This window comes from Odontesthes bonariensis, chromosome 6 (genome assembly GCF_027942865.1).
Source record: "Odontesthes bonariensis isolate fOdoBon6 chromosome 6, fOdoBon6.hap1, whole genome shotgun sequence".
In the NCBI taxonomy this organism is placed as follows: Eukaryota; Metazoa; Chordata; class Actinopteri; order Atheriniformes; family Atherinopsidae; genus Odontesthes; species Odontesthes bonariensis.
This window is the reverse complement of record NC_134511.1, coordinates 29,611,978-29,895,057: the sequence shown is the minus strand read 5'-3', so window position 1 is coordinate 29,895,057 and position 283,080 is coordinate 29,611,978. Positions and strand designations below refer to the sequence as shown.

Sequence of the window (283,080 nt, the reverse complement as noted above, 5' to 3'; positions counted from 1 at the left end):
GTGAACTTGCTGAGACGTCCACTCCTGGGACTTCTGTTTTTATAAAGGTGCTCACACTTACTGATGATTAATAATTATGTGCATTTGATTAGCACCTGGCTGTCACTTTCTCTCTTAATTTCTGAGGAAACAATTAAAATTAGCTTAGTTTTTCACTCACTGCTTCTTTGTTTTGGCTGGATGTGTTAAATCATGACTTTGTGTAATATGTCACGTGTTGTTGTTCATCTGAGGTCGTATTTACCCAAGAAGAGGGTGATGACGAGATCCTGATACGTAATACCTTAAAATTGAAAGGTGTACTTTTTTTCACATGACATGTATATTCCCAGTTTAAAGGAGACAAACTTTCACTTGTAGTCGTGCCATTACATGTGTACACCAAGGACCTGAACCACCACAGCAGAGAGCAATGAATACCAAGATATTTTCCTCAGGAAAATATATTTCACTGTTTGCAGTAGCAAGGTCTATATATTTCATCAGAGCTACATATTTGGGTTTGCCCAGAGGAGTTTTTTAGAAGATGAATGAATCAAGAAGGCTTCTTTGGGGGGTTACAATTTAATTTGGATGACAATAAAAGATTGGAGAGTGAATAACACATTATTTACACTTACTTTTTATAGCTATAGGTTTTGTTACAGATGTGTCAGTTCTGATAAATAACTTCTAAGGTTAATTAGTTATATTTTAAGTGGTGAAGCTTGGACATAATAGCATCTACATGTTGCCAAATGTGGGCTACAGTAATTGACTTGAGCAGAGCTATTGTAGTATGACTCCATGGCACTGCTAGTTGTTGTTGGCTGCGTATGTTGGTTCGTTATGTCTCAGCTGATCTACCACTTTGATCTAGACCAAACAGTATTATTAACAGTTTGACTTCAGTAGAATTTTTTGCTGGCATGGTAATCCCAAGATGACTTACATGGCTGGTACTGAGATTATGACTTCTCGTCTGGCATTGTCATAGAGATTTGTTCTTCACATGGTTTCATAGCTTTACTGCAGAATCGATTGGCATTAGGTTTAGTGCTAAGAAATAATTTATCCTTAAAGGAAAATGTTTTCTGTTGTTTTACTTGAGTTTTAAAAAAAAAAACTCAAGTTAGTGTTTCCAATAGGGCTTCTTTTTAGCTGAATTTTAGCAAACTTTAAAGACTTTCACATCACTGCTAAATCTTATCCTATCAGCGATAACATAGTGAGGGTATTAGAATATCGATGTTTGAATTCAAAGCACCCCCAGAGCTGCAAACATGTCTGTTGCTTTTAAAATCATGTTATATTTTTTTCTTTTCTTTTCTAAAGGGGAGTCTGGTGAATATCTGTGAGAAGTAAATGTGTTCCCTGCAATGGACAGTGACATGTGGTGTCTCATTTTGGAGAATAAAAAAAGAATCCCATTGGCGGCACCAAGCTAACAGCTACTCAGACTTTCCACATATCAAAGCCAAGGTTTCAGCAACTTTTGCACTGTAGAAAATCCGCTGATTAACAGAACAATTATACATTATGGCCACACCACGCACAGAATCTCACTCATTGTAAGGCTCTATTGAAATGACTCTGAAAAAAAGAACAGAAGATTTTTGTTGTGTGTAATGCACCAAGGCTATATTTTATTTTGTCAAATTGACAAGGCAGTGAAAATCACACAGTTCATATCATATCAGTTTCTTACTCTTTCTACAGAACTCTCAGTCACTGCTCTGCAGGTGATCCCTTTCATGCATGCTAGCTACTTTCTCCTCATGTACCTGTGGGACCTCTCTGTGTTGTGACAGCCATACTAAGCCTCACTTTGAAAAAAAAGGAGAGAAATAGATATTTTAAACCCAATCACTGTGATAATGTGTTGGTCAGTGCATCCATTTGTCCGTTTGTCCAACACTCTTTTGAATGCATTTTTTATTTCTCCTGACCTTTTGCGATGAGCAGAGCGTGATGAGTTATTGTGTGAAAACATCTCCCTGACAAGCTCTTTGGTCGAGTACAATTGTAAAAGTCTAATTTCCATGACATTTTCAGTAAATTCATAGTTGCCATGCCTTTGATGATATCACCCAGTCTTTATTCCAGGTTGACCACCGGGATCATAGCTTTTATTGGTGGTTTGAAAATACTGGCCAGTCATTCTCATCCATGGAGCTTAAAAAAAGTGAGTGACTGACATGGAAAAGTCAGTATTCCATAGTTTAATGCTTTCTGTTGAGGGTATTACAGTGATGCCATCCAATGAGGATGTTGATAACAGTCTAATTATGAGCAACTGCTTGCTCTTGTGAAATAAGTCTCCCTCTGAGGTAAATAGTCCTCCAATATCCCTGGAAATATTTGAACCACAATGTAACCTCCTCTGGTGGTACCATTACAGAGAATGCGATAAAAGGCAAATGCTATGGATAATACCAGTCTAGCAGACACACCAGAATGAAATATTCCTTCTCATTACGTATGCTATTTCCAGCTGTAACTACACCGCACTGCACAGCTTAAGTCATGAAATTACCACCAGTGCATCATTTCACCACAAGAGATATTTCCAAGCATACACTTTTCTACAAACAGACAGCATGCACTGAAATCACTATAAATAAATGAGTTGTGTATTTGTAACTGAATAAAAATGGAGTATTTACATGTGTGTTTGTTTTTCTAGTAAATCAAGCATCATGGCTCTGTTGCTGAATTTCCTTTTGAGCTAATTTTACTGACATTACTTAAGTGAATATTCTAACTTCTGAAGTTTTGACATAATTAAATCATGAGGTCTTAATTTAGCTTGTTTACATGCTAACATTAACCCAACCTGTCCCCATTCAGCCTGATGGAACATAATTGTTTTTTATAGATATTCAGTAATTCAAAGCGTTGGGTCATTTGCATGTCGATATAACGATGGTCCTAATTGAAATGTTAGGGGATTGCATAGATTATTACATTTTATTTTCTTTGCAAATGTTTGAATTTGTACTAGTCTCACAGTAAAATGTCAAATAGTCACGAAAGTGTGTAGAGGAGATGTCACTGTATACGAGTATATGTGATATCTGTTGCATCTGTTTGTATGTCTTGTCATTTCCCATCAGGGACCATGTTGGAAATAAGTGTTTTACGCTTTTACATGTAATCCCTTGGATACCCATTGTCTTCCTATATCCATAAATAAACCAAACCAAACCAAAAACTGCATATCATGAAATATTCAAGAAACAATGGCTGCATCACATTTAAGAGGTGAGAAAGTCAACATTTGTATGTCAGAGGGGTTGGAGAAAGAAGGTATGCTCCTGAGAGTGAATTCCATCCCACTTAATTTTACTCAGAAATATAATTGTTAGGATTCTGTAGCTGTTATCTGGCTCTTTAAGTAACCGTTTTACATATTACAAACGACTTAAACTTTTGGTTAAGGTTAGGCTTTAGTACCTACATGGTTAATGTTAGGAAAACATTGTTCGCCTTAAAACAGACTGTGATAACACATGGGATTACTGGCTATTGAGTCTCAACCCCCTGGTCAAACACACTCAACAATGTTGAATCAGATGTCCCACTGAAATTCACTGAATTGAAAGTTGTGCTGTGTGGCACAAAAAGTATACACGATTCATGTTCATCAATATTACAGAGTTTTTTTTATTTCATTGCAGTTTTCTGAGAAACCAGGCTATTATAGCGGCTGTTCCAAGAAGTTTGGAGATATTTCACTTTACATATACAAATGTTAGTCACATGGTGGTGTCAGGAATCACTCAGGTTAGACCCTTAAAGAGAGACTGACCAGCGATTAGGGTAAAGACAGATTTATCTACAAAGATGTGGAAGTTTTACATGGTGAAAACAGCAGACAGGTGGTGGATTCCACAGGACTTTGTGTCTGATAAAAAACAGACTGGTGAGTATATTGCAGATAAGTCCAATGAGTGAGTTCCAGAAAGTTTGCCGAATTTGTGAGTTCTGACTGGGGAGAGTGGCTTACGAGCTGTTTCCAACAGCTTTTACTCACCACATGCTTACCTGTCAACAAGAAAACGAGCCAGCCACATATCGGTTTTGAAATTCTTCTTGTCTCTGAGACTTCTCCATCTCCAATGAGTCTCCATTATTGACCCTCTTTTTATTACGCCTCTGGTCATTCAGCTGTTTTGACGGATGCCGAGGCGTCTGAGGTCAGGTAGTGTTCTTGCTGAAAGAAAGAAACAGGGCGACAGTGCTTTTTGGTTGCTTAGTCTTTGCTCTGGTTTAGTTATTTCTTTGTGCCTTGGTTCTGTGTTCTTAGTTGATATTTTGTTAGAGCTTTATTCCTTTATTCCATTTTAGTTTTCAGTCCTACATGTTAGGTTCTATTGTATTCATGTTTCTTATCATTACCCCTGGATGTCCTCTGTTGTCATGGTATTGGCCCCTGGTCTCATTCTCACCTGTCTCCTGGCAATCACTCACCTGTTGTCACTCAACTCATCAACCCTGAGTACTTATAGCTTTCCTGTCTCCTCAATCAGTTGCCAAGTCATTGTATGTTGTTGTTACACCGTGGGTCTTTGTCGTCTTTTCCTTGTAGTTTCTCCTCGTGGTTTCTCCTCCTGAGCCACTCTGTCCGCCGTCCATTCGTTGTTTCCTCTTTAGTTTGTGTTTGCACTCTCTGTAAATAGTTATGCTCGTCTCAGAAGCACCTTTAGTCTAGTTGAATAAAACATTGTCCATCTCCCACCTAAACCTTTTCTGAAACTCTGCTGATATATTATGGTTATTTGGGGGTTTTAGACAGTCAATTTGTTATGTATTGTTCCTCTAAGAATGAAACACATCCATCTTCTAAGTCATTTCAGATCAATCCAATTTTACATCCTTTGTCCAACCAGATATTGACAAACTTAATCAGTACAGCAGTCAAGGTCCAGGATAGCATTTAAGAAAACATATTCACTTTAAAATTGTAGTGGATATATGGAGATCGTAAAACTTAGCCTCAGGTGATGCAGATGATTATAATGAAAAGCTGTTTCCTAATGATTTCACTGAGTCTAATCAGCATGTGCTAGCATTTTTCTTGAAAAGAAAGTTATTTTTGCTCCATCTTTGATTAGATATTGAAACAATTTTCCAAACTAAAGTTTTAGTCAGTCATATCTGATTGTAAAGAGGTATTTCATGATATGAGGTGAGCACAATAAGCAGCAGACAGTCACATAAAAGGAACATAATGTTGTAGAGTAGTTGTAAAAAGGTGCAATATGACGGCTACTTCTTTGTAACTGCTCATGATTATGTTTTTCCATAAAATGGCTGTCACCCATTAACATCCTGCTGTTAAAACCAGATTTTGTATTTATATAACTATCACTGTGAATTAAATAATTTGTTAAAGGGTCTCATATTGGGGTTACTTGGAAACTCTGACTGAGCTTGAATGGAAATTACCATACAACCCAGTCACATCAGAAAACCTGTTATAGCTTTGTTGACTTGCGTATTGTAACTATAGTAGTCTAACAATTCCTGGTTGTAAATTGTGAGATGTGAGGCAACGTTTCAGGTAGAAGTTTTCTGTACGGCAGCATTCATGTGATTTGATGGGAATTCTGACCTATGAATAAGTACAATGTGCCAGGACTGCATGACATATCTCAAGCCAAAAGATTATTGCATGAGGGCCTGTGGATTAGCAGCTACTGCTAACCCACATGTAGGAGCACATTTGGAGAGTTAGAATGTAGACGTGCTGATGATTCAAAACTTAAATTGTATCGATAAGCCAGAAAATGTGAAAAAAAAGCCATCAAAAACCAGGAAGATCCAAACAAGTCATTTGGGTCTGCTTCTTCACTGACGATGGAACAAGAGAGCTTGTTCCACGCCTTAAAGGAGGTGGGGTACATGGAATAGATCCTTTTTGAGTTCTTTACAGTGATGCGTTCAATGTGGCTGTGATCTAAAGCTTATTGGTGTCATTCACGTTGGCAACCACAGAACCTGCTGGTGGAAAGCACAGCTGATGGAGGCTGTTGGTCTCAAAAAGGTCCTGAAAACAATTGTGCACATCAGAAGAGACAGGGGAAAATAAAACTCTTTTCCCCCGTGGAAATGTCCACCTGGAGGCCATTTCTCATTTGAGCCTGCAACAAGCGTGTTATAAAATATAGATATGCAGCCCTTAAGCTCCAGTTGTTCTATTGTGCATAGTGGAGGCTCTGAGTATGTTGTTAGTGCCGAGTGGCTAGTTTAAAGAAAATATGTTTATTTGGAAATCTGAGTATTAGAGCTAGGTGCTAAAAAGATATGTCACTCATTTATCTTAAAAATTTTTAACACCCAGTTCCTCATTTTATATTGCTCCTTCTAGGGAGACATGTTGCCACAAATGAGAAAAAAGTTAAACATAGGAATTTTCTCACAAAAAAATGTCTCCTGTGCTACACTGATATGGTCATTAAAAAAAAACTGGTTTTCAATATCCCTTTTATGGTCTTTGAGTCGGGATGAGTAGACTGTCATGAGAGTATCATGTCGCTTTGCTCTATGTCTGCACAGGCAGGAGGCTTCACAGTAGAGAAGTAGAACATAGCAGAGCAAAGTTTGGCTGACAATTTCATGATTTGAATTTCCCCCATTGGGGGATGAATAAAGTATTTTCTATTCTATTCTATTCATAGTTTAATTCTGCCCCTGTCAAATGGCAAATATAGGTAGGACAAATTTATTCAAATTCATATTTTAGATTGTTTGTTCCATACAAATCTGTTGATGAGAAAAACTGAGATTTGCCTCTTTAAGCAAACTTCAGTCAGGAAAAAAAAAGAAAAAATCCCCCACAGAACCTAATGTTTGAACATAAAGGAGTCATCACAGGGTGGCACAATACAGTCTGTTTAACAACAGACTTTAACAGGCAGATTATTGTTGTGTGTAATTGTAATCTTCCATATAAAAAGATTCTATATAACTACTTTATCAAACTGGACAACTGATTTGCATAATGTATTTCTATTACATACAATGGTGGCGCCTTAAAAGCTGATTTCAACTAACAGACACCAGGAAAAGCAGAAGTTCTGTGCATATGTTCACGTGGTTTTAAATGTGTAAATCAAGCTGGCAGGAGAATGGCTGTATTCAAATGACTTAACACAAGAAATGTCTTGGGTTTCTGCACTGAAACTCAATCCAGCTGCTGCAAACTGTCTCCCAGTCTGGCAATTGATCCTGAGGGACCCAGGGACAGGAAAACATTTATGGATTCCAAGTGTCATTTCCGACCCTTTGATTGATTGGCTTATGAGAGGCCTGGCCAAAATAACCCCCCACTTGCCACGAAGAAAGTAAATTCAGTTATTTTTACAGATGTGAGACTTCCATTTTAAGAACTGGCACCCTGCTGACACTACAGATGTGATGTGAGGTGGTAGATTTGATGTCTTCAACAAAAAATAGTGAATTTGTTTATGAAAAAGAGAAACATTTGAAGATAATAGATTTGGCTGTGTGGATCTGAGCAATAAGCAGTCTTTTCTTTGCCCCCTTATTCCTGATCCTGGTTTTGTTGGGAGCACACATTGTAAATACACTCTCTCAGTTGCAGATTATTGCACAATAATTCTCACATTCCTTGTAGAGAAGTTCCCTTTAGGATCTCCCATTTTTTTGGTGAAACATCTTAGAAAGGTGGTGATCTTCAAACTGGAAAGACTTTTAATAATCTCTAGGATGATCCAACACATGATCAGCTTTACAAGTGTGTAAATGTGTTTGTAAATGCATCTGTAATGTGTCATCAGTGTGCTAAATATATCCAACAAGAAACAAATTGATGCAATAGCTGATGCAACTTGAAGCAAGAGCTGGGATTAGCTACACCGAAGTAATGCATTACAAGTACTCTTGGTGATTTTGTTAGATATCCTGATAGTGCATGTTTTCTTTTTTTTCAATAAATATTTGATAACATGGGTGTTATGCTTAAATTCCATTGAAAAGTTTTTAGCACTAAACAGTCTACATAGAAAATATTGAAGCAGCAGTTTTGTATTACTTTAAATCCTCCCCTTAGGCTACTTTATCTCTAATCTTTAGCTTTCTATTCATTTTATTTTCTATAATCTATTATTTTTCTACAATGACCTAATTACTTAATAGGGATTTTTCTTTTCATCCCTTTTTTAACGGTAAGCATTAGAAATAGTATCGTGTACAGGAGCTTAAATTAAACTCACTAATATGTTATTTATAATATATGTAGGCTAACCTTAAATAATGAGACTGTGTGACTGCCCCTTTAAGAATGTAGTCAAAACAAAGCGTGGAGTGGCCGCACGGAAGTGGTTTCATTTAGGTGGTTACCCACTGTACTAAATGAGAAATGAGAGCTAGTGCTAATTTCAAATTTCGTTAGCTCACTTTAATGTGTTATATGGTTCTTTAAGAAGATTTTATATTTCATAAATATAGTTTCTTATATCACCTGAACGAAACGAAGGATAGCTAGATAGCTAGCTTGTGAGCTAGCTTTATTAAAGCAATCAGCCATGCCGTCCTACTCTGATCTGAGGAAAACCAACCACTTCTACTACTTCATCAAATTCACCCTTAATATCTACTCAATGCTCTTCTCGGTAAGTGTGGAGTTCAGTCTATGATGTCCGCATCCACTCTAAGTTAATTTAAGCTGCAACAGTATCTGCTAATTGTTCGAGTGTCGAACAAGCCAATAGCATTAGCGAAGCATTATTCCAAACTACATTCAGAACACTTGTGTTTAAATTAAACATTTGATCCAAGCACATAAATAATTTGCAAATAAATATTTTTGTACATATTGTGAATATATGTGACCTACTCTATAATACGGCGTAAACCCCCAGCAAAGACCGCTGTTAATTTAGATTATATTTTAGATTTAAATCAGTGAATCGGTTTTAACTATAGCAAACTTAAACGTTTGTAGCATTACACAGAGTAATGGTGTTTCTCTATAATTTTATGTAGATTAACGTCCTGATGTTGGATCCCACACATGCTGCATTTACTAGAAGACTAGATAATGATCAGGAAATGGTCATAGATAATAGTCAGAATTCCAACAATGTGCAAAGCAATATTCAGTTGTATTGTTTTGGAAATGGGAAAATTGAAGGGAATTCCGTGGATACTAGCTAGCTGTTGAATGGTTGATGTCAATCTACCCAAGACCCTGTGTATCATTTTAAATTTTAATTTGTTGTTCATGCAGGAATGTGTGGGAAGCCTGTTAAGACAACAAGTTGCTAATGATTTCAGGGTTGCATTTGGCATTACAACAAAACAAAGCTGTCTCCGATCAACAAACATCACGGTGGTGCAGGGCGTTGGATGCAGTTAAAGGGATGACGATGTGTGTTTGCCGACAGAAAACGAGAGCGGGCTGAAAGGATATTTTTTTCAGAGTAATATTTTTTATCAATTGTAATGGTGAAAATAATATTGAAAGTTTGCTTTTAGATAATTAAACCCCATCAGCGATGGTCTATCTATATTTATTGCACAGAAATGATGAAACTCTACAATTGATTTACTACTTTGCCGCTGGCAAATTGAGATGATTCTGCAGTTTGTCTTGAGGTGAGCAAAGGTTGGAAGACAAATTTATTTCAGTTAAGTTTGAGTGCTCACCCCTGCCAGCCTTGTTTTTCAGACTGTGCCATAATTTGAATTTTATCCAAATGAGCAAAGATGTGTTGAGGCCTTCTTTGAATCGGATGGCGATGGAAGAGAAAACACACAACACAACTCTCTTTTAATAAGCCATCATACATTTACTGCATTTTTGTTTTTTGGCTGATAATCCATCTGGTAGTTTGACAGTTTTCTAAACAATCCACACATGTGCAAAGGATGACTAACAGTGAGTCATCCTCTCTATGTAACCTGCGTTTCCTCTGGCTTCATCTTTCCATAATTTTGTTATTTTACACCCCTGAAGGTCATAATTGAATATGAATCTAATACATCAGTAGTCTGATTCTGTTTGCTCTCCGGAGTCCCTCTAATGTGCTTTGTCTTTCCCTCTATCTCTTTTTTTAACTGATGTGATTTAGGACACTTTTTTTCCACGCTCAGCTCAACAGACAAAGACCTCTTTGGTCTCAAGCTAACTATGTAGACTTAATTAAAGATATCATCGCTGTGGGAATGCTGAGTTTGGTTAATACCATTTAAGTAGGATTCAAATAGCAGGAATAGAGCTGCATGTGTCCAGTGGGATTAAGCCAGTCTCACTCAGTGGTATATAAATTAGTATATAAATATACTAGGAATAAAAAAAATTCGACTACAACGCAGTATTTTACTGATGAAACTACAAATGACTCACAGCTTGGTTTATTATTGACTTCACATCATGAAATAAGAATGCTTTGGCTTCACAAGTCACACCCGTACGAAGTTTACAGGTGAGGCCTTTGTGCTCATGTTAAGAAGCCATTGGGGTCTTTTGTTTTGGGGGAGGCTAATATTAAATCTCTTTCTTTAAACTCGATAACTCATTTTCATCTTAATCGCTGCTGAAGCGAAGGTTAATGCTGACGTTGGATGTGGGAACCTAGCCAGAAGTGCTTGATAATGCTTTACAGAGGGTTCTCTGTAGTAAATTGAGTTAAGTACAAGGAGGCAGTTCTTAAGACTTATTGCTTCCTTTTTCCAACTGAAAATCAATAACAGAGAAGCAAAGACAGTGACTGCCCATTTTGAAACACTTTCATTAGTTAAGCAGAAACGTAAGACAGTGTATTTTAACTCATGAGCTGTAAAAACATTTTCTAAACCATGTTGGAGGGTTGGAAAAACTGCCAAGCCATGTCTGAGACATTGGTAATTGTGATGGAGAGATGCACAGACTGTAGTGTTCTGGGTTGATTTAATTTTCTTTTTTAAAGGCATGACCATTTGACTTTGATTTCTCTTCTAGTTTTCTGTCACATAGGTACTTGGCTGGTATATGATATGATATAATATCTCAGATATTCCCAGATCTCTCCTGTGGATGTCCACCACAGTTGTTTTTTTGTTTCCCCTTGAAGTAAAAACCCATCTCTGGTTCAAACAATCCCTGCTTCTACATTTAGCAGTACCACCACCTTCTGATCAGAGCCTTGTTTATTCACTTTAAATGGAAACTGTCAGTGGAAACGTGATTAATTCACATTTAAGCCACATCCAGATGACCCTCAATTAAAAAATTATTAAAGGGGGTGACTCGACAGGTAGATTCTATTTATGTGAAGCTTATTTGTTTGTCATGATCACATTTTTTAAACTCAACATAATCTGTTTTTATATTTGTTAAAGGATAAGACCGGTTTTTTGACATTGGGCCCTTGATTTCACATTATAACATGATGTTCTACTCACCCCTGCTTGTTGTTGGTCATTTGGAGCTGTTCCGAAGATATTCGCGAGGCGTCTGGCTGCTCTCTTGAGATATTCGGCCATGAAACGGTTTCCTATGGGCAAGCTTATACAGGCACAAACTATGCTGTTTATAATTTATTAATTACTCTACACTAGCACTGATAACGTGGAGGTGCGTCGCTTACTTAAAAAAATCCGGGTTACTAATTTTGAATTTTAGCCGAATGAATAAATAGGCAGCAGGTCTGTGGGCTGTCTGTGGTAGTAGCACGACGAGGACGTCAGTAACACCCACTTTACGACAGAAAAATCAAAATTACAATAACCCGTATTTTTTTAAGTAAGCGACGCACCTCCACGTTATCAGTGCTAGTGTACAGTAATTAATAAATTATAAACAGCATAGTTTGTGCCTGTATAACGTTGCCCAAAGGAAACCGTTTCATGGCCGAATATCTCAAGAGAGCAGCCAGACGCCTCTCGAATATCTTCGGAACAGCTCCAAATGTTCAACAACACGCAGGGGTGAGTAGAACATCGTGTTATAATGTGAAATCAAGGGCCCAATGTCAAAAAACCGGTCTTATCCTTTAACCGTCTTAATCCTCTTACAACTCCCCAGTTTTGTCACGTGACCCATTTGAAGTAGCTAATTCAAGGACTGGGAGCTGTGACCAAGTCAGCCAGTGTTTTGTGGCCAAATTTGGAAAACTTCCACTTCATCCTGCTAAGACAGAAGAACACAACTTTAGAATGAATGCAGCTGTGATCATCTTACAGTGTAATGTGTGATAATGAGACACAAAGGCTGACACTAATTGATGATAGCGGTTTTACATTGTTTTATCAGTTATATCCTTAATAACAGTCTCAATGGTTATGAAAGAATAAGACAAGATTGTGGACACAGGTGTACAGAGGAGCTAATTGTGGTTATTATGATGCAGTCAAATCACTAAAAACCTAATATGTGAAGACCATTTTTCTATTTTTCTGTGTCTCTAATTTGTCATCCTTTCACTATTTGTTTGTTCTCAGGAAACTCAAAAACCGCTAAGTGTTTGATATGTATGATAAAGTGTTAAAAGTCCCTCTGATATCAGTTCTTTCTGTAATCACCCTCTAAACAACAGGTTGTAAAAAAAAATAAATTAACAGCAGGTATATTTTATTTGAATTCAATTCAGTTTTATTTATACAGTGCCAAATCACGACAAACGTCATCTCGGAGCACTCGGAGATACAGTCCAATTCAAGCCAATTATGTTCCACTCCATTGTAATACAATCATAATCCAAATCCTGTACTCTTTGATGAAGGATTTTTGTCATCAAAATAAACAGAGCAACACATAAAACTCAAGTGGCCACCATTAAGATTAGAGACAAATTTGCATTTAGGAAAATCTAATAAACTGGCTAATCACTGGTTTAAATTTACTGCTCATCTCCCTGTTTAGTAGCTTTAATTGAATCCGTCTACTGACACCAGAATCATTAATTTCATACTCTCCAGTGTCAGTGTATTGTGGGTTTGTTTCTTATACTATCAGGTGTCTCGTACTTATCCTTTTGGAGTTTACTGCCAGGAGTCTGAGCATTTGACTCTTCTCTTCATTCATGGTTATGATTGTAGTTTATTTGGTAGAAGCTTTGTCAGTACTTTAGCAGCAACAAACCCACTTCAAGGCATCCTAATTAACTGGGTCTCAAAGGGACATTTTGGTGTGTTGTGATTAAATCTTTGTTTCAGACTTTTGTCGGTATTTCCAGTCTTCTTTCTTCCTAAGTCCGACCAGTTACCGTCTAGCTTTAAAGAGCTTATTGTTATTTTTTCCACCACTGTTGGCTGCTAAAGCAAACTCCAGCTCCAAGCTCAAGATGACCAAAAGAGAATTTAGGATCGTCCTGGATGCAGCATTTAGGGAAATCAAACTGCTTGTGCTGTTTTTTATTTATTTGTTTACTTTGACTCATTCAGACGAGGGGTATTCTGTTGTGTGTAGAATGTATGCAGTCACAGCGAAGTATTTACAGTCTTAATCAAAAAAAGATGCATATACTATGAACTCTTTGTTTCTGCTCCCTCTCCACACAGCTGATGGGTCTCTGTGTGCTGTGTGTGGGAGTGTATGCAGAAGTGGAAAGGCAGAAGAATCGAACCCTGGAGGGTCTTTTCCTGGCTCCTGCTGTGGTGCTCATCTTGCTGGGCTTGGTGATGTTCACAGTGTCGGTGGTGGGAATGGTCGGATCCCTCAGGGACAACAAAACCCTGCTGCACATGGTAATGTCTGCTGGAAGGAGAGAACGAAAACCGCTCTCCATAACACGAGGGAGGGAATGCATGTCTGCATTGTTTGTTGCTGCTGCAGCTCTTTGATTAAAGGACAAGACCGTTTTTTTGACATTGGGCCCTTGATTTCACATTATAACATGATGTTCTACTCACCCCTGCTTGTTGTTGGTAATTTGGAGCTGTTCCGAAGATATTCGAGAGGCGTCTGGCTGCTCTCTTGAGATATTCGGCCATGAAACGGTTTCCTATGGGCAACGTTATACAGGCACAAACTATGCTGTTTATAATTTATTAATTACTGTACACTAGCACTGATAACGTGGAGGTGCGTCGCTTACTTAAAAAAATCCGGGTTACTGTAATTTTGAATTTTTGTCGTAAAGTGGGTGTTACTGACGTCATCATCGTGCTACTACCACAGACAGCCCACAGACAAACACACACAGACTTTACGACAAAAATTCAAAATTACAGTAACCCGGATTTTTTTAAGTAAGCGACGCACCTCCACGTTATCAGTGCTAGTGTACAGTAATTAATAAATTATAAACAGCATAGTTTGTGCCTGTATAACGTTGCCCATAGGAAACCGTTTCATGGCCGAATATCTCAAGAGAGCAGCCAGACGCCTCTCGAATATCTTCGCAACAGCTCCAAATTACCAACAACAAGCAGGGGTGAGTAGAACATCATGTTATAATGTGAAATCAAGGGCCCAATGTCAAAAAAACGGTCTTGTCCTTTAAGGGAAACTTATTGTGTCATTTTCATTCTTGTCCTGTCTCATGTTCAAAATTTTAAACAGATCCACTCATCAGTTTAGTTACAAAATCAAGCAGGTAATTTCAAATGCCAACAGACACATTTATCCCATATATGGGTCTTTTGTGTGTAAAATATGTGAGGAATAGAATTTTCATTCAGTTTGCACAGCAGCAATTCATGAAGAATCAATACCCTTAAACAGTTAGATGTTTTTTCCTCCTCAAATGCTGTTGGTTTTGTCAATAACCGATAAAGAGCTCAAACGGAGCACAGGGACATTAATGCAGTTGCCATGCAACCATCTAATTAGCTAAAGCTTAGATGAAAAAGCAAATCAAAAGTTAGCAATAAAAAATAAAATGAAATTTTGTGATGTCTGTGTGGTTTGATGAAGACAATAAGAAGCTCATTTTGCACCGATTAAGTCGTAAAACCTCACGCAGAATTACCTATTATGTTCCCTGAAAGACTGAACAAGAGAACTGGAGCTCTTCTATCTTAAGAAATCTCAGCTTTTCTCGTCCTTTCAATAACGTTGAAAGTAAAGACTGGATTCTGTGCTCTAAGAAGGATTTTTTTGGCATTTCTTTAAAGGTCTCTTATACTTCCTGGCACCAACCTGACACATAAACGGGTGAGGTAAATATCATATATCTCAGTGTTAGTCCATCACAGTGTGGTACTAACAGTAACTTAGGTCTGGCTTCTCTAAACAAACTGTTCAATACTTACAGTAGATATGCAAACTTTTCTTATAGAACAGAATGTGTCAGGTGCATCATCTGAATCTGATACAGACTCTCTCTGGAGCTTTCTATAAAAAAAAATGTATTGGCTACTGAGGCCCAATGTAAAAACAGTTTTCTGTGTGAGTTGTTGGAAATGCAGTATGAATCTGTTGTCTCTTCCCTCCACAGTTCCTCTGTGTCCTGTGTGTATTGCTGCTCCTCCAAGCAATTGCTCTTACTATGGCTCTCATCTTTGAAAAGAAGGTAAATGTTGTTGTCCATCCTGTACAAATCTTTCTATTTTTCCCAATCATGTGGTCGGTCACCACCCTCTCCTCTGTGTTTCTGCTTCTCTTTCTTTTATCTAGACGTCTGCCTTGTTCCAGAGCAGTATACGAGAGGGAATTAAACACTACTATGATGATCTTGACTTCAAAAACATTCTGGACTATGTACAACAAAAGGTAGTACTGTATTTTACATGGAAAATACTTAGAATGAGACATTTATGATGTATTCTATACTTTTTTATACAAGCGTGATGTTATATTGATGTGATAAATAGGTGTGGGAAAAGAAGAAATGGTTGTTTAATGTTTCTCAGATGCTTTTCTTTCTTTTACTTTCTTTTACAGCATGTTTTCCATTCAAACAAAAGCCTTTAATGACAAATAGACTTACTCTAGAAAACTGTGTTTGTGCATTATCATCAACAAGACAATTACTTTAGGGCTTTTTTTCTTACATTTTAGCTTTGATAGTGATATGGATTGACAATTTTGCTTGTGACATAACAACGATTACCCATAATGGTTCATGTAGCTCAATCTTTAAAGGACAGACCACTGTCCATCATTTTCTTTTCTAAAATGAACTCTTGGAAATGTTCAGGTCTTTTTTTAGGACAGCATAACGATGAAATGCTGTGTGTTTAGTCGTGACAGCCTGCAGCTATGAAATCAATCAGGTGGATGAATAAAAACAAAGAAAATGTTTATCCTGCCAGTGTTTAACTGTGCAGTGATAGTAAAACTGACTCAGAACAAACTCAGTCTCACAAGGACATTGGAGAGCATCTTGGATCTTCATGTGTTTGTAGACCCAGAAAGGGCTTATGTGGGAGGTACTGAGGAATTTTATGATATCTTGTCCCTTGTTGCACTGTTTAGTCCGTGTACAATCGTTGAGCCTGGTTCCCATTGCAGACAGTACGTCAGACTCATTTCCTAGGCATGTCAGACTCCACAAGGGCTGCTTTTTGTCATTGATTCTGATCATAACCTTATTGGACAGAATTTCAAGGCACAGCCATAGGTTTCCAGGTCAGTTGGCTAAGGATTGCATCTTTGCTGTTTGCAGACACTGGCCCTCATTTATCAAGCCGTCGTAGAAAGCATCGTTGATATGAGCGGAGAACTCGTCGTACGCAGAGGCTCAAGTGAGATTTACAGAACATGCGTACCACACCAATCCCATCGTAAAACCGAGCGGCTGTTGATAAATCCGGCGGCCAAAATCCATCGTAATGATCCTAACCACGCCTTCTACAAAAGGGGGTTGAGAGGCCGCACCTCTAGAATTTGCGACATGGATAGACGAAAGGCGGCAAAGAAACGCTGTTGACAGCTGGGACGGCTGTCAACAGCGTTGGTGATGTAAATCGCAGACCGGACGAGTTATGTATTTTCCCCTACTGTGATGGTCAATAAAATGTGATAAACTCCAGATTAAATGAAATCTAAAATTGAACGATGTTTTACTATTTCTCCAGTAAGATCAGGAAGAAGTGGTCCAATATGAAATTTGCAGCTCTCCGACGCAGCATGTCACAAACAGAGGGGGGGGGGCTCCGATCCAGGTTTGGATTTGAGTGAGTGCCTTGGAGGAGAGGGTGGCTGGCCTGATCGGAGCTACGTCTTTGCGTATGCTCAGTGTTAAAGCGCCTCTCCTGTACGGCTCATAAGCCACTCATCATTTTCCCGAAAGAAATCCTGCCGGTCCCGGAACACTCTCTCGCGCCTGATGCGCGCGTTCAGGTCCTCTAACAAAGACAGATCTGCCATCGTTTCGCCATTACCGCGCCGCTAGAATCACCTCTTAAATAGGCGGTTGAATAATGAGCCATCACTCTTCCAATTACGGAGTTGTACTTGTTTAATTTTTTTTATTTATTTAATTTGCGTTTGTTTATATTTATGTTGAAGTCAAATAAAACATGGGCCTTCTTTGAAGTGATAAGTCTGTAATTTTAACCAAGGGATTTGTTGCGACTCATGAGGCACGCACTAGTGACGCTGCTGTTTATGTATGCTATTGCAGTCACCGCAAGTCAAAATGGAAAAGTGCGTACACGGCTTCAGACCTGTCGTGGCGATTTCATCTTTCCTGCGCTCACGATGGATTTGATAAATGCCAACCTTTGCGCAGAAAAGAACGTACACACGACCTACGCATGTTTTTCGTCTTACGCAAGTTTGATAAATGAGGGCCAATGTGATCTTGTTGGCCTCATTGAGTGGAGACCTGCATTAGGCACATTCTGGGGTTTGCAGCCAAGTGAAAAGCAACCAGGATGAGAATTAACACCTCAAAGACTGAGGCCTCAGTGTCCCCTCTGAAGAGGTGGTTTGGGAAAGGGAGGTCTGAGGATCTCTGCTCAGACTGTTGGTCCCAGATAGACAACAGAATTACAACTGATATCAAAACACCCAACACTGGAGAAGCTGGCCCTCTTTGTTTCTGACTTAGTGAGTGACTGTTATTTATTGCTCCCTTAAGAGGTGAAGCCATTCAGTCTGTAGTGCTCTGCAGTGCTTACAGTGTTGGATTGAAAATGTATAAAGAGATATCCTGATGGGAAAATGGATAGATGGGGATAGGATGTCCTCCTCATCAGAAACAAGTGCTCAGGAGTGGACCTGAAAGATGGGACTGTGTGAGCAGAGAGGCGGTCGAACAGGAGGCTTTGTTGCTTGTATTGGATTAATAATTTCACCTATTTCTCCAGTCCGTTATTTGATCTTTTTTCTTTGTTTTCCACTTTCCTGTGCACACGTAGGGAGTAAATCTCACTCTTTAGCAACTGTATTTTGTCGAATAAAAGAGCCAAAAATCTGGATATGTAAAAAACTTATTAATCAGAGTTAATTCTGTTGGACAGCCTTATCTTGTAGATTAGAACTTATCAATTTTTCTTTGTTTTAACAAGTAAAATGTTCTACAGTATCTGTTTGAGTTAATTTACTGTGTCAACGTTAAAGTTTCATGATGCACCGCCATGCTTTAATGGGCATTTAATCTTAATGGGTTGGTTCATGAAATAATATTGTCTCTCAAATATCATTTCATTGTTTCTAGCCCTTCTATCAAAATATTCTTTCTATCTTCTTTTTATCTTTTTTTATTTAATGATTTGTGCCAGTAGAGACGTGAGTTCAGTCCTGCTGCTTGGCTTGTGTCTGTCCTTTCATTTCTGTCTTCCCCTGACACCCAGCATGGCGTCAGGTTTAACAGGGGGGGGGTTTAGCAACATGTTGGCTGTGTGAGAGAAGCGGCGGAGGAGCTTTGGCTCAACTCTATTGAAACAGTGGTGTGGATCGGACTGCAGCAGCTGAATCTCATTGTGTTATTGTTCATTTGAAATATCATGCGTGGTTCCTCGTCTGCTTTGTTTTCCAGTTTTCATGCTGTGGAGGAGACGAGTATAAGGACTGGGGAGTCAACCAGTACCATTTTTGCAATGGTACCGGTCCCCTAGCCTGCGGGGTTCCATATACCTGTTGTGTTCGACGCAAGGTGAGTGCTGGCAGCACGCACACTCTAGTAACACGAATATGTGCAACAGGAGATTGTTTTGCTGTCCAGGAGGGGGATTCAAACTTTTTGGTCAAGATCAAAGGGATCAAAATCAGTGACATGAAATAAACAGACTAAGATGTTTGCATAATATGTACATAGATAACCTTGTTATTTTTCATGATGCATTCAACTATCACTGGCTCTACATGCAACCACGAAAAGTTTTTCTTGCGTGTGTTGCTGTCACACAAAAATATGAACTTTTTGAAGCTTGTTGCAAAAAGAACACGTCCTAAAGTCTGAGTAAAGCAGAAATTAAGTATGTGTGTGTTATTAACCGCTCAGCCAAACAGGAGGGATTAAAACAGTCAAAGTAACGAAATGTCTCAAAATCTAAGGAGACATATCGAAAAATGTTTTTTCCTGTGTGTGAGAGTATTTGTGTCTGGTGTCTCTACCAACTCAAAAACTCAGTAAAAACACAAGCCTGACATTTTGCTTTAGGCCTCATATCTCTGAAAATGTGTAATGTACTGAGTGATGTACAACATGGTTGTCCAGCCTCTTTTCTCATTGACTTCAGGTGAAGGTGACTACATTCATGTACCTGGGACTGGGAAGTTTAATCTCTTTAGCTCTCAGGTTATTTGCTGTATGCTCAATCACACTCTAAGTTTCTTAAGTTCTTAAGTACTGTAGACCTCAAAAGAGACCCTGGTGAAAGTGGGAGGAGTGCACACCAGTGGATCACTCAGTGCCCTAAAATTATCTGCTTGCACAGAAGTGTAAATTAATGGATGAAAAACCCCTGTCACAAACCTTCATTAAGACATCGGGTATTTGTGTCAGCTTGTGAAAATGGGCATAATACCTCTAATTTAAGAAAATAAGCAGTGAGATATAGTTTGAGCGACTCAGTGTGGTGCTTGCAGCAGTGTGTCCATTAATCCTAGTTGTCTCTACCTGGAGAAAAATGAGGTTGGTGTTGTAGGCGATTCTCAACTCTCCGTCACCGTGGCTCTCCACATAATCATTCACAGTGTGTCCGCGGTTACTCCTCAAACTTTGGCTCTCAGAGAAGGTGTGCAGCACTCTGACCTCTACGGTGCTGTGCTGGCTATTCACCAAATTAATCCACAGTGTGTAACTCCAGTAAGTACGTGCACATTCAGCCCCCATCAACCATGGAAAGAGACTGTTAGCTTGGCCCTTCTGTCCACTCTGATTCTCTTAGCTCTCTTTTTCAATAGCCAGCCCAAGTTCTGCTGATTCTGGCATCCAAAGAAGAGGCATTTCTGGTTGAAGGTACAACAGTTAGCTCACTATTGTCTTATACGTAGATAGCATGATTGGCTTGTTTATGTTAAACACACTGTTGTACATTTATTTACCACATCAGTGTTAGATGTTTTAGTGGATTTTAGACCATCCTTCATCCGTCATTACCAAACACTTGTAACATCTTATGCAAATCTCTGAATTTGCTTTCCTCAGACTTTAAATGATTAGTGTGGTGGAAATTTTAGTAAGGTACAGAGTCAGTTATTTTCTGAGGAGATGAGATGCTTTTAATAATATCTTGCTAGAGAGAACAACACAGTACAGAGTACAGAGCTGCTCTGGCCACTTGGGCAAAAATAATTCAGTTATAATACAGATTATTATGTAATCACTCCTTTGATATGTTCAAGCGTTTTTATCTATTTTCCCTCCCTTCCTGCAGCCAAGGCTACCTTGATACCGTACCATCTTTCCCACCATCCTCCTTAAAGTTGTTTAATCATATAGCGAGCACACAATGCCCTCATTGAAAGGAAGAGAGAAAAACAGGTTGGTGTCTTGCAGGAGGTTATTACAGGTTATACACAGTAACACTCAATACAATGCATATAGGAATTAATTTTCCCTTACATTAGTTATTACTTGTATTTATTGCCTTTGCAAAACACAGCTCTACAAGAAAGTTGGTTTGTGAACATAGCACTCTGCCCCTGCTGTGTAGGTCGTGTGTGATGTTTTTCTTTGGATTTTTCCACTTTCCACTTATCCCCCAAAAATATAAAAAGAAACACACCAAGTAAGTGAGTCATCCAGCTTGTGTTGTGCATTGTTGGGTAGGGAAAAAAAATGTATAGTCTGATGGCATGATTGGAAAAACATGTCTTGTCAAAATTATATAAAGTGAGACCAGTTACCTGCCATTTTGAAAGAATTCAATCTTATTTTAATTTTTAGTATGAGAGAAAGTGATGAAGGTTTTTGTGCAACAGATGAATGATGATAGAATGCATCAATCAATCAATGAATAAATGACACTGTTAGCATAGCATGGACAAGTTTTTTTTTTTTTGTTTGTTTCAAATTCTGTTTTTATTTTTTTCCAGAAATTGTATACAATGTCAGAGGAAAAGTAACATGAAAAATACCCGCCACCCCTTACCCACAATAAACAGCAAAGCTGACCGTAGAACTGCAATATTCGCATACAAATAATATAAAGAGAAAAAACAAACAAAAATAAATAAATCAAACAATAATAACATAAATAGCAACAGTAACATAAAAACAATATTCAAAAACAAGCAAAAAAGACAAAACGAACAGGAAACAAAGGTGAGGAAAGAAGAAGGAGATAATAGATGGTAGTGTTTTCACTGAGGGAAGGATTGGGGGGGGGGTTATCTCTGGATTTTAGAGCAAGGTTACATAAGTACAAGACAAGGTGGGAGTTAGGCTTGGGGAGTCAGTAGAGGAGAGAGTTCAGAGGGGTCAAGAGAGGAAAAGAGGGACATGAACGGACCCCAGGTGCTGTCAAATTTGTCTATGTTATTTTGTCTCATGTATCTGATCTTTTTTTTTTTTCAAGATGTAAGCAATTCAGTAGGGGTCTCATCCAATGTACATAGGAGGGGGATGTGAGGATTTCCAGGTCTTAAGAATGGCCTTTTTAGCCACTACAGAAGCAAAGGCAAGGGCTTCTTTCTTGCCCTTGGAAAGGCGAACATTACTGGGAGGTAGACCAAAGAGAGCAATTAGAGGTCTATAGTCTTGTGGAAGGCCTCAGAGATTACTTGAAATATGGACGTCCAAAAGGGAAGCAACTTGGGGCAGAACCAAAACATGTGCATCAATGTAGCCGGAGCCTGCCTACATTTATCACAGATGGGGTCAACCTCTGGTTTTATTTTGGAGAGCCTGACTTTAGTCCAGTAAACTCTGTGAATGAACTTGAGCTGTATGAGACTATGGCGAGCGCAGATGGATGAAGAATGAATCTTTCTTAAAACTTCAGTCCAGTCTTCATCAAGTCTGTACCCCAAATCTACCTCCCATTGTTGTCGTACAGTTGTATCGTCAGAGGATGTAGAACCTATAATTGAAATGTATATATGAGAAACCGTTCTTTTATTGTAAGGATTCGTTTTCAGTATGCAATCTAACAAAGCTTCATTTGGGGGGGAAGGGAAGTCAACAAAGTTTTTCCTTGCAAAGTCTCGAATCTGAAAGTACCTGAAAAGATGGGATTTGGGGAGATGAAAATTCAAAGACAGCTGGTTGAAAGAGGCAAATGTATTGTTTTATGTATAGGTCCTTAAATATAGAAATACCCTTCTTTTGCCACACTCCAAATGCATTATCACATAGGGAAGGGGGGAAGAATGGGTTGTTGTTACAGGGGGACAGTATGGAGACTGCTTGAATGCCAGAACTGCGCTTAAACTGGTTCCAAATACGCAGAGTTTGACCTACCACAGGGTTGTGCGTAAAACCAGACAAGGGCATAGACAGTGGGGCACAAGCTAGTGCTCTAAGGGCCCTCGGTCTGCATGAGGCCGCCTCCAAATGTACTGTTGCTGGAACCCAGTCACTGAGGCCATAATGGCAGTGAACCCAGTAGAGGATGCCATGTATATTTGCTGCCCAATAGTATATTTGGAAGTTGGGGAGGGCCAGTCCACCAGATGATTTTGGTAGCACATTAATTTTCACTGAATTTACACGGCCAGTAAGGGAAAGGGGCAGTGAAGACCAGCGGGCAAAGTCCTGTTTGGTGCGCTCTAGAATGGATATGAAATTTCGTTTGTATATGTCTGAAAGTTTTCTAGTGATTATGACTCCAAGGTATCTGAATTCGGTCTTAGCTAGCTTGAAAGGAGCAGCAGATGGGGGCAGGGCATCCACAGCAATATTTAAAGGGAAGAGTTCACTCTTGTTAATGTTTAGTTTGTATCCAAAAGCAAAGAAGAAGTTCAAGCTATTTAAGTGGAGGGTTTGGCACATGTGATCCTTTTGAAACCAGGCGGCCATTTTGGGTGAGTTGGCTTGGAGTGAGTTGTATGGCTTTGTTTTTGCTGGTATTTTAGTGATTATAGGACTGTTTAGGTGAGTTTGTCGGCTGAATCTGCTAGTGTGTCTTGTCCTGCCTCCACCTCTGGCACCCTCTATATTTTCATTACCTCCTACCCGAACCAGGGTTTGAATCCCATTCCTGCTTTTCTTACCTCTTTTATTTCTTCCCCTGCCCGAACCAGGGTTTGCATCCCCACCCCGCTTTGACTGGTGTGCAGTTGGTGAGAGGCTGAGGTAGATTATGGTTGTTGTGGTGTGAGGGGCAGTGTTGGCTGGCATTAGGGGGGTGACTCTGGGACGCCAGTGGTCATTGTCTAGCCTCCTGGAGGTGTCGTGGGCCCAACTAGACGAAACACTGATGAAAGGAGGTTCCCACCTGATGACCCCAATGATATGTTGGTCAGCACTGCTCACTGATCTATATAATAGATAATAGGGAATTATTCACTGAGTCTGGTCCTTTATTTTATTTTATTTTATTTTTATTTTCTTTAGCACAAGTTTCTTGTGTTTATATTGAATCCAGAGATCATGCCAAATTGCTGAATGCAATGAAGAACCTGGGGAAGTGAAATGGTTGGGTTAGATAGGTAAAGTATTATATCGTCTGCAAATAGAGAAATTCTTTGTCCCTCCTCTTGTAATACCATAAATTCTACTGTCTGTGCGTATAGCTATAGCCAAAGGCTCAATGGAGAGAGCAAAGAGGAGTGGGGAAAGAGGGCAGCCCTGCCTAGTCCCACGATGAAGTTCAAAGTATGGGGAGTGTATGTCATTTGTACGAACCGACGCCAGGGGAGATGAGTAGAGGAGTTTTACCCAGGCAATAAATCCCTCTCCAAGACCAAATCTATGCTGAGTGGCAAACAGGAAGTCCCACGTCACGCGGTCAAATGCTTTCTCTGCGTCCAATAGGGCAAGAAGCTCGCTGGACCCATGAGCGGAGTTGGTGTAAACAGTATTTAGCACTTGTCTGATGTTAAAAAAGGACATTCTGTTTTTTATGAAGCCTGTTTGGTCACCATGGATTAATTGAGGCAAGATTGACTCTAATCTCCTCGCCAAGACCTTCACCAAAACTTTAGCGTCCATTGGGCAGAGGCTTATAGGTCTATAGCTGCTACACTCAAGAGGGTCTTTGTCTTTCTTTAAAATCAAAGAGATTGATGCTTGTCGGAGGGATTGTGGTAGCAGGCCGGTTTTGAGGGCGTCAATAAACATGTCAAGCATAGGTTTTGTCAGATGGTCCAAGAATGTTTTATAAAACTCAATGGGGAACCCATCTGGCCCAGGGGTCTTACCACTCTGCATAGACCTAATTGCTTGGGCTATTTCGTCTACAGTAAGAGGCTGATCTAGCTGTGATTTGGTGTCCTCGTCTATTGAGGGTGTGGGGAGGGCATTAAGGAATGCATCAATCCGCACCTGGTCTGTAGTTGATTTACAGCGATATAGCTCCTTATAGAAGTTTTCAAAGCAGTTATTGATGTTAGACGTGTCAGTGATAATACCTAAGTCGGGGCATTTGATTTTGGTGATTAAGTTTTGAGAGTAACGCTAGTCGTCCATTGTTCCGTCAACGCAAGCCGTATCCAACGCATTCAGTTCATTTTCAATGAAATCTGGCCGATCGTTGTCGCCGTGCTCGCAAAGCATGCTGGGATTCCGGCACGGCGAGCGGGGGACCTGCGGCACGTCAAAAATTTGGGCTCGCTCGAAGTTTATGCAAATTTGCCACGGCAGACGTAGTGCGTTACCCAATGACAGTAGATCATGTAGGCGTGTCATGATAGGTTTGTCGTGACGAAAGCATCGCGGAGTTTCATTTTTAAATCAGAGAAAAGGTGCAAAAATTAGGTGATCTCCTGTGTCGCATCAGCAGCAGTAGCACAATAGCAGCTCTCCTCGCTCGCAGATCCAGATCCATGGTGCAATATGAAATAATGTTCCATTGCTGACGATTTATACACATTAATTTCCCTCCAAAACTAAAATTTTTAGAGGGTTAGTTAAAATCACAAGTTATTTACTTTCCCCCGGAGCCATTCTACCGTATGTTCTATCTACAACTTCGTATACACGCCCCTCTGTAGTACAGGATTTCCGCGGAGTCATAAAAAGTCATAAAACGTCATAAATTTAATAATAAGAATTTTAGGCCATAAAAAGTCATAAAAACATCCAGATTTTCCATACAAGCCACGTCTTAAATTTATATGCTCGTTCATTCATTAGTTCTACCATCGCCTCTCCACCTCGAGCCCATACGCTGGTGGCGGAATTCATTCGTTTCGCCTGTTGCAGTAGCCTAGCAGCAAGCTAGCAAGCTAGGCTACTGTTGCAGTTCTGCCTGAGGAATCTGGGTGGTATCGCGTGAACTTCAAGATCCATGCGCCAGTGTAGCACTTCCATAGAAACCCGCGCGAACTTCAGAGCTTCAGTGCCGATGTTCTGATCATGTAGCCTTGGTCTATGGTCGTAAGGTCTACTTAGCCTAGCTCGTATTGTGTCTTAGCTTTTACTGTCTTAGTGGATTAGTGAACCTATCGGCGTATCACAATGGGAAAGTGCACATTTAACGTGTTATGGCTAGAAGACGGTGCATTTAAGAATTGGCTTAAGCCCGTCGCGAACAATAGATACCAAGCCTATTGCACTCTGTGCAAAAAGACATTGGAGCTCTCCAGTTTAGGCATTAAAGCCTTGAATTCACATGCCAAATCAGAGAGGCATAAAATCTGTGTACAAGGTTTGCAGCGGGTGCAGGCCATCACTCAGTTTTGTTCTCCGTCACTACCCGGTCCAAGCTCAGCACAGCATTCCGTTAGTCTCGCTCCAGCCGCCACACACAGTGCTTTCGGATCAACATCCACGTCGAAAGCGGAGGTCCTGTGGGTGTTGAACACCGTTACGAAACACCAGTCGTACAGCGGGAACGAACTTTTCCGAACAATGTTCCCGGACTCAGAAATAGCCAAGACCTTTTACGTGTGGGAAAGATAAGACCTCCTACATCACACGCTTTGCCTTGGCAGAGTACATTAAAAAAGACCTCGTCTCCAAAATCACGGGGCCTTACGTTCTCATGTTTGATGAGAGCTTGAATCAGACAAGCAAGAAAAAACAGCTGGACGTACACGTTCGGTTTTGGGATGAGGACAAGGTGCATTCTCGCTACCTGGGTTCCCACTTCATTGGCCATGCCACAGCCCAGGATTTGCTACAGCACTTTAAAGTAAGTAAAATTGGCTGAGCTGAAAAATGTTGAGGAGGAGATCACCGTTAAAGGGGACGAACTGAGACGCATGTAGACAGTAGTTCAGTGGTTCCCAACCTTTTTTCTCCCAGGCCCCCCTAATTCACTTCTGATGGAATTCGCGACCCCCCCCCCCCCAAAAAAAAAGCTATTAAAGGAAAATCATATATTTCTATTTTTGAACACATTTTATTTAACAAATTTTTGAACACATTTTATTTAACAAATTTTTGAACACATTTTATTTCATATCTTACAGTGCATGGCATTAATAGGCCTACATTCATGAATGAGAACCTTGGGCTTGCATAGCCACAGCCAGGGCTGGAATATCAGGAGTGATTTGAGTGACAGCCAGTCTAAAGTCATTGTGCACCTCCAGTCTGTTGCGCGCTTTAGTTTTGATTGCGACAAGAGCGCTGAAGGCCGCCTCTGAAAGATATGTGGTACTGAACGGGAGTATGATCCTTGTTGTGGCATGTTGTGTGAGTCTTGGAGCAATGCTGGGTGCCTTCACAATCCAAAACTTTTTAAATCCGTGTTCCTTGAATGAAATAAATAAAGAATGAATTGAATTATGCTTAAATATGTCCAACACCCCAAGTAGCGCGAGCACAGAGGCTTATTAGACATCGCAAGTGATACAATATTAAATGCAATACCGTGGGCCTACCTGGAAATATCTCTTTGACAGAGAGTTGGCCTGGATGTCAGTGAGCTCGTCTTCACAATCAAGGTATTGCACATCCTCGACTTTTGCAATAAAGGGATCCAACACCCACGCTGTCTGGTGGCGCGACCTTTGATGAAATTCACGACTTTAACTACAGTCGCGAGTGTTTCACTGAGGTCGTCAGACAGTTTTTTGCTGGCCAGTGCCTGGCGGTGTATCATACAGTGAAATATTATACAGTGTGGGGCCTTTTCTTTCAAGCGACTGTTAAAGCCCTTGTTTTTACCCATCATCGAGGCAGCGCCATCTGAACAACATGCAACTAGATTCTCATAGGGAAGCTTTTGGGACGAGAAGTAAGAATCCACCGCTGTAAAAATATCCTCACCCCTGGTAGTGGTGGTAAGGTTGACAGACATAAGAATGTCCTGCTTCAGATCTTCCCCCTCAATAAATTGTACATAAACAATGAGCACAGCCTCGTTTGCTACAGTTGTAGTTTCATCAAGCTGTATGGCGAACTGCCCCTTTCTAAGCTTTTCTACCAGCTGTTGCTCGCAGTTATTTGCCATCTTATCGATTCGGTCCTTCACTGTGTTATTCGAGAGTGGCACAGTTTTTAGTTTCTCTGCCACCTGTGGGCCACACAGTTTCTCAACTAATTTAATGCAAGCTGGTTTGATGAGCTGTTCGCCAATGCTGTGAGGTTTTTTTGCTTTTGCAATTAAAAGCGAACACTCAAAAGAGGCTTCAGTAGCCTTCTGCATATCACTGCCAGCCCTATTAAACGCGGCTCTGATATCCATTGGCTTGTTTGCCTTAAGAAGCTGTTCTTTCCTTAGAAAAAAACTACGATCATTCCCAACCGTTTCAGGATGCTTTGTCGTCTGGTGCCGCTTCATTTTGCTGGGTTTCATGCTATCATTAGCTAACCTTTCACCGCATATCACGCACTCCGGTCGGTTGTCTGTTCCCAAGGTAAACCCCATCATAATATAGCTCTCATTGTAGGTCCTAATTTTCTTTTTCACCCCAGCTGTGCTGTCGGTGTCATTTTTGCGTTTGTCAGCCATAGTTTCAAAAGTATGTCATTTCTTTTACTAACATTAACTTAACGTTAACTGTGCGGGAACAAGTGTGGGTGGGCTCAGTCAGTAACGTTCTAACTACGGAGGCTGATACAGATAAAAAATAGTTAAGGTTTTCATAGCTATTATGATTTGCTTTGATGGGACTGGATTATACAATATGACGTCATGTGTATTACATCGTTTATTAGAGGCTGTGAGATGCAAAACAGGCTTTACGATCTCGCATGATTTGAACCATCGGCAGATAATAGATATGAGCGTATCATTACACAATCCGGCCGTTTAAATGCCTCTAACCCGAAGAGGTCTCGCGCACCCCCTGACCTCTCTGGCGCACCCCCAGGGGGGGCGCGCACCCCAGATTGGGAATCGCTGCAGTAGTTGTTAATTTACAGTGGTACAGTTTACAGTTGTTACAGTTGTAACAGTTGTTACAGTTGTACATGGTACAGTTGTTTACAATTAAGTGAATAAAAAAAGATTTTTTAAAGGAATCGACTAAAGTTATTTCTAATAATTCGTGTAGGTCATAAATTTAAATTATCATGGTCATAAAAAGGTCTTAAATTGTCTTAAATTTGACTGACTAAACCCTGCAGAAACCCTGTAGTAGCAACACGGCGACACTAGGCATCCAATCCGGCGAGTTAAGTTGACGTGATGGAACAATGGACGACTAGCGTAACGCTGTCTTAATTGCAAAGCCAGGAGTTTACTAGGCTTGTCTCCAAATTCAAAGTATGATTGCTGTGTTTTCCATAACATCTGGACAGCCTGATTGGTGGATAGTAAGTTGAATTCGGTCTGGAGTGCAATCCTCTGCCCATATAGCTCTGGTTTGGGAGAGACTGCATATTGCTTATCTATATTTAGAATGCCCTTAGATAGTTCCATTAAACGAGATTTACGTTGCTTACTAATGAATGATGAGTAAGAGATCATACGGCCTCGTAGAAATGCCTTCAGTGCTTCCCAAATGATAGATGGGGTTGTATCTGGAGTGGAATTAATCTTTAGGAACACGTCGATAGCAGCAGTGAGAGAATGGACAAAGTCGTGGTCTGATAGTATGAGGGGTTTCATTCGCCAGATTTTCTGGCTGGGGGGTTTACCTGATATGAGTAGAGGTGGGAGGAGTGGGGCATGATCTGAAATAACAATGCTCTTGTATGAGCAGTACTTGATTATGGATAAAAGTTTTTGGTCTATGAAAAAGTAGTCGATCCTGGAATAGGAGCGATGAACATGAGAGAAGGAGTATTCTCGCGCCGTGGGGAAAGAGAAACGCCATGGATCTGAGATGGAGTAGTCATCTAAGAAGCCTTGGAGAGCCTTAGCTGTAAGTGAAGTGGGTGCTGGTTTAGTGGAGGAGCGATCCAGAGTAGTATGTAAAACGCAATTGAAGTCTCCTCCAAGAATTAAATGATGTGTATTAAGGTCAGGAAGAAGAGAAATGATTTTAGAAATAAAATTATGGTCATCCCAGTTAGGTGCATAAATATTTGCGAGAGTGATTTTAGTGGCGTACAGGAGACCGGATACGATGACATGTCTCCCATATGGGTCCTCAAGTACACTAGATGGTGTGAATTGGACCGTGTTACGTATAAGTGTTGAGACACCCCTGGCCTTACTCTGAAACTTGGAGTGAAATTGTTGGCCTACCCAGCTCCTACGTAAACGATGGTGGTCAGCAACAACAAAATGTGTCTCCTGTAAGAATATTATGTCTGCTTTAAGTTGTTGGATGTGGCTGAAAACTTTATTACGTTTAACTGGGGAATTGAGTCCCTTCACATTCCAACTCAGGAAAGTAACTGAACCGTCTCTACTGCACTCATTATGTTATGAATATGAGAAGAATGGGGAGATGTAACTTGTACCAGACAGAGTGAATTAATCCAGAGAGTAGAGGGGGAAGGAAAGAGAAAAAACAAAAAGGCAGAAGAAGCAGAATATTCAAAAACAAAATGAAAACTGAAAAAAATATTATTAAGTCAAAAACACAAACTAAAAAGAGAGGGGACAAAATGCACCCCTCTGCTGGCAGGGAAAAAACCCTGTCAGTGCTGTAATCCAAACTGACAATAGTCATACTCAAAGAAAAAAAATCTTTGAGACCACTGTGAACATAGATGAAATGCTATGACGCATTATGTAATGCTAAGAATAAAGTTCCTGTTAGCAAAAAGAATTGGAGCAAAATAAAAAAATAAAAATAAAAAAAAACACATAGGCCTGTCTGGACATGGACAGAGGAGCCATAGGCCTCAATCAAAAATAAAATAAAAATAAAAAGTTAAGTGGGCCCATGTATCGATTCATAGCAGTAGTGAGTATAATTGGCAACACGTTTACAATATGAAGCTGAGAACAAGAAGAACAAAAAAACAAGTTGTATATATGAGCAGGCATATGATCATACACGCACACCTCCGACGGGCAGGCACCCACACATGTTGAACACATAAGGCCTATAGCCTAAAGCCTGTCTGAACATGAACAGGAGGAGGATCAGTCCTGTATGATATCCGCCTGGCACTCAGTCCCAGAAAACAATTGTGGACTCTGCATAGTCATAAAAGTAGTGTATAGTCCCAGAAAGTGATTATGGACCATGCATAGTAATAACAGAAGATAGTCCCAGAAAACGATTCTGGACCATGCATAGTAATAACAGCACTGTATAGTCTCAGAAAATGACTGTGGGCCATGCATTGTAATAGCAGTAGTGTATAGTCCCAGAAAATGATTGTGGACGCATGGACAAGTTTTTGATGGGGCTCCCACGTAAACTCAAAGCAGAGGATGAAGCATTGCCAAAAGTGCTTCCAAAGCAATTTCCTTCCATGGCAAAGAAAAGAAGATATAATGACACGTTTCTTGCCTTTGGCTTCACCTGTACAACGGTGGGTAATGAGGAGAGACCGCAGTGTGTTGTCTGTCTTTAAGCGCTAGCTTGTGACAGCTTGAAGCCGAAAAAGCTAAGACGCCACTTGGAGACAAAACATCCAGAGCACAAAGACAAGCCAGTTGAGTTTTTCAGACAAAAACTCGTAAACTGCCGTGCTCAACAGTCATTTTTCACTAAAGCTGCATCCGTGCCAGCAGATGCTCAACTCGCCTCATAAAGTAGCCTACCGAGTGGCACAGCTTAAAAGCTGCACACAATAGCGGAGGAATTAGTACTTCCCTGTGCTATGGACATGGTTTCAACTATGCTTGATGACTCTGCAGCCAACATTTTAAATAATTAAACTGTAAAAAATGTCTTATGTATCAAAGGGGGGCCCAGCAGAGAAAGTTTGGGAACCACTGCCTTACACTGAGCTTCCAGAGTGATTCTATGTAAAACATGAACTGTCCCTCTGTGAGATAACAACTTCTGCTGGGCCATAAAGTGACTGTTATTGTTGATAGATTATGCCAGTGATACTCACTATTTTTTTCACAAGAGCCTCATTGGGCAGAGCAAAATCAAGGGAAGAGCCACTTTTACGACAACATACTAAGTCCCCTTTTGCAAATATGAATTTCTACATATATAACATCCCACAAAAAAAGAAACAACCCAGCCAATACATTTTCAATTAAGACCACATTTACCTTAATACTGGGATGAGCGGAACCTGGCATGCATGTCCTTGACTTTCTTCATGTTGTATTTGTAGTTTGTTGTTGTAATCATAGTGAGACATTCAGGATGAGCATGATTTTTGTTCTGGTTTTTGCCCTTTTTTAATTAAAAACCGATCCATTGTGCCTGCATCTCGCGCTGGCTAAAGGAGCTAGCGTGCAGTGTGAGGTGGTTTAAGCGGGCTGCGTTGCCAGGTTTAACAGTGTGCCCCCTTTAGGAAACACCATTAAGCCTTAATTAATACTTAATAAAAAATACTTAATACTGTGCAGTATTCGCTATATGTTATTTGAAAAAATGTATTGTTATTATTACCATATTGTTATAAGCTACTATGTGAGTGTGAGCCACCAATTAAAGCTTGAGGAGCCGCATGAGGCTCACGCAATGAGTATCTCTGGATTATACTAACTACATAATCAATCTATCAAAGCCTATTTTGTTTTTATACTAATTTATCCTGCAGGCTTATGGAGTTTAATTCTGTTCTTTTGCAAACTTGACTGAACCACGTGTAGTTTAAGATTCTACCTTATGTTACACACTTGTTGGATGCACGAAGTAGGACATCTTTAACACACATTTGTTTTTATCGTCTGATTCCCTGTCTAGCAATTAGCCCATGAAATGGGAGAAAATCAAATGTTATTAATTTTACATCAGCATTAACAACCATTTAATTTTTCTCTGTCAAAGAAATGTCATCGTCCTGCATCACAGTTCTAATCTAACTCTACCAGCACTCACACAGGGCCAGTGATGACATGTTCATGAGGTCACGGGTTACAGCTATAGTCTGGAAAAACAGCTACTTTTAATGATTGAAACTTCACCTGCACTTTTAGATAATTCAACTTATTTGTGTTTCAGTACAATAATTCACTACTACTCTGTTCTTACAGATCAGGTTATTAAATTACTCCACACAGCCAGAAGAAACAAAGTATTTTTTTTGTCTTTTGAATTAATTTTAAGATTAAACATTGACTATTATTTAATCCCTTTTGAATGTTGTTAGCTTCCATAAAGAAACAACATGTTTGTTTGCTTGGTGGTAAAACACAAGCCTGCTTTTCAATTGGTTGTGGTGATTTTGTTAAGAAACGTTAAGGTGGACTTGTGTATATTTAATTTGAAAAATGTTGATCTGAAAATGTAAATAGAGTTTAAATGTTTGTATTTAGTTTTATATTTACTGGTGTTATTTGTTGATCTATCTCTCTTGCCTTTGAAAGCACTTCTGAGTTGCATTTTTTTGCCACATATGGAATCTGGACCACAGAAACTGTATGTTTGGCTCTTTTGAAAGACTTCAGACTCCCATTGTTCAGAGAGTAAACTCTGTAGATTAAATTCTGTCCCTGTTGGTGCAGACACCCTGTTTTTAGAGATGTCCCGATCAGGTTTTTTTGCCTCCGAGTCATTTGATTTTGAGTATCTGCCGATACCGACTCCTGATCCGATACTTCTACAGTACATTAGAAAAATGAAGAACGGCAAAGAAACAGATCCAGGATGTCCCTGATTTTTCATTTTATTCACTTATTTTATCATTTAACATTTATAAACAGAGCACTTCTGTGAGGTAGCTTGAACAAAAAAAGTATTCAAGTAATAAACAAATTCTTCACATTGTAGTTTAGTGCAACAATGTCTACGTATACGTATATTATGTCTATGGTTGAGACAGTCTGACGGTACCACCACATAACGGTAAATACTAAGCTGTTATTTTTTCCCATTTGTTTTGAAATATTATAGTTCTGATTAAAAATAAATAAAGAATGTTGAATGAATATACCTATATAGATAGGCTATATATTCGATCACTGATCGGGATGAAACGTCCGATACCGATCGAGTCAGAAAACGCCGATCACGGATCGGGACATCCCTACCTGTTTTGATAAAACATTTCAGAGAAACCACTTCAGACAAACAAATACTAATAAGGATGTCTTCTGCTTTATCAAACCAATAAGAGACACTTGTTATCCACATAAAAGAGCTGAGGAGCATTGTCAAGCTGACAGGAGACATGTTGCTACTCAAAGGTGTATGGCATTTGGCAGTTTTCTCATTGTAGATGATATGTCCCCCCCCCACCCCCCCCCCCCCCCTCAAAATGCTCCATGCTCCCAATTGTCTTTCTGGTCCCTGCTCTCAACGCCCTGATAATGTGTCTAGAAGCAGTTGGGCTGTTCTGGAGAAATTAATGACAGAATCTTCTTGTACTCAGTCTTTTGGACACACACTCATAACACATTGGAGATGGAGGAGTTGATTAGAGAGGCTGAACATTTTCTGCAGCTATTTGGCCGAGTTTGCGCTTTAGCTGGCAGGGAACAGCTACACCCCTACAGGATTTCACATATGTCTCCATGTTGCTGTCTCTGCTCATCTTGGCTTGCTTAAAATCTTCTTTCTTTCTTCTACCTTTCACATTTTGGATTGTTTGGCAGATGGGAGAGGTCATCAACACCTTTTGTGGCTACAACACTCTGAACGAGCAGGTAAGAACAGTGGGACAGTTATTATCCACATTTTTTTTTTTTTTTTTTTGTATCTTGAGTCCAAGAAATCATCACATTTTCAGGCCTAAATAAAAACTCCTGTACCCACTAACTACATAATGCCCGATTACACAATACATTAGTATTTTGCTATAATCATAACTGATTTTGAAATTAGATTACATATTACAAACCCTTAATATCTGCCCAGATAAGCTTTTTTAATAGCTTCACATTGTGCACATTCCTGCCTCGTGGTATTGATTCTTCTTCTTCTGCTTACTGGATGTTTTTATTTACAAATATAAATGGCTGCCATGTTCTTGCTAGATGTCTCATGTCATGTATTTATGCTGCTCTGCTCTGTCCTTCAACTTCTAGTCTTTACACCGAGTAAAGTACTAAGCAGCTAAAGGCTGAAATGAACATTCCCTCCACTTTATATGGCAGCTTTGGGGTTTGAGAGCTCAGTGGCTGAGCTTTCTGTTTTTTTTTTGTTTTTTTTTTAGGGGTGGGTGGTGTCTGTTGAGTTTGAATTTAAAGCTGAAACTTTTCTCCTGTTTTCTTCCTCTGCTCTGTCTATCAGCGCGAAACCCTGCATGAGGTGATCCATGTGCGGGGCTGCATCCATGCGGTCAACCTCTGGATGAGTGACAACATTGGAATAACCATTGCACTCTGCTGTGCCATTGGGCTGCCACAGGTAATTGAAAACTCAAGGCAGAGACCTGCTGAAACTGAACAGAAACTGCCTTTTAAACTAAATGCTTTCTCCAACTGCTGATGTTTTCTGCCCACCAACGCTTTCAGTGAAAGTTTCTGAGTTTCTTAACATTCCCGGATTATTGACAAAAATACTTTTCATGAGGTATAATTTCAAGTTTCCAACAACTTTCTTCAGTGACTCATGTTTCGACGCTTCATACATTTTGGTCAACCTTGATTTGTCTCTTGCACATAACAATGTCTATAAATCTTCACTTAGAAAAATAAGATTTGTGGCTGCCCCATCAGAGAAGTAATTACTTTGCTTTTAGCTCATTCTCCTGAGGTTACAGGTTCCCTCAATCCACTGTTTTCTGCAGATAAAATTCAACTTGTTCTCGAACAACTTGTGGCGAACAAGAACTACCTACTTACCATTTCTTTCAATTGTTGTGGCATTTATACACAACAAATATACCCAAATGTGACCCAAATGTTTGCATATTTAAACCTTAAGCCTGACAGTTTTTTGTAAAGCTGAAGCTTTACAATCAGGGGCCATTCTAGGATCAGACCTTAAGCGGTGCTTAACCACCAAAGGAGTTGTGAGTTGAAAACAATGCCCCTCATATGTGTTCACTTCTTCTGCTAAATTACACATTTTACTGAGGAAGTGAAAAAATGTTGCAAAGTTATTCGACATTATTTAAATTCTGTTAAGATATACATCATTGTTAACTTCAGAAGTAACCAAATTAGACAGTCTGCTTATGTATAATATTTGTTTATGAATAATATTTGTTTATGAATAATCAATTTGTTCAAATATATCAGATTTTATGGGTGACCGTAAATTTGTTAATGAAACACAAGTCAGTCAAAAATGTCAAGTCAAAGCAAAGCAGACATGAAGAAAAATGTGCAAGGCCTGGTTTAAATCTCCAGTCAACATGACAGTTCATCACATCATCAAACAATGGCAGAAGCATCATGTAAATCAAGAAGCTAACGGGTCAGACAAATCTGAAACCAGAAAATAACTTTGAAAATTAATTGCATCTTCTGAATCATCTCCAGACATCCATATATGGCCTATGTAAAATCATTTTAATTAAGAAAGGAATACATTTTTCAGAAACTAATCGAAATCTAAATGGTAAATGACCCCGTGTACCATGATTGGAAAAAAGTTAAAGCTTTCCACTTCATATAAACTCCAGCTTTAGTGTGCAGATTTAACACATCAATCGTGTACCACAGTTCCTACAGTACCACAGTGAATAAGTTAAGTCCGTTACTGCTGTCTCAAAGTGGCAGTTACATAACTGAAACCAGGTTTAGACTTTCATGAGGACTCTTTGTTGATACTTAGAAAGTCATATGTACAGGTTAAGTCCAAGTAGCTTGATAGGAGGTTGATAGGAAGTTAAACTGATAAGTTCACACCGTTACTGTATTTAAGAGCATACTCGTCGATCAGATGAGAGTGTTTACCCACAATGCATTTCACTTTTACCCGAGCCGAAATCAGCTGGCTGATTTTGCTTAAAGGATAACTGCGGTATTTTCAACATTAAGCCTCTTTTCTGAGTCATCTGCAATGTTTTAGAACCCCCCTCACCGCTTTTTTTGATGTTTACTGCTGTCTCCGGTATTTGCCTAATTTTGATTCATCTCAACCTGCTTCAGAATGGCAAGTCATGTGCATGTCCAAAAAGGTCCGTAAAAGCACCATAAACGTCCATTTTCAAAATCATCAACTCACCGGAGTGGTTACTGGTGTGCACTGGTAATCCATATCAAATTTCGTTGCGAAAAGTTGCTTCTGTCGTGTTTTATTTGGCAGCTCGTTCATGCTCGAACTATTTTCTTAGCCACCTCACAGCCGTGGATAAACTTCCGCTATCAACGTAATATCAACGAACATCCAGTCTTCAATACAACTCAATGGGATTTACAAAATGTCAAATAAAACACGTGACTTCCGCATTCCTTTCTTTCTATAGAGGTCTATGGGAGTGTCGCCACTCTCTTTTTACTCCACTCTGGTTGTCGCTAGCTTGAAACTGCCGTTTTGACAGGAAATGACGATTGGCGACGTCAAGTTACGTTGCATCTTGGGTAGTTTGAGTAGTAACCTCATGATGCATACCCAACATTTCGGTGAATCTAGTATGCATTCGGGAAAAAAGTCAGTATGAGTAGTAGGAGTAGTAGGAGAAGTATGCGGTTTCGAACACAGCCATAGACAATAAGTTAAGTAGTTAAATAGTTACTTTGTTGTAACTATTTGGCTGCAAAGTCTGGAACAGTGTTAGCTCAGAGGCTAAGAGTCGACGGTATACCTGTAGGTAGTTTCTGAACTAGCTAGGTAGCTCACTAATTAGCAAATCAAGTTAGCTTACTTTCTTTCATACTGTTTAAAGTATGTTAGCAAACTTGAGATTTTAAACACATATTCGGTCACAGTAAAAACACATTATCACATTCTCTTCACAATGTACAGTACTTTTGCTTAATGTTTTAACTTGTGCCCTGAAACAAAGGTAATAATTATTATGACATGGCTAATTAGCATATTGATACAGCAGGCATTACCAAAGGAACTGCCCAACTGCTCTAGCTCTAGAACCAAAAAGTCTTTATTAATCAAAATAAGGGTGCTATACAACTGGAAATCCAACACAGCGAGCAGCAGGAGAGGTAAACCATGGAGGAAAAGACATTGACAAACTGGCAAGAAAACAAAAGGCAAAGAATAAAGTAGAAAACCAGAACCCATGAACATGGCAAAAACCCACATTTTCAACAAGAGAGTACTTTTACTGTTACCGGTATGGTTAACTGGTACTGGATTGGCCTGTTGTCCTGATCTGTCCCACTGGAGAATGTTTTGAAACAAAAAATACAAATGTGACCTCCTTCTGTTGCACCCCTTAAGACATGTTTACAGGAAGACTGGGACAAATAACACCTGACTGCACCATTGCTTGGTTCCTCAGAGCCTGAACGCATCCATCCATTTTCTGTACCCTCTTAAACTGTCTGCAAGTAAATAAGTCAAAGTAAATGTAAGAATCCTGCTTTCCTTTTCTTTTTAATTTACATTCTCTTAGTGTCACAGCTTCTTGTTATTTGGGATTGTTTTGTGTGCATATCACAACAAACTGTGAAGAGGTGTAAATATTCACAGCACTACATGTGTTATTGTGATGAATAAGTGATTGCTGTAATGGCCAGTGGTAGATGAAATTAATTTAACTCATTAATGAGACACAAATCGTGCAAAGCAACACTGATATGTTTGTGTTGGTCTCATGTCTCCGTCTGCAGCTACTGGGCATCGTTCTAAGCTGCGTCTTCTGGAACCTTCTGGTGGACATGAGCGAATCGGTCGACATGGTGGACTTCAAACTGAAGAAGTCTGAGTTCCAGTACAGCGAGCTGGACTTGGCCGGCGCCGGCTGGTGCATGTGCCTGCCGAGGGATGGCGGTTACCTGCCCGTCCCCGCCGCTGAGCCGGAACTGGACCCCATTGACGTTCACCTGGAGAAACTCAAGAAGCAGCCGCCTCGCACTCACTCTCAGCTCCGAGAGCTGCAGCAGTCCCAATCGGCCAGCGGGCTGGACGAGGTCGACATTGGCCGCAAGCAGAAAAGAGAACACTGAGTGGTGTTTTTCACCCTGTCTTGTCTTTTGAGTTTTTGCCTTTTTTCTGTCTGTTGTATTAATTTGTTTTGTTGAGGTTGTGTTGCACTACTCTGTGGTTGAAATTCAGTCACTGGATCAAGAGGAATTTGACCAGCTAAAGGGATCAGAAGTACTTTGGCACCTTGAATTTGTTTACAGCAAAATTTGAATGAAGAAAACAAAAGGCTTTTCTTTTGTCATGTTTGTGACTTTGTTCCTCAAGGATTTCTGGCATTTTATCTTTTTTATATATATTTTTTTCCGCCTTGATTGAGCTGTGTCTCAGTGCTAAAGCTTACCTCAGGCTATTTTGAAAATAGCCCAGTAGTCAGAGGACACTACTATTTGGTTGTATAAATTATTAGTAGCTTGAGAAGATGTTTTTCATTGTCTGAGAACTAGGACTAGCCAAGTGTGTGTCACGTGTAGCGTCTGTAACGGATGTATATGGTTTGTGTAATATTTGTTTTTTTATGATTTCATCTTGATTTTGTGCATTCACTGTACACTGTAAGACTGATGGTTGTGAAATAACATGGTATGCATGTTTTGTACTGTATATGAAGTCATTTAAAGAAAATTGTACTTGTCAGGCTCTCGTCGGGGGGGGGGGTTTCCATTTTAATAATAAGCTTTTTATTCCTTCCATCAACTTTAAAGGTACAACTTTAGGCATTATCCACACTATAAACCCAGTGAAAGGCAGCTTGGACAGTTTTTGGATGAGTTAAGCATTGTTTTGAGCTTCCCCCCTAGCTCCTGCCTTGTATCAGCACAACTGTTCTTGTCAATAAAGCTGAATTTGTCTACTACTGTCATTTTTTTTATTTATCCATGCTTGATTCCTGCCAAAAGCAGGGTTTCTACAGTCCTTTTATCAAAGTTTTATCATCCAAAATTGATTGAAAAAACAGCAAAAAAAAAAAAGAGGCAACAAGAAGACAAGGATAAGTTACAGCGATCTTCCTGTTTTCACAAAGGCTGAAATCTCCTTATGCCAATTCTTCTGTTTAACAGGCTTCCTTCATAAATCTCTCTCCCTAGATGCAAGAATACCAGCCATATTAATTAAATTCACAAGCAATGCATGAACGCACGCAGTTATTTTTGCTGCTGCAGGTCGTCTATCCTCATTTGCTTATCACCTGTCTCTCTCATTCGGATGATCAAGAGATAGTTTAGACAGAATAATTACAAAGAGGAGATGAACTACTTAGCTAAAGGAAAAAAACACTTAACAGTCAGAGAGTAGGATCTGCGCACATCCAAATAAACTGCGATTATGATATGGGATGGATTTTGTTAGTCATGAGGGGAAACGGAATATCTCAATTCTTATCTGTCAGGGAACAGGCTCACTATCAATATCACTTGTTTCACGTGTTGAGCTCTGATAATAAGCAATTCCTGTACTTGAAAATTGCAGAAATTGCTGTGACTGCAGCACATATCGACAACAATCTTTACCATATGCTGAAGGGAGCTGGGGTCCGTTTCACAAAGCAGGTTCAGTTGATCTACTATGAGATAGAAAACTCGGTTTCAGAAACGCTGATTTGAGTGAGTTTAGTCAACTCTTAGTAGTTTCACCTTGAGTTTTGTGTGTGCGCCACAACTTTAAAAAGCTAGCATCAATGGAGCCCCGATTTAAGGAGTCACCATGGCAACGGGGAAGAGGAGGGGCTACGTTTTTCACCAACCACGAAATGGAAATCTTAATGCGCTCATACGGCGAGTTTCAACACGTTTTTAGAAATAAGTTCAACACCGCTGCAGCTACAAAAGCGTAAGTTTAAATGTAGTCCTTTGCAATCACACTAATATAACAGGGGAAAACTGCTTGAATGGTAACCCATTCATTAATTTAATTTAGGTGCAATCCCGCGGGGGAGAAGCAGCCTGGGAATTCCCATGCTGCTTTGCGTGCGATTGCATTCACACTGCAAAGGCAGCCTGGAAACCACCGCCCTTATTTTTGCCTGAGTTAGGGAACCAATCACAGAACGGGGGGGGGGGGGGGGGGGGGTGACGATGACGACGCCTATGCGCGACACCGAAGCTTGTAAAGTGTTAATCCAACATGGCAGCGGACACAACGTTACCGTTCGATGCAGCCTTAGAAAGTGTTTTAAGTAGCTTAGATCGCAATTTTACTTTTAAAAAAGAGCAACGTTTGGCGTTGAAAGATTTCATTGCCAAGAAGGATGTATTTCCTCGTCGAATTTCTGTCGCTCTACATACGTCATCTGGTATAAGTGATACAATTGGCTATGAATCGCGCGCAAAGCAGCATGGGAAGAACCAGGCGCCATTTGATAGACATTCGTAGCGCCCAAGAAACGGCTCTAGGCATTCGTAAACCACGCCTCAAATACGAGAAAATGCACACCTAGTTCCCAGACCACCATCTCATCGAGATGTGGACGCGTCAGCCAGGCTAGGGGAGAAGCGCACTTGGCAGCAGTTTAAGATGAAATATAAAAACATTGTTCAAACAGGTGAGACCTCGGCATGGAGGTGTAACAGACTGTTTTGTGTTTGTGTGAAAAGGAGGTGTGTGTCCTTCCGGGTTCCTGTAGGGGGAGGTTATCGTGTTGAGGAAGGTGTCTCTCTCTCGGTGGAGAGGAATAAAGAGGAAGCAGCAGTTACATTGCTGGACACACTCTCGTCTCCTGTCCCGTTGATTGTGTCTTATAATTACACAATACAGCGAACCCAGAACGCTCGGCTACATTGGTGGCAGCGGTGGTCTTTTGTAAGCCGCTGGTTTTGTTTCTTTGTGCATTTAGTCTGTTGCGGCGCAAGGTCTGTGTATTAGCTTAGCTACCCCAGTATAGCTAGCTGGCTAACCTCGCACAGTGCTGTGAAGACGGCGCACTTCATTGTCGACATGTGGGGTGCAGACGAGGACCCTTTTAAACCCGGTTCGAGCATGCTTGACAGATACTCACCGGGCGGAGATGTTAAAATCGACCTGCCTGCTCCTTTCACCGGTGACGGGAGCCAGAGTTTCCTCAGCTGGGCGAAGCAGTTGGAGGTGGCTGTCGGCGCCACGGCGGGAAGTGGCCGCGACTGTACGGAGGAGCTGGTGAGGATTCTTCCTACTCGTCTCGGCAAGTCCGCTTTTCTGCTGTGGGACAGCCTCCCTGATGCAACCAAGTCGAATTATGCTGCAATTAAAGAGAGACTTGGAGCAGCATTTGGACAGAGACAGTTAATGGACCATTTCAGAGCCAGCCTGTCGGTCCGTGTGCGTGCTTCTGGTGAGAGCCTGGAGGTGTACGCTGCCGATGTCAGCCGGCTGGTCGTGGAGGCATTTCCGGATTATGGTGATACAGTGGAAACCGTTTATAGTGGTCACGGATATAGTAATCAACCGCTTATATAGATCAAAGGGCTTGGGACAGAATAATTTCTATACAAATGCTGTTTAAATAATTCGTTTATAGTAATCAAGAAATCCGCTTATAATGTTCATTTTTGGCCATTTTATGAATGCAAACATGTGCAAAAATAATTTTAAAACTATGTGTAGCTATTTTATTTTTTACTCCCTTGATTCCTTTCTGGACATCTGCTTCTGCCCTATGCTTCTGCCTCGCTAGCTAACGTAACGAGTTGACACCGGGCAGCAAGCGTGCGAATCATGGCTGGAAAAAGGAAGTAATTTTCTCTGAATGAAAAACTTAGTCTCCTCGAGGCGTATGACAAATTACCAAAAACGAGCCAACGAGATGCTGCGGCGAAGCTTGGCATTCCTCAGGCTACCTTGTGTAGTCTAATTAAGCAACGAGAGACAGTCATGAATGCTAACGACGGAGAAAGAAAACGACGGCGGACTGCGCAGTACTGTAATTAAACTTGCATGATAATAAAATTCAGTAAATACTGAAGCTATCCGTTTTTCATTGAAAAATGATACAAATGGCATTTAGATGATATTCTTCATAGAAAAATAAGTGAAATACCTGTACTGTAATACAAATTCGGTTTTAGTCATCAAAATCACCTACAACACCTGATAAAATGTTCCTCTCCCTCGCCATCTACCCCCCCCGAGCCCATCTGTACAGTCTGTGTCGGTCTCTGAGGGTCTCCAGAGAGCTGTTGAGAAGCTAACAGAGGATATGCACACCATGAGAGTGGAAATGAAAGAACTTTATGAGGAAAATCAGAGACAGAGGGCATGGAATACTGACATGAGGGGGCGAAGACTTCGCTCGCCCTCTGGAGGACGTTGTAACTGTACCTGTGGTGAGTGGTGCTGCCAGATGAGGGGCTCTCGTGAGGACCAACGTCGCCGCTCCCCCGATCCTGGGCAGTTCCCACGCCATGGGGGTTTTCTGTCTCGTGGCTATCGTTCAGATCCGTCTGGAGTGTCCTCCTCCTCTAAGCCGCCTGGGGGTAGAAGCCCTAGCCCAAGCTGGCGTGCCCGACGTGAGGACGAGCCCAGGCGATATTGACTCATGGGCAGTTAATGGACAAATGTTAGACACACTGGGTAAAAGTGAGATCACCTTCCGCCTGGGCCCGACCTGCTGGCAGCACACTTTCCATGTGCTAAGGGAATCCACCCAGTGTGTTCTGCTCGGATTGGACTTTCTGGCTAAGAATCATGCACTGCTGGACTTGTGGCGAGGTGTGTTACAACTATGGGACGTTTCTGTGCCCCTGCTGCTTCAGGGTAAAGAGTTGGTCCCACGTTGTTGTAACGTGTCCCTCGCTGACGTCATGACCATTCCCCCGCTGAGTGAGGTTCTGGTACCGGTGAACATTCTCCCTCCTGCTGGAGCTTGTCAGTGTGCTGCAGATTTCGAGGGATATCTGGAACCTAACATTCCAGAAACAACAGGATTGGTTGAACTGTGTGAGGAATGGCTTGACCTCAGCCCGCATCCTCAGTCCCACAGGAGAGGCGGTGGAACTCAAGCGGGGACTGCACCTAGGTGAGTTTTACCCAGTCGAAAAGAAAGACATTTTAGCGCCGCCTTGGGTCGATGGCGGTCATCCAGCTGTGCCGCCGGCTGCTGCAGGCCCTGTTTCCTTGGAGGAGTCGCTAGTTACAGCTGAGCAGAGGGCCAAGCTGGCTGATCTGCTGCAGAGGTTCACTGATGTGTTCAACCTGTGCGACAGAAACACGGGCAGGTGCACACTGATCAAGCACCATATAAGGACTGGGGACCACCCCCCTGTGAAGCAGCGTGCTTATCGTGCAGCACCTGAGAAACGGACGGAGATTGAACGTCAGGTGGCTGAACTGCTGGCGTTCTAGAATACGCCGCTGAGTGTGGCAGCACGTTGGAGTAGCTCTGTACCTCACATTGAGATTTTTTCTTTTTTCCAAATTTCATTCCTGTTTTTTTTTTTGAAGAAATTGCATTTTTTGGACAACTGTTCCTTCCTGCCTTGGATGCTATGCAGCTGGATTGATTTTTCCCAATACTTTTGTATATTTTGCTCTTTTGTTATGATGCATAACCATAGCAACAGGGTGGTTTACAACAGGGAGCAGCTGATTAACATATATATATATATAATTCGACAACTGAAGCCAGAAATCCCACTGGAATTGAAAAGGAGGCGTCGTGGATGCAGAGCAGGAGCAAAGAGGAGAGAGAGAAAGAAGAAGTTCAAATCATCTCTGCCATCCATCATCATGGGCAATGTAAGATCGTTAGCTAACAAGTTGGATGAACTTCTAGCCTTGACAAGGACTCAGCAAGAATATCAGGAATGTAGCATAATGTGTTTTACTGAGACATGGCTGCAGGATCATATCCCCGACTCCAGCATCTTTCTGCCGGGCTTCCTGACTGTACGAGTAGATTGAGATTTAAAGAGTAGCAGGAAAAGGAAAGGGGGTGGATTGGCAGTGCTTGTCAACAACAGATGGTGTCACCCAGGACATGTTACTGTGAAGAGTCGTCTCTGCAGTCCTGACATTGAACTATTGGCAGTAAGTTTTCGTCCATATTATTTGCCAAGAGAGTTCACCAGTGTTGTTTTAGTGGCTGCTTACATTCCACCCTCAGCTGTTGCCGACACTGCATGTGATGTCATCAGTTCCGTTGTTGCTAAGATACAGACACAACACCCCAATTCTTTTGTGGCAATATCTGGTGATTTTAATCATGCCTCACTCTCTGCTACACTGCTAACTTTTCAACAGTTTGTCAGCTGCTCTACCAGAGAAAACAAGACATTGGATTTGTTTTACACAAATGTCAAGGATTCATACATTTCCAAATCAAGACCTCCCCTGGGTAAATCAGATCACAACCTTGTTTTTCTCTGTTCAGCATATAAACCCCTTGTCCAGAGACTACCTGTCACAAAAAGGACTGTTAGAAAGTGGTCACAGGAAGCTGAAGAAGCCTTACAGGGTTGTTTTGATGCAACCGATTGGATTTCTCTTTGTAAGCCACATGGAGAGGACATTAATGCCATGACTGAGTGTGTGACTGACTATATAAACTTCTGTGTGGACAACACCATCCCCACCAGAACAGTGAGATGCTTCCCTAATAACAAACCCTGGATCACCAGTGAGCTAAAGGAACTGTTGAACAAGAAAAAAAGAGCCTTTAGGGAGCGAGACAGGGAGTTACTGAGGAGTATACAGAAGCAGCTCAAAGTCAAGATCAGAGAGAGCAAGGAGGTGTATAGAAAGAAGCTTGAGAGTAAACTGCAGAGGAACAATATCAGAGATGTGTGGTCAGGAATGAAGAAGATCACAGGCCTCAAGCAGAGGGAGGATCGGATGGATGGAAGTCTGGACAGAGCAAATGAGCTGAACACATTCTTCAACAGGTTCAGTTCAGGAACAAGCTCACCATCCACCCCTCCTGTTCCCAGCCAAAGAGACATCCCACTCTCCTCTGACCCACAGCTTTCCTGTAACATCTCCACCTCCACCTCAGTCATGGATTCTTCTGCTTCCACTAGTTTGTCTTCAACCAAATCAGGAGATGCTGCTGTCCCCTTTGCCTCCCCCTCCCACTTTTCTGTTTCTAGAAGTCAGGTGAAGAGGCAGTTGGAGAGACTGAACCGGAACAAGGCTGCAGGTCCAGATGGTGTCAGCCCCCGAGTCCTGAAGGCCTGTGCAGAGCAGCTCTGTGGGATTCTGCAACACCTTTTCAACCTTAGCTTGACCCAAGAGAAGGTACCACTGTTGTGGAAGACATCCTGTCTGGTTCCAGTACCAAAGAAAACTCACCCTTCAGTCATCAATGACTACAAACCCACTGTCATCTGGACAAAGCAGGCAGCACTGTGAGGATCATGTTCTTTGATTTCTCCAGTGCATTTAACACAATTCAGCCTGATCTGCTTCATCTGAAACTCCAGAAGACTCAGGTGGAGGCCTCAAAAATCACCTGGATTAATGACTACCTGACAAACAGACCACAGTTTGTCAGACTGAAGAATTGTGTGTCTAACCAGGTGATCAGCAGCACAGGAGCACCACAGGGTGTCAGTTTAGGGGTTTTTAAGGGAGGACACGGATGCGGATTTTCCAAAAGTAAAACTTGATTTATTTAACAAAACAAAGTATCAAAAGGAAAGCGCGGCTGAGCCGGATAGAAAAACCTGAACTGTGGAAAAAGTACAACAAAACAAAACACTTGGCATACTATGGAAAAAAAGGACTTAGCTTTGTGGCGTGGCGTGGCGTGGCGTGGCGTGGCGTGGAGGGTGACGTAAAGAATCTCACAAGAAATGAAAGGAAACCTGGAAACTAAATACTGTGGAGGGTGATTAAGGATGGAGTGCAGCTGAAGGAAATGAGTGCAGGTGACGTGAATGAAACTAATCAAGACCTGAACCAAAAACATGATCTAAACTAAGAACTAAAGACATTATCTAAAAACCAAACATGATCTAAAACATAAAACACATGGCATGAGTCCATGGCATGACAGAGCCCCCCCCTCAAGGGGCGGATCCCAGACGACCCTAAAAAAAAAAATCTGAGGGTGGGAGGGAGGGGCTCGAAACCGGTCCGACGGGGGACCAGACATCCGGAGGCGTGGCTGCAGTGGCCAACCAGGCATGCAGCTTGTACCGGCTTCGGGCAGCAGGAGACGGTGGTCTGGCGGACGCCCAGACCTCCCATGGCGTGGCGGCAGGAACAGGCGGTGGTCCGACGGACGCCCAGACTTCCCATGGCGTGGCAGGAACAAGCGGTGGTCTGGCAGACGCCCAGACCTCCCATGGCGTGGCGGCAGGAACAGGCGGTGGTCCGGCGGACGCCCAGACTTCCCATGGCGTGGCGGCAGGAGACGGTGGTGGTCTGGCGGACGCCCAGACCGCAGATGGGGTAGCAGGAGCAGGTGGTGGTCTGGCTGGCACCCAGACCCCCAAATACGTGGCAGCAGGAGGCGGTGGTCTGGCAGGCGGCCAGACATCTGTCGATGTGGCAACAGGAGGCGGTGGTCTGGTGGGCCCCCAGACCTCCGACGGCGAGGGGGGAGCCCCCCCCTTAAGGGATGGATCCCAGACATCCCCAATATTTGGGGGTGGGAGGGAGGGGCTCGAAAGCAGGAGTCTGTGGGCTGCTCTGTGGGCTGCGCTGTGGGCTGCGCTGTGGGCTGCGCTGTGGGCTGCGCTGTGGGCTGATCTGTGGGCTGATCTGTGGGCTGATCTGTGGGCTGATCTGTGGCTATGGCTGTGGCTATGGCTGTGGCTATGGCTGTGGTCTGCTCTAAAGCTACGGCTGTGGGCTGATCTGTGGACTGATCTGTGGCTATGGCTGTGGGCTGATCTGTGGCTATGGCTGTGGTCTGCTCTAAAGCTATGGCTGTGGGCTGATCTGTGGGCTGATCTGTGGCTATGGCTGTGGGCTGATCTGTGGCTATGGCTGTGGGCTGATCTGTAGGCTGCTCTGTGGCTATGGCTGTGGGCTGATCTGTGGCTATGGCTGTGGGCTGATCTGTGGCTATGGCTGTGGGCTGATCTGTGGCTATGGCTGTGGGCTGATCTGTGGCTTGCTCGGGCCCCGCGGCCCCTGTGGCTGGGGCTTGCTCGGGCCCCGCGGCCGCTGTGGCGAGCTCGGGCCCCGCGGCCTCTGTGACGAGCTCGGGCCCCGCGGCCTCTGTGACGAGCTCGGGCCCCGCGGCCTCCGGGGCCAGCTCTGGAACGGCTGGGGCCGGGGCCAGCTCTGGGACGGCTGGGGCCGGGGGCTGCGGTGCAGGTAAGGAGGAGGAGGAGCTGTACAGCGCAGCCACCTCCTCTGGCTCCAAGCCGAAAACCTCCAGCGAGGCAGTGCGCTGCACAGTCCTGACCTCCTCCCAAATAGCCGACGCCCCTGGCATGTGCTGGAGTACCTGCTTCTGAGAAAAGAAGTCCAAAACGTCATTTGAAGCTTCCAGCTTTCTCCAGGAGGTGCTGCCCGGTCTGTATTTGGTTGGAGCAGGGCATGGTGCGGCAGCCTCGGAGACTCCCCAGGGGTTCCTCTGCCAGCTTGAGGAAGCTATGGACTGAGTTTCACCGTCTCTCTGTGGTGGAGGGGCTGTTGTGCCACACGGCGTTGCCAGAGACCATGGTGGAGAAGCGAATTCAGGTTGTCATTCCTGCAGCCATGGTGCTGGAGCTCCTTCAGCAGTTGCATGGGGGGCCAGCTGCTGCACATTTTTCCGCTGAACGTGTGTGGGAAAAGGCCAGGCAATCCTGCTACTGGCCCTTCATGTTGAGAGACATAAGAGACACAAGACAGTGGTGTGAGCAATGCAGGGCCTGTCAGACTCGCAGTTCCAGGGCCGAGGGCTCCTCTGGGGGGGTCCCAAGTTGGCCGTCCTTTGCAGAGGGTGGCCGCAGACATTCTGGAGCTGCCCATGACGTCTCGGGGGAACAGGTACATCTTAGTTGTAGAGGACTACTTTACTAAGTTTGTTGCCCTGTATGCTTTACCGAATCAGACAGCGCACACAGTCGCACGCTGCCTTTTTGAAGATTATGTGTTGGTGCATGGTGTCCCTGAAATCCTGCATAGTGATTAGGGCCGCCAGTTCAAAGCGGAGGTGATTCGGAGCCTCTGTCAGTGGCTGGGGATTAAGAAGAGACGCACCACGGCCTATAATCCCAAGTCTGATGGCATGGTGGAGCGTCACAACCGGACTTTGATCGATCAGCTGGCTAAGATGTTGCTTTCTCATGGGGGTGAATGGGACACTTATGTGAGGCAAGTTGCCTTTGCATATAACACCTCTAAACATGCCAGCACCCGGTTCACCCCCTTCTACCTCATGCACGGACGTGAGGCACGGGTTCTTGCTGACATGTTGGTGCCTGCTAGTGCTCTGGACTCCCGGGGCACTGGATCCCAGATGGAGTATGCATCCACCATAGCAGAGCGGCTGGAGTTAGCCTTCAGTACAGCTAGGCTTAACCCTGCTGAAGCTCATGAGAGACAGAAAATGTACTGTGACGAGAGTAACTGTCACCGTCCCTACGGCGTAGGTGTGCTGGTGTGGCTGAATAATCCCACGGAAAGCCGTATGAAGCTGGCACCGCACTGGAAGGGCCCATATCGGGTTGTGCAAGTGCTGGTTTCTGGTGGAGAAGCTGCGCTAACATATTGCATCATCAACCCTCTCGACCCGATGGAGCGGGCTCAGGTGGTTCATCATGACAGACTGAAACCGTACACTCTGCCATTGCCCACACAGAGTGTTCCTGCCACTCCTGTTGCCGTTATGTCTCCTTCTACGGTCGAGTCTTTACCAGTTCACCGGCTCCCACAAAGCGGGGATCAGCCTCAGGCTGGTGAGTTGGACAATGGACTGTGTGGGAATTCGCCAGAGCTCATGTCTGGACAGTCTCGCAGTGGGTGAGTGGTGCGACTTCCGTCCCATTTGCAGGACTTTGTCATGTTTTGAAGTTACTGTGTTCTGGGCTGGCACATTTATAAAAATAAATAAATAAATAAATAATTTATTTGATGAAGAAGTGGTTTGAGGTTTTGTGAGAACACTCAAGTTTTTTTTTTTTTAAAAGGAAATGTGTTGCATAAATGTTTGGCAGTATTTGTTATTAATTTGGATCACTTGTTACAGGGTGACAAGATAGTTTACACTTAACCACCGCTTAGAAGATTTACAGTCTTTACACTTTGATGTATGTTTTGATTATCTGTATTGACTGTATTCTGCCGGAAAAGGGTGGAATGCCCTCTCCGGGTCGGGAATGAGATCCTTCCCCAAGTGGAGGAGTTCAAGTATCTCGGGGTCTTGTTCACGAGTGAGGGACGAATGGAGCAGGAGATTGACAGACGGATCGGTGCGGCGTCTGCAGTGATGTGGGCTCTGCACCGGCCCGTCGTGGTGAAGAAGGAGCTGAGCCAGAAGGCGAAGCTCTCGATTTACCGGTCAATCTATGTTCCTATTCTCACCTATGGTCACGAGCTGTGGGTAGTGACCGAAAGAACGAGATCGCGAATACAAGCGGCCGAAATGAGTTTCCTCCGCAGGGTGTCTGGCTCTCCCTTAGAGATAGGGTGAGAAGCTCGGTCATCCGGGAGGGGCTCGGAGTAGAACCGCTGCTCCTCCGCATCGAGAGGAGTCAGATGAGGTGGCTCGGGCATCTAGTGAGAATGCCTCCTGGACGCCTCCCCGGTGAGGTGTTCCGGGCCCGTCCCACTGGGAGGAGGCCCCGGGGAAGACCCAGGACACGTTGGAGAGACTATGTTTCTCGGCTGGCCTGGGAACGCCTCGGGGTCCCCCCGGAAGAGCTGGAGAAAGTGGCCGGGGACAGGGACGTCTGGGTCTCTTTGCTCAAGCTGCTGCCCCCGCGACCCGATCCCCGGACCAGCGGAAGATGATGGATGGATGGATGGATGGATGGATGGATGGACTGTATTCTTATTCCTTTTGGGATTACAGGTAATAGAAAGTTGTGGGGGTATTCTCCCCATGTTTTTTTTTTCAGGTGGTGTTTGTTTTGTCCCTGGTTCTGTTGTAGGTGAAACGTGGACGTTTCTTATTGAGGGAGGGACGTGTGTAACAGACTGTTTTGTGTTTGTGTGAAAAGGAGGTGTGTGTCCCTCCGGGTTCCTGAAGGGGGAGGTTATCGTGTTGAGGCAGGTGTCTCTCTCTCGGTGGAGAGGAATAAAGAGGAAGCAGCAGTTGCATTGCTGGACACGCTCTCTAGTCTCCTGTCCCGTTCATTGTGTCTTATAATTACACAATACAGCGAACCCAGAACGCTCGGCTACAGAGGTACCTCATTTTGATCATGTTATACAATGTAAAGTAAATATTAAGTGGCTATTTGACTGTGCAGTTATTTTATCCCCAACATAATGCTGTTTTCACACACATAAATGTCTTCTCATCTATATCATGATCTGTTAAATAATTAAGCCCATTTAAACTAACACAGACTTCTACTCAGCCAACAGAAAGAAGGCAGATGCCCGTAAAACGGGTGGTGCCCAGCACCGCCACCTCTTACGGAAGGCCAGTGGCTGAGGGAATCCCTGGAGGGAGTCTACCCCCAAGACACAAGTGTCTTTATAAAATATAATAAGCCTATATACATCTTTTTTAAGACTATTCATACAAATATTTGTCTTTTATGTCTTTTTTTCTTTTGTCCCAACAAAATTCTGATGGTGTCGCTCAAAAAGATAATTGTCTAAATGCTAAACCATCTCCCGATGAATATTTAATTCTCTGCGCAATAATGCTGCACCTTCATCCACGGGATCGTTGTCAGAAGGACATGCCATGTTCGTGACAAAAAGTGGTCTCCTACTGTGCCTAATGGACTTCTAGAAGTAGAAGAATTCGCTCTGCTGACTGAATAGAATGAATGAGGAAATCAAATGGCGTGTGTGGCTGAAAGAGGGCGGAGACAGAGAGAAACGCGAGGTTTCTTGAGTAAAACCTGGTCCCGACCAGGTTGGGTTCATAGAGTCTGTTACTACGGTAACTGACCGAGAGGTTAAGTTACCTCTCTTTGTGATACAGGCTAGAGTTACCCCTCTTTCTCTGGTTTGAGTTACCTCCCTTTGTGAAACGGAAAACTCAGTTTCCCTCATTTCAGGGTTAATAAACTCAGAGTTTTCACTAAACCTGCTTTGTGAAACGGACCTCTGGTGAACTACAGATAATATTTTATTTATATGATTTTATATATTTTTTGGTTTTATGGACAAGGTGAAGTTACAGCTGAACATTAAAACCAGAAGTCTGGGGCGGTCGGTGGCGTAGTGGGTTAAGCAGCCGCCCCATGTACAGAGGCTACAGTCCTCACTGCAGCTGGCCCCAGTTCGACTCCTGCACCGAGCAGCCCTGTGCTGCGTGTCTTTCCCCTCTCTCTGCCCCTTGCTTCCTGTCTCTCTCCAACTGTCCGAACATTAAAGGCATAAAAAGCCCCAAAAAAAAAAAAAAAAAAAACAGAAGTCTCAACCCCCCCTGATTTCTGTGCATATTGCCAGTAAATCAGAGATAGATGCAGTGATTTATTGAAACGTACATGGAGATACAGTTTTTATCAAAGTGCCATTCTGACCAGCTTCAAAGTTAGTTTTTGGTGTGACCTCCTTAATTCTTCAACTTGCACACTTTCTTGTAATTTCTTTAAAGATGCTCTATGTAGAAAAAACGTTGACAGCATCAAAACGGATATCAGCAGAATCTGGAAAAATAATATGTGGGAAGTTTCAAAAGAAAAAAACAAAACTATTCAGTTGATGGTGATGAAGCAGGAGCAAATATACAAAGTGAAATGTCTTTTTTTTCAAATATGCAAGCATCAACAAGTCCAGCACATTTCAAGGCAAACCTTGGCGAATTTGCAGAGAAGAAAAGCCACCAATATTGCTCCCTGAGGACAGTTGTGAGCCAGGTGGTCTAATGAGTGAAAAATAGGCGTGTTCATGCTAACACAGCCACAGTGTCACAGACTGGAGAAGCAAATAGAGAAAGCATCTGAGACATCGTCAAACATGTAAATATAGCTGAAATCGCCCTGCAGACGTAGTCTTTCACCTAAAAGGATGATGGTTTTAACAAATAGCGTTGTGCTTATAAAATCGAGATTTTGTGGAAGCGGAGGACTGACCTTGCAATACTTTTAAATGGACCACAGAATAAGACTCAAAGGGCTGCTTTTCAGTCACAATTCATGACTTGTTTCTTTCATTTAACATCAAAAATAGAAAAATATGTGAATGACAGTTTTACTTGGAATTCAGCTGTATTAAGATACAATACATGCAAACAAAGAGAGTGCAAGAGAAGCAAAAATTTGTACAGAGTTGGAAAAAGTACTTAACCACAACCGGTAATGTTGGCTGTAACTTAAAAGTTCACTTGAAGGAGATGAATCAGTGGGAGAAACTAAAGGATGTCATTGAACAACAATAACAGTAAATATTTATGTTGTTAGGGGCACTTTGCCCCTGGTGGGGTCTCCCAAGGAATATATCTGGGGTGAATGATCAGACAGAGTTCAATTCTATGACCCTTATGAAATGTGGAAGTATATAAAGATATATATATATTGGTTTGGAGCACCATTTTTGTGAGCCGTGATCCTCATGTTCCCAAACTGCTGGTAGAGGACAGAGCTTTGAAGGGGGGCAGCCATATACATATATGAAGTGGTGGTGGTTTTAAATACAGTCTAAAATACATTTTGTTGGAGACATTATCACTTTTCCCTTACTTTTCTTCTTTTTTTTAAAGAAACAATTTTATCTACTGTATATAATCTAAATACAGAACTACTGTACTTGCTGCCTAACTTCATTTGGCCTACATCCAGGAAAAAGCAATGCCAATTTTTCTAATGCTTTGGAGTGTTTTATTGATTCATTCTTGTTCCTGTATTATAGTATTATTTAATGTTTAATGGTACAGGACCTATACCATTAGATAATTGCTACACCTCTTAACAAGGGAATGTATACATTTTGTTGTCCATACAGCTTAAATTTGTAAAACAAATCTGGACAAAATTATTTGCCATTCCCAATGAAGAATGAGACACAACTACCTGTAAGATAATACATAATTGTGGCGTTTTCTTGTGGAAACTCACAGGTGGTGCTCATAGGGAATACATCATTTTAGTTTAGCACACTGATTGGGTTCCCTTTGAGAGATTAAGCTTCCTATTTTATTTTGAATAATAAATGTCTTGCTGTTAGGCAACTCTAGCTTTCTCTTTAAACATTTAAAAGACGGACAGTAGTTTCACCTGTGCGCAGGCTTGACAGAATTACCTATATACTGACTCTAGCTCCAGTTACAGAAGAGGATGGACCAACCCGTCTGCAGTCAATTTCACACTGAATGCTTCATCTGTTGTAGGGTGAAAAAGGAGAAATTTGATGAGCTTCTCCCTCAGGGTTTTACAGATCCAGTTTTCTTCTGCTTGCTGATTATACGGGGGCTTCGAATACTAAGCATCCACCATCTTCCTACTTAGTCTCATTTAGATTCAGTGCTCTTCGTGGCTGCGCATATTCAGATCTGAAGTCCTACACCAATCAAGTTTTAACAGACTATCTTTAATAGTTTATCGATAATCTTCTATGCTCTTTGAGTTTTATAAAAAAGAGTGGGAGGATGGATTATCTTCAACACAATCACATGAGAAAAATTCCATTAATTTATCATCCAAGAGTTTTTAGAAACAAACATAAAAAAAATGGTTGCTGTCATTCATCACTTTGACAGCTATAAGAGGTCCTGGTACACAGACTGTCTTCCAAATGATCTGTCCTCTGTAGATTTCATGACTCATTCTGTGATGATGAAGTGCTGTAATCTACTTTACTGCTTTCTACCGCTGTGCCAAATTTGCCTTAAGTACAGATATTTATTTTCGCCTACAGAATCATTTGACAGCACAGATGAAAAATGTGAAGTGTTGCTCTCCGTCAAAGTGGGCTGATGAGCATGTAGATTTTTCTGAATTCGTTAGAATCTCTGTGATTTGGAAGTTATGCAAAACTATTGAAATAAGCTGGATCACTGACTTGGTTTTTATGGAGAGTTCATGAAAAAATATTCCAGTTGTTGATGCTGGTGTCAGAAATCATCAGTCACTTAATATTTTCTCAAAGATTACAGTGTAAAGCCTTCATTAATGTCTAATCACTAGTAGTAATTAGGGTGTTAAGGAGCTACAAAAGTCCACAAAGGGAGGAGGTTGAGGTGCCACTGCTGGTGCCACAGCCACTGCTGGTTATGCATGTTTTCCCTGTATGGGGTCTCCACGGGTGCCACGTTAGATTAACTGGTGATTCTTAAAGGACTTTAGCAATAAGTGGGAGTGTGCATGGTGGTCTGTTAGCTCCGGGACGGACTGGTGACCTGTCGAGGACGGGCCCAGGTCACGCTCCATCCCACAGCAACCATGAACCTGATAAAGCAGGTATAGAACAAGACTGGGAGGCCAAGGACAAGGTTTACCACCCATAACAATAGTTTATTTCCAATCAAATCATGCTCTTACCATCAGGCTGATCAAGCTGCTATCGTCCCTCAATCTAATCAGATCTTTGCCATTAAACTGTCAAATTAAATTTTCTGTGGATATTTGAGCAGGGGTCAAATAAAGCAACAGTCAGCCCACATGGTGAGGCTCGCTTCTCTGGATAGATCTGTTTATCCTGCTGCTTGTCTTTTTAGACGTGTGACTTGTAATATATTTACATAGAGTGAGTTATGCATTTAAGTGCATATCTATATGTACAGATGATTATAGATGCTACAATCATACATACAAGGAACGTTGAATATTAGAAGGTACGGAGAAGGGACTGGGAGCCAAAGGATTGACCAAACTTACTGTTTCAAAATTGTAAAATTTGCCATTGTAACCTCTATTATGATGTAATAACAGAGCACAGGTAAGTAATAGTCAATAATAGCTGAGCCAAGGACAGAAGACTTTAAGTTTGTGAGAGCCCTTATTGTTGTATGCCCAAAAGACACAGGGAACAATGGGTTGAGTTTTTGAGTGGCCACTTGTTATCATGAACAAATAACACAATGAAAATACAACAGTTTGTTGCACGACATTCAATGGAAAATAACAAACTAAAATAATAAAGCCGGCAAAATAAAACCCTCTGTTCCCAAAGTTAGTGTTGGATCCTTTTTCTTCTTGATCAGTGTATGTGTATTTTGTCCTACCACACAGTCCGTGAGGAAGGGAGAATCAGAGAATCAGGGAATCCTTCACCCCTCTCAGAGTTCAATATCAGTATTTTCGATGCGGCTCGCCACCCAGCTCACACTGGGAATCTATGGAACTCTGGAACTTCACACAAACCCAGCAGGAAGCTCTCCAACTGGTGGTGGGACGTGACTGTGACCTCTTTTAATAATGACCTGACCTATAGACAGGTCAGATGAGATCCAAATATCAAGTTGAATTATAACCAATCAATAACACTTGGGGCCTCATGTACAAAGACTTGCGTGAATTTCCTACTGAAACATGGCCTACGCTCAAACCCAAATGCCCTCCAGCGTCGGATGTATGAATCTGTGCGCACGCATCAATCCAAGCACATTTGTACATCCCAATCAACGTGGAATTGAGCGCACATGTCAGAGCCTCCCTGTCCACGCCCCTACTTAAATTTGCAAATCATATTTAAATGAGCCTTGCACCTGTGATTCCCCTCTCTGCACGATTAGAAAATAAAGAAAAAAGAACGAATAAGACAGGACAACAAAAAGAACTTTAGGGAAAGCGAGATGGAGGTGCTACTTTCTGGCACGCTGTCCTCTGGCATAAGCAGCAAACGCAAGAGGAGTGGGTGGGAGAGCGTGTGCGAGGCTGTTGTTGGGGAATTTTAGTAAGGGACATAGTCAGTTATTTTCTGAGGAGATAAGATGCTTTTAACAATGTCTTGCAAGAGAGAACACAGAACAGAGTATCGAGCTGCTCTGAGAATCTTGGGCAAAAACAAGTCAGTTAATACACAGGTTATTACGTAATCGCTCCTTTGATACTGTATGTTCAAGCATTTGTTATCTATCTTTCCTCCCTTTCTGCAGCCAAGGCCCCTCGGTACCGTGCCATCTTCCCTGTCATACTCCTTAAAGTTGTTAAATCATAAGAGCACAATACCCTCATTGAAAGAGGGAAAAGAGAAAAACAAGTGTCTTGCATGAGTTATTACCTGTTATACAGAGTAACACTCAATACAATGTATATAGGAATTAATTTTTTCCCTTACACCGTCAATAGCCGCATTCGCACAGTAGGAACCTTTGGCAGTTCCTATAACCTTTTAAGGAACGGGGCCATTTTTTCCCGCATTCGCACATACAGGAACTCGGGACCATCGCCCTCAGTTCCTATAACCATTTTAGCTCCTTCTCCGAGGCTAGGTCTTTTCTGGGTTCTGTAGGAACACATCTGACGTAGGTGTTTGGTGGTTGGTAGCTACACCCCTTGTCATGTTGTCACGGCTGAAATGTTTACTAATACGACATGGACACAACCGGTGCGTGTTTAATAAGTTAAAGTCACACGTCGTCTCCTTTGTCTGCGGCGCTCTGCTCTCCTTCCTTCATGAAAAGAAGAAGTATCGCCTGCACTCGATCCTGACTCTCTCTGTGTGCTTTTCCAGCATCGATGTTAGACGCCCGATGTAATCGTCCATGATTAATATTACCATCATGCAGACCATTAACACGGTGGCCTCCCCGCTCGCCATATTAGCTTCTTGGGTGGTGTTTTTTTCTTCTCTCCTTACTTTTCGCGGTTCTTGTTTTGTTTTGTTTCGTTGTTGAATGTGGTGCCAAAGACACGTCACTGTCGCAGACGGTTGCGTTGCATCAGTCTTTATCAGGGTCCCGACTCATGTGCGAATGCAAACTAAAACAGTTCCCCTGGGGAAGGACAGTTTATCAGAACGAAATTCGTGGAGGACCGTTCTTAGAACTGCTCTGTCCGAATGCGACTAATGCTGTGGGGTCAGAGAAGCGCACACAAGCAGAGGTGAAGAAGAAGTGATCCGACATGTAACAGTAAGGTGGATGTGAAGCGGAGTTGCTATAGGAACTCCACTTTGCATATCACCTGTGAGCACAGGCAGCGCATGGCTCCTCGCTGTGTTGCGCTCCAACGCCGGCCGCAGCTCTGCGCACAGTTTTAGGAGAATTTCCCTCAAAATGGCTAATGAGTCGCCATCATGTGCCAGTAAATCCTCTCTGTCTAGTGAACACACACTCTCTTCGGACTTGCACCATTTGCAAAGTCTTCTAATACTGCTAAAGCAGCCATTGTTTTTAATGGTATGCATTGCACCACTTTGCGCATGCTTTTATATCCACTCATGTAATTGCAGACACAAGGGTGTGTTAATTGTTTATCAGTATTAATTGTTCATGTATCTCAAATGTGCACATCACTGTCTGAGGACTAATTGTTTTCACATTTATTTATTATAACAGTTTCCCAACATCACCTTAGGTGTCGCCAACGAATCAACAGCTGTAGAAAAGTGCGTGAGGCATCGCACATTTCCACGGTCTTTTCGCTCTTGATACATCTGATCGTTGGCGTGAAAAGGTGCGTACGCCACTATTTTGTGCGTGCGCACCCTTTGTACATGAGGCCCCTGGAACTCACAGACTTCACGCATTGGTTATTTGGGAAACCCCGTGCAAGGCAATGTGGGTTGTGTGCAAATCATTATTTATTCAAAATCAAATTCATTATTTATGATTCATCTGTTCATTTAAAAATAAAATTAATTGTTTTGGTTTTTTAAAGGGATAGTTTTAATAAAAGGATGTCATCTCAGAGTTTGGGCTACACCATACTCATTTTCATATCAACATTTGACTTCTCCATAAATCTTGCCACATTGTGACGTTCAAGCACTGTGTCATTACATCGCTTTTCCATGACTGGTACACATTGAATACTGTTGATTTGGCCATTGTCTTTAATAAGGAGGAAGGAAGGATGACAGAAAACATCAGCTACTCTGTGAACTTCCCTGTCAAGTTCAACCTTTCAATACCCATCCTGCATAGAGATTTCTACTTTGTTCTCACTCATGGATGGTTACAGGAGTTCAAATGCATGGCCTGGTTTAGATTTAAGATACATGTGTATTTTAGCTTTACAAAATTAACAGTCAGGTTTAGAAAAATATACATGATCTTACATGTGTGATTCCCTTCGGTGCCCATGAGGAACATGTTACTATCTCAGAACATACAGCCATGGATCGTGTTGCCACTACTTTCTGGAGATGTGGAGAAAACATGTTACGTATTTTCTGGTTAGGCTGAACCTTCTTCTGATGAATTAAGCAGACTATGTTCCAGGGAAAAGAGTCAATTCACCTGTAATCAATGATTGTAGCAGTTTGGAGGTAATCTGCTGTAATCTTAAACCCAACCTGCTGCCGGTGCATACTGTGTACAATAACACTACATCCATTACTTTATATGTTTAATATAAAAAAAGGACAGCAAAGTCATATTTATCTTTACGCTTTGCAGCTCTACGACGTCAGAGTTGATGAATGATCTCCCATTTATCAGCCATTAAAAACACTGGGTGACAGTTTAATCCTCTCCTGGAGAAAGTATTGAAGAATGGAAAGCTCATTTTGACAATGACATCAGCTCCATCTTTAACATATCTTTACCCAGAACTGTACAATGCCAATATGCTTCTTATTTTGTAGAAAGATGGAAGATAAGCAACCGTGTAGGTTCACTGTAACACAGATCTTAATCACTTTGAACAAAAGAAAGATATGTCATGACAATGTTCCTAAATTTGTGGAAGCCTCCGAACTTCAAGTATAGTTGCATACAAATCAGAAAAAAACATATTTCCCCAAATTAGCTTTCACAGCATGTAGGTATGTTTGGTTTTTATAGGAAATCTTTAGACGCATTAGACCATCGGCAACAGAGGGTTGAGTTTACTGGATGTCACAATTCATGATCTCAGAAATAAAGTTATCGACATGCATTTGATATCTATGGCTGCAACGAATGCTTTGAACAGTCAGACATTGTGGCTCCTAGAGGAAAGCTACAGCAGGTAATTCCTCTGGAAATCATTTTCAATTGAATGATAGGATCATAGAACATACTGTGGATGCTCTTGTATTAGAAAACCAAGAATACGCAGACCTCACTGAAACAAAACGTTATTACAGTGTGCCATCAGGTTAGTAATAAAGGACGTAAAATACAGTAGATTATAAGAAATGTAAATGCTTGAAAAAGTAATATCTTTTTGTTCTCCATCTTGCTCTGGCAAACAGTATTAGTTTGATTAGCATGGCATTTTAAACAGACATTCATGATATCTGTGACTCAGTAGCTTGTAGAGTCACCTTTATCTTTTTTACTTTGACTGGACCATTGCAACACCTTGATTCTTTTCTTTTTCAGACATTCTGTTGTAGATTTGCTGCTGTGTTTGGGATCATTGTATTGTTGATGAGCCAGTTTCAGCCAAGCTTTAGCTGTCAGACAGATGGCCTCACATTTGACTTTAGAATACTTTGGTATACAGAGGAGTTCATGGTGAACTCAATGACTGCAAGGTGCCCAGGTCCTGTGGCTGCAGAACAAGCCCAAGTCATCAGCCCTCCACCACCCTGCTTGACAATTGGTATGAGGTGTTTGTGCTTTGGTTTTCTCCAAACGTGCTGCTGTGCATTATGACCAAACATCTCCACTTTGGAGATGTCTGTCCAAAGGACATTGTTCCAGAAGTCTTGTGGTTTGTTCAGATGCAGCTTTGCAAACCTAAGCTGTGCTGCCATATTCTTTTTAGAGAAAAGAGGCTTTCTCCTGCAACCCTTCCAAACAAGCCGTACTTGTTTAGTCTTTTTCTAATTGTACTGTCATGAACTTTAACATTTAACATGCTAACTGAGGCCTGTAGAGTCTGAGATGTAGCTCTTGGGTTTTTGACCGTGGGGTGAACTTGCTGGGACGTCCACTCCTGGGAAGATTGACAGCTGTCTTGAATGTTTTCCACTTGTGGATAATCTTTAGCTGTTTTCACACTGAGATCCGCTACCATCGCGGGTCCAAATTGCCACTTCATCCCGCGTCGAGCAATGTGAAAGCTTGGCGTATTAAGGCGCTAGCATGGTTGCCGCGTCTGCTAGTGCGAGCGGTGTTGATGACGTCACGATTTCGTGCCCGCAATATATAGTGGCGCAAGTCGATGCGCCAGTAGTTGCAATTTTCTCCGTCACAGAGGTGGCGCTGCTACGTGAAGGTTACCGCTACTCTACAACCACGAAAGTGGAGAAGAAAACAATGCCACTGTCAAGAGCAAGAATACTGTAATTAATGATACTGCTGCAGTATTCGGATCATTTTAATTTTTTAATTCAGTTAATAGAGGTGAAGGTTTGAAGCCCCCGGCATCAACAGAGTCTCTGCCCTCTTCTTTGCCTTCACGTATCTGTCCCGTAGCTTCTTCCACACATTCCTACAGAACTCTCCCTCTTTCCCCAAAGTTCTGCCAATCTCTGTCCACCAGTTTTGGGAGTTTACGTGCTCCCTGTGCTGTTTCACTGCAGTTTCATACAGGTGCCTGTACAAACGCACCTCCTGACTGAGCCTGGTCTCACATTGGTCCATCCGGTCTGTCGTTGTTGGCGCCGCCAAGTTACAAAAATCGGTTACATGCTGCCATTCCGACATTGACGTTCAATTGTCGGAATGGTGACTTTTTTTAAGAAATGAAACGTCCCGTCATTCCGAATTTCATTTTTTCTTTTGTCGGAATGGCGGTATGATTTTTTCTTTTCAACATACTACCATTCCGACATGCGATTTCAGCACCACACGCGTGGACAGTTCGCCATGCAATAATAGGGCTGCACCAGCTACAAATGCCCGAGAGAGAGACATTCCAACACGCAAGTCAAGCAAGACTGATCGCACCCACTCAGAAATTTACTGATGATGAGGGCTGACGAGGGGCTCGTTGTGTAGCCAATATTTCATTTGGCAGTGTAAAACGGATGCTATTTGTTTTTGTGACAATTGCCTCAATTTATTTTACCTTAAACCACTGAGAATGCTGTCAAAGTGAAGCGGAGATGCACATCGCAAAGACAGCACAGCACCAGAAAACCAGCAAATGCAATGTGTAGCCTATGTTACCGTGGGAGTTAAGATGCAAAAAAAGATCAAATCTTGTGCAAGTTTTTCGATATTAGGACTATACAAATCAAATGTAATTTAACGAAAAGCTTCATGACGTATTTCAATCATTAACAAGATCGCAGCCCACACAGAATCGGAGATGACTTCAATTAATTCATGCATGCCTTGTGCTTGTGGAGGGGACAGCAGGTTAGATAAATGCACGTGGCTGCAAAAGGAATACCAAATTTAAATGTTGGTTTCAGTTTTCAATTGGGGTGCGCAGAGTTACAATCTTCATCGCGCATTCAAGGCTGTGACAACTGTCGGAAGACACGCAACCTGCTGTTGTTAAAAATATTGCCCGTCGACATCTCCACAATGGAAGGTGAGCCCCGATCTTAAGGGATAAACTCACACAGAACTTCCTCCCTGCTCGTAAAAAGAGCAACGATTAAAGAAACCAGTGGGCACCTTAAAGTGCAATCCTCATACAATCACTATGCAAACAAACAACACAACAACAAGATCCACATCAACAACAGCATTTTATTAACTTTTCATTCAAAATTAGGTAAATACAACTAAAATTAGCAACAAAAAAACAATAATAATAATTAATTTCGCCTAAACTGTAGGCTTTCTTTTGTCCCTATATAAACATCTATTAACATCTACAAACATCTGGGTTTGTGTTGATCATGGTTGTTAGCAGTCGATAGTCAGGTTGTGTGATTGACTGAGCGGTCTGTGCTCGTTTTTTATTTTTATTTAATTAATTAATTAATTTAATTAGATTAGAGATACTAATTAATACTGGGGGGGGACGATTTTTTTTCAACTGGGGGGGGGGCGATTTTTTTTCCCAGTACGACCCTGACAGCTCCCAACAAGTGTCGGAATGGTGGTATCAAAGTGTCGGAATGGTGGTATCAAAGTGTCGGAATGGCGGGATGTTGCAGTGGCGTCATGTCTGAGTGACGGGATGTCGGAATGCCGATTGCATACCACAAAAATCGACTGGTGCACGACACCGCGCTGCGCCGTCTTTTCAAGGGAAGCGCCATGCCTGAAACGTCATTTTGACGTCGCGGTCCGCCACCGCCGTGACAGACGCGTCAACTATAACTCCGGCTTGAGGTGATCCGTGCCGCCTGAAGGGGGCGGATCAAGATGGCGCTCTAGACGGACGTACTTTGGGAGCTCTGAAAATCAACCGGCGCATTTTCTTATTTCAAAGGGAGCTGTCTGCTATAAGGAGACATTGTACTATACACGGTACCATTAATAAGTGTGCAGGCACCGGAGAGTGAGAATGAAGAGAGCAGAAAGAAGAAAACACGAGCCCAGTAGGTTATCCACCGCTAACTCAGCTAACAGTCCAGCTAACTCTGCACGAGGGAAGCTAGCTGGAGGAAAAAGCTCGACCGCTACCAACATGCATGATTATCTTGGCCCAGAAACTGAGGAGGTAATGGAAGCGAAGTTTCCACCTCTGTCCGTGACACCCTCCAAACCTCCAACAGAGAAACAAAGGAAAGTGTATGACACTGAACCGATGATCCTCGCAGAGTTAGCATCGCTTACCTCACTTATAAACAGCAGGTCAGATGCGCTGGAAAAGATGGTCAGTACCAACTCTGTTGTAATTATTGAGGCTAAGGAGGCAATCAAGGACAATTTTAAACAGATAGAAGGTATTAAGGAATCATTGGAGTTCATCTGCGCAGATTTAAAAGACATGAAAACCAAGGTGGAATGCTGTGAAAAGCATATTACGGACTGCCAGAACATTTGCAGTGTGCATGAGAGTCGCATTACCCAGCTGGAAGCCTACTCACGTCGCTGGAACTTGAAACTTTTCGGCCTGGAGGAAAAGGAAAATCAGAATGAAAGGAAGGATGTCATTAAGATCTGCCAGACCCTGCTTCCAGATATGGAGGAAGAACTTTCAAGCTCCATTGACGTCGTACATCGTCTTGGACCGAAGAAAGCTAGCAACACCCGCTCGGCCGCTCCAGAGGTATCATCATTCGCTTTGCTCTTCGGTTTTACCGTGATGCTGTCTGGCGTTCTGCCAAGCAATCTTCCTTCCTGCGAGACAACAAACTGAAATTTGCAGAAGATCTGTCTGCTGAGGATCGAGAAAGAAGGAGAAAGCTTTGGCCCACAGTGGAAAAAGCAAGAAAGGAAAACAAGAAGGCCTTTTTTGTTGAGGGTCGTGCCTTTGTTGATGGAACTGAAATTTTCCCTTAGTTGAAGAGTAAAGCTGTGACTTTTTTTTTTTTTGCCAAATGGGGTACTACACCCAACAGTTCCTGTTCACACTTGAAGCTGATTTTTTTTTTTTTCATATTTACACATTATTACAGGTTGCACTTGGTGCTTATGTTTGATAATACTCCTATTAAGCACAAAAGGCTAGTCACAGTGTTCTCACTTAGTGTGGTTTAAAACTGATAGTTACTCAGTTTTCTCCCTAAAGTTAATTGTTTTTTTCTTGCCGGTTGGTTATGAGTCTCCACTTGTTTTGTTAGTCTAAGTAGATTTGAATATTTCTTGTTTATTTCCTGTTCTAACTCTTGTCTTTCTTATTTTTGTTTCATATTTTTATGTCTTTATCTATTATTTCTTTAAATGCGAGAGGTCTTAGAAATCATTTAAAACGCAAAGCCATATTTCTTTACTGTAAACAACAAAGCACAGACTTTTGCTTTCTTCGAGAAACCCATTCCACTTCTCAACATACTAACTTCTGGAGGTCTCAGTGGGGATCGGATGTCTGGATGTCCCATGAGACCGAGTGCTCAGCAGGTGTGTGTATTCTCAAAAACCGTTTTAATGGAAATGTAATAATCTCAGAATGTGATAAAGAAGGCCACTATGCATTACTTGTGGTGGAAACAGCAAATCGTATGTTAATTTTGGTAAATATTTATGGATTCAATAACAGCCAGGAGAACTCTGTTCTTATAGACAAAATTGAGGACAGATTACTACAATATTTACCTAAATATCCAAATTCTTATGTTATGATTGGAGGAGATTTTAATATGGTTCTGAGCAATCTTAATGATAGGTGGCCTCCAAGAAAAGACAACAGCTCTCATGATAATGATCTAATCCTTTTCATTGAAAGACATGGTCTAATTGACATCTGGAGGGAAACCCATCCATTTCAAAAAGAATATACTTGGTCCAATAAATTTTTTTCAAGCTAATCAAGGATTGATTATTGGCTCATTTCTAAAGAATTATGTAATGGGGTTGCAAACATTCTCCCTTCACCTCTATCTGACCATAAAGCCATTTGTATCTGTATCCCTTTAACACATGTCTCTAATCATTTCAAGTCTTCTTACTGGAAGCTTAATAGCAGCATTCTTAAATACAAAGAGGTTTCCTTAAAATTAGAAAGCCTTATTTCTTATTTCTGGAACAAAGCCTCAAAGGAAAATGCTTTTATTCTTAACTGGGAACTGTTAAAATTTGATATTTCAAAATTTCTCAGGAAATACTCCAGTGATTTAGCAAAAAAGAGAACTTCAGAGGAGAACGAAGTAGTTCAAAAAATTACTTTTCTGTCTTCAAAAACCATTGATTCCCTGGATACCAATGAAAAAGCTGAACTTGATGAGTTGCAGCTTAGGCTCGATGAGATATATAGAAGGAAAGCTGAGGGAGCGTATGTTAGATCACGTAGACAATGGCTTGAGGAAGGTGAGCAGAACTCTGCATATTTTTTCAGACTAGAGAGACAGCACTCAAAAAATAACTCTATAAGACAGTTAAGAATTAATGGTTCAGTTGTAGAAGACCCTAAAGAAATAGCTAAATTCTGCACAGAATTTTATAGCAATCTTTACGCATCCAAATCCTGTGAGCAGTCAATAACCAATTTCTTCGACTCTCTTTTTGGTAACAAAAAATTGGCAGAAGATGAGACTGAAGTCTGTGACAGACCAATAACTTTAAATGAAGTCATCAAAGCTAAAGAAGTCATCAGTTAAAGTTAAATAAATCACCAGGCTCAGATGGGCTTACATCAGAATTCTATAGGAAATTCTCTGTTAGTTTAGTTCCATTCTTATTAGAAGTTTTCACTGAGAGCATCTGTAAAGGCCTGTTACCCCCTACATTGCGCCAGGGTGTAATTACTTTAGTCCCTAAACCACGGAAAGATCCTCTCCTCCTAGACAATTGGCGCCCAATCTCTTTATTAAACAATGATTACAAAGTTTTAGCAATAATCTTAGCCAATAGAATTAAATTAGTTATAGATTCTATCATTGATGAATGCCGGTCTGGTTTCATGAAAAACCGTCACATTTCTAATAATCTTAGACTAATTTTAGATATTCTGGATTATTCTGAATTTATACAGGACAATAGTTTAATTCTGTTTTTGGACTTTCATAAAGTATTTGACACCATAGAACACGAATTCATGCTCATTACACTTAAAAGATTTGGTTTTGGTAAGTTTTTCACCAGATGTGTACAGACTCTGTATGCAGAAGGTAGTAGCAGCATTACACTTCCTTGTGGTACTTCTCCAAGGTTTAGCCTCCAAAGAGGGGTTCGACAGGGATGCCCGCTATCTGTATATCTGTTTTTGTTAGCAGCTGAGTTTCTAAATGTTCATGTCAGAAACAGCCCTATACAGGGGATCAGTATCGCAGGTCGAACTATTCTCATTGGCCAGCTGGCTGACGATACAGCTTTATTTTTAAGGGATGTATCACAGGTGTCTCTGGCAATTAGTACAGTTGAAAGCTTCACTAAGGCCTCTGGCCTATCCCTTAATATTAATAAGTGTGAACTGTTGTCAGTGAAAAACTGCTTACACTCCTCTATTTGTGGCATCCCTGTTAAAGATAATGTAACATACCTGGGTATTAGTATTACTAAGAATAGTAAAAACAGAAGTATTACCAATTTTACTCCCATTCTTGAAAAGTCAAAAAAGATTTTTAATAGTTGGCTACAGAGGGACTTGTCCCTGAGAGGCAGAGTTCTGCTCACTAAAGCAGAAGGATTATCCTGACTAGCCTACGCTGCCCAGTCTCTTTATGTTGAGAAATCAGTTTGTAAATCTGCTGACAGAATGCTTTCCAGCTTTTTATGGAAAAACAAAACGCATTATTTACGCAAATCTGTTGTCCTTAACAACAATAAGTTTGGCGGTCTAAATTTTATTGATTTTGACTCCTTTAATAACACCTTTAAAATAAAATGGATCAAAAATTATCTTAAAAACCCAAACTCCATCTGGAACTTTATTTCACAACATGTCTTTTCACATTTAGGGGGCCTAGAGTTTGTTCTCCTCTGCAATTATAGTATTCCAAAAATACCCACTAAGCTATCCAATTTTCACCAACAAGTACTTTTAGTCTGGTCCCTTATATATAAACATAATTTTTCCAGATGTTACATTTGGAACAACTTTAATATACTATACAAAAACAGGTCATTATTTTTACAGACGTGGTTTAATTATGGCATTATTCAAGTTAGTCAGCTATTATAATAAAGGCCTTCTTTATCGCTATGAGGAATTTCTAACTCAGTATAAGGTTCCTGTCACTCCAAGAGAATATAGCATTGTCTTTGATGCTATCCCATCTGGCCTGCTCATGTTGTTCAGGCATGTTGACTTTTCTTACATCCAGCCTATGAGTCCTCTTGACCCTAAACAGACCACTGTTGGTAAGCTGTGTTTCTTAACTCAATCAAAAGCTGTTCCAAAATCCGTTCTTTATTCCAAGAAAATCTGGTTTCATCCCCATCTTGTGTATCTTATTGGAACTCCTTTGTGCAGAATGTTAATTGGGAAAAAATTTGGTCTCTCCCACACAAGTTTTTTCTCACTAATAAAGTCAAAGAAGTCTCTTTTAAATTAATTCATAAATTTTATCCAACTAAGCACTTTCTTCAGAAATATAAAGCTGATATTGATATTTCCTGTTCTTTTTGTAAGCTTTACCCAGAAACATCTGTTCATCTGTTTTGGAACTGTACATGCTCGAAGAAGTTCTGGAAAGACATTGTTGCTCTAATATCCAACTATATACAACCAGATTTCCTTCTTTTCTTTGAAATTTTTTTGTTTGGTATCACAGATTTCAAGGCGAAAGATTACTCTCCCACATACCTTATCAATCTAATATTGTTGCTTGCTAAATTTCATATTCATAAAAGTAAAATAATGCACAGGAAACCACTTTTCTACGATGGAGTATTGCATTCACTCAAAAATAAAAAAATTCCCAGGTTATCTTGTAATTACGAGATAATTATCTCATAATTATGAGATACTATCTCATAATTTTGAGATCTTATCTCGTAATTATGAGATAATTATCTCGTAATTTTGAGATCTTATCTCGTAATTATGAGATAACGTGGTGAATTTTTTATTATTAAGTGAATGCAATACTCCATTGTAGACTAACTACTAAGCCAGCCTAGATGCATTTCAAATGCATGAATCTGTAGCCATGCAACACATCATATTGGTTTAGTTGCTCTTGCACGAAGAGCGCAACTTCCAGCAGGTCAGATTGGGCTTTCCTCTGTACAACCCCAACGATTTCAGTCGCCTTCGTAGCGTTGACATGCTTATTTTAATCCCATCCATCCTGAGAAATGCTAATATTTCCCAATGCCTCATGCCAAGAAGGAAATAAAAACAAATTCCACAAGAGACGTCCATTATTGTCTTGCAAATCAGTCAGACACTAGTTGAACTAAAGCTGCTGAGTCTATTAGCGGACATATCATCTCGTGCAGACAGTTATCTCATAATTATGAGATACTATCTCGTAATTATGAGATAACGTGGTGAATTTTTTATTATTAAGTGAATGCAATACTCCATCTTGATGTAAAATTGTATCTTGACTCAATCTCAAATTCAATTGACAAAAAGGCTATAAAAACAATAAGTATTTGGAAAGACTATAACTTATTTTTGTATTTGGAAAGACTATAACTTATTTTTGTAACTCGCATTTACTTGTGTAATTTTTTATTTTATTTTATTTTATTTATTTATTTATTTATTTTTTCCTTTTTCCTTTTTTTTCCTCTCTTCTGTTCTAACAGTTTTCTATCGTTGTATTTTTAACTATGTTCTTCTTTCATTTTATGTCCTTTGTTCATTACTGTACGCTATTTCTTTCATAACTACTGTTACTGTGATTTTGTGAAGTTAAATAAAGTTTATTAAAAATAAAAATAAATAAATAGATAAAAAAATCTGTGCCGCCTGAAGCCGAGTTCCGGGGGCGTTGCCTAGCGGCAGAGCGTCACACGAAACACATAAAATGCTGGGCGTGTACAATGACGTAGGCACCTTCCAGCAGAGGTCCATCTTTCACCGTCCCCGACATGTGGCGGTAAACAATGTCCTCTGCTCGGAGGCTGAGGAGCTCGCGGACCTCCTTGTCTTTCCAGTTGGCCATCTTGTAAAATGTCTCGAACTTGCAGAGTAGAACTTGAAGTGAAACTTGTCCTCACCTGTCGCTGTTGTTCTGATCAACTGTCCATCATGTCTTTTAAACTCCTCACGTCACGCCACGCCCACGTCCATCCCGCGTCAATTGCTTTCACATCAAACTCGGCTCGGCAAAAAGACTAGGGTCCGACGCGGGTCGAATGGCGAATCAAGTTGACACCCCAGCCCGGATCGTCAGTGTGAAAGGAACAGTGGACACACTAAGGCTACGGCTACACGAAAACGAAACGAGGGTTTTTTTGAAAATGGGTACGAAAACGATTTCGACCACACAGGGGAGCTTCTCTGTCCAGATGGAAACGCCACGCTTGCTGAAAACGATGCAGTACACACGAAACACCTCTAGGTGCGCTGTAAGCCACCCCCACCGGTTACACCAGAACAATAGAAGAAGCAATGCGCATGCGTGTACGCCCCTACTTCTACCAGCGCGAAGCTCACGTTGTTCCTTCAACAATGCCGCTGTAGTTAGCAGTGTCTGCAGCAGTGCTGCTATCAATGTTGTGGGGTCCATGATGATCGCTGTCTGTCCTTGTTGTGTTGTCTTCTTTTTCCAGATTTTGAATAGAAGCCGCTTTTTGTTCTGGTCACTGACGTATGTGTATACGTCACTGCGTTAGCCATGTGGCTGTGCGGATGTAAACAAATCCGTTTTCGCTGTAACAATGGAAACGAAACGACGCCGTTTTCAAATCTTCCCACTCTGGAACCCGTTCTCAAAAACTATCGTTTTGGGGTAGTGGGAACGCCGGCTCCGTGTGCCAAACGGACAGCCAAACGATAAGAAAAAGTATCGTTTACAGTGAAAAACGTTTTCGTGTAGCCATAGCCTAAATTCGCGAATTAAACACGGGTTCTTCCTCAGTGTGAAAGGGGCTACTCTCTCTGTAGAATGATGGACTCCAAATAGTTTGTAAATGGCCTTATAACCCTTCCAAGATTGATGGGCAGAAACAGTTGCTATAAGACCATTGCTGTTTTTCCCTCCTTGGTATTGTGGTAATGCCTGAATGCTCCAGACCAGCAAAATGACAAAACTCCTGCTTTTACAGAGGTGCTCACACTTGAAGATGATCAATTAATCAAGATCATCTGATTAGCAGCACCTGGCTGCTACTTACCCTCATAATTCCTATGAAAGCATAAAGAGTGGACTTTTTCACATACTGCTTCTGTAGTTTTTGTTGAGTTGTAGTGGCACTGTGTAATATGTCATGGGTTGTTGTTCATCTGAGGTTGAATTTACCAAATTCCAAGACCTGATACAGAGCAGATGATTTTTATTATGTCCTGATACATAAAATTTTACATCTACAATCTTCTTTAGTTTAAAAAAGATATCTGATGTTCCTTGCTGCTGAGATGAGGTCTTGTTAACCACTTTTGTGTCCATCTCTAAATCTATTTGACCAGCACCATGTTTAAATGAGCTGTTTACTCTGACTTCCTCTCCTTTTAACACTTTTTCCACAGTGCTTTATATATTGACGAGCTGGTACAGTATGCTGTCAGAGTTTTTCTTTCAGCGACATATTCTGAAACAACTCCCTGCCTGAAGCTCTCTGCCTAGTCCTAGTTTGCCCATTATTGACCCTGTCATGGAACAGAGAGAGACAGAGCAAGAGCCACACGGACAGTCAGAAAGAAAGACAGACAGACAGAGACAAATAGAAATGAGCTCTCCTCATTGCTGAGTTTGTACCACTCAATAGTTTGTCGGAGCTCCACTGGCATGTTTTCACTGATGCGACTCAATGAGCAGCGAAAGCCTTTTCTCCTTTTTTTCATTCCAGCACACAACTAATCCAGGTAGGCTGTCTCATTCTTTTCTCTTACCATCTGGATTTTTATTTTCTTCTTCTTACACCATTGATTTCTTACTGTGTCAGGGTTCTAAACAGTGCCATCTCTTTTTCTTAGCTTGTTAAGTCATTTAGTCTCTCAGTTGCCCCATCTTTATTTCTAGGCTAAGCTTTTGTGTAAATTTACGTAATACAGTCAGGGAAAACTTTGGAAGATTGGTGCCTATTGAAGAATGATATTATGACTGAAACTTCCAGTCCAATACCTTCAGAGAGATCATTCCTTAGCAGACATACCTTTAAAGTTTTTAGGTTGTGATTGCTTTAGGTTTGAAGAACTGGTGGAGAGTTTTTTCTCTCTTAAGACGTAGCATATTGCATCGTCATTGATTTTTTTTCTTACTTTAACTCTGGAAACAAAACAGCTAACAGTTTTCTTATGTTTTGGGCACATTAGTTATGAAACTAAGTTAGAAAAACTTTCAGAGAACCAAATGAAATAGAGAGGAGATAGACATTTCTTCAAACTTACTGAGGTAGTAATGAGCTTCTCTCGTCCTCCTCTTACTTCAGCTACACACAAAACACACAAATACACACATTTAACATCTGCATATATCAGAAAAATTATCTAAGAAATTAATCTACTGTGCAAGACTTCAAACTTACAGTATGTGGATGGATCAAGAGAATATGAGTTTGATGTAAATGATAATCAGTTTGTGTTTTCTGAGCATGAATACGTGTGATGGTCCAATAAAAATAAAATAAACACTTGGTAAGTAACTTTAAAGACTTACTGGACACAGTAACCTGTTTTTATGTTTAGCCTAATCAGTGCACAATGTCCACATTTCACTGACAGGCACTTGCTGGCAGGGCACATGACAACACCATCTTGTGCGCACATTTATGCATCAAAGTGTATTATTTCTGTATCATGCGGGGTGGGCTGTTTGGAGGCTTGGGCGAGCCCATTGATCAGCTCGTGAGGAGGGCCGCCTGCAGCTCTCGATCCAGCTGCCCACTGGGTGTGAAGGACACTGATGTGACAGCACTAATTACAGAGGCAGGAAGCCAAAGCTACAAACATTCACAGCAGCAGCTCATGCAGGCTCTGCTTGGCTAAACCCACCCTCCACCAGCCGCTTTACACCTCTCATCCCTCCAGCGTGGTATTTCAAACATGTCATACTAAAAAATGGTATGAGCTCCAAAGGTCCAAATCATGGCATGCAAACCGATAGGTTAGGAAATTAACTCTAAGGGATTTAAAAAAAAACTCTTAAATTCCTATGTGTTGTTTATTTTAAAAAAAGCTATTTTTTACTCTTCCAGCTGGTTCTTTATATTGAAACCGATCAAACAGGTGACATATATGTTGTCACATGAACTGCTCATCTCAGATTCTTCCACAGCATTTGCATTGGAGTAATGTTAAAATTTTGACTCATCCCTTTCAAAACATTCACTTTATTCTACTTTAACCATTCTTTGATAGAACCAGATGCTTCTTTGGTCTTTGCCTTGCTGCTTTACAGATCCTGCTATGAATTAATTGTTTCACCAATAATGGCTAATTTTCTTGGCCCAGATGCAGCAAAGAAATTATCCCAAACCATGACCCTACCACCGCTATGTTTCACAGATGGGGGATAGTTTTTATATCGGACTGCAGTATTTTTCTTTGTCAAAACATAACTTTCCTTGCAGCCCTGTCATGCACATCATCATTGTTCCGTCTTCTCCTGATTCGACTCATGAACATTAACATGAACTAATCTGACAGAGGCCTTATTCAAGGGCCCTTTGTGACCCTGTCAGAAGTTACCCATCTTGCTCCTGGAGTTGTCTTTGCTAGCTAAACACTGGTCTTAAATTTCATCATTCAATTTGTCTGTGTATTAGTGAAGTCCAAATTTTTTAGAGATGGTTTTGTAACCTTTTCTGACCTGCACCAAGACTATCAGACATCCCCTTTGTTCAGTAACACACCAAGAGCCACTGTTTCATTAAGCTTTCTATTCTTATTTTAAGCCATGGTGTAGATCTTATGCAAGAGCATCTGAGCATCTTTAAAGCAATACTATGTAACATTTCTACCTTAAAATAACAGCTTGAAAAAAATTGTGGGGCTAGAATGAGTTTTAATATTACGATTGGCCTGTCTCCTATGCCCTTCGGGGGTCTGAGTTGGAAAAACTGCGCTATGTAACTTTGCTGGAGCGGCCCGGTAGCGGCCCGGGAGCTGAGCGGAAGTACTTCGACTTGCTTTCTGGCACACCTACCGCAAAAACAAATAGACCCCTCTCACGCTCCCAGGTACATTTGATTACTCTTACCTTCTCGGTCGACATAGCTTGCACCTTCTGACTCCTCGCCGATTCGTCAACAAACGTGAAACGTGAAAGCGAAAGGGTGTTGTATTTACGACAGTGTAACCGTACATTACCTCCAAGCCTGTAGGGGGAGCTCCATAGTGGGGTTTTTGAGAAGTTACATTGTATCGCTTTAAACTTGAAGAGTTATATTGTTGTTGATCAGATTCAATTAGCATTCTGATTTTTGGTGCTTTAATTGATTATTAATCATACAATATATGTTAATGTTGAGTGTGATGTGCAATTATTTTAATAACCTGAAAAAACATGTAATTGCCTGAGATGGTTGTGATTCTTTAATCTGTAATCAAGTTTCAAATTGAATGTGGCTTGCAATAGCACTGAATCTACACAGTATAATGTCTCTAAACCCCCACCAGCAGGAACTATGCTGGTGCCATTCAGTGTGGGAACTGGTGGCACGTGCGATAAGTTACCCCCACAGTTGTTTTAATTATGCACATTTCTATCGATTTGGCCATCCTCTTAATTATTTTCCCATTGATCTCCACTGCAACCCAACATGCAGGTCAGTGAACAAGAGCTGCTGCTGCTGGTAGTGCTGCAGCTGGAGGCTCATGTCCCAGATATAGAGCAGTGACACAAGCACACAAATCATTGAAACTGTGCACATATGCACAGAAGTGACAACACCAGCAAACCATATATGTACTTTTACATGAAACAAACCTTAACACAGGTAAGAAATTCACATGATGCATTACAGAGTGTGCACTCATAGAAAGGAGAACATGCAAGTATCTGATTTTCTTCTTATTTTCCAGGATGGACCATGGAGACAGAGGGATGGGGGTCTCTCACCTTCGATACGAGGATGAGGATGGTAAGTGTGTGTCAATCAAGTCTATGTTACATCTGTGATAAACATATGCCAATAAAGATAGGATCTTTACTTCATACACCTTATTTTTCCTGTAATATTGCCATGAGGGATTTGTTACTTATTAACTGTCATTTTGGACAAAGATGTTTCTTTGTTTCCAATGTCCCCTGAGAGTTTGTGTGGCTGACATTTTATAATGGGCTCCAAATGAGAGGTGGAGACAAAATTGGAAAGGTTTGTGTGTATTTTGGGGACATTGGGGAGTTGTACATGCATATGTGTTTGCTTTCAGGCTGAGCAGCAGGTTGTGCTCCTTTCCAAAAGATCCAAAATTGCTTCGCATCTCCCTGTTGTTGAGTTATTCCACCTGGAGTTGTGTGTGAAATGAGTTTTACAGCAGCCTCTTAATTACCAGTAGATGATTCAACTCACCTCTTTCAAGTTTTTGATGCAAAACAGGGATTATATGAGCCAAACTACAGCACTGACTGATTATACATAGCCTTGATTTGAGGCTGTGCCAACAGAGAATGAAGCTATTGTTAGTGAGCTGATATGAGCTGTGATACATGATTCATTCAGAGTTTGTAAAAGAGGTTTAACATTTATGAAACCTCTCTTCAGAGTATAAGGGATTAATGAAAGACTTCTAATTAAAAAGGCCAATCTACTAGTGTTTCTGGCTGTCAGTTAACTTATTTGGGGCCATTCAAACATTGTTTTAACTCACTTGTTTTAGGAAAATTGTGGTTTAATCAATACGTAGTTTAAACAAAAGCAAAAAAGCAATGAAAGCTCATACCAGCACTTCAGCACAAAAACCTTTAAGGTGTGTTACCTGTGATACATGTTCAAGTAACAATCCAGGAGCTGTAATCTTTCCACAGAACATCAGTCTGTCTACATCGGTGTCCCAGTATCCCGGGGATACCGACGAAAACGCAGGCGAAGGCGCTCTAGTCGAGAAGGTTCTGGCACGGACAGAGAAAGACACTACAGCCACCACAGACACCATGACCATGAACGGTACAGCGAGATAGACATGGAGGAAGGACTCATGGGTTCAACTGCACAGAGTCTCCAAGACATCAACCGCACAAGTATGTAGCCAGTGGGTCATCAGGTTGCAGGAGACTGAGGAAAGATTTATTAAACTTATAACAAAGGTGCAGCAGAACAGGAGCTTCCAAAAAAATCCCAAAACATAAAAGACTGAACAGATCCCAGGTGTGAAGTAGTTAGCTAGCTGAAACCAGATGAATGCAAAAAGGAAAAACTGTTTCTCTACAGGAAATAAAACAAACTAAGAAAATAAAGAACCTAAAACCACCTAAAAGACTAACTCCAAAGTTAAACAAGAACACAACCAAAAATTACCAGCTCAGCTCAGGGAAGTTTGGTCAGGAACTTGCAGCGTCTGTTCTCAACGCACAGGGTACACCTAAAGCATCTTTTTTTGGACCCTAAAAAGCACAGTATGTTTAGCCCAAATGTGGGCTGTTAGTGAGTCATTAGCGCTAAAAAGGACACAAACAAGATCCAAATGAGTCTGCTATCTGGGACCTGCCATGATGTTTCCCAAACCTTAACCCTTTAATATTCTGTTCGTTAGACCACATTTTCCCCTGAATATGTTGTACCTTTTTGAACATTTCTAAAAGTAAGCCTTTCTGAGGCGATTACTTTTTCTATATATGATCTTTATTCTGGACAGTGACGTCTCAAATGCTTTTTTAGAAAAATGTTGATTATTATCATTCTTGCCCCAAAGACATGAAAAAATGCAAAGAAACGTGTTTCATTGCTCTTCTCTCAGTAAGTACATTAAAGTTTAAAGTACCTTTAAAGTGACAATATAATGTGGCAATTTGTGGGATATAACACCACTATCATAGAAACAAATCTCAGTGTGAACCCTGCAAATGCTCAGCCATACACATGAATTTTTTGCCATGTTCAAGAGGCCATGAAGTTGTGAAAGAGGCCACTAAAAACCCACAAAAATGGAAAACCAAAGCCGCTTGTAAACTGCTGTATCTTAGCTCTTGGACACTCCAGAGCAGTTTCAGGCCTGGGAATGTGCCTAAGAAAAGTCTATGTGCTTCAAATTGAATAGAAGCACATAGTTTTAAGTTGAAAGTGGAAAAAAAAACTACAGACCAAAGTTTGGTCCCTTATTTTCTGCTTTCATCAAGCTTCCTTTACATGGTCGGTGTGTTGTTGATGAGTGAGCACTTCAAAACTACAATTCCTGCTGGTGTTAACTATAGACGCAGATAATGCTACACTTCCCGTCACAGAGAGATAACCGGCAAAATGCAGCTGTAGAGTAGTTCCCTGTGCATTAAAAAGTGTAGGGGTTAAAAAAGGGCTAAACAATATGATGAAGACTGTCAGCGTGTGACAAACTGGGAATGGAGATGTGTCTGTCAACCACCATCGTTTACCAGAGTGCTTTTGAGAGACTAAATGCTGACGTAATGTTTGAATCTGACCTGCAGAGACCTTTCCAGTACCCATTTCAACAGGATTTAATGCTTGTGTTTAGTCATTCTGGCGGAGAATAATCCCTCCATCAGTTTACCAATGTCTTGCTTTTCTCTTGAGGAGGATACATGTCAGAGAGAAAAAAGATGTTAATGTGAGGTCATCTTGGTCCTCTTAACTTTTGCCACTGTGTGCATGTGGAGCTGAAGGCCTCAAAAAGGCTCTGCTGAGTTGCAGTATGAGAAATGTAGGCCACTTAAAGGTAGAATAATGTGCATGTTACTGTGTCTTAGTACTAACACGGAACTGCTACAGTGCCTTCTCAAGGTTGATCAAACATCAGCATGCGTTGTGTACATGTCTATATGTTGTGGATTTCATCCTGAATAATTTTGTGTTCTTTTACAAATAGCTTCACTGATGTATGTATTAATATTTTTGGCATACAGCTGAATAAAGGCTTGATCTTTTTTTTTATCTATAAAAAAAAAAGATTTCTGCCACATTTTATTTAATTTAAATTCCTTCAAGCCATTTTAACAATAAACAGCAGAAGACTGAGACCCAGCCTAAGAGAGCGCTGCATCTGATGCAGGTTGGGGTTAGGAGAAGCCCGGTGGGTCACGGCTGCTTTGGCTTTCAAAGATTTTGGCTGAGAGGGTTCACTTTGTTAAATCAATGTGATGCAGTCAGTGGAAACGCAGCAGAGGTGTTGCTCTGACTGGACTGTGCACACAAGTCAATAGAGGCAGTGTGTGCGGCTCTCTATGGTGCCAAATAGTACCTTCTGGAAATAAAGAAAAGACAAAGATGTAAAAAACAACAAAAGGAAACATTAAACATATTTACCAAAACATGCCAACTAGGAGTAAGTGAAGCAGGTATGCCGTACATGGAATTTACTGTTAGCAATGAATTACTTCAATGTTGTTGACTGCTAGTGGATTAAAAGACTCCGGCTTCTAACACTACAGGACTACATGTCAAAGCATCCTTGGGCAAGACACTGAACCCCATGTTTCCTACCGATGCATGTATGAATGTGTGTATGAATGGTCAGAAAGCACGTAGTTATGGACAGACTTAAGATGTGCTGTATGAGTGTGTGTGACTGGCTGAATGTTAGAAGCGCTTTGAGTGGTCAGCTAGACTAGAAAAGCGCTATACAAGTACAGTCCATTTAACAGTCAGTACTATGTGATCTGGATCAGGCCTTTATTCTGCCATAATTACAGCCGTGTGCTGCAGAGAAAACAGAGGGTTAGAACAGCCTACGCTGCAAAACTGTTCCTGTTACACCAAAAAGAAGAAAAACTTTATCACATCCCACATACACTGACATACAGTAAACTTAAAAATAAAGAAAAAAACAAAGAAAGCAAAATAAAACGGTAATATTCTGGCAGGTGGGGCCTAAAAGCATACTGTAAAATAACAGAAAATAAATGTAATATAAATGCTGCAAATTTCCATCAAATTGCTTTAATTTCACATGATATTCTGTGCATTTTAATGTTCCCCTAGCGGTGTTTACACATATAATCAAAATGACCTGATGATGAGGTTAAAACTGCTATGAATAAAAAATGGCCAGAATCAGTTCTCATATAAACCCAGTCACTTTTCAATAAGGGACTATAAGTAATTACCATAAAATGATTTGGTCTGATTTCCACATGCCACTGGTATGAGAGTAAGATCTGTTTTCACAGAATTAAGCTGGTATAGAAAATAGCAACAGCTTTTAATCACAATAACAGTTCATTCCATTCAAAACAGCATCAAAGTATCAACAAGTTCAGTATATTCTTATCTACTCCCACTGACTAACTCTCAATTTGGATTTTAATTTAACACTCACATTAATCATTGCAATAACCAGCATGTGAGTGACTTCAGTCAAGGTCCCCAACCCAGAATATATATTTTGATAGTCTTATTATGTTAAATGAAATACATTTTCTATGAGACAAAAATCTAATTTGTTTAGGCTATTTACATTCCCAGATTTTTCATGCTCCTTTACTTTATACATGAAAATTCACAGTCTATTCCTGTAATCTCAATGGTAGTTTCACTTTTTTGTATTTAAGAGAGAAAAACAGTAAAATTACAGATTTCTTTCTCCTTTGTTTTCCATTGTAACTTTAAGCAGAAAAAATTAAGTATTTTTTCTCTTTTCTTAGATTTTTTTTTTTTCACTTCATTAATACAAGCACATTAAACTATAAATATGGGACTGTAGTGTTTGTGTGTTCACATTCACAAAAATTTCCATGGCCATATTGCCTGAATGTAAGATAATTTCTTTTTGCCAAATTAAACAGGGCATTTTTGTTCATTTGGATGATAAAAAGAATTACATCACATTGTTGACGCTTTAGGCATTTCTTACAACCCAAGGGTACTTTAAACCTGTGAAAACTAGCTAAAAATCATAGTGGTATAGTGTTAATGTTGCATTATATTTCAGAATATGTAAAAAGATTATTTTCACTCTCAGCAGTGTCACCAGCAGCAGAGCGGCTACGTTACATCCTGAATGAAGAAGATGACATGCCCACACCAACGCTCTTCACTGAGATGGACACCCTACAACAAGAAGGAGACGAGCTGGAATGGAAGGAGTCTGCCAGGTGCATGAACACATTTATAGCACACACATATGCAGTAACTCTGATACTAGATATGAGATTAAGAATGATTTTCCACCAGCATGACTAATATCCCAAATATACTTTGATATTTATGAAAGAGATGCCATGTTTTCAGTTAAACTACAGCAGTGTAGAACAAACAATCAAAAAAACAATTTGTGTCAATCAAAAGTCTGCCTCAAGCCAGTTTGCTCTCAGATTTAAATCGAATTTGGTAGAGCAAGAAGATTAAAGAAGCTTTAAGACCAAACTGACATAAACAGTTGTTTGAAACAACACACAAGCCCTCTGTTAAAACCACCTTTATGTACTGTGCAGTGAAAACCTCCAGCAGAGCTGAAAAGCTCAAACTTAGCTTAACAATTCAACGGTTTTAGGTAAATCCTGGCCTGATTTTCAGCCGTTTTCACAGTTATCCCTGATTGGGGTTGAATTTCTGTGTATTTTTCTGCCTGCAGGTGGGTGAAGTTTGAGGAGAAGGTGGAGGAGGGAGGCGAGAGATGGAGTAAACCCCACGTGTCCACGCTGTCCCTGCACAGCCTTTTTGAGCTCAGGACATGTCTCCAAACGGGAACGGTGCTATTGGATATGGAAGGCTACTCACTGCCTCAAATAGTCGGTGAGATGTGACTTTACTGTGATTTCACGTCACATCTTTAGAATCAGCCAATCTAAGTTCAGGTGTTGCTTTTAAGGCAGTAAACTAAGAGAGGATATTGTAAAAAAAAAAACGCAAACAAATAGATATTATTAAATGTTTTCTTTCATATTCATAATCGTCTCATGTTTACAGAGATTTTTCTGGATTCTCTCAATCTTTTAATGAAGATCACAGATGAAGAAATAACCAGATTTTATGTCTAGATGTCTAATGTAATCATTGTAATCGCCCGTGCAGTCTATTACAGATTAATAAATGGCAATGATTAATAAAGTAACCTTACTTGTAAATTTCCCAACAGCCTCTTTACAAACTTATTTGAAATGGGTTGATGGCATCAAATTGAAAATACGAGTTTGCATTTTCAGTATTTGATATGTTTATTTTTTAATAATGATCCACATAACATAATAAATCCTTAAATAATGTGATCATTAATGATAAATTAAAGTATTATCTACAGAGATCAGCGCTTATATACTTAGATTAACAAAAGAAAACATTAAATAAAGCTAGGTTAAAAAGTTTGGTTTCATCTTGTTGACATATTAAGAGTCTTGGACATTTTTACACAGTGGATTTTGACATTTTTTCCCATCAGAAATATGAAAATACTTGTCAGCCTGAAAAAGCCTTGTTTATGGGAGTAAAATGTTCTATAAATCAGGCCATAAATGATGTATAAACCCTTGAGAATATAAGTAGAAATATTTGGCGTGCTACTGAGGTGTTGATTTCTCAATAAACATATGAAAGAAGAAAAAAACATATTGAGAAAGCTGTATTTATTTTTAAATACAACAATTTTCTGAAATTTTATTTCTAAACATTCAAAGTGAAAAAGAAACATGAACAATTTTACAGAAATGACCAGCAGACAAAGTATCAAATAAAAATTTTATTAATTTGAAGCTTCCGAAATGTATGCAGTGTCTTGCCTTAATGATATGTTTTACATTTTATTTTTAGCCAATGGGACTTCAGTTAAGCAAATCCTTCTCCTTTTTGTAGGAGCCTCTCTGGAAGTTTGCAGTTTTTTATGTTTTCCAAGGGCTAAAATATTTACTTGCATCAGAGGCTTGCTAAAACAAAATATATATTGTGCTTTGGGAATTCATGTGAAACTTCTTAGACTTTAACCATGAAATGGGTAATGACACACCTGCCTTATACAGCTTAAAATTATATTCAAGTTAGATTTCCTTGTTGTGCCAATGAAGTAGCCTGGCTGACGCGTCCACTAGGTGTGCATTTTCTCGTATTTGAGGCGTGGTTTACGATTGCCTAGAGCTGTTTATTGGGCGCTACGAATGTCTATCAAATGGCGTCTGGTTCTTCCCATGCTGCTTTGCGCACAATTCAAAGCCAATTGTATCACTTATACCAGATGACGTATGTAGAGCGACAGAAATTCGACGAGGAAGAAGAAGAAAAAAAAGTAAAATAAAAGTAAACATGCGTTCTAAGCTACTTAAAACACTTTCTAAGGCTGCATCGAACGGTAACGTTGTGTCCACTGCCATGTTGGATTAACACTCTACAAGCTTCGGTGTCGTCATCGTCTTGCTGCCCCCCCCCCCCCCCCCCCCCGTTCTGTGATTGGTTCCCTAACTCAGGCAAAAATAAGGGCGGTGGTTTCCAGGCTGCCTTTGCAGTGTTAATGAAATCGCTCGCAAAGCAGCATGGGAATTCCCAGGCTACCAATGAAGAGTAATTAACTCCATAACTCCATTGGCTGCAGCTGTGTAGCCTTCCCTGCTATAACACTTCTTTAAGCTAGTTCCTGAAGTTTAGCTTAGAAATTAACAAAAAAAAGGCGAGGGGATTATTTTATAATCAAATCACATTGTTCTCTTACTTCTTTTTAAAGGTTAGTGTTGAATCTACTTAGTTATTAATAAGCAATTAGTAGGTACATTGTTTCTTGCTAGCTTATAAATTGAGTTTGTGTCAGTAAGTCATGTGTCACAGTAAGCTAACCTAGATTGTAAGATAACCTACTGAATCAATTGTACTACTTTAAAAATGCCTCGATACATAGCAGCCTCTTTCAATTTTCCCTGTTGTTGTGTATTGACATTAACCCCTTTCTCCATAGCACCAAGCTACATATACATTATTGTACTATGGTACGTAAATCAATAAGACAATCAATTGTAAGATAATCTATGAATGTAGTTAGTAGTTTCCAGCCTGTATATTAATTCAGAAACTACTGGCAGCATCAGCTCCATGTAGTACATGACAGATCTCACCTCCATTTTCCACTTAGTCAAGTCATTGTTGGGAACATTTTAGATTGCTTCCTTTGTCAGGAAATAAATAACTATTAACTTTAATAATGATAGATTATTTTTAGCATTTCATAGCATCAGTTTTAAATTTTTCTGAATTGCTCATGACTGAAATGACAGTTTTCATTTGTATGTGAGTCACAAGGACACTATGCTCATGAGCTGCACCAGTAAGGAAATCGAGCAATTAATTTATTGCTTCATTTATTGGATTATTTTCTAAATAATTATGATTACAATGAATTGAATTCCAATTGGCTTGAATTGGACTTTATTATTTAAGTGCCTTGAGATGACATTTGTTGTATTTGGCGCTATATAAATAAAAATGAATTGAATTTAATTGAATTTATACTCCTTAACCCTACTTGTTCAGCATTTCAGATTGTTATATGTCAATATCCCAAAGCCTATCCCCATGTGCTCTGCACTGAGAATTATATCCGTACCACATATCTGTGGTGTGACTTGAAATTTTGAGTTGGTTCTTCTCTAATTGTAAAAACTGGTTTGATTTCTGATTTGATTGGGAGAGCAACTGAACCTCAAAAATGGCTCAGGTATGCTCAGTTGTGGGGGAATGTGTGTATGAGAGAGAAAATTACTTCCAGCGGTCAGCAAGATTAGAAGATCTGTATATCAATTTAGTATATTTGTCACAGTTACATTATTACAAACAGGAAAGCTTTGATGGGAACACCAGATTGAAACACCGGATTGAAATATACTTGTGTTTGCAGATGACATAATTGAGAGACAGATAGAAGAAGGCATGATATCTCCTGACCTCAGAGAGCAGATCAGTTTTGTGCTGCTGAGGAAGCATCGGCATCAGACCAAGAAGCCAATACACCGTTCACTGGCTGACATGGGCAAGTCCAGCTCCTCCTCCAGTGAGTTTTCCTACCTCTATCATCATAAATAATCCAACAAAGCAAAATGCCATCTCAGATAATTAATACCTGACCTGCATTTTAGATTAGAATAGAATAGATTAGAATAATTATCATATCAATTGTGAGATGTTGTTTCTTTCCTTTCTTTCAATTTCCATAATTAATAACACTACATACATTTCTTTGTGTTGATATGCCATCATAAGAAATAACACTGATATGGAGCAACTTCTTTTCTCTGTCAATGATTGGTACATTCGAGTCTGACATATCATTTGAATTTGATGATTTGCATCTTTGATATCCAGTATGCATATGTTTAACTCACTTGGTTAATGAATGCACGCTCTTCTGCAGTCAGCAGGGCTCACATCCTCCACAGGGGATGTATTAATGTTTGATGAGTTAATTACCACTGTAGCATTTCCACATCTCATCAGGGCAGGGCACACACAGCTCAATAAATCATAAAGCATCACCTCCAACCACTTTGCTCCTGTTTGTGTCTGTTTCTGGTTCCCTTACTTTTCAGATCGAAACGTAGCGTCTCGAGGTGGGGCTGGTCCGGGGCCAAGTCAAGGGCAATCGGCCAACTTTAACCGATCCACGGAGGACCTTCGAATGAAACAGCAGACTGCTAACTATGGCCGCCTGCGTGAGTGTGGTTTGGCTCATGAAATGCACGGTTGTTGTTTTTTGAAGGCATTTTATATTTATTTAGATATTATCAAACCTTTCCATTTTCAAGTCCAGGTGAGCTTAAAAGTCTTTGTAAGGGCACATAACCCTTTCACAGACTTACAAAAACATTTACCAGCATTTTCTGAACCTAGTCAGTTTTTTAATCACACAGATTTGTTAAAGCCATCTATTCATTACTCCAATACATAAAATAAGTTTATGTTTGTTTCTGATCACAACTTTTAGGAACTGTGGCTGATGAAGTCTTCCAAAATGTTAATGTTCAATGTCCTTTTGAGTGAAATAACATATTGAAAGTGATAAAGTCTGGAAAAGTATTTAGCAAGATTTCAACTTCAACAAATAAGGGTGATAATTCTGTTGTTATTCATATTCTTTGAGCTTCACAGTCTTCAGCTAAGATAAAGTACAGCAGCTTGCATCAGCAACATCAATTTTTGTTTGTTTCAACATTTTTTTGGTTGATTTTCAAATTTGGATGCTTTACACCTGTGCTGTTAATTTGAACATTGTCTAACACTACACACCCAGTGATGTTAAAGAAATATGTCACAAAACAGACAAAATAAGTCCCACTTATATTGTTTCCCTTTACCTTGCTCTCCCATTGTCGTTCTTCTTTTGTCTTTTGAAACCACACACGTTTGAAATGATAAATATTACACCCCACGGCCTCCAAGACCACCTGTATAAGTCTATTTTAGTGGAGACATCCTGTTGTTGTCAGGTGTTGTAATTATGCCTTTTGTTTCCTCCCTATATCTGAGGAAGCAGAGGAGTAAAAACACCTAAGAATATGATATAATGCAGTCTAATAGAACCACAAACTGTGACCTTACTGAATGTTTACCTACAAAGTTACCACTAAAATGAAGCTCCAGATAACAACATCAGAGCTTAAATGAACTGAAATACATAGATGAAAGTTTAAAGAACTCTTTTGCCTTCCAGGTCACGCACAGAGTAGGAGTATGAATGATATAGCAGAAACCCCCAGCGCAGACCAGGTAAGTTATCACTGTGACTTTAAAGACAAGCAGCTCCTTTTATATAATCATATAACAATCTTTCACATACTTGTACATTAGATACTGATATATAACTAACTTTAAAAAAGAAATTGTGTTTTATAACTGGAAGGCTTTGACTTTATCCCTTATCCTGTTTTCAATGATTGAATTCATTCTATCGTATATTCTGTAAGTATCTATTTATCGGGGTGGAAGCAATCTCTGTGGTGCATACTTATTTTCCACTTTGTTGCTTCCTATTATTGGAAAGATTACCAATCTCTTGTCTCGGTACGGGCGTGCAATGTTTGGAATTGATGACTCTTTGAAGTGGTGAGAGCCTCTATCCTGAGCGTCATCAGTCTTTCAGTGCGAGTGTTATCGAAGGTGACAGCAAGTAATAGAGGAAATATTCAAACCCATAACTCACTTATTAAAGCAGCCGATGCAGAAAAATGACATAAACCCAGTGACACATGCTCGGACTGTTGTAGGGACGTGCTGTTGTTGAAAGGATTAGGCTGCTGAGCTTTGAAACAGACAGGTCAGGATTAAGTGTCATTCGCTGGGAGGACTAACGTATGAGAAAAATGAATGAGGATTAGTTTCAGAGTGTGTGTGATGAGGGTTATTAAATGTTATGTTAGTGCAGCTATAAGAATGAATACTGGTTGTCCAGTTCCAATAACTGCAGCTATGAGCAGATGAGTGGATGTTTAAATTGTAGTTACAGACCTACATTAGGTCACATGCAACAATGAACAAGTGATGGTTTGTTACTTTGTGTATCTGAGTGCCACATTGTTTGTGTCAATATCGAGCCGGCACTGAGAGGAGCATGGATGTCATTGTCCGGTCCACGTGCTTTGCTCTCACATGTAGCCACATATTCAGGCTGTGGATTATTGACAACGCTGTCCATTATTGAGTGTTATTATGCCTCTGTGCAATTTCCTGCCACACCTTACTGTGCAATCAGACAGTTCAGGTTGGCTTGCCATTGTTCTCTCAGTCCCATCTGTGCCAGCTTTCATTTGTTTTGCAATCTCATTGTTGGTTCTTTAGGTTTTATTCTCATGAAATAACACAGGATGTTACCTATGATTTAATGATAGTCTCACAGACTGATCTGGTAGCTTTTAGACCTTTCGAAACAGATAATGAAAAATTAAACTTCCCTTGATATCTGTATGGAGATCTGGTGACAGAAAAAAAAAATTAGGTTAATTTAAAAACCCATCACATGTGTCTGGAAATATAATAAATGATAGAATATAGATTGAAAATACTGAAGCCAAAAGGAAAATGTCTCACCATTTTCTCACTTTCCCTATTTTTTCTCTGTAGCTTAAAAATAAATTCATGAAGAAGATTCCCAGAGATGCAGAGGCATCTAATGTCTTAGTGGGTGAAGTGGATTTCCTCAACAAACCCTTTGTGGCCTTTGTCCGCCTGGCCCAAGCTACAACACTCGGAGGTCTGACAGAGGTGCCTGTTCCTACCAGGTACAATCATCTGCACAGTCTCACACATCTTCGGCTTAACCCAACAACTGACATCAGCAACCTCATTACACATCACATTTACTTCACCACTCTACAGATTCCTGTTTATTCTCTTGGGACCCCAAGGAAAAGCCAAGTCGTATAATGAGATCGGCCGAGCCATTGCAACGCTAATGGTGGATGATGTAAGTAACATTGTGTGTTAAAAAGACATCCATGACTTAGATTTTTTTGTTGGATGGCATAATGTTAACACTGAAATTACCAGGAAACCTGTGGGTGCTATCTCATTTTAATACAGAGACCTGCAAATGAAACAAATCTACGTGACTTGTGTCATTCGTACGTGTCATTGTGTCATGACACTCCATTCGGGGACCTTTGATTGTGTTTAAATGGTGTCTGGAAGTCCCACATGGTTCGCTAATGGCATTGTAATGAATGTTATTGTCTTTATTTATACAAGTTTCAGTTGTTTTTATACATAAACTGCTTAGCTCAATAGGACTATTTTAACATCAGAATCAGGCAGAAATGTCTGCTTTGTTTGTGTTTTTTGGGAAACTTTATTATGTTCAGGCAAATAAATGTTATGTTCACCATTCACAAATCAACTCTAACCGAAAGTTAACAAGTATCATGATCTGATATGTTAATAGCAGTTAAATCTCAAAAGCCTGTTTTCATATTTTCACACACAATTTACAGTATCACTAAATTTTGCTCTGCTTATATGCTTATGGGTAGGCTCAGGAACAGATCCGCAAAACGGACCCGGATCGGAGTCCACTTGCACACCGGAATGGATCCAGATCACGGATCCCCCCCGGATCCGTTTTGGATCCGTTCATAGAACACATCATCTGGCCCGGAGCCGTTTACGATACTTATAATGGAGGTGGACTCATTTGGTCCGGAAACTTTATTTATTATGAATTTATTAACAAAAGTAGATACAGATAAAAACTTGCTTACCAACTAGAAATGACCAGTTTAGCCTTATACACCTGAAAATGATTTATTGTGAAGCTGCAAAAGACCTAAAATTGGGTTATTATTACGAATAAATTTGCAGTTTTGAGGCTGCACAGTGGTGCAGTTGGTAGCACTGTTGCAGGTGTTAGAATCCAGCCCGGGGTCTTTCTGTATGTGGTTTTCATGTTCTCCCTGTACATGCATGGGTTCTCTCTGGGTACTTCATCTCATCTGCTATCCATTGTACTGCTCTCCCTGCCTCCCTCATCCTCTATACCAGGACAGTAACCTCCACGAACCTCTCTGGAGATATATGGGACATTAGTGTATGATCCTTGTAATCATATGATTGGTTGGATACAACCAATTAAGTGGAATTGAGTTCACTGGGGCACAAACACCAGATTGACCAACACATCACTAAAAGTGGCTAATAAGATAATAGACACAAAAAAAACATGAAAAAATGTGATGGAAATTCTTAAAATTATTTAAGAACACTCACACACTCATTTAAATGAACAATAAATAAATTTAAAAAAAACAAGAACTGGCATAACATGTGATGTGCTGTGCTTAGACATCGTCAGCAGGGTGAACCTCGTGTGTACTGCGTCTCCTTGAGGTTCCCCTATCTGCTGCCAAGTTGAACCACCGGATGGCATGCTTGCAGACATCATGTTCAGTGGAAGCACGAGCGACAGGATTTTTTTCTGACAGAATCTGTAATCACAAAAGGAGATTTTCAATGAAGTTATCATCATCCGCCATCATAATCACGATTTGTAATGTGACAGGATACACATAGTGATGCACTCCAAAACAGACAATCTGTCACATACTTCAGACATAGAATTTCTAAATATAGGAATGCAGTTTAAGAGTAACAAAAATAACCTGTGTATGGTCAACTTAGATGAATGAAATGATGAGTGAAATATTTAGTGACCAAAACTTATGAGGTGCCACCAGAGACATAAATCAGAATTAACTTCCATATACACATATGAAATTAAACTCTTCCACATACTATTCTCAAAACCTTGCACAAACACTAGTGAAAAGCTCTCACATAAACTAGTGAAAACATGCATGCCTTTGCCAGCTGCAGCTGCAGTCAGAAGGGAATATGCCCCTCGCTATCAAGCCCAACAGTGCTTCGGTGCATGGATAACTGAATATCAGTGTGTTGATGATGTCTCTATTATTAGGATCATATCTATACATAGCATCAATGAATGATGACAATCGTACAGAATCCGGAACAGGGTCTCCGTTGAAGCCAAAATAAAGTTGAGTAATGCCGCTGCTTGTGTGAGGTATTCAGCGGGTGGCTGAGCAATTGTCGTTTATTTTATTTCATAAAATACCGGCAGGAGATTGCACAAAACGCACGAAGCTAACCAGAATGACTTCTGTTTAAAACAACAACTCCCGGTTTAATAAAACACCTTCCTGTTTCACTGAAATGCCTTCCGTTTCAACTGAAATCCACAAATATTTGACGTGTATGAGAGGTTTGACCAGTGTGTGAGAGGTTTGACATGTGTATATGAGAGGTTTGACCATTGTATATGAGAGCTTTTTACTAGTATATATGAAAGGTAAAGCTTTTCAGTAGTATATATGAAAGCTTTTCACTAGTTTATGTGAGAGCTTTTCACTAGTGTTTGTGCAAGGTTTTGAGTATAGTATGTGGAAGAGTTTAATTTCATATGTGTATATGGAAGTTAATTCTGATTTATGTCCCTGGTGGTACCTCATAAAAACTACCAGGGTTAACTCAAATCTACATTACCTACCGGCAATATGCTATGTGAGCTAGCTAATGCTATATCTATATCGCTATGGTACATATGCTATATCATGGTATGCTATATACAAAGTTAAAAGTTAAATCATAGAAACAGATTCACCCGCTTTCCATCTGCATGAACAAGCAGTTTTTTTTTTCTGTGATCAAATTTTTATTGTATTTTTATGTCAAACAAAAAAAACAAATACACAACACATGAAACGACAATGGACGACAATCAACATCCATACCAGCACCCCCCCCACACACACACGCACACACACACACACACACACACACACACACAGGTCTCCTTCCCAGCTCACTCAGGTCTCATTCCCAGCTCACTCACCCGGTCCTAATAGAAAACACAAAGAAAAAAGTTTATCAAAAAGAAAAAGAAGAAAAAAAACAAAAAAAAAACAGCTCAGAATAGTTGATGTAGATGCAAGAAGTAGAAGAGGATAAGAAAGTGAAAAAAGAAAGCAACAGGACATCATCACAAGCCATCAATCCAATAATCTATCAATAAAAGATGACCACAAGTTAATATTCTTGCTCTGAGCACCGTGCATACTGGCCACAGATTTCTCAAGTTTAGCCAGATCTATGACTGTATTAATCCATTGTTGTTGTGACAAAGCATGGGGAGTTTTCCATCTTTGTGCGATTATTTTTTTTAGCGGCAGTTAGGGCTACCAAATACCAGCGTTGATGCATCAAGGAAAGGTCTAGCTCAGTAAAATCGTTCAGTAGCAAAATCCTTGGAGAGCAAGGGATGGTACTGTCAAGAATAGAAGAGATCTTTTTAGAAACCATTTCCCAAAATGGTTGCACCCCAGGGCAGTCCCAGACCATATGTAGAAATGTTCCTGTAGCTCCTAAGGAGCACAGCTCGCATGTCGGTGATGATTTTCTTTTCATGTAAAATAATTTAAGAGGAGTAGTATAAAGTCTGTGAATAAAGTTATAATGAATCATCTGATGGTTAGGGTTACGTGATGATAAAACAATCTTTGGCCATACTGTTGTCCAGTTGATTGTGGAAGATGTAATTGAAAGATCATGGCTCCAAAGCGTATCAACTTGTATAGGCTTTTCCACACCTTTGGCAATGTGAGTATAGAGATTGGAAACCAAACCTTTGGTGGATAAACAAATCTTTTGTATTGGGTGACACTCCAGTTTTTCTCCACAGGGGACCCCGTATGCACGAAGAGCACTACGGATTTGTAGGTAAAAGAAAAAAGAAGTACCAGGTAAATTGTAGTGGGAAATAAGTCTTGAAAAGATCTTAATGTATTATTGGATGTAATGTCGGAAAGGGTATTAATCCCTTTATCACTCCACTGAGGAAAATAAATTGGGTGTTTCCCCAAATAGAGATCAAAGTTATTGAATAAAGGGAGGTGAGAGTGATATTTCAGGTGGGTTTTGGAATAGCATTCTACAATTCTCCAGGTGGCAACAAGGTGTGAGACAAGGGAGCCAAACTTGGATTTACACATTTTAAGAGGAATATTGGAATGGATTAAATCCTCAAGCCTATGTGGTTTGACCAAGTTTTCCTCCAAAGGTCGCCAGGCCACTTGTGCTCCCGTATTAAACCAGGTGCTAAGAGGTCGAAGAGTTGAAGCCCAGAAATAGTGCTCAAAGTTTGGGACCCCAAGGCCACCAGAGACTTTCTGTCTTTGCAATGTAGACATTTTAATCCTTGGGCGCTTTCCTTTCCACACATAATTACACAGCAGTCTATGTAATTTCTCCCAATGATCAGGAGGGGGAGCCAAGGGTAACATGGTACTGCAGAAGTTAACTCGTGGAAGGATATTCATCTTAATAATTGAAACTCGTGCGCTAAATGTGTTGGGAATGGACATCCATCTCGCTAGATCATTTTCCACCTGCTTAAGTGTCTTATTATAGTTAAAAGCCAAGGTAGTTTGTAATAAAGGAAAAATGGATAATCCCAAGTATTTAAATTGGTCAACCACGGGCACATTGGTTGGTAGCGATACTTGCTTCGTAATATTGTTCAGAGGTAGTAAAGCCGATTTAGACCAGTTAATCGTGTAACCTGATATATCAGAGAAAGAATTAAATATCGATAATACATGTGGAGTAGATTAAGTTACATCCCCCAAGTATAATAAAATATCATCACAGTAGAGAGAAATGAAAAGGTCCATTCCATGTACAGTAATAGGAGTGTGTGATGATTGACGCACCTTCTGTGCCAAGGGTTCAAGTGATAATACAAACAAAAGCGGAGAAAGAACACATCCTTGTCTGGAGCTGCGGCCCACTGGGAATAAAGGTGAACAAATATTTCCCGTCATCACCATAGCAGAAGGAGAAGCATACAGTGTTTTTATCATGTTAATGTAATTGACACCAAAACCCATATGGCGAAGGACAGCCCATAAATAATGGCATTCCAAAACGTCGAATGCTTTTTTTGCGTCTAGTGATAACACAGCATAAGGAGATTTGGCCACGGCAGATTGCTCAAGTATATGCAATAATCTGTGAACGTTGTCAGCGGATAACCGCGATTTCACAAAACCTGTTTGGTCGGGATGTATAAGTTTGTTCATAAGTGGCTCCAATCTTAGAGCAAGTATTTTGGCGAACAATTTAATATCGGTGTTCAGAAGAGATAATGGACGGTAGTTTGCGCAGTCGTTCGGATCTTTACCCTTTTTATGCAATAATGTAATCGTGGCGGTGTTCACATCCCTTGAAAAGGATCCACTTGAAATCGCATGGTTTATCATGTTTAACAATAAAGGGCCAAGTTGAGACCAGAATTTCATGTACAGTTCAGGTGGAATCCCATCAAAGCCCGGCGATTTACCTTTATTAAGACTGTGTAAGGCTGACTCTAGTTCGGACAGGGTAATTGGCGCATCAAGAGAAGAAGCCTCATGAGGTAACACTTTGGTAAGATTTAGATCTTTAACAAATACTTCAAATTTCATAGGGTCATAGGGAACCTCAGAACGGTATAGATTAGAGTAGAATGTACGAAACATTTGGTTAATTAGTTTCGGGTCTGTTACCAAAGTTCCGTCCGCTGCCTTTATGGATGGTATGTGCGCAAAGCTTTCGCAGGAGCGCAGGCTTACGGCTAATGACCGGCTAGGGCGAGCTCCTTCAAAATAATGGTTTTGTCGTGTGCGAATAAGGAAATCAGCCCGTTGTCTATACAGCGAGTCAATCTCATCTTTAACCTTTTTACGTTGTGATGTTAAATCTACAGAGACAGTATTATGCATAGCGTATTCCAGTTGTTTCAGATCGCGCTCCAATTCAAAGACTCTGCGCCGACGGGTCTTATTTAAATGAGAGGAAAACGATATGCAGTTGCTCCGAATGTATCCCTTCACCGAGTCCCATAATACACGAACGTCTTCCACAGAGTGCTCGTTAAAATGTAAAAATTCGACCAGACCTGTTTCAAGCTGATTCACAAAGTTCTCTTCGTGTAACAAGGAAGTATTAAAGCGCCAGCGTGGGGCACGGTCCCGAGACGTCGAAATGTTACCTCGACAGATGACCGCTTTATGGTCAGAGAAAGCCAAGGGGAGCATATCAGTACTCACGTTATCAAGAAAACTGTTAGATATAAAGATAAAATCTATCCTTGAAAATGACTGGTGTCTTGCAGAATAAAACGAGAAGTCACGTTTATTGTTATTGGTAGTACGCCATATATCCATTAATGCAAAATCTTGAGCCCATTTCCTTAATGCACCCGACGCTAGCTTCTGATCACTGCCCTCTGTAATAGCCGTCCTATCTAAGGAATGGTCCCAAACTGCATTAAAATCTGCTCCAACTATTAATCGGTAGTCAGATAGGTCATGCATTATATTGGACAAGCGCGCATAAAAGACAACATCAAAAGTATTGGGCGCGTATACAGACAAAAAGGCTATTTTCTTATTTTCTATAATGGTCTTCATAAATGTGATTCTGCCATCCGAGTCATTACCCACATCTACGTTGGTGAACTGAAAGTTTCGTCGAACAAGGATTAATACACCTTTAGTTTTATTAAGAGCAGAAGCACTTGCCTTTACACAATAATGGTTGTTTTGTAATTTGTGGACATCTTTTATTAGCAGGTGGGATTCGCTAACCAAGGCTATATCCTCCTTCTCTCTCTTCAATGTATCCAAAAAACTTGTGCGCTTATGTGGCAAATTAAGGCCACGCGCATTAAAAGAAAGCACAGTAAGTTTTGTCATTCACATTGTTGTGGAAAAAGAGGGTGAGCTGTAAATAGTAAAGCGTACAGTAAACAAAAAAAAAAAAACCAGGAGAGCAAGACCTGTAATTTCCAACCCATGTATCCAAACACACAAGCACACGCACACACAAACCAGACACACACGCACGACCGCACACACACGCACAACCACACGCACACACCCACGCACGGCAGCAAGCGGAGACCCCCCCCCACACACACACACACACACACACACCCGCCACACACTGGACAAAACAAACAAAAAATAACAAATAACACAAAAACCCTACAGTACATGGGTGTTACTGATGTACCCATGTTTCCCCAACCCACCAAACTAATAGAGGGCAAGTCCGCAGAAAAACCCCAAGAGGGAGAAAAAAAAAAAATCCAATAAGTAAGACCTTATCTTCGAGACTAAAGGAGGTAGAAAAAAAAAAAAAAAAAAAGGGGAACACGTCAGTCCATAATCTCCCAGATCCAAACTCAGTTAATTGCATCTCCGCAAGTAGGGACTTCATATTCACCATTGTAGCGCGATTAGACAAATAATTATCCTTGGGTCAGTGCAGTCAATATTAAGTCTAAAATGTCCAGATTGAGATGAAAATAAATTAGGAATGTTGTAGGTATAAGTGAACATAGATTGCCATAAGCATAGGTTGCCAAAATAAACATAGTCCTAAATAGATTGCATGGATTGCCATAATAAAATAAGCAAAGATAATCCTATGAAATGGGCCTATGAGGTCTCAAATTACATCCCGGTTCACAACAGCAAATAGGCCAACACTGCAATCTGATATGTCCAGAAGAAATCCAGAGTAGGATATGCCAAATAAACTATTCCCAGATGACCACGCAGTAGGCAAGGGCAAGACAAAAAAAAGTGGCATATTATGCAGTCTCAGATAACAAAATCATGTAGCAAAAAAGAGAGAAATCATCAGAAGGTTAGCCACCACAAAAATAAGGCCGAGAAAAAATATAGGCCTATTGGAAAAATAGTGTCACTTTCCACTTGCCACTTACCCCCCTCCCAGAGCGCAGTGATCAGCGCTGGTTAGCTACTTTGTCTTCAGATCAGGGTATGTCTGTTTCAATGTATCTTTAGCCACCTCCACATTCTGGAACTTCAGAGGTTGTTCGTCAATCCAAACAAGAAGAATGCCTGGGTCGTGGATCCTGGTCTTGATGTTTCTCTCATGAAGTTGCTCCCGCAATGGCCAGTATTGATCCCGAAGTTTCCTCCTACGCATCGAGATATCCTCCGAAATCCGTAATGTCACGTCGGGGAGGTCACTGAGCGTCATTGTTTTGGTCTTCGCTGCCCTCAGAATGGCATCCCTCTTTGGGAGATGACACAGTTTAAAGATCACTGTGCGGGGCCTAGGATTCTCCTCGTCCAGTGGACCAATTCTGTGGGCAATTTCAATGTCTTGCTCCTGAAGTGGAATGCCCAGGAGAGTGGACAGGTTCTTCGCCAGGTATGTCTCCATTCTGTGTCCTGCTTCGCTCTTCTCCGGTAGATTCAGTAATCTGAGATTCCTTCTCCTCGATCGATTTTCAAGATTGTCAATGGCGTTCATAGCTTCTTCAAGTTTATTGCTAAGCTCCTTGATTTTAATCTCTTGAGCAGCTACCTTGTTAGATTGCTCGAGCAGGTTAGCCTCCGTATAGTCGAGCCGCACACCAATCGAATTCACCGAGTCATGTAGTTTGTCCAATTTTTTAGAAACAGCGTCAAGTTTGTCCATTTTACTGGTGAGGGTAGCGTTTGTTGCCACCAGCTTGTCCAGTGTTGCTTGGATTTTCTCCATCTCAGGTCTGGAACGGGTCTTGGGCGACATACACGTGCAGGTGGAATTGTTTGGATAGTTGTCTATTAAGTCGTCAGTCTTGCAAGAAAGTCCCGAAGAAAGGTCAATGTTCCGAAATCACATGTCTAAATTAACGAGGCACGTAATCCATTTCCTAATGATGATTTCGGAATTAAAGATCAAAAAGTTTTCTCCCAGGGGCCGGACCTACACGTCTCACTCACTGCCGTCCGCCATCTGTGACGCAGATATCGTCGCAGGGAGGAGAGAAAGGAGGCCTCTGATTGGTCAACTCTACATCCACTCTACACTATGCGTATTTCCGGTTTGCTAACCGGCTAATGGTGACGCTAACCGTGCTAACCGTGACGATTCTTTCGCCTCTCTGCCAGCTCCAGTAGTAGCAATATTTCTTCTATTTCTAGATCGATCAGCTGCATCTCAATCAAAGTGCGCATTTGTCCAGTCGCCATTGTTGTTGAATGAACTGTTCGTGATTGTCCCTCTTGCGTTGTGGCGTGAAATTAACATAGCGCAGACCGCGCTTCAAAATTGGGCATAAATCAAAAATAACTGCGTTATGTCTGCGACAAGCTCACTGCGACACACTGCTGCGAGAGTATACACAGCCCTTTAGTTACAATTTTGGGGAGGTGCACCAGAGTGTCTGCGTAAGTGGGGGGGACATGTCTGCGTTAACTGCGACACACACGCAGACGACCTGGTTTCCGACCATAAACCGCCCTGTATACACGGCCCTTTAGCGTTTGTCCATCATGAGAGATCCTGTGGCAGCCGAATTTTTAAGCGGGGAGAAGCACGCTGGAACTTCAGTCCCAAAGCGGATACGAAAGTTGTCTGTGAATGTGCTGTCGGAGTTTCACTCATTTCCCATCGTTTCCATTTCCATCAGCGGCGGCGCAAGCGATTTTTCATTGGGGTTGCTATGCGGTTGCTGCATGAATGTGAGGAGTTGCTAGTCAAAACAGCGCACAACCACCCCCCGCCCCCCGCGCGCGCGCGAACAACGCAACATTAACTGACCCATAGTCATGCATTCAGCCTTGCATAGTGTAATGTAGCCTTGCATACTGCAAACTTGGAAGTTATCAGCGGAGTGTAGCTTTATCGGGCATTTGCATCAAATATAAGGATTTATAAGACGTTTTCACTGTCTCAAATAAACCTTTAAAACCTCGAATTTAGGGCACCACCTACCTATAATTTACTTTAATTACAGTCAGGTAGGAAAACTGTTGAAATATTACGATCCTGGTATGTTAAATTAATAATCAGTTAATAATCAGTTAATAATCAATTAATAATCAGTCTCATATCTCGCTACTTTCGTGAAGTTCTCGTTTGGTTGGACAGACATTACGTAAAGAAAGCATACGACACAATCTGTGATTATAACATATATATATAGATATATGAACTATTTATTAAAATGATATGACCAAAACATGTACCTTTAAAACAAACAGGAGATGCATTGAATATGGGTGATTATATAAAACACTTAGTGAATGGAAAATAAAATATGGGGAATGGGGAGATACTGGATGTATTCACATAGTTTAGGTTGGCTGACTATTTGACGCTAAATACTGACATTTCGGATTAATGTATCATTCTGTGAAAGCCTCGAGACATCCATCAAACCCACTTTAAGGTGAAAACGGGTCGGTCTTACTGTGCTGAAGTTCTGCTTAGTCAGCTCGGAACACGGCAGCGGCCACGCGGGGTCCGAGGGGATTTCTCTTCCGCTCTCTGGGCCTTCCTGGTTGCGGTGGCTGACTTTAGCGGACTTCTCAGTTGCTTCTTTCACTGGGAAACGGGAACGATGGTGCCGAGGGCTGTGGTTAGATGATCGAATCTTCTGAGTGTCAGTGGGTCCGTTGCTTCTCTGATGAAGTGAACTTAAGTTCACAGAAGATTAATAAAAGGTTGCTTGGAGTTGGTTTTCTTGGTAGGAAAACTTCATCCTGTTCTTATCTTTGTTCGGGTCTTTCTTTCTCGTCTCCGGGGTCTCACTGGGTTCTGGAGGGCTTCCTCCGGTCGTCCTCTGCATCGCTCATCCTCTGTCTTTCCGCTCTCTCCTGAGATTATGGGAAAACTCCCAGACTCTGGTGAGCTCTTCTCTTCTGCTCAAACCATCTCCAAATCTCTCTGAGCAACTGTTCTCTGCTCAAATCTCCTTCTGAAACTCTGGGTTGGAACTCTTCTGGAACAAGTGGCATGAAGCCAGAAACAAGACGCCTGAAGCGAGAGCCAGAAAACGAGAGAACGAGAGCGAGAGACTGTGTTTTTCGCGGGCTCCGGGTTTTGACTCTCGGAGGCGGGGCGTGACGTAAGCTTACACTACTCTTTCAGCCAATGATATGCCTGAACTGTGTAAGATGATCTGTTTTGCGTGGGGATTTCTGGATGAGAAACTCTGTCTCATAGAACATTTGTCTCGGTGATTCTGAAATCACCACATCTTGTTAAGATATGCAGATTAAAGATATAACATAGACTTGCAATATAAAGACATCAAAATAACACACAACGTAATTGATGATTATGACTTTCAAAATTCAGATGAATATCTATGAAATCGTGACATATGAATAGTGAACCACACAATGTTAATTTTCTGTGTTAACAATGGGGATACCAAACAAATACCAAATAGATACCGAAGGGACATCGTTAGAAGTTAATAGTTGCATATATCTTGTCCATTTTACTGAGTCCTCTGGGATTTAAATGTTCAACTAATCAACACTGCAGACCACTAGGGGGCAATGTGGTTCCATCAGGCAGGTTGGGCATTTTCAACCAAAATCAGTTCTTTGTCAATATTTAAGCCAGAATCGTACAAATTGTCTCTATATGCGTCTTGTGATCAAGCTGGAAACCTGAAAGAAATTGTATACGGTTATCAAACACATTTAATATAGTTTTAAGATTCGACTAAAAGTGAGTCTTAGTGAAGTCTTCTCAGTTCGTGGGTAGCCATCTGGTCTCTTTCTCTGGTGGGAGAGGGTGTTAATATGTCAACCGTGATTCATGGTGAAGATAAGATAGTGAGGCCTCCAACATCTCCAACAGAGAGATCCTTTGTTCATTCGAGTTTTCCAATTTTTATGGCAAGTGTCTGTTGCTTATTTTTCACTCCCAAAAGCTCTTAAGAGGGTAGAGGGTTAACGTAAATTAGGCAGTTTCTGTCTCTTTTTCCTTTGTGGAAAGAAAATGAAGATCTGGTTTATATCGACATACGTAAACATCCCCCACAGGAATGTTGGTTTTGTCAAAGTTTGAAAAACTCTTAATCCACACGGCACTGTGACTGCTACAGGAGCTTACTACTCACAAACAGACAGATGTATCATGTCGCACTGTGCAACTGCATAGAAGGCCAAGGGGCAGGACAGTCCCAGTCCACGCACGCAAGCACACACGCACCACTAACAGGCATACCGGTCCATCTCATTCATTGCTGTGAAAATGCCGTCTCTTATGCCAACTCTCTCCATTAAAACAGGCTTGGGACTCCAGGTCAGCATTCAAGATACACCATTATTGTGTGAGCACACGTTTGCACAGCTGACCAACAAAATATGTCTACTTAGCGCGATAAACAGAATTCTGGCTAACGAGCCCATCCCCAGCCTCACCATCTTTCTGTGAGCTGGTTCCTGTATGTTTGAACTTGATTGCCTTTTACAAAACAGTAAAAACTTTTCCATTTTTCTGAAGCATGCACCAACGACTGGGTGGGGGAGGGTCCCAGGCTGTGTCATGTTGAACGAGAGCCCACGGCCCTGAGTTGAAGTTTTTTATGCGCTCCCTCCGTTCCACCGATTCATTCCACTTAGTCCGATTCATATGACACAAATGGTAGGGATGGTGCCGGATACCGGTATGATTCGGCCAGAGGTTTATTTGGACGTGTTCAATGCCGTTTTACTAAAATGTCAAGCAAAGCGTGGATTATTGTTTTAAATAGGTCGTTTTGACAAAAAGTCTGGGGTTGCTTTAGGGTTGCTGAGTAATTTCTTGGGGTTGCTATAGCAACTGCAAGCAACCCTGTAGCGCCGCCTCTGATTTCCATTAAAGGTGCACTGTGTAATACTTTTAGTTGTTTCTTTCCAGAATTCATGCTGCCCATTCACAAATGTTACCTTTTTTAAGAGTACTTACCACCACCATCAAACTCTAAGTATTCATTATGACAGGGAAAAATGCTCCACAGATTCTGATCCAGCCACAGATCCAGCCATTTACAGGCCTTAGATTCGATCATACTTGATTTTGGCCTTGCTGTGTGAATTTTCAAAGTCTATACCTTCTTTCTGTGTATTTGCTGGGCATGCTTGTCATACTAGACATAGCTATGTTATAACTAATTCTTTTTAACTTTGCTATCTTCTGCTTTGGGATGGCACGAGCCACTACAACCCTGAACGCGTAATATGGGCTTCCCCTGTTTTAAAAGTCAGCAGCCGCCACTGGTTTCACAGTACATTGTTTTGAGGCGGGGCGTGTCGCTGTCCAACTCCGAATGCAGCTGAAGCCGAGGTTTGAAAAGAGCGCGTACAATGTGCGGATCCACCTCATCGCGCTGATGAGATACAACACTGTGTGGAGGCGGGGCGAGCGGTTGATCAGGACGGCGGACCTGCCCGGCTTGAGGACGGATCCGCCCCGGAGTCCACTGCTATCTGGGTTGCCAGGTTTCCATTTCTACTTTTTTTTTGTGATTATAATTTTTATTTGTACTGTCAGAGGAATACGTACAAGCAAGATATGGCTTAATAGTGCACACAAGAATAAACAAAAACAAAACAAAGGCAGATCAAATAAAAGGGAAGAAAAAGAAAAAAAACTAGCAGGGACATCATACCAATAGACTTTAACTGGTTAAAATGTCCTTAATTCTTGAGCAAAGTCCCTTCCATGCATTTACTGTAGATAAACTGGCGTTGTTTAGTCGAGCTGTGGTCTCCTCCATTGATGCAATGTCCAGTAAGGATCTGATCCAGGAACATTTTGCACCAATATCAGGTTTGAACCACAGCTGGAAGATTGACTTTTTGCCAGCTGTGAAGCCAGCAAACACCAGACGTTTTTCACGTAGAGAGAGCTCAAGTGTGGAATCATCATTCAATAAACAAAAACAGGGGTCTAACACAAGAGTAATGTCAAGAAACTTGGATAGCATCTCAATAACATATTTCCAAAATATACTTATAATGGGACATTCCCAAAACATATGGAGGAAGGTACCTGTGGCGTTCTGGCAAAGCATGCATCGTGGATTTTGAGAGATATTCATTTTGAAACGTATGTATGGTGTTGTATATGCCTTGTGGATCATCTTATAATGAATTAGTTGATGTGCCAGGCACTTAGATGTTAGTGGTAGATTGTCCCATATCTCCTCCCAGTCTGGATCAACACCCATTGCCTTAAGCTCCCTATCCCATATTGACACAACAGAAAGAGGTTTCATGGAGTTCCTTATCAGAAGGTTGTACAGCTTTGCTACCAGGCCTCGTGAAAGGCAACGAGGACAGACAAGATTAGATAGGGGATGTGAACATAATGGGTGCCAAGGTTTCATTTCTACTTTTAATTCACGGCTTAAAAGGTTGACTGGAAAAGGTAAAGGAACTAAATAAATAAATTGAAATGCTTATACTCTTGCATGAGGTGGCTTTCACCTGTTTCAAAAAATATTTTATACTTATTAGTGGAAGAATGACACTTTGAGAATTGTATCTAACACCTGTAAATATTTAAATCATGTGAGTCACCACCCTTTTCAGGTACTCCTTAAACTCATCCGATTCACCAGCCTCTTCCCAGATAGGATGGGTTATCACAGTTATTCCCAGAGATTAAATATAGTCTTGAAGAAGAGCTCTGTCCATTTTCCTTTTGTGGATGTCCACCCCAGCTGTTGTTCTCCTCCTGGTCTCCTTATGACTGGGACAACTACCTCACCCTCTGGTGACACGACTCAGCCTAGTTTATTAGCTTCAGATCACTCAGTGGAAACTTAGATGATTTACAATTCTGTTTTGTGGCTTTGCATTGCGTGTGAATGGAAACCTGGAAAGGGACTCAGGGCTGTCTACATATTGCTGCTAAACCTACCTCCTGGAGAATGAGTTCTGCTTTTATTCGGAATGTACAAAACTACAAATTTGATAACTCTTGTCACCGATGGCTTATGCATTTTGCATTAGGAGCTTCTTTGATAACATGCTGATATGGGTTCATACCAACCGCTTTCAAAGGAAAATGTCACACAGACTAATCATGTTCTGTATGTATTGCTCGCCGAGTTTATCCTCGGGCTTCCTTGTCTTTATGTGCTCATAAAGAAGCCAACTTGCATAATTTGTAAAACATTTGCCTCATTAGGCAGTTTAATTCAAGTCTGAAGTTTTCTGTGCCACATAAAGTAGGCTAATTCAGCCTATCAATTTAATGGGCGATTGATAGCTGGATTAATGTCTGTTTAGAAACTTCTCGGCGCATTGGAAAAGTCTCTAATACAGTCAGTGAGTGTTCTGCAGACCAAAATCAAGTTAGGTTCTTTGTATTGTGGTTGCAAAGAGAAAGTCAATGAAAGAAAGCAACGGTGCTCCTGGGAAAATATTTTTCTTCACCCCTCTGCCGAGATCTGCTGCTTTCCATTGTGAAAGTTGTTGTTGTTGTTTGATTCACAATTATATTAGTGAAGTTGTGAAATCCTCATTGTTTATCTTTCTCTCCCCCTCAAAGCTCTTCAGCGATGTAGCCTACAAGGCCAGAGATAGGGAAGACCTCATTGCCGGCATAGATGAGTTTTTGGATGAAGTTATTGTACTTCCACCTGGAGAATGGGATCCCAAAATCCGCATTGAGCCACCCAAGAAAGTCCCCTCAGCTGACAAAAGGTTGCCATTTCTCTTATCACCTCAGTAATCAACATGAAGCTCACAGAGTTGTTGTAGCACAGCTACGCAATAAGCAATAAGTCTACAATGATTATAATGGCTTGGTAAAGCCGCTTTGTTTTGTCAAAGATGTAAACATAGCAGCAAAATGAATTGTGTCTGGAATGAAAGAGAGAGATAAAGCTTAATGGTGGGTGAAATCTTGGCTCCATGTCAGCACTGATCAAGGTCTGCAAGGATGAAAAGCCTCTTATTTACTCTCTGTGGTTGTGTGTGTATGTTTTCTGTAGGAAGTCAGTGTTTTCCTTAAATGAGCTGGGACAGATGAATGGAACAGCTGGAGGAGGAGGAGGACGTCTCTCTGATGATGAGGAGATGCCAGCTCAGCATGAACTTGGAGAGGAACTGGCTTTCACTGGACGGTAGGTAGTTAACAACACATGGCAAACCCTTAGGTTTTGGATCAAACACAAGCATATGGACAGGTTATCTGAGTATTCTTTATTAACATTTCCAAATGTATCCAACTGTACAAAACTTCCCTCACTTATTTATTTGTGGTTACAAATAGAGTGTTTGCCTGCCAGTTTCAACAAGGAAAATATATAAAAAAGTTTGTTTACTACTTAGTATATGCGGTTTCTGTTTTTTCACTCAGATTGATTTATGGAGTTCTATCTGTATATGTTTGCCGAGATATCACTTTAACTTTCAAGAAAATGATAAACTGAAAAACTCTCCTGCTTTAGATGATGTAATATGCCATGCTGAGGAATGCATGTAGCATCCTTACCACTGTGTATGTGTGTGTGAATGTTTGTTGCTGTACAACAGCTTCTGTGGCGGTCTGTACCTGGACTTAAAGCGGAAATTGCCATGGCTGCCAAGTGATTTCTACGAGGGGTTTCACATTCAATCTATCTCTGCTGTGCTCTTCATCTACTTGGGCTGCATCACCAACGCCATCACCTTTGGTGGCCTCCTCGGAGACGCTACTGACAACTACCAGGTAATACAGAGCCTGTGCAGACACTGTTGAAGTTAAACTCACATGAGAGAAAACTTTAAATATAATGGGAAAAATGTACATAAGCAGAAATAAACATCAAATAAGTAACTGTTTATTTCTACTATAAAGTAACACCTATTTGATGGTCAGATACTCTGAGATGGGTGATTTGTTTAGACCTGCCAGATTCCCTCCGACTGGATGCAGTGATGTGACATCACAGAGGGCTGCGCCCAAGTTTAGCTTGTTTTAACTTCAGTGCGAAGCACAAGGATGGCACACCCGACATTGTCCTGCACCCAGCACGGCACAATACAAATCAAATTTCATATTGAACATGAATGGGTGCAGAAGTGGAGCGCAAAGCCCAAGGTATCCTGTGTGAAAGCCCCTTAAACCTGCTTTCTCTGTTAAGGAAATAACAAATAACAAGCAAGAATGTAGCCATTTAAAGTTTTTGAGTCACTTGTCCAGCTCCTATTGTACTCGTGTGAATGAAGGCTCTCTATATCAAAGAGCTGTAGTTCTTAAACCTTTCTTCCAGTACAGATGAATACCCTCAAATCATAGTGAAGAATTCCCACTAAAACTCAACATTAATTATGTAAAAATACCATGAAGATGTTTTGGTAAATAGCTAAATGCCAAATTGTGTCAGGGTTGAAATACTTCCACTCTAAAGAGTGTGTAAACTAAATTATTTTTCATATGATATGTACTTCCAAAAGACAGAATCTAATTCTGGTCCTCAAGCTGTTTTTTTTATTTTTACGTCATGACACAACATTTTATGTTTAACTTGAGGAGGTCTTTAATAGTGAACGAAACCAATCAACCTATGTCAGCATAGGAAAAACAAGTATAATCTGTCATAAAAATCTAGTTTGATAAACTCTACACAGCTAGTTTGTCATAACAGTAAAAGTGGTTTTCACTGTATAGTCTAGTTTGTCCAGAATCAGCATACTTCAGTATTTGTGTTTAAAAAAAAGCATCATAATTAATATTACTTAATACATTCTAATTCTCAGTCCGTTAGCAATGAGATTAATGTTTGGTTTACATAAACTCCTTGGTAGCAACTGTCCTGACAAGCAATGAACCAGGGAGTCAGGCAGTGAAGATGGTTTCTCACACACTTCAGTTTGTGAATGCCCAGACAGGTTCTGCTCTTACTTAACACCAATATCACTTTTAAGAGAAAATAAAACCTGATGCCTGAGTGGTCCCTGTTGCACCTCTGCTCCCACCAAGATTTATTTCGCCATCTGATCAACACTGCCACCTGTGGAAAACTGTGGGTACAACACAAGACAAAACCATCCAATACAGACCTAATGAATATGTGCCTGCATTTTTAGAATAGTAAAACACATCAAATTGCTTGTATTGTGCATAAGTTGCTGTGTATGATCTCACACAATCAACCATACATTTGGATGCAATAATACAGTCATTTTTTAGTCCTGTGCCACTAAATCCCTTGCCCCTTGTGTTCCCTTTGGAATACAATATCTTGACTCTTAGAATGTCTAATGCTGGATTCAATAACTTAATGAAAAACACAACACAACTCAGTTCTACCTCAACTCTCCAGTCTATTTTCAGCTGCATTACCATTTCATGACTCAGTTTGGGGCTCATATCCACTTTTTCCTTTCATAATCTTTTCTCTCTGCCACCTCTTCCTTCTTTCAATAGGGCGTGATGGAGAGTTTCCTGGGTACAGCCTTGGCTGGTACTGTCTTCTGTCTCTTTAGTGGTCAGCCCCTCATCATCCTCAGCTCCACTGGACCCATCCTTATCTTTGAAAAGCTCCTGTTTGAATTCAGCAAGTGAGAGTCTTAGGCCTATCGTACTTTTTGAGAATACAGTGAAGTACTGTGGACATCATCCTCTAGAGGAAAATCTATTTTTTGACCCCAAAACATTATTATCTTCATGACTTCACACGAAAATTGACAAATGAATACATTCCTACCAACAAAGAGCCAAACTACCAGACAAGTTTAGACTCCCTAATATGAGTAGAACAAATTGAGGTATTTACTATTAATCACTTGTAATTAATTTATTTACAGCCTTCAACAGGAGTCCATGACCAAACATTATCTAACACTGTTACTGGCCTTTAAATATCTTAGGACAAGTCAACTTACACTTGTCCTGGATGAGACTGTTGTCATTTGTCTGTGTTGTATTTTAATCTTTGATGATGATATGAATAGCACATACATTTAAGATGCTTGTCGAGTGACTAATGACTTGAAATAGCTATTCTTTTATCAGAACTACAAAGTGAGATCTCTGGTCAATTGGGAGTCTGTATATTCCAAAATATTCTTAAAGGGATGGTTCGCCTCTTTTAACATGAAGCTGTATGACATCCCATATTAGCAAAATCATTTATGAAACTTGACTTACCCCCTGCTGTGTCCTGTGCGCCGAGTTCCAGCCTTGTTTTGGCGTTGACGAAGGTAGTCCGGCTAGTTGGCTGGGGCTTAAAAAATAAAGCGTCTTGCTTCTCAAAACAATATGCGTTCAAAAGAGTAATACATTTGCATCACAAAATCGTTCACCAGAAAAAGTCAGACCTCACAATCGCTTGGCGCTATTTCTCTCTACCTTCGTATCACTACGGGCTATGTAAACCGTGCAGACCGAAGTGCAGACCGAAGTGCAGACCGAAGTGCAGACCGAAGTGCAGACCGAAGTGCAGACCGAAGTGCAGACACCGTAACAGGCGCGGCTGTCGGCAGGTGGCTAAACGCATTGAACGTAGAGAGAAATAGCGCCAAGCGATTGTGAGGTCTGACTTTTTTTGGTGAACGATTTTGTGACGCAAATGTATTACTCTTTTGAACGCATATTGTTTTGAGAAGCAAGACGCTTTATTTTTTAAGCCCCAGCCAACTAGCCGGACTACCTTCGTCAACGCCAAAACGAGGCTGGAACTCGGCTCACAGTACGCAGCAGGGGGTAAGTCAATGTTCATAAATGATATTGCTAATATGGGATGTCATACAGCTTCATGTCAAAAGAGGCGAACTATCCCTTTATCTCATTGTTATTTTCACTTGATTAATACTGATAATTCTCTTCACTTGTGCATTCACTTGTTTCTCTAACCTCTCACTTCCAAAGGAACAATGGGATAGATTACATGGAGCTGCGTCTGTGGATCGGCATCCACTCCTGCCTGCAGTGTTTAATCCTTGTGGCTTCAGATGCCAGTTACATCATCAAATACATGACACGGTTCACGGAGGAGGGCTTCTCCAGTCTCATCTCCTTCATCTTCATTTCTGATGCCATTAAGAAGATGGTGGGCTCTTTCAAATATTACCCCATCAACACTGACTTCAAGCCCGACTATGTCACTGCCTATAAGTGCGAGTGCCTGGCCCCAGACCCGAGTGAGTTCACCCCTTGGCTCAGGGAGATGGGGGCGGTTATTCACAAGGAGACAGTGTGGCACTTTTTGGGCTCATTAGGCCGACAGTATAGGCAGATTTAAGAAGAGAGTAAACTCACCTCTATTTAGTTTATATAACTATTCATTTATGGAGATATAAGTTCACATTCCACTCCTATATCATTAAAGCATTCATATTTATCAGTAAATGTTTTCACGAGAATAGATTCTTGAAGACAAAATCTCAACTCTGTTTTCAAGCCTTTGTAAGTTGATCTTTAGAAATATGAAAATATACTCATGATTAAGCAAGCACAACCTCTTTCAATTCTAAGGTCTTTCTATCGGGGCATGATGAAAGATCAACTTCTTACCAGGTCTTAAAATTAAGTAAATACGAATTCAGATAAACCACAACACATGACATATTGCACCATGTCATGGCTTCTTTAACATAAACCAAGCCAAAATGCAGAAGCAGTGTGGTTAAAACTAAGTTAAACCTTATTGATTCCATAGGAATTAAAAGGATAAGAAGCAGCCAGGTGTTGCTAATTAAATACACTGATTAACTGATCATCACTAAATGTGAGCGCCTTCATAAAAGCAGAAGATTTGTCAGTTTGCTGATCTGGAGCATTCAGGTGTGAGTTAACACAATGCCAAGGAGGAAGACAACAGCAATTATCTTAGAGAAGCAATTGTTGCTGCCCATCAACCTGGGAAGGGTTATATGGCCATTTTCCAAACTATTCCACTTGTGAAAGATTATTCACAAGTGGAAAACATTCAAGACAGCTGTCAATCTTCCCAGGAGTGGACGTCCCAGCAAGTTTACCCCAAGGTCAAAAACCCAAGAGCTACATCTCAGACTCTACAGGCCTCAGTTAGCATGTTAAATGTTAAAGTTTATGACAGTACAATTAGAAAAAGACTGAACAAGTATGGCTTGTTTGCAAGGGTTGCAGGAGAAAGCCTCTTCTCTCTAAAAAGAACATGTAAAGTTAAATCTGAACAAACCACAAGACCTATGGAACAATGTCCTTTGGACAGACCAGACTAAAGTGGAGATGTTTGGTCATAATGCACAGCAGCACGTTTGGAGAAAACCAATACAGCATATCAGCACAAACACCTCATACCAACTGTTAAGCACGTTGGTGGAGGGCTGATGATTTGGGCTTGTTCTACAGCCACAGGACCTGGACACCTTGCAGTCATTGAGTCCACCATGAACTCCTCTGTGTACCAAAGTATTCTAGAGTCAAATGTGAGGCCATCTGTCCGACAGCTAAAGCTTGGCTGAAACTGGCTCATCAACAGGACAATGATCCCAAACACAGCAGCAAATCTACAACAGAATGTCTGAAAAAGAAAAGAATCAAGGTGTTGCAATGGTCCAGTCAAAGTGCAGACCTCAACCTGACTGAAATGCTGTGGTGGGACCTTAAAAGAGCTGTGCAAAAACCAATGCTGCAAACCTCAATGAACTGAAGCAACGTTGGAAAGAAGAGTGGGCCAAAATTCCTCCACAACCATGTCAGAGACTGATAACATGATAAAGAAAGGGATTACTTCAATTTATTGCTGCTAAAGGCGGTTCTACAAGCTGCTGAATCATGGGGTGTACTTCTTCTTCAATGTCCCGGCACATAACATAACCTTGGAATTGAAAGAGGATGTACTTTCTATAAGATTAGAGTCGAATGTGTGTCTTACACCGGAATGTAGAAATGTTGCTTTCATTGGTGGTGGAGAGATGGCTAATTTATGAGGACAGAGATGTCACAGATATGTTTCAAATAATATAATCACATATTTACAGTTTACCCACAGAATTTGACAGTTCTTTTTATTATCCTGCTATAAAAGTTCATTGCCACAGTCCTTCCATAACCAAGAAGATCCTCTTTAAAATATTACTTGTGTAATATATTACATATTGGCTTTTACATCACAAATTGTTCTTGTCTACATCTCAGTGAGCTGTATCAGTTGGGCTATGATGATAATCAGAATGGAATATAAAAAAAATATTTCATATGGTTTGAAAAGTTTAGTGAAAATTGATCTTTTAAAAATGGCATAGATCAGCGGTCTTTTTCATAGACATTGATTTCTGTAACTGATTTGTCTCTTGTTTGCCTTCACCATGCACCAACAATTTGGCTGCCGTCTCTTGCAAGTGAGTACCTTTTTGTTTGTCTGCATGGGACTCCGGGTGCTCTCTGCAATGTCCAGCAGCTGGATTCTCATTATGTTCTGCGTTTCTTTTTCTTTCCCCTTTGTATTCCTCCTCATCCTTTTTCATTTTCTGTCTCATAACCTCCCCTGTCTGTCTGTCTCTCCCCCATTCACTAACAGTGGCTGCAATGATCTTCAATGGTTTAGTTCCAATGCCAGATAACAGCTCTAGTATCTCTGGGGTAAGTGCTTGATTTCAATTTTCATTTTTGAATTTATTTTGTTGCTTTGTGTTAGAAGCTGAATGTTTGTAGCGTTGGTAACATTTCAGCTGCACAATGAATTTCAAAGGCTGATTTGAAACCCAGATAACAATGTTGTTAGAAAAAAGGAAATGGCTTGTTTACAGCTAACCCCGCTGTCACCTCTCTGTGATAAAAAAAATAATGTTGCTTTGCTCTCCTCTTTCTTTCCTTTGTTTGTTTCTCACCATCTTTCCTGCCAACCTCTAACTCTTCTCCCTAGTTTATAACTTCACATCTGTGCTAACAATTTTTACTCTGTCCATGTCTCTGTCAAAATGCTTTACTCTTCATCATCTCCTGTCTCCCCACCGCTGCCACCACCATCCCAGTTGAATGTGACAGCTTTGGACTGGAGCCAGCTGAGCAAGAAGGAGTGTCTGAAATACGGAGGCTCTCTGGTGGGAAAAACCTGCAAGTACGTCCCCGACCTGGCCCTAATGTCCTTCATCCTCTTCTTTGGCACCTACTCCATGACGGTCTCTCTCAAGAAGTTCAAGTTCAGCCGCTACTTCCCCACCAAGGTGACAAAACTTTTGGTCCATACATCTACTGTGTCTTTTTTAAAGTAACAAAACAGTTTCAAAGTGGATTAAGTGCTCTAAACACATATTTTTTCTTTACTTGATACTGTCTGTAATTGAAAATGAAGCATGAAGGAGCCATGCTGAGTCTAACCATACAACACCATCTAAAGGAGAAATGCTATAACCGACAACAAAACACACACACAGACACACTGCTAACCCTTATCTTTTCAGGCACAAGATTATCTTTACGTGCAGCCATGCTCAACTTTTTTAGTATTATTTGCTTCCTATTAGACCTTGGCTCTGCTTTCAGTTCTGCAAACACTTGTTTATTTTTCTCATTTGGACTGCTTTATTCTTCTTTCTGTGCCACCAGCTGAGGAAACTCATCAGCGACTTCTCTATTTTCATGTCCATCATGACGTTTGTTGGTCTCGATATGTTGATTGGACTCAAAACTCCGAAGCTAATCGTCCCAACAGAATTTAAGGTACAACAAATTATCATCAAAGGAAATATAGCCACTCTAAAGCAGACTGGATCATTGTTGTTTTCAAGAAAAACAAATTCATTTTCTTTCTTAGAGTCATACAAGACGACAGCTTTGCTTCGAACGTCCTCATTTTTTGTTAGCTTAAGTAACACAAAAATTGTACCTTTCTAAAGCTGAAGCTTGTGGTTTCACAGGGAATTATGAGTCTAGTTGTCACCATGAGCAGGGACATTGCCAGGCATACAGCTGTACAGGGGCACAGGCCCCCAGCCAGAACACCACCACCAACACTGCCTTACTGTATACAGAAAATGTGTCTGTAGCCTACTGGATGTATAAGAACATTTATTCAAATTTGCATGAACCTCAACAGGTTTAACAGAGCTATAGGCTAGCCAAGCAAATAAAAACCCCTTTGAGCCATTTAGATTTTCAATTCCTCCTTCTGTATCTCATCAAACATAATCAAGTAAGCCTTTTACAAGAGGCAATTTTTCTAAAAAACACAGTATGCACAGTATTACAATATTTCAGTCCAGGTACTGAACATTTTTTAATCTTACTGTAGCACAGTCAATAAATACTTGTACAAGAGGCAATATTGCAAAATAAAAAGTCAAAAACCTTAAATTAAGAGTAGCTGATATGGTCTGATAAGTTATTCCCCTGATTGAGTAGCCTTTTAAACTAGCCTACCCACTTTTTACCTATTTATAATGCCTAAGATAGTTTAGTAAATAAGCTATCATAGGCAGAATAGGATATTCTCTCCCGCTTTTCATATGCTATGGAACCAGACACTGTTTAAGCCTAAATGCAAACGTTGTGTATTTGGCGTAAGAAATTACAGTGGCCTATAGGTAGGCGTGGGTGTCGACACAACAGAGAAAACAAATCTCTCACCTCCCTCCACTTCATTCTCAGTTCTCCTTGTTGCTTCTCTGTCCCTGACTCTCCAATGTGAGAATTTCCTTATGTCCATGACCACGATGACGGCAATCCATCAATGTGTAGTGGTTCATATAGCCTACTACGCTTTGATTGGAAAAATGTGTGGGCTACTTTCCGCTGATAAATTTTTTCACTTTTTTTTTTTTTTATTAAATTTTTTTTACATTACACATGAAACATTTCTATATTATACGCCAGGGGATAAAAGAGGTCACATTAAAATATTCAAGTGTTCACAGATATCAACAGTCTTAATTGCTTTCTGGTTGTTTGAGAATTTAGTGGAGGTCATGTACTGCCTGAGCTCACAGAGAAAGGCAAGAAAAGATGTTTTTTTTTCATGAATTTACATTCATGGATATGAAATTTTGCCATTAAAATGATGAGGTTGATAATAAAAGTTATGTTGGCTTTTTCTTTGGTTTTGTTAAAGTCAGGGAGCCCAAACAATACACTCCTCCAAGATAAATTAAACTCATTATCAATATTGTTAGTGATAAAGTTACAGATATCACTCCACAGTCTTTGGACAATTGGGCAGTGCTAAAATAAATGTGTAACAGTTTCAGTATATATAGAACAGAAAGTACATTTCACATCAATGTCTTTTTTGAATCTTTTAACAATATGATCATTGGATGGATAAAATCTATGATCAAATCTGAATGAACTGTGGTGTAATCCCTTTTAAACAGGAGTCTAATTAGTTTGTTGTTTTTACCATTACCATTACCATTACTGGTCAAACAAGCTTTACCTACTGGGGTGTCTGACCAGGACAACAGGGAGAAATGTTTGGTTTCCACTCTTGGTTGAGGCAGTATCTTGCCTTCCAACTCTGATTTTGCACGCTACGCGTCACACACGGTCCATTCGCCGTTGTATTCGCACCCAATGCCTGCGAATACAACCTCTTCACTTGACTCTTTGGTAGACCTATGCAGCATTGGCTAAAGTAGGTTACGTGGTTGAAATAGGGAAAATTGTGTCTATGTTATTCTTCCTTGGCACATCAGTCGCAGCGTAGTCTGAAGGATGTATATGGGAATTTTTACAGGGGCACAACGCATGTTTACAGGGGCACGTGCCCCGGTAAAAATTGTCTGGTGACGTGCCTGACCATGAGGCCGTGAAACAAGGACTTTTTTTAGACTTGTTGTGTCTACCTGCAGCCTTGCAGTTATTGGACTGAGTACTACCAATCCTCTCAACTGTTTCTCTACAAGCAAGAAAACAAGGACATTTACCAAGAGATTGAACAACTCTATTTTGCTTTATGAAATGCATTGTTATGATTTCATTAAATCTTTCATCTTCCTCTGTATAAATTACACTTAAGGATATTAATTAGCCTCTCTCTCCCACTAGCCAACACGGCCAGATCGTGGCTGGTTGGTGATGCCTTTTGGTAAGAACCCATGGTGGGTGTATGTGGCCAGCTTTGTCCCTGCCCTTCTTGTGACTATCCTCATCTTCATGGACCAGCAGATCAGTGCTGTCATTGTTAACCGAAAGGAGAACAAACTTAAGGTGGGTATGAGACTCCTTTACATTGCCTACCAGTGTATAAAGAAAACATCTCTATGATAACCTGTGAAATCCCAATTATTCATTTAGTTTAAGTATTATTCATGCCTTTAACATCCCTTTGATTAAGCTGATGGATGCAAACTAGTATAATTGCATATTGTCGCTCATTAGATGTAGTAGTGCACTTCCTTTATTCAAAGCTTCAAAATAAACCCCAAAATAAGGTAAGGGTAAGAATAAGATTTTGAATATTAAATAAATCCATATCAAAGCCAGTCATTCCCGCCTCAGGTCATATTGTTTTTATGAAATAATCAGTGTCTGGTTTCCATGGCAGAAAGGTTGCGGCTACCACTTGGACCTGTTCTGGGTGGGCATCCTGATGGCCGCTTGCTCGTTCTTGGGTCTGCCCTGGTACGTGGCTGCCACTGTCATCTCCATCGCCCACATCGACTCTCTAAAGATGGAGAGTGAGTCCAGTGCTCCAGGAGAGCAACCACAGTTCCTCGGGGTCAGGTTGGTTGGAATAGAAACCAAGAACACAGAAATATAAAATAACTATAATTTTAGGCAATCACTGGTAATGTTGCAGCACGACAGAGATGTTTATTGCTGATGTATTCAGAAACCCTGTGAAACTAACTGGACTTTGTGTTGTGAATGTTTCATCTTTGTCAAATATGCAGAGAGCAGAGAATGACAGGCATTTTGGTGTTTGTCCTAACTGGAGTGTCCATCTTCCTCGCTCCAATACTCAAGGTATAAAGTACACAATGGAGAAATTTGTTTTTCTTGTTTTCTTTACGATTAACAATAAATGAATTTGCTCTGTACTTTGTTTCCTGTTGCTTGTAATGAGGGCAAAACTGTGTAAATTTAGGTGATTCATCAATTAAGTCTGAGAAAACTGAATGTAGTCTATTTCTTGTGATTTTACGAGTCATTAAAAATCAATATCAATGTTATTATTTTCACTTTATCACTATGAAATTCCAGTTTTGTTAAAAGTTACATGAACCAAAAGGTCATGAGCTCAATAAAAGGGAAGTAGGCTATATAGAGGAAAATGCATAAATCAACCAACATATAGGCAAAAAACTTATAGTAAATGTCACAATTATGATTTTAATTAATCAGTATCATTGCTGTCATATATATCATCATTCTTATTGAAATTCAATCTTATTTGGTGATATTTTACTTGAAAATTCTCCTTTTTAGTGGTTTGAAATGGTGTTGTTTTATTTCACTTTGTTATATAATATGTCAGCGAGGTTGACTCACTTCTCATCAAATCATATCTAATCCTCTGGTAATGTAAGCTTAAAAACGGTCGAGTAATCCCAACTAACCTTTACCCTTCAGTTCAACTAACTTTCAGATGTTACTACCTGCTAGCTTGCTAGTCACGGTGTCATGGATTACTCAAGGGCCCTACTCTGCAATACTCTGATGCTGGGGAATAACCCAAACACAATCAAGCCTAGCATGACATCTAGCACGGTACCAGCATGTGAAGCTGCGTTTAACTTAAAGATCTGTTGTGTTTCAATGGCTAAGTATTGGCAAAAATGCTATTGGTATAGAATTTATCAGATAAAGAGTAGTTGTGTTTTTAATGCATCAGAATGATCAATTTCTGTCCAAAGAGGCTGTGGGTTGCTGCAATGTTACTAAAATAGTCCACAAGGGCAAACAAAACACTAGCTAAGAGCAGGCCCTTCAAATCTTTGCTTTTTTTTGTGGCCACTGTAGCTGTTCTTGCATACTTGGAAGGGGAAGCTGAAATTGGAGCAATACAGTTGGTTGCAGTTTGCAGCATATGCCACTAGATGTTACTACCCTACTATCCTGCTTACCTTTGATAAAAGAAGGGTTATATAATATATATATGATATATAATATATAATATCCCAAACTCATGTTATTATCTTAATCCAGTAGCCTTTGCTGAGCATAGTTAGCTCATAGCACCATGACTGACAGGAATTGTTAAAAAGTTGATTATAAATTATATTTCATAATAAAAACAAATTAACTTAAATTATCAGAATTTTGACTGGATGAACTCTAACAATGTTTTGAATAGTTTTAAAATTTGGTGGTTCATTTATATACATTTATAGGTTACCCATTACATATATTTTGGGAACAATGTTACCAGGATTAGTAATGTTAGGGATCTAAAAACTAAAACACAATTCCATTTTATCGGCTGTCTCATATTGTCTGTCTATATTGTTGGTTGTAGTTCATCCCCATGCCTGTGCTGTATGGTGTCTTCCTCTACATGGGCGTAGCTTCCCTCAGTGGAATCCAGGTATGCCGTTTGCCAGCTGTTGGTGTTAGTCATGATTTTTTTTTTTTTTTGGGGGGGGGGCTTTTTATGCCTTTAATGATAGGACAGTTGGAGAGAGACAGGGAGCAGGGGGCAGAGAGAGGGGGAGTGTTATTCATGATTAATTGGGGTTTTGCGGGTTGGATGGGAAGCAACTTAATTTAAAGCTATCAAGCAAACAATTAAGTTTGCTGACAGATTTAATCTGTTATGCTCATACAGGCAAGACTAGACAACAAACTCAGATGAGAAAAAACTCTGAAGATTTAGAAATGCAACTGCTATTAACTGCGGACCTAAAATATAAACTAAAGCTTTCCTTTGCAGATGTGTCAGTCAGTGTATTGAGGTGGCCAGATCCAAGTTTTTGCTGTTACATTTGGATTAGTTCAGAAACGTATGGCTTGGGATTTTTTGAGTTGGTACTCTAGCACTGCTCGCCATTAACTTTCATCCAGCACACTTTGAAGGCAAACAGAGCTGGGATGCATATGATGTAAATAATCTGACACAGACATTCAAATCAATCCTTTCTTCCCACTTTTCTCACTGTCTTCCGCAGTTTTGGGACAGGATTAAGTTGTACATGATGCCATCCAAGCACCAGCCAGACTTCTCCTTCCTCCGTCATGTTCCTCTGAGAAGGATACACCTGTTCACTCTGGTCCAGATTATGTGTCTGGCTGTGCTCTGGGTCCTCAAATCAACCTTCTTAGCCATCATATTCCCTGTTATGGTATGTGTATATTCACAGTTTGCATGAATATTTTGCTGAATCATGGATGGGAAAGACGTGCAGCTATTCCACACTCATTTCACCCTAAGTTTTAATTCATATGTTTATAATTCACCAGTTTGTATGAAAGCTTTTCAGTAGTGTGTATGAGAGCTTTTGAGTAGGTTATATAAGAGGTAAATGTTTTCACTAGTTTATGTGAGAGCTTTTCACTAGTGTTTGTGCAAGGTTTTAAGTATAGTATGTGGAAGAGTTTAATATCATATGTGTATATGGAAGTTAATTCTGATTTATGTCCCTGGTGGCACCTCATAGTTTTAATGCCAATTTTAAAGAGTGGAACATAAAGAAAGGGAGTGGGCGTATTTAATGATATATATTCGTGCGTCATGTTAATGTCATCTACATTTTCCTTCCAGCTAAATCATATTCAGAACCTAATTCAGACGGGAGAATAATTTTAATGGCCTTTATCTCTCTGTCAAACACCAGATCTTGGGTCTGATGGTGGTCCGAAGGTTGTTGGACTTTGTCTTCTCCCAGCATGACTTGGCCTGGATCGACGACCTCCTGCCTGAGAAAGAGAAAAAGAAGAAGGATGATGATAAGAAGAAGGGTAAAGACAAGGATAAGAAGAAGCCTAAATCAAATGACAGTGAAGAGGAGGTGAGGAACTCAAGCTTTCATTGTCCCCTGCAGGAATGATAAGTCAACAAATGAATGTCTGATCGGTGTCTGCACTATGCGTGTGTGTGTTTGCTCGCAGGAAAAGTACCACGTCTACCCCAACCACTCACCGAGCTCAGAGTCAGACTTGGATCGCAGGTACTGTGTTCTCAAACTGCACATCCCTTACAAAGATCTTGTCTACCCAGATGTAGCACAGTGGGGAGCATACTGCCAGCCTGCCGCACGCAGAGCACTTTAACACTTACATGCGTACATGAAAATGTAATCAAACACAAATAAATGTGCACAAATTAAAGGGCCAGTTCACAAATAATTTTCAAGAAGAGGTTTTCTCTTTTGTTTTTAGTGTTACTTTGCCATACTTTTAGTTTTATTGCATTCACAAACTCATCTGCTACGTAATATAAGAATCAAACTGTTACATTTAGTTCAGTTTCAAGTACTGTATTCAAGTGCAACTTTGGATTACATGTATACCTTACAATAGTTTTTCAATTTGATGCTACATTGTGGTTTTAGTTCATGCATCCCAGAGCAAGTATATAAGTACAGTACTTTTTTATCCTTTACCATTGTTAACCTGCAGAGTTGTAGGTTCACATTATTGATACAAATTAACCCACAACTATAATCTGATGTGTTATTATACATTTTAATAGCTGCATTGGTAATTTCAGTCAAATCCCTCTACTCAAAACCATAAAAATGTGAGCTGAACAGAAGAAGAGAGTAGAAGACAAAAGTACACAAGTATGATTAAAAAGATTTTTTTTTGACAGTGTGGCCATCATATCTAATGGCTATATTGTGTAAAAGTATTTTAATTTATTGCCTAAATTAGCTTGTAAACTTCAGATTTCAGACTCGTCAACAGATACACGGTAGGTTTAATTGTGAATATTTCTTAAGTATCAAAACTGTTCATACTAAACTTAATTTATTTTTATTTTAATGCAGAAATAAACTTTCAAATAAAATAACTGCAGCCAAGTTATAGTATCCTTTTGTAATTTAGGTGAACTGACCCTTATGTGCACAAAATGGCACAACACAGTACTTTCATTAAATGTTGATCATAGCAAACACTACCAATTAGCATGAAAACTATTTTGTCAAGGGTTTGTGTTGCATTTATTACATCTTGTAACACATAGCGCTTGGTCTTGCTTCTGTATTATTCCTTACCTCATTTGATTTGAACGTCCACTGAGTTAATGTAAATAGCACCTTATATGTGAACATTTGCAATCAAATTGCTTATACATAACACTGCCCTGATGGTTCACTTTTCCAACATTGTCATGTTTGGCCTCAGTCTCCTCTCCATGCACTTTAAGGCAATGCAGATCATCGTAATGTGATCAACAGTATATTATAATCCTGATGTTATTGTTCCTGTGTCATGTGCACTGCTCTGCCCTTTACACACACAGCTTAGCAGACTATAATTCTACCTTGATGTATGTAGTTTTGAAGCCTTGTAACTGTTAGGTAAGGGACGATGACATGAAATGTTTGATAGTTTGCTCTGTATCTGAAAGCCACTGATCAGTACTCTTTGTGTAATTTAACATATGTGAAATTTCAATAGATGTGTGATCATTTTAGTGTGTTTTTTTATCAAGCACATATAGAGGATTTATGATAGAGGACTTCATTTATATGCAGCAAATGTTTTGGTTGTTTCTTTTTCCTAAATGTGCTAATTCTGTGTGGCACATCAGTCACACCTGCATGCTAAATTTAGTCTGACCCCAGTTTTTTTGCTTTCTGAACCACGCACACTGGAGGCTGCGGCAGTTTCACTTTGAATATTTCGCATTGAAAGTGTTGCATTTGCTCAAACTTCATGGCCATTTTCTTTCTGTAAATATTATACATAACTTTGTTTTTTGTCGTTTGTGGGATATTCAGATTATGAAAAGTTTCCCTTCATGTCTGCATTGCTTTGAAAGAGGCATGGTTTGGTTTTGACAATGTAACTGATTACTTAGTAATATACATATACGTTAAGATAGATGTGGTTTTCCTTTGATGAGCGATTTATGCATGGCTAGAAAGCATTGATGTCAAAATCTTCAAAACCCCAATTCAAATTGCTAAACTCCACAAATGTTAAATTATTAAATCAACTGACAAGATTTAATGACTTAAACAAATGTCCAAGACACATTTCAAGGACTACGCTGTGTGAAAATGATATTTATAAAGACAGGATTTGTTTTAAGCGATATAGTCACTTAGCACTCAATTGGACTATAAAACGTGACTCACTTGCAAAGGCCACTACAGACTGATTGTCTGTCCCCACTCTCTCAACCATAAGGCATTGTGGCCACAGACAACCACTACAGCACAGTTTCACTCATTAGTTCATCTTCTCCTGCTCATGACGGACTTGAGCTGCTGTAGTTTTTGGCTGCAGACACGATGCCTCGTGGCCGAGCTCTTCCGCCCTCCCTGGTAGCCCCTTGGTGTCTTTGGCTGTGGGTGTGTATGGTAACTGGAGCTTGCCCTTCCTCAGCATCACCCTTCACTTGAAGATCTCCTGCCCGTCGTCTCCTGCCATGCCTATGGGCCGAGGGATGGCCTGCCCCGTGCCCCAGGTCAAGATTGAGATGGAGTCAGACTACGACTCAGACATCGACCACCACCGGCAACGGGACATGAGCAGTGAGACCACGTTATAGGGCCTACACACAATATCTTGTAGACTGAACAATGTACAGCAGTATACTGAATCGAGTCAATGCTGACCCAGAGGCACAGACTGACAGCTGTATCCATACCGACAACTGAAAATACTGAAATGGAACCGATGCCATTACTGCAGTTGGAGTTGAAGCTGCAAAAGCTTTTGCTTTTACACTAGTGTGTTTGCCATTTTGTGTTGTGTACAGTACAATGAAAACTGAATTTATTTACTTGTATAATGTGAAAGCCCCCCAAAAGAGTCAACATTTATCTGTTTAGGATAATATATTTGATGTGAAAAATGTAATTTTAGAATGACTAGATAATGTGCTATGATTGGAATTATACCCAGTCAAAATTAAGTATGAACCATACTTGAACTTGAAAGATGGTTGTAGTTTTGCCTCAGCCTGGATGTACAGAGATGGATTCTGAGGTGGGAAACGGGATAGCAAGCTCCATTTTTAGTATCTGGAACTATCTACCAGAGGCTGTAAAACCTACTGTACAAAGCCATGCCTTCTGTTGTATGATAGCTTTTGTATATTTGTGTTAGGTGTGATTGACTTTGCTTTGTTGTGTTTATCTGATCCCACAGAGCCAGCTCTCATTTCCCCCCATTCCCCTTCGGTTCAAAACTCCATATTGGCACATTGACCAGGAACAAAAAGAAACAACCAAAAGGCCCTGATGTTGTCATGTTTCTGAAAAGCATCAGTTTATTTTGTAAGATGTAACCACCAGGTTCATATTTGTGTTTTTACTGTGTGGGAATATGTTTAACCTGAACTACGACACTACATGCAAACTGTAAGACAACAGCCAGAATTAGACATACAGAGGATACTCATCAAATTGAATTAAACTTTCATTATTCCAAACTGCAACTAAGAGTTTTGGTTTTTCTCTGATGTAAACCACCTGAGAAAATACAGATCATCCTAAAGTCTAACCCTGATCCAGAATGTGGATTAAAAAACATTTTATAAAGACAGTCAACTTAAAAAAAAAAAAAACCGACTGGTACTACAAAGCAGAATTAGGTGCAACTTTAAAGCCGTTTTATGTACCTGGTGAGCGTCATCAATTTTTGTATTCTGGAGCCTGGACGACAGAAAATTAACTTTGACATTTACAATAAGCCCATTACTTTTATGTTCGTTATTCATTTGGTGGTAAGAGCATTAAAAACGTTCTCACTCACGCTCAAGAATACACCTGCAGCACATTTATTTATTCAAAAAACATGACAGTGATATCTTTTTAATTTGCGGCAGCAGTTGTGCTGCTTTTCAGGTTGCTAGAAAGATGATTGTGATTGGTCATTTGATGCCAACTCCACTGGGTTTACATGTACAAGCAGATGTCCAGAGTTGAAAAGACTGGGTTAATTCACTGCGTTGATAACCACTATCACAGCATCACTTAAACCGGATAAATAGATGATACCCTGGATATGTTGAACCTGCTATTTGCTCGATTCTTTCATTGGAAGCTCAAGAACAAGCTGGAGAAATCTTAAGTTAAACAAAGTATTTATTGGTGATCACATGTGAAGTATAGCAGTGCTAGACTCGGAGGGACAGAGCTCTCGCAGGAAATCCGTCAGACCGAGCCCCAATTTCCGGAAACATTTCATATTTATATGAACCTTTATTTCACAGAGTTTGGACTTACACTCGACAGAGTATAATTGGACATGAGCAGGTTAAACACCGTCTTAGTCATGTTCTTTGGATAAGACAAACAACGTGTGTGTGTGTGTGTGTGTGTGTGTGTGTGTGAATGTTGTTTTAAGCGTGCATCTGCTTTCCCAGACTAATTGTTTATGCTCGCTATGCTATCTTAGAGTCTTGGACCATTTAAGGTCATATATTGTGTGACCATATGAGCAGAGTGGAAAAGTACAAACATGGAACATGGACTATTTTAATATGCATTCATAATGTCTAAGAACAAAGCCAATTTTAACACTGCTTTGTAGTTCAGATGATTGAGATGATGATGTCAATTCTGACTTTACTGATTGGATTAGGCATCATCATAAAAAAAAGGACATGCTTAATCATTCTACTTTGGAATAAAATCAAAATGTGTCATTAGAATGAATTTAATTTCATGGCCTCCTACAATGCCCCAGAGTCTGTCATAAAGCAGCTGCACGCCGTCACGTCAGCACACATGACGCGTTAAGCGGTGCCTCAGAGTGTTTGGTGAACCCGTCAGCAAAGCCGTCTCCCTCCACCAGCAAGGGCCTCCGGTTGCACATGGGGCACAGTTTGTTGCGTTCCTGAGAGGCTCTCATCCAGATGATGAGGTTCCAGCGCTGGCCGCAGGAGATGGGCAGGGCCCCGTGCATGTGTTGGCCCCTGTGGAGGAGGCCCTCGGCCACCCTGTGTTCAACCTCTGTGCACTCAGTTTCACTTACAGGCACCTGCATGAGGCAACAAAAACCACCGCCTTCAGACAAGATACAGTACTTTACAACATCACTGTCCAATCTTAATTAGATTACATGACATCATGGTTGGAACAACTGCAATATTACTATCAATAATAAAAATATTAATTAGAAATACCGAAAAACTGTTTTAGATTTGAAGTATTCCAATATGGTCTCACCTGTCTCATATCACCAAAATAAAGGTTGCCCTCAGTAAACTCCTTGCCCAGGGAAACATTAAGAGTGACCTCTGCATTATCAAAGTGATAGCTCAGGTCCAGGTCTTCATTCATTGCATATTTGACCACAAAAGCCTTGTGACTGTCCAGAAAGTGACCCCCACAGTCCACGTACAGCAGGGAGGTGAGAGGGTGCAGGTACCGCTCACGCAGAGGTGTGATGAAGCCCTCGTCAAAGCCCAACTCGTTGAGGAGAATCTGAAGGAGAAAAAGGGAAGCCCTCATGTTAAATTACCTTAATATCCCACCAGTGTACATTGTTTAAGTCTGAGTGCTTGATGACTTTACGTTGATTAAAGTTTTTTTTTCTTAGAGGGGCTCTGTCATTAAACACCAGGTAATACATTTAATTAATAAAGGTATGTTGAATTCGTGACACATCCTGTAAATCTGTTAAAGTCTATGCACATGGTTGCCTGGAGCACACTTCTCATGTGATGGAGCTGTATTTCATGAGCAACGTGCCCACAGCAGGCAAAGGCTCCATGAGAAAGATGACATATGGCTGAACGAGTCCTCTTTAAACAGCGTCTTACAGGGGTTTTAGCCAGTAGAGAGTGATTCATTACCCCATAATGGTTCATGGTGTTGGGTCTTCCTTTAGGGGCTGATGACTGCTCAAAATGCTCCAGCTCCTCCACCAGCTGCTCACAGAAGCGCTTCTCAAACACAGCGAAGCGATACACCCTCGAAGCTTCAACAGAAAGAAACAAATGTGTGCAACGTACAATTCTATAAATTTCCAAGATGTAATATTAAACAATATAAATTTATCCGAGGTAGATCTTAATCTTAATCTTAATCTTAATCTTAATCTTATCTCCAAAGACACTCATTCGTGTTTCAATATACTGATGTGTGTAAATGTTACACTGCAGGAAAGGTGGTCTTTTTCATGATAATGTGCCGTATTCATGCAGCCTTTGAGGTTTACTACTAGCTGATTCAAGCCGGAAAATGGGAAGTACTCATACAACCCATCATGAAATGCAAAATACAACAATGAAAACCCAAGATTGTTGAGCAGCTAGAATCCTGTATCAGACAAGAATAAGACAGCATTCCTGTCCCAAAGGTCCAACAACTGGTCTCCTCAGTTCCCAGATGTTTATTGACTGTGATTAAAAGAAAAGGGGATGCTACACAGTTGGAAACATGGACCCTATTTGAGATGTGTTGTTGCCATCAGATGCGAGATGAGCAAATAATGTTATGAAATAGTACGATGGCTCACATTCAACATTTGACATGCTTTCTGCGGTTTATTGTGAATGAAATATAAAGCTATGGAATTTGCAAATCTTTGCAATCTGCTTTTATTTACATTTTAAACAGCTGCCCAGCCTTAAACACATGAAACTGTATGTGTAGTTCTTACTATTCTAAACCTCTACAGTTCATACTGAGGAAACATACTTTATGCCAATTCCTCTGTACCTGACATAGTTTAGCATTTTAACTAAGTCCAAACACAACAGTTTGCATTTAATGGTAAAAATTAAACAATGTGGTTTGACTCTGAAGTTTTCTCTGTCTATTATGACTTATTCCTACCACCAGTTTGAATGATTCCTCTGCTTTTGACCTTCAGCTCACCTGCCTCTTTCTCCAATAGTTCTAAGAGACCTTCTTCGCTGGCGTGACTGCTTCGACAGTACTCAACAATCTGCTTGAACTTTGGAGCGAGGAAGGACTCCTGAGGGGAGGTGGAGTGCAGGTGGAGTCTCAGCAAGGTGCTACTGGCACATTATTCATGAGGCTATCAGCAGGGACTGATGCAGTGAGTACCTGTAGATGGTAGACGTGAGGATGGAGAGGCCGGTACGTGTGTTTTATTGTAGCAGCTCTCTCAGCTGATGTCACATCGAGCCGCCTTCGCCTGTCCACTTCCTGGGAAATCTAAACAGAGCAGACTTACGATGCAGTTACATTCAAATGGGGGTGAAAGTACAGATGTTTTAGGTGAGCCATCTCATTATCATGAATGTATCAGCTCAGCTTCTTCAATCAAAATGTTTTCCAATAATCACTTGATTAAAACTTGATTATTGTGTTATGTAATAACATGGGGTCCTCCTTGGGCATAGACCTTCTAACTAAAATTGGTGCCACATTTGGTTAGAAAACCAGATTTCTCTTCCTTAAATCTAATTACAAACTGATATATCAGTCTTGCCATACAACTAAACTAGTTTCCTCAATTTTACACTCACAGACTACTAAGAAACAAACAAATATTCACTTTCAGATGACTACTTAGAGACAAATTTGATTGATTTACGTCACTATGGTTTTAATGTAATGTCTAACAGGAGGTCCGGTCACAACAAGTAGACTGGGATCATCTACGTCATGATTAGTCATTATGACGTGTTTACGACAGCACGCGCGCGCCCAGACATACTTTTGTTTACCTTCTTGAAGACATCTTCAAACTGCTGCTCCGTGACGCAGCCAAGCCTCATTAGCAGCTGCGTGACAATAATTAACACACACGTACACACAAAAACAGCATTGTGAGTTTCACACAGCGGACATGTCACTTCAAATACTATCTGTTGTATCGAAATGTTGCCCACTCAGATGCACTCACTGCCTGGTAGTCCAGTCTGAACTGCTGCTCGGACACAAAGCGAACATGGAGCTTGTAGTCCTCCAAGAAAATATTATCAATTGTGAAGCAGTTGCACATATAAAACTGAGCTGTTTCGTGACCTTTGTTTGTCATGGCTGCCCATTTAATAAGAACTGCTTTACTAAAATCAACCCAAGTAGAGCCACATAATGCCGTCCCCCCTGACAACACAGGCTTCCTGTAAGCGCAATACTTCCGGTTGGGTGTCCTCCAAATTAAAAGCCTCCTGAGCAGTCAAAAAAAAAAGAATCACCATAAAAAAAAAAAACAGCTTTCTCCCAAACAAACGGTTTTGGAAATCATTACAACTGGTGTAATGAGATGAGGAAAGAATAAAGGTATAAGACAATTGTAGAAAACACCTGAGAAGGGGAGGCTTTTGAAAAATAATTTGAAAATGTTTAACATCATTTGATAATCTGGTCCACAGCATAACTATGCTTTATATTATAGTCTGAACATATTATCTTTGTCTTTCTTTGTATCTTCTTGAGATTTTCTAATGACATTTTTATGATGAAAATGCTGATTTTGGAATCATTTTCCAACGTTTATTTTGATGCTGCACAGCACAAAGATTTCTGCTTGCATTTCTGGCACTGTCATGTCCATTATGATGCATAATCACGGCAATGGGAAAGATGTTTGCATCTGTGAGTAGATACCCAAGTTTTCCAAAGCCCAAGTAATGCCTGGAATACGATCTCAAATCCAGTGGAGCTGAAGAGGAGACGTTTTGGATTAAACATGAACTAACTATCTATAGCAGATGAACAGTATCTGAAAGTGATAAATCCAGCAAAGACCTGATACAGGACCTGAGAGATACATCTGGACCTTCAGTTGATCCATCTACTGTTGGCCCAAGCCTCATCAGAAATGGTCTCCATGTCAAGAAGCCATTCTTAGGGAAGGGAAACAGGGTGAAAAGGCTGAGGTATGCCAAATGACACAAGAAGTGGACTGAAAATTAGTGGCAACAGGTCTTATGGAGGGATAAATCCTCCCCAGAGCCTGGACCTCAACATCATTGAAGCAGTGTGGGATCATCTTGACAGAGAACGGAACAAAAGGCAGCCGACTATCAAAGAAGAGCTTTGGGATGTCCTTAAAGCATCCTGGAGAACTTTTCCTGAAGACTACTTATAGAAATGACAAGAAAGCTTGTCTAAGGTGGTTCAGGCTGTGTTGGAGAATGAAGGTGCTCAGACCACATACTGACTTTCAAACTTGTTAGAATTGTACAAACAATTTCTGTTTCGTTTTTTTTTACAATATAAAGAGATCTGAGCTGTAAAATAATTTAAATGTGTTGAAAATAGTTGATATAATCATTTGTTTATGGATATCACAAGTGTAGAGTGTATTGATGTAGTTTTCACGGTTACCAATAATGTCGCTTAGTATCTTATTTATCTTTTGGACACATTTGAAGTACCCCATGTTGTCCAAAGGGGGCGCTGGTGTGAAAGACTGGCTACAAACTACCTTCAGTCACTTGTAGAAGAAGATAAAGAAGCCAGACAGAAGCTTTGTATTTTTTTATTTATCTAGTAGCTCTTGTGTTTTTGTTATATTTTTATCAACAGAAGCCTACTCTGCTGCTGAATATGCCGAATAGCAGCTGGCATATTTACTTCGTTTGATGTGGACTCACGCCGTGGGAAATGTTGAACGTGGAGTCGTTGCAAGTGGCTGAGGAGGAGGTGGTTGAATCCAGCTCCAACAAACTCGGAGACATTTACACTTTTGTGGCTAAAGGCAGTTTTCCTCCAACGATGAATCCTTTACGAAAAAAGAATCTCAAAAGATATGCCCAGAAATTTATAATTGACGGTAAGCCTGCGTTCAAAACCTCTACTTAGTAGTGTAAAAGTAAAGAGGATGTTCCAGTAACACTGTGTTTGTACCACAAACTTCCATTCCCAAAACCTGACAGTTAGTACCCTTCTTACTTGTCGACCTCTGTGTACCCTGAGGGAGGGTTTAAACGTAATGAAGTTTAAGCAAGTCCAAAGTTATGTTCAGTCAAGCAGACACGACATCAGAAAATTCCTACAGTTTTGAAGGCAGCAGTGTGTAGTAGTTTTTTTTTATTTTTATTAAACTTTATTAGTAATTCAACAAAATAACAGTTTACAAATGTGAGCATAACGCCAAAAAGAAGATAGCCAGGGGGAGCATAGGAATAACAATAATAATAATAAGAAGATGACCTTCATGATGCACTTACAAAAAGAAAGCTAATGAACACAAAAGCCCTATTCGGACGGGACTAGTTCAATGGGGGGACGTATGGTAATGTTGGTTAACCAGACGACGCCAGGGAGAAGAAATGACCAATTCGGACGGGACAAGAAATCCCTGTAATATTCATCTAACATGGGAGGAGTTTTCTTGAATATAAAGCATTCTGCTCCAAAATTATTGTATACAAACGCAGAAGACTTTTTTGTTTGTTTACCTGAATGATAAGTATTACTAAAACGTATTGTACAGTATAACAGAACAGAAGATTTATTCATTTTTGACCTTAATATAAAGTACTGTTCACCAAAAGTTTTGCTCAGCGTACTTATTTTACCTGAATGTAAAGTATAGTTTAAAAAAAGGATTGCACAACGAAACTTAAGTGTCATTTTCTATTTTACACCTAATTGTTTCTCTCTTTAAAAGGATGTGACGATATATTCCGTACTTATTACCGAAGGTCGCATTCGCACGGGATTAGTATTACCTATGGTAGATACTCCGGACCGTTTCACAGGAGGTAGAATTCTCGGCAAAGTTTACCGACATAAGGCTGATTCTTAAGGCGGTAGCATGGTTGCCGCGTCTGTCACGGCGGTGTCGCACCGTGACGTCAAAATGACGTTTCAGGCCTGGCGCTTCCCTTGAAAAGACGGCGCAGCGTGCTGTCGTGCACCAGTCGATTTTTGTAACTTGGCGGCGCCGAGCACAACGAACCGGATGGACCGATGTGAGACCAGGCTCAGTGAGGAGGTGCGTTTGTACAGGCAGCTGTACGAAACTCCAGTGAAACAGCACAGGGACCAAGTAAACTCCCCAAACTGGTGCACAGAGATTGGCAGAACTTTGGGGAAAGAGGGAGAGTTCTGTAAGAATGTGTGGAAGAAGCTACGGGACAGATACGTGAAGGCAAAGAAGAGGGCAGAGACTCTGTTGATGCCGGGGGCTTCAAACCTTCACCTCTTTTAACTGAATTAAAAAATTAAAATGATCCGAAAACTGCAGCAGTATCATTAATTACAGTATTCCTGCTCTTGACAGCGGCATTGTTTTCTTCTCCACTTTCGTGGTTGTAGAGTAGAGGTAACCTTCACGTAGCAGCGCCACCTCTGTGACGGAGAAAATTGCAACTACTGGCGCGCAACGACTTGCGCCCTATATAGGGTCCTATGGCGGGCACGAACTCGTGACGTCATCAACACCGCTCGCGCGAGCAGACGCGGCAACCATGCTAGAGCCTTTACTCGGCGCAACCTCGCTCTTACTAGCTGGTCGCAAATGGCGCAAACGGTCACGTGACCCAAAATTCCACCACGCCCCCCGTCGCAAGCTAGAAAATCCTCGCGCGGCGCAAGGGCGCGCACACAACTTTTTTTCTGACTTCGCGCGCGCTCAACCGGAAACAGCTGACCAAGAAAAAGAAAAAATGAACACTGCAGAGACCGTGGTGACCGAGAGGGTGCGCCTCTACAAACATCTGTACGACACGTCTATGAAGTTACACTGGGACAACGTTTGACAAAGTTCGTCTTGTTGCAAAGGACGAACATTCCACCTTCTCTTCTGTTTTTGCCGCAGCCGCTTAGCTCTGAGATACATATACAGTTCTACACCCAGAGTAAATTCATTCCGCATCAGATGTGCCAGCCTCTGCTGACGTGACACCACAGGTGGCATTGTGTATGCTTTCTTCGTATGCTTTTCAGCTTGTTTCCTCAACAGTGACGCCCGCTGGTCTAGAGAGAACTGCAAATGTGACGCATACTCGGCGCAAACTGCGCTTATGAGCTGAAGGAACTGTGAAGGGGCTGGCGCTTTCGATGACGTCATTAATGGTTCTCGAGCCAGAACAGTTGCGCGTTTGCGCCGAGTAAGAATCAGGCTATACTCCGCTATCTTTACTGACATGGCGCGTTCGGACGGGACTAGATTTCCTGGTTATTATTACTTTACCCCAGGTCCCCCCATTAAACTAGTCCCGTCCGAATAGGGCTAAAGACATATGTGCCAAGGAATTTCTTGTAAAAAAAAATTTAAAAAAAAAAAAAAAAATTAGGAGTTATGACAACAGTTCGTCCATAATCCCAAGTTGGGAACAGGCCCATATAGTTGTTTTTGCTTTTTTATTAGTTAAAGGTCTAATTGTAAGCAGGTATTGCTTTAATTCAACCAAAAAGACAGAAAAATTTGGTTTTCTTTTCAAAAATGTGTGTTTGTGTATGTGAAATTTAGCTTTAAAAATTAGTAAATTAATAAAGAAAATCTTTGGATTCATTTTAGCACTTTGTTGATAGCCAAATAGGACATGTTCCCAGAACAACTGAAAGCTTGCAAATATTTTTAAATCAATATAAAAATGTTGCCAGAACTCTTTAGAATGAGGACATAACCAGAACAAATGAGTGATGGACTCGGGGCAAAGATCACTGAAGGTACAGTTCACATTAATGTTTGAGTTGAATTTCTTCAGGTAGTCTTTAGCAGGGTAGATCCTGTGAATGAGTTTATAGAACACTTCTTTTACCTTGTTGGTGAGAATAAAATGATTTGGGAGCAACCAGGTAGATTTCCAAGATATATCAGTCCGAAAACGATTCCAAAATGGAATGACAGCAGGAGTAGAAGTCGTCTCCTTCTGAAACAAGGATCTGATTGATTTGTTGTTGTTACGAAGAAGAGGGTTAAAACATATTTTACCAACAGGAGAATGTAGAGGAGTAAGAGTTGGAGAATGAAGATAACTGAGTCTTGTCCTCTGTTTGAATAACATGCAAATCTTTGTAGAAATAGCCCTGAAAACTTTTGCGTATTCTCCATAAGAAATGGGAAAATTAAATTTAGATAGGAAATCCTCATAGCTCAGTAACATTCCAGTACTGTTAAACAGTTGATCTACCAGAATGTTATGATTAAACCAGGTATCCAAAAACAAAGTTTTCTTCTCAAATAAAATGTCCTTATTATTCCATATGATGTATCGATGAGGAGAGAAATTGTGCTTGTAGATGAGTAACCATGATAAAAAGGCCTGACGGTGAAAATTAGAGAGTTTGATTGGAAGCTTCTGTATATCAAAGTTACAAACCAAAAAGAAATTCAAACCGCCGAATTTAGAAAAAATATGGAAAGGTATAATGTTCCAAATTGAGGCTGGAGATTTAAAAAATTGACGAATCCAATTTATCTTAAAGGTGTTATTCAAAATGGAGAATGATAAACAGTTCAGTCCTCCATTTTCATATGAGTTCATTAGAGTAGATTTCTTAACTCTTTCGGTGCCATTGACGTCAATTTAAAAAAAAACGTCAATTTAAAAAAAAAACGTTCACTGCCAAAGACGTCTATAGACGTCAATTGCGTTTTTAACGGAGCGGGCTGGGGGACAATCTAGCGGAGTTCGTCACTAAATCTTAGGCTTGTAAACACTAAACAGAGAATATACTGGCAAAATTACCCGCTAGGTGGCAGCAGTGCCACTATGCACAAAAAAAAAGAGAGCTCGTTTTCTCAATTTTTTGGGTCAAACAGCTGTTTTTGGTGAAACCAACCTATGTTCTACTGTCTATTACTAAAAGACTGAAAATGGTAGAAACAAACTTTTTTTTCCTGATCAAATGGAAAATCAGTCAAAATACTGAAAAACACTTGGCAGTATGGGTGGCTCTGAACTGAAAATGGCTGGCAGCCAATGAGTTAATATAGTGAGTCTTATTTTTCCAGACAAAATTAAAGAATAACTTGTCAATTTCTTTCTCAGCTTTATTGTCAACTTCTAACGCCTGCGCAGCATAAGTAAGCCTTGGAAATGCCTTCGGCCTTAGTAAGCAGAATACGACCACGCAGTGAAAGATCTCTTACTAACCACTGATTGAGTCTTTTTCTAGTCTTTAAAATAAGAGGGTCAAAGTTCAGAGAGCTTCTTCTTTTCTGATCCTTTGTGATGGTTATACCTAGATAGACGACCTCATCTTTAACTGGTATGCTCTCAATTGAGGTTTTGGAACAGTCCTTAACAGCCATTATTTCACATTTCTTAAGGTTAAGATAAAGACCAGAAGCTTTAGAGAAAATGCTAATTTCATTGATGGCTAAGGGGATTTGATTCTCGTCCTTTAAAAATAAGGTAGTGTCATCTGCCAGTTGTGTTAATGTAATCACTTTATCAGTAACCGAGATCCCTTTTAAAGGACCAGTTTTAATATGATCGGCCAGAAGCTGAACTACTAAGAGGAATATATAGGGGGAGACAGGACACCCCTGTCTGATTCCTCTACAGATGTTAAATCTAGGAGAAGAGCCATTTTTTAGTTTGATGGAACTGTTATTGTTTTGGTATAAGGTTTTGATTATGGAAGTAAAACTTTTCCCAAATCCAAATTTATTCAGACTTTGAAAAATAAAATTGTGTTCTACTGTATCAAATGCCTTATAGAAATCTAAGAATAAAATAAAACCATTATCGTGAACAAAATCAGGGTAATCTAAAATGTCCAAAATGAGTCGTATATTATTTGTGATGTGCCTATTTTTCATAAAACCAGATTGAGTTTCATCAATAATTGAATGTAGAACAGATTTTAATCTTTTAGCAACAATTAAAGCAAATATTTTGTAATCGGTATTAAGAAGACATATGGGACGCCAATTATCAAGCAGTAGAAGATCTTTTTTAGGTTTTGGTATCAACGTGGTAAGACCCTGGGTGAGGGTTGTTGAGAGGAAGCCTTTTTCTATGCTTTCTGTGAAAACCTTCAGAAGAAAAGGGGCAAGGTCTGATGAGAAACGTTTATAAAAATCAGCACTTAGACCATCAATCCCGGGGGATTTGTTCAGTTTGAGGTGCGAGACAGCATCTAGAATTTCCTGTAAGGAAATTGGCTCATCGCAGCGTTTCTGTTCAACATTAGAGATTGGTTTAGCTGTTAGATTGGTCAACAAGGCATCAGCTGAAACTTGGCAGAAGCTGGAACGATACAGAGTTTCGTAAAAGGAACTACAATATTTAGCTATGACATCAGGGTCATCTGTAACAGAGTTGTTGACCTTAAGTTTGGTAATAGAGTTATTGACAGAATTATATTTTTTTAGGTTAAAAAAGTAATGAATATTTTGTTCTCACTCTTCTAGCCACTTTCTTCTTGATCTAACAAAAGCACCTTTACTTTTGTTAATGTAAAAATTATCTAATTTGATTTGTAACTCAGATAACTCTTGTTGTTCTAAATTGTTTAATTGAGAGGGGTTTAAATGAGAAAGCTCTAGAATCCTAGATATAATCTTGGTTTCCTCAGCTCTATTAACTTTGGCTCTATCACTGTTAAATTTTCGCAGAAATTTACTAGATTCAAATTTAAAAAGTTCCCAGTTAAGACCATAAAGATTTTCAATTTGAGCTTTATACCAAAAAAATGTAATAACTTTTTTTAACTTTGTAGAGACCTCTTCGTAATTTAGCAATAAATTGTTCAATTTCCAGTATGAAGTAGAGCCAAGAGAGTGTCTACTGTCTGAAAATGAAATAATTAGTTCGATTCCTTTATGGTCTGTAAGGGGGGTAGGCAAAGTATTAACAGTAACAGCTTCCTGGTTTACTGAATCTGAGACAAGCCAAAAGTCTATTCTAGATTGTCGAGATGAAGAGTGTGTAGTAGTCATCTCAGCACGTTCCCTTCTTCTTCTTCTTTTTGAGTTTATTGGCGGTTGGCAACTCAACGTTTAGGTGCATTACCTCCACCTGCTGAACTGGGGTATGGATGCAAGAGCCCTAGCTGATATCCTGATACTTAACAAAGAAAAAATAAACATAAAATATAGCTGCAAGCAGCGATGTGGGGGTCCTAGCAGTATGGCTCAATAAGCAAGGCTTGGGCTGCTCAGGAATGCGTCGTGAGTCCATGCACCAAGTTTGGCATCGATACATCAATGCATCGCAGAGATACGGCCAAATGTCCCGTTTGCGCATCGGCGTAGAGTTTGATTGGCTGCCGCGGTTAAACGGAAGTGAAATAAAAAAATCCACATGATATCTTATCTGCGGCTTGGTCTGAAGATTCTATGTGCCAAGTCCCGTGGAGATTGGACAATCTCAGTGGCCTGAAATGCTTTTTGAAGGTTTTCGATTAAATTCAAAATGGCGGAAAACTCAAGATGGCGCAGATGACGTCATGATGTGCGTTGACCCTGTCTGCATCTAGAGATTCCGACGGTACCTCATTTGTGACATTTGGACCGAGGGGTCCAAAGATATGAGCAAAAATGCATTTTTGCTACATATAGCGCCACCTATAGGCAAAACGTCACCAAACTTCGTTGGCCTCTTACTGTCCAAGTCATGAATCTGTGTTATAAGTTTGACGTCATTACATCAAATGGTTACCAAGATATGGCCTCACTTCCGGTTTGGCGGCGTCAACCTCGAGTTTGATTGGCTTTTATGGAATATCGGAAGCCTAATTAAAAGTTCCACCCAATAACTTTTGTGCGGCTTGGTCTTAAGAGTCTATGTGCCAAGTTTCGTGAAAATTGGACAATTTCTGTGGCCTGAAATGCTTTTTTAAGCTTTTCATAAAATTCAAAATGGCGGAAAATCTAGGCATACGCAAATTGACGTCATAGGGTGCGTTGGACTCGTCATGATCCAAGGCTTCCAACGATGCCTCATTTGTGAAATTTGGACCAAGTAATCCAAAGTTATTAGGCTGAATGCACTTTCAACTTTGACGTGTTGGTGGCGCTAGAGAGTAGGCTCTTGGGGCATGAAAATTCTTGACTTTGGCTTTGGCACTTGGCTGATTACGTGTGCCAAATTTCACAACTTTCTCGCATTGCGTTCATGGGGCTGCCACAGACTTCAATTGCAGCGGAAACGGATGAATAATAATAATAATAAGAAGAAGAAAAGCTACTAACTCAATGGGTTCCTGCAGCTTCGCTGCTAGGACCCCCAAATAAAAATAAAAGGAAAAAGGAAATTAAGAAGATGTCACTAGACCCTGTGGATGAGTCCTGTATCCCTCAGAAATCTAAACACATAGTTAAAACAGATGTGGCCAGAACTTAACTTTAATATATCCTTCACGTTCAGTGTCAGCTTGGCCTTTCTCAGCTGCCTTTTTAGCGTTTCTCTTTCTGAGTGATACCTAGGACAGTAACAGATCACATGCTCTACTGATTCTATGCTGTCACAAAAGTCACATTCCCATCTGTGTGTTTTTTCAGTATTGCCATGGTGTTGTGAAGCCTAGTGTGGCCAAATCTCATCCTTGACACAACATCCTCCTCTCCCTTACTCCTGTTTGATGACCTGCATTGTTCTATTTTGCCTTGGATGTCATGTAGGTGTAGCAGTCACAGTGCCGTGTGGATTAAGAGTTTTTCAAACTTTGACAAAACCAACATTCCTGTGGGGGATGTTTACGTATGTGGATAAAAAACAGATCTCCATTTTCTTTCCACAAAGGAAAATGAGACAGAAACTGCCTAATTTACAACAACCTTCGGCCCTTTGAAAGTTTTTCGTGGAGTGGAACTCCAAACGAACTCCGAACTCCAGACGCTTGCCATAAAATTGGGATAAACTAAAATGAACAAAGGATCTTTCTGTTGGAAAAGTGGGAGACCTCAATATGTTATCTTCACCATAAATCGAAGTTGACACTTTAACACCCTTTCCCACCAGAGAACCGACCAGATGGCTACACACGAACTGAGACTCTACTTCACTAAAGCCGCTTTCGGACAGACCGTTCTAAGAAAGTAGTTATCAGAACTACCCTCCTCGAATTTCGTTCTGATAACTATCCTTCCCCAGCGGAACTGTTTCAGTCTGCATTCGCACATGAGTCGGGACCTGATAGGGACTGATGCGCCGCGCGCAGCCGTCTACTTCAGTGACGTGTTAGCCGTTAGCCCTTTAGCGCTACATTCAAACACAAAACAAAACGGTAAAAGTAAGGAGAGTAGAAAAAACACCACCAAGAAGCTAATATGGAGAGCGGGGAGGCCACTGTGTTTATGGTCTGCATGATGGTGATATTAATCATGGACAATCACATCAGGCGTCTAATATCGAGGCTGGAAAAGCTCACAGAGAGAGTCAGGAGACGATACTTTTTTATTTCATGAAGGAAGAAAGGAGAGCAGAGCGCTGCAGACAAAGGAGACCAGTGTAAGTTTAACTTATTAAACACCCGCCGGTTGTGTCTGTGTCAATGAGGAAACATTTCAGCCGTGATAGAATTACATGGGGCGTAGCTACCGACCACCACACACCTCTGTTAGATTCGTTCTATAGAACCATGAAAAGACCCGACCTCGGAGAAGGAGCTAAATAGTTATAGGAACTAAGGGAGAAAGCCCCGAGTTCCTGTATGTCCGAACACGGGAGAAAACGGCCCCGCGGATTAAAAGGTTATTAGAACTGCCAAAGGTTCCTACAGTCCGAAAGCGGCTTAAGACTCACTTTTAGTCACGTTCTTTCAGGTTTCCAGCTAGATCACAAGACGCATATAGAGACAATTTGTACGATTCTGGCTTAAATATCGACTGAGAAATAATCTTGTTGGGAAAAGACAAACTCGCCGATGGAACAACATTGCCCCCTAGTGGTCTATATTGTTGAATAGCTGAACACAAGGACTCAGTAAGATGGACAAGATATATGCAACAATTTAACTTTTAACGATGTCCCTTCAGTATCTATTTGGTATTTGTTTGGTATCCCCATTGTTAACACAGAAAATCAACATTGTGTGGTTCGCTATCCATATGTCACGACTTTATAGATACTCATCTGAATTTTGAGACTAATCGTCTGTATCATTTTGTGTTATTTGATGTCTTTATATTGCAAGTCTATGTTATATCTTTAACCTGCATATCTTAACAAGATGTGGTGTTTTCAGAATCACCAAAACAAATGTTCTATGAGACAGAGTAATGGAGAAATAAGAGTTTCTTTGTTTCAGCCCGAAATCCCCACATAAAAGGCTGAGTAGATCATCTTACACAGACACCCAGGCAGACGTTCACCACAGTTCAGGCATATCATTGGCTGAAAGAGTAGTGTAAGCTTGCGTCATGCCCCGCCTCCGAGAGTCAAACCACGGAACCCGCGAAACCAGACTCAGATTAGATCAGAAGAAAGAAGAAAGAGGACAGAGAAGAAGGAGATTTGAGCACACAGAGAGCAGAGCAGAGAATGGATGAGATCACAGTTGCTCAGGGAGCAGATTAGATGTGATTTTCAGTTGTTCAGTTTCTCAGATCTGGAGAGATTTGAAGAGAGCGGAAAGGTGAGAGGATGAGCCGTACAGAATACGACAAAAGGGAGGAAGGAGATGGCAGAAAGACCCAAGGAAGAAAGACTCGAAGAAAGAAACAGAATGAAGTCTGAAGGTGCACGTTTTTCTTGTTTTTGTTCGTCCATCGTCATCCATGTCCTTTTTCACGTCGCACGCTCTAACCTCCGCCGTTACACGCCATCATCACCTTTTCCTACCAAGAAGCCAACTCCAAGCAACCTTTTATTAATCTTCTGTGAACTTAAGTTCACTTCATCAGAGAAGCAACGGACCAACTCTGACACTCGGAGGATTTGATCATCTAACCACAGCCCTCGGCACCATCGTTCCCGTTTCCCAGTGAAAGAAGCAACTGAGAAGTCCGCTAAAGTCAGCCACCACAACCAGGAAGGCCCATAGAGCGGAAGAGAAATCCCCTCGAACCCCCGTGGCCGCTGCCGTGTTCCGAGCTGACTAAGCAGAACTTCAGCACAGTAAGACCGACCCGTTTTCACCTTAAAGTGGGTTTGATGGATGTCTCGAGGCTTTCACAGAATGATAAATTAATCCGAAATGTCAGTATTTAGCGTCAAATAGTCAGCCAACCTGAACTAATTGAATACATCCCCTATCTCTCCATTCCCCATATTTTATTTTCCATTCACTAAGTGTTTTATATAATCACCATATTCAATGCATCTCCTGTTTGTTTTAAAGGTTCATGTTTTGGTCATATCATTTTAATAAATAGCTCATATATCTATATATATGTTATAATCACAGATTGTGTCGTATGCTTTCTTTACGTAATGTCTGTCCAACCAAACGAGAACTTTCACGAAAGTAGCGAGAAATGAGACTGATTATTAATTGATTATTAAATTGATTATTAATTTAACATACCAGGATCGTAAGATTTTAACAGTTTTCCTCCCTGACTGTAACTTAAAACAAGTTAAAATAAAGGAAGGTGGTGCCCTAAATTCGAGGTTTAAGGTTTATTTGAGACAGTGAGAACGTCTTATAAATCCTTATATTTGATGCATATATAAATGCCCAATAACGCTACATAGGTGTCTCCCTGTATCTCCACTGTCCCATAGGGATTGCCATTGCTCTCTTATTTAATGTTTTACTATGCTTTTAATTTCAGTCTTGCTGTAGTCTACCTCCAGATCTACACTGCTGTTACCAGCTTCCGTCTTGGCACAGCCATCAGCAAGCTCGTTGCCTGCTACACCTATGTGAGCAGGCACCCATACAAATGACAGTTTGGTACCAGCTTTTAGCAGCACATTAGAGACTCGCGCTATGTTCCACACAACGTCTTGTCTGGAATTTGATTGCCATGACTTGATACTGATCAGCGCTGAGCTGGAGTCTGAAGCAATAACTGCCTTCTCAGGCCTATTCTCCTCCACCCACTGTAATGCAAGCCACACGGCTATTAGCTCAGCTGTGTAGACAGCTAGGTCATCAGTAATTCTCTTTCCCATTTCTACTCTGAGTTCAGGGATGACATATGCTACTCCAACTCTCTTGTCAGTCTGCTTGGAGGCATCTGTAAATATTTTCACGTCTTCACGATACTTCTCATTTATGTACCCCTGTACCATGTATTTATCCAGTTCATTGTTCTGTTTTTCCTCTAGCAGCAGCAGATCAGTAGGCACCCCTTCCATAACCCATGGCGGAGTAGGGGAAATGAACACAGTTGGGATTATTTTCAGGTCGTGAATATCCATGCCTTGTACTCGGCCACTAATTGTCCACCCATAGCTTCTAATTTGTGGATTCAGCCTTTCTTGGCATGACTGTAAAACACTCTGGCACATGTGGTCAGCTCTATGGCCTTTCAGATTTGCCCAGAACACTGCTGCTAGCTGATCCCTTCCAAGGTGAAGGGGCATGTCCTCCATTTCGACTTGAATGGCCGCCACTGGCGTGATTTTCATAGCCCCACAGCACAGCCTCAACGCTTGGCTCTGGACCACGTCTTGTTTCTTCAGCAATGTTTTGGCCCTTTTGAGCCATAAACAAAGCTCCCATAATCAAAGACTGACCTTATTAGGCCTGTATATATAGTTCTTAGAGCATGTCTGCTTGCTCCCACTCTGTTCCACGTAGGCACCGCATCACATTCAGGACTTTTTTGCACCTATCAACCATACTTTGAATATGCAGCTTCCATGTCAGCTTTTGATCCAGCCATATTCCCAAATATTTAAAAGAGTCAACCCTTTCAATCTCTAGACCAGATATTGTGAGTTTTAGATTCTCTGTGACCTTCTTTTTAGAAAAGACCATTGTTTTGGTTTTTTGTACTGATATTCTGAAGCCCCATCTAATGGCCCAATTATCCACTGCAGTTACTGCTTGTTGAATTTTCTTGCCCACAAACTCAACATTTCTCCCTCTCTTCCAGAGAGCACCATCATCAGCATATAGGGCAACCTCCCCTTGGTTCTCAACTCCACTAAAAATCCCATTAATCATAATGGCGAACAACATTGGGCTGACTATGCTTCCTTGTGGGATACCATTTTCTGTTGCGTATCTCTGGCTTGTCACTCCGTTTATCTTCACCTTAATGGTTCTGCCCATCAAGAACTCCCTGATCCAGCTGAACGCCCTTCCTTTAAAACCCATGTTATGTAGCTTTATCAGTAGACCCTCCTTCCACATCATGTCGTAGGCTTTCTCGATATCAAAGAAAACTGCTACAACAGCCTCTCTATTTGCCTGCGCTCTCCTTATTGCGTCTTCCAAGACCACCAGTGGGTCCATTGTGCCTCTGCCCCTTCTGAATCCACTCTGATAACTTTGTATCAATCTCCTTGACTCAATTATATAGCTCATTCTGTCATTTATCATTTTCTCCATCGTCTTTCCCATCTGAGAAGTTAGAGCTATCGGCCTGTAGTTACCTGGGACTTGCGGGTCTTTACCAGGCTTCTTGATAGGAATTATAATGGATTCCTTCCACGCTTTTGGAATAATTCCCTCTACCCAAATCTTATTATAGAGAACCAATAAAACTTATTTTCCCATATCAGTCAGGTTCTCCAACATGGCATAGTATACTCCATCCCCCCCAGGAGAGGATTTGCCTAATTTCCTGAGAGCATTATTCAGTTCAGAGATTGTGAACAGTGCATTCACTTCCCATCCAGTCACTTCTGCATTACCATTTGCCCTTACACAGTCCTGCTCATATTTCTCAACTGTCTCAGCTCTTGCTGTCCTTTCCTGTTGGGAGAGGTTGTCAGAGCTGTGAACTTTGATTAGCGTCTTTGCTATAATCTCTGCTTTCCCAAGGTTACTTGTGATTACAGCATCCCCATCCAGCAGTCCAGGATATCCATATGGCTTCCCATTCCCTTTCATCCTCTTAACCATACTCCGTACTTTCCCCACTGGGGTGTCTCTACCTATAGAATCACAGTACCTTCTCCAGCATTCTCTCTTGGCATGCATAATGGTTCTCCTCACCATTGCCTGAGCCTTCTTAAATATAAACAGGTTCTGGAAGTTATGGGTTCTCTTTAATACTCTAAATGCCTTATTACGGTTTTTAACTACCATTCTACACTCATTATTCCACCAAGGAACCATCCTGCCTAGGCTCACAGGTTTAGTTTTAGGAATTGCTGCTGTCGCTGCGCAAACTATGCCAGCACTTGTAGACATGTAGACAAAACTCTTCAATATCTCCATTCGTGTCTACAGAGGACAATCGGGAATCACTGATCTCTCTGAACTTATCCCAATCAGCTTTTCCTAGTATCCATCTCTCATTGTGAAGTTTTTGCTCCACTGAAACATCCATTCCTATTTCTATTTTTATTGGGAAGTGATCACTGCCCACCACATTGCTTTTCAATACCTCCCATCCACACTTGTCTGCTAGTGTTGTTGTGGCCAGCGTTATGTCAATAGCAGACTCTGTCCCTCTAGCCATGTCCATTCTGGTACCTGAGCCATCATTTAGACATACCAGCTCTTCCTCATCCATGAATTCTAAGATTACATCCCCATTACCATCATTCTTATCTCCCCATAATGAGCTGTGCGCATTGAAATCACCACAACATATCACTTTCCCTTTTGTGCCCTCCCAAATTTCTTCCAACTGGTTCATTTGCAGCTGCTGACATGGATTGTAAAAATTAATCATTTCAATACTTTCATTCCCTGGCCAGACTTCTACCACTAAATATTCCAACTGCTTCCCTCTTTTGACCTCTCTATACTGAATACCCGACTGTACAAATGTTATGATACCCCCACCCCTGCCACTATCTCTATCCCTCCTAACTGATGAGTATCCTTTAATGCAGAAGTCAAGTTTAGGGATCAACCATGTTTCTTGTAAGCAAATAACACTGGGTTTAACTCTGAGGTTGTCAACATATTTCTTAAATTCTTGTCCATTCCTAATCAAGCTCCTTGCATTCCATTGCAGTATGACAAAACCCATTAACCAGAACCACCTTCATTCTTGAGATTGAGGGATGCTGTCAGTCAGATTCAGAGCGTCTCTGACTACTTCCCACTGCATATCATGAATATTCAGATATTTACTAGCGCCCTTAAAGGATAAGACCGGTTTTTTGACATTGGGCCCTTGATTTCACATTATAGCATGATGTTCTACTCACCCCTGCTTGTTGTTTGTCATTTGGAGCTGTTCCGAAGATATTCGCGAGGCGTCTGGCTGCTCTCTTGAGATATTCGGCCATGAAACGGTTTCCTATGGGCAAGCTCATACAGGCACAAACTATGCTGTTTATAATTTATTAATTACTCTACACTAGCACTGATAACGTGGAGGTGCGTCGCTTACTTAAAAAAATCCGGGTTATTGTAATTTTGATTTTTTTGTCGTAAAGTGGGTGTTACTGACGTCATCGTCGTGCTACTGCCACAGGCAGCCCACAGACCTGCTGCCTATTTATTCATTCGGCTAAAATTCAAAATTAGTAACCCGGATTTTTTTAAGTAAGCGACGCACCTCCACGTTATCAGTGCTGGTGTAGAGTAATTAATAAATTATAAACAGCATAGTTTGTACCTGTATAAGCTTGCCCATAGGAAACCGTTTCATGGCCGAATATCTCAAGAGAGCAGCCGGACGCCTCGCGAATATCTTCGGAACAGCTCCAAATGACCAACAACAAGCAGGGGTGAGTAGAACATCATGTTATAATGTGAAATCAAGGGCCCAATGTCAAAAAACCGGTCTTATCCTTTAAGGATGTACTGGATTTTCTTTGTATGTTTGTCAGTTTGCGCAGTGCAGTTGACTACAAATGCCATAAACAAAACAAAGTCATTCTTTGACACAATAAGCGTTTCTTCTTTGATGGCTTCACATTTCGTGCACTGCTCGCTTGGCTTAACTCTTTGCACTGGTTCTGTTTCAACCCTTCGCACTGGTTCTGTTTCCACCCTTTTGACAGTTTTTGCCGCTTCTGCGTATGTAATGCCACGGGTAACTTTAATTCTCTGCACTTCCTGCACCCTCTTGCTCACTACGCACCCTCTGTATGCTGAGCTGTGTTCGCCCCCACAGTTACAACACTTTAGCTTTGCATCCTCAGTACACTGGCCATATTCGTGCTCTCCACTACATTTGCTACACCTTTGTTTCCCCTTACAAACCGCCGCTACATGCCCAAACCGTTGGCATTTAAAGCACCTGAGGGGAGGTGGAATATAAAGCCTCACTTCGTAGCTTATAAATCCAATAAACACCCTTTTGGGAAGTAAGGGTTCATCAAATGTTAGCAAAACTGATAAGACTGTCAGTAAGAACGCCATCTCGCTTTGATTTCAGCCTCCTTGCTTCTTTTACCTTGGCATTTTTAATACTCGACTTAATGACATCCACTGATTCTGTTAACGGGATGCCTGAGATTACTCCTCTCTCCTGCTTTTTGTCATATGCCATCGAACACTGAATTTTATGACCATTTAACTTAATCACCTTGACTGCGCGTTTTTGTTGCTCTTCATTCTTGCACATTATTATTAGCCTACTTCTTATTTTCTTTGCACTCACCTCCCCAAACTCTTTTTGTAGCGTGACGGTAAGCAGCGACGGACTCCATTCATCAAAATTAGTTCCCTCCTTTAGCAGCTTCACAAAGACTTTGTACTCCGCTCCATTTCTGTTGTCTACTCTGGCTTTCTTTTCTCCATCGCCACCATTATACACTTTCCCATTTTTCCGTTTACTACCCCTTCCTGAAGAAGATTCTGTACTCCATGGACCATCCAAACTTATCAAACTATCAGTTTCAAACCTCCCGCTATCATCCATCCCTTCCTCTTCCTCACTGCCTGATACATCACTTCCTACCTCCTGACCATTCCCAGCCCAGCTGCCACCAACCGCTCGTACGTCACCACGTCCTCCACTCCTCTCAGCCATTCTCCCTCAAGCTCAGCACGTTCCCTTCATTCATATCTTTATTTATGCTGCACTTTTTCGAGAAAATTGCTACTCATAATGCTTTATACATCAGAAAACAAAAAACAAAAGCAAGGAATAAAAACTTTGTTAAAGAAATTTTGAAGAAGGACCAAAATGCAATTTACAGTAAATAACAGCAATAAAACAATACAAAAACTGTTAAAAAAACAAACAATATAAGTATAAAAGAGACACAAATAGTCATAGTAGTTTCTATAGCAGAGGAGCCTGAAAATGAAAAGCTCTGTCTCTACCTGGAAATTCTGGGAACCAAGAGTAAGCCTGCTGCTGCAGAGCAAAGAGTTCTTGTGAGGTAGTATGTAATCATTAGATCTTTAATATGAGATGGAGCAAAGCTTTTGGTAGCTTTATATGTGGTCAGGAGGAGCATAAATTGTATTCTAAATTTCACAGGCAGTCAATGTGAAGAGGCAAAAATTGGGGGAAGTGTGACCTCAGGATCTTATTTGTCCATCCTTCTAAATGTGTTCATATGTGTTCAAGAGGGCAAGCTGTACTATGTGGGACCAAAGAAAGACGAGAAGAGGGAGGTGGTGATTGAGGCCGAGAGGAAGAGGGAGATTTTTCTCGACTGCCACTTCAACGACATCGGCCATCACCTGGGCCAAAAGAAGACTGTCCACAGGATCCAGAGCAAGTACTACTGGCTGGGGATCATCAAGGATGTGGTGGACTGGGTACAAACATCTTCATTTGTCTGCTGTTGTGTTAATGTCACTGTGATATGCCGTAATAACGGCACTGCCTGACATTTGTGACCGTTTCAGATTAAAGTGTGTGAGACGTGTCAGCACACAGAGAGGAGTAAAAACCTGGCAAGGACGGTTCGGCCCATCAAAGTGGACGCGCCATGGGATATCGTCGGGATTGACTTTATAGGTTTTTACCCCAGCTCATTTCTTCATGGGATTTAGGATCATTTATGCATGCTGAATTGTTTCTGTACGTCTGATGGATGTTTTCTCCTCTCTTCATCAGGACCTTTCCCTGAAACTCGGCAAGGCAACAATTGCGTCACACTTATTATTGATTACTTTAGTAAATGGCCAGAGGCTTTTCCAGTGCAAAAGACAGACGCTCTCTCGGTTGCAAGATGTATTTCTAAATGCATATACAGGTAAAAAGAGCCCGAAATATGTATTCAAGTTGGTTTTGGTCATTTTCCTTATCTCAGCCTGAAATATAACTCTCCTCCATTAGGTTTGGTGCCCCTAAAATGATCGTGTGCACGCAGGATTCTGACTTCTGCAAAGAGGTGAGCAGCAAATACCTTCAGTGATCCGAGACTACAGATCAGGTGTGAATGCTGTGACGACGGTGTGCTTGTTTTAGGTGACAAAGCTGCTGTGTGAGAGATGGAGCATGGTGCAGAGGGTCTCTCCTCTGGATCAGCCGCAGCTGAACCCGCTCCACGACTGCACGAGCCCGCTGCTGAAGAAGGCCGTGGCGCAGATGGTAACGGAGAAGCAGGTGGAATGGGACGACTTTCTGGACCCTGTGCTGTTTATGTTCCGCACCTCCACCAACCCCACGACCAAATTCACCCCTTACTCGCTCATGTTTAACAGGAGGGTCAACTTAACGAACCAGGTAGTCCCGCACAAGACGCCTCTCTGTTAGTCTTTGTTTTGTTTTATTTCCTGAAAGTAATTCCCTTTCATTTAGACTTCACCAAACCTGCTGAATGATGACGACTCAGAGCAGGACTTGTACTCCACAAAGGAGAAGGCTTCTGCACATATGGCCGTTATGCAGGAGCAACAGAACTCTGTTAAAGAGCTGGTAATTCACTTGATCTTATTTTCCATGGACTCCCATCTTTACTTAGTTTAAAGGTTATTTCCCTCTTAAAGCATCAGTTTGGCACATACATCATAAAACAATACTTAAACATTACTGAAAATATTTCATAAAACACCAGGCTTCAGTAGATTCAGCTCTCCACTGCAGTCACACATTTTAAATCCTAAATTCAGTTGTATTTTATTTTCGGTCACTTGGGGGCGGCAGAACAATCTGAAATCACTAAGAGATACAGTTTGTTGACTCAAGGTGTTTCAGCAGCTTATTTTCCCACTAGCTTCAGCTAAGATGTTTTATTTGATATAAATATAACAAGAGTTTTAAAAATAAACAACAGCAAGAAAGTTAAAGCAGAAATGTCGATTTATTTCACAGCTATACATAAATATATTTTTCATTTTATTCAACGTGTACATTCTTTCAGTCCTACATACAGAAGCTGCCATTTACACATGCAGTCAGATGTTGCATCTGTTCTTCATGGGTTAAAGTATCCAGATAAAGAGCTGTCACTAGAATTGGCTGGGAGTTTTGTGGCGGCAAACAGATGAAAAAGTTCACATTTAAAGGCTTAATTGTTCTTTTGATACGTCTCTGTCTTGTATGTGTTGTGCTTCCAGGTGATAGCCAATATGAACTCGGCCTACAAGCAGGAGAAGAAGAAAAACGCTAAGCGCAGGACGCTCGGCATGCCCCCAGTTGAGTTTAAAATGATAGATCCCCTGTTTGCTGCGGGAGACTCGCCATCGCCTAAAAAAGTGAAAGAGAGCCTGTATTTGTCTTTTCCTGTTGAGACAGTGCTGGACACAGAGCAGAGCAGCTCAGAGGACGTAAAGGCTGAGTTGATGTATCACTGAAGGGTGAGAGGACACACTTCCTGACGCCTTGGACAGAATGTTGATATGCAAACGTTGGCAAAACGAGTGTGTAATGATCATGCAATCTGCTAACACTCACATCACCTGAAGGAGTTATGGGTTGTAGATGATTCTCTCACACATCAGAATCACCGGGCTTTAAAAACTGCAGGAAGCTTTGGCCCATGTACGTTGTTGAGCTTTCTTCTTCCTGTTTCCCATGAAAATCATCTCATTAAGTTATTGTTCTCACTTTGATATATTATAAAACTTTATTTTAAATTCTGGTTATGTTTTCCTTTTTATTTTAAATCATAAATAACTTAATACTTAGAATAAACTTTATTGCAGCTTTAACTCTTAAGGAATGAGTTGAAGTATATTACATTTCTACTCTACAGGAAAATGTATCAAATAGTATGTACTGTGGACTACATGATTTTTAAATGGTTTTATTTTTGTACTGCTTTTTAAAATCTATTGTTTCTGTAGGGACTCTTAGACTACTTTGTAGGCTACTTTTATTCTCGCCCTTTACAAATTTATGACAACCTCTTGAGAGAATTTACCATTTTATCGGCTTTGCTAATTTGTTATGGTGTTTCTACATCGCAAGGACTTAACTAAATATCACAATTTAAAAATATATTTATCAAAGGGGGTCTGTCACCGATTGATTTTTTTTTTTTTTTTTTTTTTTTAGCATTATTTTGGGGGTTTTAAGCCGCAGGCAGGTCCTGAACACCACTCGCTGAAGCTTTTTCTGGGAGGAGCCAATCATTAGGTCAGAGGAGGAATATAAACGAAAAGAGGTATCACTCTGCGTGTAAATTAAAATCGTTTTGTTTTAAAATACGCGAGTTTAGTAACTTTAATGTGCTCAGACGACCCAAATGAACAAAGATTTGCCTCTTTTTTTAAAAGTTTTTTTAAAGAATGCATTATCATTACAAATTTACTTATCGTCAAAGTAACTTAATAACTCCTTAGTATAAGCTGCAATTCAAAAGGCTACAAATAAATCCAAAGTGAACTCGTGACTATGAAGTCAAATTTAAAAAAGAATGAATTAGGACTTTACTCTGGTGTAAAACAGCTGTGAGAGCAAGAAGCTTATTTAACTGATAGCTCTCATTTTATTGACGTCCTGCAGGTGCCCACTCCGCTTCGCTTTCATAGACGATCTTTGATGCCGGTGTCCACCTGGGATGTCTAAGGTTTGCGTCAGTTTATGAAACCCAACTTGACTCGGGGTGAGATCCGCATGTTGCCTCTCACATATGTGGTCTGTTGACCGTGTATTTTAATATAAACGGAAGAAGACTGTATTTAGCTTGCTAACACACCTGAGGACACCCGACGGGACGAAACAAACATGGAAGTATTTGTTATCGACACTTCATAGCTCGCCGCGTGCTAAAAGCTACTTGATTTGCCAATTATGTAGTGAAAACTGTAAATTATCTAGACTAGTTCTGTAAACTTGACCTGACGATCATTCACTGCGAGGTGACATATTTTGGTTGTCCTAACTCTATTGATTAGCAAGAAGCTGCAAGAGACCGGAAGTAGACTCCTGAAAATAAAAGCACGTAGAAATAGTTTCTAAAATAATTGTAAATATTTCTTCTAAACTTTTTTAAATGTTTGGATGATTTTCTTTTTTGCTTGTATGATGATGAATGGGAGATTTTATTAGATTTTTAATTGTCAAGTGTCGTTGTTTATCACTATTTTTTTTTTTTTTTAAAAAGCCGACTTTTGTCATTAACTGGGACAGTAAAACACCGGATGTGCTGATTTCATTCTGATTATCAACATGGGAACTAAAGTAACCGTGTGCTGCACTGTACTGTACATCCTGCTGGACAGTGTCATTACCACTGTGTTGTACATACATGGGTCCCACTTGACCATATTCATAAATGATGCCCTGGACTTTAACATCCTACAATCTGCCTTGGACATCTGGGGTACTATGCTTCTTCGAGCCACCCTCTTGCTGGGAGCATCCATAGGTGTGTCATGGAACAAGGAGGATGGTCCACCAAGAGTGGCTAAGGTCACCACTCTCATTATTCTATTCTGCATGATTGTCATCACCTATAGCCTGGCTAAGATGTTAGTGTTCACTGAGTTGGCACCTCTAAGCCACCAGCCGTGGATCCTGAGTCTCATATGTTGGACTTGTGCCTCCTCCCTGGCCGTCACGCTGCTCTGGAGGCAGCTTGGGAAGGGGTCCAACTTGTTGGGCAGTCTCAGCAGCAGCCGTAGTGGAGGGGGAAGGGTCTCTGAGGACACTGAGAAGCTGGTGGAGACAGCTGGTGAGGAGGAGGAGGGGAGGCAGGAGAAGTCCAACTCCGGGGCTACACTGGGACGCCTGCTCACCTACTGCAGAAAGGATGTGGGGCTGCTTTCTGTAGCAGTCCTCTTCCTCTTCATCTCTGCAGTGTGTAAGTCTTCTTCAAAGTGTTTGATCCTGTGTTGCAAATGATAACCACCTGAATGAGTTATAGTTTATCCATGAATCAGTTACCCATTACCTTAGTCCAAGTATGGAGGGATTATGACACTGTCAACCTCTGGCCACAAATCTATATAAATCATCCTAGATAGGATGCCCTTTGTTGAAAAATCTTCTACCATCTCTTTGTTTTAATTTAGGATCCCCTGGGGATAGTTGGGAAATGGGTAATAGGTGTAGCAATTAATTGAAATACAGGATATAAAGCAAAGACAGCTTTGTACCATTCTAATGTGCCTAAAAGTCAGTATTTGGTCTGAGCACCTTTATTCTTCAACACAGCCTGAATCCTCTTTGACAAACATTCTGTCATTTCTTTAAGTAGATACTGAGATATGCCAAGATTTCATCTAATAGCTCTCTGGGAATCACCTTGTTGGTGCAGAAATACTTATGTTTGGCATTCATAGATGAAACTAAATAAAGTAGAGCAAATGATGTGTCTTTGTGACAGGCTGCTGGTAACAAAGTGCCTAAAGATATTTACATTGTTCATTTGCTATGTCAAAAGTCAAAGGTCAGTAAATGGCTTAATAAACAAACAAATGGTCAGGAACAAGGACTGGACTAAAAATGAGGGAAGAAGCAGTCTCCCAAAGACTTTGAGAGACCTTTAGAAAGTCTGGAGAACTATTGTTCAGGTTCAGCTTTTCTTGTAACAAACCATAAAGAAATTAAGGGTGGCTCAAGACTTTTGCACAGTCCAAGAATCAGAGAGACGGGTTCAGTAATTCACATGTGCCTGATTAAGCTCCTTGGTTAATTATAGGGTTGTGGAGAGCTGGCTTCATGATTCAAGGAAAGCTTTTCACATCTAATATCATTTGAAACATATAGACAAATATTTTAGAATATGATGTTGAGTTTATGTGTATTAATGGAGTGCAGCCTTCCTTAATACACCTGTTCTTGTCCTGATAATTAAACATACAGATGTCAGTTGTGTCATGAGCCTGTTATTGTAGTAAATAATAAGAAAATGAACAACCTCCCTACAGTTACTGCTGCAGCCAGTTTTTTTTTTTTTTTTTTTTTTTTCCCCTAACTGTGTTAATCTGATTAGGTATTCATAATTTGTTTGAAATGCAGGGTACACAAACACAAAAATTAGCTGCTTGGATCATTTTTGACATTGCTTGTTGTCTTTGACTCACAACACACTTTTCAGTTTCACGTGAAACAAAACCTCTTAAGTAAATCTTTTCATGATTTTTGTTTGTTTGTCCAGTTTGATTTAGATATAAAAGTCAAAATTTACGTTCTTTCCTGATTGATCCCTCCTCCTCAAGGTGAGGCTTTCATACCATATTTCTACGGGAGGGCCATAGACAGCATCGTGGTTCACCAGAGCATGGAGGACTTTGCTAAACCTGTGATCACTCTGGCAGTGCTGGCCTTAGTCAGGTGAGCGTCCCAGGTTGTCCTCTTTTGGTAAAAGCAGTGTTGAAGATGGATGACGTTCCTTGGCACGATGTCTGTGTGTTCATCGCTGTTAACTTTGGTGCATAGTCAAAAGAAAACTTAGCAGGAGTAGGATAAGTGGCTTGGCGAGGTAATCACTTAGCAGGGTGTATCCTTTGCAATGCGGGTTATGTTGGCAATAAGAGGTCAGCACATGTAAAATCACTGCCTCCCAGCCAGACAATTCTTTTAACCAAAAGAGGGACCGGTGACCTTCTCTTCCAAACACTTTGGTGCCAGCACCGCCCCTTTTACATAACTCTTTTGATTTTCTCTCAGCTCACTTGCCATGGGAGTGCGAGGAGGAGTGTTCACCCTCACGTTTGCGAGATTAAACCTTCGGCTTCGGAGCCATCTCTTTCGAACCCTGATGAAGCAGGAAATAGGCTTCTTTGATGAAAACCACACCGGTAATGTGGAAGCAGTTCATAATACTCACATCTCTCTGTCTCATATTCCTCTAACGTTGTTACACTTCCATATCGCACGGCAGGTGATATCATTTCGAGGCTTTCAGCCGACACCACCCAGGTGAGCGACCTTATCTCCCAGAACGTCAACGTTTTCCTGCGGAGCACCATCAAAGGCGCCGGCTTCTTCATCTTCATGTTTGGGATGTCCTGGAAGCTGACGCTGGTCACCATCATGGGATTCCCCTTCATCGGCCTCATCTCTAAACTTTATGGTGAATACTACAAGGTAAAGTAGTTTTTTCTCTGTTTGGATAATTTATTTTAGAGATGTTTGGACACCTCAGACAGCTGGCCAAAGATCCAACGTTATACATCAGTTATTGTGTAGAGATCTGGGGCAACAGTCGTGCTAATTTAAATCCAGTATGTAGATGTTGGTACAGCAACAGATTATTTTACTACTCAACAGGTCAAATATGATGAAATTGGATTGAAGTTGTATTTTTTTTTCACATAAAATAAGTGATTCATAAAATAAAATAAAACATGTTTATGAGTTTTTTTTCTCCAGAAACTTGCCAAGGAGGTGCAAACAACACTTGCAGAGGCCAATAAAGTTGCAGAGGAAACAATCTCAGCCATGAGGACAGTAAGAAGCTTCGCCAATGAGAACCGGGAGGCCGACTCCTACTGCACCAGGCTCTTAGTCATGTTCAAGCTCAACAAAAAACAAGCCCTGGCCTATGCTTGCTACATGTGGTCCAGTAGTGTAGGTACCTGCTGCTGCCTCTTGAAATATGTATTTACTGTTGGCTGTGTGTTTGGGTTGGAGCATCAGGAGTGTTTACGTGTTTTCCAGATCTCAGAGCTCGCTCTTGAGGTTGCTATCCTCTACTACGGAGGCCACCTTGTGGTCACTGGTCAGATGAGTAGCGGTGCCTTGATTTCTTTTTTTATTTACATGCTGGAGCTGGGAGAATGTCTTGAGGTATTTCATCCGTTCTTTCGTCAGTTGTCTGAGGGCGTCGAACACATTACAATAAATCCACGTCCTGCCTGTTTTTACAGAGCATTGCGTCGGTATACACGGGCCTCATGCAGGGAGTTGGAGCTGCTGAGAAGGTTTTTGAGTATCTGGACAGGAAACCCAAACACCCAGCCGAAGGGACAGAGGCTCCAGACACATGCACCGGGCTGGTTGAATTTAAAGACATCGCCTTTGCATACCCTACACGCCCCGAGACTGATATCCTCAAGGTATGCTCTGAGGGATATTTTTCCCACCCTGGGTTGCTCATTAATGTATGACTAGTCAGGGTGCTGTAACTTGTACCACCATTTGAATGTGTAAAAAAACATTTAAAGATAAAATGATCAATACAAATCAAATTTTTGGAAAGTATGGATCAATTGTTGAAGTCTGAAAATACAAGTGAGTCTCTGTTTGGTTGTAGATGCAGTGGCCATGATCTCATGTACAAGTTAAAGAGCTTTAAAAGCAGCTTTTTTGACTGAGCTGGTTCCTTCTGCAGGAGGTCTCATTTACACTGAGGCCCGGAGAGGTGACCGCTCTGGTGGGGCCTTCAGGCAGTGGGAAGAGCTCCTGTGTGAGTCTGCTGGAAAACTTCTACCTTCCTCAGCAAGGCCAAGTGCTGCTGGATGGAAAGGCTGTGAACACCCTCCAACATGACTATCTCCACTCCAAGGTGAGCTGAGATTTATTTTACATTTAAAACAGGCTAAAACATAGCCTGTTTAAAATGTGTTTTTACTACAGGCAAATCAGATTTTACAGTAGACTGCAAGAGCCAGTAATTTGTTTCGTTGTCCCTTTAAAACTTGATGCAGCATATGGGTATACCAGTCCCCAGGTTTTAGGTCCTAAAAAGGTTAATGCGTTCTCTAATGAGTGTTTGTGGCAACATGGGTGTGGTATGAAAGATTGAGTCAAAATGAGCTGCAATACTCATGTTACTTGTCATGAAAGAGCAAGCCACCCGGTGTGACAGCACAGCTTACGGATGTGCTCTATGGATCACAATGAATCTCTGTGGCACAGAGGAATATGATATACCACCTGGATACAAAGAAAACACTGGATCATAGAATGAAGTCGTTGTTTAAAGCCTTCCGTGTGTTGTTTGGCGTCTGCAGGTGGCTCTGGTGGGCCAAGAACCTGTGTTGTTTGCCCGGACAGTGAAAGAAAACATCACATATGGACTGACTGATGTCTCCATGGAGGCTGTGGTGCAGGCTGCCACCAAGGCTAACGCTCATGACTTTATCACCGCCCTCCCTAATGGTTATGACACAGGTAATTATCATAGCTGTTCTATTTTTAATAGGTCTTGTGCTCTACTGTATATTAATGGAAATAGGAGTTACTTTTATCTTTTGCTTCCTCAGGTGTTGGAGAGAAGGGCACACAGTTGTCTGGGGGACAGAAACAGAGGGTGGCCATTGCAAGAGCTCTCATCCGTAACCCACGTGTTCTCATCCTCGACGAAGCCACCAGCGCTCTGGATGCAGAAAGTGAACACACTGTAAGTGAATTTTTTGTGTACCAAGCCGAGTGATATGTAGCGTCCAGGAACTGTGAAATGCAATAAATTCAAGTGTGCAGTGTTGCCCTCCAGTGGAGGATTTACTGTGTCTGAAAGGTGTTGATTTATCTCAGCGAGTTCTCCGCCATATCCACTGCAGGTTCAGCAGGCTCTGAACAGCATAATGCGGGAGCACACAGTGCTGGTGATCGCACACCGACTCAGCACAGTGGAGAAGGCAGACAACATCATAGTGATCGACCGGGGCCGTGTGGCTGAACACGGCTCCCACAGTCAGCTGATGGCCAGCGGCGGCCTCTACTGCAAACTGGTGCAGAGGCAGGTCCTGGGCATTGAGACCGGGGCCGAGCTCCTCAACCCGTCTGAAAGCCTCCAGTGGAAGCCCGATGGAGGACACCAGCGCAGAAGAAAAGGCAGCAGCAGCGCCAGTGAGTCTGAGCTGAATGTGCGCTACTGAGACTGGACTGCAGTGTGTGGAAACGGGAGTGGACAGCTGGACACCCGTCAGAGTTGCAGTTGGGTTCATAAATATTTGGACAGAGACAACTTTTTTCTAACTTTGGTCCTGTACGTTAAAACAATGAATTTTAAATTAAACAACTCAGAGGCAGTTGAAGTGCAGACTTTCAGCTTTAAGTCAATGGGTTGAACAAAAAGATTGCATAAAAATGTGAGGAACTAAAACATTTTTTTAACACAATCCCTTTATTTCAGGGGCTCAAAAGTAACTGAACATATTAGATAACTGAATATAAAATATTCATTTCTAATACTTGGTTGAAAACCCTTTGCTGATAATGACAGCCTGAAGTCTTGAACTCATGGACATCACCAGATGCTGGGTTTCCTCCTCTTTAATGCTCTGCCAGGCCTTTACTGCAGCGGCTTTCAGTTGCTGTTTGTTTGTGGGCATTTCTGAAGTTTAATCTTCAAAAAGTGAAATGCATGCTCAATTGGGTTAAGATCAGGTGACTGACTTTGCCATCCATCCATCTTTTTAACCGCTTAGTCCATGTGGGGTCGCAGTGGCAATATGGAGTGTAGAGAAACCCAGACATCCCTGTTCCCCGCTACTTCCTCCAGCTCATCCTGGGTGACCTCCAAGCCAACCACCTCAACTGGCTCCTCATAATGCGGAGGAGTAGCAGCTCTACTGTGAGTCTCTCCCGGGTGGCTGAGCTCCTCACCCTATCATGAAGCATGAGACCCACCAGCCTGCGAATAAAACTCATTTCAGTAGCTTGTACCCATGACTTCATTCTTTCGGTCATGATCCAGAGTTCATGACCATAGGTGAGGGTAGGGAAGTAAACTGCCCAGAAAATCGAGATCTTTGAGACTCAGCTCCCTCTTCACCACAACAGTCCGGTACAGCGACTCCATCACTGCTGCCGCTTGTCCCAGTTTGCGTCTGATCTCACCAACCCTCATCCCATATACTCGTGAATAAGACTCCAAGATTTAAAGGGGACATATTATGCAAAACTCACTTTTTGCGGGTCTTTGTGTTCATATTTGGGCCTTTACTGTTCCTTTAAACACTCCAAGCGCGAAAAAAAACCCATCCATCCATTTTCTGTAGGTCAGTAGAAAGACTTTGGTGTCAAGAAAAAAATGCTGCTGTGAGCCATTTGGATAGCTCCCTTATTGTGACGTCACAATAAGGGAATCTGCATATACCTGTCGAGTCCCCACCCACTCCCCACCCTCTACATTAGTTGAAGATCCACCGTCTTGTATCGACCATCAAGCATACGAGCGCAATGGCTACGAAAGGAAAATCACACATGAAGTTTTGTGTTGTTGGCTGCACCTGTGGTGCATTTCTGGAGACCCAGGTGTCCAGCAGCAGCTCCAGTCTCTGCCGGTGACACCTCCCGGTGGTTTTCACAGCCACGAACAGGTCAGCCTGTGTGAGCTGCTCCACCGGCCGCTCACCGCTCTCCTCTCCTGGGCCAGGCGCCTGAAATAAGTTGAGAAAACATCTGCGCCCCCTGCAGCCGGCAGCTCCTTCTGGTGTCCGCCAGTGAGCACGAGAATCCCGGCCACCAGCAGACAGGTAACCGCGGCGACAGCAGCGCGAGGTCCCGCTGTTGAGAAAACACTTTTTTTCTGTCCATGAGCGAAGTGGTGAACCCATCCACGCAGTGAACATGTGGAAGCCTGCCGGGGGACCGAGGCTCGCCTTCAGCTCAGCGGGACCTTTCTCAACTTATTTCAGGCGGCTGGCCCGGGAGAGGATAGCGGTGAGCGGCCCGGCGCGGAGGAGCGCTTCCTGTTCGTGGCTGTGAAAACCACCGGGAGGTATCACCGGCACAGACTGGAGCTGCTGCTGGACACCTGGGTCTCCAGAAACGCACCACAGGTGAGTCAGGCTGGAGAGTGCAGAAGCTCTGCACTGAAAACAAATGAACCCTTAATTCATAGGGAATAGATAGATAGATAGATAGATAGATACTTTATTGATCCCGAAGGAAATTCAAGCATCCAGTAGCAAGACATAATAAAGCAATAAAAATGTTTATACAATTATAAACACTTTAAAAACAATCTAAGAATAAAAAAAAAAACAGTTTAAAAATACACTCTCAGAAAATAAAGTACAGAATTGTACCTTTAGGGGTAAGATGGCTTGTCACTGGGGCAGTACCCTCTGAAGGTATAGTTTTGTACCGTTATACTGAAGTAGCCTAACACAGACTGTCTATTGTACCCCAGCATGTAGAAAAAAAAGGTACATATATGTACTTTTTACCATTTGAGTACATATATATACCTTTTGGACCCTCAAAACCAAAGGGTAAACAGTACACGCAGCTGGAGGCTTCTCATGAGCGGAGCGTGGACAGCAACAGCTTATTTGCATAAAAGTGACAGAGCCCTTTAAAGGGCTCAATTTGTGAGGGACTGAAACTGGCAAGAATAGAGCTGGTGAAATCTCTTTATGTGAGTGATTTTATGCAAAGAACTTCATGATCATGTTTTGTATAGCCCATAGACCAATTCTAACTTGTTTAAAGAGGTAAAATATGTCTCCTTTAAACTCCTCCACCAGGGGTAGGTTCTCTCCCCCTACCTAGAGAGGGCATGCCATCCTTTTTCGTGAAAGGACCATACCAACCGCTTCCCACTCAGCTGCGAACCGTTCCAGTGCATGTTGGAGGCACTCATGATGGAGCCAAAAGGACGTCATCTGCAAGTAGCAGCAATGAAACCCTCAGACTACCCCACACAACGTCCTCCTGACCTCGGCTACACCTCGACACCCCTGTCCATGAATATCACAAACAGGATATTTGTTTGTGACTGACTTGGCCATTCAAGAATATTCCACTTCTTAGCTCTCACAAACTCCTGGGTTGCTTTGGCTGTATGCTTTGGGTCATTATCCATCTGTATTGTGCTTTGGACCATGAGCTGTTCCATGCCTTCTCCAAACTGTTTTCTTGCCATCATTTCTTGTAGAGGTTGATCTTGGTTTAATCTTTCCAAAGAATATTTTTCAGAACTGTGCTGGCTTTTTTAGATGTTTTTTTTAGCAAGTCCAATCTAGCCTTTCTATTTTTGAGGCTTATGAGTGGCTTGCACCTTGCAGTGAACCCTCTGCATTTACTTTCATGCAGTCTTCTCTTTATGGTAGACTTGGATATCGATAGGCCTACCATCTGGAGAGTGTTGTTCACTTGGTTGGGTGTTGAGGTTTATCTTCACCATGGAAATCATTCTGTGATCATCCACCACTGTTGTCTTCCGTGGACGTCCAGGCCTTTTTGCGTTGCTGAGTTCACCAGTGCTTTCTCTCTTTCTCAGGATGTACCAAACTGTAGATTTTGCCACTCCTAATATTGTAGCAATGTCTCGGCTGGGTTTTTTCTGTTTTCTGTTTAAGGAGGGCTTCTTTCACCTGCATAGAAAGCTCCTTTGACCGCATGTTGTCTATTCACAGCAAAATCGTCCAAATGCAAGCACCGCACCTCAAATCAACTCCAGGCCTTAAGTCTGATATAATGATGGAATTTCCCACACCTGCCCATGAAATAGCCTTTGAGTCAATTGTCCAATTACTTTAGGTCCCTTTAAAAAGAGGGTGGCACAAGTTAGGGAGCTGAAACTCCTAAACCCTTCATCCAATTTGAAAATAGATTCCCTCAAATGAAAGCTAAGAGTCTAAACCAGGGATGTCCAAAGTTGGTCCTTGAGGGCTGCTGCGCTGTCCTGCAGGTTTTAGATGTTTCCCTTCGTCAACACACCTGATTCAAATAAAACGGATCTCTTCAAAAGATTATGTTCTGCACAAGCCTGCTAATGATGCATTAGCATCTGAATCAGGTGTGCTGAAGCAGGGAAACATCCAAAACCTGCAGGACAGCGGCCCTCAAGGACCAGAGGTGGACATCCCTGGTCTACACAGTATGTCCATTATACAACTATAATTGGAATATGTTTCAGTAAACGGGTAAAAAAAAAACAAAAAAAAAACTTGTCAGTGTCCAAATATATGTGGACCTAACTGTATTTAGATTGAATCCTGTTAGGTGCCACGGAAAGAAGTCACACTACGAAATATGGAGTCTGATTAAATGGACGTCTTCTTACAAAGTGAGGGACATGATGTTAAAATACAGAAATGAATGTAACCATGAATATCAAATAGAGCAGGTTGAGCTACTGGAACAAAAGATTGAATAAAAGGCCATTAGCAGAATAGACACTGGGTTACTGATGATGCACTGATGTTTTTAGAATCCTCATCACACTCCAGCTCGATAGTTATGGTAACATTAAACATTTCTTCAGTATTTTTATTATTTTTTTGCTTTTATATTGTTTGCTCAGAGACTTGTCCGGTTTATACCGTAAGTGGTAAAATAAGTAAAAAGCAAAGACAGAAGCCTTTGTCTGAAGAATAGATCTCTGACTCTGTGTACAAAGTAAATCAGTTAATAGCATTACAGAGGCATTATGTAATAAATACTGTAAATGACTAAATATATGCAATGCTCATTGTACGTGTGTGTCTTTTCTTGTTCTGTATCATATTTAGACTCCTCTTTTGGATAATTGTTTCAGGTTGTAATTTCAACCCAAGGTGACACAATTAGTTGTTTTTTATTGAATCACAAAAATTCCAAACACTTTGTGGTTCCAGCTTCTCAAATGTCAGGATTAAGCAATTTTCTCTAATGCACTGGGAGTTTCTTCATCAAAGCAAAAAACATGAAGGCATGTCCTTTTCTTGTGGCATGTTACTGATACAACAACTGTCAGATTACTTAATTATTAAAATAGAGAGTATATTTAAACTCATGCTGGTTTACTCTTAAGATCAGACCCCCATTGTTATCCTACCATTACCATTACGTGTTGCAGTTACAAATGTACTTTGAAAATACTGAAAAAGCTATGAAAATGAAAAAAAACTGCTTGTCACATCTCTTTGTGGTTACCTCATACAAAATGTATACAAAGATAATATTCATCTGCTTTAGATTGTATTTTACGGCTGTCAATTCTTCGTTATGTCCTCCACTTGTCCAGTTTCCTCAAATATTTCAAGGACACACTGCACATCATGCTGAGATATGCCAAGTTTTCAGCTATAAGCTCTGCAGAAATCACCTTTTTGGTGCAAAAATACTATCTTATACTTTCTTATCTGTGTTTCTTTGGCATTTCTTTTGTAGATGCACCAAAAGAGTTACAATTTAAAGGTTGTCGGTTATGTGTAGCCACAATACCGGTACTTCCATTAAGTTGGGTGCATTTTTTTTTTTAGGCTTGAATGATTCATAGAAATGGTTAGGTACAAGGATTGGACTGAAACAAAAGAAAAAGCAGCCAATGTCCAAAGAAAAAAAATACTATTGTTCAAGACCACTTTAAAAGACACTAATAAAGTCTGGCCTTTCCTAATTCTTTCTACTCTGTTTCTTTTTTTAAAAATAGGGGTGGCTCAAAACTTTTGCCAGTCTTGTATAATCCTGTATTGGTTTCATGATCAGAGAAAAGTAAGGCTGTGCCAGTGCCAAACCTTGACCGTCGTCCAGAACCTCCAAAATGTGCTTTCAATCGATGAAAGCAATTATTCTAACAGCACTTGAAGGCAACACGGGGCCTGTATCCTGTCTACTTCCTGTAAGGGAAGCGCAGTCAGCTGTCACAATCTGAGAGGCGAGAAGAAGGAGCGCAGACGAGGAGAAACACGCAACAATAGCCAAAATGTCCAGTTTTTCCAACAAGTTCAGCGCGTACACGATGACCCAACTCAACGAAATTTTGGAGGATGACGAAAAACTCTCAAAAATGGTGCATGAGATGGACGAGGTACGTTAATCTCGTGTTGTTGTCTAACGTTAGCTTCTCACTCCTTTTTCTCGGTCACTGTGTTTTTTTTCTTCAAGCCTTTGTTGTGCTTTTCCCAACTCACAATCGGCACTCTTACCGAAATGGTTGCTAAGAATCACGGTTAGTATTTAATCATAAATATGTTGTGCCAACGGAACTTGGGTGCCCTGTTACCCGTAAATATGGATACTAATCGTTAACCTTGGGACGGAGCAGGGGCGAGCTTTGTTTAAGTTTTTAACACTCAAAGATTCACAGTTTGCAACTCTGTTTCCCGAAACCACCTCATTCCTCAGCCAACAGAATCTCCTCTATCCTTAATGTTTCTGAACAAGAATACATTTTTGTAGACAGGCTATTTTTAATAAAAATAATGTAGTTTTATTAATAGCCTATCCTTACTTCTAGAGACACTGTTATGCCAGACTCCATTCACAATTACACCAATTTAAGGCTGACTTATTTATAAGCACTGGCAGACCGTCACATAGGAAAATTTATCAGCCTAAATTGCTGTCGTTAAATTGCACCTTTCGTCAGCTCTAGAAAAAAAATCTATTTTGAATCACAAGTTCCCTTTTTTTTTTTTTTCTGGATTCAAGCTAAATGCCTAATTCACTGGATTACCTCATAGAGTCAAAACATGACTAAGATTTTGCCGCATGAGCCGCTTGGTGAAGTTACACAAGACTTGCTTCTTATTTGGCTCGCAACGGGACTCCTCGGCCTCCAAACGGCGCCAGGAGCCTGCATTTCCACATTAATCTGTATTTGGGTTGCACTGTATAGCCTACACTAGCCTGCACTCGTCGTGATAATGGCTAATAAGCCTATATTTTTTTCCATACACGGAGGGATTGCCAGCCATAGTCCCTGTTAAGAGGTACTGCTTCAGATTGGCATTTTATACAGAATTTCTAGTTATTTCCCATGCTGTTGCTCCTTTCAAAACACTATATTCCAGTGTGGCCCCTAATCTGCCCCACTGTTCCATCCCTGCTGCTGGTACAACTTTCTCACCATGCAGCTTTTCATTATTTTTGCCTAGCAGTGAAGTCTTAAAATCCTCAGAGAACACTTCAGGTCTATTTTTTTTCCTCCCTGGCTTTATCAAACACACAGGACACAGGAATTTGTCTTGTCTGTTGTCATGGTGCAGGGCCTTTTTTTTTCTTTTTTTTTTTCCCCTCCGGCAGCCTAATTTCAGCCCATTTTGTTAGAGCGGGGACTTGCAGTTGAAAACATGATAAAGGCCTCTATTCACAGACATGAGAAACTACAATGTAAGCTGTGTGTAAGTGCGCCACATCCACTGCTGCTTGTTGTTATTAAAGCCATCGGAGAGAATGAAGTGCTGTTAGCTGGCCTTTTGTGTGTGTCCCTTCTATTTCTGATCCACACCCTGAGTGATTATCTCCATAGTTTAATTTTCCTCATCCCATAGGTCACAAAGAGGAAGGCGCTCCTTCAGTGCAATGACACATCAGTTGTTGACTTAAGTTGGTCATAAGATTATGGGATAGAGGGAGCAGAAGCAGCCAAGTAAAGCCGTACCTGAGCTACAGGTTGAGCTGTCTGTGAAATAGTCCCTTTACAGTACACTGGATGAGAACAAAGGCAGTGGGTGTCAAAAGTCATGGAGAGAAACCTGAGATTTCTGAGAAGTACAAGACCGAGTACAGCTGTAGAACACAAGCAGAAAGCCTCACCTCAGACTCATGCTTTATGTGAGCATTTATGCTCCAACACACACTGGCTGCAACACGTGGTGCATTTTGAATAATGCAAAAGGCAGCATCGTAAATTTGTTTAGAGTCGATGCATCCTGGTTTTGACGTAGCTTTAAATGATTATGTAGATGCTGTTACTCTTATTCTTCTGTGACTTAGGCGAACAGTGTGCTGGTCTGTTTGTAGCTTGGATTAAAGATGCATTTTGCCTTCAAAAAGCCACATACTTCCATACTATTTTTGAAGCCTTCAGTTGTCTTGAACACGGGCGGTTTAATTTGGGTGGATTCAGACTCCTAGTAAAGATATCAGTGCTGATGGTCTTTTGCATACAGTTCTCAAAGGAATTGCAGGCTTATTTTGTTAACATGTCTTTATTCTTTTCAGAGAGAGTGCACATTACTTGCTGTCACCTCAAATGTGTCAGTGTTAGCCAAGCAGCTAATTTTCAACTGTTTTCCATTTTCCAGAAGTCAAATCAGAAAGTACATCAAGCTTAGTGGCTGTTGTACGCAGTGTTCTTTTGAACTGTGTTGACAGTAGAGCCGAGCAGCTTCAGGCACTTAACATACAAAATCAAAGCATATCAGTGCGTGCAATTTATCTCCATCTACTGTTGTCATTCTTCTGTTGCTGCATCACTGTAAGCTGATGTCCCCAATATCGGTTTAGCTCCAAGATGAACCTATGTGGGATTGTCTTTACACAGTACATTGTCTTAAGTGATTGGTTATTGTTAGCTTTCCAGGTTATGGTTCTTCAGCCAGTTGGAGCTTCAGACTTCATCACTCTGTTTCTCACTTGTGTAATAATCCTTATTGTCATGCGAAATAGCACAAGACAACATGTGTTCATGTGGCTGTGTGTGTAGTTGGCCAAAAGGAAGGAATTATAATTGCATTTCAAGAGTAAGTTTCAGAGTCGAAAATGTGCCTCAGTTCATCACAGGAAACTATCTAGTTGTGTGATGTTACACCAGCTCTCTGAAATTTACATCTCTGGTCCACCCAGGCTAATGTTTAACCTACTTTTTTTGTAATTATTTCAGATTTTATGGAGGAAAAGAAAAGAAGAAACAATTTTGCGTTTGTTTTGACCTGCTCCTCTGTGGGCGGTCACCAATCGCTAAATGGAAGCAGCTAACTTTGATCAGAATTTGATGGTGCAAAGTGGTGAAAAAATATATTTGATTGCTTTTCCTACATAATATGTACTTTTCTCCATTCAGGCGGACCACGTAAAAACACTTTTAGAAACTCTTCTATAACTGTTACCTCCACTGGAGTTTATTTTTACTCTCCAGTTTTCCTGCAACTCCTCTCCCGGTCGGTTGTGTTTGCACATATGACGTGTTGGTTGGATGTGTGAAATGAGTCAGTTTTTTTTCTTTATTTAGTCGCCCTCTCTTCATGCTGTTGCTCTTCCCACTTGTCTTCATCATCTCAGTTCAGTTTTGCTCCACAGTGGCACCCGTCACTAGTTCACACACACACACACACACACACACACACACACAGTCGCCTTTTTAAAGGGTTCTCGAAGGAGATGTGTGACGTGGTTGTGTATCAACAGGGGGTCTGGGGGGCGTGGCATCAGTGGTTATTTAGAAGCGGCTAATAGAAGGGGCTATTGAGGTTGAAATCCATCTATCTATCATAGACTATTTTCATTTTTACATCCAAAGTTCCTGCATCAATCCACCATATTGCCGTGCTGTATGTGCATAGTCGAATCTCCAATTTACACCTAAAGTCATAGCAAGCTGCATAAATTAGATTAAACTCAGTATTCCTGATGCTCAGACGATCAATATATGCTGCCTAAGCAGTGCTCAGAGAGCTGAGGTGAACATGTGGATAGAACTTGGTAACAGACTCTCCAGGTGTTGATTAAACCCCTAAAACATTTCAAAATCACGCAGAAGTTTGTTTGACATGAAAAAAAAGAAGTAACCCCAAAACTCGTGCTGATGCCTCACTTATATCTTGTCTACACTTAAGCCTCCTGAAGGGCTTGTTCTCTTTTGTTTTGCTAACTTCTTCCTCAGTATGTGGTGTGCATTACCAACAACCCAGCTGTTCCTTTTCCAGGAAGTGAAAGGTGGGAACCACAGGTAATACAAAGCCAATAGCCTTTGGCAGTTCCTATAACCTTTTAAGGAACGGGGCCGTTTTTTCCCGCATTCGCACATACAGGAACTCAGGACCATCGCCCTCAGTTCCTATAACCATTTTAGCTCCTTCTCCGAGGCTGGGTCTGTTCTGGGTTCTATAGGAACACATCTGATGTAGGTGTTTGGTGGTTGGTAGCTATGCCCCATGTCATGTTGTCACGGCTGAAATGTTTCCTCATGCGACACAGACACAACCTGCGCGTGTTTAATAAGTTAAACTTACACGTCGTCTCCTTTGTCTGCGGCGCTCTGCTTTCCTTCCTTCATGAAACAAAGAAGTAAAGTAGGCGCTAAAGTAACACGTCATTGTCGCAGACGGTTACGTTGCATCAGTCCCGACCTGGTCCCGACTCATTTGCGAATGCAGACTGAAACAGTTCCACTGGGGAACTGTTTCGCAGTTCTTAGAACTGCGTTCTTAGAACTATGCTCTTAGAACTGCTCTGTCCGAATGCGGCTAATAAAAAGATTTGTTCTTCCCTCTGATGTGAGAGGAACTTAATGGTTCCTATCTGTGCTCATTCACAGTAAAGTGATCTGTGGCAACAACAAGCAAGTTGTCATTTTGTAGTTTTTTGGAACAAAAAACTCATTTTGAAAGAGATTGAATCGTAAAATAGTTGCCTGTAAGTCAGTGTATTGGATTATTAATGTATGTACTTTATTGCTCAAGAGCAATACACAGTAAACCCCTGGTGTGTCCCACCACAGATTAGAAATAAATGATCTTATTATACTTGAGTGTACCTTGAAACATGTTATATCAAAAGACTGTCAAAATAATTCTTTTTGTTAAATGTCAAGTTCTCAGCTTTAAGCCCGTTTGCGATGGGGGTCATGGTACTTGGTGAAGTTGTTCCAGAGACAAGGTGTAATTTGAACAGCTCATATGGATCCGGATCGGCCTGTCGGTGTGAAAACATGCCGATATTTGATTCATAGTTGTCCACGTTTGTCTTTTAGATGCTGCTCATGTCTGTTTGGACTGCTTCTCATGGTAGAGGAAAGGTTATGATGGACGTTACTGACACGCTTTCGTTTTCCTTTGTAGATGGAGGAGGTCCAGCAAAGCAAGGAGGAGACTCTCGTTAAAAACCGAACTCTGGCCGAGCAGAACCTGGCCCTGCAGCCCAGGCTGGAGCACAAGAAAGAATATCTCACCAAACACTACAGTTGTCTTCAGGAGAGCTTCGAGTCCTACCAGCTTCGCAAGTCCACCCTAGGTACAGCAGCAGCGTGGCTGCAGGATATTGAGAACCATCTTTTATTGATCCCTGGATCACAGCTTCTTGAATTTTTAATGTTACCCGGCTCTTAAGAAATTTGAGCACACTTATCCATGATGTCACTGAGAAAAGGGGGAAAACAGTCAGTGTTTTATAGACATCTTACCAATCACAGCCATGTTTTTTAACTTTTATTTACAGCCTTTGAGGCTTTTGTATTGTAATGGACTGTGATATGAACACAATGTTTGATCCAGGTATTAATATACTACCTGATGAAGTACATTTGTGTGACCGTGCATGTTTAAGTCATGACATATCAGCGTTTTTACATGCAATAAAAAAACAGACGGTGAAGCTTAAATTGGATTATGTACCACAATGTTTTGTCTTAAGCACTTTTGATCTAATAAACCTACAGGGAAACCCGGGTATTTAACAGCTGTGCTAAGATCAAAACAGGTCAGCACTTAATTTTCAGTTCACCGTGTCCATGATCAATAATTTTTTTTTAATCTACAATATAAAACCTTAGCCTACAGTGACGGACACTCATCAGTCCAAGACCCAAAGCTATTCTTCATCACTGAAATCAAAAACTCAACTTTCATTTTGAGTATTTCTCAGTGTGTCGAGTTGCAGTTTTTTTTCTTCGGAGTCAGACAAATGGGAGGCCAAATTGAAGACATCAGACTGAAGGAGGGTTTATTTATTTCATTTTTTCCTCGTATTTTCTTGAATCTCAGACATTAATATAAAGTAAGCAGCAGGTAGCCAGTGGAAATGAGGATTAGTTGCACATTAGGTAAATTACTGTAAATGGTTATCTGTTTTGATACAATCATTACTATAATAATGCCTACTTTTAGATTTTGTGTCTTTAATTAGATGTTAAATGTGGTTGGTTACCATTGGAGAGGGAACCTTTTCAAAATGCCAGTAATAATCACGGGAAGTTGGTGTGGTTTGCTTTTTTTGTTTCCTTATTGTATCGTTTCTCTACGTAACAACACGCTTAAGAGACCTGCCTGACTGGTTCCCTGATTTCAACTCAAAGACTGCTGCAGTGCCATTACCATGAGCCCTGTTTGTCATATTTACTGCAGCAGTAATGCACTTCTGTTCTGGTTGAGAACATTCTAGGTCTGATTTACACTCTGCTGGATCATAAAGTGCTCACATGGAGCGTATATCCTTTACTGGCACAACATTTCTTGGTGTGTGAAGAAGACTGAGTGACGATACTAGTGACTTTGTTGATTCAGTGGTTGCCGAGCAGCTGTCTCGAAATAGCATGCCAGCTATTCACTTTTCTGCTATGCTGATAAAACTTTGACTTTGTCTCCTTGCCTGAGAGGCACGTAGCCTCTGGGAGATCAGCAGGGCTGTTGAAGTCACTGCAGGATGACTTGTTTAACAGCAAAGTGAAGTTCTACAAAATATCTGTTGCCATGTGCTGAGGTTTACTTTGCTTGTTGTCTGCTCATTGCTGGTCTTAATGTATTTAATGACAGTGTCGCCATCGAAGGAGGCATTCAGACACTCCTGGGTTCAAGCCCCTGCAGCATAGCTTTTGTTCTTACTGATGACAGTAAGAACTGGCTTTTGTTAAATGTGCTTTTATGCCTTTAATGGATAGGACAGTTAAGAAAGACGGGAAGCAGGGGGCAGAGAGAGGGGGAACGACATGCAGAAAAGGGCCATCCGATGCGAGACTCAAACCGGGGCCAGCTGCAACGAGGAATATAGCCTCTTGTACATGGGGCGCCTGCTCAACCCACTACGCCCCCACCCCCGTTTTTCATACACAAGCTGTCCTAGTTGTGGATTTGCTCCTGGGCAGCTGGGGAAGGACGGTTACAGTCGCTGTTTGACCCAGATGAAAGCTTCAACATACAGTAGCTTGTTGTTTGCATACAGCTGGAGCATCAGCTCTGTTCTCCTCCAGTCCTGTTGTCCAGGAAACGTGTAGCTTTGACATTACCCATCCCTATCCAGTGGGCTCTTCAGGCCAAAATAACCACTCCTCTCCTTCCAGTAGAACCATATTTACCTGCCTCTGAGGACAGTCTAACTCAGTGGACCATTGTGCTGCCAGGCAAGCTGTGTGCAACACCCACAGTGGGTGGGGGAGTGGTGGATAATAGGACAGGCAGGCGGGGATCTTGAAATGTTGGGGTAAAAGGAGAGAAAGGCTGGTGAGCAGGCCAAAAAACAGCCGAAGTTGATGTGTATTCATTCCTTAAAGGCATGGTTGGTAATCCTGTTCAGAAACACATTTTGTAATACTGGGTGAAATGGTCCGTCTGTCCTGAGAGAAATCTATACAAGATGTATTTAGAAAAAGGGACGAAAATAATCAGACCTCTGTGGCAGCTGCAGGACTGAGAAAAAGCTGACCAATCCGAGATCAGCGTCCCGCTGATCTCGGATTGGAGCGCCTACAAAAACCAATCAGATGCCTCTGCTTTCTGCCTACGCCCCCCTCTGTCGGCTCCCTGCTCCGTGTGCGCATGCGGTTCTACCGGCTTTGGATGACGCACTGACGGAATGGGGAGGGGGGGGTGGAGCTTAGAGGAGGGGACACTTTCGAATCTTGCTAGCTCTCTTGCTAGCTCTCTAGGATTACCTACCATAGCTTTAAATGGCCATCTCATGATCTTCTCTGCTCACCCAGCGTATTAAAGATTTGTGTGGAAGGAGTGCCACTGATATGCCTGAGAGGCTGCATTGTTGTTGGTGGGAGCTCGAGACAGTTCACCCTGGAAAAACATTGAAGCAATGCCAGTAAAACTAATGTATGTTTTTAAATCTAAACAACAACTGACAGAAGTGTGGGACAACCAGTGAATTTAAGTATTCAAGATGATTTTCTTCCCTCATATCAAAGTTAACCACGAAACATATTTATTCAGTTTAAAGTTTGCTTAGTGACAACACAAGTGTCAGGGCTGCTTGTTATAAGTAAAGTTAATCAGGGAAACTGAGGAGCTCCTCTGTATTCTGAGTGTATTTTCCATTACCGATGTTGATCTTATGGACTTTGACAAGAAGTCTTACTGTGCCAGCCAGTTTTACAGGCTTGTTAACCAGTGTCTCAGACATCCGTGTACCCAAACAAACTCAAACTTTGTTTTATTACAAGATGAAGAGATGTGTTGATGTGTTGATGCATTTTTACATTAACAAGCAAAATAATTTGACATTTCTGTAGATTTATGGTCTTACCCTCCATTTTCCATTTACAGGAAATAGACCTAGCTCTGTAATTACTCATTGGGTGTCACAGTTATTCATAAGGTGTGTCTGGAATTTCCTACACTATCTGTCACAGTTTGCACAAGAATATTTTTCCAGAGCTATTTGATCTGCCCTTTGGCCTTTACTGATATAACTGCAGAGGTTGCCTTTTCTTTTGAGGTCCAGTATTTGGGATGTAGTGACATCTAAAGGCATGAGTTGAAAATTGCAACCAAGAGGTTTTTTTTGTTTGCCATTTCTGGATTGCTGTAGAAACAATGTGGCAGTAAGGGTGAGGAGGACTTCCAGAAGCTTTAAAACAAAACTTTAAACTGTACTTGTTTTAATTTGGTTCCGAACTAAGAAGAGCGCAACTCTTAGGTTTCAAATTTTTCTTTTCTATGAGCCAAATCCACTACATCCGAGATTATGCTGCAACATCATAGAGCTATATGACACAAAAAACTCCTAATCCTTAACTGGGTCTGCTCAGTATTACGTACGGCTGTTGTATGAGGAAATGCACACATTCAGACAGCTGCAGGATGTCTGAAGTGGAGCTGCAGGGAACACTGCAAAAAACTGAAAGGAGGGTGGAGGAGAGTATAGCTTGGCCATACCAATAAGTCAACACTTGATGTGGTCAGTCTTTCTTTCATCATCTACTTTACCTTTCACTCACGGTTGTCAAATATTTACTATTTTAACTCACCTTTATTTAACTTGAGGTTAGAGAGCAACATAATAACTTAATATATCTTCACTGATATGATCTGACACACATTTGAAGCCAGCAGTGTTAATGATCAGTGCTGTGACAGATCGCAACCCCTTTATTGGCAACTTTAAAGCACTGAAAGTCAATGAACAAATATACTGATGGATTTAAACTGTTCTCCCTCCAAGAGGTGTACTGTGTATATATGATATATTTCCCCTGCAATGGACTGGTGACTGTCCAGGGTGTGCCCGGCCCGCCACTCTCCTGATGGCAGCTGGTAACTCCCACTCCCAAACCCACCCTGCGACCTAGCCTAGAAAACTAGACGCCCCTAGCGGCCGCAAATGGAATTTGCTCCGGGGCTATGCTGTACAGGGTCTGGCTTGCTAGGCTACCTGCGACCCTGAATTGGATTAAAAGGGTATAGAAAATGGATTTTCGAGAGATTCTCCAGTCTGGCTTTAATGCTGCGATCTTTTAAGAAATCTTAAAAGCACTCTTATGACTCAGAGCACCTACTTTCCACTGAAAAGAGTTGGCACAGGTGTCAGTGATCCCCTGACTTCTCCTGTTTTCCAGCAGGTTGACATGTGTAATACTGAGTGAACCTTTCATCTCTTTCAGCTGTAATAACTTGATCATCCTACGATGTCTCAGTTGAAGTCGTACATTAGAAAGCTAACAAAACTGACATTCCCGTGAGCCTGAGGCCTATTTTCTTTTCATCCAGTTAGCCAAAATGAAACACTTACCTGTTAATCCAGTCTTGTGGACATGCAGTAAAAGACAACTGTATGATTTAAGCATGTAGAGCAAACATGCCGGATCCAAAAATATTCAACATCAATCATCAGTGTTGAGAGGAAAAATATTGCCACTAACTTTAAAAAGCAAGGCTTACTCGCACTGTTCTCGGTGTCCAGTGCATAAATGCAACTGTTTACATCTTTTGTTCTTATGTTTGACATGACAGAAAGCCAAGAATAGCATATCAGGTTAGACAAGAGTCTCCTCTGTAATTAAAGATCTGCCATATTGTGTCCAGGCCCTTTGGAACTTTAGTAAGTTTACATGTCTGTGGAGATCAGTCAGTACTGCTGTGTCACCTGCCTCATTCTCAGGCTGTCACCGTGTGTGTGTGTGTGGTCCCAGCTCAATTGGTGTTGACTTTGAGCCCCGATTCAGAACACAAACAAAACTGGGATCCTCCCCAGACTCACCATGGCAGTTTCAGTTGACTCAGCTGAGTTTGCGAGTTCACAGCAAACAGGGAGGCGATACGTTTGGATCGATTGATTTCCCACGTCCTGCTTTAGCTTTGTGTGCTAGGGCTGATAAAGAAAACCCTGTCATTGCCAACATGTTTTTTTCCTCTCAATTCCTGTGTTATTTCGGAATGGATCATATTTTGTTTTGAAAGCATCAGTATTGCCTTTAGTCGTGTGTGTGTGTGTGTGTGTGTGTGTGTGTGTGTATGAAAACACTTCTATAAATAAGGATCCTGTGACTTAAAAGTGGTGTTTTGTGCAAAGTATGGGATCAGTTGTAATGTTACGGAGAGTATAACAGGTTGTTACAGTGAGGTGTTTCGAACACAAGAGCAGGGTGCACAGTTTGTTTTTGTAGTAACAGAGTTTCACATTGGAGTTACTCAGTAATCCGAAGGTGTAAATTTAATTTCTAAGTAGTTTTATATTGGTTAAGCATTCAGCTGAGCTGAGTATGCAGCACCTGGGGCTGTGCTACCAGTCTTGTCTGTTAAGTGGACATGCCCTCTCGGTTCAGGTCCAGCAGAAAAATGGCATTTGTCTTGTTGTTTTACAGACCACAAGTCAGGAAACACCTCCCTGGACACGTTGCTGGCCCTGCTGCAGACAGAGGGAGCCAAAATAGAGGAAGAGACGGAGGTAAGCATTCACGGATGACATCATGGATCCTGAGTCAGTGATTCATATACCTGCTTTTCCAGTTGTTGTCGTCTTCTCACACAGGTTTCACTGTTTTCACTTCCAATAATTAACAGTCAGTGTTTTAAGCGTAAAAGCCCTAAAAAAAACTTTGAACCATTTTCCCTCCTGGCACCACCATTCAAAACACAGTAAACAAACCCCCTGCCCCCAGAACATATGGTTGATATTTCTGAGAACAACCCTAGTGGTAGATGGGTGTAACATCAGGGCAGCTTCTTCTTAATTTATAGACCTCACATACAAACCAACCCTATTACAAAGCATATAAGCATGATTAATATCAAAAACTAAATCCTGATGATTTGCGTATTATAAAAACAGCTTCACTGAGAACATGCAGCTCTCTATGAGACCGAGTCTGCTCACCTGTTGATGGCATTCATCTGAACTCGCACATTATAATTAGTGTTACATTATTTTTTTTATTTTTTTTCCGTTGCTACACCTGGGACTGAAATCTTAACATTGGTGTGAATGTTTGGCATTTTGCTGCGTTTGACAACATTATAGCCTTACTCCGCTTGCTGTGCGTGTGTAAGATGTTGACCAAAACTCTCTTGGTATACCTATATGTGTATGTGACAAGCATTTGCCACCACAGTGTTGCAAAATATAATGCACAGTTACATCAGAATGAGACGGTTCCCATGAATTATGTTCCTATGATTCTTCCACATGCAGCTGAAGCGCTACAGTTTCATAACCTCAGAAACAGTTTTAATGCTGCTCACAAATTAACTGTGCACTTTGTGCCAGGCAATTCATTTGTGAGAGGCATGTGTAATGATTTCTAACATTTTCCATTATAAAGTAATTAAAGCTGGAATAATCATTGTCTGAATCTTTTTGAAATGACCCACAGCAGTTTGTAAATGACTGGTTTAATTTCAGTGTTTTTCCATCTTCATTACTCACGATGGCTCTTAACTCAGTGTTGAATCAGTCAGAACGGACTTCTCTCTTTGCTGTTTAAAGCTCTTAAATCTTTTCTTCTGTCAACAGAACATGGCTGACTCTTTCCTGGATGGCGACATGACCCTGGATTCCTTTATTGATGCCTATCAGAACAATAGGAAGCTGGCCCACTTAAGACGAGTGAAGATCGAGAAGCTGCAAGAGATGGTGCTGAACGGCCAGCGGCTCCCCCAGGCGTCGGTCCCTGCCTCCCGATCCCAGGACGTGTCGGCAGCGGCCTCCCTCCTCTCTGAGGCCAGCAGTAGCAGCTCTTCCCCTGTCGCCCAGCCCAGAAGGAAACCCCCGGCTCCTCCATCCCAGCCTCCCCCTACTCTAAATCCAGGTGCAGGTCTAACTGCTGCCCCCCAGCCTCCTGCCTTCTATTCAGCATCACCATACCCACAAATTCCTCCCCGAACAGGGCAACCATTCCCCAACATCCCCTCTGGATACCCCAGCCACTACCTCTCTCAGTACCCCCCTGCTTTGCCTCAGAGGCCCCCCCCCCGTATGGCACCTCAACCTGGATTTATCATGCAGTAAATGAAAAAAAATTAAATAAATGCCATTCAGAGGATGTATGGTGTTTGTCGAAGACTTTTCACTACTGAATCTCCTCTGAGAACAATTTTTCTATGTCAATTGCCTTCTTGGATTATGACCAATCACAAAACAAGAAAGCAGACCCACGCCGCTGGTCTGGTCACTTTCAGCTGAAGCAGATCTCCAATAACCTCGGTGGATTCACGCTCCATTCTCAAGTGCACCATCAATCCCAACAAAGGAAAATAATTAAACGAGACTGGCCTCGTGTCTCGCTGAGCCGCAATCCCTTTAGCAAGGTGGGCCGCCACAGGCTGCAGTGAGTGACGCCAGTGTCAGCCTGTGGGTCACCGAGCTAGGACTTTTTACTTAATCAGCTCTTTGTGTGTCCAGTCAGAGCCCTCAGTCAGTCTCTCTGCTCCTTCAAAAATGTTCCTCAAATTCTTATGGAACACTAAAGTTAAATATATATATATAAAAAAAAAAGAGGCTTTTAAAATAGTCATGCACCATAGTAATTTACTGGTAATGTATATGCAAGCGAGGAGAGACCCTAATTACTGTGCAGTTTTAATGAAAACATCATCTCCCAGAAAATATTCAGGCAGAAACTGCATCTATGCTGTGATATTTCTTTTTTTAGTTTCTCTGGTCTTTTTTGATAATTCACAAGGTACATAAGAATATTTGAATTTCATCATCATCTATTGATATAATACTAACAGAGTTATGTTAATGATAGCAAAGGTAGACTGATTAACATGTTTAAAGAGGGCTTTTGTTTGTTTCATCTTCAGTATGTGGATTTATCTACAGAGAGTCCAGGCTGGTTCTAAATGGCTGACTGGTCCATCTCAGGGCACGAGGCAAAAGGGAGCAGAGAGGACTAGCAGCTGAGCTGGTGTAACAAATAGGCCTGCAGAGCCTCGTCTGAAATGAAGGAATTATGTATAGCCATACAGTACACTCCAGATGTGTGTTTACCATAGGCTCCTGTTGTAATGCAACACTCCTTTTATGATGACCTTTGTCTTTAACTTCCTCTGTTGGAACTTTATGGGGAAATTATGCCAACAGTTCTTTGGATCTCATACGCACATGTTTGGTTCTGTTCAGATTTCTGTCGCACTGAGCACCAAAGACTTCCCACATCAGTCCATATTTAAGTTTTTAGTTTTAGTACGAACATCGACCGTCATTCCCAACATATCCGTTTGTAACGTTGAACCTCTTTTTTGAAACGTGCAAGCCGGAAGTCTTCAGGAGGAACAGCCTGGCTGTGGGAGGAACCTTTTCCTGGTGCGATCTTAAATTGTTCCTCCTTTTTTTTTTTTCTTCTTCTTCTTCTTCTCCCGATTGCTGTTGCTCTGCACTGTTGAAGAGCCACCAGTGCCTACACTTGAAGTGACGTCGATCACTTTCTGCTGATTACTCCATGTCTCTATGCTCAGCTGTAGATGTTAGAATTCCCCATAACTCCTGAGATTTAAAAAAAACTATAGCAAATCTGGCTGCTTAGCATTTGGCTTCCTCCTCCTGCTACTCACTGTATGTTTCACCAGTGGGTTACAGAAAAGCCTGTCTATCTGTCAGGCTGACGAGCTTTGTGTAGCAGAAAGACTATACTTAACATATGCCAGAGAGACGGGAGACACCTCCAGGCCACATGCCAAGTGGTGCTTGTTCTTCTCTTCCATTGCCTGGGGTGAATCCACAGAAAATTGCATGTAACATCTTCTTTTCTCTTGTTTTTAATCATTTAATTGGTAAAATAACAGGACTCTGAAATACTTTGTCATACCTGTGATAATGTTTACCCCAAACACGTCAAACAGTTAAAACAACCAAGAAAAAAAAAGCAGAAATGTTTCAATGAACCAGCATTTCTAACAACTAACATTGGCCATTGACCTCCCCTTTGTTCAGTTTGAAGACTCCTCTTAAATACTTTAGTTTCAATTCATGAGCTGCTTTTAGTTCCAACTGCTCCTCTGCATCTATGGTTTTCTTTGTGGTTGGTGAAAATTTCAGTGTAATGTTGTAGGTATTTACTTATAATGAATGTTTAATGCTATTTTCAAGTTCAATAAAACTCGAAATTTTTTATACGTTTTCCCTCAGGTTGATTTATTTGAGCTCTTCGTCAGGTGGCATGTGTTTGTTAGGTTGAAGAAAAATGTTCACCTTTTTGTACTGAAGCTAGATTTGCAGCACCTGGTAAACGCCTGTAAAGACTTACACATTTTGTTGAGGCTTCTTCTACAGCTCTATGACCTTCATTTATGTGCCTCTGCTCTGCCCTCTACTGGAGAATGTGTCAAATGTGCAAACAAAGGAACAAATTCATGTACTTTTCAAAATGACAAAAGAGAGCCACCTAGTGTTAAAGGTAGGGAATTTCTCCTATATTTTCAAATGATTTGAAAGATTTTTATGATTTATAATGAGCGTTTCTGCCATGTTTTTTATTTTATTTTTATTTTTTATCTGTTGCACTGACGGGTTGCTTACTCCCGTGATACAACAGGTGGCTCTGACTGCACATGCTGACTTGAACGGTGAAAGAATCCACAATATAACTGAAAATATTAGCTTTTTCTCCTCTCATATTAGAGCTATCGGATTGTTTTAGCCGGAAATGAAGGAATATCCATTAATGTTTCATATGTAGTTGGAAAAAGAGCTTTTTTTTTTTTTTATCAAATGAGTACACATTTTGGATATGTATATTTGTAAAGGTATTGTTAGCAAAGTAGGTAGAGAGAGGGATGACACGCAGCAGAGGTTTTGTTGTGCCAAAAAGTGACCGCCATAAATTTATTGTATGGCTGTGGGAGCGAGCATAGCTTTTTTTTTTAAGCAGTTCCACTCGTATTTGTTAGGTTTGTCAAAAAGACACAGCACGAAAATAGACGTCGTAATCCGAAATAAATGGCTAAATAAATACGTTTATGATGATAAATGCTACTAAAATTAGTAACAAAACACCGTATGGTAGAATAATTGAATAGTATGTGGAAAAAATAAAATGTTCTGCTATAATTTTAAACTGCATTCTTTAAATTTATGTTAATTCAGCTATTTGTTTACTTTGTCACTCAGTTTTAAATTTGGTTAATTCATTTTCTTTTTTTAATTTGTTCATCCTGTATTTTTCTTTCTGTATTATTTTCCCTTTACATTGTATTGATTTATTTTCTTGAAATGATTTAGTTTAATTTGACTTCGTTATATATTTTTCTAATGATAATTTTAAATTTATTTTTATGTGTAGTTATGTTTACTTCTCTTGTTTTCCCAGTGCATTTTCTCCATATATTTCCATGTTTTAGAAATAAAAAAATGACCATGTATTTATTTCGGATTATAACAGTTTCAGTCCTCAGCGAACAGCATATTTTCCCTCTAAAAGGAGGATTTTTGTCCTTGAACGCACCCCAAAACCCACGTGTTACGTTTCCATAGTCACGTCACATCGCTTCCACCATGTTGTTGGAAATCTGCCGCTGGTTGCTCCTCCACTCACTCACTTACTGTCAGATTAGAGTTTAATCCGAGGCGGAGGACACACTGTCAAGACGCTGCCCGCATTTTAGAAGGACTCGCCCCGTTTATGAACGCTAAATAAAAGCGATTCTCCGAGCGGCTGTCTCTTTTCTTCTTACTATCAACGACTGGCACATACAAGATGGGACTCCAGTCCTCCGTTCTTGCTTATGCTTGTCCGCCGATTTGCCTATACGTTAAAATGTTAGCTGGCTAACTAGCTGAAAAAGAGTAACTAAATCGGATTAGCTGCTAACAGCAGCCTCTCTCTGAGTTTATCCAGGTATTGTTTGCTACACTTTATTACTATTGCACAGCAACTGTTGCTTTGTGTTCGTTTTTTTTTTTTTTTTTTTTTTTTTAAATTAAAAAAAAATATTACATTTGAACAATTGTGTCAAAAATACTACTTTGAGTTTTAATTATTCGTTAGCATTAATGTTGCTGTAAACTAGCTTGGTTATTCGCTGGGGGAAAGACGACAAAGAGAGCTGTACTTCCTTTTCTAGCTTCTTTAACGGTTCGTTAGAAAAGACCAAAAGTTGTGCCTCTGAACCCCGGCGCCGAAAGTCAAGACGGAGTTAACGGCCAGGCTTGTGCGCTAGCTTGTCCTTAGGCTAGCTGGACCTGTACAAGGACTATACCAGATTTGTACCCAGAAAACAGCCTCCGGCCGAAACCAAAGATGTCAGGAAAAGATAAAGAAAAAGACAAGGAGAAACAGTCCACCACGGAACGGCTGATAAAAGGTGAGACAATATTACTACATCTTATATTGATACACTTGTACAGTAGTTGCTTTATCATTTAATTCATAGCTGCATTAAACTATTGAGTGGATTGCAAACCACCTGTAGCTTTTGGAAAAAAAAACTGTATCTTTAAATGGCTTGTGGCAAAGTACGATGTGATTACAGCGGTCAGATCAGGATCCTTATGCGATTAGCCTGTACCGTGGGTATGCTCGGTACATGTGGACCACCAAGAATCCAAGCATTTTAGGAGTGATTACCAAGACTGTAATATTTCACAATATGACATGCATCAAAGCTGACATGTCGTCATATCCAGTCCTCCTAAAGTTCAGCATGGCTGAAAAGTAACGTAACAGCAGTCCAAGTCCGATTCAAATCCAGATCCGTATCAGCACCAAAAATTGAGCACTCCTAAACTGACCCACGCTTGATGACAGGTAAAAAAAAATTCATGCAAATCTGCCTCTAACCTTTCAATAAAAAAACAAACCATGTGACCTCTTTGCACCGCCTAGGAATGCTCTAGTTCTGTGTAGCAGGGCTTGAAGAGATGGATTCCTTTGCACTGAGGTTGTGGCGGCTCATTGAACTGACAGGGCACCATTTGTCGTGTTGGGTCAAGCAGAGCCAAGTCTGAGGCAACTCTCTCTCGCACCCCACTCCTGCTACCACCTCCACCCTCTCTAGAACCAGTACTAAATGCCAGTGCAGCCCATATCCCTGTCTGTCTGCAAGGGCACTGGGAGAGTGTCTTGCCAGAGGACTGGAATGCTGAAGTGTGAGCCAGTAGGGAGAGACTGAGTTAATTGTGGAAAGAATCTCCCCAGTGATGTTCCCAACGTGGCCAGTGTGCCGAGTGGGAATGAGACTGTTAAGGGGAAGAAGTCAGAACTGTAAAGTACTTGAAGGACAGCTTTGGTTTAGGGTGACTGTTGTCAGCAGTTGGACTATTTTCTTTTGCTGAGTATTGACTTACACATGTTTACCCAGTGATGTGTTCACGATGCCTTTACCTAACAGTTTTAGGCGTTAAGGCTGGATCTTGTTAGCCATTCCTGATAAAGATTCTTGTAACTTTGAAACAAATTGAACTGTCTGTCAAAGAAAAAAATCAAAGAGACACCAAAGCAGAATGTCTGCAACTATCAACCCCACGTGACTGACTGGCAGAGATGGCGAATAAACCCCGGCCTGGCTATTTAGCTTTTGAGGGTAATGCATTCACTGATAATTAGAGCAATCTGAAGTGGAGCTCATGATTCATCCAGCCACAGTCCACTCCATTCATCTCTACCCAGCCGCATCTTTGTAATTCAAACCCCCTCTATTGTGCTGATTTTGAAACAATGGTGAACATATTCTAGACGCTGGCTCGTATCACTGTCGAAAACATTATCCTCGGTGGGCATGATGGTAGATGGTCTTGTCTTTGTTTCTTGAGTCGTTTGTAGTCATGCCAGACTGTGGGTGTTGATGCAGTGTAGCAGTGGCCCTCAGTATGTCTGCTGCACTGAAGAGTTCATCAAACATTAAGGCTAATTAGGCCTGAAGCCGTTCTGAGAGTGGTGGTAGCTTATCATTTTATTGTTAGCTCATTATTTGGAACAACACATTTTTCTGCACTGTGTTTGCTATGCGTTGGAAAAAGTGGCTCCTCTCACTGCTGTCTACACCTTTGTCTTTTCAGACTGTGCTCTGCTGAAAGAGATTTGTTTGCATCTGATCCCACCTTCACCGTGCTTGAAAATCAACCTAGAATTTATTGCTTTTCTTATTGTTATTATTATTATTATTGGAGTGCAGGGGGGGTCATTCCTGTTGAGTTGGATCGAGTGTTCTGTCCTTTGGCATTGAGACCAGTTGTTATGGTCCACTGTGGGTAATTACTGCCAGCCTTCTGGCAAATGCTCGTAAATTTGGTCAAAACGGCTCTGGCCTGAAATGTGTTATGGCTCATGATGGTTCTCATTCTGTCTTGTTTTTTTTTTTTTTATAGAGCCTGCTTTGTTCAGACAGGTCCTTCCCATAGTGTGACAAGGCTTTTAAGTAAACAGCCCCTGAATCTGGAAGCCCTCGCTTATAGAGGCTTTACCTAAGCTGTTCTTAAGGCTCTACCTCAGCTTATAGCTCTCTTCATGGCCGTGCGTCGAAGGCCGCAGAGCACTTACTGTTTATTTATACTACACCGGTCAACACATAACAGCTTGTCCTCAGCCAGGATAGCCAAGTTGGAGCTGCTACCTGCCTGCTAGCTGTAGCCTGAAATCAGTTACCTGTTACCATTTGTTTGCAGTCAGGCTCCACCTACAGTCCCATACCAGCTATTGCTGGTCCAAAAAGCCTCGACTGGACAGACAATAAAAGCAATATGCCAGGTAGCCTACTTCCCTAAAGAGCAATAAAAACAGTAGATCACGCTCGTTATGTCCAAACTCCAACACGAACCTGAGTGACAAATACATTCAGCCCCTTCTGCACTCATGCACTGCATAGCTGATTAGTGAATGCACCCACACTAAAAATCATTAATTCCTCTTTCATATTGCACTTTGATTTGCTCTGTGTGGGTGTGACAACTTTCCCAGAATGCCTCTCTCTGTTCTTCATAGTGCTAATCCGCACTAGTTGATGTTGGTATTTGTGTCACATTTGACAGTACAGCGTATCCTGTGCACTGTCCTGTGGATGCAATCAGGAGTTCTGAATCAGCGCAAGTCTGTACTGTGCAAATGTTTTCACTTTTAAAGCTGCAGAATTTTTTTTATGTTTCTACTTTTAATTATAATGCCTAAAAGCTAGTGCTGCAGACTAGTTATACACCAAAAGTAACTGGCAGCATAATTCACGAGATATCCGGATTGTTATTAGGCGTACCAGCTGTAATCCCTTCACCTCTTTTTGGCCTGGCAGTGAGGCTGCTGGCATCACATTCCCGTATTCATTTGAGCAAGTGTTTTGATGTTTTTCTAATTTCCTTTGACCACCTTATATCAAAAAGTACCGTGGGACATTTTTTACAAAGTATATAATAGTAACCTTCATTTAATTTGTAATTGATGTAGACGGAGTAGGACGAAGCCGTAACTGCTGCATTGTCCCAGTGATGGATTTCCCGTGATAAAATGTTCTGTTTTACTTGTGGTTCTGGGTGTTCTGATGGAGAAGCTCTCAAGTCCCGGCCTTGAAAGCACTGACCTTTTGTGGTGATGGTAAAAGGATTGTGTAGGTGGTGGAGCAGCTTACTGATGGAGCGGGAGGGAGTCAAGTGAGGTGTGGTGTCTCTGCCCCCCCCCTCTGCATCTCTCACCTGGCAGGATCATGTTGATGTATGCACATTCGATGGAGAAGAAAAAGTCATATCTAGTAATTGCAATATAAGAGCCGCGGAGGCTTTTTCTTGCTTCACATATTATTCTGGGATCATATCACCTGATGTTGATCTTTTCCGTCTGAACAAGCCATCAGAGTGAGGTGATTGGCATGCTGCTTACAACTAAAAAGTTCTGTCTGTCTCGCCGAAATTGGGCAAGTTGGCCTTGTGAAAAATATGACGAATAGCTGTTCGCATTTCCAGTTTGCATTTTTCCCATAAATATTCCAGACCTTAACAATTGTTTGTAGCTTTGACGATGACCTCACAGCTTGAATACCTTTTCTCTGGCCTGTCTCTGATAATTCATAACTCTGCCTGTTTTTGTGAACAGCTGTGCCATACCCACCACAACATAAGCTGACAATAAAGGAGCTGTTTGAAGATGGGAAGCCCAACCCCGAGGTGCTCCGCAACCATCTAGTCAAAGAAGGCCGGTTGGAAGAGGACGTGGCTCTTAAGATCATCAACGATGGGGCCAACATCCTCCGCCAAGAGAAGTGCATGCTGGAAGTGGAAGCGCCTATAACTGGTAGGCTGGCAGATGGCAAAGGCTGTGTAACAGATAGGGTTATTTCTGCTGTAAAGTTGGGCTATTTAAGATGAAGATCTGTGGTGACTGACGTGCTTGAACAGGTGGATGTTTAAAGGTCCTATGGCATGAAAATAAATGGAGGCTTTTATATATTTTTATAGGCTTTAGTGGTCCCCTAATACTGTATCTGAGTTTTTTTCCCCAAAATTCTGCCTTGGTGCAGAATTACAGCCAGTCCCAAAAATGAGCTTTCCTTAGGATCCTCAGAATGAGCTGTTTAGTGGGGGTGTGGCCTTACTTACGCTCGTGGTACCTTGCGCAAATGTTTTGTGAATCTCTATGGCACGGCAGCCCTATGCCGTAAAACTAGCGAAACCTGTTGATATGAGCTTACTTTGACAATATGACGAACTAGTTACTGAACAACTGTCCTAACACAGTCGAACATCAAGCAAGTGCTACACAAGACACAGCAAAAAAGGCGCGCGTGAAGGGGAAAGCAGGAGTGAGGATTTTGACATTCTCATCTGATTGCTCTAATTTGCAAAGATGCATGTAGCGCGAGTCATTTCAATCAGGGGAAAGGCAGATATCGTGCGCGCCATAACACCAACAGCAGGACGGCTATCAAAGCAACAAATAAGTACAGAACACTCGCGTTACAGTAAATGAGGTGTCCACTTGCATACCTCATGCTATATACCGTTACATTAGCTACAGTGACCGAGCTATTAGCTGCAGAGCTAATGACACAGACAGACTGACCGTTTTGACTCTGGAACCATGAATGAATCATTATCCTGATGAAATGCACTGAATTTGCAGATTCATTCTTCTTCAGGAAGCTTGAAGTAAGGGGTTTTGGTCTAAAATGAGCGAGCTAACCATCTCATGGGCATGCAAACACCTCCAACAGCTCAGTTGACAGAGATAAGAGCTTGCAGATGCTATTAGCTGCATAGCTAACGTTAGCTAACGTTAGCTGCTAACGATACAAACCCTTTCTTGTGGTAACAAGCTATATAACTATACTGTACATACAGGAAAGCAACACAACTATAGAGCGTTAAATTACTTTCTCTCGGGAATGAGATCCTTCCCCAAGTGAGAGATGAATGGAGCAGGAGATTGACAGGTGGATTGGTGCGGTGTCTGCAGTGATGCGGGCTCTGCACCAGCCCGTCGTGGTGAAAAAGGAGCTGAGCCAGAAGGCGAAGCTCTCGATTTACCGGTCAATCTATATTCCTACCCTCACCTATGGTCACAAGCTGTGGGTAATGACCGAGAGAATGAGATCGCGAATACAAGCGGCCAAATGAGTTTCCTCCGCAGGGTGTCTGGGCTCTCCCTTGGGCTCGGTATTGGCCCAAGTTCTGGAAACATTCGTCGTGAAATATTTGGCGCACACATACACAAATCTCTTCGGTTCTGTCGTCACTTTCCCAGAAAAAAACAAAATCTGTCCACTGGCTCTTTAGCGGTTCTGATGCAGGAGCTCTAAACAGATTTTTTTACATCCATATACAGCGCAATGAGCTGGCCAAAGAGCTGTGGGCGGGGAAAGGCAGTTTTGGCATAGCCATATATGGGCTCTGGGTGGAAACAACCTCCACGTCATAAGTGGCGCCCACGTCATAAGCGGTGGCTTTCCCGATCAGGCCAGCTGCATGGTCACATTTCCAAAGGCGGAGAATAATTTCCGGTGCATGGTTTAGGTCTATCGTCATTTTTAGCCACTGGGGGACCGCAGGAAGGCTAGAGGAACTCATATTAATGTTAGACAACCTTAAAAAGTGAACATTTCATGCCATAGGACCTTTAAGGAACTGCAGTTTTGGTAGTTTTCATGTGTCTGCCTGGTAGGTCATTACTTAGCAGATAGATAGAGCTGTGTCATACTTTGGTCAAGGTCGAACATGTCAATATTTTCAGGTCTGTTTTTAATGGGGCAACATCCCAGATAGGGACACCCCCTTAACCGGAGATCTGGTTTTCAGGCATTCTTGAATATTGGCCACCCAGCTGCACCGAACCCTTAAACAAGACAGCGAGTCCTTATATAAGTATTAGCACTGCTGCTCTGTAATTGACCTTGACATTTGAAACATAAGTGCACATATCATGTGTAAGATCAACTGTGCAGGATAGTTTAACAGAACCAAGGTGTCACGGAGAGCGTAAACAGCGAGTAAATGCAGCACCTGCTTCAGCCCTCTCCCATTGCAGCGCTGCATGTAGCGGCAGCTGGTAAGCACTCACTCCGTGTCAGATCAAAGGGCCTAACCGGCTGTCAGAGTGAACTTTGTCATCTCCGTTCTGGAAAACTATTTCTGAAAACTATCTGCCCCTTCTCAGCCGACCTTCGCATGGCTTCAGTCCAACCCATCAAAATCCAGAACCTTGGGATCCTTCAGCTCTCCAAAGTATATCATTCTTTCATGGGTTTTCTCATGACTCAGTTAAGGTCCAAACCTTTGTGAGAAGCTTTGTGCATGTGTTTCACGGCTGATTGGAATAGCTGCTATTTTTTAAAAAGACGCAGCTATGTTATTATTGTACCAACCTAACTGTAACACTGGGAACAGTTCCTAATTTGGTTAATGTATAATTCATATGTAGTATTAAGATTGGTGTTACCACTGAATAAATTAGATATGTTTAAAAATGATCAATTACCAAAACTGTATTGTAAGTAGGAGATGGATACAACGGATAAATTGTACACTCAATTTGGTGTCAAATTCTAACTGAAATGATATGGAATGTATAACATATTGAATGTTTTGAGTGGGAATGTTTAGGAAACATGGAGTCTTATCTGCATGACTGGCTGATTTTAGAAAGAAAGAAGGCGCCGGATGCTGAACACCCAGAAGCAGGAGAAACTCAAACAGTGTGTTTTTATTTTGGCAGTATGTGGCGACGTCCACGGACAGTTCTTTGACCTTATGAAGTTGTTTGAAGTTGGGGGATCACCCAGTAACACGCGGTATCTCTTCCTCGGTGACTACGTAGATCGAGGATACTTCAGTATCGAGGTAAGCTATAATAGCATTGCATTTTATTAGCTTAGTAAATATTCATTCCTTAAAGAAGAAGTTTGTTTTTTTTAACCTGGACCTTATTTCTGACATAAAATACGTTCATCTACTCACCAATATCAGTTTGGTGAAAGTCGGCGTCTTTCGGAAAATATTTAGATCGCTAGAGATCCGCATATATCCATATAACGGGATTGAACAGGGCATTGACAATACAGCCTCTAAATAAGACATTATCTGTCTTTATTTCACCAATACTTAAGACAAATGAATGAATGAATGAATGAATGAATGAATGAATGAATGAATGAACGCACACTATTGCACTGTTAGCTCATAGCTGCCATGTTGTTGTTATCCGGGGCTATCGGGGGGCTTATAGGGGGCTTTCTACACACGTTTCTAGTGAGATGACTTCATCAACGCGTGCCACTGCAGCACAGCTCAGGCTACAGTCCTCGCTGCAGCTGGCCCTGGTTTGAGTCCCGCATTGGACGGCCCTTTACCGCATGTCATTCCCCCTCTCTCTGACCCTGCTTCCTGTCTCTCTTCAACTGTCCTGTCCATTTAAAGGCATATAAGCCCCCAAAAAATAATTATATTAAAAAATAAATAAATAAATAAGATTACAAAGGCAGGTTACAGGTGCGATTCAACTCATCAAAATATCAGTGATAAACCTGGTTTGTGGTGTGGTAGCTGGCAGTGTCGCCTCAAAGCAAGAAGGTTCCCGATTGGAAACCAGGCTGGTTTCTGTCTGTGTAGAATTTAAAGGTCTGCAATATCATCTGACAGACGACAGTGCAGTGAAATCAGCTGTACTTACACGTACCATGATCCCCCACAAAGAAAGTTTGAAGCGGCAGGATGTCTTGAACGTTTGCTCACACGGTCCACAGCGTTGTGGTGTCAGACATACCTCGGGCCATACCTAGATACCTAGATATAGATAGGCTATATATCCGATCGCTGATCGGGATGAAACCACGTGATCGGCCCCGATTTCCGATCACGTGATTGGATCGGGACAGCCCTAGTTTCAACCCTAAAGAAAGTATCTTTCACTTTACCCGGGGTTGATGTCTTTACTTTTGCCTCTTTGCTAACTGCTGTGTGTTTGTGTGAATCGGTGCAGATTTGGTGCAATCTGTTGGTTTCCTTAGCTAGGAAATTGTTTTTCAATTGGTTCTACATGAGTGGATTGGATTATTTTTTTTATTAATTAATTGGATTTCATTGGATTATGATTACAATGAATTGAACTCCAATTGGCTTGAATTGGACTATATAATTTAAGTGGCTTGAGATGACATTTGTTGTAATTTGGCACTATATAAATAAACTGAATTTAATTGAATTGTGTGTGCATATAGTTGTAGACGGAGAGAACGGTACAAAAGTTTGAACAGCGCTGTGATGCATTTTATTTAATGACGCACTCGATCGGTTTCCTCAGTAAAGCATTTCCTCTGTTGCATGTATTCACATGTTAAAGGGATAATCCGGAGTAAAATGCACTTTAGGTCAATTTACGGGATGTTGGGAGTACATACGTTGAGTTGACATCAAAATCATTTAATTCTGATGTGTTTTGAGAATTTTGATTTGACCGTTTTCTTTCGAAAGTGAAATGAAGTTGTATGCAACAGCAAAGCCTAGCTTACTAACAGGTTGGAATTTTATAAAATGTCACGTGACCTTACGTCTCGCGTGACCTAGCCTCCTGTTTACGGAAGACATCTTTTGCGTGACTGGAGTGACCATCACAGAAGAAGGAGAGGTGTGTGAGCAGATTGTTGAACAAACAGCGGAGCAAACTTTTGGAGTTATGGTGCGTGTTTGTTCCTATCCTGGCTTTCGAAAGAAATACTGGACTATGTTTGTAAAAAAAAACGGCAACGAAATTGTGAATTTCCAGAGCGTGTTACTCCACACTCGGCTCTCTACTATACGGACTTTACGCTGAAGATGCCAGCTGCAGCAGGAGCATTTCCGTAAAGATACTGGCTTGATTAAATTCATTCTGGACTCTCTATCTGACCACATGAAGACCTCGGGACACTTCTGTTTGGATTTAGGGACCCTCTACTCACTACCACGTAAGTGTTATGTTGTTTGGAGCTGTAGAAGAGGTGTAAAAATAGCGTTTTGTAGCGGCGATACCATATGCCCCACTCTCCTCCAGGCTAACGACTTTTGGCTGAAAACGGTCAAATCAAAATTCTCAAAACACATCAGAATTAAATGATTTTGATGTCAACTCAACGTATGTACTCCCAACATCCCGTAAATTGACCTAAAGTGCATTTTACTCCGGATTATCCCTTTAAGTAAAAGCACCCCTGTGTTTATTCAAACATGAAGCTGACACATTAAGCTGCTGGAAAGGTGTACACATCTGAAAGGGGTTTACACATTTAATGCATTAACGGAGGAGGCAGATTTCGGAGCAGTAATAAAAATCATTAGCTGGCACTGGCAGCCTTTGATTGGTCACACTCAGGATGTGTATGAAATGTCTCACTCTATCTACATCTCAGAATAAGTGCGGTTTACAGCTGTAAAGTCACCACATCACAAAAGCAAAAAGACTAAAGTTCCTGCTTACTAATTGCTTTGACTTGTAGGCTTGAAAAATGTCTTCATTTTAAAAGCCACATAGCTCACTTCAGTTACACGAGCAGTAAGACATATAGGAGAGCGAATATCAGGATGTGGTTACCTTGGTAACATAAAGTGTCACCACTGCCTCTTAATGTAATGCATCACCACTGCACAATTTACCATAGTCTAAATTCGGTCCATGTGAGCGCTCTTTTTCATTCTGTGTATTCTTCTTTATCTCCTGAGGAAATCCTCTTTGATCCGTGAGAGTGAGTCTGTGGACCAACTCTTCTAGATTCAGCCCTGTCCCTACACTCATACGCTTGTATCTAGTGTGTGTGTGTGTGTGTGTGTGTGTGTGAGTGACGTTTGAGGTGAAGGTAGCCAGCGTTCGTGTGTGCTTCACAAAGCTTTATACCCTTTCTTTTGTCCTCCTCGCTCACTTCAGGCTCAGACAAAGAGTGGCTAAAAGAGAGCACAGGGCTCTCATTAAAACCCATGTCAGCCTGCAGCCACTCAAAGCCACTCCAAGCCGTAGCCCTTCCTCCGCCTCCGCACTGTAGGGATCAAGCCACAGCGGCAGCTCCCCCAACACATTTACCTCAACTTCCCAGCTCGATATTCTTCTCTTTAATGGAAGCGAATAAAATGTGCCCCCACTCCTTTTTATTAACGTTGTCAGATACATGAGTACACACCTGCTGGCTCTTGTTACCTTGGCATCTTGTTCCAGCAACTTAATAGCAGGCCTGGTTGGTGCATGTTAATAGAGTTGGCTGAGAGTGGCAAGTGGCAGCTATTTAATCGTGCCTTGTCTGAGCACAGAGGCGAAAGCAAGTTCATTTGGCATGTAAATGCTTGTCTGCTCTCTTTTTGTTTTCATTTTAGCTGAACTTTTCCTTTTTTGAACATGTTTGCTGTTCAGAATTCAGGAATATTGGAATATATTAATCAAAAGTTTACCTCAAAATTGTAGTTGGGGTCTTTCTATTAAATACAGTCAAGAATCGACGGTTTTGGATGGCACTGCCTCAGAGCAGGAGCAAGTCCTCTGGTTTGATACAAGTGAGGGAGAAAAGCAAAATACTGCATGTAATTTACACACTAATGCTGCTGCTTGGCTGATCATGTCAGATCCTGCACATTTTTAATAGGATGAGGATGAATTTTTATTCAAATCTTTTGTTGATAGGTGTGTGGGAGTGAGTTTTTTTTTTTTTTTAATTTGTTATGGAACTGGAATCATTTTAAGTCTCTTATAATAGTTTAAAAAGTGCAGCCTTGAAGCGAGTTATGCTGACGGCTGCAACACTTCTAACACCTGTCTGTGTTGAAGATATTGTCTGAAGATATTTAAGCTTCACTGTTGTATATTGTAATGCACTAAAGGTCATAATTATCTCTGACTTCTCCTTTCCTGCATTTTTCTCTGGCTGTGTCTCCTCCCAGTGTGTTCTCTACCTCTGGTCACTTAAGATCAACCACCCCACCACACTCTTCCTCCTGCGTGGGAACCATGAGTGCCGGCACCTCACAGAGTACTTCACCTTCAAACAGGAATGTAAGTGCAGCCCTTCAGAGCGGTCTGTATCACACCAAGGCGCCCTTTACACATACCCGGGTATTTTGAAAAACGCATATTTTCTAACCTTCGTTTGCAAAAAAAACTAGGTGCACACAGCCCCGTTTTTAAAAAAAAACCACGTCTACATTGATCCGGAGAAATATGCTATCAGGAGCTGTTAAATTACGCCAAGCCTGACATTGGCAGTGTTAGAACAATGAGAATTCCACACAAGCCAATCAGAAGCCTAATAGAGAACCGCTGACAGGAAGAACTTCCGGATCCTTTTCAAGAAGAAAATATTCCGCTAGGCTCATGTGTGTGGACTGATAGCGAGACTGAGCTACTTTTACACGTTGCGCTGGACTATAAAACTGCTAAAGCCGTGAAAAATGTCTTTGTTGTTCAATACATTGTATGACTGTAATTTTCAAAATCACACAAGCGAGTATAGCTCTCAACAACAGAAATGCTGCTAGTACCTCCATGCTTGCTAGATAAACAATGGACGGAGAGAAAGGCGTTCTCACGCTAGCATCCTGCCAACATGACGGATAGGGGCGGGGCTCTGTACTATGACGACAACTCCGCATTCCATTCTGAAAACTCCGTTTTCGTCTCTTTCAACCAGTTTACACACAAACGCTAAACGGAGTTTTTAAAAAATCTCCACTTTTGCCGGAGTTTTTTTTTTAGCTTCGTTTTCGGAGGAAAAAACTCCGTTTGTGTATAAACGAAAGGCACAAACGAAGGGAAAGGTCTTCGTTTTTCAAAATACCCGGGTATGTGTAAACGGCACCCAAGTCTGAGTCTAACTGCAATTTTGTTTTTTTCTTCTTTTTGCTTCATTGATTGTTCTTTTCACCTTTGCATACCACCAGCCCAAATGGGGGAGAAATGTAGGCATCTTAAGCTGATTCGTGTGGTAGCCAATGACCGATCCCTCTTTAAATATGCTTGTCTCGAAATGCGCGTAAGATGCTGCAGCTCATCAGTATGAAAGTCTTCACACAAGTGAAGATTTTCCTTTTCATGTTAGAAACGAACTGCTGAAGGATGGAGAGCAGCCAAGCATGCTGTTGATGCTTTTCAGCCGCACACTCACTGACTTTCATCTATGACAGTTGTGCGTGCGTGCGTGCGTGCATGCGTGCGTGAAGCAGGTGTCAGAATATTAGCATGCAAACTCAGAAACAAAGAAACAAAGATGCACTGGCAGTCAGCAAAGACAGCCCTGCCAGCTGCAAATAGGTCGCACTTGCTACATCTCCACATACACCCACACACCGCCTCGTGCACACTGCGCCACCTGTTAGTGGTTTAGGTGGAGACTGTCAGTGTCAGACTTGTAATGGTTAATGCGCACCAGGCTTCATTGTGTTAATACAGCTTCCTCAGGGGGGTTTACTGGCTAAAATGCAGACAGCCAGGCTACAGCATTCAAGAAGAGTCTAAAAAGCTTATTGGTAGGATATTTAGAAATATTTGTCCTAGTAAAGGATATTAAAAGATTAGTTTTAGAGCTAAACATCCAAATCAGTGTTGCACCACTCCAGTTATATTAATCGTTGTTGCTCCCCAGAAGCAAGACAGCAGTCGTCTCTCACACTTAAAAGATAAAAGAGATTTAGTAAATCCCCAAACTTTTTCTCTGACAGACTTGCTCTACACACCCGTGAATAAATGGTGGGATTGCTGCGACAGAGCATTAAGTTGCAAACGGTGACGCATATTTAATTTAATTTCTAAGGCTGGGTGATGAGTGTCTGCTTTGTTCTGTAAAACAGGAGATCAGTCGATCCCTTAGCTCTGACACTTACTCTCTTGGCCTGCACTGTATTAGATCCAGTGCTTCATTTGTCTGCTTAAGAAGGATTGGGATGAGTTAGCTTTGTAATGAATTGTCCTATTTTTAATGTAATATGAAAGCAGTGGTAGGCCTCTAAACTTAAATGCCCACACGCTAAATTCTAAGCGCGTTCATTTCCATCACAAAGCTCAGATTTGAGTTAGTGTATGACCTGTGTACAGCGCTGGCATCCTGGTGTCCTGCCTTATAAATAGTCAACTTCCTCCTGACCTTATCTGACCTGCAGCTGAAAACAATCATGAGTCCTGCTGCTGGGAGAGGAGCTGTGCTGAGCTTTGTTTTGTGTATGTCAACATGTTTTTTGCTGTAGGTAAAATTAAATACTCTGAACGGGTGTATGACGCCTGTATGGAAGCCTTTGACTGCCTGCCCCTCGCTGCTCTGCTTAACCAACAGTTCCTGTGTGTACACGGGGGACTCTCACCAGAAATCAACTGCTTAGATGATATAAGGAAAGTAAGTTATCCATCACTGACATGTTGTAGCCCTGACAAAATAATACACTAACATTTTATTTTTCTCAAACCTGCGTTTGTAAAATGCTTTTTTCTTCTGTTACAGTGGTTTCCAGTGTTTTAAGAAATCAGTCTGAATCACGCAGTGCCTCTACCAAGTATGTCTGTGTTTTGTCCTCCACAGTTAGACAGGTTTAAAGAGCCTCCAGCATTTGGGCCCATGTGCGACCTGATTTGGGCTGACCCTGGTGAGGACTACGGCAGCGAAAAGACATCCGAACACTTCAACCATAACTCTGTCAGAGGCTGCTCTTACTTTTTCAGGTATTTCATAAAACCACAGGCTCTACAGTCCAATTCTCAGCTCTGATGCTGCCTACTTTTTGTAAACAAATCTCCCAAAAACTACAAAATAATTCCAAATGATAACCAGTTACAGAGTAGGCTGCAATGCACATTTCAGAGGACACAGCGTCACCATTTTTTAGTCGAAACAACTTACTTAGGCACTTTGAAAAATGGCCTTTTTAAGACAGATTTAAGAATAATAAAACATGTTGAGAATAAGTTAACACATTAAATATGGCTTTACAAAATAGGTTACCAGGTGCAAGCAGTTTGTTCCACATATTCAATGAAAATAGGTTATGAATGGTCCCTTTTAGACAAACCACTGAGTTTAATGTGTAAAATTATTTAGTAAAAAAAATATGTAAAATTATTTAGGCCGAAATATCGAAAAAGCTTACACGGGCAAGCATCTCTACATGTCAATATATATCTATATGTGTATACATACATATAAATACTTTATAACAGAATGTAATTTAAGCAGTCGTTTTTGTATTTTGGAGCTGGGTTAGAACCAGTCCTGAGCCCAAATGAGGTTGTGTTTTGAGTTTACTAGGACATGACAACCTTTTTGGACTGAAATATATCCTGGATGTCATTTTATTCAGTCATGCCCCCCAATTTTGTGGGTTTTTCTCCACCAAAACGGTTCCGGTCCTGGGGTAGACCCAGAGTCTTACTTAAAATTCATGAAAGGTGGTGCAACAGCATCACCAAGTCTACACCAGAGTGAAGAGCATCTCTCTAAAACCAGTGTAGCTAGTCGGGTTAATTAAAAAAGAGAGCAATGGAAACCTGAGTGAGCTTTGACGATGTGAAGATGAAGCAGCAGTGGAAGAACATGAGCTGTTGTTTATAGATCCTGTCGAAACAACAAGTATAATTCCCATAGCAACGTTAAAAAATACCTTTCAGCTTTTGGAACATCCCGTTGGGGTTAAAACAGCATCTATAAACTAAACTGGTGATATTAAGATATCCGTTTGCAAACTGTGATCTGTGGAGATAAGCCGTCTCCCTGCACCGCTGTCCTCTGCAGAAACTCATAATATACCAGAGAAATGTTAAAAGTGATGCAATTACGCAGCTCTGCGGTGGCTCTCTGGCCATAGAAAATCAAACCAGTTCTTAATAGAACCGACTCAGATTTGCATCCATCACCAGATCTGAACCAGCACTAGACCCTTTGATTAAAAAGAGGTAATTGTGGATTTGAGTAAAAATTCTCATTTCGTTCAGATGCTTGAATGAGATGCTGCTGTTTGACAAAATAATTGCAACAGCTTGCTATGTTTTATGTTCAGTGCAAATAAGAAAATGTTAACATGGTAAAACATGTTTTTAGCTCACTGTGCCCATATAGAGCCTCTCGGAATCAGTCTTAACTTTACTTTATTCCAGCTTTTCCCACAGTAACTTCTAGCTGGAATGTCTAACTAAACTAATGAACCTTTCATTAGCTGCTTGACCCATTTGGAATAAATGGCCACATTCAACGGAAATAACACAAGATACTTCCAATGATGAAATATTTTGCAAATAAACTGATATTTTTCAAACTAAACTGCAGGAATAGCTCAGAGATACACTGAGTTGCAGCTACATGCATAAAGTATTAGGAGATAATATTGATACAGCACTTGGTTTCTTTTCTTTAGTAAATTAATGATTAGTTTGGAAGGACTAGGACTTGATTCTGGAAAATCATTCCAGTGAAAAATAATTTCCTGAGCTTCTCTGAAGGATCCTAATCCAGCTGAGTTGGACTGCTTCTCTTTAGTCTTTAACCTCTGGAGAGGCCAACAAAGCACATAAACACCAGTCCATTCTTAGGATTCTCAGCACCTTTAAACTTCCCTTTTAACTGGCCATAGGGAACTTTGTGCTGAAAACTAATATTTTCAGGTTAAAGAAATTAGTATTTCTTTAAGCCAGCAACAGCCAGTTGGTAATTGGTCTTAAATGGTCTCATGCTGTTCCTTCTGCTGGTTTAAATTTGGGATAAGCTTTTACTCCACTCAGTGTTGTAACTAGTCTACCTCTCTGTTTGCAGTTACTCAGCAGTCTGCGACTTTTTGGTAAATAATAACTTGCTGTCCGTAATAAGAGCCCATGAAGCACAGGATGCAGGGTAAGTGTCATGTTACAAATAATTTGAAGCATATTACTGAATAGAATTGTTTAATCAGGCTTATCTTTGTGTCTGTACAGGTATCGGATGTACAGAAAAAGCCAGACCACAGGCTTCCCATCATTAATCACAATCTTTTCAGCCCCAAATTACCTAGATGTCTACAACAATAAAGGTTCATGTCTTTTTTTTTTTTTTTTTTCTCCCCACTCTTGTTGCATTTTCTTGCATTCATAAGATTCGGTCCTTGAATCTCTTCTCACCTCTGTCAATCCTAGCTGCTGTATTAAAATACGAGAACAACGTGATGAACATCCGGCAGTTCAACTGCTCCCCCCACCCTTACTGGCTGCCCAACTTCATGGACGTCTTCACGTGGTCTTTGCCTTTTGTTGGAGAGAAAGGTGTGTTGTTTTTTAATGTGAGAAATGTGGACGGTTTTATCTTAGTCCAGTTAAACCTTATGAAATTAAAAAGGTTTGTATGTTTGTGTATGTTTGTTTCATGGAAGTTTCCCACCACTGTTGCCTCAAATAGAAGTTTGGCCCCAGCCTTAAATTTTAATGTGTCTTCCCTCCCACACAGTGACAGAGATGCTGGTGAATGTACTGAACATTTGCTCTGACGATGAGCTCATGTCAGAAGGAGACGACCAGTACGAAGGTAATTTTGAGACATTTAAATCCTTCTGCTCTTGGTTAGACTGTACACATTGCAGTTCTGTGATAATCTTATCAGTCAGTCAGCGAAGACTAAAGCCCCATACACACACGTCGCTGCTATTTACTCGCTACTCGCTCACTCGCCTACTCGCCACTCGCTTGGGTGCTTTTGCTGACTTGGTGTGTAGAAGTTGGGTGGCCACTGTTTGGAGAAAACTGGGGGAACGTCACCTGTCAATAATCTGTATTCTGCATTTTAATTGGCTACTCGCTTTTACTCGCTTACTCGCGTCGCTCGAAGTTGAAATATGTTCATCTCGGAATCCGCCCACATCGCATCGCTTGTACTCGCTTGTACTCTCCTCGCCTACTCGCCTCCTCGCCTCGCGTGAACACATAGACATTCTATTGACTTCACTCGCTGAGCGAGTAAATAGCAGCGACGTGTGTGTATGGGGCTTAAACCTGTTGCGGCTCTCACGCTATCAGAAATTCTGTTGTTTAAACCTGCACTGGTGTTTTAACATTGGATCGATGGAATGATAGTTATGGCAGCCAACTTAGCAAATGGCCTTTTTCTGTAACATAGCACAGTATTGCACAGCTTGGCTCTTTTTATCATCCGCTGTAGGTCGCACTACATAACTGATACTAAGCTTTAAACAACCTCATCTTGGATTCCTAGCAGGCCAAGCCGATAGCATACAGTGGCACTGAATCACTGCAGTCCACTCAGTTTGGTCAGGGAGAAACATCACCTGCTGGTTGAAACGACATCGTCTATCAACACACTTTCTAGTTCAATTAAGTCGTTTTAAAGTACAGCGCACAGTTTACAACATAAATCATTAATTTCTCATTTGTGCACACAAATCGCATACTATGTGCACGACTAATCAAAACAATACCATGTTTATTAACCACCAGTTTACTCACCCATCTTCTCTCCACGGATCACAGTTGAGCTCTGTAGGGCTCATTGTTATGAGAACTTTCAAGAGATATACTGAACTAGAAAGCTGATGCACTCCGCACTTGTAAGTCTCTTTGGAGAAAAGCTACATCAGTGTAATGTAATAAACGCACACAGGGAAGTTCTCTTGTCTCTGCGTTGCTGGTGATGAACAGCTGAGCCCATTGAAAGAGCTAAACCGGACCGTACTATGCAATAGAAAACGCTGTGGCATCTATTTGAACTTTAGCTATAACAAGCTGACGTTAACCACGGTCAGCAGCACCTTCAGCACAAACAAAAAATAAGAACAGTCCCTTTTTCAGAATCTTGGCATTGCCTTGTTTGTTTGGACTATTCTTACCTCCCAAAGGCCTGTTTTTGTTTAAATATTTAACGTGAAATTTAAAGTGTGTTCTGATGGTGAAAACACTCTTATTTTTGGGTAATAAATTCAATTTGATAACGTACAGCAGAACTAAATCTGCACTGATGGTTCCATTGGTCGACAGATAAATTCAGTAGATATAATGAGCCTGCTCATCTGTGCACATCTTTATAAACAGAATTGTCTCTGGTTCTTTTGTGAACCACTTTCATCTTCTTATTTCCCAGAAGTCTTTAATGCATTTTTTTTAATTTTGAATAATTACTAAGAACATCAGCAGCACATCCGTTTTGTGTGTCTTAACCTTGTGATTAACTATTTCCAGGTGGCACGTCAGCGATGCGTAAGGAGGTGATCCGGAACAAGATCCGTGCTGTGGGGAAAATGGCCCGGGTCTTCTCAGTTCTCAGGTCTCAACTTTCCTTTTTTGATGATAATACAGTAACTCAAAAAGGTCCTAAAAATGCATATAAGGATCAGAATGAGCTCTGAGCGTCATTTGAGAGCATAATGAAGTGAAGCAACGTAACTCGACCATATGTTGATTCCTCTTGATCAGACTGTTTCATTCTAATGTTTAAAACATTTCTAATATAAATGCTGTAAAATGTTCACTTTTAGCGCATTTTGAAAACTTATTGCAGTTGTTAACCATGGAAAAGATAATTGTGTTGACACAAATCCAAACACTGGATAAAATTGACACAAATTGTAGTTGTTGGTGACCCACTTACAGAACCAGGCCACATGATGGCAGTTTGCTTGTGGGTGCGTAGAGCTCCCGGTCCATGATTCTTTTGAGCAGTGTGAGTGATAGTGGGGTTGTTTAAGGCTCAGTCATTTCAAATTGGTGTTAAAGTTTGGTTTTCACTTCCAAGTTGAAGTTTAGGGTCTATAGAACAATTTGAGTCCGAGTGTCAAACACACAGATAAAAATGGCCTCTGGGGGGGCGCTCTAAAATATATAAACTGCTACAACTTTTCATTAGGTTATCCAATTTTAACATATGAGGTATGTATGGATTCAGAATTAAAAGGAGCAACTGGTGTGCTAAGCATTTGGTTACCAGATTAAAAACACACTTTAAAATAAACACACTTTTAGCCCATGGACAGCAAAATTGTGTTTTGTTTAGATAAAGGGTGGAAATGTCCTCAAAGTTGCTATCATTTTTGCATCATTGCATCATCTTTAAAGTTGTTGTAAATAAAGGCTGGGTAATCACTCAACTCGATTTAAGATCGGTGTTCAGAATGTCCCTGAAGCACAAAGATACATAGGATACCCATACACAAATATGTCTGCATAAAGCCTTTCGGAGAAGACGAGTTTGTGGTGATGTTAGGTGGGCTACACATTGAAATGGCTTTGTGGAGTACCATGGGAGATCTTCGGCGTGGATCTGGATGGCCTGAAGCCCTGAAAGACGCTGGGCTAGTGAATTCATTGGCACCAGCCACATCATTTCTGAAGGCATCCAATGTGATGAGAACAAGATATGCCCATCAAGTTACTGTTGTGGTACTCCACAGCCTTCTAAAGCGAGCCTATGAGGACAGTGGAACTGGGATGGCCCTTGAGGACTGGGCTGAGAGAGTTGCCCATGAGAGTCCAACATTCTCCTTCTGGCTGCTTGTGTACAAGTACCAACAGACTATCTTCATGTTCATTCGAGCACATCGCGAACGGAAGATCGAACTTATGGTCATAACCCTGCAAAAGCTTGTTCCTCTGTTCTTTGCTCTTGACCATCATAACTATGCCTGGTGGCTTCCAGTCTTTATAAAGGACATGGAATGTCTCCCAGATACTATCCAGGCAGATTTTGAAAAGGGTCATTGGACAGTAACCCGAAGCAATCAGCGTTTTTCAGCTATGCCAATTGACCAAGCACACGAGCAAGCCAACAAAAGGGTGAAAGGAGTGGGTGGCATAATTGGCCTCACAGAGAACCCAGACATGTTGGAACGCTGGATTGTGACTGGCCCGGAAATCAGCCGTGTCCTGGAGGAGTTTACCACTGTAAATGACAGTGATGACTCCCAATGGCGTCCTCATCATGAGGAAGGATCAGCATCACAGCAGCGTTTTCAATGTCACACCAAAGACCTGATGGAGCTGTTGCTCAGCAAGGGGAATCCCTTTGAGGAGAGCAGTGAAGATCTGGTTACTTTAGATAACAAGGTGTGTGAGTCTACAGCCGCTGCAGCATCGGTCATTAAAGTTGAGTCAGTAGGACAAGAGCAGTACAACAACTTCAAAAAGAACGTGCTAGACTCGCATGACACACCACTAACAGCTCCAATCAAGCAAAACAACTTGATGTTGTTCCATGAGAAGAAAACACGCAAGAAAAGAGCAGCTACACTTCAAACACCATGCAGAGCTTTATGGGAAAGCTTTCATTGTGCTGGAAAGCCGCAGTGGGAATTTGGAAGAGTTTTTTCGACATGAGTCTTCTCCATACCCACCAGCATTATCATGTGAAGGATCCCTCAACTCCTGTACCAAGTCAGATATGTTGTTTTACATCCTGGGAATTACTACAAGTGGAGACATTTCTGACAATGAGGAGATAGTTGCACCAGATCTTTATGATTTCATTGTTATTGATGGTGGAGCACTTATCCATTCACTGCCTGGCACGACCGTCCAAGGGAAGACTTTTGAGTCCTACTTCAACAATGTCTTCTGCCCAAGAGTTCAACGTGACTTGAAAAGATCAACACGAGTGGACATTGTCTGGGACCAGTATCGTGCTTTGACAATCAAAGGAGGAACACGAGAAAAACGAGGATCAGGCACCCGACAACGCATCTCTGGCGCTGCTAAAGTTCCAAGAGATTGGCAGGCATTTCTGGCAAATGAGGATAATAAGACAGAACTGTTTTCATTCCTGTCAACTGCGTTGGTAACAAATGGACAGTTTCCAGATGACAAAGATGTCTTCATAACAGCAAATGATTGTGTCTACCATGTAGGGAATAGTCCTCCAATGGATCGCCGCAACCATGAGGAAGCTGACACTCGTGTCCTAGTGCATCTTCTCCATGCCCTCCAAACAGCATCAGTTGGGATGGTCTATACTGGAGACACAGATGTTGTTGTCATCCTGCTTAGTAATTTCCATCTTATCAAGAGTTTGAATGAAAATGCTGAAATTTGGATTTGCTTCAAAACTGGAAAGACATCAAGAATGATCTCCCTGAACACTCTTGCCACAAAACTAGGCACAGAAACATGTAAAGCGATGGCTCTCTTCCACGCATTCACTGTATCCGACAGCACATCTTCTTTCAAGTTCAAGGGTAAGCGATCCTGCTGCAAATTGATGCATGAAGTTCCACACTTCACAGAGATGTTTGCAACTATCGCTGAGACTCCATTCCAAACCTCTCCAAGGCTGAGAGAAGATGCAATAAACTTTGTCTGTAGGCTGTACTCCAGTGAACCAAATGAGGAAAATGATGTTGATCTTCTTCGAATGAGGCTTTTTACACAGAAGATGAGGGATGTTGAAAGAATAACCCCAACAATGGATGCTTTGGATCTCCATCTCAAAAGGAGTGTCTTTCAAGCAAGCATCTGGACGACAGCCCACATGTAAGTATGCACATGTCTGGATTTGAGTATTGTACTAGATAATCACAAAAGATCATGCATTTAGTTACTAATTTATTCATTTATTCATTTAGGTCAACAATGCCTGTCAACAACCCCACTGACCATGGCTGGAAAGAAGAGGACAGCAAACTTCTTCCAATTTGGACTACACTACCACTTGCCAAAGATGTATTCCAACTAGAGGTGAAGTGCAGTTGTACAAGTACTTGTACAAATAGACCTGCCAGTTCTCAGTGTAAGTGCATGAAGGCAGACTTAAAGTGCACACGTCTGTGCAAGTGCACATGCTATTACTAAGACTGACCACTGACTGTTATCATATCTGTTATCTGTCATAGTTATCATTGTAGAGTGGAGTATTGGAATAAATGTTAGCCCTATGGTCTTCTGTTTGTTTTTTGAATGCCAGAAAAACTGTTGTTCCTCATATTATTATTTATTATTATTATTATTATTATTATTATTATTGATTTACTTTCTTACAGACATGAAGTTCTTTTGTGTATTTTTTTGTGAATAAAATGATGGCTTGATTGAAAAAAAGTTGGTCTTCATGATCCTAAATTCATAAACTCAAAGTTGCAAGTTGGGTGCTTAATATCACATAGGCTTTATGCAGCCATATTTGTGTATGGGTATCCTAGGTATCTTTGTGCTTCAGGGATATTCTGAACACCGATCTTAAATCGAGTTGATTACCCAGCCTTTATTTACAATAACTTTAAAAATGATGTTTCATTGCAACTTTGAGGGCATTTCCACCCTTAATCTAAAAAAAAGCACAATTTTGCTGTCCATGGGCTAAAAGTGTGCTTATTATAAAGTGTGCTTTTTATCTGGTAACCAAATGCTTAGCTCAACAGTTTCTCCTTTTAATTCTGAATCCATACATACCTCATATGTTATATTTGGTTAAACTAATCAAAAGTTGTAGCAGTTTAAATATTTTGCAGCGCCCCCTAGAGGCTATTTTGTTATCTGTGTGTTTGACACTCGGACTCAAATTGTTCTATAGACCCTTAACTTCAACTTAGAAGTGAAAACCAAACTTTAACACCAATTTGAAATGACTGAGAAAAATTACACATAGATACGACCCCACTATGAGGTTGATTATCCCCTGATGATCCAGCTCATGACCTCATAAACATCAGGTGTCTGCAGCCCACTGTGCTGAAAGGTAATCTGTTTGTGTGCTGTGTGCGCCTGTGTTTTGTCTGCTGATTAGGGAGGAAAGCGAGAGTGTGTTAACACTCAAAGGCCTGACCCCAACTGGAACCCTTCCAGTGGGAGTGTTGTCAGGGGGAAAGCAGACCTTAGAGAATGGTAAGTGTCTTTTCTACTTTCTAAACCTTGTTTTCATTATTTAACTCAGGCTGAGCACCAAGGGACATTTTCTCCCTTCTTCTCTGTGTTTTTGTAAACACAGATTTTACGGTCACTTTTCCGTTTTTTGTTTTTCTTTGTGCCATTCAGGTGGAGTTACAGAATCAGCCACATCTTTTGCACATTAGTGCAGAAAAATGCACACGATACAAGTCAAATTAGATTTCAAGGATGCAAGTTTTAAATATTTCTCGAGATGGCTGCAATAAAAGATGTGTTTGCAAGAGAAATGCATGGGCGTAAAGTAAAATATGCACTCATTCACTCTTAACTTTGTAGATGTGTATCGTGTTGGCATCGATGTCTTAGCATAAGGATTGGAAAAATGCGGGACCAGAGAGCCTGGCTTTCTGCAGAATTAACATCAACCTCACAGCACTTTTAGATCCAACTTATCAACACGTTATGTCTCTTTTATGTCATTTATACTAACAGTAAAGTATGACAAAGACCATTTTATATGCAAGACTAATCCTTAACTAGGAGGTGTTTCCTCTTTCCAATGCACTTTCTTCCATTTTCTTTTTTATTCTCTCTGGACAGAGTGACCTTATCTGTCTCTTCTGTTCAAATTCTTGAATGACAAGTATGGTTTATGTTTATTACAAACTCTTTGTAATACAATAAACGTAATTCCCTGTGGATTTAGAGTGTTTGCAAAAGAAGATAAGATGACATAAGATAAATCTTCATCTCCCACAGCGGGGAAATTCACAATGAACAGTTCACAATTTCCTTCATTCACAATGAAGGAAATGTTTCTATCTTTGACAAATAGCATGCTAGATATTCAGAGTTGGTGTACAAAACATACAGGATTTGACCTCTTCGGTTCCAGTGAAATGTGTCATCAGTCATGTGAAAGTCATATACATATTAACTAGTTTTATAATGTTATATGTTTCCTCATCTCTTTCAATTTAGTCCTATTACTGTCCCAAGTACCACACAGAGACCTCCATCATCTTTGGATAACAAATGATTATTAGGTCTGTTGGTGATGGCGAAACTAAGGTTTTCCATCTCAACATCCAGTTTATGAAGACTACCTTCCCAGCTCGAATCTTTGAAGGGTTCCAGATCAATGACGGCATGCTCACCACAGGAAGCACTGGCTAGACTTTGAGTCGAGTCACCCCCCCTCGCAGTAAAAAGTTTTTGGGTTGGCTGGGTGGAGAGGTCAGCCTGTCACCTGGAAGTAGCTACAGCCCCTTTGATCTAAAGGCCAACGCCGGGCCTCGCCCGCCAGAGGACATGCTGGGAGCCTCGTTTTGCCACGCTGGAGGCTTACAGTCGCTGCAGAGCAATCGAAGGAGAAACCACATGTTGTGACCTTTTGGAGAATGTCATTGTCCATGTCAGCTCCACTAGCCACAGCTTTCAGATCAGCCAGGCCAGTTCAAACAAAGGGTGAGCAAGTAATTGTGTATTTTTGTTCATTCCCTCTTGACTCGTGCTCTCAGCCATGGCTTTAATGTTTTTTCAAACTGGCTGGCAAACTGCTGGTTTATTCACTTTGAACACTTCCACATCTGTTTTTTTTTTTTTTTTTAATCCAGATATGTTGCAAATTCAGACAGAATATTCAGAAAATCAACAAAATAAAACTCAGATATCCACCTCTCCATCCACTACTGTTTTGTTTTTACTAGAAATAGTTTAGTCAAGGTATGTTGTTGTTGGAGGAAGTGCCAGTCAAACTTCAAACATAGGAAAACAAACTGTGAATAAGTCAGGCTGATGCAACGTCTGGTGATGGATGTTCTGTATTTCCATCACCCTGTCTTCATCCATTGAAAATCTGTCTAAAAGCAGCTGGATCAATGAGGAGACAAAAAAAACAGCTATGGCTACAATTCAGCATCAGCAAGCTGATGTCTTAACATGATTCATCTTCATCTTGAATGCTAACCAAAGAATAAAAGTTCCTCCGAAACAAATAAAATCCAAAATGAGTTTGGTTGTGCCCATATAAACATTGAACTAGATCAAATAATCCGCATGACTGCAGAGTAAATACAAAAACGAAGATGGCTATTCGGCTAATTCAGGATGGAAAGAAATATTCATCATATGTTCACCGGGGCTTGTCTAATTGAACATTTGACTGTACCAGTGCGTCGCCCTCCCTGGTCATCGTTTCACATCTCGCCCCAGACTTAGCGCTCAGCCAAATCCCCCCTCAGCTCTCCTCACATAAGTCCTCTTGACCCTTTAACACTAACAACATCTTAAATCTCTGAGCGGCGTCTTCACTCTAACCTTCCTGCCCAATCACTAACATGTTTTAACGATGTTTTACAGCTGCTGTGAATTTTACCTCCATGTGACTGTACTATGCGTGTTGGCCTATATTCTGCCATCTGTTTGTCCTGTTATCACATTGAGCTTTATAGTTTGGGTTTACTGTTGGATTTACTGTCTCTGCCTGCCTTTGATGACTCCTTTTTTCCCCTCCTTCCCCAACTCTTGTTAACATAGCTACCATTGAGGCAGCTAAAGCACAAGGTACGCATTGGCTGTGTGGCACAAATCTTATATCTGTGTGTTTTGTGTGTGGTATTCACCCTCTAAGCACAGCCCCTTTTTTTTCTTTTTTTCTTTTTTGTGTCCTCCACTGTTTTATAATCACTGATTATCCTGTTACTGTACATTCCTTTATTGATTATTGCTCTTGCACTATCAGTGTCTGTTGATCGCACCAGTTTTGTGATTATTCGATCTATAGAACTTTTCATTACAGGACAGGTAAGCAATAAAAGGAACGATAATATGAAAATTATAACAAAAAATTGTTGCAACATTTATGAGATGACCTGTAAAAAAAAGAAATATTTAGATAAACTTATGATAGTAATGTTTTTTTCCAGGGTAGTTGAGGAGTTTTGTTTCTGTACATGAGAAACCTAAAGCTTGTTGACAAGAAATCCCTGTCTATGGTCACATTGGCTTTTCTGGTCAAGTGTGGCTCCCCACACAGAGAAAAGCTTGCTAAGACCTGGCTAAGATAAGATCAGGGACATCCCTGCCTGGGATATTTTCAGAATCTAATCCTGTTACACCATTTGGCTGTTGCTGCACTGTCTACCCCTTCTGGTCGATGGTGATAGTTAGTCGCCCAACAAGCTTTTAGCCATGAATAACACTGATGACATCGAGAGTCTGGTTGACTACTCAAAACACAAGTACAAGTCAGTCACCTATTAGCACACATTAGTGCTTTTTTACACTTTACACAGAGCAAATGTATCTGTCTTTTAATAATTTATTTAAACAAAATTATCATTGGTTCTCATTTATTATTTACTGTAATTTGTTTAATTCTGAAAACTAAACATATCACCATTATTTTTAAGTATTAAATGAGCCTTTTTTTGCTCATTTCAATAATTTAGCTAATATTTACCTAAATATGATTTAGTTGTTTATCTATTTATTTATTTTTTTAGATAATTAGTTTAACTACATAACATTACTACAAGTTTATTATTTACTGTAATTTATTGAACTAATACTATAAGCTAAACATTTGACAAATATTATGTATTGGACTATCTGTTAATTCTTTGTTTTTTGCTAAAGCTAATTGTTTAGCTAACGCTAGAAATATAATTGTTTATCCATTTCTTTGATAATTATTTTAACTACATAACATTACTACATGTTTATTATTTACTGTAATTTGTTTAATTATTACCGCTATTTTTATGGATTAAATGCAGCTATTAATTCGCTACACCTACACCTAGTTAAACATTAGTTTTAGGTGGTAATTGGGTTGTTTTATTACTGCTTTTTAACTATTAACTCGTCAAGTCAACTCAGTAACTATTACATGTTGTTTATTATTTAAGCTGTTTACTAAGTATAAGATCAACATAATTATAATTTTAATTTTTTCATGAAAATAAGTGTTGATCTATTGCTTTTTGACTGCATGAGCGCCTATTTCACCATTACACATTGACAATAGTGCCCATACTTTAGCATAAGCAATGTATTTTTTCTGGCAGACAAATATGTGTCCACCAATTTTGGTTTAGTTACTCCACAATATTCAAATGGAAACTTTTACAAGTGCAGAAGTAGCCATTGATGAATCACTGACTAAAGTTCTCATTGTAACAGATGTCTGGTTGTGCAAGAGTCATCTTGAGGTTTTTGTTTCTAAACAATCCACCTTTAAATCACTCCCAACTTAGTTTCTTCTTTATTCAGTTAACATTATAGTTAAAATGTGTGAAAAGTGTGTCTCAACAGTCCCTTACAAGTTTGCTTTTCATTTGCACATATTCTCTGTCTGGTTTCCTTGGCTGTTTCGGGACATCACCGTAAGTCTACAAAACATGAATTGTTTATTGTTGTAGCTTGTCCTACTGGTGTTTGAACTCTAGGAGTAATTTTTTATCTATGCATGTGTTGTATTCACAGATAATCTATACTGTGCTAGGCTGAAATTGTGAAATTCCTTAAGGAGTCCATTTTGATAGAGGCTGTTAGAAAAAAAAAAAAAAAAAAAGAAAAAAAAAGCTTTTTAAATGTGATTATTCAAGGCTTTCCAACCTGTCATGTTTTTTTTTTCTTCTTTTGTTTCTCCTCTGCTCTTTAGCTATTCAAGGCTTCTCTCCCACGAGGAAAATTCGCAACTTTGAGGAGGCGCGAGGTTTGGATAGGATAAACGAGCGGATGCCACCGCGTAAAGATGGCCAGCAGCCAGACGTTACGACGATCAACACAAACGCTCCCAACAAGAATGGCACTGACGGATAAGCAACAGAGACACCACCCTTGCATCTTCACATAGCCCTCACCACCTGACTCCCAGCCCCCATGCTCTCTGTCTCTATCTGTCTGTCTGTCTCTCTGTCTGTTGTGTCTTCTCTGCTGAACCTGCCCGTCTATCTTCTGCCCGCCCACTGTTGGGCAGAGAACAGACACATCAGTGGATAAGAACAAAAGGAGGCTTCAGTGCTGGGAAAACACTTCCCAGCTGTTCAAAAGAAAAAAGAAAGAAAAAAAAAGACATACTGAATGATGCGACTGTCCGGGAAACAATCTAATCTTATTTATGAAAGATTGAATATATTAGATATTGTTTAATAGCAACGAATCATAGATCAGAGGCTACATTTGTTCAAATGTATGCTGACACTGAAAATTATTTTTAAAAAAGATGAATTTTATGAATTAAGATAGAAAAAGTCCTTGTTATCTAAGAGTTTTAGTCACTTTACTTTTTTTAATTGTTGTTCTTCATGTGTTCTATAAGGGAAAATTACAAATACTGTAGCCTCAACAGCCTGTTGTTGAGGATCTACATGATCTGTGGTGTTTGCTTACTGAAAGATAAATTCTATATGTTTTGGAGGAGTTTGAAAAACAAGGGAAGCAAAGTATCAGATTAATGCTAGATATTACAAATTAAGATTTTATACTTAAAGTTGAAATTCAAAGAAGTCTTGAGAGTTGTATTGAAACATTTGAAGCCCCAAAGATGCTGATCGATTTTTGTTCAGTATTTAGTTCACTTCTAGACAAACAATGTGATGTATTCTAATTTTTGAACGACACGGTAAAAGTGAAGGATTGTTCTATGCCGGGTACGACTTGTGTTTACTTGGTGGCAGCTAGGATGTTCTCACTCTTTGAAACCAAAAATTGGACAAAACAATGTATGTACAATGTTGGTATACAACATGTCGTATTTCTATCAGCGTAACCAGAGCTGCCAGTATTGCCAGCGCATCCCGGTTGGAAGCTCTTCTTTTTCCTTCTCCAGGACTGGTTAAGCCAACCTGTCCAGGTTTGAGGACTTGGAATGAAAATGAAGCCACGAGAAAAGCAATTGAGGCAAAAAGGACAGGCTTGCTGATTGTCTCACAAAGTAGTGAAACTGCTGTCCAACAAACCAGACTCCTGTTCATTAATATGTAGACAACTTTAGTGATTTATCAGAATTATGGCAGTTTGGTTTGATGTTTTATTTAAAAACACTTTAAAAAAAAAAAAAAAAAGCTTTTTGGGCTCTCCTTTGTTTGAGTATTTTCACTGTTGAGGATACAGAATACAGATTCTCTTTTTTTTTCTTGTATAACAAATAAGGGAAACATTTGACTGAAACGACAGCACTTTGATGACGCTTAACCCGTACACAATGGACTGAGTCATTCCGCTCGGCGGGGATGATGCTATAAAAGGTACCACCTCCACGCTCACAGCTATCTGTCGAGGCCTAACCCTCGACAGATAATCATCTCAAGCTTGGCTGAGTCGCAGATGCATTATTTTTACAACTCCTGATTAGATCGAAGGTGGGCCATCAACACCTGTTGAGATTGTACCTGTGTATTTATTTTTCCATATTCAGTGATCCAGCTGGTTTAAACACTTCCAATCGTATTCACAGGGACTCTCAACCCTTTAAGGCCCACTGTTGCTAAAGCATATAAAATTCATTTTACTGGTGCTTTGACACACCTGACTGTAATTCTGTTGTATTTTTGTCAACAAAGGTTTTTTTGTCAAAAGAGCTTTAAGGTATGTTGTTGTTCTCTTGTAAATGTACCCCCCCCCCCCCTTTTTTTTTTTTTTTTTTTTTTTTAGAAAAAGAAGAATTTTGAAATAATCGAGTCAGTTGTGCCCATGTGCCACGCCACGCTGGCTCCACATGTCAAAACCTGTATTTATGTGTGTGTGGATGGTGAAAAGTCAAGCCAGGAGATTTGCAAATTTAAATTTCAGTAATCTTCAAATGTACAAAGTATTGTTGTTAGCAGTTGGGTTCAGTAAACTTCTGAAAACGCACCCTGAAGATTTCAGTTTACACTCATAACTGTGATGTTGAAATTTGTTTTGAAGGTAAGGCTTTATTGGGTGAAACGTTCCCCCTGTCACTTCTTCTACATACCTTGAAGAATGTTAAAAATGTTCATCTTAACAAACCGTATAGTAGCTGTAATAAAGGTGAAAGGCTATTCCGTATTTGTCATGCAAGGCCATGAAATCTTTTGAGTAGATGTATCGCTTGGAGAAAAGAAATAAACATTAAACTACAGTGTTTTATTTGACTTGTCTTGTTGATGTTGATGCCTGTAAAGCTGCTTCTGAAATATGAATCTCCAAACAATGTGGGGAAGCATTTTTAATGCATCTCCATATTGTAAAGGGGTCTCCGCTCTCAGTAGTGTGCATTAATTCAGACACTTTGCAAAGTTTTCAGCTCATAGCACTTTGGGAATCGCCTACAATTTTGTCTGTCAGACTGTATTATCTTTGGTGTTTTTATAGATGCAACTAAAGAAATAGGAACAAAGATCCAATTTAAATTGGTTATTTTCTGTCGTGTAGACACAACACTGGTTCATCCCTTGTGGTAGGTGTCTTTCTTATGCCTGAATGATTCAGAATTTAAAATGAGTTCCAAAAGGAAATTATATACCCTTCACAACCTTTAGTGGCTTATACAAAAAATCTAATATCTCTGAAAATAGTCCGGTACAAGGACTGGACTTGGTCCAATGTTAGAAGAAACACTTTAACAGACCCTCAGAAAGCCAGAAGAGCTCTTGCTCAAGACCACTTTAAAAGGTTACAAGAAGGTTTAGCTGCTTGGAAGGCAAATCTAAAGAAGTGAGGGGTGGATCATATCTTTTGCGCAGTACTGTAAATGGACGTGAGATCATAGTCCAAATCCCGCAGTCTTGCACTGCCAACTTTCTCTGCAGTCACTTGACTCACTACCATGAGTGGTTCTCTGTAATTATCATTAAGACCCGCCGTCACCTGTGAGTAAACATGAAAACTACAGTCTCTCCCTTTTAAGTGCTGTATACCAACCTGCACGGTTAGCCGACAGCTTTTTACAGATCAGATGGCTGATAATGACAGCTGGTACCTGACCTGCGCAGGACTCTTTATTTACACTTGCAAGCTAAATAAAATTCAGACAAAATCAAAGCGTTACGCAGACCATCTCCCAATGATGGAACCTCGATGCGTCCTCGCTTCATTCACACCTGTACTGGGAGCACCTAAGGCTCATGTTAAAGCCACATGTGAACAGTGCTGTGTTGGCGTCTTCATCATTTCAAAATAATGATACAGTGTTGGGATGTATATATTTATTCCATAAATGTTTTTACAGTTGTATGAATATATTCTCTTGAATTAAGCACTTGGCAGCGACAAGTGACATTTGTATAGTATGAAACAAAAACAGGATTTTTGATGTTTGGAACAATTACAGTCACGCGAAATCATGCTGCTTGTAACATCATCCTTGTTATGATATTTACAAGATTTTGGGAAGCATCATACTCCTGCTGAAAAGTGAAACTTTTGAGCTTTTTTATGTACATGGAAACTCAACACTGGTAGCAATATCGCAAGTCTGTGCTGTATAAAAAATTATTTACATCCTGAACCAAATCGGTAATCCTAAACCTGTGGATGTTTCAGTCCAATCTCAAGCTTTGATGATCATGTGTTCAGTTAAAAACAATTATCTTAAAACAAGCAGCAGACACTAATACCCTTGTTACGAACTGTATAAAGCAAAATAATTTAATTTTAAAGAAGAGTTGGTTAAAAGATTGTAGCCAAATAAATTTTTAAATGCTGTTGCTCATAAATACAAAAAACATATAAATATAAAAATCCCCAACTTATTTCACAGTATTTTCAACTAAGACGACTAAGAGGGTAATTTCAGTCCATCATGTTGCAGTCAAACACACCACAGGGCCAGAGATGTTCTACCATCCAAAATATAATAAAACATATGACTCACATTCACCTGAGCTGCTTCTATGTGAACTCGCAGAAGCCCTGTAGTGTAAAAAAGTGCCTTAAAAAAACAAAAAGTGAATCCCTGTGATGAAGTCTTGAGTACATGGCACAGTAGTAACAGAGTCCAGTTCGTCCTTACAGCAGGTAAAAAACTGTTGTTGCTTTAGTGCTGCAGCAAAAAGATTCAAATGAAATCTGCAGCGGTACGGGATGACTGCTTCAGAGGATCGTCAGCAGCTTCTTGGTGAAGACAGAAGGCGAGAGTCCCATGTTTTACTAAAGGTTGGCACTGTTACACATCACACTTTTGGAGGAGGCACTGGTCTCAGAGCCTAGTGGGCAAAAAAAAAAGATGCAATGACTTGTTAGCGCTACAGGGAACATAGGGAAGTAGAAGTTCTATTCAACAAAGAAACGTTAAACACCTTTTTTTGGTTTTATTTTTCAGAATTTTCCTGAACTAACCGGCAGCTGTGAGGAATAAGCAGCAATCTGATGCACTTGATGATCAAAGAGACCAAAGCGCATTTAAAAAGAGAGAAAATATCAGACCCGTGTTTATACAATTGAAAAAAGCATGGTCCGAGTTTTCTGCTGCTTGGGTAAATTTGTTGTTTGCAAATGTCTTTGCTATTTATGAAGTCACAATACAACCTGTTTCCAAAAGAAGCGGACACAATGAGTAAATAAGATGTATAACATCTAAATGCATTATTTAACTGAAAGTACAACCCCAATTCCAAAAAAAACATTGAGATGCTGTGTAAAAGCAGTCAGCAGTCCTGGGTCTTCTTTGTTATATTTTAAATGTTTTCAGTTGATGCAGGCAGGTCAGTCCAGCACCCTGACTCTGCTAACATGAAGTCATGCTGTTGTAATAGATGCAGTATGTGTGGTTTAACATGGCCTTGCTGAAATATACAAGGCCTTCCCTGGAAGAAAAATGTCTTGATGGGAGCATATATGGCTTGAAACCTCTATATGAAACCTGTTTCAGCATTCAAGTCCAGAGGAACTCGAGCCCATCCATCCCATCAGAGATCAGGCTTTTAAACTGAGCTGATAAGAAGCTCAGTCCCCTCCCCCCCTCTTAGTCTTGGGGATGCAACATCCGTGATTTCAAAAAAGAATTTTGAATTTCAATTGATCTGACCATAGAACATTTTCCACTTTATTTCAATCCATTTTAAATGAGCTTGGGTCCTCAGAAGACAGCAGTGTTTCTAGCTCATGTTCACATATGGCTTCTTCTCTGCATGATAGAACTTTAACCTGCATTTGTTAATGACACGATGATCTGTGTTCACAGACAATGATTTCTGGAAGTCTTCCTGACGGTCTTTCACAGAATGGAAACCACTTTCAACTTTACCTCAAGGCCTCAGACTCTCTGAGAGGCTCCTTAATTTTCCAGTCCTGGTACTGAACACTCACCAAGCATCCTGCTCACTTGGTTAGTTGTAAGATGTTCCACCTGGTGTTTTTATAACATTACTAAACTTCTCCAGTCTTGTGTCCCTTCAGTTTTATGCAATGTGCTGCAGACACCGAATTCAATACAAGAATAAACTAATTAAGAAAAATTCTTGAACAATTTTTTGTGAATAATTTTTACCATGTTGTACATGATTTTCAAGTGCTTGTGCTGCCCTCTAGTGGTTAATCTTCATCGATTATATCAGTTTATTTTCCTTTTCCGCTCAAGCTTGCTCAAAAACTCAAGCAGCAATGCAAACCACAATGGAAAATTTGTTTTCTGTTGGTTGTTACTGCTGACTTACATGATGGTCAGGGTTTTGTTAGTTGTGCGCAACGGATCAGCTGATCCCTACAGGTATTAATTACCTGACGTGCAGCTGTGTAGTTCTGACTCGGAGGTTTGGGTCTGTTCCCTGCTGGAGGTGGTGGAGGTGGAGCTCCTTTGGGCTTCGGTCTTGCAGCCTGAAATTTCAGCCAGAGTTAGACTGTGTGTTGAACAGATGACGTACGCCATTTTGGCTCAGTATATTGCAGTATGTTACCTGTCTGGCGGCGGAGGGCTGGCTGATCACTGGCTTATTGTTGATATGAGGAGCAGAGCTTTTCACGGTTGGCTGTTTCCTCTGTGTCCGTGTACTGTAATAAAAACACAGAAATACAACCCTTACAAACATGCTGCATTCACACCGAGACCTCTGTTATAGTGAAGATAACTTACATAGGTAATATGGGACTTTGTCGTTTCTTCCACATGAACCCCACCACACCAAAAACTATCCCTAGGACCACTAGAATAACCGCCACAGAGATGGCGACAGTTGCTCCTGAAGGAATGGAATATAAATTAGTTTGGATCCGAATTCACTGTTTGTGCTACAGAACACCTGATGATGGATCTTACCAGTAGAAAGAGAATTGAACGCTTTATCCTGTGAATCACAGTTAGGAGGCAACCAGCCAGGCTCACACTGACACTCACTTCTGTGATTGCACACCTGGGGAAATTTCAGATGTTAGCAGCTATTTGAGTTTGAACATAAAATGGGGCATATATGATACTAAATTATGTCCAAAAAGCCAACATCTCTCGGTTAACACTTGACTTATGTGAGGATTGGCCGATTCTTTCTCCGTTTGATCATTTTAATGTAATCAACTGATGGACTCAAGTACTCACAGCATGACCCGGGCATTTTGCAGAGCAGTTTACGTTTCTGTAAGCCCTCTCAAGATCCATGCACTCATTCTGGCTGCACACCTTGAAAAACACAGTTAAGACTATGATGTACACTGTGGAATCACCTCTGAAGGTCAGGTTACAGTGTTGGGGGATGAAAAAAAAGAAAAAAACTATTTTTTCAAAGAGAAAAAGTACCTTTCCATCTCCACATTTAGTCCCTGTGTCCACCTGGCCGTAGTCTGCGTTGTGATCATCAAAGAAAGCTGCCTTGCAGTCCCCGATACCAACCATGCGGCCGTAGTTTGGGTTGGCATTACCACCGTGGCAGAACAGCTTCCCACACAAAAGATCTCTGCACAGGAAAAAAACAGGGTTTGTGTTCACTTTTACTTCTGTTACCATATTCCAGGCTCACAAGATTCCACGATCACAGAGCAACTATAAGGCTCTGCTGAGACTCACTGCTGCTGGCAGGGGATGAACTGGTCTTCTGAGAGACGTTTACAGAAGCCAAAGTTGGTTCCTCTGGTGTTCTGGCTGTAGCAGGACTGACGGGCCTCTATGGCACCTGAGGGAATGACATCACATCACATCACAGCCAGTCACATGTTTTCCAACAGTAGAATAAGTAGTTAGTTAGCTCATAATGTATATTAGCTGGACACCTACTTCCTCCATAAAGCTTGACGCACTGGTTTGACCTCTGTGGACACTGGCCGTTGTAGCAGTATCCCTGACCGCCATCACATGGGAGCCCGTTCACAGCAAACACGTCCTCAGAACAGGTGGCGCTCTTCCCATTGCAGTATTCTGCCAGATCACAGTCATTCTGCTTCCTGCGGCACTCTGTGGTGCGAGGCGTGATCTGTGTGGAGCATGTCCCATGATATTACACTTGACTCCATACACCATTTTTCCAGATATGTAAAGTATTTAATGCTTAACAAGGGCACAGATACCTGAAGCACATACACATGGGCTTTTTTATATTTATCACTTCAGGCATTTCATCATTATCATTATTATTATAAAGCTGTTTACACACAGAATTAGCAATGTTTAATAATTGTTTTGTATGAAATATGTTTTTGAGATTTGAGAGTTGGGATATTTCATGTTTTGTCTCATCCACCTTTATTCCCAACACAGCCAGAAGCTTCCTTGACAAGCACTGGATCATCCCTCAAGTTAGGTGTCTTTTTTTACACTTGACTGACTTGTGTTAAGCTCAACTTCGCATTACAGTCTCTTCCAATATTCTCTTCAAACACGATGTTAAAGCCATATAGAAACAGCATTTATTTTATATGGTGCTTTGTCTAAATAATTTTGTAGCTATAATTAAGATCCATCCATCCATCCATCATCTTCCGCTGGTCCGGGGATCGGGTCGCGGGGGCAGCAGCTTGAGCAAAGAGACCCAGACGTCCCTGTCCCCGGCCACTTCCTCCAGCTCTTCCGGGGGGACCCCGAGGCGTTCCCAGGCCAGCCGAGAAACATAGTCTCTCCAACGTGTCCTGGGTCTTCCCCGGGGCCTCCTCCCAGTGGGACGGGCCCGGAACACCTCACCGGGGAGGCGTCCAGGAGGCATTCTCACTAGATGCCCGAGCCACCTCATCTGACTCCTCTCGATGCGGAGGAGCAGCGGTTCTACTCCGAGCCCCTCCCGGATGACCGAGCTTCTCACCCTATCTCTAAGGGAGAGCCCAGACACCCTGCGGGGGAAACTCATTTCGGCCGCTTGTATTCGCGATCTCGTTCTTTCGGTCACTACCCACAGCTCGTGACCATAGGTGAGGATAGGAACATAGATTGACCGGTAAATCGAGAGCTTCGCCTTCTGGCTCAGCTCCTTCTTCACCACGACGGGCCGGTGCAGAGTCCGCATCACTGCAGACGCCGCACCGATCCGTCTGTCAATCTCCTGCTCCATTCGTCCCTCACTCGTGAACAAGACCCCGAGATACTTGAACTCCTCCACTTGGGGAAGGATCTCATTCCCGACCCGGAGAGGGCATTCCACCCTTTTCCGGCCGAGGACCATGGTCTCGGATTTGGAGGTGCTGATTCTCATCCCAGCCGCTTCACACTCGGCTGCATATATAATTAAGATATCATTTGTTATTATTTTTGACATTTGGTTATATTTCGTATTGTCTCATATTTGTATTATTTCTGTTTATGATAGTTAAAATAGTTATCTAGGCTCCTTTAGTTGTCCTGCTGTCGTAAAGTGTTATTAATTGTGGTAAAAAGGGCCGTTTTGCCAGCTGGAGGCCACATGCTCAGGGCCAGTGCCTGACTGATTGAGCAGGATGAGCAGCCACAGTTTTCTGACTGTGATCGTGACCGTAATTGTAAATGTTGGTGGACGTGACGATCGTTTATTTTTGTAATTATCGACCTTTGTGGAGTAAACGTTCTCATGTCATTTTTGCACCCTTTCTCACCATTTTTATTGTTTTTTATAACGAGGCAGAAACTTCTCGTCCTGCAAGAGTGTCAAAGAAAGGAAAGGTTTGTTTTTTGGGTGATGTTGCCATCACACACTGTCACATTACACTTTCTTCTATACTGCAGGTCAAACAGGTCACTGAAATGGTTTAAAAATGCTGGGCTGTGATTGGTTACAGTGACGCTCAAACATCCAAGTGAGGTAACAATAAGTAAAACTCTCTTTGAGTAGAGGAATTTGACGGTATCAGCCAAAAGTATGTGTACTACCTCAAAAGCACACTAGAGGGCGGTAGCTGAGTAAACAATTAGACCTTTGAGGGTTCCAGAGCAGAGACAAAGAGCTGGAGACACATTGATTAATTAGGGACCGAGCAGTGAAACTGCAAGGACCCTATTGTATCTGTAAGGATTATTAGGGACCGAGCAGTGAAACTGCAAGGACCCTATTGTATCTGTAAGGTTTATTATTATTATTATTATTCTTTCTTTCTTTCTTTCTTATTCTTTGCAAAAGGTATGCGAAAACTCAGGAAATTTTGCGAGCACCACCTGCCAGTCGACGACATGAAAGAATCTAAACTTTATATTTTTGGGGGTCGCTCATTGGCTCTGTAGCGCCCCCTACGATGCTTAAAAATTGTCCCCGCAATAGGATTAGTTTCGCGTGGGACGACGAAATTCGGTACACTCATTCATCATGCCAAGACGCACAAAAAAGTCTCAGGCCGCCATGGTCCCACGTCCACAGGAAGGCGGCCATTTTGGATGGTAAGTGCGTTTTCGTGCCATTTTTGACCGATTCCACACCTTGTATAAGATCGAACTTGTCCTACAGATTTAATGCTACAGACTTCAAACTTGGCCAGGTTACTCTTAAGACATGGAGGGAAAAATTCATTGGCCAACTTTTTCAAAACTTAAAGGGCGTGGCCGTGGCGACGCCTCAAAGTTTGATGACTCGCCATCACTCGCCACGAAAAATGAAGTCGCTTATAACTCCCACATACATTATCCAATCTGTCCCAAACTTCATACGGTGAATGCTGGACCCAGCCTGAACGTGCACATATAAAATAGTGACATCCACCTATAGCGCCACCTGCTGGTGGTTGGAAATGTCTTTTTTTTTCCACACCTCGCATTTTATCAAACTCCTCCTACAGATTTCATGCTAAACGCTTCAAACTTGGCCAGGCTACTCTTAGGACGTGGGCCGAAAAAATCATTGGCCAACTTTTTCAAAACTTAAAGGGCGTGGCCGTGGCGACGCCTCAAATTTATGACACGCCATAAAAAATTAAGTCGCTTATAACTCCCACATACATTATCCAATCTGTCCCAAACTTCATACGGTGAATGCTGGACCCAGCCTGAATGTGTATATACAAAAAAGTGATATCCACCTACAGCGCCACCTGCTGGTGGTTGGAAATTTCTTTTTTTTTCCACACCTCCTATTTGATCAAACTCCTCCTACAGATTTCATGCTACAAGCTTCAAACTTGGCCAGGTTACTCTTAAGACATGGGGGGAAAAAATCATTGGCCAACTTTTTCAAACCTCAAAGGGCGTGGCCGTGGCGACGCCTCAAATTTATGACGCGCCATAAAAAATTAAGTCACTTATAACTCCCACATACATTATCCAATCTGTCCCAAACTTCATACGGTGAATGCTGGACCCAGACTGAAAGCTCACATATAAAATAGTGACATCCACCTATAGCGCCACCTGCTGGTGGTCGGAAATGTCTTTTTTTTTCCACACCTCGCATTTGATCGAACTCCTCCTACATATTTAATGCAAAAACCTTCAAACTTGGCCAGGTTGCTCTTAAGACATGGGCCGAAAAAATCATTGGCCAACTTTTTCAAAACTTAAAGGGCGTGGCCGTGGCGACACCTCAAATTTATGACGCGCCATAAAAAATTAAGTCGCTTATAACTCCCACATACATTATCCAATCTGTCCCAAACTTCATACGGTGAATGCTGGACCCAGCCTGAACGTGCACATATAAAAAAGGGATATCCACCTACAGCGCCACCTGATGGTGGTCGGAAACTTAATTTTTTTCCACACCTCCTATTTGATCAAACTCCTCCTACATATTTCATGCTAAAATCTAAAACTTGGCCAGGTTACTCTTAAGATATGAGGGTAAAACTTCATGGAGAAACTTTTCCAAACTGAACGGTGTGGGCGTGGCCAGAGGTGAAAATCGTGTGATGGCGTTTGTAATATGAAAGCCTTATCATCATCGCAAAGTCATGAAACTTGGTACACACGTCCACCCTGACGACCTCGTACGTATGTAAAGGGTATTGTGTGTGGGCGGAGCAAAATGGCTCAGTGGCGCCCCCTAGAAATTTTCAAAAACCCCTATGCATTGGGGTTATTGTGAGCTCGTACGTACGCAATGGGAATCGTGCGTGTGGGTAGAGCTGCGCGACTACGGCGTCCAGCGCATTCCCAACGTGCGCACATCCCAACGTGCGCACATCCCAACGTACGCACACTCGGTCCCGCTCACAGCTGCTTGCAGCTTTCTAGTTATTATTATTATTTTTCTCCTCCGTTATTCTTTCTTATTCTTTGCAAAAGGTATGCGAAAACTCAGGAAATTTTGCGAGCGCCACCTGCCAGTCGACGACATGAAAGAATCTAAACTTTATATTTTTGGGAGTCGCTCATTGACTCTGTAGCGCCCCCTACAATGCTTAAAAATGGTCCCCTTAATAGGATTAGTTTTGCGTAGGACAACGAAATTCGGTACACTTATTCATCTTGCCCAGACGCACAAAAAAGTCTCTCGCCGCCATGGTCCCACGTACACAGGAAGGCGGCCATTTTGGATGGAAAGTGCGTTTTCGTGCCATTTTTGACCGATTCCACGCCTTGCATAAGATCGAACTTGTCCCACAGATTTCATGCTACAGACTTGAAACTTGGCCAGGTTACTCTTAAGACATGGGGGGAGAGATTCATGGGGAAACTTTTTCAAAACTTAAAGGGCGTGGCCGTGGCGACGCCTCAAAGTTCGATGACTCGCCATCACTCGCCACAAAAATTAAAGTCGCTTATAACTTCCACATACATTATCCAATCTGTCCCAAACTTCATACGGTGAATGCTGGACCCAGCCTGAACGCGTACATATTATCATAACGACATCCACCTACAGCGCCACCTGCTGGTAGTCGGAAACTTCTTTTTTTTCCTACACCTCGCATTTGATCGAACTTGTCCTACAGATTTGATGCTACAGATTTCAAACTTGGCCAGGTTACTCTTAAGACATGGGGGAAAAAATTCATGGAGAAACTTTTTCAAACCTCAAAGGGCGTGGCCGTGGCGACGCCTCAAATTTATGACTCGCCATTAAAAATTAAGTCGCTTATAACTTCCACATACATTATCCAATCTGTCCCAAACTTCATATGGTTATTGCTGGACCCAGCCTGAACGCGTACATATTATCATAGTGATAAACACCTATAGCGCCACCTGCTGGTGGTTGGAAACGTCTTTTTTTTCCACACCCTTAAACTCCTCCTACAGATTTAATGCTACAAGCTTCAAACTTGGCCAGGTTACTCTTAAGACATGGGGGTGAAAATTCATGGAGAAACTTTTCCAAACTCTGAACGGTGTGGGCGTGGCCAGGCGGTGAAAATCGTGTGATGGCGTTTATGATTTGAAAGCCTTATCATCATCGCAAAGTCATGAAACTTGGCACACACGTCCCCACTGACGACCTCGTACGTATGTAAAGGGTATCGTGTGTGGGTGGAGCAAAATGGCTCAGTGGCGCCACCTAGAAATTTTCAAAAACCCCTCCGCATTGGGGTCATTATGTGTTTGTACATACGCAGAGGGTATCGTGTGTTAGGGCACAGCTGCGCGACTACAGCGTCCAGCTCCAGCCCCAACGTACGCACATTCCAACGTACGCACACCTCGGTCCCGCTCACAGCTGCTTGCAGCTTTCTAGTTATTATTATTATTTCCGATTCTTTGCAAAAGGTATGCGAAAACTCACGAAATTTTGCGAGCGCCACCTGCCAGTCGACGACATGAAAGAATCTAAACTTTACATTTTTAGGAGTCGCTCATTGGCTCTGTAGCGCCCCCTACGGTGCATAAAAATGGTCCCCTTAATAGGATTAGTTTCGCGTGGGACGACGAAATTCGGTACACTCATTCATCATGCCCAGACGCACAAAAAAGTCTTTTGCCGCCATGGTCCCACGTCCACAGGAAGGCGGCCATTTTGGATGGAAAGTGCGTTTTCGTGCCATTTTTGGCCGATTCCACGCCTTGCATAAGATCGAACTTGTCCTACAGATTTCATGCTACAGACTTCAAACTTGGCCAGGTTACTCTTAAGACATGGGGGGGGAAATTCATGGAGAAACTTTTTCAAAACTTAAAGGGCGTGGGCGTGGCAACTCCTCAAAGTTTGATGACTCGCCATCACTCGCCACAACAAATGAAGTCGCTTATAACTCCCACATACATTATCCAATCTGTCCCAAACTTCATACGGTGAATGCTGGACCCAGCCTGAACGCGTACATATTATCATAACGACATCCACCTATAGCGCCACCTGCTGGTGGTCGGAAACATCTCTTTTTTTCCACATCTCGCATTTGATCGAACTCGTCCTACAGATTTAATGCTACAAGCTTCAAACTTGGCCAGGTTACTCTTAATACATGGGGGGAAAGAGTCATGGAGAAACTTTTTCAAACCTCAAAGGGCGTGGCCGTGGCGACGCCTCAAAGTTATGACTCGCCATGAAAAATTAAGTCGCTTATAACTTCCACATACATTATCCAATCTGTCCCAAACTTCATACGGTGATATCTGGACCCAGCCTGAACGCGCATAGATAAAATAGTGACATCCACCAACAGCGCCACCTGCTGGTGGTCAGAAACGTCTTTTTTTTCCATACCTCACATTTTATCAAACTCCTCCCACAGATTTAATGCTACAAACTTCAAACTTATCCAAGTTACTCTTAAGACATGGAGGCAACAATTCATGGAGAAACTTTTCCAAACTCTGAACGGTGTGGGCGTGGCCATGCGGTGAAAATCTTGTGATGACGTTTGTGATTTGAAAGCCTTATCATCATCTCAAGGTAATGAAACTTGGTACACACGTCCACCCTGACGACCTCGTACGTATGTAAAGGGTATCGTGTGTGGGCGGAGAAAAATGGCTCAGTGGCGCCCCCTAGAAATTTTCAAAAACCCCTCCGCATTGGGGTTATGCTGTGCTCGTAAGTACACAGCGGGTATCGTGCGTGTGGGAAGAGCTGCGGCTCCAGCGTCCAGCGCATGCCCAACGTACGTACATCCCAACGTACGCACACCTCGGTCCCGCTCACAGCTGCTTGAAGCTTTCTAGTTCATATTGACTTACCTTACAGTTCTCACAGCACTCGCCTGCAGCACACTGTGCACCCTCTGCCATCTTGCAGGTGGTGGCATTGCAGCATGGGTTGGTGCACTCCTATGAAGACAACATTCAGGAGATCTCAAGAGGTTGTTGTTAGTCATATCCCCCTTCTGTTATCCTAAGTAAAATTCTTCCACTCTTGTGTTGCTCTAATGTAACTATGAATGTTCACAATTATTCATCCATCCATGATCTGTGCCCACTTTGTCCCACTCAGTGTTCCTGTGATTTAGAGGGCATCAGTCTTCAGCTGCAGCACACACTTGGTGCATATAAGAGCATCCAAACCCACAAAGAACAGTGTCGAAAGGGGCGAAATGCTCAACCTTACATTGCATAACTTTTTGTATTTCAACCAATTTAAAGCCAGATCTGTCTGTCTCAGGTGGAGACAGGTCTACACATGATTAGGATTGGAATGTTCTTCTCGATGAAAATGACTAGTTGTTTAACTGTTGTGTGCATCTTTACAGTTCATTTTAACATGCAGTCACAGAAGTCATCAGGAGTCTAAAAAAGCTTTGTGAAAATAATCAAAAATGAATGTTTGTACTGTGTGCATGTTCACTGTTGATAAAGATATACAGAGGTGTAACCTACTAAAAATGATCAAATACTTTTTTTTTTTACAAAGTTTACATTCTCTACTTTAATAATCATGCAAAAAATAACTTTATACAAAAAGAAAATGTGCTGTACAGAATGAAAAAAGACAGCAGTTAGTGGCTAGCAGAAACCAATGAATACATCCGATTCTGTGCTAGGATGTAAACAACTTTTATACAACAAAGCTATGTGTCAAGACTTTCTGTGAGTACACTGTTTGTAAGAGGCAGGAAATGCACATGCTGGAGCATGTCGGGCAAATTAAATCTAGTAGATATGACAAAGGGAAACAAGAAGTTGAGTTTTAGTCTCCAATAACAATAACAGTGAGGCGATCTAAAGCATGCAGAGACAATATTTAAAATCAGGGAGTAAAGACATGGGTATCAGTACTGCTACACTGTATGATTAGAAATGCTTTTATAGACCTCTTCTGGCTTAAAGATGGTTTAAAATCATGAAGCAACTTTACATGGTTCACATGTGTTTTCAATAAGAGACTTTAAAGCAACGCTAGAGTGTGCCTCTGACTCATTTTAAAGTACATTGACTTCTGTTATGCAAATTCCTGGGCCTAAAACTGCCCCAGAGCGCCCACAGCTGAGATAACGCAGTTCAGAAGTTTGGTTGCCAGCTTTTGATGCTGTCGCTGTGGCAACAGATCCATGTATGGTTGTACATTTGTAGGGCTCAAACTGAAATTTATTTTTATGACAAAGGTGTTACATCCCACAACTGTAGGGGGAGCCAAAGAGCAACAACTGCCAAACTCTGTATAAGTATGAATTGGAGCTTATTACCAATAAGATTTATTTTTTTACTTTAGCTGTTTCAAGGGTTTAAAAAAAAAAAGAAAAAGTGTGTGAGTCAATCCCCTCTGCTGTTGAAACATTTATTTTGGAATGACTGAAGTTGGATAAAGAGTGGATTATGTCATGGATTTACAATGAAAGCCTTCTTCTGAAAGGACTTTTTGAAAAACTATGACACTATGGGGAATTGTTGGTCATTGCTAGCTAGCAGTCCTGTCTTAGTAAGCCCAATGATTTGTACGGCATTTCCAAATAAAGCACCCAGGAAAGGTGCACCTGGCTTACTGCCTCTACAAAACTCTGCAAACTGTACTGTTGTGAATATTTGTTGTTTTTGCAACTGATCAATATGGTGTTTAGAGCCATGGTGAATTACTACAACTGTTCGGGTGACTGATAATAGTTAAAGTGATGTTCAGATAGTGACCTGGCTGTGTGTGGTGGCATGAGCATTCGGTTACATCCCACCAGTACGACATGGGCCTCCAATTGTCAGAATGGTGACACTTCCCGCCATTCCGACAATTCCTTTAGTAGCCTATTAACGCCCTGTTTTTTTTTTTTCTTTTTTTTTTTCTTTTTTGTTTTAGAGGAACTCCACAACCTCGCAAACCAACTATAATAAATTATTATCAAAATCCCTTGAAATTTCAAATATTAAAAAAACAGGTATTAATGTAAATCAGGCGAGTCTCAAACATGTTAGATTAAGAAGAAATACAGTGTCAGTGACCTGTCACAGCAGCCAGCCAGCCAGAGCAGAGCTCTCCACAGAGCCCATGAGTCTTTTGCACGCTGGCATCATGTGCAACATTGATAATTGCAATTATAGACATCAATGACAGCTCACCTGTGTTGGACTGCAAATAAAACCAATTTCATATATTAAGCTACCCAAAACGTATTATTATTATTTATTTTTTTAGTTTAAAATCAACAAGTGAACAGTGTTTGTCTAAGTTTGTCGCTCCTTTTTGTAATAAGCTATTTGAATATCATTAACTTGCTTTTGGAGTGCGTTTTGAAAATTACCACGGACTCATGACAGTCAGGATCTGACGGTATCCGACACACCTACATGACAGCTTTTACACCACACACCAGATTTATAGTGAAATAGTAACAACACAGTCCTTATGGATGGATCCTGAGTGCCTTCATCTTTTATTTTTATTTTTTAAATTCAAAATAAGCCCACATCCACCTGATCCTCCCCTCTGCCTGTAGATTTGACCCTTAAATCATAATTCAGTATCAATTTAATATCATTAAAACATTACAAGCTGTGAAGCAGGGAGAGAGAGATGGAGAGGCTTTAATTACGCTTTTAAAGACTGCATCACATCTGTACACATGTCTTAAAACATGTCAAATGCATGAACAGAAAGAAGGGACTGTTATCTGTTGAGTAACGCACATTTCTTTATATGGAGTCTTGTCAGTCTTGTCAGTCTTGTCGGAATGGCGGGATGTCGGAATGGGTGGTGCAACCAGAGCATTCAGGCCCAGTAAACTGGCTGGAATTTGTGCAGAAGCTAGTTGATTATATATTACAGAACTTTAAGGAAAATTGAGACCTGTGCTCAAATTGTGAAAAGAAAAGCTCCCAGTCACCAAATGAGTTAGTGAAAAAGTTGCTGCTAATAGAAAAGCATCCGTGTTAAATGACTGCTTGATTGTATTTACCTCCACAGTGCCACAGTCACACTGCTCTCCTTCCTCCATAAATCCGTTGCCACAGACTGCAGAAGCCACAATGTTCTTGTAGTTGGGTTTGTCCAGCAGGCAGTTGGGACTGCGGTTTATCAGGTACCTCTCATAGTTGTTGCTGCTGCAGCTACTGAAGGTGCGAGGAACATTCCAGCTGGGGAAAAACAACACATTTTCCACATTGAAACCAAAAGTCACAATCTTTTAGCTACCTCCAGACCAATTTTTTTTCAAACTCGCACTTTATTGTTGCCACTAGGTGGTCAGTATAAGCTGCAGGGCTCTCAAGTTTTTTTTCGGGGGGGGGGGGCTGGTCCCTTGAAGTATCCCATCGCCATAAACTAGCTACTTAAAGAACAAAGAAATTGTTTTATTTATACCAAAATCACAAATCTTCACTTTTACACTAAATTCTGCTATATTTTAAAATAAATTGTTTTAGGTATGCAAAGTCTTAACAAACAAAAACATTTTATGAGTGTTGTTGTAAGTGTTTGTGGCAGATTTTGATGCTTGATGACTGATATTGGGGGCTCCTGTTACAGGACGTGTGCTGCCACCTGCTTTGTTTATGTGGTACTGCATTTGTGGTTCTCCTAGTATACGATTACCCACTGTAACTTGTGGTCTCTTGCATTCAACATGAATAGTCAATTATACCAGCACCACTGTGTCTTCGTTCATGAAACATGGTGTCAGAAGTGGCTTAGCTGTTAATAATTACGACGAATTGACAGCTAACGGACAGTGCACATAAGCCGTAAGTTCGTCAGCAAAGTCTCGCTAGCAATACCGGGCAGATTAGCTTTCGTGGCGGCCTAGCTTGCTTAACGTTGCGGTCAAGATGGCATACTACCCGATCCCGCCTCCCCCGCCAATGAAGCTCAGTGGAGACTGGAGCACAAACTGGGACATCTTCAGGGCTGAATTCGAAGATTACAGTTTAGCAATGGATCTGACACAGGCATCTTCAGCGGTTCAGGCTGCCACGTTGAGGACTGTCATGGGCCCAGAGTGTCGCCATGTTTACAAGCACAACCTGGAGTTGACGGCGGCGGAACGCAACGATGTGGGGAAAGTTTTGGAGAAATTAGGAGAGTACTTCCACCAGTCCAAAAACGTTATCTACGAGCGCTATGTCTTTGGCTGTTGCAAACAGGTGGAGGGTGAGTCCATTGACACTTTTGTTACCCGCTTGAGAGAAAAGGCAGCAAGCTGTGAATATGGGGCTCTAAGGGACGATTTAATCAGAGACAAATTAGTACTTGGCATTGTCAATGAGGCCACTCGGAGACGGCTGTTGAGAGAGCAAACTCTAACGCTGACCAAAGCCTTGGAATTATGCAGAGTCGCAGAGCTGACAGACATATCCCTAAGATCCATGGAGCAAGATAAGCCACAGACAGACCTTGTCAATGCAGCGTTTAGACAATCAAACAAGACGCCCCGTTCAAATTGGAAGCAGCAGAAAAAATACACCCCAGTCACGGCCACAGGCAGTGTCCCAGCATGCAGGTACTGTGGTGCCCATCATGGGAGAGGGCGAGAGCAATGTCCTGCCTATGGAAAGGTGTGCAAAGCTTGTGGTACACCCAACCACTTTGCTTGCGTCTGCATGAAAACCAAAGGGGCTGAAGCACCTGCTCAGGTTCACTCCATGGACAATCCAATACTTACCCAAGAAACAGACAGCGGAGATGATCTCTTCACAACCGAATGCATTGGGGCCGTTGGTCCTAAAGGAAAAAAGTGGTTCGCTGCCCTCATTCTGCATGGCACTAAGCAAAAGTGCCAGTTAGACTCGGGAGCCACGTGTGACGTAACGAGCCTGAGAGACAAGCTGCGAATTGCACCTCAAGAAAAACTCATGCCAAGCAGCACCAAGCTCAAGCTCTACTCCGGTCAGTTGATGACCTCCATGGGCCTGTTCGTGACAGAGTGTGTTGTGCGAGACCGCAAACACACCTTAGAATTTGAGATAGTCAACACCAGCCAGCAGCCATCGCTCTCATCGAGAGGTACCAGGATGTCTTCACTGCGCCAGTAGAATCCGTACCAGGGGTGGTGCATTATGCTTTGCTTTGTTTATGTGGTACTGCATTGGTGGTTCTCCTAGTATACGATTACCCACTGTAACTTGCGGTCTCTTGCATTCAACATGAATAGTCAATTATACCAGCACCACTGTGTCTTCGTTCATGAAACAGCTCCCATTTAAAGTACAGCCATTTTCACAGTCATGATGGATGACAGAGTTCCATTCAGAGACAACTTGTTCCTGGTCTTGGTTTTATTGAGCCCCACTATGGAAAAAACCCTCTCTGCATCAGCATTTCAGTGTAGCAGAACTAATACCAGTTTGGCAATTGTAGATAGCCTTGGGAATCTGCTCATACCCGTCACCTTTGAAAAAAATTAACCACGGAAGCCTAATTACACTCCTACATATTTTTCATTTTTCGTTAAGTTGCTCATGTCAAAGGGTGTGTGCTGAATATTTAGGCCTACTACTCCAACGAACACTTTAATTGGCAGGTATTGGTCTTTTACAAGGAGTAGGAAAACTATAGTAACTAATAAATAAACTAATCAAATAAATGAAGATATGAACTGCTGATGATCCTGACGGTTCTCTTCCACCTCCAGCTCGTCTACAACTTCTGCACACGTGCCTGCAGCTGAAAGCTATTTCAGACCTCACCCGGCAACAAGAAATTCTGTTTTCTGATTGGCTGAGAAATTCTATTTTGTGATTTGCCGATGGGTTGCTAAATCAAGACAGCTGTACCAGAGCTATAGTTCTGAGCTGTACAAGCGCACAGTAACCTGCCATTGACTCGTTTATAGTATAGGCCATTACAGGGCTGGACTGGGACCAAAAAATGGCCCGGGTATTTTTTGGCCACGGCGGCCCACCATGAATATTTATACGATCACACAAGTAATCTCATCACTTTCTGTGAAAAATGCAATTAAATTGAAAATGACCGAAAATGACCGAGGCAGGAATATTAATTTCGTATTTCTCCGGTTACCTACCAATCCATTTCAGCAAAGCAATGTTTCACTAATATTACATGGGCAACTGTAACCTGTAACACCTGCAAACAATATAGTTATAACAAGCTAAAATAACACTGAACACTTTGGTGTCTACATGAGAGTGTCATAAACATTAATGACACACTTGATATCTATGACTGATGTCATTGGGTATTTGCAATATCTGCATACCAGTCAACTTTACATAAGCCTACAAAATGGAATGGCACTACTAGATACATTATAGCCTTGCCTACATTAATGATGGTTTAAGTACTGTAATGCTAATGACAGGCGCATGTCACTTTTACACCTTCAAATAAAGTAAATCTACTCATGGCATTAGTTGAAAATAAAAACTGAATGATCTCTGTGACAGAAATGCGCACGCGCAGACAGACAGACACACACACACACACCATAGTCGGTGACCACCTCCTAACCAACAACCAATCCTGACTGGATAAAATAAGTAATAATTTCAGCATGATCAATTCCCCCATACTGATGTAGTGAAGATGTAGCCTACCAGTCGTTTATCTATAAATACCTCATTTAAGTCTCCACGCACACGGAGGTATCCATTCTGCTATTGTCCTCAGTCCTCCCATTAAAAAAAACATATAATTCTGCTAACATTTCGCCTAACATTAGCCTACTGCTTACCGGGCTGGCTATTCTGACCTCCTCAATCTGTCCCTGGGTCACGTCTGTCTCCTCCACGTCTGAATCCACCTCGATAGCTTCTTCCTCTGTGTTTGGCCTACACTGTTCTATGGAGACACTCGTGCACTGGGGGCTGCTGCTGATGTTGACGGCCCTGCACTTGATGGCCCTGCACTTGATGGCCCTGCACTTGATGGCCCTGCACCCGGTGCTGTGGTCGTGGTGAAAGCACTTGCAAACATGTCAGTAAGCTTCGCACATTTTGCTGCTTGTAGGCTTTTTAGCCTTTTATCTCGCAGCTTCTGTGCGCCACCCTTTCGTTTCTGTTGTTTATCCATTTCGGTTTATGACTGTTCTCTCCTAGTCCGTTCCGCTCAAATGGTAGGATTGATGACCTGGGTCAACGGGGAGGGTAGGGGCGGGCCAAAGAGGTGCTGAGAGATTTCATTGGACTAGCCCCGTCAACATGAAATCGTGGGCCGCCCGCCGGTCATTTTTTATTTTTTTTTTTTAACATTAATCAAAAAAAAACGACATCACCGGCCCTCGAGGGGCGTCGGCCCACCGGGAAAATGCCCGGTATGCCAGACTGTCAGTCCAGCCCTGGGCCATTAGAATTTCTGTGCGACGAAGTTGATCATTTCTCAGCGTGAGAAATGGCATGTGTGGCGTGTGAGCATGTGAACTTGTTGAAATGCGTGTGTCTCACGCTCATTGCGTGAGACTTGAGAGCCCTGAAGCTGCTTTGCTTTGCTAATTGTAATTCAATAGAAGAAACATTTGTCATAACAGGATGCAAATTTCACCGGGGAAAAATCACGTATTTAAACTTTTTTATGAATAAGTGGAAGTGTTTTTTTCAAGTTCTTCTTTAATTATCTTCTAAATGTTAATCAAAGCAGAAATGGAAACCAGGAATACATGTTTGGTTTTGATGCAAGAGGTTTACTGTAAACAATGTTTTGGACAGCACTATGGGCATTTGAGCCTGCTGTGGGTGAAGAATGTGGATGATTTTTTCCTATCTATGATTATTGAGCACATTTAACAAACTCCAGTCCCATGTATCGGTGAATCTATGCCAGTTTAAGCTGTTAAACTTTCTAATAAGAACGTATCCAAGTTAAAAACTAGCTAAATAAAGGTCAGTGTGATAGCAAAACGCTTATTTTTTTTACTTAAGTCATATTGATTTAGCTAAGATTCATTCCATATTCCCCTCCCATATGTCACGTCCCTTTCAAACACATACAGAGGTGTAAAACCAAAGCTAAATAACTGACTTTATGATATATTTTCTTACCTGAGGGCTGCAGCCATAATGCAACTATCTCCAGAACAAACACAACCACTGGAGTCATCATGATTCATACCCAGGTTATGGCCCATCTCATGGGCCAGTGTCGCTCCCACTGCAATGGCACGGTCATTGTGATCCTACAGTGAGATGTAACAAGTTATCAGTTATTGTTTCATCATTCTGTTTTGCCTCATGAAAGTCTGACAACAGTAGGGTTGAGCTTTTTTTAGTCTCATTGACTCTTCCTGCAGTCCCATGACAATGTTTCGAGATTGAGTTATACTGCCAATATCAATAGTAGTTTTCTGACATTTAGCTGATGGTGGTTACTATGCATTGCTTTGGCTTATAGTTTAGCCGCAACTTGGTCACAAAGTATCAGTCAAATTCTAATTTCTGGCCTGATGATGGTGATAGAGGAAAATATATGGCTCTCTAAGGTAATCTAAGGGCAGTATGAATGTAAATTCATCCAAATCTGTTTATTCAAAACCTCAAATTAAAAACAAGACCAGTCATGGGATTGCTCAAGTCTGTAGGTAACATCACTTGGAACCAAGAGTTTGTGTTCCAGTCCATGGGGTAGATTTTTTAATATTTCACTGCTCAGCTGAAATCAATGGACCATCAACATAATGATTAATCCTTTGGCTACCTCACCTGTACTACCCCGACTGAGTGGCCGGAACAGAGTGTCCCGATGAAAGCGAGACCAACAGTTGATCCATCAAAGTCAATTCCACTGAAAGACACGATTTAAATCCATTCATTGATCAAAACGATGCAGTATGCAGATTTTTTTTTTTTAAAGAACGTCTCTACATGATATGGAACAGATGGCAATTTTTTGCAACAGTAGTTCTGGGGATTTTACTTAGATCCATTTTTGCAAAGCAGAAATCACAAAGTCACAATTTACGAGTTGTTAGAAGATGACTTCTGGTAGAGTTAATTTTCATTTTCAACATAGGTTTGTTCGGCTTATCAAAGCACACACCCACACTAGTTCCTCATGACGTTTCTAATGATAAAAGTCATTGTTTAAAGCATGTTTTTGTGTCTACTTGGACTGTCAACCTACAGTTTTCTCTGTACTATCCAAAATTTGGACATGTGATAATAAGAGTGCATTTTGTGACATTAGATCTAGTCCCGGAGGCAGTTTCGGTGGAGTTACACAAGCATTATGTGGAAACCTAAAACCTCCAGAACATTAAAGGGGAACTCCGGGGCATTTGAAGCGCAATCCCATTGCTAGAGGTTGTCAAATACTGACAGTAGGACACAGACTGGTGCAAATCGGCGCTCCCTGTGCGGCGATTGCGCTGTTTGCGCAGGCTGTCATGCTAGCCAAATACTGGTGGCCAAGGGGCAAATAATAAACCTTCCACGTAAAACCACAACTTGCACACTGCAGAAACGTCACACCACTTTATAAACCATCCGACAATAAAGTCACAAGCCTTACCATCAAAACCATATGCATGGTTCTCACATTACTGGCATGGGGACGTTACAAAACAACTTTATAAACACCATGTCACTTACCTCTTGTCGGTATGCGCGCGCATGTGAAAGCCCAAAAGAGTCAATGGACGATACTCCCATATACAAAGCAATTATCTTCTCTAGAAAAACTGCGTTCAAGTATTTAAAACATTACAACAATACATGCCCAGTGTCACGCCCAGGGACTCATTTTTAGTTTTCATGTTTTAGGTTATGCTTTTGTTTTCAGTCCATGTTTAGTTTTTAGTCATGCCTTAGTTTCCCTGCACTCTGTTCATTAGGTTCACTCAATTCACCTGCGTTATTCCCCACCAGCTGTACCTTGTCACTGATCACTGTCCCTATTTAGTTTCCTGCCTCCCCTGTCAGTTTGCCGGATCTTTGTTGTATGTTGTTTGCCATCTATGCCAAGATTCTTGTTATCCATGTTCCACGTCGATATTACCAAGCTAAGTATTTATTTATTCATTCCTTGCCATGTCAAGTATTTTTGTTTGTTCTTTATAGCTACGTTTTTCTCCGGCTCAGCCGCGCTTTCTGTTACTTTGTTTTTTGTTAATAAATCAACCGTTATTTTTTGAAAGTCCGCATCCGTGTCCTCCCTCCTCACCCAACTTGACACCCAGTAATATTGTTGTAATGTTTTAAATACTTGAACGCAGTTTTTCTAGAGAAGATAATTGCTTTATGGGAGTATCGTCCATTGACTCTTTTGGGCTTTCACATGCGCGCGCATACCAACAACCGGTAAGTGACATGCTGTTTATAAAGTTGTTTTGTAACGTCCCCATGCCAGTAATGTGAGAACCATGCATATGGTTTTGATGGTAAGGCTTGTGACTTTATTGTCGGATGGTTTATAAAGTGGTGTGACGTTTCTGCAGTGTGCAAGTTGTGGTTTTACGTGGAAGGTTTATTATTTGCCCCTTGGCCACCACGTATTTGGTTAGCATGACAGGCTGCACAAACAGCGCAATCGCCGCACAGGGAGCGCCAATTTGCACCAGTCTGTGTCCTACTGTCAGTATTTGACAACCTCTAGCAATGGGATTGCGCTTCAAATGCCCCGGAGTTCCCCTTTAAGATCTGCTGTGAAAAATGGATTTGAAATGATGAAACAAACCATGACAGGTTGAGACACACAAGGCTTGAATTTGTGAGAGTCACGACCAAAGTCTAAGAGAAAATTTGTCTTTATGCAACATCCTGCATTTTGCACCCTGAATAGAAGGCACTTTTTAAGTTGATACATAACCTAACATGATTTGAGAGCTTGTGGGTTCTCCTTATAGAGATTATTCAGACCTGATGAGATGTGCGTTGTCATGTTTTTTCCTCTTCATTAAGTCAGAGTTCCTCCACCTCATGAAAGCGTCCAAGTTGGCTCCGGCTGGAGAGGTCACAGAGATCAGGTCCATATAAGACCAGATCTCTATACCCACCAGAGCAATGTAGGTTCTCAGGGGTTTGTATGCCTGTAGGAGATTACCGGGGAGAAAGTAAGGGAAAGGTAACGACTACACCCACTTAACCAAAAAAAAAGGAATATACAGGAAAATTGATGAAGATTGGCCCAAAAAGCTGGTTGGTTTTAGTGTTTGTGCTGTGGAATTTGCAAAGTAAAAACAAAAGCAATGACTCACCATATTGACAAAGTTGACGATTTCAAAAATTCTCTTTCTCAGCGCTGCCTCATCTCTTTTCATCTTCACGTACTGAAACAACATGTCAGAGAAAAGTCACATCCTGTTTCTCACCAGTAGATTCATTACTAATTACAAATCAAATGTCTTTCACAGCTTTGGCTCAGGTGGAGCACTTGTTGACAAATAGATAGGTCTGCTAGTAAATACATAAGTGTCACATTTTAACCAACCTTAATGTTCTAATCAGTGACTGTCACACCGATTATATAGAATAAGAAGCTCTGTATGAATGTCTGTGTGAACGGAAACACTTTGCAGTTGTTTGGTAATTATAACAAGGAAATTGTCCACACGATGTTAAAACATACTGTGTTCTGACACTGACTATGAAAAGGTCATTTTTTAAATCTTACCACACGATTATCAGCAACAAGGACGAGCTCAATGTATTTCTGTTGCTGGACAATGGAAATACTCTGGAGGAAAAAAACCCACAATGCAAACTTTATTCATTTGATGCCACATTTTAGTTCAGGTTGCTGATAACCTTAAAGCTGCAGAGATTTGAGACAGTAATGTTCTTGCCGCTGATCTGGAACGGCTGAGGCTCGTTGGAGGTTCAAAGTCATCACTCCAGCTTGTGTTGGTCACGCCACACACCGCAGGCGTGAAGTTCTTGTCATTAAAAGTCATCACTGCATGATCCCCCTGGTCGTCACCAGAGAGAGGCTCAATCAGGTATCTCTGGGCAGATGTTCTGAAGTAACCCCTAAAACAAAGATAATTTGAGTTAGTCACACCCCAGTAATAAGATTGAGAGGTTTTTTTCATTTGAGAGCAGATGGGCTAATTGTCAAACATAACCACTATGTAAGTTGCAAGCTAGCATTGCAAACTCTACTCAGCTTTACAAAATGCTTTAGCACCTTTAGCATTTCTGTTTTGGTTATGTGCTTGTAACTTCACTGATTTAGGCTGTTGTTAACTAACGGCACGTTCTGTTAATTAATTATTACCTAGCTAACTTCAACAAACATTTAGTAGCTACAGAAAACATTTTGACAACTGTCTGGCACAGAAATGAGCAATTAGTCATTCATTTGGTAGCAATTACTGTAGATTTCAAAACAGAACTGAAAGGGGTGGGAATTCATATTCATAATACACACGCTCCCCTTGGAAAAAAGGTTTGCATTGTATCAACAACTTCAGGTCAACTTCATAGTAAATTAATCCTCAAAGAAAACTGGTTCTCTGGCTTAATCTTTTGTGGTTTAATGCAAACACTGAGGCCAGGGGGAGGGTATTCTCATTAATTCTGCTCGTGATGTCAATGGGCATCAACGAGAAATGCTTACTGTAGGGGAGTTACATGTTTTTGGATATTTTAAGTGGACAATAGTGGCTTTTAAGGTTGTTAGGTATTGATGGACAGCATGGGCCTGGATGTGTTGCCTTCCTCTTATTCCAATGTAATTTTTCAAATAATGCCTTGAAAGTGACAAGGCCAGAGATTTCTCTAAATCAGTTAGCTCATGGAACCTTTTAGCCAATAATATAGCCAGACTCAAAGCTAGCAATAATGCAGGTGGTTGACAAACAGCACATACAATTATATGTATGCTTTGCATAGTAGTCAATAAGTCATGCTTCTCTAGCTGTTCACCAATCCCGAGGAAGGAAGTAGATTGTGAGAGCTCACCTGAGTCCATCACAAGTGCTGATGCTAACAGATGATTCACTGTCATTTATGATCTTTCCATGGTAGTAGCAGTGATCCTGGTAGGAACAAGAAAGTGATTACTGGGTTTTAAAGTTAGAAATTTTGAATGATCTTTTCAAACGTCATCAGTTTGTACTATTATGCATTGCTGTATAACAGTCAAAAAGATTGTACTGGTTTTAGAATTTGTTCTAATGCCACATATTTCAGTATTTCATTCAGAAAGCACAGCTTCCTATAATTTGAGTCACATGATATTCACGTAGAACTGAAACTCGCCTACGAACGCAAACACTTACAATGTCGTCTGGAATTGTGGTGACTCGAGTTCCATCTTCATGGTAGTAAGTTTCAGTGTAGTCTTTGGTGAGTAATTCACTAATAATAGAAAAATTGGAAAGACGTGAATGTGTTTGGCATATGATTCAAATCCCTTTTTTTTGAGACACTGATTATCACATCAAATTAAAGTCAACATTTATTTTCACATGTGACTCTGTGGTGGTAAAAGGTATTTAAACAGAGTTAGAAATTTTATGAAAATAAAACAAAACAAACAAAAAAAGATAAGTAAAACCAGGATGTTGCAGTGAAACACAGCTTTAAAGACCCAGTAGACATATTATGATGAAAACTTTTAGACATTAGGACTGAATAAACACAGTTTAGAGCCTCAGAGCAGAATTAACTTGATCAAGTGATCATTGTTAAAGAAAATCGTACACACTGGATTAACATGACAGCTGGTCATAGCACCATAAATAGTTTGTCTGTGATAGTTCACAGAGATATGCCTTTAGGGAAGTGAAAACATACTCATTTTTTTCTAGTTGCATTTCGATGTCCTTTCCTGCCACAGTCATTCCATATTTAATCGTCGCTGGTCTGAGGTGCTGGAGGAAGTGGAAGATTCTGTTTTTGGTTTGTTCTTGCATAACTTTTCAGAATTTGCAACGGAAAATGTACCTCTGCATTTCTTTTTCTCACTGTGTGAAGTCTGACAGGTTGAACCACCTCGTAGCCCTTCTCCTCTTCAAACTCAGAACTGTGGCTTTCTGTGGACACACAACAAATATAATACGTAATAAGAAGAAAACACCTCTTGGTGGGGTGTAGAGTATCTTTCAACTGTAGTTATGAACGAAAGAATACTGCAGGAAGCATTTGTAGTCATGGTTACAAGAGGAAACATGACAGTGGTTTAAGATTTTCTTGGCTGAAAGAAACGGCAATGGAAAAACAAGAAACTGCAGTTTCCTACGAATATCAAAATTACACAATTGGTGACTCAACCACAGTCTCTAGCCTGCAATCCAGGAGATAAATGCAGTCTTGAGTTTGTATTGCAGTGGTGTCAGTTTAGTTCACAACACAAAAAGGTGAAAGTGGGATCAGTCTGTCACTTGGTTACCAATAAATATTTATCTTCAGCTTCATAAACCTTTGTCAAAGCAGCACCTCACGATTTTGGGAAATCCCTTACTGTGGTTTTAGCAGGAAATTGCAGAGAATTGAAAATACACAGCGAATTGATCTGCTAGCAAATACACACTTTTCACATGGCTGCCTACAGGATTCATATGAAAGCTGGACATAGCCTCTGTGAAGTCATCCTTTGGTTTGTGGACTGTACTTGAAGTGTCAAGTTCAGCATTTTGGCTGTCTCCATTGTACTCCTCTGAAACATAATGGGCAAGCAAAGGATCTAATCTGAAAATTGCTTATTGGGGTCATCATCAGGTATCACCTAGCTGCCAGTCACAAAAACCCTTCTCTACTTGGAACTTCAGAAGGCCATATTAGAATAAATGTGAAATGAAGATTTGACACCATAAACTTATTGGGAAGAGATTTACAGATGAGATGGATGTTCCTGTAGGCTGTTTTTACAACCACAAGAGCTGTCCACTGCTGAGGGGAACTTTTGTATAGGCTGAATTTTTCAGATTAGTTTACATCCACCATTTTTTTATACTCTCTATGGTACTGCCACAGGTTGTGGACATATCTATTTAACTCTTAGTCTGTACAAATATAAAAGACGCCCACGTTGTTCAACATGAAAGATGCTAACCACGGAAGCATTTTTAAATGAGGAACTAAAATTTCCATATATGGCCTTAGAAAACCACTGAGAGTTGCACTCAGACAACAACTGAATCACAGATGGGAGTGAAACATAATTTCTGATCTTTCAAATAGTTCAACATTTTTTTAGCTTTTTAGCTGCATCTTCACATAGAGAATATTTGTCTGCTGCTGTATTAAGATTTAAATACATTTTATTCATGTTGCACCAATTCACAACTAATTTCACCTCAAGGCCTCATCTTTATTTTAATTGGGGTTGTTTGAAGTATTCTTCGTAGTGTCTTACCTGCACTTGACATGAGTTAGGGTGCTTTCAGTTTGGGGAAAAGATCTCAGACATAAAACCCCACAAACCTCAGAATATTCATAGCAGCTCAAGTGAACATAGCATTGTGTTGCAACATGGGCCATGTTACACCGACTGCAGACCATGTTACCACATTGACATTCTGCATTTAATTTTATGAATAATTATGTTTACAATTAATTGAATTCCAATTGGCTTGAATTGGACTTTATTATCTAAGTGCCTTGAGATTGTCATGCCATGGACTCATGTCTTGAGTTTTGTTTTAGGTTACGTTTTGATGTTCAGTTTATGTCCAGATTTTGCTTTTCAGTCTTGTCATTGTTTTTCCCCCTCACTCAGGTCATTAGTTTCATTCACGTCACCTGCACTCATTTTCATCAGCTGCACTCATCAGTTCCCCACAGTATTTAAGTTCCCTGTTTGCTTTCAGTTTTTGTGAGATCCTTGCACCATACATGTACACCTTCACGCCACGTCAAAGTTAAGTATTTATCCATGTCAAGTTGTTGTTTTTGTTCCTAGTCTTGTTAATGTTTCTTTTGATTGCACAGTTTAAATTTCTTTGTTATCCGGCTCAGCCGCGCCTTTTGTTTGTTACTTTGTTTTTGTAAAAATAAATCTAGTTTGCCTTTTTGAATTTCCGCATCCGTGTCCTTCTAACACCACCCCATTCTGACAGAGATGACATTTGTTGTATTTGGCGCTATATAAATAAAAATGAATTGATTTGAATTGAATTTAAGAATATATAACATAATTATATAGTATATAATGGCAAGGTAAATAACACTGATAGAAAGGTGCAGCAGTGTAAAAATCCTTAATATAGTGTCAGCTAAGGCTACCTTTACACGGAAACGATCTGAAACCAAAACGCAAAAGCTGCGTTTCGTTTTCACTTTTAAATCTGCATTTAGACGAACGTTTTAGGGTGAAAATCTGCGTGCATACGGAAACGCAAAAGTGTGTGACGTTTCATATTTATCGATGCAGTAAACACGCCAGATGGCTAGGTGGCAACACTACCAAGACCAAGTCTTTCTACTTTCTATGTGACGAGAAACGCAGTTTTGCGTTTTCATCCTTTACACGGTGGCGCAACAGTGGAGCGTTTTCAAGAATTCCACTCTGGAGGGCGGTTTCACTTTTTTGCGTTTTCATGCCCCCATAACACTGTTACCATCTAACGATATAGTGCATCCGCTAAAAGGTTTTGCGTTTTTAACCCGTTTTCGTTTCCGTGTAAAGTGCCCCTAAAACAGCTCTGAAACCTTTGAGGTTTGAGCTGTTTCCAGATGCCAATAATTTGCTTTTCTGGTGACTCTGTTCTGAGTAGTGGTTGGTTTGGTTCGGCTCACCAACCAGGACTCTTCTAAGACATTGGCCTGGTGTTATGGTGTTTGTTGTCCCCTCTTTCCTGTCCTCTCAACACCCAGCTGATCGAGCTGACTTTTAAATAAAAAGTTGTCTTTATATGAATTAGACTAATTATAACTGGATTATGATTGTATTACAATTAACTGGATTCTAATTGGCTTGAGTTAATCAGCAAAATGCCTTGGGATAACATTTGCTGTGATTTGGTCAAATAAAACTGAACCTAAGTTAATTCTCTGATTTCCTAAACATAGAGCTTCTGACCGTTGTCTGCTGTACTACTCAGATATCCTTCATGCAATCCCACCACAAAGAGAGGGGAAAAAAAACAACTCAAAGTCTTATGGTGCATTTCCACTAGCTCGGCACGGCTCGATTCGGCTCGGCTCAGCACGGCTCGGTTTGGTTGTGTTCTCTAAAAATATCTCTAATGAACACATATTGCCTTTTGATCTGTTCTGTACAAAAATAAAGCTTAAAAGTAACATTTTCTTAAATATATATATAAAAAAAAAATCAAAGCAAGGGAGGGTGCAAAATATGTGTGTCCCTTATGGGCTTGTCCTCACTGAACAACGACCGGCCCATATCAAACCTGCCATTCTTAGGCAAAGTCCTAGAAAAAGTCGTATACCAACAGCTTACTGACTTTCTCCTGTCTAAAAATGCTTTTGATACTTTCCAATCAGGCTTCAGGCCCCACCACAGCACTGAGACAGCTCTGATCAAGGTGACAAATGATATTTGCCTGAACACAGACGCAGGCAAAGATCAGTCTTAGTTCTGCTAGACCTGAGTGCTGCCTTTGACACAGTTGACCATGCAATCTTATTACAGAATCTCTGGTAGTGCTTTAAACTGGTTCAAGTCCTATCTCGAGGACAGGAAATATTTTGTTGAAATCAGTAACTGTCTCAGACCAAATGGCTATGACCTGTGGAGTTCCCCAGGGGTCGATCCTGGGCCCCCCATTGTTCAATCTGTACATGCTTCCATGAAGCCAGCTAATACGCAGCTATAATGTGTCCTACCACAACTATGCAGATGACCCTCAGATCTACGTGTCACTGACGGCAGGAGAACACGGGCCTGTATATACATTGTGTCACTGCATCGAACAGATCAGTGTGTGGATGCAAAACAATTTTCTCCAGCTAAACTCAGACAAAACTCAAATCATTGTCTGTGGCCCACAGAAATAAAGACAAAGTGTTATCAGTCACCTTGAGACTCTCTCTAAAACCTAATAATCAAGTTAGAAATCCTGGGGTAACATTGGACTCAGACCTGAACTTTAACAGCCACATTAAATCGATAACATCAGCAGCTTTTTACCATCATTAAACATTGCCAGAATCAAAGGAATAATGTCTAAACCATACTTTGAATAACTAATCAATGCATTTGTCTCCAGCAGGTTAGACAAGGGGTTCCCAAACTTTTCCATGCCAAGGCCCCCCAAACAGTATTAGCTTCTGGCCGGGAACCCCCTTTGCAAACCACAGACAATGCTACAAAATATGTAAAGAAACATCAACTTTTAGAACGTATTTTCTTTCTTTTATTCACTATTCAATAATTATTACATTTGTTTAGCATATTATTAACCAACATGTTTTCATCCGTTAGCCTCAATGTAATCATCCAAAACTTGAAAAAATTATTTTCCAGTGGTTCTTCTTTCAGGTTACATGCTGCCATTCCGACATACCGACATTCCGACATTGACGTTCAATTGTCGGAATGGTGACATTTTTTTTTTAAGAAATGAAACGTCCCGTCATTCCGAATTTCATTTTTTCTTTTGTCGGAATGGCGGTATGATTTTTTTTCTTTTCAACATACCACCATTCCGACACGCGATTTCAGCACCACACGCGTGGACAGCTCGCCATGCAATAATAGGGCTGCACCAGCTACAAATGCCCGAGAGAGGGACATTCCAACACGCAAGTCAAGCAAGACTGATCGCACCCACTCAGAAATTTACTGATGATGAGGGCTGACGAGGGGCTCGTTGTGTAGCCAATATTTCATTTGGCAGTGTAAAACGGATGCTATTTGTTTTTGTGACAATTGCTTCAATTTATTTTACCTTAAACCACTGAGAATGCTGTCAAAGTGAAGCCTCACAACAGCTGGTAGGCTAGATCTTTATCAGGACAATGGACACTTGGGTTCACCGGCAGATAAAATGTCTTAAATTTCGCCGATTTTCGAGTGGCATTAAATTTCATCTGGGCGGCATTAAATTTCATCTGGGCGGAATGAAAGAAAGATATGTCTGGAGAGAGCTTTTGTGTGTGCGCGAGTACTTCCGGTGAAAACTTCCGGTGATTTGACAGCTAGGGCGTCAGGTTAGGGCCAGTGGCCGTAAACAAAGGTTATAGCCGAGAAGAAAGATGATAATACAACGTAGCTAAAAAGACTAGCTTTCTTCAGTAGCCTAATGCTTACCGATTTAGCAAGCCTAGCAGCCTCGTTGCTAATGCTAGCCGCCGTAACGTTACCAACCATACCCGACGTCAAGGAGTTGGCTGAGCAGGTTATGGAGGGGCTGGCAGAGTTAACTTCATAATGGGTGAGTGCAGGTTTCATTCACTTGTTTTCATTCTTTCACAGGATTGATTCACTTCATTGGTTTATCCGATTGCTGGCCGCCGAGCCATTATGTGTCTGGGTTTGTGTAGGTTACTGATCATGGTTGTTAGCAGTCGATAGTCAGGTTGTGTGATGTGTGTGTATTTTTTCTATGGGTACATGCCATTGACTGAGCGGTCTGTGCTCGTTTTTTATTTTTATTTAATTAGATTGGAGATACTAATTAATACTGGATGCTGTATGCTGCCTGATACTTTCTGATTTTAGTTGGCCAGTTCTTAGTTTTTTTTGCAGCAGTGTCCTTCACAGCAGGGCTGTTGGTCTGTTCCTTCAGTCTCTTCCTAGTCAAAAATCTGTCCATTTTGGCTAGCTACGTACACGCTAGCTTGAGGAACAGAGCAGCTTGAGAACAGGCGCAAACCGTAGCATGCGTATTTTCTATAATGACGTTTAAAAAAATTAGATTCTATTTTTTTATTTTTGCATTTTTTTCTTATCTTCCCTCCAATTTTCTGAGGCCCCCCTAGCGCCCCCTCGCGGCCCCCACTTTGAAAATCACTGGAAGACCACTGTAACGTCCTGCTCACTGGGCTCTCTAAACGGGCTGTTAGACAGCTGCAGTACATCCAGAATGCTGCTGCTCGAGTCCTTTTTGTCATAAAGTGGGTGTTACTGACGTCATCATCGTGCTACTACCACAGACAAACACAGACAGACTTTACGACAAAAATTCAAAATTACAGTAACCCGGATTTTTTTAAGTAAGCGACGCACCTCCACGTTATCAGTGCTAGTGTACAGTAATTAATAAATTATAAACAGCATAGTTTGTGCCTGTATAACGTTGCCCATAGGAAACCGTTTCATGGCCGAATATCTCAAGAGAGCAGCCAGACGCCTCTCGAATATCTTCGGAACAGCTCCAAATTACCAACAACAAGCAGGGGTGAGTAGAACATCATGTTATAATGTGAAATCAAGGGCCCAATGTCAAAAAAACGGTCTTGTCCTTTAAAGAGCATGATTAATTTCCTCTGAGTCACAGTTACCTGACGACTAGGTACACAGTGGCAACTATGTGGGTGTTGGTTCTGATATCCAAAGTCCACCTCCTACTGCATGCTTTCAATGTGTTTAGAGTAATTCTTCTCATTTTTGGCTTATTAAATGTGGTTACAGCCTAATGAGAGGAGTAAGGAGTCAGTGTTATTAAACAGGATGTTACACCTACGCCAGCCAGGATAAATCCAAATGTTGAGCAATTACGTTGTATAAATGCTTTAGGCTCGCTAGTGAGCTCGTCTATTATTACTGAGGTCGATTATTCATGTTTTTTAACAGAAAAAGATACAATCCATTGTAGTAAAACTGCTTTAATTATTACAAGAACACCCACAATCTTTTTACTCAATATTAATTATCACGCCTCCTCCGGGGCTTTAAAGCACAACTTGATGCTCAGTAACACAAACCTGCAATTTCAAGTCTTTAGTTATTAATTAGCCCCTGTGCTGATGGAGGTAACAGTATCCAATGACTTACCTGAAAGCTTGAACGAGGCATTTAGGATAAAGATCCACAACAGGAGTTTTGGTGTCATTGTCCAAGTGCAGACAGTTACTGTAACAGAGCAGATCGGTACTCTGATCAGGCTTTATGTCTTCTACCTGCACGTTGTGTTGCTGTTCTTGCGAAGCCAAGCCTTCGGCGTCCCTCCTGGACCTATCACAGCCACTTCCTCATAGACAACAACCTTATGCCACACTCCTAGACCGGCCTGAGCACGCCCCTGACACTGAAAGAATTCAGGAAGAATACAGCTGAGTGTTGTGGTTAGAGCTCGGCTGCATATCAAGTCTTTCAGTGCTTTGGATTTATCTGAAGTTATTTCTGTAAACACAGTTTTAAATATTTTCAAATCCCCTGACATTTTGGTTGATGGAACATTTTTTGTTTCTTATTTTTTGCTGTTTTTATAGATACATTTAAAGTTTGACTCACCGTAGATTGTGACTGACTCAATAGAAGTACTTACGCCACATGGTAATTTCCGCAAACATTATTTGTAACACTGCCATCACGGAATCATAAAGTGTCATGATGTTTGCCAAATATAGACACTTGAGATGAACTCCATCCGCAGCAGTTTAGGCACTTCCTCCGTTGCCTCTCTGACCCTCACCCACTGAACACATGCTTGGAGTCAGAGCAGAGACAAAGTATCTGTAGACAATAAGGCCAATGTGCATGCTCCCTTTCTGACTGACCAGGACAATTCAGGACACAGTGTTAGTGTCTGCAGCTCTATAAAAGGAGCAAAACTGTGTAGTAGTGTCATAAAGATGCAGCTTTTGTTACAGTATGCTCTCTAATATTCAGTACAACAGAACAGTGACTCAACTCTGAATCTGAGGGAGGCTTCCTTGTTCTCAAGACTCTATGTAAATTTGACATGTAAATGTGAATTAAGTCTGTGAAATAAAGGAATCTTCAACAGTTGAACCATATATGTTTGCAAGGGAATGATCAGAGCACAAACTGCACTGTGATAGCCCACACGGGTCAACATACAAAGGAAAGAGGTCCATTCACAGAACCTCTACAGAAGTGACCAGATTACTGAACATTAACTGGTGAGAGCCTGTTGAATGGAGTGACCATAAATGTCTGGACTTGTTTATGCCAAATAGAAACCAGCATGATCAGTATACATCCTGGTCATAAACATTTAATCTTGCAATTTCGTGATGCTCTTTCTTTTCACAACGCTCTGCTTGAAGAGGACATGACCTAACTGAACAATTGCTTCACTATAACTCTGGTGACCACTCTGCGCAGACAATGAATGTCAAACTCTCCAGTTCTCTGCGTGAAAACAATGCATCTTTAACATGAAGCCAAAGAATGAGTAAACTTGCCCCCAACTCTGATAATTAAAAACCTACCTATGATATGCTATTTATTTATACTCGAAATTTACATGTAAAACATTATGCATAGATAAAGCAACATGGTTAGCACCGTTCCAGGTTCCATTCCCGGCTGGGGCCTTTCTTTGTGGAGTTTGCATGTTCTCCCTGTGAATGCGTGGGTTCTCTCCAGGTACTCCGACTTCCTCCCACGGTCCAAAAACATGCATGTTAGGTTGATTGGTGATTCTAGACTGACCATAGGAGTGAATGTGAGCATGGATGGTTGTTTATCTTTGTGAGTCCCTGTGATGGACTCTCACCTAATGACAGTTGTGTTAGGCTCCAGCCCCCCTGCGGCCCTAAATTAGATTAAACGGATATAGAAAATTGTTGGATGCATGAGTGTATCAGATGCAGCTGTGGGAGGAAGTGAGAATGGAGAAAGAAGAGATAAAGAGTTATACCAAGGTGTTGTAGTATCTTTTACTACTACTCAGTAAACCTTATAACAGCAACTCACAGTTCTGTTAAATTATTCTTCATCAACTTCAATTCCTTAAAAACAGCACAATACCTCTATGAAACCTACACAATTTTAGACAGTCTCCCACTCCTATCACACGGCAGGCGACCGTCCGAACAGGTAATTTTAGCATGCCCAGTTGCTAAACAGAAAACACCAAAACCCTCCAGTACGGCTCCCGCTCTCATGAGTAGGTGGAAAAACTCACCGTTTTGATTAGCCGGCCTCAGAGACCACAGGCCCCACTGGAAGGTCAGGCGAAAGCTGAATCGCAGAGCAAAAAACTTCTCAGTAAGTGACGCCAAGTTTGTAATATATAAGGGAGATGGTCGCCTTCAAACGGCCTATGTGTAGAGGGTAAAGGAAGAACTCTGCTGACACAGACATGGTTGAACACAGAAGTATTTTATTGCCAATTGTTAGATCGATTCTTTCAATGGAAGCTCAAGAACAAGCCGGAGGAATCTCAAGTTAAATAAAGTGTTTATTGGTAGTCACACGTCAAGCATATCAACCTGGGCTCAGTGGAACAGAGCTCCTGCAGGAAATCCGTCAGACTGAGCCTCGATTTCCAGGTATCATTTCGACCGAGTATGATTGGACATGAGTAGGTTCAACATGCTTCGCCATATTCTCTGGATCAGCCAAACAATGGGCCTCATGCAAGAACCGTTCGTACGCACAGATTTGTTCTTAAATCGTCCGTACGAGTGATTTAAGAGAATTTGCGCATTCACCAATCTTTTCGTATTTTACGTTTTCTTTCAGGTACAAACAGAATTTACGAGTGATCCAGACCTGTCGTAGGAGTTTCGTAAAATAGTCCGCTGTTATTCAAATCAAGTTTGCTTGACTAATGGATTGTATATTTAATTACTTTGAAGAAAACATAAATAAATATACATTATACCCCATAATTATGCTGACATTATTTTGTTTGACTTAAATTGTGCACTATTGAAGGTTCAAGTACAAGTACAAATTAAGAGGGACTTTCATCCTGTGGCTGGACTGCCAATCATAATTGGAGCACGAGACACATATACGCATCAAAGCACCCGTGCTGTCGGGAGCGCACTGAGCTGAAGGCCAGGTGGGTGCCAGATTTGCGCAATATTGCCATGATGAACGAGGGTCTCCTACTACCTGAACCAGCCCAGGCAGACCAGAAGGTGTGGTGCCAGAAGACCCCCCTCATGGACCACCCCATCAAAGTGCCATCATGATGAGGCAACAACTGATTGCACGGCTTTAGTTGCAGTCATCGAGCGCCTGGCCATGGCGAGACGTTATTTTTAAGCCATTTTCATATCAAACCATTTATTTTTTTTATTTCGGTGACATGGTATTAACAGCACTCCTAATTACTTCCCATTTCTTCGCTTTAGCAGGTCCCGTAATTCCACTGCTGACACTGCTAAAAATGACAGATTTTCCTTTTTGGATCTCTGAAAGCAGAACTTCATTCTCAGAGTCTGTAAAGTTGTTCTTTTTGCGCCTTGATGTCATTCTCATGACTCAACACTCAACACTTCCTGGCACAGGAGAGAGGAAGCACAGCCTTATATGGTATCATTTTGGGCGTGGAGTATGCAAATCTACTATCCTCGTGCACGTGAACTTAGATACGCACAGGTGTGATTCATCATTTACGCAGGTCGTTTACACACTTTTTCCGAAGGTAAGAGCGCTTGTTGAATCTGACGTGGCGTGTTCGTACGAGACCTTCTTACGAAAAAAGTGAGAGAAATTTAGAATAAAAATACGAAAATGTTCTTGCATGAGGCCCATTGTGTGTGTGTGTGTGTGTGTGTGTGTGTGTGTGTGTGTGAATCTGCACCTGCTTTCCCAGACTAATTGTTGTGTCTTCCCATACCTGGATCACTTTAGGTCATTGTGGAAAAGTACAGAGACTATTTCATTCATAATGTCTAAGAACAAAGCCAATTTTAACAATGCCCCCTTTTGATATGATTCTATCATTTCAAATTAATTCAGTCAAATAACTGAGGTAGGAATGTTATCTTCTGTATTGTGTCACACCTGTTTAGCAGCAGCAAGTTTTTAGCAGACTGCAAGACGCCACTTACCTTTAAAGGAAAACGTCGGAAAATTTCAATTTTTCTATTTTCTCTGACACCTGTCCCCCAAAATCGATTTCTCACACTGTTTTACATTATTCAACCCATAACCTTGCGCTACCAGATTTTTTCACTTCTGGCCATGGGCGCAGCCATGTTCAGCCACATCCGGGCATATTTTACGTCAGAAATGCAATTCTACTTGTGCAGCTGAAATAAAATTCTACTTGTGTGGCGGGAGTGTGCTCTAACAAAGTGTAGAGTGTAACTTGGAAATACACAATGATTGAATACTACCTGTATATAGTAGAATTAGAAATTATTTTTATTTCAACATGTATGTTCACATATATCTGTAGTGATAGTCTACAACTGCCTCGTCGGCGTGAAGGAAACCCTTGTAGGTCCCGTCCTGCGACTCATATTTATCCCTGATCGCCCACACCGCACAGGAGGGAATCACTCTTCGGAAGCGCTTCCCAAGTCTCCCATGGAGAAAGTAGGTCACCTGCCGGTAGGCCTGGAAACGGTACACAAGGTTGGGTATGGGGTCCGGAAACGCCTCACGGCTCGTGGATACAACCGGTGAGTCGTTAGCATTTGGCGGCGGTGCCGCGGCTGCTGCGACAGCCACTTGTCCATCCTTATTTTTAGCATTATCCGACCATCTCGGCTGATGGCTAAGCTAACATAACTTGGATCGAGAGGCTGATCATGATCTGACTCGGACTCAGGCGAAACTTCGCATTCTATCTCCGGGTCCGAGTCAGACCAAGACAGTTCATAAGTGTCTTCCATTGCTGTAGAAAAAATTGTTTGCATTTCTGACGTCATGTTGAGTGAACATGGCGGCGCTAGGGAGCGAGAGCCAGAGCTGTATAACTTGAATTTCAAACATTCGCGAATGTTACTCTCTCGGGCTGACAAATGTAAACAAGGTGAGAAATCGATTTTGGGGAACATGTACCAGGGAAAATAGTAAATTTGAAACTTTCCGGCGTTTTCCTTTAAGGTGCAGCACAACCAGATAGGAGATTTTTGTTATCCCCCTTTTGATATAACTTCATGTGTCATGTGAGCTTTTATGTGTAAGCTGTTCTTCTTTGCAATTACCAGCAGCAAGCAAGTCATCATTGCACACGCATATGGAAATAGTAAAAATAATTTCAATGCATTAGCTAAACTTTCTATATCAGGAGTATTGATCATGATTCTAGAAACAGAAACTCTTTTCTAGTAAGGTTAAAACCTTCCTCACTCAACTGATAATAACTCTCCAAATGAGCACATTTCTTAATAGATTATATGTAGAAAATAATATTTTAATGTATATATATTGTGTGTATGTGGCCCCGAACCCATCCTCTGTGTGGAATCTTTGTTCATAATGGCCTAAAACTATATGTGGTTTGAGCAGTGTCAAGGCCCTGCTCACCCATAAGTACCATCACAACACACAACACTGATTAATTAAAAATTATCACATCATTTCTACTACTACTAACACTCAAGCATTGCTTAAGGCGATTAACATTACCATCAGGATCGTCAACTGCTCACAGTGAATAGGAGTGAAAAACCCGATTTGTGAACCGGGAAATCCTCCTATGGCCCCATTTCCACTTGGCGACCGACCGAATCAATGTCTAAGGTCCCACTCCGATCAGCCGAGTCACACCAATAGCAATGGACATACTAAAAATTATTCATTAACACCCTTTAAGAGGAATTAGCTAAATCATTTAAAAATGAAAACACAAGAAATACAAATTTAACCAGGGCATGATACCATGAGTATATGAACCTGTTGAGAAATTATGATTATTTCTGATCCAATGATGTGTAATAACTGAACATTTCTTTTTAAGTGAGAAAATTTTTTTTCCTGATGACCACGTGACGAGACGTGTGGTCTCTTCTGGTCCAATCCTGTCACTGCTTGGTGCTCGGTTCTCCTCATGGCTGAACATCAGTTCAGCATTCTGATTCGAAGCTAACTCGAAGGATAGGTCTTTACCACCCCTTTTTCCTAACTAATCTTCTTTTGGGATAATTTTGTAGTGTGGTTTTTCCACCATCATCTTGGCATGATGGGCAAGGCCTTCCAGAACTCAAGCTTATGAGTCCTCCGGCCGTACGTCCTGTAGTGGTTCTGAATCTGTGGATTAATATTAGCAGGAGAACAAATCGCGCAGCACACCAGTGCAAAATGTCATTTGCACTGTATTTTTATACTCAGGGCATGTCTTTTTTGAAAGGTTCAATTCTAATGCCCAATTCATTTTTTATTTTATTTTTTTTTTCATATGGACCCCAAAATCAAATAAATCATAAAATAAACATAAAACAGAACAACTGGCCAGTTGGTATAACCCTTTTACGAACCAGAATAGTCATCAACCTGCTGTGCAGCATTAATGAGAAATCCAGTACCATCACCTTATTTTGCTGTGGAAAAAAAACTTCAAATCATTTAGAGAACACATCAACAAGAGACCCAACGCAGAACAAACAAGAACACATACAGAAAATTTGAGAAGTTTTAGTAAAGCATGATTAATTGTTAATTAATTGCCGAACTCCTCCACTGCAGTTTCTCCTCCTGTGTTGCTCTTTGCTGCAGGATAGAACTGTTTGTGGTTAGATCTTATTTTGGGAGCAGCACAGCATCGAGAAAGCAGCCATTTCTTCTCAATGACTAACTGATTAACCTGTTTAGGATAAATATTGTCTGTCCTCTCTTAATTCAGGTCAGAGCGTTACTAAATTTCAGCATAATCTGCTTAATTCTCACTTGTTACTTAATACTAAATTTTCTTTCATTCTTACCAGTGGCTGTGTTTCGTAATGCTGAGCCGTCCACAGACAGTTCAGGATCAGAATTAAGTTTTTTCCGGCTGCAGTTGAATCAGAAACACTTCATGTGGTACCAACAATGTGACATCAGAGCTGTTTCCAACATCACGTGATATCATAACATGTTTCCATACAGATTAGAATTAAAAACATAGGTTAATTTTATTTCTTTATTTATCCTAATTCATCCTTTATTTTATTTTTTTTTTAGGTGAGCGTTGTGGCCTTGTGCTGCTGACTTTTCCTTAGCAGTGCCACAGCATCGTGCTTGTGTTGTCAGACATCAGATCTTTGGTTGGAGATTGATCCTCTGTCAACCACACCTTTACACAATGTGATGTAGCTTCTGCTACCTTGTATGATCCAGTCCACAGAGGAGAGGACCAGTTACGTTTGTTGACTATATTCAGTTGTTTCACATATACACACAAGTTTCCATACTGTCGTAAAACAGGGTATGGACAGGGTATTTTCTCCCTTTCCAGGCTTCATGTGGGACAACCTGACAACATTCATGGTGGCATTTGGAGTAAATCTTAAATTAAATAACATAATAGGGAGAGCTTCAGATTACTGCCAGTGTCAGATTGAAACATGAGTTAGAACCTTATTGTTATTATCTTAGACTCAGTTCTGTTTCAGACTAACAAGAACTTTCAAGTTAAATCTTTTGTCAGTTTTAGCAAATTTCACACCAAAGTCTTGGAGGTTATCAGCCTTTCAAATTGTTCTCTGCTATCTTGAAATACATGGAACTATAATTTATTCATTGTGCATTATGTTGTTGTTTCAGGCTTCTCCACACACACACAGGTACACACATAACAATTGCATAATTAAAGGCTAACTCATTTCCTGGAACAGTTTAGCTTACCTAGGTTTTCAACAGTTGCTCAACCAGAAGTACTAATCTTTTTATTTGTAGCTGTTTCGGGTCACGGATTAAGACCTAGTTGTGAATATTTGTGGGGGGAAAATAGTGTGTGGGGGATTGATAATCTGTTGTTCCTATGCTATCACTCAATTCCAGGGTGGGCTCACTGGTGTATTTTGATTAGACAGCAATGAAGCTCTATGGCACAGAGGTATGAGGAATATCAGACTTTACATACAAACAGCGCTTGGGCCAATTGAGACAATATGTCTTAATTACTGACGTCCTAGTTGCACAGCAACATGGTAAGGATTGGCACAGCCAACCTCAATTTATGAATGGAAACTACGCCTTTTCGGTTGAGACACTAACCCTCTGAGGGAACTGTGTATGTATGTGTATGCACATTTGATAGTAATCAGAACATGACACAGCTCTAGCAACTCTAGCGGCGGTGAAAGGAAGTGGACGTAAAGGTTAAAGATGGTGTCCATGACAGAGATGGTCGCATTGTAAAAATTCTGGAATGGTGCAGCACCAGAGGCAGCCTGCTGAAGTAACTCCGGACACATTTAGTCTTTCTTTGCATCTTCTTTAGATTTTCTTATGGGCTTTGTTTTGTTTTTTTTAAATCCTGTGTTGGTTTGGATCCCAGGCTGCTGGAATAATTCTCCTGGTAATTCTGGGATTTTTTTTTTCACATCTGTTATGATGCATAACATGGCTACGAGTAAGATGTTTGCACATGGGAGCACCTAATTAAGCTTTCCAAAGTCCAAGTAATGCCTGGAGTATGATCCACAATGAGTTCCTGCAGAGCAGGAATAGGATGCAGAGTCAAAAGGAGGATGTTTAAACAATTTCTTCCTTGACTGACAGATACAATGAACAAGCTCGCAGCCCTGATGAGGATGTAGCAGAAATATCAGTAGTGACATGGCTGCAGGAACAACTGTAACACCTCCCTACTTAGCTGTAATCCTATATGGACAGACAGAGAGGTAACAGTAAAGGTGGAGGATTACAGTACATAAGAAAAACAGATGGTGTAATCCTGAACATGTCACTGACAAGAAGTGTCTCTGCACTGATGAGCAGTGTTGGCTGTGAGTTTCTATCCATGTTGCCAACAGTGAGAGTTCACCTGTGTTACTTGCCGATGCTGTGTGTGGATTCAGCAGATAATTTGTTGCCAAGCTTAAAAAACAACACCCCAACCCACTGATGGTGATCTCGAAAGATTTCTACAACACCTTTCTCTCTGCTACACTTAAACTTTTTACATGTTTGTGATCTACTTTTTTGTCTTTTTTGATTTTTTTAATCTATCTATTTCATCATATTATTGCATATCTTTAATAAAGTTTTATTGAATTAAATTGAATTGAATTGTAAAAATAATGTATTTTAGCACTAACCAGTTGCTGTTATTGTCCAAACCAAATCATAGGATTTTAGTAAAGTGTTGCTGTGTTACTGACAGAATGTACGTTGGTCTTGACCTCACATCACACAGTGACTGATGGCGCTTTGCGTAACTGCGCTATTCAACCCCACACCTCAAAGCTTTGTCTTTATAAGGAGATACTCGAGAATTCACCTAAGATATAAAAATACTCCTGTGTCATATTTTCACCTTGCCACTTGTACTTAACATGCAGAAACAGCCTGTCTGTCTGTTTCAGCTGGTGGACTTGTTGCACAGCATGGGAGTTGCTAGTTTGAATGCTATCTGGGACCTTTCTGTGTGGAGTTTGCATGTTATCATCTGTGCTTGCCTTGAGTTTCAAGCCAGACCCTAGACCTTACATTACACTTTCCAATATCACCAGCAAAATCTCTATAGTAAAATTAAAAAGTATTTTTCTTTCCTTGCTGTACTCAGGTATTCCAAGTAAAACTGCATCCCCAAGAAATGATAAGACTAACTCAGAAACGAAGATATTTGATGCAGACCATACTTTTTAAAGGGGACATATTATGCAAAACTCACTTTTTGCTGGTCTTTGTGTTCATATTTGGGTCTCTACTGTTCCTTTAAACACTCCAAGCGCGGAAAAAACCCATCCATCCATTTTCTGTAGGTCAGTAGAAAGACTTTGGTGTCAAGAAAAAAATGCTGCTGTGAGCCATTTGGATGGCTCCCTTATTGTGACGTCACAATAAGGGAATTTGCATTTACCTTTCGAGTCCCCACCCACTCCCCACCCTCTACATTAGTTGAAGATCCGCCATCGTGTATCGAGCATCGAGCATACATGGCTACGAAAGGAAAATCACACATGAAGTGTTGTGTTGTTGGCTGCACCTGTGGTGCGTTTCTGGAGACTCAGGTGTCCAGCAGCAGCTCCAGTCTCTGCCGGTGATACCCCTCGGTGGTTTTCACAGCCACGAACAGGTCAGCCGGGAGGCTGTCCTCACTGGCGGACACCAGAAGGAGCTGCCGGCTGCAGGGAGCGCGGATGTTTTTCTCAACTTATTTCAGGCGGCTGGCCCGGGAGAGGAGAGCGGCCCGGCACGGAGGAGCGCTCCCTGTTCGTGGCTGTGAAATCCACCGGGAGGTATCACCGGCAGAGACTGAAGCTGCTGCTGGACACCTGGGTCTCCAGAAACGCACCACAGGTGAGTCAGGCTGGAGAGTGCAGAAGCTCTGCACTGAAAACAAATGAAGCCTTAATTCATAGGGAATAGATAGATAGATAGGTAGATAGATAGATAGATAGATACTTTATTGATCCCGAAGGAAATTCAAGCATCCAGTAGCAAGACATAATAAAGCAATAAAAATGTTTATACAATTATAAACACTTTAAAAACAATCTAAGAATTAAAAAAAAAATAGTTTAAATATACACTCTCAGAAAATAAAGTACAGAATTGTACCTTTAGGGGTACGATGGCTTGTCACTGGGGCAGTACCCTCTGAAGGATAGTTTTGTACCCTTATACTGTAGTAGCCTAACACAGACTGTCTATTGTACCCCAGCATGTAGAAAAAAAGGTACATATATGTACCTTTTACCACTTGAGTACATATATGTACCTTTTGGACCCTCAAAACAAAAGGGTAAACAGTACACGCAGCCAGAGGCTTCTCATGAGCGGGGCGGGGCGTGGCCAGCAACAGCTTATTTGCATAAAAGTGACAGAGCCCTTTAAACGGCTCAATTTGGGAGAGACTGAAACTGGCAAGAATAGAGCTGGTGAAATCTCTTTATGTGAGAGTGATTTTGTGCAAAGAACTTCATGAACATGTTTTGTATAGCACATAGACCAATTCTAAATTGTTTAAATAGATAAAATATGCCTCCTTTAATACTGCTCATTGATATCTTGAGGTTGGAGGCCAGTGACAGAATTACTGCATGAGAATGAAAATAAAATCAGTGTAGCTTTTAAATAACAGAAATTTTAAAGAAATAATTTAATGTATGTAAAGTAAATGATAATGAAAGTGAAGCGTTACTTGATCAAATATAAGGATTTACCAGACGTTCTCACTAGCTCAATGAACCTTATTTAACCTCGGATGTAGGGGGCACCACCTTAAAGAAGGAAAAACACAGAATCTTACGATTCTGGTATGTTAAATTAATGTTTCAATTAATAATTAAGTCTCATATCTCGCTAATTTCGTGAATTCTCGTTTGATTTGACAGATATTACGTAAAGAAAGCATACAACACAACCTGTGATTATACATAAAAATATATGAACTGTTTATTAAAACGATATGAAAAAAAAGAGGAGATGCGTTGAATATTGGTGATTATATCAACACTTAGTGAATTGAAAATAAAATATGGGGAATGGAGAGATTTACTCAAATAGTTTAGGTTGGCTTACTATTTGAGGCTAAAGACTGACATCTTGGATTCATTTATCATTCTAATAGTGAAAGTCTCGAGACACCCATTTAACCTACTGTAAGATGAAAAACGGGTCGACCTTACTTTATTGAAGTCCTGTTTAGTCAGCTCGGAACACAGCAGATGGTAGCCACGCGGGGTCCGAGTGGATTTCTCTCGGTTCCACTCTCAGGGCCTTCCTTGGTTGTGGATGACTTCCATGGACTTTGCAGTTGCCTGGGCGGTCGTTTCTTTCCACTGGGAAACGGGAACTGGCTGGTGTCGAGGACTTCACCATACAGAATGACAAAATCGTCCAAGTGTCAGAGTTGGTTGGTTGCTGACCAACTTCTGATTAGGTGAGCTTGGCGCTGGCTTTTTTGGTAGGAAAACTATGTGATGACGTGCAACAGTGGAGGTTAAAAATGTGCGACGTAAAAAGACATGGATGATGATGGACGAACAAAAACACAGAAAGCGTGTATCTTTAGACTACTTCATTCTGTTTCTATCTTTGTTCGGATTTTCTTCTTCTTCCTCGTCTTTCTATCCTGTCTTAAGTCTTTTTATCTTCTTCTGCATCGTTCATTCTCTCAACATCATTCTATTGTCTTCTGTCTCGTTTCTCTGGCTCATGGATGTATGGCTTTACTCCATGGTTTACTCTTTCTGCTCTCTCATGTTTCAAAGGGAAGAATCCAAAGATAAGTCTAAACTGATTTTGGATCGTGGGTTCCGTGCTTTGACTTGCGGAGGCGGGGCAAGACATAGGCTCACGCTACACTTTCAGCCAATGATATGCCTGAAACTGTTGTGACGTCTGCCTGGGTGTATTTGTAAGGCAATCTGTTCCAAAGTTTATAGAGATTTTTGGATAAAACAATGAAACTCTATTTCTCTATTTCTATATCTCATAAAACATTTGTCTCGATGATTCTGAAAACACCACAACTTGTTAAGATATGCGGATTAAAGATATAACATAGACTTATGATATAAAGACATCAAATAACACATAACATGACATAGACGATGATTATGAGTCTCAAAATTCAGATGAATATCTGTAAAGTTATGACATGAATAGCGAACCAAACAATGTTATTTTTCTTTGTTAACAATGGAGTACAAAAAGATACAGAAGGGACATCGTTTAAAGGTGCCGTCGGCAACTTTTTTTTAGTCATATTAGCTTGAACTGTCATGGGATTCTGGAAGTAGAATATTAAATAGGCTGTTTAGGAAAAAAACCCGAATTCTGTAGCTCCCTCTAAAGCCTGTAATCGTGCTTGCAAAAATCGAGCGCTCCCGGCTGTTTTTAACCAATCACGTTAGGGGGGAGGAATTGCTACCTGTCAATCACAGCTTGTGCACATGCTGCTATCGAGCCCGCCCCCCTCCCCCCATTCACGTGCACGAAAGTTCTCCCGGTCAGAGACCAGATTGATATCGGCTTCTTAGCGAAAATGGCGCAGCAGCCGAAAAACCCAAATCTTCCCATTCCACCTTTGCCAACTACTGCCTACACATCCAAAATTTCGAAGAAGAGGAAAAAAGCGTGACTCTGCCCCCAGCTTGTGTGCGCGCACACTGGTGTGAACTAACGTACACAACCTCGTCCACAGAGGAGGAGGGGTTTGGGGGGCGGTTTGGAGCTTGGTAGAGGTTGGGGGAGGGACCTGAAAGTTGTATCAGTTCGAATTTTTCGACTTAAGACTCGGAATTTTGAAAACCTGCCGACAGCAGCTTTAACTATTGGATTTAACTATTCAACACTACAGACCACCAGGGGGCAATGTGGTTCCATAGGCGAGTTAGTCACTTTTCCAACAAGATAATTTCTTCGCCATGCTTTCAGTCACAATCGTGAAAATCGTCTTTAAATGCATGTCGTGACTTCGCTAAGAACCTGAAAGAACTTCTACAAAGATATCAAACACATTTAATACAGTTTTAAGATTCGGCTGAAAGTGAATCTAAATAAAAGTCATTTCCAATTCTATTTTGGCATCTGGTTTGCTTATCTGGGGGGAATGAGGGTAAAATGTCAACTTCGATTTATTGGTCCAGATAAGGTAGGGAATGGGTTAGTCTCCCATTTCTCCAAAAAGGGTTCTTTGTTGCTGCACGCTGGTGTGGTTGTTAGCACCGTCGCCTTCCAGGTTCAACTCCCAGCTGGGGCCTTTCTGTGTGGAGTTTGCATGTTCTCCCCGTGTATGTGTGGGTTCTCTCCGGGTACTCCGGCTTCCTCCTACCATTCAAAAACATGCATGTTAGGTTAATTGGTGTCTCTAAAAAATTTATGTGAATGTGAGCGTGTTTGTGGTTGTGTGTCTCGTTTGTCTCTGTGTGGCCCTGTGATGGACTGGCGGCCTGTCCAGGGTGTACCCCGCCTCTCGCCCATTGACCGCTGGGATAGGCTCCAGCCCCCCCGCGACCCGACCGATGGATTCAGCGGGTATAGAAAATGGATGGATGGGTTCTTTGTTTGTTCAGTTGAAGTTGTCAATGCATTCCTCAAGTTTATGGCAAATGTCTGTTGCTAAATCCACTCCCAAAAGCTTTCATAGGCCGAAGGTGGTTGTAAATTAGGCGATTTCAGTCCCTTTCCTTTGTGTAGACTTCCACATCTAGTCCTTACCCAGAAAAACATCCCCCACAGGAATGCTTGTATCTTCCAAAGGTTTAAGGTATATTAATTCCACACTGGAGCTTGCTACAAAAGTGAATGTAAAATTTAATTTCAGTTTAAATGAAAGTACAGTGTTAAAGGCTTTTTTCTTTGGGATTGTCTTTATTTGAGGAGATACTCGAAAATTCACCTAAGATATAAAAATACTCACGTGTCATAAAGAGATGAGTTGAACTTTACCCTGACTCAGAGTCAGTGCTCACCTATGAATGATCCAAAACTTAAGGGCAGCCTCTTAATTTACAGTTTTTCTCTATTGGTTTGGCTCATTTCTTGAAACAGAAATTACATTATCAAAATAACATGGACAAATCTCCAAACCACCTCGCAATTGTTCACAACAGAATGGCATTTCCCATTGCTTTCATCAAATTGCAATTGTCTTAATACATCTGTCAATTGTTTCAGTGCATCTCTGCAAAATATTAAGTATAAGTAGCCTACAGTTTGCACAGTTTGCCTACATTTAGCACATTTTCCAAGTGAATAGATTTTGGTGATCTGAACTGATTAGTTGATTCTTGGTCTAATGGTTCTTCTACCAAAATATGTCAGCATGATTTCATTGTATGTCATCACATGCACAATAATCTGTTCAATTGTCAAAATGGGCCAAGAACATGATACCATCAATACCATATAGAATCTCATGTTATTCCCCTTTCCTTAATCCTATTGAGGAGTTTTTCTCTGCTTGGAGGTGGAGAGTGTATGAGCATCATGCTCAAGACCAAAGATCCCTGCTCCATGCAATGGACGCTACATTTTTAGACATTACAGGAGATCAGTGTAGGGGATGGTTGCGGCATGCACGGCGTTTCTTCCCGCGTTGCCTTGCAAGGGAAAATATACGTTGCGATGTTGATGAGAATCTGTGGCCAGACAGACAGCAACGTCTGGACGGCCAGGAGGGAGAGGACAGTGGTCATGAGGGAGGGGCGAGGGAGGGGCGGGGGAGGGGGAGGGTGAGTGGGAGGGGGAGGACAGCGACCAGTCAAGTGTTGCCATAGTGTTTTCTGTAAGCTGCAGATTTATTTACAGTACTGTAGGCCACATAATTTTGCTTGTTTTTTGTATGTGTTTATATTACAGTATATGTGTACTATGTATATTTTTCTTTTCCTTCTATAATACTATACTGTATGGAAGTTACGTACTTCACAGTATTTGTGTGAATAAAAATGGTTGGTATGAGTGTATTGTGTGTGCTTTGAGGCTACTCTTACTGTGAAACTTTTTTCCTTCAGTTTTATACACTATTGTATTCTGTTAGGAAGTCCTATGCCATAGTGACAAAACATCTAAACATTTTGACTTGTAGTGCTCACACAATGCCAAAAGGACAATGCATTTTGGGGGCACTGACTATTTGAATGAGAAAGAAACTTCATTTTGACACATGGGTGAATTGTTTAGGGGGAGATATGAGCTTTTGCTGGTGAACCATGGTGTTTTGCTGAACCATTCAGTTTAGTTTTGCAAAAAGTACTAAAGAGTGTTGAAAACGTCCGGTCTGTTTCAAGAAATAAGCCTAGGCAATTGAGAAAGATCTTTGCAATTTGGGTGGCACTGACTCTTTACATGGGAAAGAAATCAGGTCTGACGCATTGGTGAACAGTTTTGGGAGAGATATGTGCTTTTGCAGGTTAGCTATGGTGTTGTGCTGAACTACAAGAGTGTTATGCCAAATGATCTTAGAGTTTTGAGAATGTAATTTCTGTTTCAAGAAATGAGCCAAACCAATAGAGAAAAACTGTAATAACCACTTTGGTGCAATGAGTCTGACTTGCCTGCAGGGGGCTCTAACACACCATGATATCGATCACAACAAGTCTGTTATGGAAAGTCAAGTTTAGTTTCTACTGGAGACTTTAAATATGATTCCTCCATCAACTTGACTGTGATTACAGACTGCTGACAGATCTTCTCTCCAAACTAGGCTTTTTTTTTTATTGTTGTGCGTAGTATTTGCTGTCTGCCTGACTGCCTGTTGCTGGCCTTCTGGATTTGTCCTGCTGCTGAACTGTGAGGTGACAATTGTATGAAAAGGCCTTCTGTGGAATAATGGGGCTTTATTGATTCCAAGGACACACACAGTACAATAACCAGGCTGCTGATGGGATCCTGACAGGGATCCACTCTGCCTCTCAGACCTTAATGATCACAGATGAACATGGGTGCAGAAATTTTCCATTTTTCTTCAGGCAAAGATCCATATCTCATCAGTGAGTGTGGCACGCGAGTTCAAATCCATTCTCACACTTGACAGGTGGTCAATTAGTCTACATAAAATTCAGATGTGAAATTTTAGATGTTTTAAAAAGGTCAACAACCTCTGGTGACTGTTTCACACCTTCATTTGTGCTTCAGAGGGATAGTTTTGAAAGGGATGCCTATAAAGATCATGCATAATAATTACTAGACCAGATCCCGGCTGAGAAAGGACTTAGTTGTTGTTGATGAACCCATTCAGAAGTACAAGGCATCGACCTCATATTAATTGCTGGCAGCCAATTGCAACCCTGTATGTAAAGGATTAAAAGCTGTGTTCAGTGCACGGTATGTATGTGGGTACAGAATGGCTGAAGATGTTTACTGTATGTAAAAATGTTTCCTGGAAATTAAAATGGGGAAAAAACCCACAAAATTCAAATATGTTTAATAAGTTCATCACTTAACTCCAAGTACAAATGTATACCAAAGTTATCGAAAATAAAAGTACACATTATGCAGGACTGTCCATCTTGGCAATTAATAGCATTATTAATTCTATATGACTGAAGCACCATTACTAATATTATCATTATCATTGTTATTTGGTAATGTGTACATTTTGGTTTCAATTCATTTTTATTTATATAGCGCCAAATACAACAAATGTCATCTCAAGGCACTTAGATAGTAAGTCCAATTCAAGCCAATTGGAATTCAATTAATTAATAATAATCATAATTCATAAAATAATCCAATTCGTTCATATAGAGCCAATTCAAAAACAATTTCCTAGCTAAGAAAACCAACAGATTGCACTGAAAACTTTTTGTTTTTCGGTCCAATCTCCCGGCCTGAGTGTGCCTGAGGCGACTGTGGAGAGAAACGACTCCCTTTTAACAGGAAGAAACCTCTGGCAGAACCAGACTCAGGAAGGGTGGCCATCCGCCTCGACCAGCTGGGGTTTGAGAAGACAGAAAAGGGGGGGGGGGGGGATATGCAGTGACTCTAAACCTGAGGCTCAGATGATCAAGGAGAAAAAAAATAGATAAAAAGAATAACACATTTTAGACAAGGAAATGGTTTATACATACAATCACGTGTGGTAGTAATATAATTTGCAATATAATAGACTTTAATTTGAGTTTCTGTGTGTCTCTGATAGGAGGGTCCCAACCAGTAACATGTTTACTCTCTAAGGTTGTGATTCAGAAAGGTTTAGAAGGTTTTATCAGTTATCACCTTGTTTCTTTAGAACTATTGGATAGTTTTATTAACAACATTACATTAGTGGGATTTAATAAGTGCAACCTTTTCTCAAGTGTGGGCCTACATAACCTGTTGAATGACAACTGTCTCATTCTTATTATTTATGTCGGAGGAAGTTAAAAAATCATCATTCTTACAAGTCTACACGCTTCTTTAGATACATGTTTTTTGTAAACCTTGGTTAGGCTTGTTGTAACCAGCCACAATAACCATAACTTCCGGTGTGGGTAAGCAGCATGTTTAATCTCTAATATAATCTTTAATCTTCAGTTAATGCCTTGCATAGCTTTGCAGAACTCCAACTTCACGACATGTAACCAAGTGGAAACAAATTGACATGAAAAAATAAAAAAGTGAAATTAAAATAAATTTGGAAGTGCTTTAAAGTGCTACAGGTGCTGGCTCCAAAACATCTGCTTTTTAACAGCTGTTACTGTCTATCCACTCCTTCTGATCCATGCTTCGGTGGTCCTTTCTCAGTAATTAAGCCTCAAGAGTGTTATGTTTGAAGTTTACACTGACTTGGCTAGTATTTAAAGAGGAAATCTGATGCCATCCAACTTCCACTGTACACTAATACCAAACCATCAGAATAAACCAAGAAACTACAAAAAAAGGAGGCACCTTTGCAACCCAAAACACTATTTGCAATGATCTAGTACAGAATAGGGAGGACACCTGTTAAAAACATCATGTATGGAACAACAGACACACACTGCATGAGTGTATTTGTCTCGTCTTGTTAATCTTTGCTCAGACATGCTCCGCTGCAAATCATTCTGTCTTTACAACCAGTCCCGCAACCCTTTGGTTCTCAAGTATTTGAAAGGCTTTATGTCCTCGAGCTATCCTCAGCTTGTTCAGTATTCACTCTGCCACAGCTGTACAGTAACACTGTCAAAACAAGCACAGAGAATATCTGAGGCTTTCGTCATCCAGTGTTGCTATTGGCTGGAGAGGCTTTGTTGACAGCTTGAACATGAGGCTGCGTTAGCTCCACACATGGCTGGTTATTTTTTCTGCCACGTGCTAATACTAAAACTGGAACAAGGGAGATGATGCTCACTCTGCTGTCCTTTCTGCAGCAAAAACACTGACTGAGCGGTGCTTTAGCAGAACATCAAATTATGCACCTTTTAACTCCATTAGTACCTCAGTATGTATACAGAGTTGATTTCTGATGCTGTAGAGATGGAATGACTTTCGACCTAATTCTTTTATCTCTCCCTCGACTTTCCCTCCCTCTCAGTCTTTCTTCTCTTTGCTGCTGTTTTTGTTAAATATTTCGTGATGCATCTCACGTGAGGTCTTGAGGTCATAGCTCAGATATGAGATTAACTTCGTGTTTTCCCTGTTGATGTTTGCACCCACGCTTGCTTTCCCTGTTATCTGCCTTGGATATGGATACAGGAGACCCCGTAGCGGTGAACTCAGGCTACTACAGGACTGATCTGTTGTACCACAGACCGGTTTAAACCAGCCTGAAGTTGAAACTAGCTGTGGCTCTCAGTTCCATATACCAGCCTCCACACTAAGCACTTTTAAACCTCTCTGAGCTCACAGAATTTCCTTTAAAAAAGCAACTGATTGACCTTCACTTTGTCCCTCTAGTTTCAGCACTTATTTATTTGACGTTTTGTACTTTCTCTGTTGACTTTTTATTGGAAATATCTACAGAACATTACTGTTGAGCTGTTGTTGTTTTAAAGTCCGAACTTAAAGGAAGAGTCTCTTGAAGCAACCAGTATCACTACACAAGCCTAATAAATATCTAGTGATGGCAAATAAGAGGTATTTCATTTAGCATAAATTATGTTTTACTTCTGTGTCAGCAGACATCTAATAGTGTATCAGAAAAATGTCTGAGTCTGTCCGCCACATCTGCAAATTTCAAAAAGGATGACTCACTTTAATGGTTCCCACATGTCTGCGTTAGTATAAAGAGATGGTTCGTCAAGTGCCAGGGACAACTATAATTTTTGCTTAACTGAGATAATTACTGAATGGCACTCTTCTTTAACAAAAATGGTAAATAATCACCACCTAAAAACTCACAGAGTTCATTTGGTTTACCCTGCTTGAATTCTGGTTAAATGCCAATTGCAGAGTACTGTAGGGCAGTTAGTCCAAACAGGCTAGAAACAAAGGAGAAAAAAACAAGAAGCAGGACTAGAGGTTTGATAAACACACATGCATTCAATGATCTGGAAAGGAAGAAAGAAAACCAAGCAGTTTATATTCAGGCATAACAATAGACATAATAAAACCAAACCTAATCTAACTGTACGATATTACCAGAACACGACATGAATCCAAGAAACCAAACAAAATCAAAACTGAAACTCAACAAAACAAAACAAACCCCCCAGCTTATGACATAGCCTACCAGTTCTTTGGAAATCACCTTGTATTTGCAAAAACATATCTTTCAAATCTTTCATAACCCTAAGATATTATCTAAAACAAGTAAGTTGTCTGTTGCGTGTAGACTAGCCCAGGTTCATCCTCTGAGTTGGTGAGGTGCTGTTTTTTTTGTTGTTTTTTTTTTAAGTATTTTTTGGGGCTTTTTATGCCTTTAATGAGAGGACAGTTGGAGGAAGCAGGGGGCAGAGAGAGGGGAAAGACACGCAGCACAGGGCCGCTCGGTGCGGGAGTCAAACCGGGGCCAGCTGCAGCGAGGACTGTAGCCTCTGTACATGGGGCGGCTGCTTAACCCACTATGCCACCGACCGCCCTGTGAGGTGCTGTTTTTATGTTTGTTCCCATATCTATGCCATAGTGGCTTAACAAACAAACAATAAAAATAACAAGCCATAAAAACATTCCTCTGAAAGTTGACTTGATTGAAAACGAGTGGAAAAGTAGCCTATGTCCAGAAAAAAGATCTAATAGACCTTGAGAAAGTTGAACCAATTGGCAAAAAGTAACATTGCTGCTAATGCTATTGATTTTATCAGTGAAAAAAGCCTCTCAGCCAGTTTACTCTTTATAGAGATTTGCTTGTAGCTAAAAATCCACAAAATAGCTCAGCAATTTTTGTAAAATATACCATCTCACCTTCAAGAATAGGATATTATGAGACTGATGCTATTCTTGTTAATTCAGAATCATGATGAGCAACAGCTAGCAGCCAGTTAGCAAGCCGAGCCTAACACTGAAACAGAGCTATAAAGCTTTGTCTGAGGGTAACAAAATCTTATAACTAGCACCTCAGAAACACACCATATCATATGTTGTATCTGGTTTTAAAAATCTTAAAACTGAGCCAAGCTGGTTGGCCATCTTCCTTTATTATCAGTTTTTATGCCCCTTTACCCGACCAGATGCACGGTAGCTTTGTCTTTACCTCACAGCCACCACATTTTTGTACATTGTAAAATAGATTGCTTTTATATAGCACTTTTTTAGTCACGTTGACCATTCAGAGGGCTTTTAACAACAAACCACTTAAAGCCATTCACACACACATTAATCATAGAAGACTTTTTGTGTACAATTTTTTTGGGGGGGCTTATGTAGAGCTTTGCAGCATGGGTCAAACTCTATGCTAAAAGCAAGAGTGCTCTGTACCCCATAATATCAAACCGTTGTTTTAAATAACACTTGTGTGTGTAAATTATTGTTTAAAAAAAGTACTTGCGTGAACTAAGTGTTGCACTTTCTAAACATATATTTGCTAGCGTTATCAGAATGCATAAACTCACACACATAACTGTGACACTTCCTATCAGAGGGTGTATCCTCTCAGATTTATCAACTCTTGCTGCAGATTACTTGTTCATTAGTCCAGACTTGCGTGTGCCTCCCTCCAGTCTCCCTGATATGACCTTGCATGACCTCCCACAGCGGTGAACAATAGGTCTGCTGTCAACCGATTCCAGCACTTTCCTTTACCTGGCACTGAACCAAGGACCATCAGTTCAATTGGTTTTCTGCTTTGCTTAATAATACAGGGTCAGTGCATTTGACCATCTCACATCCGTCAATTTATGCACTGCAGAGGTGGAGAGGCAGACGGCAGCTTAGATTCTTCCGCTAGTGCTTATAAACAGAATAAGGTACAAGTTGAACTGATATGTTTATCGTCTCTGTTGCAATATCTAACTTTGTAAGAACACAATCTTAGTCAAAGCACTGTAACCTGTCCAGTTTCAGGAGGTGAGTATCATGACACTCACATATTTCCCTCTGTGACTGTTACTGTACAGAACATTATAGGTGGTTGATTGCACTGAGTCATTGCTTGTTTGGCAGTGTAGTGTTATGGGGATCCAGCTAAAGTTTCCTTGTCACGCTACCCACTCACACTCTTGTTGTCATCTACTGTATCACCATGGAGACAGTAAAGCATCTGAGCCACTGCTAAGCACTCAGTATAGGGTTGCCTCATGCAGAGCGCTCTTTACTGTACCACCTTTCTCTGCAGACTCAGCAAAGTATAAACAGAGATCGTAATAGTGTATGTGGGCATGAATGTTTAAAGCTGTTTTGCTCTTCATGCTGACTTTAGAGTTTTGGGCTCTGCTCAGACAACAACAGCTAATCTGTTTATCTGAGTCATTAAATTAAAGTTCATATTGAAACACTTTTAATAACAAAGACTTTGTGAAATTTTGTACAAAAGCTGATTTCATATTTAATTCACACTGTTGTTCCAAAGACATAATATACCCTGGGAAACGGCTCATATGATACCGTGTGCTATGGTTGTATCAAGAGTAGTATGAGTAGATTTACTATCCATCAGCCCTTAAGGAGTAAAGAGGTTGTACCAGTGCCCCAACCTTCAAGAACTATCCTATATAGACCAATGACCTTAATTTGATCCACCTGATCCAGTGGGGCCCGACCATATAGGCATGGTTCAGGATCCTGGTTGGGGAGCAACGTGAGGATAGATGAACAGTAGGTTTGGCCTTAGGCTCCTGTGGTGCAGCAAACCGTGAACGAGCGGCAGCCGGATTGAACCAGTTCAGCGCAACAGTGCCTTGCATCGCCTGGGTGTCGATGCAGGCTCTACGCTTAGTCACTTAATCTGCATGCACCACCCGGTCGTTCAGTGGGGGTGAGGGGGGCAGTGGGGTGGGGTGGGGAGGGGAGCAAAAGAAAGAGGAAACATGAACTCAGCTTTGCATTCGGCTGTTTACTGCCTGCTCTGTTTTGGCTCTGAAGCTCGCAATTAATTTGAAACCTTTGTGGGGATTTCAGCACATTCAAGTGCATTCTGCTCATTTGAAATGAGACGGTAGAGTTTATGAGACAACAACATAAATATGTGTTCCTATTTCACAGAAGTCAGAACAGTGGGTAGAGCTTTGCACCTGTTGTTCCCATCTTTTATTTGGCATCATAGGCATTTTTTAAATTGTATTTGAAATCTTCCAGAACCTGTCGTACCTCTGTAGCTGCACAAGGGGCAGAATGACTTCACTGTCCCTGTAAAACACACACACACACACACACACACACACACACACACACACACAGTCCCGTTGAGACTCCCACTCTCCCAAAATGTCCTTCCCTGTGCTGTTACATAAGCAGCCATTTACCAAACGGACATTTCGAATGTTTTCTGCCAGTGACGGATTCCAGTAAAATCCTTCTGTTACATATAAATACAGGCCTGAATAAAAACATTTATTCTGCTACTTCAACCACAAAGCCAACAGGGGTTCATTATTCATCATTACCACCAGTGCATGTGTCCCAACGCCATTCAGATGCCATGAGTCAAATTAATTCAGTTTACCGCCACTGAGGTCTGAAACAGCTGCTAGTTTCTATTTCTGGAACATCAGTGGAAATAATAGATATTCTTCTATAAAATATTTATCAGTCTGTGAATTCCCTTCCTTTGCTTTCTTTTTTTATATAAAGATGACTCATCATAAACATCAGGGACAAAAACACAAATACTGTGCACCATCTCCAAATAAAACACTTCCTTAATTCATGTGTTTGATGTTGATGAAATGGTTCAAGATATTTGAGACATTTAGTCCAGATTACATACAAAGAACAGCAAACAGGATGTGAGGCAATGACATGAGAAACACAAACACCTCAAATCACTGAGTATCTCTGAGTTACAGAGGATTTAGAAGGTACAAACACTGTTGTGTTATTGCTTTACGTCACATACTGTTTGACAGTGTATCAGTGTTTATCTAGCACGGCATTATCCAAGAATATGGGATGTAGATTGGAATATAGATTGAAATACTAATCTTTACACACTACGCCTTTCATATGTGATATCATATCACATATATGAAATACATAGTGATATGTAGTGATACAATATTCATGTTTCATCACACTATTATTGAGAGTGCACTGTTCTATGCTGTTGTCTGCTGGGGGAGTTGCACTACAGACAAAAACTGTAGGCACCTGGACAAACTGGTGAAAAAGGCTGGTTCTGTTGTAGGCAGAAGGCTAGACCCTTTCAGTGCTCTGGTGGAACAACGGATGAGGAGGAAATTATATTCTGTTTTGGAGAATAATAAACATCCTCTCCACAGCATCCTGGCAGGACAGAAGAGCAGCTGCAGTGAGAGGCTCATCTCTCTGTGCTGCAGGACTGAGAGGTTCAGGAGGTCCTTTGTTCCCACAGCCATAATGATTTTTCACAGTGATTGCTGACATGTTCTTCTCAAATTTATTTATTTAGTAATTTATTATCATTAGTATTATTGTTGTTGTTGTTAATATACAATCATTGTAAATATTTATCTTTTTTTTTTAGCTACTTGACTAATTTGAATTTCCCCCATTGGGGGATGAATAAAGTATTCTATTCAAATCTTTCTATTCTTTTTGCAAAAAAACAAGGATCATAAAAGACTTAAAAAGTTACAGATTATTCTGCCACCTTTACAGGAATAATTTGTCTTTTGAACATGAGAGGACTGATACCCCTCTGACATCCATCCATCCATTATCTATACCGCTGAATCCGTCGGTTGGGTCGCGGGGGGGCTGGAGCCTATCCCAGCAGTCAATGGGCGAGAGGCGGGGTACACCCTGGACAGCCCGCCAGTACCCCTCTGACATTTGTCTCTTAAATAAAAAGACATAGCCTGCTGCAAGTTAGCTTGGTTTAGCAAGCAATTTGTTCAAACAACAGTGGTGTGAACATTGTAAAATAAGCTATGTAGGTTAAATCAAATGAAAAATAGAATATACAGCATAGAACTGAGAGATACAGTCCAAAATTTCATAAAATGAAAGCTCATGTCATGTCTAAACAAGCATCCGATCAATTTTTTTAGTTGAAAATAGCTTGAAAAAGTCTCATATTTTGAATCACACCCGTTTCTCCAGCTATGATACTCTCTCAGGTCACTGTGTATCCATCATGTCAAAAACCATAAGTGCGCCTTTTGTCCCTATGATTTTGTCCCTATGTCCCTCTCATCAAATAGAGGTAAAAGCAAGTGCTAAGCCAAACTTGCATTGTTTTGATCTTATAAACAATGAAGACAATGAATGTCCTTAACCCACTTTGATGAGAACGAAGTACAAATAATGCCACAGCTTTATATTTAATGATGACACTTGTTGTGTTACACCAACAGTAGAACAGAGGTTAATCCTTTTGCCCCCAGTACCAGAATCAGGCCATATCTGTCATCAAACGTCTGCAGAGCGCAGCCCACAGACAGACTACTACTGCTACAACAGAAATGGTTCCATTTTCACTACATCAAATCTGTTGGAGTTTGAATTGATTCTTTTCAAAACAGGCTCATTTCCATCAGTATATACAGACTCTTCATCACAAGGCTGTCATGTACAGTTAGACAGGCGTTAAAAGGTCAATAATGAAATTTGACCTGCCATGATAACATGATTGTTGAAACCGACTGCATTCATGATAACATTACCATGATATTAATAGAAAACTTTATCATTTTTTGTGTCACTTAAAAAAAAAAAAAATTCAACTCAAAGTAGAAGGTCAATCTAGACCACATCATGATATGATCATTCTGATATAATATTTCATTCTTTCACTGTCACAGTTATTGTCATGACCAAAATATCATGATAGACCTAATTTAAATTTTGGTAGAAGATGGAAACAGGCATTTACCCTAATTTCCGTTGAAACCTAACTAGTGTAAGTGTAAATTTTGTTGTTAGTAGATAACCTCTCTCCGTATAAATATTAGAGAGTGTAAAACTACCATTTCAGATAAAGATTATTGGCTCTATGATCAGTGTGGGGCATCACATTTACACAGGCTGTTAAACAATTCATGTCTCGCTACCTGCTGCGTTATGTCACTTTCTGTGGTGTCTCAAACTGCCAAAACACATGGAATCAGTTTGGAGCATTTTAAAGATGAAAGATTGCTTATATTGATGATGACTAACTGCACTAACTAGCTCAAGAAAGCTAATGATGGGCTGACAAATCATTTCCAGAGTGCTTTGAGAGACATGTACAGTACAGTGACATTTTATTACGGCAGTACGGTACAACCATAAACAAAGACGCTGACGAGGAAAACACTGCAAATTGCCCCAGAAAGATAACACTGAACATTGACCCTGTTACTTAATCAAGAGGACGTAAACTTCGGACGTTCTGCAAATTTCAACATGAAAAGTCTTATCTGTGACCTGTTTGCTATTTTAGGGACATTTGCGAGAATGTTTATCCAGTTAGAGTCAAATGTTAAACAAGAGATACATGAGGGAGTTAAAGGAAAACTCCGGGGCGTTACAAAACAACTTTATAAACAGCATGTAACTCACCGGTTATTTGTACGCTCGCGCATGTGAAAGCCCAAAAGATAAACTGCGTTCAAGTATTTAAAACATTACAACAATATTACTGGGCATGTATTGTTGTAATGTTTTAAATACTTGAACGCAGTTTTTCTAGAGAAGATTAATTGTTTTGTATATGTGATTATCGTCCATCGACTCTTTTGGGCTTTCACATGCGCGAGCGTACAAATAACCGGTGAGTTACATGCTGTTTATAAAGTTGTTTTGTAACGTCCCCATGCCAGTAATGTGAGAACCATGCATATGGTTTTGATGGTAAGGCTTGTGACTTTATTGTCGGATGGTTTATAAAGTGGTGTGACGTTTCTGCAGTGTGCAAGTTGTTGTTTTACGTGGAAGGGTTAGCACTTGCCCCTAGCCACTACGTATTAGCCTCGCATGACAGGCTGCGCAAACAGCGCTATCTCCACACAGGGAGCGCCGATTTGCACCTGTCTGTGTCCTACTATCAGTATTTGACAACCTCTAGCAATGGGATTGCGCTTCAAATGCCCCGGAGTTTTCCTTTAAAGCTCTCTGTGGAGAGACAACTGACAGACCCTGCATCCTCAGTCAAATCTAGTGTCTCTTATCAAGTTTAAATGCTTATGTGGTGCATGAAAGCAGGGTCAGAAGCTCAAGGCTCCACTTTCCGTCCGCTGAAGACTTGGGGGCAACTTTGCGCTCTTAAATATGTCATTCCATTATTTGTTTTTTTTCTTTATCGCTGGAGCGGAAACACAGCAACATTTTCTGTCTCCAGTTGAAAATGACATGCCAGCTCGAGACAAGACAGGTATCCTGTGGCGACACATTGTTCAGACAGATCTGGCAAACAAAGCTGCCAGTGAGGATCTGGCTATTGTTTCCCGTCAGACCAAGTTTATTGTTCGACTTAGAACAGAGTCATTGCCACATGCCGGGCATACCGTGCTAGGGCTTCATTCTGCAGCAAAAAGAATGCCCTTCCTCTGTCTTTTTCCATATAAGGCACCAACCTGCGGTGGCTCTTGTAAAAGGGACACTTTTATGCGTTTAAGTGAAAAGAAAGCAGGAGAGTTACACCAACATAAGTCTAAAGCTTTATGATGTTTATGAGCAGGGTCTAAAGTAGGGGAACGCCTTTCAGCCTTATCAGAGCAGGTCAGCCAGCTTGCATGGGCCACGGGTCAACTCTAGTTGTAAACAAACTTCAAGAAGCTCTTCTTGTGAAGTCTAATATGTAAGCCAAGTATATTTAGCACACTGCTGACTGGAAAAGGAAGATATAATCTTCTGTAGCAATTTTGGGAACAGTAAACAGTGAATTCTGCTTTAAAAATTAGCTTAAGGTTGTTTTCAAACAGCTTCTTTCATAGAACCACAGTGTAGTAGGTGTATGACAGCACAGGATGCAAGGAACACAGTTTTATAAGATGGAGTAACAAACAGTAAGAAACAACTGATTCAAATTAGCTGAGACGTTGTGTTTCCGCTTAAACCCATGAGCTGTATCACTGTAATTAAGCCCATATCATCACACAGATGTATCACACATGACCATCCACTATAGAATAATGTTGCATGTCTTCCGTTGATTACTGACCAGCTTTTGATATTCTAGAGGCAAATATTAATTTATATCCCAGTGATTTCTCTGGAATTATAAACTAATGAGCGACAACATTAACATTAAAACCAAGTAAGCAACAATGCTAACTTTGTTTCAGTGGAATATTCTGATGGCTGGATGCTACAGTGCTGTGCAAAAGTCTGAACAACAACATTTTGATATAACTGGAATCAAAACAGCCAGACTGTAACTTAAAGAGGTTTTGATCAATAGTTCTCCAGGTTTTTACTTTAAGACTTTTTAAAGAAAATGACAAGAAAGCTTACCTAAGATGGTTCAGGTGTTGTTGAAGAAATAAAGCGCCCGTGCTAAATAATCATTTCAAGTTACTTAGAGTGGTTGTTTCAATTTTTCAAGAAATCACTGTACCTATTTTTCATTTTTCTAGCAATGAATGAAAATTAAAAAATGACGGGAGGCTCCAGACTTTTCAACAGCCCTGTACTGTAACACATTTGCTGAGCTAAAGGATTCATTGCTAACATCCTGGTACTACACACTCCAGGACAGCCTCAGATTTTCTCTTGACTGGTCAGAGCCGTTTTGGCTGCAAAAGGTGGATCTACTCAAATTTAGAAATGTCATCATCATGTTATGGATCATTGGTGTGCTCATTAAGTGGCCCCTTTGTAGATCTTTTTAAATACTGATAGATCATTTGTAATGGTTGCTTGGATTTGTGAGATTCATTTGTCTTTTATGCTGTGTAATGCACTCTTAAAAGATGCTGTATAAGTTAGTGTTATGACACTGGTATTGTGATATACAACATTTACAATAATTCTTCCGAATGTGGAAAGAATGTGCTTTGATTAACCTGCACAATGTTCAATAAATACAGCTTCAAGTGAAAGATTAAAAGAAAAAAAAGCTGCTTTATACGTGAATGCATCTGGAAATATAACATATTCACCTTCATGCTACACGTTTTGTTGAAAGTACACATTTATGCTTTTAAACTGATTTTGAAATGCTGGCATTAGGCTTTGAGTTTCTGTAATATGTTATTACCTCACAAAGTCATGTAGATACAAGTGTGGTGGAATTTGCCGGTTAAAATAATAGAATGTGCGGCTTATTGTGCTCTATAATAACTCCATTGGCGATTTACTTTAAACGAGCCATCAGGGTGATGTTTTGCACAGTGGTTTTATCATTCAGAGCCTTGCGTGTTTGAGCTGCAGCGAATACTCCAGCATCGTGCGCACTGAGAGGCGGCGCCTCTGTCTGCTTCAGTCCTGCTGATGTCACCCGGCAGGGCACAACCCACAACAGCTCTATAAATACCAACAGCCTCTATTGTCCGGCACTCAGTCCGTAACCAAAGACCTGACATCGCCCCGGCTAACAGCTCGCACCGAGCGACTCAACCTCACCGAGTTGGAGGGCCACCGTTGGGGCAGTGGAACACAAAGAGAAAGAAGAGTCAGAATGTCTTCATACGTGTCCTCTGAGTCCCGCCGCGTCAGTCCGTCTGTCCACGGCATCAAGTTTGACACGGCGCACCGCAAGAAAGCAGTGGCTAACATTTTCGAGAATGTCAACCAGGACGCACTGATGAGACTCTTCCAGAAAACGGGCGACATGAAAGCGGAGGAGAGGGTGCGGAGCATCTTCTCCTACACGCAGGACCCGGACGAGACGGCACGAGCCCTGATGGCTCTGAAGCAGCGAAAGAAGGACAAGTTCCTCCAGATCACAGGCATGGTCCGGCAGCTGCTAAAACTGCGCTGACTGTGTTGTAGCAGTCTCCCACCGTCTGTGTGTGTATGTCGGCCCGTGTGAGCCGAATCTGAAAACATTCCCAATGTGACTGGGGTACCGCCGCTGCTGCGACTCACCTGGCTTCTGGAGAAAAGCGTCAGGTGCTGAGGAGAAAGGGCAGCGGGCCGCCTGGAGGGCCACAAGCGACAGCTGTGGCCTCGAGGGCGGAGATGACAGCGGAGAGTCCTGCCTGGAGCAGGTGGACCAAGATTAAGTGACTGGGAATACGAAGGGAAGACATGTATTTCCCCAGACTTGAATTCATGAATGCATTCATCTGGATGCGTGACTGTGAAGCAGCACCATGCACAGGTGCGCATCACGTGTTGATGCTGGTGCACAGCTGTAATATGAGACTTTATGGTGCCGAAGAACTTGCCTACATGAATGCCTGTCCTGAACACATGCCTTGCCTCTGAACTTCACTTTGTTGTATGAACACTACTCATTAGTGGCCACTAATGTGTTATTATCACCAAAATGTCATAGCAGTATTTTACATTTGTGAAATGTTCCAATGACTGTCATTTTTTAAAAATAAATTGTGCTCTTTATACATTTAAGTGGAATTCTTCTGTCTTTATTAGACCCATCACTCAAATGGTTTTCATTTGTATTAATCTGATGCATCACCATCAACATTCAGGTAACATTTTCAAATCTTTATGTTCAATTATGTAGAATTTATTACTGGCAGCTGAAGTAGACTGCATGAGTAGCAAATCAAAAGGAATCGCAGAGGTGCTGACCTTTACAATTTAAGGATTAGAGAGACACCAAAAAAAATCATTCACAGAAATTAAGAGATCACTGTTTTAGTTCTATTCATTGGTTAATTAATTTTACTTTACTGAAACAGCTGAGTCAAGATAAAATTAAATGCTCCAATATTTGTTTCTCAAAGTGACATAAAAACAAGTCTTAGGCATCTGCCATCCAACAACATGACCTTCTGAAAGTGTTAGTCCTTTTCAGGGAAATCCCTTACATCAAACAATTCGAATCACCATGGATACAGGAAGCTGACCTAATGTCTTTGACAATAGTTGTAGATGGATGCAACACAGCAGCTTGTGTATTGATGATTCATGTTGTCATGGATTGGGCTTATTTCTCACTATAAAAGAAAAACAAAAAGTCAAATTTCTGCCCGTTGTGAGCTTCATTCTGACGCACACGAGAGCATTCAAAGGGGATAGAGTTACTCATGAGAGGATGTGGTTAATCTTTATTGGGTTTCCCCCACAGCGCCGTACAGTATGCCTCATCAGACCGGCATAAACCAGTTTGGCTCAGGCTGGCCAGAGAGGGTGGAGTGGTGGAGTGTTTGCACTGGAGTCTATTTAATAATCGTCCCTGCTCTCTAGATAAGACCCCGTTTAAGTAGCATTATAGAGCTTAGTCGTGGGGAGGCTTTGCTTCTGATTCTTTACCCTGACCAAAGTATAAATAACCCCTCCATTACAGCAAAGCAGCTACTACATTTACACCCCATTACAAAATGTTTTTGGTGTATTTTGTATCAGCGTTAGGGTGAGTAAGCAGGCTTAGCTGTAGACACACATATCAGTAGAGTGGATGTCTGCTAATCTGCTTGCTTCGATAGTCCCTGTACCGGCTCAAACCAGTTCGCAGTTGCTGTGCATGACAACATATGATTGTAGGCGTAGCTCTGCATGTGCAGCAATATGGGAAGCTCAAATATCAGTTGCCCAAAGGTGTGGAGCTCTCAGGTGTGACTGGTGAAATGATTCTGTATGCTGATGCAATATAGAAGCAAATTACTCACCATACACAGAGAGCTGCCTTCTCTTGAATAGTTCATTTTAATAGTTTCTGCTATGCAAGTACAATAAGTCTTTTCTGTACAGGATACATAAAACCTAATCAAGTCTAAATATTTGATGGTATATAAATTAGTTTAAAGCTGCTCAAATCAATACCGTTTACAGATTTAATGGTGCACAATAAAGATATGCTGATAACTTTTATTCAGGTGCTTATATAAGGGTTTATCTAAGTAATGGATTTATTTGAAAACAGCAACAGTCTAAAGTGTGTTATTTTTTATATTTAAATTTTTTTTTATACATAACCATTTGGGGTCTGTTGGGGTTCAGAGAGTGTGTTGTGGTTCTCCTTCCTTCCACCAGATGGCATTCAGGAGCACAGTGGCTGAGCCTGGCATCTGTCGAGGCGCACCTGCAGTCACTTACCGTCATCAAGGAGAAGCATTTAAGGAGATCGCTGTCTGTCCTTCGGCGCCTGATTGTTGCCATATGTAGTACTTCAAGCCTCTGAATTTCTTGTTCATGTCCCATCGAGATACTTTAGTAGATTAACTTGTTGTGTTTCTGCTCCCAAGGTTTACCATTTTCCGGAAAGGAACCAAGTTCGGACCTTTGCATCCAGTATACAAAACCCGAAGGCTCTCTAAGCTCTGGATCAGATCTATGACTGGCAGCCTTGATCTCCTGACCGTGTTCCAGCTCCCGATTGAACCCTGTCTGCTCTCCACCGTGCTCTAGTACCAGCGATCTGGATTCTAACAATCAAGCTCCTGAAAACCCCTGTGTTTTTTTTCCCCGTACATCAAAGTACCTGTAAAGGCTCTAGCATGGTTGCTGCGTCTGCTCGCGCGAGCGGTGTTGATGACGTCACGAGTTCGTGCCCGCCACAGGACCCTATATAGTGGCGCAAGTCGTTGCGCGCCAGTAGTTGCAATTTTCTCCGTCACAGAGGTGGCGCTGCTACGTGAAGGTTACCTCTACTCTACAACCACGAAAGTGGAGAAGAAAACAATGCCGCTGTCAAGAGCAGGAATACTGTAATTAATGATACTGCTGCAGTTTTCGGATCATTTTAAGTTTTTAATTCAGTTAATAGAGGTGAAGGTTTGAAGCCCCCGGCATCAACAGAGTCTCTGACCTCTTCTTTGCCTTCACGTATCTGTCCCGTAGCTTCTTCCACACATTCTTACAGAACTCTCCCTCTTTCCCCAAAGTTCTGCCAATCTCTGTGCACCAGTTTTGGGAGTTTACGTGCTCCCTGTGCTGTTTCACTGCAGTTTCGTACAGCTACCTGTACAAACGCACCTCCTCACTGAGCCTGGTCTCACATCGGTCCATCCGGTTCGTTGTGCTCGGCGCCGCCAAGTTACAAAAATCGACTGGTGCACGACAATGCGCTGCGCCGTCTTTTCAAGGGAAGCGCCAGGCCTGAAACGTCATTTTGACGTCACGGTGCGACACCGCCGTGACAGACGCGGCAACCATGCTACCGCCTTAAGTCTCCTGACATCTTCATCCTTCTCAGTAATCATTCTCAAGACTCACCAGTATATGTGTTTCAGTCCCAGTGTTCCTGCAGCCGCCGTGGTGCCAGCCCGTGACTGTTTTTTCTTCCTGGAAAAATCCCCCTCCGTGCAAGATTGAATTTTCTCACTTTGTAAAAAAACACTTTAAACTTATTTGGACTCTTGAGAGTTTTCTGCATCTGGGTTAGACAATCAGGGAAAACCATGACAGAACAATCTGGCCATTCAGACCCAGTAGAGGCTCTCAAGAGAACTTTAAAGCGGCGCTTTGCAACTTTCAGTAATACAGGGTTTGTTTACCATGGTCGGAGGGGCCGATGGCGCCGGTGCATGGCAGCCTCGCCTCCGTCAGTGTGCCCCAGGGCAGCTGTGGCTACAATCCAGTAGTCTGCCACCATCAGCATAGCACTTTGAGATTCCGTATGAAATGAAAAGTGCTTTACAAATGTAATTGATTATTATGCAATACACACCCCAAAGCTGTAGGGGGAGCTCCGTAGAAAATAAGGCGACAGTCTAGCCAGACTGTCGTAAACCCACCAGAGGCAATTTACGGTTTATTTTTCAAGACACTGGCAGAGAGTTGGAGAGCCGTCGACAGCTAATGGAGAGGGGGTGTGTCTTATCAGGCTACCTGGCTCGGCTCAGAGCCCTTTACGACCTGCTGTGAAGCAGTAGTTCTCGGCTCTCGTGTGTCGCGAGACTTCCAGAGGTAAACAAAGCACGCGGCACCACAGGCAAAGTTGCAAGCGCTGTTTCGGTCTAGGGCCACCAGATGGAGATGGAAATGTCACCGTTTTCATCTGAACGGGTCAGCCAAGAAATCTGATGATTGCCAAGCAATTTTATGACCATGAAAAAGTTGCATTGTGCCGCTTTAACAGAACAGCACCGAAAAATTCAATCACATGACGGTATGATCCATGCTCTACACGATCACTACAGAACCGTTGATCAACGTCTGGAACGACTAACCAGTTTGATTAAAACTTGCAGCCAAACCAGTCATCTTTACCAGCAGACGGCGCCTCTGCTGAACCATTCATTCCACTTGTTCCTCAACAACTAGCGGTTTCCCGTGACGTCACCTCTCCCAACCCGGAAACATTCTCTGAGGTTAATTGTGGTGGATTCCTTTTTCAATGCTCTCGTTTTTAATGGATCACCACAGTCATTCCCAACCGATGAGTCCAAGATTTCCTATATTTTGGGTCTTCTGTCTGGAAAAGCTTTAATATGGGACGAGGCTCGGTTTCAAGATCCTACCCGCTTTGGCTGCTCTTTTCAAGATTTTATAGATGAGTTTAAACTCACCTTTTCCAAAGAATCAAACCAGACCTATCCCCAGAAAATTATGGAACCTAAAACAAGGCTCCAAATCAGTGGCTGAGTTTCGTACTCTCGTGGCAGCATCCGGATGGGACAATTGCGCCCTAAAAACAGCCTTTTTCTAATCGCTCAACGAATTGGCTACCCTTGATGAGCCAAGAACACTAAATGATTTGATTTCCCTAACCATGAGAATAGATAATCGCCTACGTGAGCTAAGGTAGCAGAGGTGCGAGAAACAGATTTTTAGACCAGCTAATTCATCTTCCTTCTCCAAGACCACTAGTCCGTTAGTTCCATCTTTTGAATCAGAACCCATGCAATTAGGAAGAACCCAATTAACTCCAGAGGAACGACAAAGATGAAGGAACTAAAATCTGTGCCTTTACTGTGGTGCTATTGGACATTACATCGCTTCATGCCCCATCTGCCCAAAAGAGGGGGTCCGTCAGTAGATATGGGGAACCTGACGGGCCAAAATTTTGTCATCTCCCCGCCTTACTCTCCCGGCCGTCATCCAATTAGACAAAGACTCACTACATCTCACTGCCCTTATTGACTGGTTGCGAGCAGAATCTGATAGATAAGAGTTTGGTGGAACAAACTAGGATAGAAACTTACAGACTCCCAACACCTCTGAAAGTCTTGGCCCTAGATGGGAAGGAGCTACCCAGAATCACTCACCAAACCAGTTCAACTAATTATTTCAGGTAATCATCGTGAAATGATCTCCTTCTTTGTCTTTCCCACTTCTAATCCGTCCATAATTCTAGGGTTCAATTGGCTCCAAATGCATAATCCCCATCTTTATTGGGCTAGGTTAAGTATCCAATCATGGTCCACTAACTGTCTTTCAACCTGTTTGCAGTCCGCGGTTCCATCCAACCAGTCTCCTGCCGTCCAGGATGAGGTGGACCCCAGTAATTTGGCATCCCAGAAGAATACTGAATACCAAGTATTCAGTAAATACCGAGCCTTATCTCTTCCACCTCACAGGCCATACAACTGTGCTATTGATCTCCTCCCAGGAGCTCCACTACCCTCTAGCAGACTGTATAACATCTCTCGCCCTGAACGTCAGGCTATGGAGAAATGTATAAACGAGTCACTAGCTGCTGGACTTATTCGACACTCATCATCCCCAATAGGAGCCGGGTTTTTCTTTGTAAGTAAAAAAAGACGGATCACTCAGACTATAGAGGACTATAGAGGACTAAATCAAATCACTGTTAAGAACAAATACCCCTTACCTCTGTTGTCCTCAGCTTTTGAACACGTCCAAGGCGCTACCGTTTTCACCAAACTCGACCTTCGGAATGCTTACCATCTTGTACGTATCCGCCAAGACTCCCCTTGGACACTTTGAATACCAAGTTATGCCATTTGGCCTTTCTAATGCACCCGCCGTTTTAGTAAATGATGTCCTCTTGGATTTCCTGAATGTTTTTGTTTTTGTATATCTTGATGATATACTTGTCTACTCTAAGACAATGTCCGAACATCGGAACCATATTCGCCAAGTTTTACAACGCCTGCTCGAAAATCGACTCTACGTCAAAGCCGAGAAGTTCCATGAGTCTTCCATCTCCTTCCTGGGTTACGTCCCAGAGAGCGGACAGTTTCGATCAGACCCCGAAAAGATCAAAGCAGTCGTAGATTGGCCCGTCCAAGAGTCACGTAAACAGTTACAAAGGTTTCTCAGCTTCGCCAATTTCTATCGACGTTTCATCAGAAATTACGGTCAAACCGTCGCCCACCTAACAGCACTAACATTTACCAAAGTACCGTTCACTTGGACTACAGAAGCAAACTTGGCTTTCTCCATGTTAAAACAAAAATTCTCCCAAGCGCCCATCCTAATCCAACCAGACCCGTTAAAACAGTTTGTTTTTGAGGTGGATGCTTCAGACACTGGAGTTGGGGCCCTCCTGTCCCAACGATCAGACCCTGACAGGAAACTGCACCCCTGTGCTTTTTTCTCAACCAAGTTGTCTCCTGCGGAAAGGAACTATGATGTGGGCAATCGTGAACTCCTAGCTATTAAGTTAGCACTAGAGGAATGGCATCTTTGGCTGGAGGGTGCTGAACATCCAGTTTTGGTCTGGACGGATCATAAAAACTTATCCTATCTACAGTCAGCTAAACGTTTGAACTCACGTCAGTCCCGTTGGTCTTTGTTTTTTTTCTCGTTTTAACCTTTCAATATCTTATCGCCCAGGAACAAAGAATACCAAACCCGATGCTCTGTCTCGTCAGTATTCTCGAGATGACTCCGACAAGGTTCCTGCTCCCATCCTTCCGCCTACATGTACCATTGGTTATCTCACTTGGGAGATCGAAGATATGATACAGACACAGCCCACCTAAGAGAACGTACGTACCTTCTGCTGCCTGCTCTAAATTAATACACTGGTTTCATAGTTCCAAGTTCTCAGCTCACCCTGGCTCCAGTCGTACCATATCCCTCATGTCACATAAATATTGGTGGCCATCTTTACACACAGACGTCAAGGAATACATATCGGCTTGCCCCGTGTGTGCTCGCAACAAACCTTCTCACCATCCTCCAGCAGGTTTATTACAACCACTACCCATTCCCAAACGACCATGGTCTCACATTGCTATCGATTTCGTCACCGGACTTCCGTTATCCCAGGGCATGACCACTATACTCACCATCATTGACCGGTTCTCTAAAGCCTGTCACCTAATCTCCCTCAGGAAAATTCTTTCTGCCAGACCACCCAGCTCCTTGTGAAACATGTGTTCCGTCTTCATGGCATTCCTCAGGAGATCCTATCTGATCCTATCCACAATTCATATCCCAGGTATGGAAACAGTTTTGTTTTGCTCTTGGTGCTAAATCTTCTCTCACTTCTGGTTACCATTCCCAGTCGAACGGCCAATCTGAAAGATTGAATCAGGAGCTGGAGTCCACCCTTCGATGCCTTTCCCATAACAACCCGTCTAATTGGAACAAATACCTACCATGGGTGGAATACGCCCACAACTCACATGTTTCCTCAGCTACCGGCCTATCACCTTTTGAAATCTCTCTCGGATACCAACCACCACTTTTCCCATCTGAAGAAAAGGACATTGCTGTAACCTCTGTGCACCACCACATCTGTCGCTGCAAAAATGTCTGGAAAAATACCATATCCGCACTACAATGGACCACAGAACAGAATTGCCGCTTCGCTGACTGAAGATGAGTCTCAGTGCCTCACTATTCCCTGGGACAAAAGGTGACATCCCTTTCAAGTCAGTTTCCAAGAAACTTGCCCCTCGCTATATTGGTCCATATGAAATAGAATCAGTCATCAGTCCCACTGCTGTTCGTCTCCGTTTGCTCCCTTCACTCCATATCCATCCATCTTTTCATGTTTCCCAAATTAAACCCGTCCAGACCAGTCCCTTGATCTCCTGACCGTGTTCCAGCTCCCGATCGAACCCTGTCTGCTCTCCACCGTGCTCTAGTACCAGCGATCTGGATTCTAGCCATCAAGCTCCTGAAAACCCCTGTGTTTTTTTTCCCCCGAGCGGATTTACATCAAAGTACCTGTAAGTCTCCTGACATCTTCATCCTTCTCAGTAATCATTCTCAAGACTCAAGATTCAGTCCCAGTGTTCCTGCAGCCGCCGTGGTGCCAGCCCCTGACTGTTTTTTCTTCCTGGATTCAAGGTAAACACAAGAAACTTGTGCTAAAGGAAAAAAAATAAATGGACCAGACTCTGTGAATAATTCCTTATACTCCCTATATAGATCAGTGAGCAGTGCTGACCAACATGTCATTGGGGTCATCAGGTGGGAACCTCCTTTCATCAGTGTTTCGTCTAGCTAGTCCCACGACACCTCCAGGAGGCTAGACAATTACCACTGGCGTCCCAGTGTCACCCCCCTAATGCCAGCCAACACTGCTCCTCACACCACAACAAACATATTTTTTTTTATAGCCACAAGCTACCTCAGCCTCTCACCAACTGCACACCATCACAGCGGGGTGGGGATGCAAACCCTGGTTCGGGTAGGGGGAGAAATAAAAGAGGTAAAGATAAGTAGGAATGGGATTCAAACCCTGGTTCGGGTAGGGGGTAATGAAAATATAGAGGGTAAAAATCCCCCTCTGTGCAAGATTGAATTTTCTCACTTTGTAAATAAACACTTTAAACTTATTTGGACTCTTGAGAGTTTTCTGCATCTGGGTCAGACAATCAGAGAAAACCATTACAGTGTCTCCAAGAAATGACTCACATTGTGGTCACTGTAGAAGCTTTGCTTCAAACTTACTGTTCAGGTTTACGGCATCATTTTTGGATGCAGCAGGGAGTCATTTTCTTTAAGTGTAACACCCACAGTACACTTCATTGCTTAGCAGCAAGCAGCAGTCACATATCAGCTACTGTACACAGATACACACTTAGTAGCTTCCCTCAAGCACTAGTATCTGTCTGCAACGTTGCTTCACTGTCAAAGTACAATTATTTTAGATAAAATACGACATTTTTCTTTAAATAAAAGAAATACAAAGGTTTAATAATCAAACTTAAGAAGAGCTTGACAGGGAATTTTTATCCCTTTAGATCGATCCAGACAACCTGTTTCTCCCATTTCCAAAATTCATTCTAAGCTAAGCTAATCAGGTGCTTCATTAGCTTAAAGTATAGAGAATGTGAAGATACCCGTTGTATGCTGGGACGTTACAAACATCTTCTGAGGAATGCTCTCCCATTTTTTTCTCTGTTTAAGTACATTGTTGCTTGGTTAGATTTCATGGAGAGGAGATGGAGAAAGAAAGGAGAAAGATAGTCCTTACCATCATTAGTAATTGTATTGCACTACTGAATGCAAAGTTTGCTTTTTAAAAGGCTGTTATTGTGTCAAAATCTGATTTATCTAATACTTAATCTAATACTTACAAATACACTCAGCGACGTGTTTATTATATGAAGTCATGTGTAGTGGAATTCATAAGTCATTATATTGATAAAAATGCATTTTAATATTAAAACTCAATAACAATGTGATTACTTTACTTACAGTGGACATGTTTCACAGTTGATTGGGAGGATTAGAAATAGACTGAGATATGATTTTAGAGGCTGATCCCACAGAAACTTTATTGTGACCAAAGGTCACAATATAGTGTCCAAACAAACCAATACATTAAGCCAACTTTGCATTCTCTATAATGAAAAAACTTGGGAGTTGTCTTTTTTTATCTGGCCTTTTTAGAATGCTTAATAAATGAGAAAATAAACATTTTCCAGCAGAGGTTACCAGTTTATCACGGCTAGTTTGCTGGTCCTTCTATTTTTGCTCGTTTATCTTGCTGCTGTCCCTTTTGTTTGGCTCGTGTATCTCTCACCAGGCAGCTTTTTTTTTTTATTGGCTCCCTTTTCCCTTTTAAGGCTATCCAATTGTTTGAGAAAAGAAAGATAAATATTCAAGGTAGTGGTCCGGGCCATCTTTGCCTTATTGGCAGCAGTGTGCAGCATTGGACGCTAGCTTGTCCTCTCCCACCCTCTTCCTGTCTTTCATCAACCTTAGAAACAGCGATTGCTTTGATGTCAACAGACACTGTGGCAAACAGCCTTCAAGCCTGGAGGACAGTAACCACAGGGAGAGGGAGAGGAAGGTACAGGCAGGAGGTGTGAGAGGAATACGGTTAGGAATACAATGAAATGACAGGAATGAGAATATAACAAAAGGTGGACAAAATGTGATTTTTATCAAAAGGTTTATGAGTGGAGCTTTTTTTGAATAGTATTTATGCCTGAAAGAAACGGCTACTTCTTCAGTATGTTTATTTTCTCTTTCTTCTGACCAAGATGAAAGTTAAAGACAGAATGTGAGGGTATATGTCAATAAAAGGTACCAGTTGAATATTAAAAATGAACAAAAACAACCAGTTACCGCAGACTCTCCTTGTTTGGGCAACCAAGACTGGATACAGCCTGTTCCTTTACATTGCACTCTAGTGGTTTTCCTGTAAATACAGCCAAAGAGTTAGATAGAGAAAGGAATAAAGGAAGTGAAACAGAGAGGTGCTAGATTACAGGGAGTGGCAGTCAACTCAGTTCCAGAGCAGACCGGTTCAAACCGAGGTCTGTGATGAGCAACTAAGCATGAACTGTCCACAGGCGTAGGGATTAGTCAGCGTTCAGTCAGAGGATCCTACCAAAAAATCATCTGCCTTCACTGGAAGTTGGAATGTTGTTTGATCAAATGGTGTGGGCGGTGACACTTGGCCGCTCTCACATTAACAAAAGACTTCTCTTGAGTCTATATTTAGCTTGTTTTTAATCATAAATTCAGCCAAGCCGTTGGATATTTCCTGAGAGAGAGAGGGATCCAGAATCCAGACAGTCACTGACAAAGATGATAATATCTCCATTTATCGGCCACTGGAAACACAATTTTAATTCTCATTACTCATTTTGAGAAGTTGTTTTAAACGGCCCCCAAGCCACCCACTACTAGCTGAGAGAATGTTTTTGGAAATACGCTCACAGTGTTTGGATTTGTTTAACTCACTGTAAAATATCTATAATTCTTCACAACAATGTTTAATAAGTTGTGGAAGTCCTCAAACTACAGCTTCATCCCATGACACTGCGAGTTACGGGTTAACGTTAAAGGTCATTAACTGGGTTTGATGTTAAAATGCAAGAAAGATTGCCATTTGAGAAATCTTTCAGAAAAAAATGAACTACTTGAACTGATTACAATGAACTTGTACAAATGGCCGTGATGTTCCAAGGTTAATGGCAGTTGTTTATGGTGAAACTAAGTTCAGAACTCACTTGTGATGTAAAAGTTTATCTTAACAATCATTGGATGGGGTGCAACAAACATTTTTTGCCACTCAGACAATGATCTCCAATGAACGAGAAGCTTTCCTCTAGCTATCGGGATGATAGTTATAAGCGTTGAATGCAGTGCTTGGTTAAAGTTTTCTTGAATCCAAACAAGTGAACATGCAGAACTCATGCCAAATTAAAATATATATGGGTATTTAGCCAGCTATGAAGCTATTTATCTTAACAGTGAGTCTCTGAAACCTAGCAATGTGATTCTAAAAACATCAGCATTGTAGCTAAGTTGGAGTTTTTTTGAAAAAGAAAAGGCCTTTTCTTTGTAATCAAAATTCTGTGCAGTGAAATAGATTTACATATATTTACTTGGTTTAACTGAGTTCTATGCTCCTCTGAAATGCCTTCTGGGTATAATTCAGTGAGGCTTCCAGTCATAGACGGATTATCATGACCACGGACCCCTGCCTACACATGCAAACAGTGCGCGCGCAGAGGCCCTCTACCCATCACGCAAATAACAATACCAGGCAACACGCACACAAAATTACTGTCATTTAAGGTCTGTTTTGTTTGGCACCATGCCAAGACAATATGGATATACATATTATAGGAGAGACAGCAAGCTCAAATAGCCGGCCCTTGCAGTATTATGTAGTAAAACACACCTTCATTAAAATATAGGTAACCACCTAAAACAAATCGTGAAAGTAATAAAGGCAACATGAATGAACATCAGTAAAGAGCCAGAGCTGCGACCACAGTGAAACTACTCACCTAAACCACCAAAACCATTTTTCTGGTCTTCTTCGAGGAAAAGTCCTTGATAAGGTCTCCAAAGTCCACCTCTCTGACCAGTTCGGCCTCTATGGCCATGAGTGACATTGTTAAGGCTTCTCTGGGTCATTTTCGTCCGAAGTTCAATTCTTTTATCTTGGCCATTTGAGAAAATGACTGCTCTTCCTCACAGTTTGTGACAGGAAGCGTCAGATACAGTCTTACAGTATTGTTTTAAGCCATTTCGATGGAGTCACATTCTGTCCGTCTGATATGATAAAATATCTGAAGTGAATCAGTTAATTTCCAAGATTGCTGTCCAAGTCAGCGGGATAGGCAAAGGCGTGTTTGCTTTGTCAATTAACTCACTGTCAGACGTGTTTGCAGGAAAAGAACACCAAACAGATCACACAGAGACAGCTGACTAACTTATCAATAGTTTTCTTTTAGCTGATGCACTGAGCGCCCGCTTCTCCATTTTAAAAACGCACGTACGACATTGTGTCATCACACATTACTGATTAATCTTATAATTTCTAAAACATTCAAATGATTTTATTTTTCATATTACATTTTCAAAACAACGTTCATTCCAATATTTTTTAAAAATTGTACCCAAGACAAAACAACAACTCCGAAGGCCAAGGGCCCCTATTGGCTCTGGGGCCCTGGGCACACGCCCACTTTGCCCACGCGGTAATCCGTCTATGCTTGCCTGCTGGCCTGATGAGTGGTGCTCTTTTGATACTCTAAAATTAAACACCAGTCATTTAGATTTCTTGTTATAACCATGTGAACTTTTCATTTGCTTCAGCACACTCACATAATTATGTTTAATTAACAGTTGCACGTTGCCAGTGCTCAATCCAGGCATAACATTGACATTCAAACTGAGCCTGCAGTGAATGACTGTTTAGCTCATCCCAGCGTTTGACATAGCTGAGTCAGCTTTAAAAGAGTACAGTACTTCTGATGGCTGGATCCAAAGCAGGCAGGTCAGGATGAAGCAAAGTCAGAGAGTTTTGGTGACGTAAGATCTCTCCAGGAAGAGGATCATAAGTATGCAAGGGGGAATGCAGGAAAAAAAAGGGACACTCTGGTTGAGTTTTCCTTGAAGCGCCGGTCTGTCTGACTCAGTGCATGTTGCCCATGTGTTTTGCAGCACCATGGAGAGGCTTGTGATGACGATGCACAAGAACCAGACAATGTGAAACACATTCCTTACCATTAAAAATGGATTCCTGGAATTTATTGCTATATCTGGTTGTCACTGCAACAACGTTTGTTCCATGGGAGCAAAGCGCCATTGTTGATTTTGGATGAGTCATTGCAGTGTGCATGATTGCTTTAAAGACAATGCGTTATTTGCTTTGGAATAAAAGTAACACCCCTGTACATGTTGTGTCAGTAGTTTGGGTAAAAGGTGACCCTTGCCTTGTAGATGGCACAATCATGAGTGCCCATGTCGACTCTGTGATGCGTCACCTGCATCCCAAAGGAAACCCTTAAATCAACACGGTGCCTTGGGATTACACTCTGGCTTGCAACGGTTATCCTTCCTGTCACTGTGGCAGCTTGTTGATTTGACAAACATGAGATAGATGCAGGGATGACCACAGTGTCAGAGCACAGAAAATATGACCATATATGGCAAAACTGCTTTTGTTCCAGGGAAGCAGTTTTCATGTGGTGTGTTTGATATGGTTTTCCTTCATTGTACTTGTTTGTATTGAGGAAAAAACTAATTTACAGTTATAAAAAGTTCCAAATCACATTCTTCAGAGTTTCAGCGCTGTTGATTTCCCAATATGTCCAGATAAAACTTTGGGCTTCCGCCGACACACAGTGACAAATTAATGCTAACATCTGGCAGTACACACACTAACCAAACTACATCTGGCATATTTCTCAAAGCGCTGTCAAATTCTGCAAGTCTGTTTAATGGCCAGACGGGCTTTGGAGTCAAGGTGAGAAGTAAACAAAGTATCCTAAAACTAAAAAAGAATTGTAATGATCCAAAATTGTAAAGCATAAAGGGGTGACAGTAATACAGTTATGTGAGACTGTAATTAGGTAGAATGTTGCTTTGAATTAAATGCTAATGTTAACTTGCT

At 41.1% G+C, this 283,080-nt stretch overlaps 9 protein-coding genes across 11 annotated transcripts; 7 read left to right on the top strand and 2 right to left on the bottom strand.

Moving 5' to 3' along the window:
• The first annotated feature begins 8,309 nt into the window (after nt 1-8,309).
• On the top strand, nt 8,310-39,693 carry LOC142382411 (tetraspanin-15). The gene is made up of 8 exons (XM_075468216.1): nt 8,310-8,618; nt 13,489-13,674; nt 15,369-15,443; nt 15,548-15,643; nt 18,858-18,974; nt 34,447-34,497; nt 35,084-35,200; nt 38,536-39,693. The coding sequence occupies exons 1-8, from the start codon at nt 8,532-8,534 to the stop codon at nt 38,869-38,871; spliced, it is 1,065 nt and encodes a 354-aa protein (XP_075324331.1). The 5' UTR covers nt 8,310-8,531; the 3' UTR covers nt 38,872-39,693.
• Nucleotides 39,694-74,500: 34,807 nt separating this feature from the next.
• On the top strand, nt 74,501-119,424 carry slc4a5a (solute carrier family 4 member 5a). Its single transcript, XM_075468212.1, has 25 exons — nt 74,501-74,558; nt 75,446-75,658; nt 79,552-79,681; nt 80,161-80,321; nt 83,398-83,550; nt 84,098-84,208; nt 85,207-85,262; nt 86,613-86,770; nt 86,868-86,955; nt 102,402-102,556; nt 102,847-102,978; nt 103,391-103,565; nt 105,267-105,400; nt 106,710-106,981; nt 109,345-109,406; nt 109,799-109,990; nt 110,373-110,486; nt 112,809-112,970; nt 113,308-113,486; nt 113,657-113,729; nt 115,222-115,290; nt 115,871-116,044; nt 116,537-116,710; nt 116,811-116,869; nt 119,259-119,424. Exons 1-25 carry the CDS (start codon nt 74,501-74,503, stop codon nt 119,422-119,424), a joined length of 3,420 nt encoding a protein of 1,139 aa, XP_075324327.1.
• Nucleotides 119,425-120,946: 1,522 nt separating this feature from the next.
• On the bottom strand, nt 120,947-124,918 carry ogfod2 (2-oxoglutarate and iron-dependent oxygenase domain containing 2). The gene is made up of 7 exons (XM_075468213.1): nt 124,704-124,918; nt 124,525-124,581; nt 123,899-124,009; nt 123,707-123,806; nt 122,680-122,804; nt 122,051-122,308; nt 120,947-121,862 (listed from the first exon to the last, which is right to left on the bottom strand). Exons 1-7 carry the CDS (start codon nt 124,836-124,838, stop codon nt 121,596-121,598), a joined length of 1,053 nt encoding a protein of 350 aa, XP_075324328.1. The 5' UTR covers nt 124,839-124,918; the 3' UTR covers nt 120,947-121,595.
• A 1,329-nt stretch (nt 124,919-126,247) lies between these two features.
• Nucleotides 126,248-145,717, top strand: LOC142382951 (gypsy retrotransposon integrase-like protein 1). The gene is made up of 8 exons (XM_075469075.1): nt 126,248-126,581; nt 143,259-143,452; nt 143,543-143,654; nt 143,754-143,892; nt 143,976-144,030; nt 144,108-144,365; nt 144,441-144,557; nt 145,199-145,717. The coding sequence occupies exons 1-8, from the start codon at nt 126,413-126,415 to the stop codon at nt 145,433-145,435; spliced, it is 1,281 nt and encodes a 426-aa protein (XP_075325190.1). The 5' UTR covers nt 126,248-126,412; the 3' UTR covers nt 145,436-145,717.
• Nucleotides 145,718-146,406: 689 nt separating this feature from the next.
• abcb9 (ATP-binding cassette, sub-family B (MDR/TAP), member 9) lies at nt 146,407-158,256 on the top strand. The gene is made up of 12 exons (XM_075468211.1): nt 146,407-147,888; nt 149,249-149,363; nt 149,700-149,830; nt 149,914-150,119; nt 150,405-150,602; nt 150,693-150,821; nt 150,902-151,090; nt 151,366-151,539; nt 151,988-152,147; nt 152,240-152,376; nt 152,537-152,825; nt 155,453-158,256. Exons 1-12 carry the CDS (start codon nt 147,255-147,257, stop codon nt 155,641-155,643), a joined length of 2,553 nt encoding a protein of 850 aa, XP_075324326.1. The 5' UTR covers nt 146,407-147,254; the 3' UTR covers nt 155,644-158,256.
• Nucleotides 158,257-158,536: 280 nt separating this feature from the next.
• Nucleotides 158,537-173,403, top strand: vps37ba (VPS37B subunit of ESCRT-I a). Its single transcript, XM_075468210.1, has 4 exons — nt 158,537-158,721; nt 163,697-163,868; nt 169,657-169,739; nt 170,805-173,403. The coding sequence occupies exons 1-4, from the start codon at nt 158,617-158,619 to the stop codon at nt 171,297-171,299; spliced, it is 855 nt and encodes a 284-aa protein (XP_075324325.1). The 5' UTR covers nt 158,537-158,616; the 3' UTR covers nt 171,300-173,403.
• Nucleotides 173,404-174,524: 1,121 nt separating this feature from the next.
• Nucleotides 174,525-205,601, top strand: ppp3cca (protein phosphatase 3, catalytic subunit, gamma isozyme, a). 3 transcript variants are annotated; one of them, XM_075468208.1, is made up of 14 exons: nt 174,525-175,594; nt 179,305-179,502; nt 182,419-182,543; nt 186,600-186,711; nt 188,895-189,040; nt 189,224-189,363; nt 191,444-191,521; nt 191,602-191,696; nt 191,800-191,925; nt 192,107-192,184; nt 193,849-193,933; nt 198,377-198,474; nt 201,016-201,042; nt 203,153-205,601. In XM_075468208.1, exons 1-14 carry the CDS (start codon nt 175,531-175,533, stop codon nt 203,302-203,304), a joined length of 1,524 nt encoding a protein of 507 aa, XP_075324323.1. In that variant the 5' UTR covers nt 174,525-175,530; the 3' UTR covers nt 203,305-205,601. The 3 variants fall into 3 exon arrangements, with proteins under 3 accessions (XP_075324323.1, XP_075324322.1, XP_075324324.1); XM_075468207.1 differs by having other exon boundaries at nt 203,144-205,601; XM_075468209.1 differs by lacking the exon at nt 201,016-201,042 and having other exon boundaries at nt 174,526-175,594; nt 203,144-205,601.
• Nucleotides 205,602-206,639: 1,038 nt separating this feature from the next.
• Nucleotides 206,640-238,980, bottom strand: adam28 (ADAM metallopeptidase domain 28). Its single transcript, XM_075468206.1, has 22 exons — nt 238,845-238,980; nt 231,890-231,978; nt 231,740-231,816; nt 231,223-231,301; nt 230,903-230,979; nt 229,786-229,969; nt 229,614-229,676; nt 229,198-229,269; nt 228,860-229,029; nt 226,706-226,787; nt 226,049-226,182; nt 221,014-221,191; nt 217,874-217,963; nt 210,650-210,845; nt 210,443-210,548; nt 210,176-210,332; nt 209,978-210,058; nt 209,702-209,795; nt 209,519-209,624; nt 209,343-209,436; nt 209,167-209,262; nt 206,640-207,653 (listed from the first exon to the last, which is right to left on the bottom strand). Exons 1-22 carry the CDS (start codon nt 238,900-238,902, stop codon nt 207,621-207,623), a joined length of 2,316 nt encoding a protein of 771 aa, XP_075324321.1. The 5' UTR covers nt 238,903-238,980; the 3' UTR covers nt 206,640-207,620.
• Nucleotides 238,981-268,254: 29,274 nt separating this feature from the next.
• tcima (transcriptional and immune response regulator a) lies at nt 268,255-269,291 on the top strand. The gene has a single exon (XM_075469074.1). The coding sequence runs from the start codon at nt 268,396-268,398 to the stop codon at nt 268,696-268,698; it is 303 nt and encodes a 100-aa protein (XP_075325189.1). The 5' UTR covers nt 268,255-268,395; the 3' UTR covers nt 268,699-269,291.
• Nucleotides 269,292-283,080: the final 13,789 nt, after the last annotated feature.

What these genes read in the sequence shown, in the direction of transcription:
- LOC142382951 (XM_075469075.1), top strand. Translation starts at nt 126,413, where the DNA reads ATGTTGAACGTGGAGTCGTTGCAAGTGGCTGAGGAGGAGGTGGTTGAA. An exon ending in CGTCGGGATTGACTTTATAG is followed by an intron (nt 143,655 to 143,753) that starts GTTTTTACCCCA and finishes TCTCTTCATCAG; the next exon opens with GACCTTTCCCTGAAACTCGG. An exon ending in ATTTCTAAATGCATATACAG is followed by an intron (nt 143,893 to 143,975) that starts GTAAAAAGAGCC and finishes CTCCTCCATTAG; the next exon opens with GTTTGGTGCCCCTAAAATGA.
- ogfod2 (XM_075468213.1), bottom strand. Translation starts at nt 124,838, where the DNA reads ATGACAAACAAAGGTCACGAAACAGCTCAGTTTTATATGTGCAACTGC. An exon ending in ACTATTGGAGAAAGAGGCAG is followed by an intron (nt 122,805 to 123,706) that starts GTGAGCTGAAGG and finishes TTTCTGTTGAAG; the next exon opens with CTTCGAGGGTGTATCGCTTC. An exon ending in ACACCATGAACCATTATGGG is followed by an intron (nt 122,309 to 122,679) that starts GTAATGAATCAC and finishes TTTCTCCTTCAG; the next exon opens with ATTCTCCTCAACGAGTTGGG.
- adam28 (XM_075468206.1), bottom strand. Translation starts at nt 238,902, where the DNA reads ATGACACCAAAACTCCTGTTGTGGATCTTTATCCTAAATGCCTCGTTC. An exon ending in TGAGAAAAAGAAATGCAGAG is followed by an intron (nt 231,817 to 231,889) that starts GTACATTTTCCG and finishes CACTTCCTCCAG; the next exon opens with CACCTCAGACCAGCGACGAT. An exon ending in AGCCCTCCGCCGCCAGACAG is followed by an intron (nt 209,263 to 209,342) that starts GTAACATACTGC and finishes CTGAAATTTCAG; the next exon opens with GCTGCAAGACCGAAGCCCAA.
- vps37ba (XM_075468210.1), top strand. Translation starts at nt 158,617, where the DNA reads ATGTCCAGTTTTTCCAACAAGTTCAGCGCGTACACGATGACCCAACTC. An exon ending in TGGTGCATGAGATGGACGAG is followed by an intron (nt 158,722 to 163,696) that starts GTACGTTAATCT and finishes TTTCCTTTGTAG; the next exon opens with ATGGAGGAGGTCCAGCAAAG. An exon ending in GCTTCGCAAGTCCACCCTAG is followed by an intron (nt 163,869 to 169,656) that starts GTACAGCAGCAG and finishes GTTGTTTTACAG; the next exon opens with ACCACAAGTCAGGAAACACC.
- ppp3cca (XM_075468207.1), top strand. Translation starts at nt 175,531, where the DNA reads ATGTCAGGAAAAGATAAAGAAAAAGACAAGGAGAAACAGTCCACCACG. An exon ending in AGTGGAAGCGCCTATAACTG is followed by an intron (nt 179,503 to 182,418) that starts GTAGGCTGGCAG and finishes TTATTTTGGCAG; the next exon opens with TATGTGGCGACGTCCACGGA. An exon ending in AGATGTCTACAACAATAAAG is followed by an intron (nt 191,697 to 191,799) that starts GTTCATGTCTTT and finishes TGTCAATCCTAG; the next exon opens with CTGCTGTATTAAAATACGAG.
- tcima (XM_075469074.1), top strand. Translation starts at nt 268,396, where the DNA reads ATGTCTTCATACGTGTCCTCTGAGTCCCGCCGCGTCAGTCCGTCTGTC.
- slc4a5a (XM_075468212.1), top strand. Translation starts at nt 74,501, where the DNA reads ATGGACCATGGAGACAGAGGGATGGGGGTCTCTCACCTTCGATACGAG. An exon ending in CCAAGACATCAACCGCACAA is followed by an intron (nt 75,659 to 79,551) that starts GTATGTAGCCAG and finishes CACTCTCAGCAG; the next exon opens with TGTCACCAGCAGCAGAGCGG. An exon ending in CTTCCCTCAGTGGAATCCAG is followed by an intron (nt 115,291 to 115,870) that starts GTATGCCGTTTG and finishes TGTCTTCCGCAG; the next exon opens with TTTTGGGACAGGATTAAGTT.
- LOC142382411 (XM_075468216.1), top strand. Translation starts at nt 8,532, where the DNA reads ATGCCGTCCTACTCTGATCTGAGGAAAACCAACCACTTCTACTACTTC. An exon ending in CTCTCATCTTTGAAAAGAAG is followed by an intron (nt 15,444 to 15,547) that starts GTAAATGTTGTT and finishes TCTTTTATCTAG; the next exon opens with ACGTCTGCCTTGTTCCAGAG. An exon ending in ACAACACTCTGAACGAGCAG is followed by an intron (nt 34,498 to 35,083) that starts GTAAGAACAGTG and finishes TCTGTCTATCAG; the next exon opens with CGCGAAACCCTGCATGAGGT.
- abcb9 (XM_075468211.1), top strand. Translation starts at nt 147,255, where the DNA reads ATGGGAACTAAAGTAACCGTGTGCTGCACTGTACTGTACATCCTGCTG. An exon ending in GCAGTGCTGGCCTTAGTCAG is followed by an intron (nt 149,364 to 149,699) that starts GTGAGCGTCCCA and finishes ATTTTCTCTCAG; the next exon opens with CTCACTTGCCATGGGAGTGC. An exon ending in AAAAGGCAGCAGCAGCGCCA is followed by an intron (nt 152,826 to 155,452) that starts GTGAGTCTGAGC and finishes CTCCTCCACCAG; the next exon opens with GGGTAGGTTCTCTCCCCCTA.